Here is a 221,759-nt window from a genome sequence, read left to right on the forward strand (position 1 = left end):
TGTCAAAAAACAAAATAATCTTGGAAGGAGCAAGACAAAGCAGTGAAAAAGCCTCAATAAAATTAACAGTTGACTTCTGTTTAGAAACAGTGGGAACCAGAAGTCATACTGGGATGACATACTAAAAGGGCTGACTGTAACCAAGAATTCTATATCCAGTAAAACTATCCTTCAAAAACAAGAGAAAATAAGATATTTTCAGATAAATAAAAACTAAGATAATTTGTCTCCATCAGACTTGCCCTACAATGCTAAAAGAATCCTTCAGGCTGAAATGAAATAAAACTAGACTTAAATCCACATGAAAAACAGCTCCAGTAAAGGTAAATACACAGGTAATATAAAGGTATAAATGTATTTTGGTTTATAATTCAGTTTTCCTATCTGATTTAAAAGATAACTGCATTAAGAATTAATTTAAACACTGTTGATGGGCTTATAATGAATAAAGATATAATTTATATGACAATAATAGTACGGGGGGAGGGGGGGAGACTGGGCTATACAGAAGCTTTTGAAATAGAAATTAAGTTGATATTCATCTAAGCTAAAATGCTAACTTGTAATCTCCAGGGCAACCACAAAGGAAATAATTCAAAAAACCTATAGTAGAAGAAACAAAGAAACTTAAATGGTATACTCAAAATTATCTACCTAACACAAAAGAAAGGAGTGAAGGAAGACTAAGAAAAACAATAAAGGCATGAGACAGACAGAAAACAAATAGCAATTTAAAAAGATAGCAAAATGGCAGACATAAATCCTATATTATCAGTCATTACGCTAAATGTAAATGGACTAAAGATGCCAATCAGAAAGCAAAGGTTAGGAGAATGAGTTTTTCCAAAAAAACGTCCAACTGTATGTTGTCTATAAAAGACATGCTTTAGATACAAAGACACAAATAGGTGGAAAATAAAAGGACAGAAAAAGAAATTCCACACAAACAGTACTCAAAAGTGCTGGAGTGGCTGTACTATATCAGGCAAAATAGATTTTAAGACAAAAACTGTTACTAAAGACAGAGAAGGGCATTCTATAATGATGAAAAGTCAATCCATCAGGAAGATATAACAATTATAAACATATATGCACCTAACAATAGATATCTGAATGCAAAATATATGAAGAAAAACTGACAGAATTAAAGGAAGAAGTAGACCATTTCAACAGTAATAGTTGGAGACTTCATCACCCCACTTTCAATAATGGACAGAATACATAGAAGATCAACAAGGAAGTAGAAGACTTGAACAAAACTATAAACCAACTAAACCTAACAGACACCTGTAGTACACTTCATGTACAAAAGCAAGATACACATTCTTCTCAAGTGACATGGAACATTCCCCAGAACAGACCATATGTTATGCCATAAAACAAGTCTCAAAAAATTTGAAAAGATTGGAATTGTAAAAAATATGTTCTCCTACCACAATGGAGTGAGATTAGAAATCAATAACATAAAGCATTTGGGAAAGTCACAAATATGTGGAAATTAAAAGATTACTAAATAACTAATAGGTCAAAGAAGAAATTGCAAGGGAAAAGACAAAAGATTTTGAGATAAATGAAAATGAAAACACAACACCCAAAACTTATGGGATGCAGTGAAAACAGTGCTTGGAGGGAGGTTTACAGCTGTAAATGCCTCCATTTAAAAAAGAAAACTGATCTCAAATCAATAACCTAACCTTCCTACTACAGAATGAATGTTTGTATCCCCCCAAATTCATATTTGAAACTTAATCACCAATATGATGGTATTTGGAGGTGGTGCCTTTGGAAGATTATTAGGTCATTAGGGTGGAGCCCTAGTGAATGGGATTAGCGCCCTTATAAAAAAGACCCCAGAGTGCTTCCCTTGCCCCTTCTACCGTGTGAGGATACAGCAAAAGGATGGCCATCTCTGAACCAGAAAGCTGGCCCTCACCATACACCAAATCTGCCAGTGTCTTGATCTTGGACTTCCCAGCCTCCAGAACTTTGAGAAATAAGTTCTTCTTGTTTAAGTCACCCTTTAGTATTAAAAATACCAGTCTATGGTATATTTTTTAACAGCAGCCCGAATCAGTTAAGACAGAAATAAGTACCAAGAGTAATATGTGCTATAACAACCCAGAGAATATAAAAATGGCCAATAAGCACATAAAAAGATGTCCAACATCAGTAATCTTTAGGGAAATGCTAAGCAAAGCCATGATTAGGTATCACTTCACATATGTTAGGATGGCTATCAAAAAAATAGAAAATGTGTTGATGAAGATGTGGAGAAACTGAAACACTTGGGCACTGTTTGTGGAAATGTAAAATGGTGTAGCCACTATGACAGTTCCCCAAAAATTAAAAATAGAATTACCATATGATCCAGCAATTCCATTTCAGGGTCCATATCCAAAAGAACTGAAGTCATGAGGTCATACTGATATAAACAAGTACTTAATTAGATAAATGAAAGAGGGATAAGGAACAGCTCTTCTTTATAGTAGAATTACAAATGACAAATGTAGAAGAGGCAAATAGAAAAATCACCATTAGGCAAATACCACAGTAAAAATTATTTCAGACAAGATCCACTGATGGGTGCTAATATTAGTGGGCACAAATTTGAAAAGAAACAGAATTTATATAGTCTCAAACTATCAATATATTTATTAACTAAAAAGAGAAAGTAACTTTATAGTGGAGAAACTTCGTAGAAACCAGTTTAACCAAGTGACAAAGGTCAACATCACCAAAATAAGATATACTGGCATCATGAATCCTGTGATATGCACTGAGGACACAATTTCATTTCTGTGATATTCTTGCCAAAAAATTTTTAACTTCATTTCAGTTATGAGAAAACATCAAGATTGGAATTGAGGAACATTTGACAGCATAACTGATCAATACTGAAAAGTGTCATAGGTTATGAAGGACAAGAAAAACTAAAGAACTGTTACAGACTGCAGAAGACTAAGGAGAACTAATAACTAAATGCAATGTGGATTCCTGAGTTAGATCTTGGAACAGGAAAAGGACATTAGTGGAAACACTGTTGAAATCAGAATAAGATCTGGGGACTCTAAAGAGTCCACCTTCCAATGCAGGGGATGTGGGTTTGATCCCTGGTCAGGGAACTAAGATCCCACATGCTGCAGGGCAACTAAGCCCACGTGCCACAACTACTGAGCCCATGTGCCTCAACCAGAGAGGCCACACAGTCTGGAGCCCACATGCCACAACTAGAGAGAGAAAACCTGCAAGCCACAACTAGAGAGAAGCCCACGCACTGCAATGAAGAGCCCACGCACTGCAACTAAGACCCAACACATCCAAGAATAAAATTAATTAATTAATTAATAAAAATAGAATAAGGTCTGTAGTTTAGCTGATACTAGTAAACCAATTTAATTTTTCTGTTTTTTATAATTGCACTATGGTTATTGTATACAATATGATATACACACACACAGATTGTTGTGTGAATTATTTGCATAAAACATGTCTTTCACAGTAGGTTGAATATTTACAAAGGCAAAGATTTCATTTTTAGCTTAGGAATGAAGTACTTATCATATATACATACACCTACTAGAGTGACAGATACCAAGATATTACAATGAGTATTATCTGGATGCTGAGATTATGGGGGTTTTTCTTTGCACATCTGCATTTTACACAACATTTTTGTGTATTTTTAAAAACGCAAAATATTGATATTGGAGAATGCTCTTCATATATGTTGAGTGAAAAAAAAAAGATGGTAAAAGTTGTGTAGAATATAATCCCATTTTTGTAACATACATAAAAAAAGGACTGTTAATAGATACTAAGGTGTTATCGGTGTCAGGTCAAAGAGGTGAAAGGTTAGTGTTTCCTTCTCACTGCTTGTCTCTTTAATAAATTCTCTACATTAAAAACACATATTCCAAGTAAAAACAAGGGAATGAACACATAAACTCCCACCTGATAACCCGGTAAGATGAGAGTAACTGAATCTTTAAAAGGTTTAAACTCACCAAAATGGGAGAAAGGAACAATAGCAACAGCAGTTTGAAGGGTAGAAAGCAGGCTGACAGCAGACAGACTACTTGGATGACCCCCCAAAACTGAATCCTAAGCCAGCCATAGAGAAGGTGAGACCTATTCTGATGTATAGATTCCTCAAATGCTCAGGAACAGGCAGAAGACCAAGTACCTCTGGATGGGGAGTGGTTAAAATAAGTTGGAACTTGGTTTAAGGAGCAGTTAAATCCCCATTTCCACTCCTCAAAGATGAGTGACCCCACTCCAGCAGAAGATGGAAGTATTTTTTTCTCTGGAGAGGGTATCTAGACCAAGAAACACTAGGCACAGTTGAGAGGGGCCTAGCTGTGCTAAAATCAGGGCACTAAGTGAATAATTAACAGACGCTGGTACCCCCATGCCCAGCCCTCTACGCACCCTTGGCTGCCAAAATGCTGTCAGCCAGGCTGGAGACATGGCGATTCTATTCTGCGGAAGTTGCTCCACCTGCCACAAAATGACCTAAAGAAGCTCGTATGGGAAGTCCCCCAATGAAACAACAAGCCAACGGCCCTCTAGTGAACACCACCACACACACACACACACACACACACACACACACACACTCAAGGCTTTCAATCTACTGTTAGTCTTCCACTCTTAAATATGATCAGGGAATCCCGGATCACATGATATCCAAGGAAAGTCCGTAACATGAAAGAAAAAGATCAAAATAAATTTAAAAGAAAAAACATGGAGGAAATAGAGGCTATGTATGGAGAAGGAAACTTTTAAAAAATACCAATTATCAGTAAAAATTTCAGATTGCTAAGAAAAGATATCCAACAATGAAATAAGAACTTGATGCAATTAGACACATGCGTATTCAGAGAAAAGTATAACACCCTTGGGATGGAAGCTAATGTTATGGAAATAACCCAGAGAAGAGAACATTTTTGAATAAAAAATAAGATAAAATTAGAGCACTAGTCTATGAGGTATATAATCCAAAAAATGGTAGTTCCAATAAGAGGGAAGAGATAGAATAGAGGAAAGAGTCATAAAACATTAAAAAAATATCCCAATCTAAGTGTGAATATAGAAATATCTTCTTATAAAAAGTGAGAAAAAGCAAGGTGCAAAATGTATATAGGATGCTACCTCATGTGTAGAAACAAGATAAAAATAAGACCATATATTCACAGTTGCTTATATAAACTCAGGATACACCAAAAAATTAATAAAAAATAGTTATTTGGGGGGAGGGTGTTGAGGCATTTCACTGAATTTTTTCATATATTTCATTTTGATTTTTGAGCCATGTGAATGGAATACCTATTCAAAATTAGAAGTAAAAATAAAATTACTCTGCAGGAACCAGTGCTGTGGTAGGGAAACTTGAACTATAACTGATGAGTTGCTGGAGACTCAGCATGATCAAGTCTGAGAGATAAAAACTCCAGGGGACCCAGTCATGGGGGGCACACTTTTGTGGGTTTTGCCTCCAGGATCTCACCAGGTCCTCACAGTGAATATCAGAGAAAAGTCACCTCATGCTTCAGGCAGGGGGAAGGGAAATGAAATATTTTGAAACATGCCAGAGCATTCTATTCTGCTTAACAAGTCTGCCCTCAGGAGAAACAATTTTATTTATTTATTTTTTTATTTTTGTCTGCGTTGGGTCTTTGTTGCTGTGCATGGGCTTTCTCTAGTTGTGGCGAGCAGGGGCTACTCTTCATTGCGGTGCGCAGATTTCTCATTGCGGTGGCTTGTCTTGGTGCAGAGCACTGGGCTCTAGGCGCGTGGGCTTCAGTAATTGTGGCACATGGGCTCAGTAATTGTGGTGCACGGGCTTAGTTGCTCCGCGGCATGTGGGATCTTCCCGGGCCAGGACTCAAACCCGTGTCTCCTGCATTGGCAGGCGGATTCTTAACCACTGCACCACCAGGGGAGCCCAGGAGAAACTATTTAACTAAAGCCTAATCTGCTGGAGTTTTGTCAGAGCCTGACTGGCCTAAGAGAAGAGAAACACCCAGCTCCAGCTGGCTCTAGCCATTCTGTCCCACTGAAGGGTGAGGGGACTTAGAGGCATGTGTGAAGTTCATAGTCCAGAGGGACAGGCTCACTAAAAGACTAAGACCTACTACTCATAGGACTACAGAAAACTACGCCCCCAACATACACAATTTACCATCACATTAATAAAGGCATATTTACAGCAGTTCTTTTTACCCAATACATTATATCTGACTATCAAGAAAAAATTATGACATGCTAAAAGGCAAAAAGCACAGTTGGAAGAGACAGAGCAAGCAAGAGAGCCAGACTCAGACATGGCAGGGATGTTGGGATTATCAGACCAGGAATTTTAAACAACTATAAGATGCTAAAGGCTTTAATGGATAAAACAGACAAGATGCAAGAATGGATGGGCAATGTAAGCAGAGAAAAGGAAATTATAAGAAAACCAAAAAAAAAAATCTTAGAGATCAAAAACAATGAGAAAAATGTCTTTGTTTTGCTTATTAGTAGACTGGACGCAGCTGAGAAAAGAATCTCTGAACTTGAGGATATCTCATTAGAAACCACCAAAATTGAAAAAAGCAAAGCGAGTAAAAGAGAGAGAGAAAAAAAGAACAAAATATCCAATAACTATGGGACAACTACTAAAGGAGTAACATAAGTATAATCAGAATTCCAGAAGAAGAAAAAGAGAAGGAACAGAAGAAATATTTGAAACAATAATGATGGAAAAATCCCCCATATTAACGTCAGACACCAAACCACAGATCCAGGAAGCTCAGAGTACGCTGAGCAGGATAAATGCCCCACCCCCAACCCCTCTCTCCAAATACACATAGGCATATCATTTTCAAACTACAGAAAGTCAAAGATAAAAAACTCTATTTATTCATAGAAACCAAGACATGGAAACAACCTAAATGTCCATTCACAGATGAAAGGATAAAGAAGATGTGGTACATATATACAATGGAATACTACTCAGCCATAAAAAAGAACGAAATAATGCCATTTTCAGCAACATGGATACAACTAGAGATGATCATAGTAAGTGAAGTAAGTCAGAAAGAGAAAGACAAATACCGTATGATATCACTTATATGTAGAATCTAAAGTATCCTGTGATAAACCATAATGGAAAAGAATATGTATATGTATAACTGAGTCACTTTGCTGTACAGCAGTAATTAACACAACATTGTAAATCAACTATATTTCAATTTAAAAAAACTCTAAAAGAAGCTAGGGGTGGGGGTGGGGGAGGGATGCCTTACCTATAGAAGAATAAAGATAACAATTACACTTGTTTCTCTTCAGAAATCATGCAAGCAAAGAGTGGAGTGAAATATTTTAAATGCTAAGAGAAAAAAAAAAAACACACCACCAACCTAAAATTCTGTACCCTGCAAAATTATCCTTCAGAACTGAAGGAGAAATGAAGACTTACTCAAGTAAAAATTAAGGGAATCTATTGCTAGTAGACTGAACTTGTAAGAAATGACAAAAGAAATCTTTAGGGAGAAGAAAAATGATAAAACTCAGACCTGCATAAAGAAAGAAGGAATAAGTGAAGGTAAAATAAAAAACATTTATTTTTTCTTATTCATAATTGATCTCATAATAATTTGTTCAAAATAATAATGGCAACAATGTATTTGATTATATATGCTTTTATATAAATAAATAAATATCAATACACACACACACACACACAGAGTTGGTCCTCCATATCCACGAGTTCTGCACCCATGGATACAGAGGGCCGACTGTAAGGGACTTCAGCATCTGTGAATTTTTGTATCTGCAGAGGGTCCTAGAACCAATCCCCTGTGGATACTGAGGGATGACTGCACACATATATAAACATATATGCTTATGTATAAGTGAAATGAATGACAACAATGAAACGAGACGGAAGAGAGGAATCAGGATTATTTTGTTATTATAAGGTTCTCACACTACCCATGAAGTGGTATAGTGTTATTTGAAAATGAACTTGGATTAATTGTAAATACATACTGCCAACTCTAGGGCAATCACTAAAAAAAGTTTAAAAGTATAACTAATGTATTAATAAAGGAGAGACAACTGAAGCATGTAAAATAATTAAAACCACAAAAGGCAGAAAAAAGTGAAAGGCAAAAATAGCAACAAAGAACAAGGAGCACATAGAAAACAGTAACAATTACAGTAGACATTAATTCAACTATATCAATAATCCTTTTGAACATCAATGGCCTAAATGCACCGATTATTTCAGAGTAGGTCAAGAAACAAGACCTAAGTATTAATCTACTTTAAATATAAAGACATATATAGAATAAAAGAAAATTGATGGAGAAAGATATACTATGATAACAGTAACCAAAAGAAAGCAGGAGTAGCGATATTAATACTAATAATGTGTTAATTTCAGACAGAGCAGACTTCAGACCAGGGAAAGTTATCAGGGATAAAAAGAGGCATTACATAATGATAAAAGAGTCAATTCTCCAAGAAGACATATCCATCCTTAATGCGTTTGCCTCTAACAACAGAGGATCAAAATGCATGGGGCAAAAACTGATAGAACTGCACAAAGAAATAGATGAATCCAGTGTTATAGCTAGGAGACTTCAACACCCCTCTATCAGAAATGGAAAGATTCAGCAAGCAGAACTTCAGTAAGGACATAGTTGAATTCAACAGTACCATCAATCAACTGGATGTAATAAATATCTATAGACTACTTCATCCAACAACAGCAGAATGTATATTCTTCTCAAGCTCGCACAAAAAGTTCACCAAGAACACCAAGACACCAATGCCTGCTGTCATACCACAAGGAAATTAAACTAGAAATCAATAACAGAAAGAAAGCTGGAACACGCCCCCCCAACTATATGGAGATTAAACAAAATATGTCTAAATAACTTATGGTTAAAGAAGAAATCTCATGAGAAATTGAACAATATCATGAAGTAAATGGATATGAAAACATAACATCAAATTTTGTGGGATGTAGTGAAAGCAGTGCTTAGAAGAATATTTATAGCAATGAAAACATACAGTAGAAAAGAAGAAAGATCTAAAATCAATCATCTAAGCTTCTACCTTAGGAAATTAGAAAAAGAAGAGCAAATTAAATCCAAAGTAAGCAGAAGAAAAGAAATAATAAGAATTAGAACAGAAATCTATGCAATTGAAAACAGGAAATCAATAGAGAAAATCAACAAAATCAAAAGCTGGTTCTTTGAAAAGATCAATAAAATCAATAAGCCTCTAGCCAGGTGAACTAAGGAAAAAGAGAGGACTCAAATTACTAATAACATAAATGAAAGAGCAACATCACTATAGATCCTATGGACATTAAAAGGATAATAAAGGAACAATATGAACAACCCTACAGTGCTCGCTTTGGCAGCACATATACTAAAATCCGAACGACCCTATGGCCACACATTTGATAACCTAGATGAAAATGGACCAATTGCTTGAAAGATACAATCTGCCAAAACTCACACAAGAAGAAACAGGCAATCTGAATAGGCCTATATCTATCAAAGAAATTGAATAATACTTAATAACCTTCCAAAATAGAAAGCACCAGGCCCAGAATTCATGGGGAATTCGACAAAATGTTTAAGAAAGAAATTAAATAAATTCTCTACAATATCTTCCAGAACATGGAACTAGAGAAAATACTTCCTAACTCATCCTATGAGGCCAGCATTACCCTAATAACGAAACAGACACAGATATTACAAGAAAAAAAAGTACCGATCAATATCTGCGATAAAATGCAAAAATCCTCAACAAAATATTAGCAAACTGAACGCAAAAATGTAGCCAAAGAATTATACAGCACCACCTAGTGGGATTTATCCCAGATATGCCAGGCTGCTTCATATTCAAAAATCAATTAATATAATCCATCACATCAACAGGCTAAAGAAGAAGAATCACATGATCATATTAATAGATACAGAAAAAGCATTTTATAAAATCCATCACCCATTCATGATAAAACCTCTCAGTAAACTAAGAATAGAGGGAAACTTCCTCAATTTGATAAAGAATATCTACAAAAACCTATAGTTAACATCATACATCATGGTGAGAAACTTGAAGCTTTCCCACGAAGATCAGAAACAAGGCAAGGATATCTCCAATCACCACTGCTTTTCAATGTCATACTAGAAGTCCTAGCTAATGCAACAAGACAAGAAAAGGAAATAAAAAGAATACAGATTAGGAAGAAAGAAAGAAAACCTTGTTGATGACATGAGAGCCTAAGTATAAAATCCAAAAGGATCAACAGAAACTCCTGAAACTAATAAGTGATTATAGCAGGGTTGCAGGATATAAGTTTCATACACAAAAGTCGATCACTTTCCTATATACCAGCAATGAACAAGTGGAATTTGAAATACTGTTTACAGTAGTACCCCCAAAATGAAATACTTAGGTATAAATCTAACAAAATACATATGAGATCTATATGAGGAAAACTACAAAATTCTGATGAGAGAAATCAAAGAACTAAGTAAACGGAGAGATGATCCATGTTCATGGATAGGAAGAATCAATACTGTCAACATGTCAGTTCTTCCCAACTTGGTCTATGGATTCAAGCAATCCCAATCAATATCCCAACAAGTTATTTTGAAGATATTAACAAGATTATAAAGTTTATATGGAGAGGCAAAAGATCCAGAATATTGAAGGAGAAGAACAAAGTTGGTGGACTGACACTACCCAACATCAGGACTTATTATAAGGCTACAATAATCAGGACAGTGTGGTATTAGTAAAAGAATAGACAAATAGATCAATGGAATAGAACAGAGAGCCCATAAATAGACCCATATAAATATAGTCAACTGATCTTTGGCAGAGGAGCAAAGGGAATACAGTGGAACAAAGATAATCTTTTCAACAAAAAACGCAGGAACTGGACACCCGCTGGCAAAAAATAAATAAATAGGGCTTCCCTGGTGGCACAGTGGTTAAAAATCTGCCTGCCAATGCAGGGGACTGGTTCAATCCCTGGTCTGGGAAGATCCCACATGCCATGGCGGAGCAACTAAGCCTGTGCACCACAACTACTGAGCCTGTGCTCTAGAGCCCATGAGCCACAACTACTGAGCCCACGTGCCACAACTACTGAAGCCCATGCGCCTAGGGCCCGTGCTCCACAACAAGAGTAGCCCCCGCTCTCTGCAACTAGAGAAAGCCCGCACAGCAACGAAGACCCAACGCAACCAAAAATAAATAAAATTTTAAAAAATAAATAAAAAATAAAATTATATATATATATATATGAATCACAGACCTGAATGTAAAACACAAACTTATAAAACTTCTAGAAGATAGCATAGGAGAAAATGTAGATGACTTTGGGTTTGGTGATGACTTTTTACATGCAACACCAGAGGCATGCAGAGGTATGATCCATGAAACAAATAATTGATAAACTGGATTTCATGAAAATAAAAAATTTCTTCTTTGCAAAAAATACTCTCAAGAGAATGAAGACAAGCCAGAGACTGGGAGAAAATATCTGTAAAAGACATGAGATAAAGGACTGTCATCCAATATATACTTAAAACTCAACAATAAGCAAATGAACAGCCCAATTTTTTTTTTTTTTGCGATACGCAGGCCTCTCACTGTTGTGGCCTCTCCCGTTGCGGAGCACAGGCTCCGGACGCGCAGGCTCAGCGGCCATGGCTCACGGGCCCAGCTGCTCCGCGGCATGTGGGATCTTCCCGGACCGGGGCACGAACCCATGTCCCCTGCATCGGCAGGCGGACTCTCAACCACTGCGCCACCAGGGAAGCCCAAACAGCCCAATTTTAAAAAGAGGTCAATGACCTTAACAGACACCTCACCCAAGAAAATACACAGACAGCAAGTAAGCATATGAAAAGCTACTCCACACCATATATCATCAGGAAAATGTAAATTAAAATAACAGTGAGATACCATTACATACCCATTTGGTCAAAATCCAAAACACTGAAAACACCAAATTCTCACGAAGATGTGAAGCAACAGGAACTCTCATTCACTGCCGGTGGGAATGCAAAATGGTACAGTCACTTTGGAAGACACTTTGACAGTTTCCTACAAAATTAAACATACTCTTACCATATGATCCAGTGTTTGCATCCTTTGGTACTTATGCAAATTGAAAACTTACGTCCACACAAAAATTTGCACATGGATGTCTATAGCAGTTTTCCTCATAACTGCCAAAACTTGATGCAACCAAGATATCCTTCTGTAGATAACTGGATAAATAAACTTGGTACACCCAGACAACAGGATATTATTCCATGCTAAAAAGAAATGAGCTGTCAAGCCATGAAAAGACATGGAAGAAACATAAATGCATATTACTAAGTGAAAAAAGCCAATCTGAAAAGGTTACATAATGTATGATTCCAACTATATGATTCTGGAAAAGGCACAACTATGGAAAAAGTAGAAAGATCAGTGGTAGCCACAGGTTAGGAGTGAAGATAGGGTGAATAATAGGTGGAGCACAGAGGATTTTTTAGTGCAATGGAACTACTCTCTCTCTCTCTCCCTCTCTCTCTCTCTCTCTCTCTCTCTCTCTCTCTCTCTCTATATATATATATATATATATATACACACACACATATATATATATATATGGCAATGGATATATGACATTACACATTTGTTAAAACCCATAGAATGTACAACACAAAGAATGAATCCTAAGGTAAACTATGGACTCTGGGTGATACTGACGTGTTCCTGTAGGCTCATCAATTGCACCACTCTGTTGGGGGAGGTTGATTATGTATATGTGGGGTTAGGGAGTATATGGAAACTCTCTGTACTTTCTACTCAATTTTGCTATGAATCTAAAAAAAATCTATTTTTTAAAAAAAGGAATGGCTTTACAATAATTTTTTAAATAAAATAATAACAGAGGTTTAATTTTTTTTTTTTAATCAGAATGGCCATCATCAAAAAGTCTACAAATAATAAATGCTGGGGAGGGTGTGGAGAAAAGGGAACCCTCCTACACTGCTGATGGGAATGTAAACTGGCACAGCCACTATGGAAAACTAAAAATAGAGTTATCATATGATCCAGCAATCCCAATCCTGGGCATATATCCAGAAAAGACGAAAGCTAATTTGAAAAGATACATTCACCCCAATGTTCATAGCAGCACCATTTACAATAGCTAAGACATGGAAGCAACTGAAATGTCCATGGACAGATGAATGGATAAAGAAGATGTGGTGTATATATACAATGGAATACTACTCAGCCATAAAAAAGGATGAAATAATGCCATTTGCAGAACATGGATGGACCTAGAGATTATCATACTAAGTGAAGTAAGTCAGAGAAAGACAAATATTATGACGTCACTTAAATGTGGAATCTAAAAAACAGTACAAATTAACTTATTTACAAAACAGGAACAGACTCACAGATATAGAAAACAAACTTATGGTTACCAAAGGGAAAGGAGGGAGAGGGATAAATTAGGAGTATGGAATTAACAGATACACACTACCATATATAAATTAGATAAACAACAAGGATTTACTGTAGAGCACAGGGAACTATATTCAATATCTTTAAATAACTTATAATGGAAAAGAATTTTTTTAAGATTACATATACAACCAAATCACTTTGCTGTACATCTGAAACTAACACAATATGGTAAATCAGCTATATTTCAATAAAAAATTTTTTTAAAGAAAGAAAATTTCCCAGAACTTAGTGACATGTTTGTTTGAAAGAGCCCACTGTGTCTGGCATCATAGATGAAAACAAAGCTACACCAAGAAACATCACTGTAAAATTTGGGGCATGGGAACCAAGAAATTTTCCTACAGATTTCCAGAGAGTTAGAAAAGATCTGGATACAAAATGCCTTTGGACTTCTGAAGATAGGAGATACTGGAAGATAGGAGGCAATAGCACAGGTATTCAAAATTCTGAAGGAAAATTATTTCCTGCCTGAAATTCTGTGTTTATTTGGATGTGTTCCCCACAAGAAAGAGGAAGACCTGGGATGCAAGTAATAGGAGAGCCACATAGGAAAGAGGAGAAGGGAATTCCCATGGCAGGATGACAGGAGTCCTCAGCACGACAGCTGTACAGGAGTTGTCAGATGGCAGCTGTCCATGTCCGAGCAGGTCAACAGGCTCCAGGGGAGATTTTCTTGGGAAGATGAAATTGTGAAAATAACTGATTTACCCAAATCTGTTAAAAGGAGATTTATGTAAGTGGCTGAGAATTTAGGATTAAATCACAGAGGAACATAGAAAAATTAAGCAAGTGGAAAAAATAAGACAATTATTAGGAAAAAAAGTTTTGAGGGAAAATTAATCTTAGTTAACTATATGTTTCAGCTGAGAATATATTAGCGTAATTATGTAAACAATAAACAAAGCTTTTGGCCAACCCAAATTATGATCTACGCATATTGGTAGAATGAGAAAAAAGGAAAGATGCAGTGGAAGAAGGACAGCAAGGAGGAGAAGAATTAAATATTCATCGTAAACCACAGATACTGCCTACATTTGAAAATCGAGAAATCCAGAAACATGGAGGAGGTAAATACCAAAAGAAGCAGTTAAGGTCGTGGTTCCTCTGGAGAAGAGGCCAAGGGGGTAGAGGTGGGGAGCTGCTTGTCAACAACTGAAGGCTCTGAGATTTTATCCCACTTGCATGCTAACCAGTCAGCTTGCCACAGTTTCATGGAGGCTGGCAGAAGACACAAGACTCCTGCACCAGAGACAAAGAACAGATTGTTAGACACAGCACTAGCAGTATTATCTTTTATTTGGTTCCCTGAACCCCAGTTCTCACAGAGTGGTGCCAAGAGAGCCAGATGGTACCTGTACACACAGTGTAAGTACAGGAGAAGAAGCCTGAGCTGAGACAGCCTGAATTGCTAATAATGGACAGTAAGTCTGCCTGCCTTTTTTCTTCAGAGGACGATGCTGTCTCTTCCAAGGTTGCTTGCTATGCAAACATGTCGAAAAAGACTGTAGGGAACAAAGTAGGGCAGTCAGTGCCTCACTCACGAGATGTGAAGACCAATGGAGGAATTCTCAAAAGTGATGTTTTTCTTAATAAACCTCCTCGAATTATTTGATTTTTTAAAAATTACATGCACGTATAACTTTCATAAAAATGAAAATTTACTTAGGAATTTTACATTATTAAAACAACTTGCCTGACACTCCTACTGATTGGGTATCTCTTCTTTCCAACGGAGAGCCAAAGTCCGAAAAATATTGGAAAAGGAAGTTTTCCAAAACTTCCCGCAGGGCGGGCTGGCCCCAATGAAGGGCGGTTCCAACCCCAGCTGTCCAATCTGTGCTGAGACCCAGGCGGTGAGGCCCGCGAGCCCGCCCTTCCCTGGCCTCGCATCGGGGCAGGCTCCTATACGCCCCGAGCGCCCGGTTCTGCACCTGCAAGACCTGGATGGGGCGGCCCAACGCCGTGGCTGGTGGAGAGATGCAAGCCACGTGTGTCAAGTGCCCGGAGCAGCACTTTTGTAGTTGTGTTGATTGCAATGATCCGGGATGTGAACCAAGCCTCGATGAAAAAAAAAAAAAAAGCATCATGGTCCAGCTGACTAGCCAGCGGGGGCTCGTTCGGGGCTGAGGGCCAGAGCGGGTGTCCAGAGCACAGCGCAGGAAGAGGGGTGGGCAGCTCTGCCGTGTCGCCGCAGGATCCCCGGCCCCGGGGGACGAACGCGACATCCCCTCGCTTGTGCGCACAGGCGCCCTGGCCCTGCCGGGCGCTCGGACCGCTCGCTCCCGCCCTTGCAGCTCCCTCGCCCGGCCTCTGACCCACACAGACCCAGGCCGGGGGCGGGCGTGGGCGCTTCTCCGAGAAGCGGGTCTGCACTCCTACCCCCCCGCCCCCCCTCCTCCCTCCCCCCCTCCCTCCCTCCCCGGCCGAAGCCTTCGGCCACGGAGTGAGCCTGGCCTGCGCGGATCGCGTTTATCAGCCCCATCTCCCATTACATAAGGCGGCGCCTATCTCCAGGGCATCGCCACAACCTCGGGCCTTCTCCCACGCGCGGGGGCGCACCTGCCCACCGCTCCCCGCTTGGTTTTGCTGGTCCTAGAGGGGGAGGGGGGCGTTCCACTCATCTTGACGCAGCCCACGGTGGTTCCCCACTCCTTCCACCAACACAGGGACCCCCACGGGAGATGCTACTGACCCTATTCTGCAGATAAGGAAACTGAGGTCACAGAAGCAGGCAGCAGCGCTCCAGGCACTGGGGAGCCACGAGGGGCAGGGCCCAGCTTCCAAGCGTTAGGGCCTGCAATTGTGCTGGGAAACCTGGGGCTGGGAGAGAAGAGAGGGTGGGAATCACGTTACCAGTGAGAGGAGAGGGTGGGCAAGGCCGGGAGGCCTCTAAGCAGGGGCGACAGCCCCAGCGTCCCTTGGAGGACCCTTGTGAGGAGGCTGAGCCCCATTGCCATTGGACAGAGAGGTAGCCTGAGCAGACAGAGAGGGCCGAGAGGGGGAGGCACTGGCTTAGGGGAGGAAGTGGGTGAGGGAGACTTGACATCAGCACCCAAGAGGCAAATACTGTGGCCTCAGTTGCATGGGTTTCTGGAGGACTTCTGGAAAAGCTGGGAAATGGCTACATGCCAGTGTCCCTGCAGGGGGTGGGCTGCCCACAGGGGACCCTGGAGTGGGGGCAGGCCCAGGAGTCACACTCCACAGCCTTCAGTCTGCAAGGGAAACTTGAGGCCTCGGAGGGCAGAGGTGGTCGCCCCAGGTCCCAAGTGGCAGTGGGACCAGTTAGTCTCCAGGGCTAAGGCTGGGTCCACCTCTTGCCGGCCCCACCCACCGAGGGTCTCCCAGCAGGACGGACCCACACTGAAGGCTGGGTGGGGCACCCAGTGTCCAGGCTGCGCGTGCTGAGACAACTTCTCAAAGGAAAGATCCCAGGAGGATCCCTGAGTCTGACTGGACCTTTCAATAGAGACCTGGGAATCTGCACTTCCATGATCCTTCCCAGAGCGGGGCCAACAGGGAATCAGGTGGGCCAAAAGAAGTGAACTTCACTCTTCTCCTTTTATCCTGTTTGAATTTTGTACCCAGAGCAAGTATTCTTTTGGTAATGTAACAGACCAGTTCACTGAAAAAAATAAAACCCCCAGATTCCCACATCTGATAGACTGTGGTCACGGCACTGTCTGCCCAGCATTTCTGGTGACCTAAAGGGATCTGAGGACAGGAGCTGGGTGGGCACCTAGGGTGGACAATGGGCAAAAGTGCTGGATTTCCAGCTGGCACGGTTGACAGCAGGCTGCCCTCAGGGCCCTCTCACCTACCCCACCAGTAAGCTCATCCAGATCTTGGAAACTGCCCCAGAACCCTCTCAGTAATAAGTCTACAAGAAATCAAATTCTTTCCTTTATGTGACGCTGGATTTTCCACAAAGTAAAATCAAGATGAGTAAAGATGTGGTTTGTAGATAGTGTCCGACAAAGCGGAGACCAGGGTGTGAGGCATCACCACTTGGGCCTATAAAAGCTGCCACAAGAGGCCAAGGCCACAAGATACTCAGCTTAGGCCAGCCTGTGCGACTGCTTCTCACGCTTCCTGTGGCTCTAGGCTCCATGGCGCTCTGGTTGACTGTGGTCATTGCTCTCACCTGCTTTGGTGGCCTCGCCTCCCTGGGCCCTGTGCCTCCCTCTACAGCCCTCAAGGAGCTCATTGAAGAGCTGGTCAATATCACCCAGAACCAGAAGGTGAGTGCCTGCTGGCCAAGGTCCCAGCTCTGGGGGTGCAGGGGTGGGGGACTCTCAGGAAGGGTACTGGTCATGGACTGGGCCATGAAGCCTGGGCCTGGTCCTAAGATGCCTGTAGGTCAGGAAGAAGCCCCCAAGGACTAGGAGATGAGCCTGGCCATGGGGGAGGGGAGCCAGGTTGGGGTGGGGGATGCAGTAATATGGGCGGACCCAAGAAGGAATGTGGCAGAGCCCCCAGAGATGACCTGCTCCCCTGGCCTGGCCCTGCCTGCCATGGCCAGCTCCTACTCAGCCGTTTCTGAACAGAGGAGACCAGAGAAGGGCTGGCACCCTCCTAGAACTATTTGGCATTTGCCAATTGGCTTTGAATGTGATAATGGGGCCGTTATTCACAGCATCTTAGTTAAGCCCATTCTTATGGAAGAATCCATCAGTAGAGGCAGCTCCTCTCCCCAGTGGTGACGACCCACACTTTCTGAGCACTAATAATGTACCAGGCCCACTGCCGGGGCTTTACATCTCATTTCATCGCTGCCAACCACCTTAAGAGACAGGTACGATACCCCATTTTACTAAGTGTCAGTGAGGTTAACTGACGAAAGTCAGATTAAACCAGTATTGGACGACACCAGAGGGCCCATGCTCCGAACTGCGGTATCCCCAATTCAGAAGGTGGGCTGTTTACACACTAGACCCACTCGGCCTCCCATCTGATTGGCCTGGTCACCCCCTCCCTCACCCGACACTGCCCTGGACCTTCCCTGCAGGCCCCTGACTGGCCTGTGTCATCTGTCCTCCTGCCCTGGCTATGGCAAGCTTTGCACAAGGCTTGTCCCTTACTGGCTGTGTTACTCAGTTTTTCTCTCTCAGCTCCAAGACCCTGTACAATGGGTCTCCCCTGCTGTGCAGAGCAGGAACTGAAGCTCAGGAACACTGAAGGTCCCAGGCCTGCCCCTGCTATATGGGAATGCCTGTGGGGACTTGGCCTGGGCTGGCTGGGCAGGTCTGGGACCCTGCCAGCACTCAGCTCACTGTCCTCTGCTCCCTCAGGCACCCCTGTGCAATGGCAGCATGGTGTGGAGTGTCAACCTGACAGCCAACATGGTGAGGACCCCTGGGCACTGGGGGGAGGTGGCTGAGGCTGCAGCCCTCTGCTTGTCTTTTCTGAGCCTTGCTCACACGGCTGGCGGTTCCAGGCAGGCTTCAAGATCCAATCTCCACCCCTCATCATCTGGGCTCCCCACCACCCAGACCCACCTCCACAGGCCTCCCAGCCCCCTCCCTCCTGCAAACTCACTGAATGTGCTGCCTGACCCCCCGGCGTTTTTGTCCCCACAGTACTGTTCAGCCCTGGAAGCCCTGATCAACGTCTCCAACTGCAGTGCCATCCAAAGGACCCAGAGGATGCTGAACGCACTCTGTCTTCACAAGCCCTCAGCTGCGGTAAGGCCCCGCTGCCCACCCCAACCCTGCACCCACTTCTGCCAGGCCTGGGCTCACCCTGGGAGCTTCAGGGGAAGCTGGCTGAGCATCTGAGGCATGTGTCCACAAAGGGGTGGGCCCACTGTGGAAGCAGGGACGTGCCTTTGGGATTTCCAAGTCGTGGCCTGAGGGCTCCTGACTCCTACCTGAGCTTCAGTTCCACATCTGTAAAATGTGGGTAATAACAGTACTCACCTCATGGGGGCTTTTGTGGGGATTGAACCAGCCGGTCCCTGGAAAGCCCCTGGTAGATGCTGATCGTCCTGGTTCTGGCGTTCCACTAACATGCTGGCCTCTTTGCCCTGCAGCAGGTTTCCAGCGAGCACATCCGAGACACCAAAATTGAAGTGGCCCACTTCTTAAAAGACCTGCTCAAACATTCAAGGATCATTTTTCACTATGGAAAATTCAGCTGAAGCATGAAGAGCTAGCATTATTATTTGCAGAGGCAGACCCTGACCATCTAAGTTGCAGATTTATTTTTCTTTCAGATGTCAGAAATTTCTTGGGGAGGCTGGAGGAGGGTTAGGGAGGGGGGTAAGGTTTCCTTAGCTTAGACCTGAGCCTGTGCTGCCTGCCTTGAGCCCAGCCAATCCCACCTGCCCTGTGCCTTGGTGCCCGGGGCTCCGGGCTCCGAGCTGGGTGGACAAGGATGGACATTGCCCCACTTGACCTCCCCCTCCTCAGAACAAACTAGCGTTACAATGGGTGCCACCCTCGTCAGACAGCCAGTGGAAGAGCCACCTGCTTTACACCGGGGCAAATGAGGCAGAGAGCAGCCCAGGCACATTTCTTCTTGGTCTTATTTATTATTGTGTGTTATTTAAACAAGTGTTTTTCTCTGTACTGGGGATAGGGAGGGACTGTTACTGCCAGAACTTGGAGCCAAGGGCCTGGAGACTTGGGGCTCCAGCACTAAAGCAGCGAGCATTAGGAATCCCTGGCAATAAGTACTGTATGCAAACTTCTGCTACCTCACTGGGGTCCCGGGGCCGAGGCAGGGGACAGGTCAGAGGGCCAGAGTAGCCACTGTTGTCTGACGGCCAGCAGTCAGCCCTCAGCCGAGTAATTTATTGTTTTTCCTTGTATTTAAAGTTAAGTATTAAAATATGTTATCAAAGAGTTAATAATATATAGGAGAGCAGCCTAGAACACTGCATATGGTGTGGATTGTGGGGAGGGGTCATTGGATAAGTTGTTTCATTGACTTTGTCAAGCTGGAAGCCAGAAATAAAGATGGTGACAAGAGACCTGATGGTGTTTGCCTTTTATGTTGGCCTTTGGGCGCGGGCCTGTGTTCTGAAGACTCTGAGGAGTGTTTGGGAGGCAGGGCAGTCGGAGGGGGGCCTAGGATGGAGCGGAGGGGGAGTGAAGTACAAGACCTGGGCTGAAAAAAAGCAAGCCAGTGCCTGGGGAGAGGGGACCTGGCCAGGAGGAGTTCCCCACCACCACCTGCAGGGAGGTGGAAGAAGCATGGGCCAGGGTGTCGGGGTTCAAGGGAGGTGTCTGGAGCAGGTAGAGAACTCAGAAGTGGTCTCATGACCACAGCCCTGGATGAGTGGCCAGCCTGTGTCTGGCACCACCCACACACCTGCTGGTGTCGCCCATATGAAGCTCAGGGAAGAGAAGGTGGCTTGCCCAAGGTCCCACAGCTGGTATGGAGCAAAGCCAGGATTTGAACCCCAAACTCACTCCAACTCCAAAGCTCACACACTTAACCACCTTGCCTCCCTCTGTCCAAATGCCATCTGGCCTGAATGCACGACCTTTGTAATACTGTCACCAGCCTGTGTGGGCACCTCCCCTGACGGGGAGCTCACTACTCGCTCTCTAGGTACAGCCCATTCAATGTCTGGACACCTCTCATCACAAGAGAGTGCACACTCGCCACCTCTGTGAACAAAGACGCACCAATGACTTGTGGCCCCTGGACCGTGGAGTGACTGGGGTGGAGAGCCAAGGTCACAGGGCCCTGATCAGACTGCTCCTTTCCAAGCAGGTGTTTTTGCTTCTCCTTCAGTCAAGGCCAGCACGTGGAAGGCAGAGAGCAGCAAGCCTCAGCAAGCCACAGCTAATGGGCACACCCATCAGCCACGGTTTACACTGTGAATATTCGGAAGGACTGGATGCCTCTTGCAATGGGTGGCGGGTCATCAGAGACCAGCCTCAAATGCTGAGTGGGAGGCAGGCACCCTCCCTGGGGGAGCCCAGAGCCCTGTGGGAACATCTATAGTAATGCTCACAAGTCAGTGGAGGCAGCCACTCAGGAGCAGTGAGAGCTCATGCCGTGTGTGATTCAGGCAGCGGAGGCCATGGCAGGACCTGTCCAGGGTGCAGATGACTGCAGCAGACTGCTCCAGGGACCACTCTCAAATGGAGTGAACCCCTCATTTCCACCCAGGCAGATGTGAGGGAAGAAGCCACAGTCAACTGTGCAGGGATCTGGGGATGCTCAGCCCAGGGAGGGAAGACCTGGGAGGAGGCACAGGAGCTGAGTGTCCCATGCGCTGTCCAGCGTGGGAAGTGACGGTCTCAGAACCTGTTAAGTCCCACTACATTTGCTGAGGACTGCCTGAGGCCTGCAGTGCACCAGCTGCCTGGGCTAGTGGTGACCAAGACACCACATGCACTCAAAGTTTAGCAGCAGAAAGAAGTCTTTAAACAGTGGGGTCTGGAAAAGGGTGCTCTACCCTGGGAGGGTGGGTAGCTCAAATGTCAGGGGTGAGGGTAGGAGTGAGATCTCCGCTATCCTCCTCCATCCAGAGATTCGAGGATTTTAAGGTCAGAAGAATATTTATGGAAGATTGATTTTTCTTCTTCTTTAACACAAAACTTAGCTATCCATTCTCTGGTAACATCACCTTTGACCCATGTTCTCTCTGCCCAAGCAGGGCATTGGCCTGTCTGTCCAAAAGGAAGATGGAAAGGGTTCCGGTGAAATTCCCTGTGAATTTCTCAAGAACAAAGACTGGAATTGAGGTTGGCGTGGGCGAGGACCCCTTAGGATTTCCCAAGCCATAGTCAGGAGGGCCCTGCTGCTAGGGGCACAGTGCCGACAGTGCCACCTGGACCCCACCACTAGGGGTCTGCAGCGCACCACATCCTCAGCCACCCGCAGCTCCTTGCCTGCGCCTCCGCCTCACCCGAGACTGTCCCCAGAGAGCAGCCTGTGGTCACGAGGGCGTGTGCAGTGAGCCGGAGGGGGCTGGGGGCCTTCCAGGGATGACAGACCTCACAGAGCCACAGAACCAAGCCGCTGTTGCTGGCAGTGGGAAAGGGGGCCAGTCAGGAATGAGAGATAAGGAAGAGAGAGGAAAAAAAAGGTATGTGTCAGCTCTTGTGGCTGGGAACATCACCACCTGGGGACTGACCCTCCGGGTATATGCTGGAAGTTTTCTCTAGCCATGTGGTCTCACTTCTTTCATGCACAAGGAAAACCCCAAACAGGGCCCAGGGAGAAGGGGCATCAGGAAGAAACAGAAGGCTTGGTGAGTGGGAGGGAGATGCTGGTCATGGGGCCCAGGGTGGGGAGCCCCTTGGCACACCGGGAACCCCAGGCCTAGGAGGTTTCACCGGAAGAGGGGCTGGGGCTCAAGTGAGAAGTGAGACACACACTCAGGTTTCCAGTGAACTTGGCGCCAAACACCTCTGTTTGCCGCTCAGATGAGGTGTCAGAAAACACTCCAAGTCACCTCAGGGGTTTCTCTGAGGCTGGTCGTCTGAACTGCTCAGGACCCAGGAGGACAAGGGCCTGCATCTTGTTTCCTTGTGACCGAGCAGCTTGAAGGCTGGGGTTTATCGAATGCATCAGCTTATCGCTTTTTCATTACGATCAATGGGGCAGTGCCTTCTGCTTATGATCTTAATTTAGCTGGTCAGTTTGAACAAACTCAAATCCTGCTCCTCCCTTGAGCTGACTCCCCTCTAAGGGAGTCTTAGAAGACCCAGACGAGTCTAGGCTGACCATGTCCAGACGGGGCAGCCTGGCCTGGGACACACAGGCCAGGCACCCAGCCTTTCCAGAGGTCCAAGCCGGTGTCAGAACTGGTGGCTGTATCACCCCTCCCACACATGTTGCCCACTCCTACTCTGAAAAATAAAAGTCACAAAGCCTCATTATCTTCACTCATTTCTCGGCTCCACCCAAAAGCAACAGAGCACAGGGTTTGCAACAAACTTTCCCAGATCAACTGATTTCTCAGCAGCAAGGGAGGGCCCCATGACGAAGCCATTTGAAATCCCAGAAGCGGTTTTCTACTTACAACCTCACTTTCTGTTGCGCTCTCTCCCTTCCCCTCCTGAGTGCCTTCTCTTGTGGAAAGTGATTCTCTCAAAGCGTCGTTCAGAAACACCCCCAGCCCACGTGCTGCCTGGGCAGATGCTGCTGTGTGGTCGCAAGTGACGCAGACGCCATAATTAAATATAGCAACTCTCGTCAGCTCCGCTCTCTGCATCACTTGGACAAGCGTGGGGCCCAAGGCTCTTCCTGAAACCCACAAAGGTGGGAAGGCCTGAGCTGGCTGTGGCAACCCCTATAGACCCAAGCTGGTGGCCTCTGGTGGACCAGAGGGGCCTAGGCCAGAAGGAGCCATCTCACTAGAAAAGCAGTTTCTCATTCATTGTCTTCTCTTTCTTCTAATCACTGTCTTCCCACATTTTCTATGAATAATGAGCATACATTCATTTCCCACTGGGGGACAAAGACAAATTTAATTAAAAAAAATAAAGCAACAGAACATGGAATTGACGCCTGGTCCGTGAGGCTGGAGGGAGCTGATCAAGACTGGGGTTGGGAAGGGCCAGCAGCGCACCTGGGAGGCACAAGCCCAGGACCCCTCATCTCAGGTCTAACTGCTCCCTGGGATCAGCTGTCTCAGGAGAGGAGGTGGGCCTTTGTAGGGGCCTGGGACACAGGAGGTCCTGTACTATTCCTCTCATGGGTTGGACCTCCTTGGGCCAATCAGATCGCTGTGTTTCTGAAGAGAGAAGAAGACGTTCCATTCTTGGGGGTCTTTACCTTGCCTGACCTGCCTGGAGGTGGGGACAGGGGGATCAGAGGGGGAGGAGATGGGAGAGGGTGGGCCGCCAGCCCAGCTCTGAAGCTGAAGAGACATGGATGCCCTGCGGATAGATGGACAGCTCCTGCAGACTCCTCAGCCAGCTTCCCTCTCTTCCAGGATAAGAAGCTACTTTACCATCTGCTTGGCAAAGCCCGAGTCCACAGCCGTGCCTTTCTCAGCTCCCTCCTTCCCTTGTCCCCTCGTCTCCGTGTCGGCGGTCCTCCCTGCATCTATGCCCAGAATCCTATTCTCCCTGCCTTCTACAGGGGCTTGGGGCAAGGACTTCAGGGTCCAAACCACCCTGGCTTCAAGTCCCAGCTGTCCCCTTGACTTCCCCTGTTGTGACTCAGGCAGAGTCTCAGCTGCCCCTCTGTGAAATGGAGCTCCATGCATTCATACAACAAGGATCTCCTGAGGCCTTTATTAGGTGCCAGACACTGTTCTAGGTGTTGGGGACACATGGTGAAAAAAACAAGATTACCTCTAGTGGGGGGGCAGGATGCACAAACAAGAGAATGCAGGGTGTGCAGGGGGCGGTGAGCGCTGCAGAGGGCAACGGAGCACTCGGGGGCAGGTAGAGGCTGCTGCCATGTTGTGACAGGAGGTCAGAGAAGTCCCCCTGGTGAGACAGGATAGAACCAAGACCTGGATGAAATGGGAGGAGCAGGGAGAAAGCTGTTCACACGACAGAGGGAAATGTCCAGGAAGAGGGGACAGCGAGTGTCAAAGTCTTAGCAATAGCAAGCACTCGTGTGGCTGAGCAGAGGACGGGCAGGACTGGGCTTTGCTCCAGCTCTAGGTGTGATGGAGCGACACTGGCTGCTGTGTGAAGAGCAGACTGTGGACACAAGGATGGGGCGGAATGACTAGTCAGGAGGCTCCTGTGGAAACCCAGGTGGGAAATGACAGTGGATGTGGCAGTGGAGGGTGGGATGTGGTCAGATTCAGGAGATATCTGGGTCATCTACATAATATACACTTATTTGTATACATTATTTACATCAACATTATATATGATATATAATCATTGTAAATATATGTATATTATATAATACATAAATATAAATACTAAACATATATTTAATTTTTCTACCCATATAAGTCTTAGTAACTCCCAGGTATCCATTGCCCAACTTCAACAGTTAGCAACTCATCTCTGCCCCATCTGCCCTGCTTCCGAGCAGGGCTGCAGTCTGAAGGCAGAGGCTTTGGCGGCAGATTGGCTGTGGGGCACAGGAGGTCTGCACCATGGTGTGAGCACCCTGAAGGATGGAGCTGCCATTTACAGAGCTGAGGAAGCCTGTGCTCAAGAATGTCCCATTTAAAAAATAACTATTGATCGTGTGTGGTCCCCCACCACTCGCAACTAGCACCCCAACATAGCTGGCCTTCCGAAATGCATCTACACCACTGTTTCCATTTCGTGAGCCTACTGCGCACCAGAAGCCACCTCAGTGATGTCGCCGACTTTCTCCCATCACTAAATCCAGCAGAAGCCCTTCTGCCCCTACCTCGCCGGACCCCGAGGAACATGTGACGCTGCTGACCACTCACTTGTCCTCGGAGGCTCACGCCTGGGCTCCCTCTCAGGCTCTTGGCTGCCTGCCTCCTCTCCTTCCTTCTGTGTTTCCAGTGCCGCAGTCATTTCCTGTTCCCTCTCTTCCCTCGCCCTCCCATCCAGGACCACACTGTTCCCTTGGCTTCCCCTCGTCCTCTGTCTACAACACAGACCCTCCTCAGCTCAGAGCTGCAGGCGCCTCAGTTCATGCTCCACCCCCACCAACCTCCTTCCCTCCTTAAAGGCCATCTCTGTGAATGGCGGTTCCCCAAGCCACAAACCTGGGGTCCTCTTCCTCACCCCCATATTCAGCCAACTCTAAGTGCTATTAATAATAATGATGATGATGATAACAATGATAATGGTGATAATGATAGTTGGCATTTATGGGCTTCCTACATGGCAGGCACACCAAACACTTTATATGTATTACCTCCGATCATCTTCCCACACCCCTATTATTAGCCTAATTTGACACAGAAGCCTGGACAGGGTCACCCTTTTCCCAGTCACCAAGAAAGTAAGTGGCAGAGCTGGGATTCAGAACCGCCAGGTCCCACTGACTCCAGGTCCCTCTACTGCTGCTAAGTAACACTAGACCCACAGCACTGACCGCCTTACCTTCCACACCAGCTCCCTCCTTCACAGGACGGCCGCAGTGTTCTAACTGGTTCCCTTCCCAGGCCCACTGGCTTTCTTTGGTTCCTCGGGGAGCTCCCCCCTTTAGGCCTCCCACTGCTGCCCCCCTGCCCTAGCACTGACCCCCCCCCCGCCAGTCCCCGACCTATTCCAATCTCTGCTAAGTATCACTCCCTTGGAGGAGTATTACTTTTTTCATGAAGAAGCCCATGAGGAGTCGGAAAGGGCTCTGCTGGGTGTTGTCTGGCTCAGCTGACAGAAGAGAAGCAGGGCTCAGGGAGTCTCTGACTGACCCAGCCAGGGCCCAGCAGTCTTCAACTTCCCTCTGCGCTTTAGTGCCGCCCCACCTGCTTCGCCATCCAGGCCCGTGACTCCCGCAGGCTGGGAGAGGCTCCTTCACCTCTGTCCTCATGTGGCTGGGTGCTGGCTGCCGTCCCTGACACGCAGGCCCCCACCTTCCTGGCCTCTGAACACCCAGCCACATGCACAGCTGCCATGGTGTCGCCCTGCAGGAAGGGTGGGGACCTTCTGGTCACTCCTGACAGTCTGGAGAGTTTATCCTTTTTTCCCTGGCCTCATCCAACCATTGAAACAAAGCAAAAAAGAAGTTGTATTCTGCTTCTGAGCTATGGATCCCAAATTATATTCCTTTTCTGACTCACATCTTTGCCCCAGAACCCCAAGCCCAGGCTTTGGCCCTCAGCAAAGGCTCAAAAAACAACTGTTCAACACGTAGATAGCTTTTCTACTGCCTCCCACGCATGCTGGGATTCTGCTGACCTCTCCTCCTCTCCAGCTCCACCTCAAACCTCAAGGCTTTGAGAGGTATGCTCTGCACCCCAGACTCTTGTCCCATGTGCCTGCACTTGCAAGGCTACTCCCGTTTTAACTTGAACATTTCCTTAAAAAAGGACTATGCACCATTTTACTCCAAGTAATAGTTAATAGGGATTTGAAGTCTCTAGTTATCCTGGAAGGAAGGCTGCCCTTTCTTATTAATTCCCCCCCATTTGCGTAGCGAAGAAAAAACTTACCCCAGCAAAAAACACAAATAATCCAATTTTAAAATGGGCAAAGAACTTGTATAGAGATTTTTCCAAAGACGATATACAAATGGCCAACAAATTCATGAAAAAGTACTCGACATCACTAATCATCAGGGAAATGGAAATCAAAACCACAGTGAGCCATCCCCTCACACCTGCCAGGATAACTATCATCAAAAAGACAAGACTGTTGGCGAGGGTGTGGAGAAAAGGGGACCCTCATGCACTGTTGGTGGGAATGTAGATTGGTGCAGCCACTGTGGAGAACAGTTATGGAGCTTCCTCAAAAAATTAAAAGATAGAACTACCATACAAACCAGCAATTTCACTTCCAGGAATACACCCAAAGGAAACAAAACCACTAACTCAAAGAGATATCTGCACTCCCATGTTCATAGCAGCATTATTTACAATAGCCAAGACATGGAAACATCCTAAGTGTCCATCATGGATAAATGGATAAAAAACTTGTGGTATATGTGCAATGGAATATTATTCAGCCATAAAAAAGGAAATCCTGCCATTTGTGACAACGTAGAACCTGAAGTGAAAACTCAGATAGACAAATACTGTATAATCTCACATATGAATCTAAAAAAACAAAACTCATAGAAAAAGGGATCAGATTTGCAGTTACCAAAGGTGGGGGGTGGAAGGAGGGGGAACTGGATGAAGGCAGTCAAAAGGTACAAACTTCCAGTTGTAAATAAGAACAGGGGATGTAACATACAGCATGGTGACTGTAGCTAACACTGCAGTGTGGTGTATTTGAAAGTTGTTGAGAGAGTAAATCCTAAGAGTTCTCATCACAAGGAAAAACATTGTTTTCTTTTTTTTTTTGTATCTGTATGAGATGATGGATGTTAACTGAACTTATGGTAATCATTTCACGATATATAAGATAAATCATTATGCTGTACACCTTAAACATACAGTGCTGTATGTCAGTTACATCTCAATAAAACTGGGGGAAAAAAGAAAGAGCTATTAAAAAAAAAAAGAATTAACTTACCCAGAGAGGTCTGATCTTTGTCCTGGCTCTTGGGAGGTAACCTCCAAACCCCTTGAACAAAGAATTTGACAGGTCTTTGTCACCAGTTCCTGGGAGGTAGCCCCTAAATCCTTGGGATTTTCCAAGTTATAGGAGTATCTTTGCTATTTGTGGCAGGACCTAATAGTTTATGCTAATGAGGCCACTCAAGGTGGACTGGTCACACCATTAAGCTGTTGTGATATCAGCCCGACCTCCAGGGAGGGGGCTGGAGGATGAGGTCAATCAAGTGGCCAAGGATTCAATCAGTTATGCCTACTGAATGACACCCCAGTAAAACTGGACACCAAAGCTCCAATGAGCTGTCCTGGTTGGCATGCTCTGTGTGTAGTCACACATCAAGGTGCTGGGGAAGCGACATGTTGTGACTCCAGGGAGAAAAGACAGAGGAGGCTTCATGCCTGGGACCCTCCCAGACCTCACCCTCTGCGTCTCTTCTTTTGGCTGGGTCTGATTTGTATCCTTTTGCTGTAATAAAACTATAACCTTAGTTAGGTATAGTGTTTCCCTGAGTTCCGTGACTCATTCTAGCAAATTATTGAACCTGAGAGGATAGTGGGAACTTAAACTGGTAGCCAGTTGGCCAGAAGTGAAGGTGGACTGGGGACTCCCAAATTTTCAGCCAGTGTATGAAATGAGGGCAGTCTTGTGGAGGCTTGGCCCAACTCCACACAGTTGGTATCAGAAGTCACTGCACTGAGTCCGGCAAATCCCCTGCACAGTCCCAATGGAAGGATCCTAAGTATGGTCCAAGGACCATTTTTTTTTTTTTTTTTTTTTTTTTTTGCGGTACGCGGGCCTCTCACTGTTGTGGCCTCTCCCGTTGTGGAGCACAGGCTCCGGATGCGCAGGCTCAGCGGCCATGGCTCACGGGCCCAGCCGCTCCACGGCATGTGGGATCTTCCCGGACCGGGGCATGAACCCGTGTCCCCTGCATCGGCAGGCGGACTCTCAACCACTGCGCCACCAGGGAAGCCCCCAAGGACCTTTTTGATACAACCATCCAGATCCTTTCTTTCACGGAGTACAAATCACTGCAATAAGAGCCAAAACGCAGGAACGACCTTAGCAGTCATCTTTTCTGTGTGACCTTCCAGAGGAAATCAGTAGGGAGAGGAAGGTCAGAAACCAAGAGAAGGGAAGTGGAGAGGAAAGAGAAGGAGAGGCTCAGGGAGGAATAAGCAGTCGCGTTTTGGGGCGCAGGCATCTGAGTGAACAATGGGGGCGTGCAGCGCGTCACCAGGTCCATAGAGATTAGACTGAAGCACAAGGGCAAGTGGTGGCACCTTGATCAGGACAACTGATTGGTAAATCTGTGAAATTATGGCTCTTTTTCCCTAATTAGCTGAGGTTATATTTAAATTCCATTTTCAAAGTGGTCATTCCTTTTTTTTTAAGTTACTTTTATCTTTTATTTATTTATTTTGCCACACGGCACGTGGGATCATAGTTCCCTGACCAGGGATCGAACCCTCGCCCCCTGCAGTGGAAGTGCTGAGTCTTAGTCACTGGACCGCCAGGGGAAGTCCCTCAAAGTGGTCATTCCTGAAAAGTCAGGATAGGCATACTTTGCCTAGAGCCTCCTTATTGTTAAAGACCTATGGACCTGATGTGACCCTAACTAAGCCCCACCTCATATTACAAGTCCTTGGCCAAAATCCTAAATTTGGAAGAACAGCATGCCTGAGTGCTAGGACAGGAGAGAATCTGTGCCTATTACTTTCCTTCTACCCAGAGAAAGAACCCCAGATCAGCTTTTCCACAAAAGGAGAGTTTCCCAGATGCCACCCATACTTGGAAGAAGCCAGGTTGAAATACTAATCAAGTCAAACTTTCTTGATATTACTCTATCTTTCCCCAGGAGGGCTGCACTGAAACAAATTCGGACACCTGTGGCCTCCTCCTTCTATGCAGAGCAAAAAGCCAGCAGCAACCCCAAGCTGATAAGACTAACCTAAAGAGCAAATTATGGTGTAATTTCCTATGCTGATACTTTGTAGTCAATTTTTAAAAAAAGGTTTCATTTTCCTACTGGTCTGATTTCACAGGAACATTTTACCTGTTTTTGTGAGGCATTTTTTCTCCTGGAAGAGAGGCGCTGATTGGTCCCACATGACTGACAACCTAGTGTAATGAAAATTTCCAATGTAAACTTATTTTCCCTCAGTTTCAGCAATTTTAAATCTATATATAGAGATATCTTTGTCAGAATTGCATTGTTAGCTTCTCCCGGTAAACTGATTGTCTCACATTGTCAGTGCAAATAGAGATCTATTAATGGGTCTCACCTCCCAACTGATCCCAATGCTAGTCTGCTTACTGGCATGTACCAGCAACTTCGTCCATGGACACAAGTGCGATATTACCTTACAAGAGATCATCAAAACGCTGAACATCCTCACAGCAAGAAAGGTAAGCTATCTGGTACCATCTCTCCAGATGTTCTGGTGATGCTGTGCATATTTCTTAGACTGTGAAAAGAACATAACAGCTTCTAGAGAGTTGGTAGTTGGTGGTTGGTGATAGGATGGGGAGCAGTGTAGAGACTTTTCTCCTGGCACTTTTTTCACCCTGAGGGACCACAGGAAGTTTTCTCAGTTTGAGGGAGTCAGAGCTGCTCAGCAAGGCTTACCCTGTGCAGTTGGAGGTAACTCTGTCTCTTGCTCTCTCGTTCCTGCCTGGGCCAAGAACTTGTGCATGGAGCTGCCTGTAGAAGACGTCTTTGCCACCACAAAGGTAAGAGCTGTCCCGGGTCTGCTTTGGCAGATGGGTGACTTGGTGAGGAGAGCCATCCACAAGTGTTCGAACGAGAAATTTTTTTTAACATAAAGGGAACAGGCCCAAATTAACTATAATGGGTGAAACGTTTTCAAAGACTGAGAATTCTGATCTTTACTCTCAAATACATTTTGGTGTTTCTGGTTTCACTTGATTTAGAAGATGTTTAATAGAAAGCTTGGGTTTTGTAGTCATAATTCAGATCCCAGTCCAGGAAAAGCTCTTTAGGATTTTACCCAACCCAGGTCGAGTACCTGGAACATAGGAGGCACTCAATAAATGCTGTTGAAGGAGAGAATTTTTCTGGCCCATATATTTCTGAAAAGCCAAATACTCTCACAAAAACAGATATTGAGATTACACGTTGAGAGAGCTTTCATTTTGTCTAAGAGACTTCCTATGGCAACAGAAAAGGTATCGCCAGAGCCCCTCCTCTTCCGCAGCCTGGTCACCTAACAGCCCACCGGTTCCGGGCATGGCTGTCCAGAGACCCTCATCTTGCTCTGTCCTGCCAACTCCCCTCTGGCCTGTCCAGAACCGTCCTGCTGGACAGGGGCCGACATATCCCTGCCTCCGGCTGCTCCTACCAGAGCATCTCACCTTTCCTCCTCCTGCTGCATCTCACCCCCACCCCCCGATCTGCAGTGGGAGGAGATAGATTTGACAGCTGATAGTGCACTTTTCTCTGACAAACACATGACTACAGCCATATCAATAGCTTTCTGCACATCAGTTCCTGTTTTCATGGAAACACACGACTGAGAATGAAAAACCCAAAGCTTCAATTTACCAGTGGTCTCCTAACCACCTGCTTTCCACATGTACTAGACTTGGCCAGGAGTGAAGCCCTATGGGTTGGGTAGGGCCACACCCCAGCACCCAGGCCACAGGGCAGGCCTGTCCTGCTCGTGAGCAAAGCTGGTCTTCGGGCCTTTATCTGGATTATCTCACTTCATTAAAGATTATTCCAGGAGTCTGATATACAATGATATATAATAGTGTAATATAATTATATAATAGTATATAATATAAACGTATAAGACATAATATTATATAATACATATTATATAATTTTATCCTTCAGAATCTCATCCCATATCAGACTGTATCTGTCCATCAGCAGGTTGGAAGGACTTGGAGATTTTATATATATATATATATATAAATTTATATATTATGTATATATATAATGTATTAATACTTTATATATCTCATATATTAATATTGTATATATATAGAAATAAAATAGCCAAGAGTCCACTGAGCTGTGTTCTGGGCTCTCCAGAGGTTGGCTGCACTGCTGGGAGGGTGCTGCCAAAGCCAAGGGCAGGGCCCCAGCAGAAGTGCCGAGGGTTTGGAAGTGAGACAGTCTGTGGCTTTAGCCCCAGTTCTGCCATTAACTAACTATGTGGCCTTTGGTAAGTCTCCACACCTCTTTGTGCCTCAGTTTCTACATGTGAAGATCTGAAAGCAATTTTGAAAGTTGGCTGGAATCCAACTCTTGAGTTAGTGGAAAATGTTATTGTATGATATAACTCTTGATTAAAGGTAAAAACTGGTTGTAGAGAAGCAACCATTCTAAGAAAGAGGCCAGCGTTAGGAAATGATCAAACCCTCCATGACTGCGAGCCCAGTGCGACCCCACTCTGGGCTGCTCTAGAAGACCCAGCCAGCCCTCACCCCCGCCAAGGTGCAGGCCAGTCCCCGCTGCCTTCCTTCACTCTTACCTATCTCATGCCTTTTCCCGAACTGCTTCTATTCCTCCTGGATTAACAAGCTCATTTTTCCATTCTTCTCTTTTCCTCAAAGACTCAGCACTGCTTACTTATCTATTAAGATACTTCAGAACAAAGAAAGGTTGTTATTTTCAAAACCCACAAAGATGCTATGTGGGAGGAAAAGTTACTTCTTTGTGTTCTCAAGAAGAACATCTTTCCAAAATCCAGCATATTCATTTTAGTGCTTTTGGGGATCAAGAGTTCCATTTTGCCCAAATTGGGTGGCATCCTGCTCTTGGCAAATGCTGGAAGAATGTGCTGATCTAAATCCTGGGTTCCACATGCAGTGCCTCCCGAGTGTCTCTGAAGTTAGGTGGTCTGAGGAAGAGAAAGGTGGAAAGCAAGCAAGCTGGCTGGCCTAGGAAGGACTTCTCGGGTGGACCATTAGTTGGAGGTATTTCCTACTACCAAAGGGAGCAAAAGTCCATAATTTTTCAGAGAGCTCTATGCCAACCCTCAAGTCTTTTTTTAAAAGTGAAAGTAGAGGATTTTTTTCGTACATCACATTCACTGACTAAATTTGGGCATAAGTGGAGATAATGAATACAATACATATAGGATGGATCTGTATGTCCTTAAATGAAGCTAGTCAAGACCCATTAGAACTCTAGCAGAATCCCTGCACCAAAGTCTCCCAAATGGTGTGCCACCACTTCTGTATTCCTATGAGGGGTGCGCTTCTTTCTGGCAGGAGACCAGGCCTCCCTTTTGAGCCTCTTTCCTGAGCAGTTCTGAACTGCAGAGTCCGCATGGCTCCTCAAAGTGTGCCCTAAGCAAGACACACTCAGGCAGCGAAAGCTGGACAAGCAGTCGAAAAAGTGGGCGGTCAGAGTGTCATCCTGTTGCCGCAATGCCAATGGAACTAAAACATTAAGGTCTTTAACTAAAACTAGTTAAAGACCTTTAGAATTCCTTCTTTTAAAAGTTTTCCATTTGATTCAAACTCTTTTCTATACTTATCCTAATCACCTTTAGAAAGTCTTTTGAAAAATATCTTTATTTAGTTATTTTTAAAGATTTTTTCATGTGGACCATTTTTAAAGTCTTTATTGAATTTGTTACAATATGGCTTCTGTTTTATGTTTTGGTTCTTTGGCTGCAAGGCATGTGGGATCTTAGCTCCCCGACCACGGATCGAACCCGCACCCCCTGCACTGGAAGGCGAAGTCTTAACCGCTGGACCACCAGGGAAGTCCCTGAAAAATATCTTTAGAGGGTGTTTTCCTACCTTAAATGGCTACATACTCAAAACTGAGACAGTATAGTTTCTAAGCTCCTAGCCAACGTTTTAGAAAAGGCTCATCAGATTTTGATGGAAAAATAAGCAAAGGATCTCTTCTCTTTTTGGCATTCTTGAACCTCATTGTTCTCTCTCCAGCAACATAGGCGTCTGCCTCCATCTGCATACTCAGCTAGTGTCTGCCTTCTCCTTGGCCTCGCCACCTCTGCTCACCCACAAAGCCCCCCAGAGGTATGGTGATTTATGGGAGGTTTCTTGACTCCCAGAGCCCAGAGATACTGGTGCTGCTCTTAAATTTCCAGCCAGAGTATATGCCCTTTGGAAGGACATGTACTTCATTAAGTACATACATGTCCTTCCAAAGGCCCTGCCCATGGGCCATCAAGCTCCACAGCGGAAAGGGGAAGCTTTCGTAGTCTAGGATTCTGGCACTTCAGTCTGGGTCAAGATCTTCCTGGAAAAACCCTAAAATATGAACTGCACTCCTAGAATTTAGCCTAAAGAAACAAGAGATGAACACAAAGATTTATATAGATGACTTGCTGCCACTTTATTTACAGAAGCAAAAAACTGCAGTGATAGGGGATTGATCAACTATGGCACAAATATGCCCTAGGTTCCTACACAGCTCTCAATCACATGTTCTTAAATATTACTGAATGATTTAAGAAATTGCTAGTGCTATATGTTAAGTGTAAAAAGGTTATAAAAGAGTATCAATAGTTGTTCCCTATCGCAAAAAAAAAAAGTATTAAAAAAATCTGGAGAGATAGTTAGCAAAATCTTAACGGTAGTTCTCTCTGGCTAATGGGATAATGAGTGAATTCACTTTTGTTGAATGTATATTACTTTTTTTTTTTTTTTTTTTTTTGCGGTACACGGGCCTCTCACTGTTGTGGCCTCTCCCGTTGCGGAGCACAGGCTCGAACAGGCTCGAACCCGTGTCCCCCTGCATCGGCAAGCGTACTCTCAATCACTGCGCCACCAGGGAAGCCCCCTGTATATTACTTTTATAGTAAAAAGTTTGGTAATCAGAAAAAATACAGAAGAACCTAAAAAGCTGCTTGGACAGTGCTTTTCACATAAATCCCCTGGAGATCCTGTTAATGCACATTGTGACTCAGTGGGTCCAGAGGGAGGTCTGAGATTCTGCATTTCTAACAAGTTCCCAGGTGACGCCCACGCTGCTGCTTCATGGGCCACATTTTGAGTGGCAAGGAACAAGAGCAGGTCCTGGCAGAGGCTGGAGACAGGTTTATCTGAGCTGGATTGGGCTCAAGCTAAGACAACCTCCAGGCTCCGGGCCTTTGTTCTTCAGTGGAGAGAGAGAGGACACACCAGGCCTGACCAGGCCGAGACACATTCCCTCTCCCAGGTTCTCAAAAAGAGCTGGTTCCGCACTTGTACAAGCCCTCTTCCGAGGCTCAAAGGTCCCCAGGAAGAGCCATGTGGCCAGACTCACACCAGGGCTGCCAGCATTCCAAGGAGGTTCTGACCCTGCACATTCGAGGCTAGAAGCCCCTAACAGAAACTGTCCAAGGCCCAGCACCCTTTCTCAGAAGCTTCCCCTCATCTCCCCAGGCCACACTCCTGGGGCACCTAGCTCTGATCCTAGCACTCACCTCTAGCTGTGTGGGGACATGTCTTATCTCCTCACACTGCTACTTCCCATGGGGAGGGTTAAATGGAGAGTGCTGGCCAAAGTGGCACTGTCCAGGTCAAAGGGTGGGCGTTCATTTATTCAACAAACATGTGGGATTTCCAGGGAACCTGGATTCAAAAACTATAAATTACAGGAATAAGACAGAGCAGACTCTGATTACGAGCTGATGTACATACAACTGCATCCACAGAAAGAAGAGCTTGCATGGGATAAAGAAACAGACATGGGTTGTAGACAGATGGCCCCGCATGCAAATCCACACTCTCCCATTTACTTAGTTGAGTGACTTGACTCAGGTACCCCTTCAGCAAAACCCTCCAAGGGAAAAGAAATTGGGAGGTTTCAGGAAAAGGCTGCTGCATTTGCAAGTAACTGGAAGAGGTTGTTTACTGTGACAAGCAGCCTCCATTCACATGGCAGGAATACTTGAATACCTGATCCACAGTTGAGCAAATTCACCTTCTCCACTTGTCCTTCTGGAAAGAAGAAATCAGAAGGAAACATCTCTCTCCAATGTTCAAAATCAAGCTAGCAGTGGCTATCTGTGGAATTTCTCTTTCTAGAACACAACTGAGAAGGAAACTTTCTGCAGGGCCGGGACTGTGCTTCGGCATATCTACAGATACCACAAGTGCTTCAACAAACCCCTGAGTGGACTTCACAGGAACCTCAGCAGCATGGCAAACATGGTAAGCTGCATTATGCCAACAGCTTGCCTTCCAATGGATGGCAGCCTTACTTCTAAGATATTTCTCCTTATGAATAGTAGTACCCTTGGTTAATCAACCCATTCATTCATTCGACAAATATTTGTTGAGGCTCTGTGAGTGTTGCTTACAGGTACTGTTCTAGGCACTGGGGATACAGTTCTTGCTCTTACAGAATGTTGTAATGGGTGAGTGAGAAAAGCAAACAAACATATAATAGATTCCAGTAGTGATAAGTGCCATGAAGAAAAATACAGGAATAAAGAACACACAGGGGTCATGAGGGAGAGGGCTGACTTAGTAGTTGGTGACATCATCTGAGCAGGTATTTGAATTAAGTGACAGAGCCGGCCGTGTTACTGATGTGGAAGGAACATTCCAGGCAGAGGGAACAGCTGTGCAAAGGCCCTAAGGTAGAAATGAGCTTCATGTGTTCAAAGATTAATAGGAGGGCCGGAATCAGAGTGAGGGAGGAGGATTTTAATAGGAGATCACACAGGGCCTATGGATTCTGCCCCAAGCATGGTGGGAAACTCCCACAGGGTTTTAAGCAAGGCAGAGACCACGATCTGATCTATGTAATTTTTAAAATGATCATTCTGGCTACTGTGCAGTAAATAGACTGAGTAGGGGTAAGCATAGAAGCAAGATGGCCTGTTGAGAGGCTACCACAGTATTCCAGCCTGCAGATGACGGTGGGTGTGACAGGGTGGAAGCGGCAGACATTGTTAGATTTGGGATATTAACCAAAAATAGAGCCAGAAGGACTTGCTGACACATCTATTGTGGGGGTGAGGGAAAGAGTAAAACGTGGCCTCCTGATTCCTAGCCTGGGCCCCTTGGGGAATGGTTGGTGCTGTTATCAGATATGGAAGACTGGGGGTGATCAGGGCTGGAGGCTGAGCTTAAGGTCAGGAGTTGAATTTTATACATAGTAAGCCTGAGGTACCTACTTAATAGTCAAGTGAAGATGTTGACAAGATTGTTGAAAAAGTCTGAAGCTTAAGGGAGATGTCAGAACTTGTGATATTAAGTGAAGATGTTGTTTAAAGCCACAGGCCTGGACTTCTCTGGTGGTGCAGTGGTTGGGAATCCGTCTGCCAATGCAAGGGACATGGGTTTGAGCCCTCTGGTCTGGGAAGATCCCACATGCCACGGAGCAACTAAGCCTGTGTGCCACAACTACTGAGCCTGCACTCTAGAGCCCGCGAGCCACAACTACTAAAACCCACACGCCTAGAGCCCGCGAGCCACAACTACTAAAACCCACACATCTAGAGCCCGTGCTCCGCAATGAGAGAAGACACGGCAATGAGAAGCCCGCGCACTGCAAGGAAGAGTAGCCCCTGCTCACCGCAACTAGAGAAAGCCCACGTGTAGCAATGAAGAACCAACGTAGCCCCAATGCAGCCAAAAAAAAAAAAAGCAGGGCCAATTTAAAAAAAAAAAAGGCACATAAAGAAAGAATAAAATCCAAGGACTGAGCCCAGAGGCACTCTAACATATAGAGGTCAGGAAGAGGTGGGTCCAGCAAAAGAGACTGAGAAGTAGCCAGTGAAGTAGGAGAAGTCAAAGAATGTGTGGCACCCCAGAATGCAAGTGAAGAAACTCTTTTAAGAAGAAGGGAGTGATCAACTGTGTCAAATGTACTAACAGGTCAAGAACGATGAACACTGAGAATGGCCACTGGATTTGTCATGAGGGAGGTTACCGGTGATGCTGATATAAATGGAGATTCGGGAATGAAAGCCTGACTAGAGTGGATTCCATAGAGAATGGGGCTGGGGAGGAGTGAAAAGAAAGGGGCACTGAGTATAAAAACTCCTTCGAGGTGCTTTTCTATAACGTCGCAGAGAAATAGAACAATAGCTGAAGGGCAGGTATGGCATGAAGGAAGTTCTTTTAAGGTGAGGTCTATATGGAGCATGTCAGTATACCAGTGGGAATGATCCAGTAAGAGGGGAGAACTGATGGTAGAAAGAGGCAGAGCCAAGAGTGGATGTTATCTAATGCCAAGTAGAGGAATTGGAGACATTCATCCCCTCCCTGCTGCCTTATTTACAAGGTAATAAAACAGGGAGATGACACTACACTTATTGTCTTTTTTTTTTTTTTTTTTTTTTTTGCGGTACGCGGGCCTCTCACTGCTGTGGCCTCTCCCGTTGCGGAGCACAGGCTCCGGACGCGCAGGCTCAGCGGCCATGGCTCACGGGCCCAGCCGCTCCACGGCATGTGGGATCTTCCCGGACCGGGGCACGAACCCGTGTCCCCTGCATCGGCAGGCGGACTCTCAACCACTGCGCCACCAGGGAAGCCCTCATTGTCTCTTTTGAGCCTCTTAATTATCTTAGGAAGTGGGCGCTATTGTTCCCCTTTTACAAAGGAGGAAACTGAAGCTTTTATAAACGAAGTAGTTTGTCCTAAGCAATGCAATTAATAATTTGGTAGAGCTGAGATTCAAACTGAAGCAGTGGCCTGGTGGTAGGTACCAGGAATCCTTTCCACCCGAAGGGCTGCCAAGCTATGATGTTTCTGGTTAATGGGCAGGGGGACTGAATCTCTCTCTCAGCAGTCCAGATGGCACGGGCTCAAGATGGCAGCAGGCAGGTCTGAGCCTCCACCTTCATGTTATGTCCCTGAGCAGAACCTAGCTGTGACACCCCTCTCCAGGGATGGCCACACCCTGAAGGCAGACAGTTAGTGATGGTACAGTGGCCATTTCTAGGAGTGTAAGTAGCATGCACCAAAAACAGGCAAACCCTGTTGGCCTAGTGGCAGAGTCAAGCCAGACTGGAGGCCCTGGTTTGATCATTGCTCAGGTGGCAAGTGGCAGCATAGGCTTGACCCAGGTAGACAGGCATGAGCAAGACTCAAATACTTAGCAATGAAAACTAATGAAATGTTTCTTTTGTAGACCTGTTCTGTGAATGAAGCCAAGAAGAGTACGTTGAAAGACTTCTTGGAAACGCTAAAGACGATTATGAAGGAGAAATACTCAAAGTGTTGAAGCTGAATATTTTAATTTATGAGTTTTTAATAGCCTTATTTTAAAAATATTTATCTATTTATAACTCATCATAAAATAAAGTATATGCAGAATCTGACAGCATGATGTCATTTTAATGGCATAGACTATATTTACTTGCCAACTTTTGGGGAAACCAATTTAATTTACTGAGAGACTAAAACTGGTGTGGGAATTAAAAAGGAAAGACCACTTCCCTCTCAAGGAGTTCCCTCTCTCATTGGGGACATAATGCATGAAATGATTAAAGAATACAAGGCCACACAAGATGTAAATGATAATTAAAAGAGCTTGCAGAGTGGGTCCATAAGTCCCACTGACTATCAAGTAATTCTGAATTTAAAAAGTGTCAACTGGATGCTTAGAACATTCTTTTCCCATTGGCACAAGGGTTGCTATATTGAGTCCACGGTGGGGAAATAATTCTAGCACACTACCTGGCACTGCAGTGAACAATATTTAATGTCCTAATAATGTAAATTCTTTTGATTCTCAAGCTTCGAACCAACCAATAGACAAAACATGGAAGACTTAATTATGGTTACAGAACAGACTAAATGCTATCAAACTGACAACAGAAAAGGAATAGCTCAAAATGACTGAGAGGTAAAAGCAAAAGGAAAGATAGAGAGGTGGGGCACCAACACTGTCTAAGGTTGATGGAACAAGAGACTTAAGTATTTATTCAAACTTGGAAACGTAACAGAAGATCTAAAAATAACTTACTATTAAAAATTTGGAAGGGGCAGTATAAATAAGGTAAACTCTCACTTTTCAATGGGGAAATCAATACAAAATACCTAAAGTTGATTAAAAAAATAGTTGGCAAGGTGGTCATGAACTGATGAATGTTGTAGCGGGGGATGGGTACATGACGGTTGATTACTACTCTGCTTTTACACGTGTTTGAAAGTTTTTATAATAAAAAGTGAAAAAAACAATAAAGTAAAACCAATAGTAAGTAAATCAAGAAATCTTTGGAATTATAATGGTAACCACCAGAAAAACTAAAAACAAAAAAGGGAGGGTGGACTGTTGGGAATGGGACTTGGAATAAGAAACAGTGAAAGCAGGGCAGGAGATTTCTGGCTTTCTATTTAAAGTCTGTGAGTGTGACCATGTGCATAAGTGATAAAATGTTTTTAAAAGTTAAAGTACTAAAATTAAAAAGACAGACAATAGCAAACGTTGGTGAAGATGTGGAAAAACTAGAACTGTCATACATTGCTGGTATGATTGGAAAATGGTAGCCATTTTGGAAAACAGTGGGGTGGTTCCTCAAAAGATTAAACATAGTTACTATATGATCCAGTAATTCTAATCCTAGGTATCTACACCAAGGGAACTGAAAACATATGTCCACACAAAAACCTCTACACAAATGTTCATAGCAGCATTATTCACTTATAGCAAAAAAGTAGAGACAACCCAGATGTCAATCAACTGATGAATGGATAAACAAAACGTGCTATAGCCATACAATGAAATATTATTTGGCAATAATAAGAAAAGTACTGACACATGCTACAGTATGGATGAACTTTGGGAACACTATGCTAAATCAAGGAAGCCAGACACAAAGGTCACATACGGTATGACTATTTATATGAAATGCCCAGAAGAGGCAAATCCATAGAGGCAAAACGTAGAATATTGGTTGCTAGGGGCTGCGGGGATGAAGGAAGCGGGAGTGACTGCTAATAGACATAGGGTTTCTTTTGGGAGCAAGGAAAATGTTTTGATATGAGATAGTCAATAATGGTTGTACAACTCTGTGAAAATACTAAAAACCACTGAATTATATACTTAAAAGGATGAATTTTATAGTATGTGACATATCTCAGTAAAGCTGTTATTTTAAAAAATTAAAGGAGAAAAACAAGTGTCAAGTCATTGAAATTTGCCTTTTAAAGACATGTTCTCTGCAAGAATATGGATCTAGTAACAGTGAATGAGCATTCTCTTTTCATTCTTGCTCACACACGTATGACAAAAATTAATACTAGTACTAAAATTATACCAAAACATGCAACATCTTTTTAACCCTTTCAAAATAAGGGAACAAATCAAAAGCTTAAAGTCTCACCCTGACCACAGTCAGTTTCACCCTGCCCACATAAAATACCAGCATGCCAAGGGCAACAAGTAACTAAGAGAGTCATGGAGCCTTCTAAGGCCACAATGAAAATTTTAATTTCCTTTCTTCTTTGATTGAGACTCATTTGCATTCAATGGCTAATGTGAGCTGTAGTCTGCCACAGGATATGACTTGTGGGTTATAGTTTGTGTATGAGGCCAGAATGGTAAAAGGAAAGGCAATCGGAAGAAAGATTTAGAACAGGCCACAGAAGGGACATATGCAGGCTCCAGGCAGGTCTGCCACGGACAGAAATACCCAACAGTAAGCCCTGGAGTTTACCAAGGGAGTGAGAGAACATGAATCAAGCAGGACATACATAAGAAGAATGAGCGAAGAAACTTCAGGATTAAGTGAGAGTTGAGATGCTTGTCGCTTAAGCACATTCACTTAGGAAACTTAGTTACAGCCCATACCTACTTCATAGGACGTGCCTTTTATCTGTGCATGGAATGTGTGACACTGAGAGCAAAGGCTGATCCCCTCCCTCCCTGCTATCAGCTACTTCCACCTTTTACCTATGAATATATTCTATCTCTAACTGGTATTTGTAGGTAATAAATACTTATTGAATAAACAAATGAAAGAAAAAAACATTTTGCTCAAATCTGTGGCTGAATGTCTTTCATTGAAACATTCTTGGGCAAGTTAGAAATGCTGGTCTCTGATAAAAATGCCCCAGGGGCTCTCTTGTTGCTATTAGCCAGTGCCCTGTCCAGGTTTCCCACCCTCCTCTGCACGTCATCTTGATCAGCTTCTCCCAAATCATCTGAGAACGGGGAATTTCAGGGCAGAGTGCAAGGTACAGCTTTCTCATGGCCTGGCCTCCCAGCATACAAGGTGAGCCTCGCAGTTCCTACCACTTTCCAATGAGGGCAAGGCAAGCACTTTCTCTAGTCTCGGAGCCGATTTCCTGTTTCAAGTCATCAGTTCAATTGGAGCTCCATTCCCAGGTGGAGTACTAAAACCTCCTAGTTAGCTGTCTTTGCCCCGAGCACTCAGACGTTCTCTCCTCAGCTCTCTAGTGTTTCTCTTCTAATCCATCCTTCATGTCAACTTCTTCCTAGTTCAGCGTTCGGTCTCTAACACCGTGTCAGCTGCTAGGGAGGAATGCTGTGCCTGGTAGCTCACCATTCACTCTCCTTCACTACAGCCCTCAACATGCTGCACTGTCATTCTCCACTTACATGGTCATGAGCTTTGCAAGGACCTTCTACTCAGCACAGCATGGGTCCACAGTAAATACAGAAGACACCTGGTGACTGAGTGGCATAACTCATGACGGAGTAGAAATCAAGGCAAACATAATATTTCTGTAATGACTCTGGTAGGTTGGGTTAGGCAATATCCTCTTGTGAAGATTGGTATCAACTCTGAGAAATATTTTATTCAGTTGTAAAGTCCCAGTTAAATTCCTTTGTAAAACTGGAGAAATAAAGTCTTTGATTAAAAACTAAAATTTCCCCAGCCCTCTCAAAAGGGGTAGGGGAGGGGAGCAGGTGTAGAAGAATGTCTGATCTGTCATATTCTTTAGTCAGAGCCATAAACGTGTTTGGGTAAGACAAAGTGATGTTCTGATAACGTTGATAAAAGTAACTTGAAGACTGGGTCACAGGAAGCCCAAGATAAATGCTGAGAGGAAACAGGTTCTTTTTGAAGTAGCCTCTTCATAATCATTTTCCCACACATTTGTTCAACTTCCGAAGGAGGACTGAATACTTGATTTGCTTTGCAAATGAAAAAGCTTAAGAATGAGACATTCAGATAATGTTATAACATGTGCTTAGAAGGCTCCTCCAAGCTTGCTTTAAGTTTAGGCTGCAGCTTCAGAATCGTGTGAACAGTTCCTGCAGTCACATACTAACTGTGTTACCTTAGGCTGGTACTTGGGGTTTTTGTGTTTTTTTGCACTTGGTTTTAAAAAGAGATTCTTGAGGGTCTTCATAAGAAGGTGGGATGGACAATAACCTCAGCAGCATCCTGACAACACAGGCAGTAACAGGTTCCCTGAGGGTGCACCTTAGGGGTGTCGCTTGGTGATAGTATCACAGCTCCAGAACTCAACTGGGGAGGAGGGGCTGCGGGTGGGAAGGTGCACTATTCCTCATCTTGCTTACACTATGGCAGGCCTCTAATTTTATTTCCATATTCTACAAACATGTGTAGAAGTTTTACACTAGCTAGCACTTGGGAAGAGGAAGAGAGCAAGACCTGAAATGGCCAGAGGAGTCTCCTCTCTACACAAAAAGCACACTGAAATCCTTTGAAACTTGCTGACAAATCAAAACTTCTCAATGTCCTCTGTGAACTTCTTGAGGCTGCCTAGCACAGTGCCTGGTAATCAATAAATGTTTGTCCAAAGAACACACGATTAACAATAATCCAAGCAACGTTATTGTTTTGGAGATATTTTAAGCTCATTAAAAGTTTTTGAAAGATATCATGATATTGTTACCAATAAGAAACGTCTCCTTTTACCTTTATTTTCCATACAGACTTCTTTAAGTTTCTGTTCTCAAACACCTAATGACAAGGATAACAAAACTTGGATTAAAATATTTTTGGTGAAAATAAATTTTATCAATGAGAAGGGGCATTTTAAAAAACATCTCTCCCAGGTTTCTGTATCATGATGATTTCTGTTTAAAGACCCACAACATTAAGAGTTTCTGGTGTGAAATTACACAGGTCTCTCTTAACCTCATGAAACAGAGCCAAGCACAAAGAACCTGCCTATTAAGATCAGGATGGACATAAACACAAAAATAGCTCAGTAAAGAAGCAGACCACTATTACAGGCATTAGGTAAAGGTTTTTATTTCTTATTTAACCATGCTGTATGTATACATACAATATCAATATATACAACTTGAACAAATACAATATATACATAAAATACAATGAAAGTTGGCTTTTGAAATTAATACGACAAACTTATCATATGATTTGTAATTCTGGCCAGTATACAGTATTGTAGTAATGCTATTGAAGTTATTAATGATTTAAATTAGACTACAGTATAAGTTCAAAGGCACTAGGAAGATCTATGTTTTCTTCTAGCATTTTAGATCAAAGAATAACTAAAAAGGAAAACAAATGCATACGTTAAGAAACTGGGCAGACACTGGCATACTTAAATGTAAACTCTACCCGTTCTTTAATTCACAGCCCTGTAGGAAAGGGAGGGACTTTCCTTAAGATAAGAGTTAAGGGAAAAAATATTTTTAAAAGACTAGAAAGAAACAAAACAACTGAAACCTATAATCATAATTTTAAAAACATGTTACAGTTGAAGTAGCACCACCCTCTCCCCCAAAGTAACCTTAAATTTCTTGCAGCAAAAAAAAGTCCCCTTTTCCCAGAAAGTAGATGCCACAGCATGTCAAATGGATTCTACTTGTGGGACGAACACATAGATGTAGACCCGCCACCTTGATTACTCTTATACTTCACAAGAATCTAGACAAAAATGGGGAATACTATTATATTTTAATATCCTTATTACTACATGTAATTGCAAGGTTTACTAAAGAACATACCACAAACAACATTCTACCAAGGCTCCTTTTAATAAATATTACTTTTTTAAATTAAAGAGAAAAATAGCCATTCAATAACCTACTTATATGTGACACTCATTTTAAATCTGCTTCTTATATCAAATAATGAGCAAGTTTGTTCATCTATAGCCTTTCATGAAATTAACACCAAAGTTACAAAATATTTCATTTATGGACAATGACACAAAGTAACTGTGAAGAAACCATAGAACTACTACGATTACAGCTAAGTGAAGAGCTCTAAAGTCAGGTTCCCATGTTTGCACATGGATACTCAGGCCTGGCTCCAATATCTAATCTTGGTATTATATAAGATGAATATTTAATGTCCATCTGGTATAATCAGTTCTAATATAAATGCTTTTAAAAAAAACTGCTAAAGTAGCCTGTTTTTAAAATTTCTCAACGTTTTGAGTTTTTATAGATTTCGTTTTGTTACTGCTATGGCGTGGAAAATTAAAAAAACCCTAACATACTGGCTTAAATTTTCTATAATGTTTTAAAGCTTAATTCTAAAGTTATTCCTTTCTATTAACTGGATGGTTAAAGGGTAGGCACGTGCATTCTTTAAAAAGAAGAAGTAGTCATATTTTTTTCCTACTGGTAAAATTAAGATTTCTCTAGAGTTATTATTAACAGAGTTAAATATGCATCTACAATTGCCAAGATATTCTGCTTACACAAAGCTTTTACAAGACATAAATTCACCTCAAGTCTTCACGGTACCTAAACAATGCCCCACAAAGTTATAAATGTCTAACTATCTTACACGTTACAAAGAAAATGCTGCCAGTTAACTGCAATTCTTATTACCTAGAAAATATTCACCATACACAGGATATTTAGTACATCACCTTTGGAATGCACTTTAAATTTATGGACACATTTTTACCACCACCTCACAAATAACACTACATTCGCTCACTCCCATTCTATATACATCTTTGTAATTATAAACCAATATTTAACCAAACTTACTAAAATAATGTTAACTTAATAAATACTCATTTATGAAGTCTTAAAACTTGTAGCCAATGCGTTTCAGGGCTGATTACATAATTTTAAAACTCATAAAAGATATATATATATATATATATATATATATATAGTGGTTTTGGAGTAGCATAACTTTAAAAAAATAAAAATTTTGTAAGCAGTCAACAAAAGAACAAACAATTCTACGACTTTTTTTTTTTTTTACTATAAAATAAAAATAATTTTTATTTTAGAGGTATGGTCTAACTGGATTTGTCAATGGAAGAAATTCAGGGAAGAATATTTTCTTTATAAAATAAGAAGAAAGACAAAACAAAGTGTTTTAAAGGCAAAGAATTAAAAGATATTTTTCTTGCTTTGTCTGTATTTTCTAGAAACGGAGACCTTTCTCAGTTGGGAGAAACAGAGCAATTTTCATCAAAATTTAGAACTCAGACACAGGAAAGCATCAGTTAATCATGTTTCAAAGTGAATTTAAAAAAATAATAACCATAGAGGCAAATGTTAGTGACCAGTATTTAGCTTCTTAATTTTCTGCAGCTGTGACTCCTTTGTATGCAGGTACAGGTTCAATGTTTCAAGACACATGAAACCAAAACAAACAAACAAAAAATTTGACTTGAAGTCAAAGTGGCAAAAAAAAATCAAGAGAGGTCCAGATGAAACATATCTTCAACTTTTGTTTTTTAAGCATGTATACTTCTAAAGATTGACTATCGGATTATAAAATTTTCTATAGATCAATAAGATCACCCATCTCATATTTTAAATGCAATGAATGTTAGTATAAAAATTAGAACACATTATAAAAGGCCAGGTGGGTGTTAGGACAGAATCATTTCTTAGATTTGCAGCCCATACATTCATATATAACAGGAAAACATAGGACAATTAGACCTGCAACTTTCTATGTGCAAAACAGGACTTATATTTTTTTTTCTATTTTGAATATCCGGTCATCTAAATATACAGTAGTTGAGTAAATCACTAGCAGATTTATGTATACATTTAAACTGCAACTCTCTATAGTATAAGCTGCTCTCTCAACTTCCCTGCACAGTATAAGTTGAAAACTAATATGACAATTTGAACAATTACCAAGTGTACAATTTTAATGTTATATTAACTTAATATATATAGACTAAAAGTTATTAGGCAAATTATTAGTTCCAGTCTTACTGCATGACCTACAGCTTCCATTATTTGAAATAACACAAAAGTCTTCAGTGTTTTAATTAAAGGTTTTGTCCAGGCATGAGGATATCACTAATTTTTATTCTGACTTTAAGTCTGTAACATTTACTGAAGTAAAGAGTCAATTACAGTTTCAGGCTTTGCAGAACGCTTTCTGTTTGGAGAAGAGAAAAAGAAAACATGAATGCTTTCCTAAAAGACTGAAATGCAAACACTTTACATTATGTAGTAGATAATACCAGGCAGCCATAGAGTCTAGAAACAGGCCAAGGTTTGACATGCTTGACCATGAGATCAATTAACGTCTGCCTTTTCAGGCTAGGGAAAGGTCACCTAGAGTGAGCACAATAGCAAGGCCCTCCACTCCACCACCCACAGCGATGAAGGAGTGAGCGAACAATAAACTGGACTAGACAATGTGGACAGGCCAAGCGGTCTGCATGCTTGCCAGATTTGAACCCCCTTATTATCTCTTCTGGGGTATGCTGAAGATGCCAGCTTATTCAGTGAAAATCAGAGTCACAAATCATCTGAAGCAAAAACTCACAAATGACTGTGTAGGAAATGATGGAAATGTTCCATTAATCTATCATGTTTATTGCAGTTTTGCTTATTAGCACACTGAAATATGTGCTTCTAATGAGGAATATCACATTGAACATTGTCAAGCAATGTAATGTAGTATCAATAAACCACTTATCATGTATATTTGTCTATAATTATGGCCATTTACTGTTTTCATAATACAGCAGGCTAATTCTGGTACACAGAGATGCTGGATTTGGCTCGTCGAATGTTAGCTCACATTTGTTTTGTTTTTTTTTAGATTAAACTGAAAAAGTATATATTTTAAAATATGCATTCTGAAAACTGTATCCAAATACCTTATGAAATTATTTGCTTGTTTGTTTTAGGTCCACATAGCTTTTAAAAAGTGACTAAAGATGGAGATCTCATGTAAATAATCCTGATTTCTGGCTTCTCCTTTGAAACAAGAAGATCCAGAAACCATGGGCCCTCTTTCCCCAAACTAACTAGAAGCAGGGTAACAGGCCACTCACTCCAGACAGAACATGCTCCGTTTTGCCCCAGCCCACACCATTGCCTATTTTTCTCCCACACTGAGGGCAACTGTCTTACCATTTATCATCATACTTGAACTGTCACTTTTCTTACTAACTGCAGAGTTAAGAGGAAAATACCTCCATTAAAAGTGGAAAAGTCAAAGACATAGAGGAATTGGTGTTTCTTTGAATTGATTTGCTTCATTCATTAATATTACATGCATGGCTTCTGTTGGCATATGAAATGCTTTTAATGTCTGACATCTAAATGTTGAAGAATGTAAAAATTTGTACACTTTTAATATGCTACTGATTCCTCCTCCCCAAATTTATAAAACTTAGGTTATGTCTATGAGATTACGTTACACAAAAATATTAAAACTTAGACTTCACCCTACACGTAACTCAAAAGTCTAGGTACTCAAGGTAGGGAAAAATATAAGCTTATTATTTCTTGTCATTTCAGGAGCCCCGAAGTCTGTTAGTCAGTTTCAATAAGCTGAACAGTACTTAATGTAGGGAAGGGAGAGAAGAAATAAGCTCCAGCCCAGGGCATTCACATCCTCATTTCTCTGGGCTATGTTACAATACATATAGACTACTCAAGAGTCAAAGGACAGGGAAAGACAGAGAAGTTTTATTTAACTGGTGACTGAGGAAATCAAGGTTCTTGGGGAAGTATTCATGACAGAAAAATGAATCAGCTGAATACAATACCTTGGGAGTCTAACGAGGCAAATTAATTAGCATCTCACTAGAATAATTAGTGTAAGGATTAAGGAATTAAAATAGTAATGACTTATTATACATTTGGAAAGAACAAAGTAAATTAACAATAAATTCTACTACTCAGGAGGGCTAAAGAAGTTGGAAGACCTTAATTCTTTAGCCAGATTTTATTTACTCAAATTGTAACTACATAGGACTTCAATATTTAGTTAAATATATCAGACAAAATACTTATCATGTTAACTAGATTTCCTTTAAATGTACTTAATTTGAAAAATCTCACTGCCTTTGGCTCATGGGACTCAAAGACAGTTCTTACCTTCTCCCTGTTTTTGGCCTTGCTTTCCCCTTTGAAGTCCGTGGCCTCTCTAATTTCATCAAGGACTGCCGTAGGCTCTCCTCAGTATAGGCAAGATACACATGGGAAAGGTCCACCTCAAAGGGCTATATGTAAAGGAAATAAACACAAGACATTCTTACAGAAGAATTTAAACCAGATTTGGGGGAAGATTTAAAATACTAAATAAACTCTTAGGAAAAAAAGCCAAAGACAAAACCAAATAAATATCTAAACATATCTTTTTCTAATGCCATTTATCTCAAATGTATTCACTAAGTGTTGGTGAAGAAGCCCTGACACACTATAAATTCCTTAGTAGTAAAGAAAAACTGTTGCTGTTTTCCCTAAAGCTGCTACTTCCTCTTGTTGACCTAAGACTAGGACCAGCTTTGAAAAGGACAGACTTATTCTAGTCTCTAACCAAATCCCCAAGGCCCAGAGAGATGGTGAAAAGAGTCTCCAAAGAGAACTACATGCCACTCTTGTCACAGAAATGCCTGCCATCACGACTGAAGGTGAACAGAACTGTCCTAATAATCACCCCATCCTAGAGCCTCTATTCTCAAAATAGTAGCCTATTTTTCAGCTGAGCTGATTAATAGATATCATGATGATAACACAATTTAGTGACCCACATTCCTATAAAGAACCAACTGTAGTTTTTTTTGTTTTGTTTTTTTAAAAAAGCACTCTTACGTCTTTCTCCTTTTTATCAGGAACTGGAGTCTGCTTTCTCATGTTATTTCCTGTGTAGGCAACACATTTCTCAAAAAAGGAAAAAAGAAGGGGAGGAGAATTATCTTAATTAGCAATTAATACTATGAATGAGGCAAATTACTATGAGATATACTGATGGTACACTCATAAAACATGATTTGAATGCTGGAATAGAAAGGGACCCCAGAGGTCATTCAGTCCTATACACCAACCTACACCATCTCTACTATGTATAACACACAGAATATTCTGTGTGTTACAACATAATTATTAAAACATCTTATCCACCTCAGTGGCTTCTCACTTGATTCATCCTCTGGACTACCTTTCTCCACATTGTAGCCAGTACAATTCCAGTCTACAGGAAGTATTCCATAGTATTTCATGAAAGGATGAAGGTTAATACTCACTAGTTGCCATTCCCCTATGTCTTCATTCCAATGGACATAGTTTTCAATCATTTCCTTTTAAAAGAGTCAGAGATGATCTACTTTTAATATTTAATAACATTTAAAATACTGCAAAATATTCATGGAACTAAAATCTTAATATAGTAAGTGAAAAAAGTTAAGTCTCAAAACATTATATACTGCATGATGCCCCTTTTATATATTTTAAAATATATACTTTCAAGGAATATATGTAGATTCAATTAAACTGTATAAAAATAAAAAGCAAGGAAATAAAGAACATGGCATTCAGGATGGTGGTTACCTTGAGCTTGAAGAGGTAAAGGGATAGAAGAGGCAAGAGGGAAACCACTTGGTTAGAAACAGGTCACTACCATGGGCCTAGCTTTTGTTTTGGGTGACAAGTTCACTACAAAATAGCTAACTAAACAAAAGTAGGCCATCCAAGGACCATCAAGGACAGTATATTGTGAGCCAAATAGTAATTCTGTGCAGCTGAGGTCAAAAGGAAAAAAAATACTAAGGCTTATATTCAGACAAATTTCTTAAAGCTGTATATAGATTCAAAATAAATTTTTAAAAATCAATGTTAGAAATTAAAGATGATACAAATAGATGGAGAGATATACCATGTTCTTGCATTGGAAGAATCAACATTGGGAAAATGGCTCTACTACCCAAAGCAATCTACAGATTCAATGCAATCCCTATCAAACTACCACTGGCATTTTTCACAGAACTAGAACAAAAAATTTCACAATTTGTGTGGAAACACAAAAGACCCCGAATAGCCAAAGCAATCTTGAGAAAGAAAAATGGAGCTGGAGGAATCAGGCTCCCTGACTTCAGACTATACTACAAAGCTACAGTAATCAAGACAGTATGGTACTGGCACAAAAACAGAAATATAGATCAATGGAACAGGATAGAAAGCCCAGAGAGAAACCCACACACATATGGTCACCTTATCTTTGATAAAGGAGGCAAGAATAAACAGTGGAAAAAAGACAGCCTCTTCAATAAGTGGTGATGGGAAAACTGGACAGCTACATGTAAAAGAATGAAATCAGAACACTCCCTAACACTGTACACAAAAAAAAAACTCAAAATGGATTAAAGATCTAAATGTAAGGCCAGACACCATCAAACTTTTAGAGGAAAACATAGGCAGAACACTCTATGACATAAATCACAGCAAGATCCTTTTTGTGACCCACCTCCTAGAGAAATGGAAATAAAAACAAAAATAAACAAATGGGACCTAATGAAACTTAGAAGCTTTTGCACAGCAAAGGAAACCATAAACAGGACGACAAGATAACCCTCAGAATGGGAGAAAATATTTGTAAATGAAGCAACTGACAAAGGATTAATCTCCAAAATTTACAAGCAGCTCAATATCAAAAAAACAAACAACCCAATCCAAAAATGGGCAGAAGACCTAAACAGACATTTCTCCAAAGAAGATATACAGATTGCCAACAAACACATGAAAGGATGCTCAACATCATTAATCATTAGAGAAATGCAAATCAAAACTACAATGAAATATCATCTCACACTGGTCAGAATGGCCATCATCAAAAAATCTACAAACAATAGATGCTGGAGAGGGTGTGGAGAAAAGGGAAACCTCTTGCACTGTTGGTGGGAATGTAAATTGATACAGCCACTATGGAGAACAGTATGGAGGTTCCTTAAAAAACTAAAAATGGAACTATCATACGACCCAGCAATCCCACTACAGGGCATATACCCTGAGAAAACCATAATTCAAAAAGAGTCATGTACCAAAATGTTCACTGCAGCTCTATTTACAATAGCCAGGAGATGGAAGCAACCTAAGTGTCCATCAACAGATGAATAAAGAAGATGTGGCACATATATACAATGGAATATTACTCAGCCATAAAAAGGAACAAAATTGAGTTATGTGTAGTGAGGTGGATAGACCTAGAGACTGTCATACAGAGTGAAGTAAGTCAGAAAGAGAAAAACAAATACCATATGCTAACACATATATATGGAATCTTAAAAAAAAAAAAAAGGTCAGAAAAACCTAGGGGCAAGATGGGAATACAGATGCAGACCTACTACAGAATAGACTTGAGGATATGGGAAGGCGGAAGGGTAAGCTGGGACAAAGTGAGAGAGTGCCATGGACATATATACACTACCAAACGTAAAATAGATAGCTAGTGGGAAGCAGCCACGTAGCAGTGGAAGATCAGCTTGGTGCTTTGTGACCACCTAGAGGGGTGGGATAGGGAGGGTGGGAGGGAGGTAGATGCAAGAGGGAAGAGATATGGGAACATATGTATATATATAACTGATTCACTTTGTTATAAAGCAGAAACTAACACACCATTGTAAAGCAATTATACTCTAATAAAGATGTTAAAAAAACTCAATGTTAAAGTTCACTAAAATATACTGGAAAGACAGAAATGTGGGGAAAAGAATAATAGAGGCTAAGATTTTTAAATTATACTAGCATTTAGAGTCAGCATACATCTAGAGATGGATGGTAGTGATCACTGCACAACACTGTGAATGTACTTAATGTCAATGAACTGTACTCTTAAAAATAGTTCACTGCAGCACTATTTACAATAGCCAGGACATGGAAGCAACCTAAATGTCCATCAAGAGATGAATGGTTAAAGAAGATGTGGCACATATATACAGTGGAATATTACTCAGCCATAAAAAGGAACGAAATTGAGTTATTTGTAGTGAGGTCAATGGACCTAGACTCTGTCATACAGAGTGAAGTAAGTCAGAAAGAGAAAAACAAATACCATATGCTAACACACATACATGGAATCTAAAAACACGGTACTGATGAACCTAGTGGCAGGGCAGGAATAAAGATGCAGACGTAAAGAACGGACTTGAGGACACAGTGGGGGAAGGGGAAGCTGGGAAGAAGTAAGAGAGTGGCATGGACATGTATACACTACCAAATGTAAAATAGGTAGCTAGTGGGAAGCTGCTGCATAGCGCAGGGAGATCAGCTCAATACTTTGTGACCACCTAGAGGGATGGGATAGGGAGGGTGGGAGGGAGATGCAAGAGGGTGATACGGGGATATACGTGTACTTATAGCTGATTCACTTTGTTGTACAGCAGAAACTAACACACCATTGTAAAGCAATTATACTCCAGTAAAGATGTAAAAAAAAAAAATAGTTAAAATGGTAAATTTTATGTATGTTTTACCATTCCCCTGCCCACACACACACACAGAATTAGCATCCATAAACAAGGAGAAAAGGTTCGCACAGGAGTTTTGTTTATTCTAATTATAGGATAAAGAATGTTGAAAGAATAAACAGGACCTATACCTTTACATGAATTACGTGAATTTGGCCTCCCTCCCAGGACTAAGAAATTCTTATTCAGATACTTAGTTACTCAAACAGAGAATTATGTATTAAGAACAGTTAACAGCTGAAGTGAAATGTGATGGCCATTAGTTCAAGAAAATTTTATCATCAGCAACTGAAATGTAAATATTTACCATTAATTAAATTAGAAATTATATTTCTTTAGTCCTTAACCCCAGCCAAGTGACCTAATACCTAATACCTAAGACAGAGAAATTCCCACTTACCTGATAATCCTGAGGTATAAAATTATCAATAATAAGCATCTGAAGTCGAAGCTCCCGGCTAAGTTGTCGAATGTTCTCCAAAAGGCCTTCAATTTCCCTCTGATGTTCCTGTTGGAGATCGGCCATCTAACGGAGAATCAATGAAAATACTAAGGACAAACAAGATTTTAAATACAAAACAATTCCATCTGACATAGGGCAGTGGTCTAGGAGACCTTGTAAGAGCTTACCCAGTTCTTTCACAAAAACAATGGACAGAATAACACTATCTATCATTGTCTATTCCATGTTATTAGTTAAGATTGGAAATAAACAATTTAGCTTAACAGCTGAAATTAAAAATTGCAAATAAAGGCAAAAATTGTATTTCTTTAAAACTGTAAGCACATATTATGATTCTTTTAGGATTCTTAATCATACTTAATCAAAGAAATTCTGTTCTAAAAAATTCAAACTACAATAGGTAACTTCTAAAAGACCAACCTCTGACTTCGCAGCCATCAGCATAGTCCAAACTTTCTTTAATTTCTTGGTCTTTCCTTGAGCTTCTTCTTGCAAACTGGTATACTTTTCTTCAATATCCAAGCGTTCTTGCTATGACATAAAGTGATAAACTTCAGAATAATTTTATTCATTAAATCACAAGTTTAATTATTTAACAAATGACATAAATGTTTAGCAACTATTTCTTTCAAAGCAATCCACAGATATGCTTTAAAATTTTATTAAGGGATTTCCCTGGTGGCACAGTGGTTAAGAATCCACCTGCCAATGCAAGGGACATGGGTTCGATCCCTGGTCCGGGAAGATCCCACATGCTGCGGAGAAACTAAGCCCATGCACCACAACTACTGAGCCTGCGTTCTAGAGCCCACAAGCCACAACTACTGAGTCCACGTGCCACAACTACTGAAGCCCACATGCCTAGAACCCATGCTCCACAACAAGAGAAGCCATCGCAATGTGAAGCCTGTGCACCTGGGACTTCCCTGGTGGCACAGTGGTTAAGAATCCACCTGCAAATGCAGGGGACATGGGTTTGAGCCCTGATCCGGGAAGATCCCACCTGCCACAGAGCAACTAAGCCCGCATGCCACAACTACTGAGCCTGTGTGCCTAGAGCCTGTGCTCCGCAACAAGAGAAGCCACTGCAATGAGAAGCCTGTGCACTGCAACAAAGAGTATCCCCTGCTCTCCGCAACTAGAGAAAGCCCACCCGCAGCAACGAAGACCCAACACAGCTAAAAATAAATATATTTTTTTTTATTTTATTAAGATTATAGATATTCAGCTTTTCACTAGAAAAGTTAAATACCTTAGGTGAAGCATCAACCAGAAACAAAAATTTACATTACCTCCTTTTCCTCAAGTTCTCTGCGAAGTTGCTCTGCTCTTTTCCTCCTTTCTTCCAGTTCCATGTTGGATTCTTCAAGAAGTTTCTCTTGTTCCTCAGCTTTTGCCAACAAATCAACACCACCAACAATTACCTTCTTCTCCAGTGCAGATAATTTCTCTAGCAAAGACTGATGCTCTTGTCTGTTAATTAAAATGGGAACACTCTGTATCCATCAATTATCTACTATTCTACTAAATTTCCCCAAATTTAACAAGGATTTGGATGTAAAATTTCAAAATAGGAATATAATTATATAACATCTCTATCAAACACACAACTGTGTAGTATTGCTTTTAATTACTATTCAATTTTCTTGCTTATACATCCTATGAGAAAAACCAGGAAATTTAAATCACAAATCCATCTCAATTCAGTAATACTCACTGGGCCTTAAGAAGATCTTTTTCCCGTTTCTCTAACTCAGCTCTAGCCTTGTTTCTTTCTTCTTCTTCCATGTCAAGCTTTGTTTCAAGTGCTTTTCTCTCCTCATCAATTTTTGCTTGCATTTCAACCATTTTATCTGGGGAAACTTTCTTTTTACCTATTTGAGTCATTTAATTCCAACAGTCACTTCAGAGTCAATGCTTCAGACACATAAATTATCTTCAATATAAAAGATACATTCCTCATGAAAAGAAAATCAAGTGTCAACATTTTAAGGAAATCAACTGAATAATATACTTTATTTCTATTTATTATGTCCCTAGAAGATCTTTTTAACTAACTGCTAAAATCAAACTGTTGTCCAACTGTGCAGTGATTACTAAGTACAGAAGTAAGTGAAAAAGAAGCATAAGAGATTAGCAGGGAAAAAAAAGAGAAAGATAAACAGGAAAACTCAATAAATTAAAAAAGCAAAGATATTTGTATGTCCCCAAATAACACATATCGTCAAAAAAGCAATATGATTATTTAGTTACTTTTTTCTGATAACCAGGTACAAAATCAAGTGGCTTCTCAAAACACCTCCCCACAAAATTTATTAAAATAAATGAATAAATAAAAGCCACAAAGGGACTTCCCTGGTGGCACAGTGGTTAAGAATCCACCTGCCAATGCAGGGGACATGCATTCAAGCTCTGGTCTGGGAAGATCCCACATGCCGTGGAGCAACTAAGCCTGTGCGCCACAACTACTGAGCCTGCGCTCTAGAACCCGCGAGCCACAACTACTGAGTCCGCATGCCACGACTACTGAAGCCCGCGCATCTAGAGCCGGTGCTCTGCAACAAGAGAAGCCACCACAGTGAGAAGCCCTCGCACCGCAATGAAGAGTAGCCCCTGCTCTCCGCAACTAGAGAAAGCCCACGTGCAGCAACAAAGACCCAACACAGCCAAAAATACATAAACAAATAAATATATTAAAAACAAAAAAAAAGGGATTTCCCTGGTGGCACAGTGGTTAAGAATCTGCCTTCCAAGGAAGGGGACATGGGACTGAGCCCTGCTCTGGGAAGATCCCACATGCTGCAGAGCAACTAAGCCCATGTGCCACAACTCCTGAGCCTGTGCTCTAGGGTCCGTGAGCCAAAACTACTAAGCCCACGTGCCATAACTACTGAAGCCCGCGTGCCTAGAGCCCGTGCTCTGCAACAAGAGAAGCCACCTCGATGAGAAGCCCACACACTGCAACAAAGAGTAGCCCCCGCTCACTGCAACTAGAGAAAGCCCACGTGCAGCAACGAAGACCCAACACAACCAAAAATAAATAGACAGAATTGATTCTTAAAAAAAAAAAAGCCCGCACACCACAAAGAATAGCCCCCGCTCGCCACAACTAGAGAAAGCCCGCGCACAGCAACGAAGACACAATGCAGCCAAAAATAAATAAATAAATAAATAAATAAATTTTTTTAAAAAAGCCCCATATAGGTATAAAATGTACAGATAAAAATATCAAGCAGAATTTATAAGTAGTTTTTAACATATATTTTCAGAGGTTTTCTAAAATTGTGTTTGATAAAATTACTTGAAAGTATTTTACTTCATAGTATACTTTTAAAGGAAGTAACTCTACACTAATTATGTAACAGTTACATATGAATTAACCAGGCATTTTACAGTTGCTGTCACAATATATCATCACACCTTAAATGAACTAAAATAGCTTGTTATGATGTCAAACTAAGGATCCTAAATCTCCCTAAGTCAGATTAAACATTCCTAATGTCAAATATAAGTAGAAATACTACAAAATAATGCAGCTAAGAAATACAGCTTCAAAATGATTATTTTGATTATAATGTCTAGTAGAGTGTTTTATGTACATATAATAGACGTTCAATAAATTTTATTGAATTTCAAAATCATGAAATTAAAATGAAAAACCAAGAAAGAGAAAAGAAAAACTATCTTATTAAACTGGTTATGAAACTGAATCAAAGAGAATTCATTTCTGGTAATACAATTTCTTTGAAACATACTTTCCTTCAGAAAAACAATCAAATATTTCGTAGAATTGGTCTGAGGCTCTCCTGAAAGCTTTCTGTCATTCTTAACTTCCTTCCCAGAGGACCACAGAAGAGTGTAAAGAAGAAGAGTTTTTTATAAACTGTTAATGTCTCCAACAAAAGCTAACCCCTCATGCTAACAAGGAAAGAGAACTGAAAAATAAAGATGATGCAGATATATATCTGAATAAACTCAGGAACCATGAGATGATGAATCATTCACAGGCTTTAATTCTTTGGGTTAAAATCATATAAAACCCCCAAAGGTTTAAAATACGTTACCCTTCACTTCTATAGAAATACAAGAAAGTCCAAAGCAAACTAAAGCCACAAAACAAATAAGTTAAATAGAAGAGTAAACAAAAGCACTGATCCAAATTCACGCTTCGGTGTGGTGTGATTCACTGCAATCCCAAAGTCAGGCCATAGACCTGACTCTGTTGGATTCTTTGGCACAATCACCTATACTGAACATTCTGAATTACACTGTTAAGAAATAATTTTAAAAAGTAATCTAACTCCTATTCCCAATGAATTCCTAGAAAGGATTTCCCATCAGTAATACTATTTCTTAGAAATTTGAGGGGGGAAAGTATGTTCAGGTATAAAGTAAGTGTATGCACTAAAAAATTATAACTTCCTTTCCACTCCAAAATTGTAAATATTTAAAGAAAAAATGGCAAATATGTTAAGATTAAAAAATGTATGTGTGAAAACCATAGGAGTATAGAGTAAATGGTCTGATTGACACATGTACATTAATTTTTTAGGTTCCTAGGGTTGCAACTGTTTTGTTAGTTCAAAACATACAGTTTCCTATTGCCAACAAACACATGAAAGAATGCTCAACATCATTAGAGAAATGCAAATCAAAACTACAATGAGATATCATCTCACACAGGTCAGAATGCCCATCATCAAAAAATCTAGAAACAATAAATGCAGGAGAGGGCGTGGAGAAAAGGGAACACTCCTGCACTGCTGGTGGGAATGTGAATTGGTACAGCCACTATGGAGAACAGTATGGAGGTTCCTTAAAAAACTAAAAATAGAATTACCATATGACCCAGCAATCCCACTACTGGGCATATACCCTGAGAAAACCATAATTCAAAAAGAGTCATGTACTAAAATGTTCATTGCAGCTCTACTTACAATAGCCAGGAGATGGAAACAACCTAAGTGTCCATCATTGGATGAATGGATAAAGAAGATGTGGCACATATATGCAATGGAATATTACTCAGCCATAAAAAGAAGTGAACTTGAGTTATTTGTAGTGAGGTGGATGGACCTAGAGTCTGTCATACAGAGTGAATTCAGAAAGAGAAAGACAAATACCGTATGCTAACACATATGTGTGGAATATAAGAAAAAAAATGTCATGAAGAACCTAGGGGTAAGACAGGAATAAAGACAAAGACCTACTAGAGAATGGACTTGAGGATATGGGGAGGGGGAAGGGTAAGCTGTGACAAAGTGAGAGAGTGGCATGGACATATATACACTACCAAATGTAAAATAGATAGCTAGTGGGAAGCAGCCGCATAGCACAGGGAGATTAGCTCGATGCTTTGCGATGACCTGGATGGGTGGGACAGGGAGGGTGGGAGGGAGGGAGACGCAAGAGGGAGGAGATATGGGAACATATGTATATATATAACTGATTCACCTTGTTATAAAGCAGAAACTAACACACCATTGTAAAGCAATTATACTCCAATAAAGATGTAAAAAACAACAACAAAATAAAAACATACAGTTTCCAGACCCATTAAGAAGCAGTAAAATAAAAAAAAATTTATAGGTAGAAATACAAAAGCACATGCATATTGATGAATTACTACTATGCCTGAATTGCATTAGTTATTCAAAACCATTCAGGTAATATTTTCAAACTGATGTTTTAGCAGCAAAAATCTTATTGTGCTCTCATACCATTTTCATAAAGATGACCATGCATATATATAGCTAGGTTCAGTTTCAAAACTCTGATATTCAATTAACATATTATTTTAGCCAAAATCAGTCCGATAAATCATATTTCTCCCCAAATAATATTTTAAGCTAAATGTGAATAGGTACCAACTCTCCTAACCAGGCACTTAAAAACATGGTATCATGAAAAGTTACTTTTACACTGGTTTTTTTTTAAGATTTTTAAAAAATATTAATGAACCAAACCAACCAACCAACCAAAAAAAAACCTTTCTTTTTCTAAAAGTGTAAATTTTCAGCACAAAATTTCAGGTAAAAAAATCTAAAAAGAATTTTAATGTCATAGAGTATTTAATTGAGCCAAACCAGAGTGGTAATATTTTAACTTCTCCTCTACCATGTGCTCTAACCAAAACTGTGAAGGTGAACTTTGGCAAGGTAAAGTTAAAGAGAAGAATTTCAGGAGGTGTTAACTGAATTAATTTCATTTTCATTATACAAGCGCCCATGAGCATACATAACCAGACGTTTGATTCCTCACTTTAAAAAAAAGTAAAAGGTTAAGTGAAAGGTTAATGGTGAAATTATGGTCATTATTTTCTGGTAAGAAGGCAGGGATGAGTATGATACCATGTTGATGGATTTCCATCAAAACTTAGCATTAGGTATGGTAGACAATACAGCCTTAAAGGGACCTGTAACAGAATATCTTTTTTAAAGTAATGAGCTATGAGTTTGCAGAGGGTAAGTCAGATAATAAGGGCCTGGGAGTGCTATTTCTCAAGCAGTAGAGCTGTGTGATAAAAATTAAAGATGAAGAGTACGCCAGCACTTCTGAGCCCAGGAGATTTGAGTGGAAGCAGGAAGACCAGAATGGACACTTGTACAGGGGTTGAGGTATTATCCTTGAGAACTGGCTGGGCTTATGAAGAAGAAGCAACATTCCTGGGAGGCACCTTGTATGAAAAATTGATAGTAAATGGGAAGAGACTGGCAAGAAAAGGGAAGATTCAGAGCAAATGTTGTGAGCTCTGGTGAAGGAAAGGGCAGTGATGCCATGAATGCTGATTGGAGAGTTGGAAAGGGAGCTGCTCTGAGCTAGGGCAGGAGGGACTGCTCTGACACAGTGATGTCAGGTGTGTCATGTCACTCACCTCTATATTCATATAGATTTTACTTTCTATGTATGAATGAAGGGATACTCATTCCCACTCAGAACACTCTTTTTTAAGAAAAAATATTTTTTTTAAAAAAGGAGAAAAATCTTGAATATGAAATCACTTATATTTTTATTTCTAAAATTTGGCTTAATGGGTCTTTAAGAATTTAGAAAAATGATTACACCATGCGGTTTTGTTGTCTATTTTGTTAATTAGTTCTAGAATATCCAACGTGTTTGTCACTATCAATCTAATTATTTCTGAACTGTTCCCTTAAGAAGATTATTTGGAAACAAAAATGTTCCTAGAAGGCAGACAGCAGAAGCAAGAAGAACTACAATCCTGCAGCCTGTGGAAAAAACCCCACATTCACAGAAAGATAGACAAGATGAAAAAGCAGAAGGCTATGTACCAGATGAAGGAACGAGATAAAGCCCCAGAAAAACAACTAAATGAAGTGGAGATAGGCAACCTTCCAGAAAAAGAACTCAAAATAATGATAGTGAAGATGATCCAGGACTTTGGAAAAAGAATGGAGGCAAAGATCAAGAAGATGCAAGAATGTTTAACAAAGACATAGAAGAATTAAAGAACAAACAGAGATGAACAATACAATAATTGAAATGAAAAATACACTAGAAGGAATAAATAGCAGAATAACTGAGGCAGAAGAATGGATAAGTGACCTGGAAGACAGAATGGTGGAATTCACTGCTGCAGAACAGAATAAAGAAAAAAGAATGAAAAGAAATGAAGACAGCCTAAGAGACCTCTGGGACTACATTAAACACAGCAACATTCGCATTATAGGGGTCCTAGAAGGACAAGAGAGAAAGAAAGGACCAGAGAAAATATTTGAGGAGATTATAGTCAAAAACTTCCCTAACATGGGAAAGGAAATAGCCACCCAAGTCCCGGAAGCACAGAGAGTCCCATACAGGAGAAACACGCCGAGACACATAGTAATCAAATTGACAAAAATTAAAGACAAAGAAAAATTATTGAAAGCCACAAGGGAAAAACGACGAATAACAAACAAGGGAACTCCCATAAGATTAACAGCTGATTTCTCAGCAGAAACTCTACAAGCCAGAAGGGAGTGGCATGATATACTTAAAGTGATGAAAGGGAAGAACCTACAACCAAGATTACTCTACCCAGCAAGAATCTCATTCAGATTCAACAGAGAAATCAAAAGCTTTACAGACAAGCAAAAGCTAAGAGAATTCAGCACCACCAAACCAGCTCTACAACAAATGCTAAAGGAACTTCTCTAAGTGGGAAACACAACAGAACAAAAGGACCTACAAAAACAAACCCAAAACAATTAAGAAAATGGTCATAGGAACATACATATCGATAATTACCTTAAACGTGAATGGATTAAATGCTCCAACCAAAAGACACAGGCTCGCTGAATGGATACAAAAACAAGACCCATATATATGCTGTCTACAAGAGACCCACTTCAGACCTAGGGACACATACAGACCGAAAGTGAGGGGATGGAAAAAGATATTCCATGCAAATGGAAATCAAAAGAAAGCTGGAGTAGCAATACTCATATCAGATAAAATAGACTTTAAAATAAAGAATGTTACAAGAGACAAGGAAGAACACTACATAGTGATCAAGGGATCAATCCAAGAAGAAGATATAACAATTATAAACATATATGCTCCCAACATAGGAGCACCTCAATACATAAGGCAAGAGCTAACAGCTATAAAAGAGGAAATCGGCAGTAACACAATAATAGTGGGGTACTTTAGCACCTCACTTACACCAATGGACAGATCAGCCAAACAGAAAATTACTAGGGAAACACAAGGTTTAAATGACACAACAGACCAGATAGATTTAATTGATATTTATAGGACTTTCCATCCAAAAACAGAAGATTACACTTTCTTCTCAAGTGCGCATGGAACATTCTCCAGGACAGATCACATCTTGGGTCACAAATCAAGCCTCTGTAAATTTAAGAAAATTGAAATCATATCAAGCATCTTTTCAGACCACAACGCTATGACATTAGAAATCAATTACAGGGAAAAAACCGTAAAAAGCACAAACACATGGAGGCTAAAACAATACGCTACTATATAACCAAGAGATCACTGAAGAAATCAAAGAGGAAATCAAAAAATACCGAGACAAATGACAACGAAAACACAGCGATCCAAAACCTATGGGATGTAGCAAAAGCAGTTCTAAGAGGGAAGTTTATAGCAACACAAGCCTACCTCAAGAGACAAGAAAAAACTCAAACAATCTAACCTTACACCTAAAGGAACTAGAGAAAGAAGAACAAACAAAACCCAAAGTTAGTAGAAGGAAACAAATCATAAAGATCAATAAAACTAAAAGCCAGTTCTTTGAGAAGATAAACAAAATTGATAAACCATTAGCCAGACTCATCAAGAAAAAGAGGGAGAGGATTCAAATCAATAAAATTAGAAATGAAAAAGGAGAAGTTACAACGGACACCGTAGAATTACAAAGCATCCTAAGAGACTACTACAAGCAACTCTATGCCAATAAAATGGACAACCTGGAAGAAACGGACAAATTCTTAGAAAGGTATAACCTTCCAAGGCTGAACCAGGAATAAGTAGAAAATATGAACAGACCAATCACAAGTAATGAAATTGAAACTGTGATTAAAAATCTTCCAACAAACAAAAGTCCAGGATCAGATGGCTTCACAGGTGAATTATATCAAACATTTAGAGAACAGCTAACACCCATCCTTCTCAAACTCTTCCAAACAATTGCAGAGGAAGGAACACTCCCAAATGCATTCTATGAGGCCACCGTCACCCTGATACCAAAACCAAAGATACTACAAAAAAAGAAAGTTACAGACCAATATCACTCTTGAGTATAGATGCAAAAATCCTCAACAAAATACTAGCAAACAGAATCCAACAGCACATTAAAAGGATCATATACCATGGTCAAGTGGGATTTATACCAGGGATGCAAGGATTCTTCAATATACGCAAATCAATCAATGTGATACAACATATTAACAAACTGAAGAATAAAAACCATATGACCATCTCAATAGATGCAGAAAAAGAAAATTCAACACCCATTTATGATAAAAACTCTTCAGAAAGTGGGCATAGAGGGAACCTACCTCAACATAATAAAGGCCATATACGACAAACCCACAGCAAATATCATTCTCAATGGTGAAAACCTGAAAGCTTTTCCTCTAACATCAGGAACAAGACAAGGATGTCCACTCTCACCACTATTATTCAACATAGTTTTGGAAGTCCTAGTCACGGCAATCAGAGAAGAAAAATAAATAAAAGGAATACAAATTGGAAAAGAAGAAGTAAAACTGTCACTGTTTGCAGATGATATGGTACTATACATAGAGAATCCTAAAGATGCCACCAGAAAACTACTAGAGCTAATCAATGAATTTGGTAAAGTTGCAGGATACAAAATTAATGCACAGAAATCTCTGGCATTCCTATACACTAATGATGAAAAATCTGAAAGAGAAATTAAGGAAACACTCCCATTTACCACTGCAACAAAAAGAATAAAATACCTAGGAATAAACCTGCCTAAGGAGGCAAAAGACTTGTACTCAGAAAACTTTAAACACTGATGTAAGAAATCAAAGATGACATAAACAGATGCAGGAATATACCATGTTCTTGGATTGGAAGAATCAATATTGTGAAAATGATTAGACTACCCAAAGCAATCTACAGATTCAATGCAATCCCTATCAAATTACCAATGGCATTTTTTACTGAACTAGAACAAAACATCTTAAAATTTGTATGGAGACACAAAAGACCCCGAATAGCCAAAGCAGTCTTGAGGGAAAAAAACGAATCTGCAGGAATCATACTCCCTGACTTCATACTACACTACAAAGCTACAGTAATCAAGACAATATGGTACTGGCAGAAAAACAGAGATACAGATCAATGGAACAGGATAGAAAGCCCAGAGATAAACCCACACACCTATGGTCAACTAATCTATGACAAAGCAGGTAAGGATATACAATGGAAAAAAGACAGTCTCTTCAAATAAGTGGTGCTGGGAAAACTGGACAGCTACATGTAAAAGAATGAAATTAGAACACTCCCTAACACCATACATAAAAATAAACCCAGAATGGATTAGAAACCGAAATGTAAGACGAGACACTATAAAACTCTTAGAGGAAAACATAGGCAGAACACTCTTTGACATAAATCACAGCAATATCTTTTTTGATCCACCTCCTAGAGTAATGGAAATAAAAACAAAAATAAATGGGACCTAATGAAACTTAAAAGCTTTTTGCACAGCAAAGGAAACTACAAACAAGACTAAAAGACAACCCTCAGAATGGGAGAAAATATTTGCAAATGAATCAACGGACAAAGGATTAATCTCCAAAATATATAAACAGCTCATGCAGTTCAATATTAAAAAAACAAACAACCCAATCCAAAAATGGGCAGAAGACCTAAATAGACATTTCTCCAAAGAAGACATACAGATGGCCAAGAAGCACATGAAAAGCTGCTCAACATCACTAATTATTAGAAAAATGCAAGTTAAAGCTACAATGAAGTATCACCTCACACCAGTTAGAATGGGCATCATCAGAAAATCTACAAACAACAAATGCTGGAGAGGGTGTGGAGGAAAGGGAGCCCTCTTGCACTGTTGGTGGGAATGTAAATTGATACAGCCACTATGGAGAACAATATGGAGGTTCATTAAAAAACTAAAAATAGAATTACCATATGATGCAGCAATCCCATTACTGGGCATATACCCTGAGAAAACCATAATTCAAAAAGACACGTGCACCCCAATGTTCACTGCAGCACTGTTTACAATAGCCAGGTCATGGAAGCAACCTAAATGCCCATTGACTGAAGAATGGATAAAGAAGTTGTGGTACATATATACAATGGAATATTACTCAGCCATAAAAAGGAACGAAATTGGGTCATTTGTTGAGATGTGGATGAATCTAGAGACTGTCATACAGAGTGAAGTAAGTCATAAAGAGAAAAACAAATATTGTATATTAACGCATATATGTGGAACCTAGAAAAATGGTATAGATGAACTGGTTTGCAGGGCAGAAATTGAGACACAGATGTAGAGAACAAACATATGGACACCAAGCGGGGAAAGTGGCGGGGGGTGGGGGGGGGGGTGGAGGATGGGATGAATTGGGAGATTGGGATTGACATGTATACACTAATATGTATAAAATGGATAACTAATAAGAACCTGCTGTATGAGTGAAGTAAGTCAGAAAGAAAAAGACAAATACCGTATGCTAACACATATATATGGAATTTAAGGGAAAAAAAATGTCATGAAGAACCTAGGGGTAAGACAGGAATAAAGACGCAGGCCTACTGGAGAACGGACTTGAGGATATGGGGAGGGGGAAGGGTGAGCTTTGACAGGGCGAGAGAGAGAGTCATGGACATATACACACTAACAAACGTAGTAAGGTAGATAGCTAGGGGGAAGCAGCCGCAAGGCACAGGGATATTAGCTCGGTGCTTTGTGACAGCCTGGAGGGGTGGGATAGGGAGAGTGGGAGGGAGGGAGACGCAAGAGGGAAGAGATATGGGAACATATGTATATGTATAACTGATTCACTTTGTTATAAAGCAGAAACTAACACACCATTGTAAAGCAATTATACCCCAATAAAGATGTTTAAAAAAATAAAAAAATAAAAAAATTTTAAAAAAATTATAAAAAAAAGAACCTGCTGTATAAAAAAATAAATAAAATAAAATTGAAAAAAAAATGTTCCTAATACCTTCCTCAATAAAAACTGAAATAAATTAAAAAAAAAGAATTTAGTAAAAAAGGAAGTTTTTTTTTAAAAATGCTAAAGTTGAAAGATATTTTAAAATACAAAGACAGATACTTACCTTGTAAAAAAAAATCATTAAATAAAAAAAAATGTAATGTGGTTAAACAACAAAGTTCTTTATAGTTTAAATAATTGTACCACATGGAGTGCAAATCAATCACACCAACCTGCTTGATCTTTCAATAAGAAGTAGTAAGCAAACCGTAGACAGGAAGCATATGCACAGAGATGAGGAGGAAAAAAAGAAAAAACATTATTTCTTTTGTAAAACAAAGAAAAATGTATAACAGCATTTATTTATAGTATAAGTATAGGAATAAATCATTATAAAAACTGAAATAGAGCAGTTGTATGCAAAAAGAAAAGTATATTCAACATAATCAGAGATAATAATTTAAGCAAGATAATAAGATTTAGTGTAAGATTACAATTCAAATCAATCTTAAGAGCTCACACTGACTCCCAAACTCCTGCAAACATAACAGTTCAGCAACAAATGGTGGACATGGAATTGGGAACCTGCTAAGACCTGGGAAGTAATCTAAAAGGGCAAACAGAAAATTAAGCCAATTTTAAATATTAATAAGTTAAAAGTAGCAAAAGTCACATTGTTCATTTTCGAAATTTCCCAATTCAATGACCTTCTAATAGAAGGATACATTACAGGTGTGCCCCCCTTTAAGAAAATCCAACACAAAAACTTCAACCAACTGGAGTTTAAACTGTAGTGATTATGTGATAAACAAAAGCATTTAATAAAGAATTTTTAAAGACAGCAAGTTCTCCCAATACAATTGATTTCCCAACTTGATTTATAAGCAATTTTTTCAGAAAAAAACATTTATTGCATAAAGTGAAGTACACCTGTATAATAACAAACTTGCATTCAACCTATTAGTAGACTGTTAAGGGTAATTATAATAATGATTCTATAGAAGTAAATGATCAACTGATAGTTCAAACAAAGAACACCTTAAAAAAAAAAGGCCATTCATATTTTTAAAAGGGAAGGTACGCACAGCAACCACATGCTGGGACAACCATCTCTCCACTTCACCAACACACCCACAGTGCAACAAAAGAATTCAATGTTATATGCCAGGTATATAAAGAGTAACTAAAACTGCTTGAACTGAACAAGGTACAACTCATTTCATAATATACTTTGATGTAACTACTTTCTAAGGATTAAAGTAAAATTTTAAAACAGAAAATTAAATTGTAATGCCTCCCACTCAGATATTTTCTATATTTTGCAGTTTGTAATACAAAATGAGACTTCTACATGGTTTCTAAAGCAATTTCATGTATTTTATAGGTTAGCCTATGAAATTAATTGTCTTGGTAAAATGTAAGAATTGCAATAGAGAAAATAATTCCTAATATTCTTGGAAGTCTTCCTCTAGCAAGCTAAAAGCATAAGAACAATAACCAAATGTTTTTGTTATTAGTTTTGGAAAGGTAGGTATACAGATAATGCTTTAAAAAGCAGTAAGCTGCAAACTAGTACAAGAAAGCATCAATTCTCTTTTCTTCTGAAAACTAAAATATAAATACAATTAATAATACTTTTCAACTTAATTTATTAAATTACAGTGTAAGAAAAGGCCTTTAGGTTTGAAATAAGTCTAGATAGATCCTGCATAACAATTTCGTGTGGATCTGAATTCTCTAATCATACCTTAGAAAGTTTCTTAAAATCAATCAGGTAATTCAGAAATAAGGATAAATGGCCATTTGAAATAAAATACCATTCAATTTATCTTTCCTTGCTTCAAACTTTACATTTTTCTTTATTAGGGAGTTTTCAATCTTAAGCTACCCCTAAGAACAGGACACCAAGGAGTAAAATCTTTTTAACTATAAGACATGTTATAAAGGGCACTGGTGTACTTCCAAATATAAGGTGTACCTTAAGAAATTCAGGATTTTGTTATTACAGGTCCCTTACCTGACTAGGATGTATCATGAAACATAAAAAGGAACCAAGAGTTATTCTCTTATACAGCTTACTAGCTCTCTTTACATTATCTCAACTGCAAAAGCATGACTCTCTCTTCCATTGTCTCAAACATAAGCGTAAGCATATGTTTTAACAATTATGGTTAACTGGAAGCAATGAAGAGGGGAGCTAAAGTCATCACATGCTTTGTTTTACTGAGAAGTCCAACATGTATTCTTTAAGTAATGACAGGGAGCGGTGCAGCATTTCTCAAATGAAGCCCATGGGTTATGGAAAAGCCAAAGCTCTGTTAGAGAATTTAAGAGCTACCACTCACTAGGCAAGAACTTATCCAGAGGTTTCTCTATGACAGAACATGTGGAGTCTGAACTACTGCTGCTGCTACTGCCTGGAAGACAAAGAAATGAGCCCAAAGGGAACCAAAGAAAGAGGAAACAAGAAAATGAACACATACACAGAGAAAAATTCAATTCCAAAGAAAGAATTTTAAAGGACAATCAAGATTTGTATTAAAGAACCAAAACCTACTTTCCCTTAAAACCAGTCTTGGTACTACTCTATGCAGTATTCTCTAATTACAAAGCCATACAGGGGAATTAGAAACTCTATTCCTTTAAGTATCCACTGTGGGCAAACCCCACTATTCACTTAAAATATAGTAATTCAGAGGGTTGGAATGAAGAGAATAAAAATAAACAAATCATTTGGTGACATTTAAGTCTATTTAAACCATTTAGGTTGATAAGCTAAAGGAACTGAGTTTTAAATTTTAAAGTCACGAACAATTAAAATTACAGGAATGATAAATTACCCTTTAATACAGACAGTTTGGTTTGTCTTCAATTTCACTCTTTCACCTCCAAAACATCAAACTATCAGATGTGATAATATATGTTTAAGGTTTCACAGCAAAACTTTGAAAGGCTTACTGAAATTTTTAAAATTTCTAAGCTTGCAAGGAAGATATGTTACTATTAAATATTTTAACGTATTAAGCAGTGGCATTTTTTTCTATTTAAAACTTTATTTTTAACAAATCTATCATCTGCTTTAGCTTTGAATACTTTACCCTGAAAAAATAGGTGTGAACACAAAACCACTTCTCTAAGTCAGGGGTCTGCAAACATTTTCTGTAAAGGGACAGATGATAAGTGCTTTAGGCTTTGTAGGCCAGAGAGACGCATGTGAAGGCAGCTGTAGACCATATGTAAACAAATGAGCATGGCTGTTTCATGAACTTTTATTTACAAAAACAGGTGGTGACCTGAACTTGGCCAGCAGACTACTTGCCAACTCTTGCTCTAAATTTTATTTTTCCTGTCTTTTGAAGGACTCTTTATGGCTTTTAAATTAGGGACACCTGATCAAACAGCGATGGGTTTATTTTCAGCAAGAACATTTTAATAAGACAAGCAAAATATGCACCAGCTTGAAAACAATGATCCACATTAATGGAAGAGAGTTCTGAAATAAATATTCAGGGTTAAAGGATTTGAAATGTAGGCCATTATAATATGTCTCTCTCTTTTGCATGTCATCTATATCTTTATCACAATGAACACAGTCTCAATTCATACTTGGCAACAAGTGCCCAGTGTAACAGGTGAGAATGAGGGTACATTTTATAAAGAGAATACATTTTACATTCTATTAAAAATACAGTCCTTCTACAAATTTATTAAAAATTCAATGATTAAAGCGTAATCATGTTAGAAAAAAATTCCACATTATCCTAATTTCCTAAAAATTTAGATTCCTAACATAAATAAAAGTCCTCACATTAAATTAAAACCCCATGTGAAATTTTAAAACGGTATATCCACTATCACAGATTTTTATAATTCTAAATTGTAAAAAAAACAAAACCAGAACATATTATATGCTGATTCATCTAGAAATAGGAGATCAGTATAGGAGGAAAAAGTAATGCAAAGTTAACGAGGTATATGGCATACTTCCTCTGTTCTAATTGCTTCCACAATTAAAAATGGCAAAATAAAAGGCATGCACTGGACAGCCTTAGGAATGTTAAACCATCATTAGGCAGCAATCTCATTTAATTTCCAGAACACTAAAATGAACTTACCCCTTCTTTTTTTCCTTTTCTCTCCATCTTCTCCAACCTCACCCTCTTCATCATCCTCCTCCTCTGACCCACTGATATCAGAGCCTGATATTTCTTCCCCTTAAATAGAAATTTAATACAATGATGTTTATTCTGTGCCAGGTCACTGGCTATTTAGGAAATGCCTATATAAACTTTCTTCATTAAGTTTTTGTGCCCTAAACAAACCTTATTTTAATATTCCTAGACAGTATATCAGATATGCTAACCTGAGAAACAGATACAATGTACACAGAGGCTTTATTTTTAAAGTTCCTAAAGAGAAGTTAGATTCTGATCTGTTTAAAATTTCAAATTATTAGTTTAAGTACAGTTCTAAATGTTACATGTTAGAGTTATTATTTCAGTCTTTAAAAAATATGATCACTTTTGGGGAGCATTTTCTTAGTTTTCTGTTTAAGATTTTAAATTCATTCAACCTGTTTATCTTTTTAAGGGCCATAAAACTGTCATCGAACACAATGATCCCACTTTTAGGACTATATCACATGAAGTAATTCAAAAGAAGAAGGGCTTATTTGTACACAAATATGTTAACTTAAAAAATCAAAAAAAGGGATTAAGCTAATATTAATGCAAATCAGTGCTATAATACCTTCAAGGTAGTTATTTAAAATTACTACTGTCCATATATGAAATGTCTAAGAAAATAAAAGTAACTGGGGGAGGAGTAAAATATACACTAATCATAATATAATATTTGAACCTACAAATAAAAGATGGAAAGAAATCACAGAGTCTTGGGAGAAGAAATTCATTAAACATATTTTGTTCTTTAGGCCTAGAAACAATGACACCCTGGTAGCAATGAGCACACCTAATGCCTAAATCTTGGTTTCTAAATACCATTCTCCAATGAAAGGAGCCAGGGAGAAATAAATGATTTTAAGGCCAGGGTAGGGAAAATAAAAAAATGAGCTCTAAGCATCTGTGGTGCCAGAAAGTGAGGAAGTGCTCAAAAAACAAGTAAACAAACAAACTGATGGGAGCATGTTGACAGGATATATGAACTACCCTGAAGGAACTCCTAATGGCCAAAGCTGGAACAATCTGAACAATAAAATAAATAATATTATTGTATTATAAACCCACAGACTAAAATAATTATCCATGAGTCCATATTGACATAAAAAATACTCAAATAAATAAACAGGTGGGGGAGAAGAGATTGCTTTTCCTTACAGTAGAATTCCAGACACTCCAAACACTAAACATTAGAAGGAACAATGGGAAGAGAATGCCACCATTGAGCAAATGCACAAACTACTGTTGGATGCTAACATTAGTGGAAGAAAGTATGATGAAAAACAGGACCTTTATATAGTCTCAAAGTACTTGGTTGGCCAAAAGGTTCATTGGGCGGGTTTGCAAAGCAGAAACAGAGACACAGATGTAGAGAACAAACGTATGGACACCAAGCGGGGGGTGGGTGGTAGTGGGATGAACTGGGAGACTGGGATAAACATATATACACTAATATGTATAAAATAGATAATAAGAAACTGCTGTATAAAAAATAAAATTTAAAAAGTAAAAATATAAAACATAATTTAACAAAAGGTTCATTCGGTTTTTATCCATAAGATGGCTCTAGTAGCACTTAGTTGTCTTTAACTTCATTCGAAACAATTTTGTTAGATTGTATGTGACAGCTGTCACATCAACGTGTATTTAAAAAAAGACTTATCAAAGCTGGTGAATTTTTGTGTACCCATTTTAATATTGAAGATGGAAGAAAAAAAGGAACATTTTTGGCATATTATGCTTTATCATTTCAAGAAAGGTAAAAACGCAACCGAAATGCAAAAAAAGATTTGTGCAGTGTATGGAGAAGGTGCTGTGACTGATCAAATGTGTCAAAAGTGATTTGTGAAGGGTCGTGCTGGAGATTTCTAACTGGATGATGCTCCACAGTCTGGTAAACCAGTTGAAGTTGATAGCAATCAAATCGAGACAGTAACTGAGAACAATCAACGTTATATACCACGCAGGAGATAGCTGACATACTCAAAATATGCAAATCAAGCGTTGAAAATCATTTGCCTCAGCTTGGTTATGTTAATCGCTTTGATGTTTGGGTTCCACATAAGTTAAGCGGAAAAAAAAAACACAACTTCTTGACAGTATATCCTAATGCGATTCTCTACACAAATGTAATGAAAACATTCCATTTTTAAAACAAATCGTGATGGGCAATGAAAAGCGGATACTGTACAATAATGTGGAATGGAAGAGATCGTGGGGCAAGCTAAATGAACCACCACCAACCACACCAAAGGCCGGTCTTCATCCAAAGAAGGTGATGTTGTGCATATGGTGGGACTGGAAGGGAGTCCTCTATTATGAGCTCCTTCCGGAAAATCAAACGATTAATTCCAACATGTACTGCTCCCAGTTACCAACTGAAAGCAGCACTCGATGAAAAGCATCCAGAATTAGTCAACAGAAAATGCATAATCTTCCATCAGGATAACGCAAGACGGCATGTTTCTTTGATGACCAGGCAAAAACTGTTACACCTTGTCTGGGAAGTTCTGATTCATCTGCCGTATTCACCTGACATTGCACCTTCAGATTTCCATTTATTTTGATCTTTACAAAATTCCCTTAATGGAAAAAATTTCAATTCCCTGGAAGACTATAAAAGGCACCTGGAACAGTTCTTTGCTCAAAAAGATAAAAAGTTTTGGTAAGATGGAATTATGAAGTTGCCTGAACAATGGCAGAAGGTACTGGAACAAAAGGGTGAATATGTTGTTCAATAAAGTTCTTGGTGAAGACGAAAAATGTGTCTTTTATTTTTACTTAAAAACCGAAGGCACTTTTTGGCCAACCCAGTATCTCTCCACAAGGTACATATTAATTACAAAGGAAATAATAAAATAGTAGATTTATAGTGGAGAAAATTTGCAGAATAATTATGAGAAAACTATAAATAAATACAAATTGAGGAACATTCTACAAATACATGACCAGTACTCTTCAAAAGCATCAAGATCATGTACAACAAATAAAGACTGAGGAATTGGAGACTGGTGGAAACTAAACAGACATGACAACTAAATGCAATGTGTGATCCACAACTGGATCTTGGACTAGAGGAAAAGGGCATTAGAGAGAAAACTGTCAAAAGTCTAGTAAGGTCTGTGGATTACTTAATAAGTTTGTACCACTGTGAATTTCCTGGTGTCAATAATTGTACCATGGTTATGTAAGATGCTAACATTAGGGGAAGCTGGCTAATAGGTATATAAGAACTCTCCTTGCTATTGCGAGTTTTCTATAAGCCTAAAATCATTTCAAAATAAAAAGTTAAAAAATTATTCTTTTAATGTTTCTGCCTATTTTTTAATTGTTTTTCTGATTAACTCTATTAACTGGATTATAAAAACAATATGTCCGGGCTTCCCTGGTGGCGCAGTGGTTGAGAGTCCACCTGCCGATACAGGGGACACGGGTTCGTGCCCCGGTCCGGGAAGATCCCACATGCCGCGGAGCGGCTGGGCCCGTGAGCCATGGCCGCTGAGCCTGCGCGTCCGGAGCCTGTGCTCCGCAACGGGAGAGGCCACAACAGTGAGAGGCCCGCGTACCGCAAAAAAAAAAAAAACAATATGTCCTAAGAGCATAAATAAAATGAAATTTATTAAAAATAAAGTCAGCATTACCATATTATCCAGCAATTCTACCTCTGGGTATATACCCAAAAGAACAAAAGAATTGAAAGCAAGGACTCAAACAGGAATTTGTACACCACATTCATAGTAGCATTATTCACAATAGTCAAAAGATAGAAGCAACCCAAGTGTCCATCAACAGATGAAGGTATAAACAAAACATGGTATATACACACAATGGAATATTATTCAGTCTTAGAAAGGAAGGAAATTCTGACACATGCAACAATATGGATGAACACTGAGGACATTATGTTAAGTAAAATAAGCCAGACACAAAAGGAGACATATTATATGATTCTACTTACATGGGGTACCTAGAATAGTCAAATTCATAGAAATAGAAAGAACAGTGGGTTACCAGGGACTGAGGGAGAGAGAGGGATGGGGAGCTAGTGTTTAATGGGTACAGAGGTTCATTTTGGGATGACTGAAAAGTCCTGGAGATGGATGGTGGTGATGGTTGCAGAATAACGTGAATGTACTTAATGCCACAGAACTGTACACAAAAATAGTTAAAACGGTAATTTTTATGTTATGTATATTTTACCACAATAAAAAAATGTAAAAAAAAGGGTCAGCAAAATAAAGATATGAACTCAATATTAAGAAATCTAAGAAATTTTACATCTTTAAAACATACTGACTATAAATACCACCTAGTGGTCACATTTAAAATACCAAATTCCATTATCTAAGAGGCAGCTCAATTACTGCTTTTCCTCAATAATCTTACTCAAATTTACTGAATCAGCACCTTCTCCAAATATTTGTGATGTTGGCATCTCTGGATTTCATATCTGATCTAACCAGTTTCCCCACAGACTGAAAAGAGGCAATTTCAAAGCCCTTTATTCACCTGGTATGCAAAGGAGCCCTATGCCAGTTAGTTCTTAGCACGAAGATTCAGTGAGTCACTGACTGCCTAATGATGGTTGGTAAATTTCTCGTCCTAATGAATAAGGTCTCCAAATTTTCTAACCTTCTGACATTATATCTTGTTAGAAAAGAATTTCCAAAATAGAATCTCATGTTCAAATTTAAACATGAAAGCATATTTTCAAGGCCATGCAATGAATTTTTACTTAAGAGTAAACTAGGTTTACCCATGACTCTCTGATTGCTTTGTCTACTTCAAATAATAGTGACTGATACCTATCACAAAGAACTCTGGTCATTTTCGCTAAATACATGTATGGTAGAACTTGCTCTTATATAGAGACAAATAAAAATTCATTATTTAATAAGTGGACATATGAAATCTTTACAAAAGATCATGGGGACTGAGATGGAGGTTTAAATTAAATGAATTTTTTAAAAAAAATCAATACACAAATATTATATAATTCTACTTGAGCTTAATATGGAAATGTTAAAGTATGTAAGTATCAATTTACCTTGCAGAAATATCCCCTTAAATATCAATGTTAGAGGTTCAGAGAATTTTTAATAGGTAGCTTTTTATTAGAACACTTACTGGCTAAACAACATGTTTTTAGCCAACATTAAGATTAATATTTTGAGAAAATGTTACCTTCTTCAAGCTTTTTTTTCAGTTCTTCTATTTCTTTCTGAAACTGACGAAGCAAAGCATCCTTTGGATCTTCATTAATTCTAGCTTTATTTTTAATATTCTTAGCACGATTAGCATACCGCAATGTACTGATGGTTTCATCGTAATTGTAATCTGCTGGTCCAATATTTGCACACTGTTGAATTAGGAATACAAAACGTTTTACACTTGACACAAATTAATACTACCATTATGAACATATCAAAAAGAATTTTGGAATATATTTCCATTCCGGTCTCCCTGAAAAAAAGGGCACCACCACATAGGTTTCCAAACAATACAATTATAGACTCGCACACATGGTGTGCTAGAAAAACTAACCCCAAATTTTAAAAAGTAAAATAATCAATAGTTTTTAAAATGTTATGAATATTAACTACTGGCATAAGCAGGAATCTTAAATTTTCCTGATGATAACTATACGACCAATTAAGTCTTACCATCATGGTTTTTGAATTTCCTCCTAAGGAATCCTGAAGAAGACGAGTCAATTTAGAGTTACGATAAGGCACATGAGTGCTTTTTCCATCAACCAAGGCAGAAATAACATTACCAAGGGTAGAAAGTGAAAGATTGATTTTTGTAGCTTCTTTCAGGCGCTGCCCAGTAGCTCCAGTTTTTGCTTGTCTTTCTGAACCCTTACAATAAACAGAGACAGAAGTAAAGCTAAAATAAAAAATACAGAATATTCTTCCCAAAGTTAAAAAAAGTATTTTAACGGTAAAAAATCTAATATATCTGGAATTCACTTCAAAATAATACTGGAAGGGAAGAAGTGGCTGAGGGTAGAGATGAAATAGGACTGGCCATGAACTGATAATTGCTGAAGTTGGGTGATGGGTACATGGGAAATCATTATACTATTCTACCTACGTTGTATAGGTTTGAAATAGTCCATAATTAGTAGTAAGTTAAGGGGACTTCCCTAGTGGTCCAGTGGCTAAGACTCCGCACTCCCAATGCAGGGAGCCCGGGTTCAATCCCTGGTCAGGGAACTAGATCCCACATGCCGCAACTAAAGATCCCGCATGCCACAACAAAGATCGAAGATCCCACGTGCCACAATTAAGACCCGGTGCAGACAAATAAATAAATAAATATTTAAAAAAGAATAATAAGTTAAACACATACACAAGTAAAACTTAAAAATTATATAATCACTCCTTTTCACTTGAATTATTATTTATTTATAAAATAAAAAGAAATCACAAGAGTTATTCTTAAGTAGCATCCTGTTACTTACAGCAAGATCTACAAGATGGAGCTTCCCCATCCTGACATGCATGTTACCATCAACGCCTTTTTCACTGCATTCTATAGTAATTGTAAAGATGGCATGGGAACGGGAACTATGTTCATTCATATTAGTTGCACCAACAGAACCTTGAATAAAGGGAGGAAATTATTTAAAACTATAACAACAAGGAATGCCTTTAAAAATAATTAAATATCCAGAATACTGAATTTCATCAGAGCCAAAAGCCAGAGAGCATGGCTAAAACATAAAAATTTAGGCATATTTAGCCATTATTAGAAATTTCTGACAATTTATGTTGATAACAAAAAACTGTATTTTTTTCACATGAAAGAGGGGATTTGAGAACAAAATACTTAATTTCAAGTATTGCTGGCTTAAAAAATTAACTAATTTACATAAAAAATACATGTTAAATAATTCAAAAAATTAGCTGCTGTTTCAGCTGTCTCTAAAAAGTATTATTGATATGTTCTGGGAATCAACCACAGGAATACTTGCATATATACATTAGATGATACAAAGATATTCAGGGAAGAACTGTTTACAACAGCGAGAGATCAGAAACAACCAATATGACAGTGGTTAATCAATTATAGAATAGTCACACTATGAATTACTAAGCAGTCTTTTAAAAAAAAAATAAGGTAGATCTGAATGACATGGAAAGATACCCATATGAAAAAAAGAAAGGAATATAGAGTATAATCCCATTTCTGTAAAACAAAAGCATCCATTCAAAATATGCTAAGAATTTGAGTGTGTATAAATATTTTACATGAATATATTGTGCAAACAAAGAAAAAGATCTGTTTTGTTTTTCACAATAGGCATGTATTGGGTTTTTTTTCTTAAATTCCAAAGTATTTTAAAAGCAATGTGTTAATTTCACCCAATGCCAAAATTATTTTCCTACTATACTCATGTAGAGCTTCTCCATGTGAGCTGTGATTTTACAATTTAAACATTAGAAGGGTACTCTTTATTAGCAAATGGCCATATTATAAGTCAGATAACTAGAAAGTAAATTGCACTGGTAAAGAAAAGTAAAGCCCAATGAAAGAAGGTAAATGGAAAATCAGTGAGGGAAAATGCAAGGATCTGTGATTCCATACTATACTTTTCTGTTTTCTTTTAAATCAAGTTATGAATTTTTAAAATCAATTTTTCTCCAAAAATATAAAAAACTAATAAATCTGACACCACTTCAAATCATCTAATCAGATGTAACACACTATACATATTTCCACAGAGTAGTAGGTCTTATTTTACCTTGTTTTTTTTCCACTTAACATTATCTCCTACATATATTTCCATGTAAAAACCAACTTGAAATTTTTACTAAAATTGAGTTATTATCTTACTGGGAGATATTTGGGATTGTTGCCTATTTTAGTTCTTCATAAGGGACACTAATATGAGCATCTTTCAGCAGATACCTTTCTTTCTCTTTAGAATTATATCCATGGGATGTATCTTCCAAACTGGAGCCACCTTATGAAAGGATAGGAATAGTTTTATAGCTATGTGATTATCAAAACAAGGTATAGCAGTGTTTTTCAGTTTGGAGTGGGAGAGAAAGTGTAATTTGAAAAAGTCATATTAAATATTTTAATACCCATTGTTTTTGCAATATAAGTAAAGCATGCTATTTATGATTGTGATTTTTCTATATTTCCAGTTATGAAAACAAAGCAATGCAACAGATGTTATGTCAAAAGTGACCTACACTGAACTTTACAATCCCTAGGAGAGAACAGCTTGCAGCAATCAAGTAGACTAAATGATCCAACCTAACACACTGCATAATGGAAATAAAACATTTCCATAGCTGTAATTTTTGTCAAAATATTTATTTTGGAATAAAAAATTAAATTTTTATGTTTTTCAAGGAGGTACAGAAAAACTTATCCCAATCCTTCTCTTCCCCACCCCCTTCCTCCTTGGCAACCACAAGTCTGTTCTCATGAATCTGTTTCCATTTCATAAATGTGTCCATTTGTGTTGTATTTTAGATTCCACATATAAGTGATATTATATGGTATTTGTCTTTTTCTTTCCGACTTAATATGATAATCTCTACGTCCTTCCTTGTTGCCGCAAATGGTATTATTTCATTCTTTTTTATGTCTGAGTAATATTCCATTGTGTAATATTCCTTCTTTATCCATTCATCTGTTGATGGACATTTAGGTTGTTTCTATGTCTTAGAAACAACTAGCAGCTATTGTGAATAGTGCTGCTATGAACATAGGGGTGCATGTATCTTTTCAAATTATAGTTTTGTCTGGATATATGTCCAGGAGTGGGCTATATGTCCAGGACTGGATATAGTTTTGTCTGGATATAGGTCCAGGAGTGGGATTGCTGGATCATCTGGCAACTCTTATTTTTAGTTTTCTGAGGAACCTCCATACTGTGCTCCATAGTGGCTGCACCAATTTACATTCCCACCAGCAGTGCAGGAGGGCCCCCCCTGCAGCTAAACCTTTAATTCTTGAACTCAATCTATTTATTAATGAAGACTATTTTCCTCTCTGCTATCTTAGGTGTTCAAATCTCTTTACCTTCCTTTCATTTTATTTCTCTCATTAGAATTTTTTCATTTTTCCTTAGACAAATCTCACATACCAAGTTAAATTAATTCTTAGGTAGTTAATGGAAGGTTTTGGTCACTATTGTGAATGGAATCTTATGTTAAAATTTTCTTAAGTTAAATAAGCAATACATGAACATATTCCTGGTATAAAAAATTCAAAAATACAAACATACAAAAAACATAAAGTGAAAGCTCCCTATATTCCTTTCCCCCAATCTTATTTCCCCTTCACTAAAGGTAACCACTATTAAATGGCCTTTCATTTTGTATTTCACATACATACAGGTGAACACACACACAAAATACCCAAATATGTAGTTTGATAATTTGGCTTTTTTTACACATGGGATGATGCATTACATACTGTGCTAGTTAGTTTTCTTTTTCCCTTAATATATATCTGGAAAGTCTTTTGGGTCTCTACATGTAGATTTAACTCACTGTTTGTTTGTTTTTTACAGCTTCATTATAGTCCATAATATTTCTGCACCATAATTTATATAACCAATGTTTTACTGACAGTTATTTAGGTTGTGTCAAACTTTTTGCTATTACAAGTAATGCTGTAATAAGGTATTTTTTTGTTTACACCAAAAAATATTTTTCTAGAATATATATCTACAAATAGAAACAGTGGGTCAAAGGAATGCATCCTTAAAAATTTCAACAGATACAGTTATCCTGCCCTTCAAAAAGGCTGTATATTCCCATCACCATTGCCCATTTCCTTAGAGCCTCACCAACCTGGATATCCTTTCATCCAAACTGATGGGTAAAACATCTCCCATTGTTGTTTTAATATGCATTTTCCTGATTACTTGTGAAGTCAAACATCCTTTCATATACTTACTGCTGTGTATAGTTCTTCTATGAATAACATAGTCATAAACATCTTTTGCTCATTTTCCTGTTAAAATTTTGGTATTTTTCTATTATTTGGTTTATAAGAATACAACTGAATTTTTAAAATTTTTGCTTTGTTTCCTTGAGTTTGCTAGACTTTTAGTCTAGTCACAAAAATCTGAAAAAAAAAAAGGTTATTTCCTATGTTCTTTTCTTTCACCTCTAATCTCTAATTGCTGTTAGCAACATCATTAGTACTAGGCCTGGGGCATCAGCAATATTGCTGAAACTTTTTATCCTTTAGAAAAAACTTGAAACAATTACTAAAAAGAATGCCACTTTATTTAATTTTGTTTGCTTTTCTTGTCAACAAAAGGGAGGTGCCTGGTTAATGCTCACTAATGGTGTAGATTCAAATGCTCACTCTGCAACTTATTAAGTAGTATATGACCTGGACAATTTACTTTAAGTCTCAGTTTCCTCAATCATAACATAGGAATTTAATACCTTCATAGCCCATTTTGAGGATTAAAGAGATCATTCTTATAAAGCATTTGAACAAGCACTTGCCACACAGTAAGTACTCAATAAATGTTACCAATATTATTATTACTAACAACAGACAGCGATATGAGAGCGCTATTGCTAAGTAACAAAATTTTGGTCAGCATGGAAAGCAATCTATGATATCTTTCATTCATATACGCTTTCCACATAGTAAATAGTCAAAGAGGAAGGGTTTTCAAGAAACCTAAAAATCCAATCTTTATGGCGCAAAATGCCATACCAGGTTTGCTTCTAAAAGAGCCTACTCCACACATCACAATTAAGCACTATACTTACGATTTTTGTGGCCCAGTGTCATAATTCTATCCATATCATCAGCATTATTTACCACATAAGCTGATAAATCCTTGATATAAACTCCCACATCAGGTCTTTCTTTAACCTAAAAAAAAAAATCATACAGACTTTACACATATATCCATAATTCTTCCACAGTTATTTATTGAATATCTACTACATGTTGGACACTGTGCTAGAGAGTGAGGATACAGTGATGAACAAGGTAGACAGTTTCTACACTACTGGGGGTAACAATCTACAGGGAGAACATACAAATGAATAATTACACACACAAATTATTTTATTTTATTTTATTTCAATTGTGATAATGCCATGAAGAAAAAAAAATACAGTGAAGTATAAGAATACAATATAGGGACTTCCCTGGGGGCGAAGTGGTTAAGAATCCACCTGCCAATGCAGGGGACACGGGTTCGTGCCCTGGTTCAGGAAGATCCCACATGCCACAGAGCAACTAACCCTGTGTGCCACAACTACTGAGCCTGCACTCTAGAGCCCACGAGCCACAACTACTGAGCCTGTGTGCCACAACTACTGGAGCACCTAGAGCTCATGCTCCGCAACAAGAGAAGCCACTGCAATGAGAAGCCCACGAACCGCAATCTCCATACTGTTTTCCACAGTGGCTGCACCAATTTACAGTTCCACCAACAGTATAAGAGGGTTCCCTTTTCTCCACAGCCTCTCCAGAATTTGTTATTTGTAGACCTTTTGATGATGGCCATTCTGACCAGTGTGAGGTGGTACCTCATTGTAATTTTGATTTGCACTCCTCTAATTATTGGTCTTTATCTTAACAGCAATTTGAAGCCACTGGAGTATTTCACACAGCTGAATGAAATAATCAGATCTATGGTATCCATGTAAAAATATTACCTTTCCATGAGTAACTTTATGAGAACTTTTACCCAACTTGAAGGCTGTATTTGGGATATATTTATTTAAAATACATATAGTATTTTAATACTATCTGTAAAATACAAATAGAAATACAAAATTCACTTTTCAAGGCCCTAGAAGTCACATCCAACAAATCAACAGAATAAAGTGAAACTGAGGCAGAGGCCTGTGGCTGCCAGTGGGGCGAGCCATTCCAAAGGTAGTAAGACTGGACAAAGATGATAAACAAAAGTTTATATCAGAAACAAAAGTCACAAAGGCAAATACTCTAAATTCTAGGTGTTGATCTTAAATCTAGTTAGAGGTTTTGGGTTTCTTTAGTCTCTCTCTCTCTTTTTTTTTTTTTTTTTTTTTTGCAGTACGCCGGCCCCTCACTGTTGTGGCCTCTCCCACTGCAGAACACAGGCTCCAGACACCCAGGCTCAGCGGCCATGGCTCATGGGCCCAGCCGCTCTGTGGCATGTGGGATCTTCCTGGACTGGGGCACGAACCCATGTCCCCTGCATCGGCAGGCAGACTCTCAACCACTGCGCCACCAGGGAAGCCCTCTTTAGTCTTCTTTATGATATATTTATACATTAGGAAAAATTACCTTTTTTCTGTCATGAGATATACATTAAGCCCTTATTTTACTAGTAGTAAAGAAATGTGTTGGTCTCTATAAACCAACGGGTTTCAAACTGTGCTCTGACAAGCATTAGAGGGTCCATGATGGCAATGACGGGGCCATTGTGTGAGTTTGGGGGTTCTCAGACCCAGACACAAGTTCTAAAGAGAGCTTTACTTTCATGTATTTTATAGATTGGGCTTCCACATAAGGTTTGGTTTGATTCAACTGTTTAATGGCTTTAAATCTTTTTAAATGTTTGAATATTACTGGCTTATGTCAATGCTTCTCAGAAAAATCTATGGTAAAGAATTATACGTATATTTCTAATGTGGAAAGTGATATCTCTGAAAAATACAAAAATCATGCACTTGGATACCATGACAATGTCAAATTACTATAAAAGTTTTTAAGCATGTACTTTCATTTACTATTCTCATCTCATTGCAGACTGAAAACAAACATTCTTCAAACTGGCATCAGTCTGCAAAGTCTACAGTCATTCCCAATCACAAGATATTAATTCTATATTCAATTATTAATTGTAGATAAACTAATTAGACATGAAATATGAAGAAACTGAATATGATTCTGAAATAAAGCAGGACTCTGAGACAAGATGGCAGACAGAAGGACACGAGCTCACCCTGTATCAAGAAAACACCAAAATCACAACTAACTGGTGAACAACCATCGGAAAAAAAAAAACACTACAACCTACCAAAAAAGATATCCTACATCCAAAGACAAAGGAGAAGCCACGAGAAGACATTAGAAGGGGCTCAATCGCAATAAAATCAAATCCCATATCTGCTGGGTAGGTGACCCACAAACTGGAAAATAATTATATCACAGATGTTCTCCCACAGGGGTGAAAGTTCTGAGCCCCACATCAGACTTCCTATCCTGGGGGTCTGGCATCGAGAGGAGAAGCCCCCACAGCATCTGGCTTTGAAGGCCAGTGGGGTTTGATTGCAGGAATTCCACAGGACTGGGGGAAAGAGGAACTCTACTCTTGGAGGGCACACACAAGGTCTCGTGCACACCAGTGCCCAGGGGAAAAAGCAGTGACCTCGTAGGAGCCTGGGCCAGACCTACCTGCTGGTCTTGGAGAGTCTCCTGGGGAGGCAGGGGTTGGCTATGAATCACTGTGGGGACAAAGACACTGGCGGCAGTAGTTCTAGGGAGTACTCACTGGCATGAGTCCTCCTGGAGGCTGCCATTTTCTCACCAAGATCTAGTGCCACCCAACAGCCTGTAGGCTCCGGTGCTGGGACTCCTCAGGCCAACCAACCAACAAGGCGGTAACACAGCCCCACCCATCAGAAGACAGGCTGCCTAAAGTCTTCCTGAGCCCACAGCTGCCTGCTAAACAGCCCCCTTGACACGGCCCTGCCCACCAGAGGGACAATACCCAGCTCAACTCACCAGTGGGCAGGAACCAGTTCCCCCCACCAGGAAGCCTGAACAAGCCTCTTAGACCAGTCTCATCCACCAGGGGGCAGACAGCAGAAGCAACAAGAACTACAGCTTGCAGCTGGCGGAATGGAAACCATGATCACAGAAAGGTAGACAAAATGAGATGGCAGAGGACTATGTCCCAGATGAAGGAAGAAGATAAAACCCCAGAAGAACAACTAAGTGAAATGGAGATAGGCAATCTACATGAAAAAGAATTCAGAGTAATGATAGTAAAGATGATCCAAGATCTCAGAAAAAGAACGGAGGCACGGACTGAGAAGATACAGGAAATGTTTAACAAAGAGCTAGAAGATCTAAAGAACAAACAAACAGAGATGAACAACACAATAACTGAAATGAAAAATACGCAAGATGGAATCAATAGCAGAGTAAATGAGGCAGAAAAATGGATACGTAAGCTGGAAGACAGAACGCTGGAAATCACTGCTGTGGAACAGAATTTTTAAAAAAGAATGAAAAATGAGAACAGTCTCAGACACCTCTGGGACAACGTTAAACACACTGACATTCACATTATAGAGATCCCAGAAGTAGAAGCGTGAGAGAAAGGACCTAAGAAAATATTTGAAGAGATAATAGCTGAAAACTTCCCCAACATGGTAAAGGAAACAGTCACCCAAGTCCAGGAAGTGCAGAGAGTCCCAGGCCAGGTAAACACAAGGAGAAACATACCGAAACATGTAGTAATCAAATTGACAAAAATTAAAGACAAAGAGAAAAATATTAAAAGCAACAAATAACTTAAAAGGGAATCCGCATAAGGCTATCAGCTGATTTTTCAGCGGAGACTCTGCAGGCCAGAAGGGAGTGGCATGATATATTTAAAGTGAAATCAGTGCTTTGTGACCACCTAGAGGGGTGGGATAGAGAGGGTGGAAGGGAGACGCAAGAGGGAGGGGATATGGGGATATATGTATATGTATAGCTGATACAAAGCAGAAACTAACACACCATTGTAAAGCAATTATACTCCAATAAAGATGTTAAAACAAACAAACAAACAAAAATAAAGTGATGAAAGGGAAGAACCTACAACCAAGAATACTCTATCCAGCAAGCCTCTCATTTAGATTTGATGGAGAAATCTAAAGCTTGCCAGACAAGCAAAACCTAAGAGAATTCAGCACCACCAAACCAGCTTTGCAACAAATGCTAAAGGAACTTCTCTAGGCAGAAAAAAAAAGGACATAAATACACACAATAAAATTATGAATAGAAAAGCTCACCAGTAAAGGCAAATATATGTTAAAGGTAGGAAATCATCCACACACAAATACAATATCAAAACCAGCAATCAAGAGGAGAGTACAAATGCAGGATACTGGAAATGCATTTGAAATTAAAAGACCAGCAACTTAAATCTATCTTGTTTATATATAGAATACTATATCAAAACTTCATGGTAATGGCAAATCAAAAATCTGCAATAGATACACACACAAAAAAGAAAAAGGAATTCAAACACAACTCTAAAGTTAGTCATCAAATCACAAAGGAAGAGAACAAAAGAGGAAGGGGAGAAATAAGACCTACAAAAACATATCCAAAACAATTAACAAAATGGCAGTAAGAACATACATATCAATAATTACCTTAAATGTAAATGGATTAAATGCTCCAACCAAAAGACACAGACTGCTGAATGGATACAAAAACAAGACCTGTATATATGCTGTCTACAAGGGACCCACTTGAGATCTAGGGACACATACAGACTGAAAGTGAGGGGATGGAAAAACGTCTTCCATGCAAATAGAAATCAAAAGAAAGCTGGAACAGCAATACTCATTTCAGACAAAATAGATTTTAAAATAAAGACTGTTACAAGAGACAAAGAAGGACACTACATAATGATCAAGGGATCAATCCAAGAAGAAGATAACAATTCTAAATATATGCACCCAACATAGGAGCACCTCAGTATATAAGGCAAACGTTAAGACCCATAAAAGGAGAAAGTGACAGTAACACAGTAATTGTGAGGGACTTGAACACCCCACTTTCAACAACAGACAGATCATCCAGACAGAAAATCAATAAGGAAAAACAGGCCTTAAATGACACATTAGAACAGATGGACTTAATTGATATTTATAGAGCATTCCATTCAAAAGCAGAATACCCATTCTTCTCAAGTGCACATGGAACATCCTCCAGGATTGACCACATGCTGGGCCACAAAGCAAGACTTGGTAAATTTAAGAAAATTAAAATCATATCAGGACTTCCCTGGTGGTGCGGTGGTTAAGAATCCACCTGCCAATGCAGGGGACACGGGTTCGAGCCCTGGTCCACAAAGATCCCACATGCCACGGAGCAAATAAGTGCATGCGCCACAACTGATCCTGCGCTCTAGAGCCCAAGAGCCACAACTACTGTGCCCACGTGCTGCAACTACTGAAACCCATGTGCCTAGAACCTGTGCTCCGCAACAAGAGAAGCCACCGCAGTGAGAAGCCCGCTGACCACAACGAAGAGTAGTCCCCGCTCGCCACAACTAGAGAAAGGCCACGCACAGCAACAAAGTCCAACACAGCCAAAAATAAATAAATAAATTTATTTTTAAAAGTCATATCAAGCATCTTTTCCAACCACAATGCTCTGAGATTAGAAACCAATTATAAGGGAAAAAAACTGTAAAAAACACAAACACGTGGAGGCTAAACAATATGCTACTAAGCAACCAATGGATAACTGAAGAAATCAAAGAGAAAATTAAAAAATACCTAGAGACAAATGAAAATGAAAGCACAACTATCCAAAACCTATGGGATGCAGCGAAAGCAGTTCTCAGAGGGAAGTTTATAGCAATACAATCTTACCTCAGGAAACAAGAAAAATCTCAAATAAACCTAACCTTACACCTAAAGCAATTAGAGAAAGAACAAACAAAACCAAATAGAAGGAAAGAAATCATAAAGATCAGAGCAGAAATAAATGAAATAGAGATGAAGAAAACAATAGAAAAGATCAATCAAATTAAAAGCTGGTTCTTTGAAAAGATAAACAAAATTGATAAACCTTTAGCCAGACTCATCAAGAAAAAAAAGGAGAGGGCTCAAATCAATAAAATTGAAATGAAAAAGGAGAAGTTACAATGGACACCAAAGAAATACAAAGAAATACAGAGGATCATAAAAGACTACTACAAGCAACTATACGCCAATAAACTGGACAACCTGGAAGAAATGCACAAATTCTTAGAAAGGTACAACCTTCCAAGACTGAACCAGGAAGAAGTAGAAAATACAAAGAGACCAAACCCATGCACCTATGGTCACCTAATCTATGACAAAGGAAGCAAGAATATACAATGAAGAAAAGACAGTCTCTTCAATAAGTGGTGCTGGGAAAACTGGACAGCTACATGTAAATGAATGAAATTAGAACACTCCCTAACACCATACACAAAAATAAACTCAAGTGGATTAAAAGCCTAAATGTAAGGCCAAATACAATAAAACTCTTAGAGGAAAACATAAGCAGAACACTCTTTGACATAAATTGCAGCAAGATCTTTTTCAATCTACCTCCTAGAGTAATGAGAAGAAAAATAAACAAATGGGACCAAATTAAACTTAAAATCTTTTGCACAGCAAAGGAAACCATAAACAAAATGAAAAGACAACTTACAAAATGGGAGAAAATATTTGCAAACAAAGCAACCGGCAAGGGATTACTCTCTAAAATATACAAACAGTTCATGCACGTCTATATAAAAAAACAAACAACCCAATCAAAAAATGGGTAGAAGATCTAAATAGACATTTCTCCAAAGAAGACATACAGATGGCTAAAAAGCACCAATTATTAGATAAACAAAACACTAATTATTAGAGAAATGCAAATCAAAACTACACAGTATCACCTCACACCAGTCAGAATGGCCATCATCAAAAATTCTACAACCAGTTAATGCTGGAGAGGGTGTGGAGAAAAGGGAACTCTCCTACACTGTTGGTGGGAATGTAAATTGGTACAACCACTATGGAGAACAGTATGAAGCTTCCTTAAAAAACTAAAACATAACTACCATATGATCCAGCAATCCCACTCCTGGGTATATATCCAGAGAAAACCATAATTTGAAAAGATATACGCACCCCAGTGTTCATTGGAGCACTATTTACAATAGCCAGGACATGGAAGCAACCTAAATGTCCATCGACAGAAGAATGGATAAAGAAGATGTGGTTGGGGCTTTCCTGGTGGCGCAGTGGTTGAGAATCTGCCTGCCAATGCAGGGGACACGGGTTCGAGCCCTGGTCTGGGAAGATCCCACATGCTGCGGAGCAACTAGGCCCGTGAGCCACAACTACTGAGCCTGTGCATCTGGAGCCTGTGCTGAGCAACAACAGAGGCCGCGATAGTGAGGCCCGTGCACCGCGATGAAGAGTGGCCCCCGCTTGCCGCAACTAGAGAAAGCCCTCGCACAGAAACAAAGACCCAACACATCCAAAAATAAATAAATAAATTAATTAATAAAATGATGTGGTACATTTATACAATGGAATATTATTCAGTCATTAAAAAGAATGAAATAATGCCATTAGCAGCAACACGGATGAACCTAGAGATTATCATACTAAGTGAAGTCAGTCAGAGAAAGACAAATATCATATATTACTTCTAGGCAGAATCTATAAAATATGATACAAATGAACTTATTTACAAAATAGAAACAGTCTCACAGACTTAGAAATCAAATTTATGGTTACCAAAGGGTAAAGGTTGGGGGGAAGGATAAATTGGGAGTTTGGGATTGACATATACACATTAATATATTTAAAATAGATAACCAACCAGGACCTGCTGTATAGCACAGGGAACTCTACTCAATACTCTGCAATAAGCTAAATGGGAAAAGGATTTGAAAAAGAATAGAATTATATGTATATGTATAACTGAATCACTTTGCTGTACACCTGAAACTAACACAACATTGTAAATCGACTATACTCCAATAAAAATAAAATAAAATTAAAAAAGGCAGGACCTTGCGGGACCCTGCCAGGTAAAAAAAAGCCCCTCCACATCCCCCACTTCTTGTTTGTAGAAAAAGGATTTAGTCTCCCAGGCTTTTCCTGGATTCCAAAGAGCAGAGTCAAGCAGTTACTAAGGAAGTGAAGGAATGCAGAAACAAAAGAAAAGCAGTCAAAAAACTGCTTTTTATAGCTGAAACAATAGTTCAGGTATAAAACAGAGTCCTAGTTCCTCCTCAAGGAATATATAAAACAATCTGATGTGTATCTTGGAGTTGTTCTGTAGAAACCAAGACCCCCATCCAGGTTGAGGATGATGACTACAGGCTGACCACAAGCACTAGACCTCAGACTGGACTAAACCAGGAGGTTGATGATTAAGATTCCCAAAATATCACCCTGTTAACCTCACCACCAACCAATCAGAAGTCATGAACCCTGCAACACTCACCGCAAATGTTGCCTTTAAAAACCCATCCCTGAAAAAAAGCCATTAGGGAGTTAGAGCCTTCTGAGCATGAGCTTACTTGGTGCCCTGCAATAAAACAGTGTACCTTCCTTCAACACAACCCAGTGTCAGTAAATTTGCCTTGCTGTGTGGCAGGCAAGCAGACCCAAGTTTGGTTCAGTAACAATTTTGGTGACCATGAAGGGACAGCCATCTTGAGTGGCATCTCACTCATGGCACATCAGCCCTGGGCTGACACTGGCCCTCAGATTTTGTCCAGCAGGTGCCTGAGTACTTTTGTCTCAGGGACAGCCCCAAGTGCTTGCCACTAACCAGGCAGCACTGGCCCATGGTGTTTTCGATTCCCTGGTAAAGGAAACAAGGCTCTGGTCCTGGTGTAAGACGTCTCTGGTAAGCAGTGTAACCACGTGTGTGACAACACCAGGGCATTCTTTCCTACTGGGTTGCCTTGATTGGAATTTTACTTTTTTGTGGGGGAAGGTGTATGACATGGTCATCTTGTTTTGAGCAGAGTACCACTTTAATTGGACTTTCCCTTCTGGATCAAGGAGTCCCTTGGCCATCCAGCACTGCCTGAGCAGTAATTGAGAAACTCCCTGTTAGACCAAGGCTCATCTGCACCCCTGTCTGGAATGGTAGGTAGGAAACTTTCCATTCTCATTCTAGGAAACTGTGACCCTGAGAAGACTCTGGATACTGATCTGCCAGTCTGTCTGTTTCTGGTAATAGCAGCCGTGTGAAAGAATAATGGGTAATGAGAGCTCTGTTCTACCTTGTAGTCCCCTAGGGTGGATTTTGCAAAACTGGAAGAACTGCAGCCATGCTCCCATGAAAAGAAAGAGAATGATATTTTACTGTAACACCACATGGCCCCAACATTCCTTAGGCTCTGATGAACAATGGCCCCTCAGTGGTCTTTAGACTATAACACCTATATTCAACTAGAACTGTTTTTTAAAAGGGAAAGAAAATTGGATAAAATTCCTTATGCATAGGCTTTTATGATATTGTATCAAAGTGAGCCTTCTGGAATTAGTTTGACTTTTATCTCGGGTGTCTTAGTACACGAGTTTGAATCCTGTTTTCTCTCTGGTTTTGACCCTCATTAGGGGATCCTGGCCCTGGTTTGGGAGGAGATCCCACCAGGAGGAAAGAAGGAAATTAAAGGATTAATCATTCTCAGAGATACCCCTGATATTGACTCTCATTAGAGAGCCCTGGTCTTTACCTTTGTTAGAGAGTCCTGGTAACTTAAATGTGGTCTAGACACTCCTAAAAACTAATAGCTTAAATTCAGTCATGAGTCTGGGTCAGCGCCAGCAAGTTCACCTAGAAATGAGGCACGTGAATGTGAGTGAGTGGTATGTATTACTGTCTATTATTGTTATTTATGAAAGTTAAAAAAAAATTGGATGGTAATGCTAGCAAAGAATTTTTATCAAAAACACAGAGATTTAATTTGTATAACAAACAGTTTATAACGCCAAAACAATGAATCTCAATGGCAGCAGTTACTCCCCTGCCCAGAATGTTTTAGGAGTTTGTGGGGGAATTTCTGGTTCACTTGAGGACGCTATTAGTATTCATAGGCAGGGGCCTGGGATACTAAACACCTTGAAATGAAATGGGTCACAGTCAATGAATTGTCCCATGCAACTCTGAATGTCCTACCAGATATTAACATGGGTGAAAAAACAATTTATAATTGCCTGAATCTAAACCCTAACTCTATTGTACATATGAAGACTAAGTGCTTTCCCATGGTAATAATAATAATATAGGAATGCAGGAAAACTGAGGAAAGAACTACTTTATTTTCCTCAGAACTCTACCAAGAGCTAGTTACTATTTTAAAAGACCATGTCATTGACAGTAACACCAGTCAAGATGTTTAGATCACCAATACAACACACTTATAATAGTCTGCATTTGTAGCTGCTACAATCATAATGATTATATATGCTTCTGACTACTTCATTATGTCATTGAGTATGATCACATCTAAGCATTTATATATTGAAATACAAGCACTTTATTTTTTAATGAATTTTATTCTCTTTTATATTATAATAGGGCAGTATATTGATAATTTTTAAATTATGTGTGTAGATAGATTTCATCATCTATGAAATTTATTTCAGGATAGTCAAAGGGGCATTACAAGATATATGTTATAAAAAAGGGGCATTGGGTCTAATGTGGTTGAGAACCATTGACAAGACTGTTCCTGAGAATAAATCTGATCTATAATTACTGTTACAAAAATGGAAAATCTGTCCAAATGATTTTTATTCGAATAATCTATGCAACAAAATAATAAACTTTTAAAAGGTAAAAAGCACAGAATTAAAGTATCCATCAAAACCAAAGATGACAACTAGCAGAAATGAAACTTATCTCTATATTTGCTGTCTACACATTATCATTATAGATTAAGTCTTCATTAAGGTCCAACAAACACAAATAATACCTAAGCCTGTAATATACTGCTCCAAAAGCTCAGCTTATATAGTAAACTTAAAAAGAAAAAAAAGCTAAAATGTATTGAATACTTTATTACGTGTCAATCAATGATTTTAAAACTTTGTATTAATTTGTTAATGTTGGCAATAATCCTATAATGTAGATACTTTTATGATTTCCATTTTCATGTGGCAAAGCTAAGGCTCATAGAGGGTAAGTAACTTGCTTAAGAACTCAGAGCCAGAATTCAAGCTAGGATGGTAAAACCTCAGAAATCACCCTTTAATCCTTAATCCACTTACCTGCGACATGAGCAAGTCAGGAAACCCCTCTAGGTTTCATTTTTTTACAATAACAAAACTGAACTGCTGAAAGATTAAATGAAACAAAGTATGTGCTACTACCACAATTTACTGTACTGAATGCCTACTGCCACATTATAAAAGCTAGTAATAGTAGCTGCTGTTATTCTAAGTGTATTCTACACCATTCTACAATGGTGACTACTCTTACCATTATTCTCTAATTATTTTACTGACAATGCAATTTCTATCAAAATTCCAATATTAATATTTTAAAGGCTAACCATTTGTCTCATACACTAAACCTAGTGTCTCATACACTATATTAATATATTTGGCAATAGTTACTAATCATTTACCACATGACTCAGCAACCCTGCTTCAGGAATTTATCCTCAGATATACCTGCACATGTATGAAATGCTGTATGTACAAGGCTATTTAGCACAGAATTGTGTGTAACGGCAAAAGATCTTAAACAACCCAAGTGTTCATCAACAGAGGGCTGGCTAAATAAATTAAAATTATATGCATACAAAGGATATTATGAACCTTTAAAAAAAAAAGGAATGAGGAAGCTTTCTCTGCACTGATGTGGAAAAATTGCCACAATCCATTGTTCAGTGAAAAAAGCAAAGTGCAATGAGGGGAAAATAGTCTTTTCAATAAATGGTTGTGAGACAACTGGATATCCATAGGCAAAAGTGAAGTTGGTCCTCTACCTCACATGGTACATAAAAAATTAACTCAAAATGAATCAAAGACATAAATATAAGAGCTAAAACTATAAAACTCTTAGAAGAAAACAAAGGCATAAATCTTCATGACCTTGGATGAAGCAATGATTTCCTAGATACTACACCAAAAAGCACAAGCAACAAAACTAAATATAGATAAACCAGACATGATGAAAATTTAAAATTTTTATGCTCCAAAGGACACCATCAAGATAGTGAAAAGACAATCCCACAGATGGGAGAATATTTTTGTAAATCCATATATCTGTTAACAAACTTGTATCTAGAATATATAAAGAATTATTACAACTCAATAACAAAAAGACAAAGACCCAATTAAAAATGAGCAATGGATCCGAACTGAAATTTATCCAAAGAAGATACACAAATGGCGTGAAAAGATATTCATCATCATTAGCCATCAGGGAAATGGAAATCAAGCCCACAAATGAGATACCACTTTACACCCTGTAAAATGGCTATAAAAAAGACAGATAATAACGAGTGTTGATGAGGATGTAGAGAAACTGGACTCCTCTTACATTGCTGATAGGAATGTAAAATGGTACAGCCACTGTGGGAAACAGTCTGGCAGTTCCTAAAAATACAGTTACCACATTATCTAACAATTACATTCACTGATATATAACCAAGAGAACTGAAAAAATATACAGTTCAAAGATATTACAGGTTCAGTTCCAGACCACCGTAATAAACTTAGTACCATGAATTTTTTGGTTACTCATTGCATATAAAAGTTATGTTTACACTATACTGTAGTCTATTAAGTGTGCAACAGCATTATGTTTAAAAAAATGTATGTACCTTAATTTCAAAATACTTCATTGCTAAAAAATGCTAACATCACCTGAGCCTTCAGTGAGTCATAATTTTTTTGCTGGTGGAGAGTTTAAAATATTGCAAGAATTACCAAAATGTGGCACAGAGACATGAAGTAAGTAAATGCTGTTGGAAAAATGGAGCTGAACAGATCTGTTTGATGCAGGTTGCCACAAACCTTCATTTTGTAAAAAACACAGTATCTGCAAAGCATAATAAAGTGAAGCACCATAAAACGAGGTATGCGTGTATTCATATAAAAACGTGTACAGGCTGTTAAAACAAAAACATGAAATACTGATTCATGCTACAACATGGGTGAATCTTGAAAACATTATACTAAGTGAAAGAAGCCAGACATAAAAGACCACAACTGTATGATTCCATTTAAATGAAATGGCCAGAATAGGCAAGTCCATAGAGACAAAAAGTAAATTATGGGTTACCAGGAGAGAGAAGGGGAATGGTGAGTGGCTCCTAATGGCCATGGAGTTTCTTTCTGGAGTAATGAAAATGTTCTAGAATTAGACAGTGGTGATGGTTGCGTAACTTTCTGAATATACTAAGAATCACTAAATTGTACACTTTAAAGGGATGAATATTATGCTATGTAAATTATATCTCAATTAAAAAATGAATGTGAATCAGCTATACTTGTCAGTTAAAACCATAATGTACCAATTCACAAATTTTGTGATTATCTGACATTTATGCATATAATCTCACAGTTCCCTTTTCTAAGATGCTGAATGAAAGTAGTCTTTAGTGCCAATCTATTACCCAGAAGTATACAAACTAGAGTTTCTCAATCAGAAAGTGTGGTTTTTCCTTCAGGTAAAAGAAAGACTGAAAACACAAGTATTCATGACTACATTCATGATTAGTCTTAATACCTGTATTTTTGACACTTTAAAAACTTCTGACTTAAAATAAATTCTGGAGTATTCTTGGGCATTCATACCAGAGAATGAAAATTTACATTTGCAAAAAAATCTGTGTGTTAATGTTCATAGTGGCCTTACTCATAATAGCCCAGAACTGTATACAGCCCAGATGTCCTTCAACAGGTGAATGGTTAAATGCGCCATGCAATATTACTCAGTTATAAAAATGAATGAACAATCGATACATGCAACAACTTGGATGAATCTCTAGGGAGTTATGCCAAGTGAAAAAAGACAATTCCAAAAGGTTACATATTGTATGTTTATATTTACATAACATTTTGAAATGACAAAACTGTAGAAATGGAAAGTAGATCAGGGGTTGTCAGGGGTTAGGGATGGGGACAGAGGAGAGTGGTCACAGGAGAGGTGGATGTGGTTATAAAAGGGCAACATAAGGCATATCTGAGATGTTTAGTACCTTGCTGTGGTAGTGGATATACCAATCTACACATGATAAAACAGTATACAACACAAAAGACTACAAGAAAAACTGGGGGCATTTGAATGAGATCTGTGGATTGCATCAAGGTCAATATCATGGTTGTGATATTGCATTATAGCTTTGTAAAATGTTACCACTGGGGAAAACTGTGCGAAGGGTAATCTCTCTATTATTTCTTACAACTGCATATGAATTTACACTTATCTCAATAAAAAATTTAATTAAAAAAATGATGCGGGGCTTCCCTGGTGGCGCAGTGGTTGAGAGTCCGCCTGCCGATGCAGGGGATGCGGGTTCGTGCCCCGGTCCGGGAAGATCCCAAATGCCGCAGAGCAGCTGGGCCCATGAGCCATGGCCGCTGAGCCTGCGCGTCTGGAGCCTGTGCTCCACAAAGGGAGAGGCCACAACAGTGAGAGGCCTGCGTACCAAAAAAAAAAAAATGGTGCATATCAATGTATACAGTGTCCTACTTTTGGAGTAAAAATAAAATTGTATTTGTTTGTATTTACATAAAGAACACTGAAAGGATACTGAAAGTGGTTATCTTAGGGTGGGGAGAAATGAGGTAGGAACAAGGCTTTCCAATGCATAAATGTTTAAAATACTTTTATTTTTGAACTATGTTATATTACATGGTCAAAAAATAAGTAAAATATTTAAAGTAACTTTTGTTCAAAAAAGAGCTTAATTTAGTACACATTCTAATGCTTTGGAAAATGCTCCAATTTCAATTATCCATACCTCTAACCTCTGTGTCTGATCCTTGCCCAAAAGGTCACGAACTTCTTCATTATATATTTCCAAATAAGACACTCGAACCAAAAATCTGTAATAAAACATCATTTAAAAAAAACAGTGAAATATTAGAACAGTTTTTTAAATGTGTTTATAAAATTTATACATCTTTCTTATGCTTGTACTTCTCAATATTAGAAAATATTAAGAATTCTCTTTTACCTTGTATCACCCTCTGCTTTTGCAATATGACCAAATATGTGAGCAAATGAATTTGGAATGATTCCTCTAAGTTCAGGAACAGCTCGAACACCTTCCATGGTAAAAGTTTTACCTGTTCCAGTTTGTCCATATGCAAAAATAGTCCCTGAAAATGATGAAGAGAATCAATCACTTCACAGAGTCATGCTACAGACCAATAGCTCTTAAAATTAATTCCTTTGACACCGTGATGCAATTTCTAGCCTGGATTTAAAGTTTATTCTAGTACAAATCTCACCTTTATTATCAGCAATTACAAGATGTACTGTATGCCACATGAGCATAGCACTGTTAAAGAACTAGAGTCAATGAAAAAATACAAAATCTGACACTTTAGCTAATCATAAGAAATTTCTTAAAATGTGTATATTAATTACTTAATGTGGACGTTAAATTGGAGAAGGTAGTATAATTACAGCAAGAGAACACAGGTTCTAGAATAGAAAGACCTCAACGTGAATCCACACATCTGCCATTTTTCAGAGACTTGACCTTAGAAAGTCTATACCCAGAGATTATCTCCTCAATGGCAAAATGGGGATAAGAATGAATACTCTACATTGATAGTAAGAACCAAATGAAACAATTTACTTCAAGTGACCAGCATGATGCCTGGCCAATGGTAGTTTTTTCTTCTTATTCCTAAAATAAGTACATTATTTTGAAATAAAATGTTTTAAGTAACAGTTGTAAGGAATAGGGGGAATTAACAAAAAAAGGTGACAATACAATTATTACAAGTAATTACAGATACAACTTAAAATTTTCTAAATACCCAAATTCATTCACTCAACAAATACTACACATCTGTGTCTGGCATTGTGCTAGGCACCGGGGACACAGTGACAAACAAGACAAACACAATCTTTAATCTTATGATATGTCATCTTGGGGAGGACATACTAGCCAAATAATCATAAGCAGGATGAGTGTTGGGAAATGAGAAACACGGAGTTCTAGATGAGAGTTAAGGGACATAATCTGGGCAGGAGAACTGATGAAGGAGGAAAGGGGAAGAAGTCAGGGAAGGCTTTCCAGAAGAGGTAAGGTTTAAGATACGATCTGATATATGAGCAAGAGTTAGATAGGAACAGAGTGGACAGCCAGAGGCAAAAAAGAGAATGGAGATTTTGAAGAAATGTAATGAGACCAGAATGGAAGAAACAGAGATGGAAAAGGACAGTGGATGCAGATACAGCTAAAGAAATTAACAGGGGCCTAATCACACAGGACGATGAAGAACATCTTAAGGCTTTTAGAGCTTATGCTAAAAGCAAAGTGAAGCCATAGAATGATTTTTCAATCAGAGGAGTGACATCATAGTCACTTTGGCTATACTGTATATGAAGAATTGGAAGAAAGCAAGAGGAGACGTGAAGAAATAAGTTAGAGGGCTGAAGTAGTTAGCCAGATGAGAGATGGTGCTGACAATGGATAGAAGGGGATGAGAAAGGTAGAAGGATTTCAGAGATATTTAACAGTAGGATGTCAGAGATATTTAATAGTTAGAATCAAGAGGACCTGGAAAATAACTAGTCATAAGGGGACCAGGGAAAAGGAAGAATTGAGGGTGACTTTCAATTTCTGGCTTGACCAAAGGGATGTATGGCTATGCCATGTACTGAGATGGTGAACAACACTAGAAGAAATAACAGCTTGAAAGGGAAGATCATGAATTTAGTTTGGGGGTACTGAGCTTTAAGTCTACGATACACCCAAATGGATGTGTCAAGCAAGCAGGAGGATGGATGAGATTCATTTGCCACTGAAGCCATGGAGGTGGATGAGATTTCTCAGGAGACAGTATAGTATGAGAAGATAGCCTAGAAAGTGACAGCATAAATGAAAAACGTTTCTCAACTACTACCACTCTATTCAGTTAACAACAACTTGTCGTCATTTTTGGACTTTCTATGAAAATAAATTAATAACAACAGAAACCATTTTTATACATGGGAATAATTTAAAAGTCTTAATTTTTTCTAACTCACTAAATATTTCAAACTCTTGCATTAAGAATATAACTTACTGCATTCCAAGGAGCTGAAAATATCATCAACTCATATACTGCATTTTAGAAAAGACACCACAGCTACCATTTACTGATCATTTGCTATGTGCTATGTCATGTACTTTACATGCATTCCTATTTAATTTTCACCCCAATCCTAAGAGCTAGGCAATGTTTATATTCCCACAGTTTAGTTGAGGAAACAAAGGCTTAGAAAGGTTGAGTTACTTGCTCAATGACATAGTAAGTGGTAGAAACAAGATCTGAACACACTCCAGTTGGCTCCATAGCCCATGTTTTTTACCAGTATGTAGTGACCAAAAAGAAATTTGAGCTCAAAATTAATACCTAATGCAATTTCTATGAATGCATTAAATATATGAATATTACTAATTTAAAAAGGATATTAAGTAACCAGAGAAAGAAGAACAAACAAAACCCAAAGTTAGTAGAAGGAAAAAATCATAAAGATCAAAGCAGAAATAAATGAAACAGAGAGAAACAAAACAATAGAAAAGATCAAACTAAAAGCTGGTTCCTCTGAAAAGATAAATTTAATTGATAAACCTGTAGCCAGACTCAACATGAAAAAAAGGGAGAGGGCTCAAATCAATAAAATTAGAAATGAAAAAAGAGAAGTTACAACGGACACCACAGAAATACAAAGGATTATAAGAGACTACTATAAGCAACTATATGTCAATAAATGGTCAATCTAGAAGAAATGGATAAACATATAACCTTCCAAGACTGAACCAGGAAGAAACAGAAAATATGAACAGACCAATCACAAGTACTGAAATCAAAACTGATTTTAAAACTGCTAACAAACAAAAGTCCAGGACCAGGTGGCTTCACAGGTGAATTCTACCAAACATTTAGAGAAAAGTTAACACCTATCCTTCTGAAACTCTTCCCAAAAATCGCAGAGGAAGGAACACTCCCAAACTCATTCTATGAGGCCACCATCACCCTGACACCAAAACCAAACAAAGATACCACAAAAAAAAGAAATAGGCCAATATCACTGATGAACATAGATGCAAAAATCCTCAACAAAATACTAGCAAACTGAATCCAACAATACATTAAAAGGATGATACGCCACGATCAAGTGGGATTTATCCCCGGGATGCAAGGATTCTTCAACATCCACAAATCAATCAGTGTGATACACACATTAATAAACTGAAGAATAAACACCATATGATCAGCCGCTGATTCCGGAGCCGAGGTCGCCACTGCAGCTACCGCTGGAGGAGTGGGCTTGGGAAGGAGGCGGTCACCACGCCCGGAGCTCCGCTAGTAAGTGTCTTTGTCCCCTGCAGTCCTCCCACGGGAATGACCATGGATAAAAGTGAGCTGGTACAGAAAGGCAAACTCGCCAAGCAGGCGGAGCGCCACGATGACATGCCTGCGGCCGTGAAGGCAGTCATGGAGCAGGGGCACGAGCTCTCCAATGAGGAGAGAAAACTGCTGCCTGTGGTTTTTACAAGAACACGGTCGGTGCCCACCGTTCTTCCTGGTGTGTCATCTCCAACATCAAACAGAAAACAGAGAGGAACGAGGAGCAGCAGCAGATGGGCAAAGAATACCGTGAGAAGATCAAGGCAGAGCTGCAGGACATCTGCAACGATGTTCTGGAGCTGTTGGACAAATACCTTATTCCCAATGCTACACAACCAGAAAGTAAGGTGTTCTACTTGAAAATGAAAGGCGATTATTTTAGATATCTTTCTGAGGTGGCATCTAGAGACAATAAACAAACCACTGTGTCAAACTCCCAGCAGGCTTACCAGGAAGCATTTGAAATTAGTAAGAAAGAAATGCAGCCTACACACCCAATTCAACTGGGCCTGGCACTTAAGTTCTCCATCTTTTACTATGAAATTCTAAACTCTCCTGAAAAGGCTTGCAGCCTGGCAAAAACGGCATTTGATGAAGCAATTGCTGAATTGGACACACTGAATGAAGAGTCTTACAAAGACAGCATCCTGATCATGCAGTTGCTTAGGGACAATCTCACTCTGTGGACGTGGGAAAACCAGGGAGACGAAGGAGATGCTGGGGAGGGAGAGAACTAATGTCTGTCATGCCCTGTGATCTCTTCAGTGTCACTCTGTACCCTCCACGTATATCCCTTTGTGCAATTAAAAAAAAAAAGAATCGTACGTCAACTTTCAGTTTTTCACAGCCTCAGTCTAGCAAAAATGGTCCATGGGATAAGCAGCTGGTATTTGTATCTAAAAGTCAGATTGGTCACATAAATGCCACGGCATTCTGAAGTTTTGATTTTGATTAACATTGACAGGAATACTTTGTGTTTAATTTTTTTGAAAAACAATACTGTGATTATGGAGTTTTGTAATTTAGCAGCACTCTTACTGGTAGAAAACAAAATAGACCTGAATTATGTGTAACTTTTCGGAAAGTTTAATTCAATTCAAAACAGTCACTGAAATACAGTTCCATTGTAAATTTGTACAGAAAGTTATAGAGATTATATTGTGACACTGGGACTTGGAGTGAGAAACCTCTAGCTTGGCATTCGAGCTTCATGGTAATTCACAGTGATTCTGCCTGTTCTGTTCAGGGCTTGTAGACACTTGACCCATTGGGGCTGTTGCCACTCAAAAGTTCATGACTGCGGATGGCCACAGTGTCTTCCTCTGAGGAAAGTCGAAGCCAGAAATTAACATTCTTGGTGGCAGATAACTGGGTTATGACACCATGCAAAGGTCCAGTGCTCATAGACCACACGTGACTCCAACCCCTTTCCTACAGCAGCATGTTACTGACTGGCAGCTTGCGCTTCCGTAGTGGAATCTGTTTTCCCTGTAACCACGAGCTCAAGAAGGAAAAAAAAAGCCATGTATCTTACTAATGGCCTTATCTGTTTCCTGGGTAACACCTCTAAAAATAATGTTCTGCAGAGACTGCCTTTCACTTGAGGAGTAAGTACTCAGTCTTTGGGTTCTTCCTAGCTCGGGGCTTTAAAATTTTGAAATCTAAACATTCTTTCCCACTGTGCTTTTTGACTATTGATTTTGGTTTTCTCTTCTCTAAATTTGTCCTTCTTCTTCCTTACATTTTCTTCTTTGTGCATACTCTTTGCCTTTTGTTCACAGTTTAGTACTAGATGAGCAGGGACAGGGGGCCTGGAGGGGGTGAGGGATGTTGGCCAGCCTTGCTACAGAGAGTTGAAAAGAGCTTCCTGCATCTCAGCTCTGTCTTCTTCCAGTTCTCAGAACGGTGGTTGCTCTTCAGTCACACCAAGATCTGACTCAAAAACGTATTTTTAAATATCCATGGTTTCTCCTTATATTGCAGCCAGACCTGATAATGCTTGTTAGCACCTGTCACCAGCTCTCCCAAGTGTATCCATCTCATCAAGCTCACAGACACGTTTCAACAAGACCCTATAATGCAGGGAAGTTGCATGAACACTGTGATGGGGAGAGTTGGGAATAGCCCGGCCTAGCAGTCTCACAGTATCCCCCTCCCTCCCCTGAACATTTCCCATAGCCATAGTGTCCATCTGTTTGTCCATCTGCTGAAATGAGAAACATTCATGCACTGATTTCAAACAAACCAAAAGGGAAAAAAAGAAAAAATCCGTCTTCTTTCTAGCTGAACAAAAATGTGCAGTTAATACTTGGCACTTGAAAACACAGTAGTGAATGTAGAACAAGCCTGTCTGTATATCTGGTAGCTCTCTCTCGCTTTTTCCTCACCAGTATTCTGCCTCACGTTTGCTTCTGTGATGGTTATATTGCCTAGCAAGCACACCTGTAGGTGTGAAAATAGTATAGCAAAAAAGAAAAAACCCTGGTTATTGATGTACTCGATCTGTGTATGTCTTTTAAACAGGTCTAGTTTCCACCTTACACGAATAAACAGGAAAAGTGTAAAAACTCAAAAGTGAAAAAAAAAATTTTATCAGTTAAAAAAAAACATATGATCATCTCAACAGATGCAGAGAAAGCTTTTGACAAAATTCAAAACCCATTTATGATAAAAACTCTCCAGAAGTCGGCACAGAGAGAACTTACCTCAACATAATAAAGGCCATGTATAACAAGCCCACAGCTAACATCATTCTCGACAGTGAAAAGCTAAAAGAATTTCCTCTAAAATCAGGAACAAGACAAGGATGTCCACTCTCCCCACTATTATTGAACATAGTTTTGGAAGTCTTAGCCACAGCAATCAGAGAAGAAAAATAAATAAAAGGAATCCAAATTGGAAAAGAAGAAGTAAAACTGTCACTGTTTGCAGATGACATGATACTATACATACAAAATCCTAAAGATGCTACCAGAAAACTACTAGAGCTCATCAATGAATTCGGTAAAGTTGCAGGATACAAAATTAATACGTGGAAATCTTGCATTTCTATACACTAACAATGAAAGATCAGAAAGAGAAATTAAGGAAACAATCCCATTTACCATCACATCAAAAAGAATAAAATACCTAGGAATAAACCTACCTAAGGAGCCAACAGACCTGTACTCAGAAAACTATAGATACTGATGAAAGAAATCAAAGATGACAGAAACAGATGGAGAGATATACCATGTTCTTGAATTGGAAGAATCAATATTGTCAAAATGACTATACTACCCAAAGCAATCTACAGATTCATTGCAATCCCTATCAAATTACCAATGGCATTTTTCACAGAACTAGAACAAAATATTTTTTTAATTTGTATAGAAACACAAAAGATCCCGAATAGACAAAGCAATCCTGAGAAAAATAAATGAGCTGGAGGAATTGGGCTCCTTGACTTCAGACTATACTACAAAGCTACAGTCATCAAAACAGTATGGTACTGGCACAGAAACAGAAATACAGATCAATGGAACAGGATAGAAAGGCCAGAGATAAACCCATGCACCTATGGTCAATTAATCTATGACAAAGGAGGCAAGACTATACAATGGAGAAAAGACAGTCTCTTCAAAAAGTGGTGCTGGGAAAACTGGACCGCTACATGTAAAAGAATGAAATTAGAACATTCTTCAACATCATACACAAAAATAAACTCAAAATGGATTAAAGACCTAAATGTAAAGCTGAGTACTATAAAACTCTTAGAGGAAAACATAGGCAGAACACTCTGAAATACATTGCAGCAAGATTTTTTTGGATCCACCTCCCAATGAAAATAAAAACAAAAATAAACAAATGGGACCTAATGAAACTTAAAAACTTTTGCACAGCAAAGGAAACCATAAACAAAATGAAAAGACAACTTACAGAATGGGAAAAAATATTTGCAAATGAAGCGACCAACAAGGGATTACTCTCCAAAATATACAAACAGCTCATGCAGTTCTGTATCAAAGAAACAAACAACCCAACCAAAAAATGGGCTGAAGACCTAAATAGACAGTTCTCCAAAGACATACAGATGGCCAAAAAGCACATGAAAAGGTGCTCAATATTGCTAATTTTTAGAGAACTGCATATCAAAACTACAATGAAGTATCACCCCACACCGGTCAGAATGGCTATCATCAGAAAGTCTACAAACAGTAGATGCTGGAGAGGGTGTGCAGAAAAGGGAACCCTCCTACACTGTTGGTGGTAATGTAAATTGGTACAGGCACTATGGAAAACAGTATGGAGATTCCTTAAAAAACTAAACATAGGAACTTCCCTGGCAGTCCAGTTGGCTAGGACTTCACCTTCCAATGCAGAGGGTGCAGGTTCAATCCCTGGTCAGTAAGCTGGGATCCCACATGCCTCATGGCCAAAAAACCAAAACATAAAACAGAAGCAATATTGTAACAAATTCAATAAAGACGTTAAAAAGGCTCCACATCAAAAAAAAAAAAAAAAACCTAAAAATAGAACTACCATACAACCCAGTGATCCCATTCCTGGGCATATATCCAGAGAAAACCATCATTCGAAAAGATATATGCACCCCAATGTTAACTGCAGCACCATTTACAATAGTCAAGACATGGAAGCAATCTAAATGTCCATTAACAAAGGAATGGATAAAAAAGATGGGGTACATATATACAATGGAATATTACTCAGCCATAAAAAAGAATGAAACAATGCCATTTGCAGCAACATAGATGGACCTAGAGATCATCATACTAAGTGAAGTCAGAGAAAGACAAATATCATATGATATCACTTCTACGTGGAATCTAAAAAAAAAATTATACAAATGAACTTATTTACAAAACAGGAACAGACTCACAGACTTCAGAAACAAACTTATGGTTACCAAAGGGGAAACATGGTGAGGAGGGATAAATTAGGAGTTTGGGATTAACATATACATATACTATATATATAAAATAGATAATCAACAAGGACATACTGTATAGCACAGGGAGCTCTACGCAATATTCTGTAATAATCTATATGGGAAAAGAATCTGAAACAGAATGGATATATGTATATGTATAACTGAGTCACTTTGCTGTACACCTAAAACTAACACAACATTGTAAATCAACTATACTCCAATATAAAATAAAAATTAAATGAAATTTTTTTTAATGAAAAGGTTACTAATTTACTATATTAGAGCTGAGAAAGGAGGACCAGGAATCCCCTAAAATTCAAGAAATTCATCTTATTTTCAGAGATGAGAGTCCAAATTTCTAGTTTTTAAATGCCAAACTTAAAATCTAATGCTATCATTTTGTTCAATATGAACTTCTTTTAAAATGTTAGTTTTTAAAAACTAAAAATGACCTGAGATTTTACCCAATCTCCTCGTTTCCAAACTATATATTTAAAATGGCAGAAGGTCCACCAAAAAACCTACGTGTGGATATTTATAGCAGCTTTATTCATAAGTGCCAAAACCTGGAAGCAACCAAGATGTCCTTCAGTAGGCAGGTTAACAGATAAACAGTTCATAAGGACAATGGAATATTATTCACTGATAAAAAGAGATGAGTTAACAAACCACGAAAAGGCATGGAGGAAACCTAAGTGCATGTTACTAAGTGAAAGTTATCTATCTGAAAAGGCAACATACTATATAGAGTGAAACAATTTTGTATGATACTACAATGGTGGATACATGTCATTATATATTTGTCCAAACCCACAGAATGTACAAAACCTAGAGTGAACCCTAATGTAAACTATGGGCTCTGGATGATAATGATGTGTCAATACAGGGTCATCAATTTTAACAAATGTAACCATTATGGTGCAGGATGTTGACAGTGGAGGAGGTTGTGCATTCTGGGGACTAGGGATATATGGGAACTCTCTGTACTTTGCTCAATTTTACTCTGAACATAAAATTGCGCTAAAAATAGTTTATTAATTAAATAAAACTTTTTCAAATGGTAGAAGGATTATGTACTTGTAATTTACAGTCCAAACAGTTACAGCTAAACTACATTTGAATAATGCACAGTAAACTGCATTATATATTACAGAATTCTATGGGACTTCCCTGGTGGTCCAGTGGTTAAGATTCCATGCTCCCAATGCAGGGGGCACGGGTTTGATCCCTGGTCAGGGAACTAATATCCCATGCGCAGCACAGCACAGCCAAATAAATAAATAAACAAACAAACAAATATGGAATAGAACAAACAATCCAGAAATAAGCCCACACATTTGTGGTCAGTTGAATTTTGACAAAAGCACCTAGTTAATTCAATAAGGAAAGAACAGTCTTCTCAACAAATGGTGCTGGAACAACTGGATATTCATAGGCAACGAGGGAAAAAAAGGGGGCAGAGGGTAGAAAAAAAGAAAAAAACTCAGACCCTCACCTCACACCATATATAACAATTAACTCAAAATGGACCAGAGACTTAAATGTAAGACCTAAAATGTTTACAACTTCTAGATAAAAACGTAAGAGAAAATCTTTGTGGTCTTGGATTTGGAAAAAATTTCTGAGCTATGTCACCAAAAGCATGTGATAAAAGAAAACTTGATAGCTGAACTTAATCAAAATACAAAACTTTTCCCTTCAAAAAAACACCACTAAGAAAATGAAAAGACAAGCCACAGACTGGGAAAAATATTTTCTGATCACAGATATGAATCCAGAATATATAAAGAGCATGACTCAATAATAAGAACACAGGCAACCAATTTTTAAAATGGGTAAGATATTTTAAGAGATATTTTACCAAGAAGACATACAAATGTCCAATAAGTACACAAACAGATGTTCAATGTTGTTAATCATTAGGGAAATACAAGTTAAAACAATGAGATACCACTACAGACCCTGTAGAATAGCTATAATTAAAAAGAACGAGAGTCTAAATGTTGGTGAAGATGTGAAGAAACTCTCACATCTCATACCATACTGCTGGGAAAAAAGTAGTACAATCTGTGGAAAACAGATTTCCACTGTGAAAAACGGTTTTGCAGTTTCTTCAAAAGATAAACATACATTAACCATAAGACCCAGCAATTTCACTCCTACGTATCTATCCAAGAGAAACTTTGAAACGTATCTGCACAATGACTTATAAAAGAATGTTCCTGGGACTTCCCTGGTGGTCCAGTGGTTAAGAATCAGTCTTGCAATGCAGGGGATGCTGGTTCGATCCCTGGTTGGGGAACTAAGATCCCTCATGCTGTGGGGCAACTAAGCCCAATGCACCACAACTACTGAGCCCACGTGCCACAATCAGAAAGCCCACGCACCACAACTAATGAGCCCACGTGCTCTGGAGCCCACATGCCACAACTAGAGAGAAGTCCATGCACCACAAAGAGCCTGTGTGCTGCAACTAAGACCCGACAGAGCCAAAAATTAAATACATATTTTAAAGAAAAGAATGTTCCTAACAGCATTATTCTTAACAGCCAAAAAACTGCAATCATTCAAATTCCCATCAAAGATCATAAAAAGTGGTATATTCATACCATGGAATACAACCCAACAATAAAAAGGAACTACTGATACATACAACAACATGGATGGCCCTCAAAAATATTACACTAAGTCAAAGAAAACAGATAAAGACAAAATAGTGTCTGATCTGATTTATATGAAATTTTGAGGAAAGGCAAAACTGTAGACAGAAAGCAGGTCCATGGTTGCCTGGGGGTGGGACTGTAAATGGACATAAAAGAACTTGTGGGGGTGATAAAACTGATGGTTTCACAACTGTATGTATTTACTAAAACTTAAACTGTACAATTCGATTGCACAATTACAATGGGTGAATTCACTGGGTATTATTAAGAGCTTGATAAAAGTTGTTTAAAAGTAAACTACAGGGGAGAGGGGTCAAGATGGCGGTGTGGGAAGACACAGAGTTAGCATCTCCCCCCAACTAATGAGGCTGCTGGCCGCTGGTGGGACTCTGATACCCAAGGAGACAGGAGGAACCCCAAAGTGAACCGGTAGGACGTACGGGGACCAAAGCGGGGAGAAGTGGAGGCAAGACAACATCAGCACCTCTGAGGCCATGGAGATCAGGAGAGGCAAGTGGGAGGTGCCCTCCGGGAGGAGCATAAAAGGAGCAGAAGGCGACTGCCCCGCCCACTTGGGCACAGGGAGCCTGCTGAGCTCCCAGGCCAGTCCCCTCCAATCCAAAGCCCCCTCCAGGCTGCACGGGTCCTGGTGGCACAGGAGGGAGGCCAGGGAGATCAGGAGAGGCAGGTGGGAGAGGCCCTCCCAGAACACAGACTGAGAAGCAGGAGAGGAGAGGAGGGTGTTTGCCCCACCGACTCGAGCCCAGGAAGCCTGCTAGGCTCCCAGGTGAGGTCCCCTGCCCTCTAAGACCAGGATGGGGGGCACGCCTGGCACCCTTCTGTTCCTTGAGCCTAAGACCCACCCCCACACAGCCCTCAGGGCCTTTTCCAGCCCCATAGGTCCTGAGCACTGGCCCTGCCCACCACCGAAACCTCACCCTTGATAGGCCCCACTCTCCACAGCCAAGTCCTTCCCCCTCCCCGTTTTTTTTTTATTTTCTTTCTTTCCTTTTTCAGTATTGTGGTACTGAGTAACCTTCCGGTTGTTGATTCATCTATATTTTTATTTTTATATTCTTTCGAACATATCTGTTAGTTTCCTAGTCTAATTTTATGTTTTACTTTGTTATTTTTCTCTTAAAAAAATTTTTTTTTTAGCCACCCACGTGGTTTGCAGGATCTTGATTTGCAAGCCTGGGGTCAGGGGGAAGCTCCTGTGGTAGGAGCTCCAAGTCCGAACCACTAGACTAACAGAGAACCTCAGACCTCAGGAAATGTTCATCAGAGTGAGGTCTCACAGAGCTCCTCATCTCAGCACCAAGACCCAGCTCTACCCAATAGCCTACAAACTACAGTGTGGGAAGCCTCAGGCCAAACAACCTGTAAAACAGGAACACAATCCCCTCTTTAAAAAAAAAAAAAAATGAGATGGCAAAAAATATGTCACAGATGAAGGAGCAAGGTAAAAACCTACAAGACCAAATAAATGAAGAGGAAATAGGCAATCTACCCGAAAAAGAATTCAGAGTAATGATAGTAAAGCTGATCCAGAATCTCAGAAATAGAATGGAGGCACAGATTGAGAAAATACAAGAAATGTTTAACAAAGATCTAGAAGAATTGAAGAACAAACAGAGATGAACAACACAATAACTGAAATGAAAAATACACTAGAAGGAATCAATAACAGAATAACAGAGGCAGAAGAACGAATAAGTGAGGTGGAAGACAAAATGATGGAAATAACTGCCAAGGAGCAGAATAAAGAAAAAAGAATGAAAAGAATTAAAGGCAATCTCAGAGACTTCTGGGACAACACTAAACACACCAACATTCGAATTATACGGGTCCCAGAAGAAGAAGAGAAAAAGAAATGGGCTGAGAAAATATTTGAAGAGATTATAGTGGAAAACTTCCCTAACATGGGAAAGGAAATAGTCACCCAAGTCCAGGAAGCACAGAAAGTCCCATACAGGATAAACCCTAGGAGAAACACACCAAGACACATATTAATCAAACTAATAAAAATTAAATTCAAAGAATATTAAAAGCAGCGAGGAAAAGACAAAAAATAACATAAAAAGGAATCCCCATAAGGTTATCGGCTGATTTTTTCAGCAGAAACTCTGCAGGCCAGAAGGGAGTGGCAGGATATACTTAAAGTGATGAAACAGAAAAAACTACAACAAGATTACTCTACCCAGCAAGGATCTCATTCAGATTTGATGGAGAAATCAAAAGCTTTTCAGACAAACAAAAGCTAAGAGAATTCAGCACCACCAAACCAACTTTACAACAAATGCTAAAAAAGATTCTCTAAGTGGGAAACACAAGAGAAGAAAAAGACCAACAAAAACAAACCCAAAACAATTAAGAAAATGGTAATAGGAACATATATATCAATAGTAATCTTAAATGTAAATGGATTAAATGCCCCAACCAAAAGACATACACTGGCTGAATGGATACAACAACAAGTCCCATATATATGCTGTCTACAAGAGACCCACTTCAGACCTAGGGACACAAACAGACTGAAAGTGAAGGGATGGAAAAAGATATTCCATGCAAATGGAAATCAAAAGAAAGCTAGAGTAGCAATACTCAGATAAAATAGACTTTAAAATAAAGACTGTTACAAGAGATAAGGAGGGACGCTACATAATGATCAAAGGATCAATCCAAGAAGAAGATATAACAATTATAAATGTTTATGCACCCAACACAGGAGCACCTCAATACAAAAGGCAAATGCTAACAACCATGAAAGGAGAAATCAACAGTAACACAGTAATAGTAGGGTACTTTAACACCTTACTTGCACCAATGGACAGATCATCCAAACAGAAAATAAATAAGGAAACACAAGCTTTAAATGACACAACAGACCAGACAGATTTAAGTGATATTTACAGAACATTCCATCCAAAAACAACAGAATACACATTTTTCTCTAGTGCACATGGAACATTCTCCAGGACAGATCACATTTTGGGTCACAAATCAAGCCTTGGAAAATTTAAGAAAATTGAAATCGTATCAAGCATCTTTTCTGATCACAATGCTATGAGACTGGAAATCAATTACAAGAAAAAAACTGTAAGAAAAACAAATATATGCGGGCTAAACAGTGCACTACTAAATAACCAAGAGATCACTGAAGAAATCAAAGAAGAAATTTAAAAATACATAGAAACAAATGACAACAAAAACATGACAACCCAAAACCTATGGGACGCAGCAAAAGCAGTTCTAAGAGGGAAGTTTACAGCAATTCAATCTCACCTCAAGAAACAAGAAAAATCTCAAATAAACAATCTAACCCTACACTTCAATCAACTAGAGAAAGAAGAACAAAGAAAACCCAAAGTCAGTAGAAAGAAAGAAATCATAAAGATCAGAGCAGAAATAAATGAAACAGAAATAAAGAAAACAATAGCAAAGATCAATAAAACTAAAAGATGGTTCTTTGAGAAGATAAACAAAATTGATAAACCCTTAGCCAGACTCGTCAAGAAAAAAAGGGAGAGGATGCAAGTCAATAAAATTAGAAATGAAAAAGGAGAAATCACAACTGACACTGCAGAAATACAAAGGATTATAAGAGACTACTACAAACAACTACATGCCAATAAAATGGACAACCACGAACAAATGAACAAATTCTTGGAAAGGTACAATTTTCCAAGACTGAACCAGGAAGAATTAGAAAATATAAACAGACATATCACAAGAAATGAAACTGAAACGGTAATTAAAAAGCTTCCAACCAACAAAAGTCCAGGACCAGATGGCTTCACAGGAGAATTCTATCAAACACTGAGAGAAGAGCTAAAACCCATCCTTCTCAAACTCTTCCAAAAAATTGCAGAGGGAGAAACACTCCCAAATTCATTCTACAAAGCCACCATCACCCTGATACCAAAATCAGAAAAAGATATCACAAAAACAGAAAATTACAGACCAGTATCACTGATAAACATAGGTGCAAAAATCCTGAACAAAAGCAAACATAATCCAACAGCACATTAAAAGGATCATACACCATGATCAAGTGGGATTTAACCCAGGGAAGCAAGGATTCTTCAGTATATGCAAATCAACCAAAGTCATACACCACGTTAACAAATTAAGGAATAAAAACCATATGGTCATCTCAATAGATGCAGAAAAAGCTTCTGACAAAATTCAACACCGATTTATGATAAAAACTCTCCAGAAAATGGGCATACAGGGAACCTACCTCAACATAATAAAGGTCATATATGACAAACCCTCAGCAAGCATCATACTCAATGGTGAAAAACTGAAAGCATTTCCACTAGGATTAGGAAGAAAACAAGGATGTCCACTCTCGCCACTCTTATCCAACACAGTTTTGGAAGTCCTAGCCACAGCAATCAGAGGAGAAAAAGAAATAAAAGGAATACAAATTGGAAAAGAAGTAAAACTGTCACTATTTGCCGATGACATGATACTATACATAGAAAATCCTAAAGATGCCACCAGAAAACTACTAGAACTAATCAATGAATTTGGTAAGGTTGCAGGATACAAAATTAATGCACAGAAATCTCTGGCATTCCTATACACCAACAGCGAAAAATCAAAAAGAGAAATTAAGGAAACACTCCCATTTATCACTCCAACAAAAAGAATAAAATACCTAGGAATAAACCCACATAAGGAGGCGAAAGACTTGTACTCAGAAAACTATAAAACACTGATGAAAGAAATCAAAGATGACATAAACAGATGCAGGAATATACCATGTTCTTCGATTGGAAGAATCAATGTTGTGAAAATGACTATACTACCCAAAGCAATCTACAGATTCAATGAAATCCCTATCAAACTGCCAATGGCATTCTTCACAGAATTAGAACAAAAAATCTTACAATCTGTATGGAAACACAAAAGACCCCAAATAGCCAAAGCAATCTTGAGAAAGAAAAATGGAGCTGGAGGAATCAGACTCCCTGACTTCAAACTATACGATAAAGGTAGAGTAATCAAGACAGTATGGTACTGGCAGGAAAACAGAAATATAGATCAATGGTACAGGACAGAATGCCCAGACATAAACCCACACATATATGGTCACCTAATTTATGACAAAGGTGGCAAGAACATACAAGGGAGAAAAGACAGCTGCTTCAATAAGTTGTGCTGGGAAAATTGGACAGCTACATGTAAAAGAATGAAATTAGAAAAACTTCTACTGGAGAGGGGGAAGATGGCGGAAGAGTAAGACGCAGAGATCACCTTCCTCCCCACAGATACACCAGAAATACATCTACACGTGGAACAACTCCTACAGAACACCTACTGAACACTGGCAGAAGACCTCAGACCTCCCAAAAGGCAAGAAACTCCCCATGTACAAAAGAATAAACAGAGACAAAAGAATAGGGATGGGACCTGCACCAGTGGAAGGGAGCTGTGAAGGAGGAAAGGTATCCACACACTAGGAAGCCCCTTCGCAGGCGGAGACTGCGGGTGGCGGACAGGGGAAGCTTCAGAGACGGGGAGGAGAGCACAGCAATAGGGGTGCAGAGGGCAAAGCGGAGAGATTCCCGCACAGAGGATCGATGCCGACGGGCACTCACCAGCCCGAGAGGCTTGTCTGCTCACCCGCTGGGGTGGACGGGTTTGGGAGCTGAGGTTCGGGCTTCGGTTGAAGTGCAGGGAAAGGACTGGGGTTGGCGGCGTGAAGACAGCATGCAGGGGGTTAGTGCATCACGGCTAGCCGGGAGGGAGTCTGGGGAAAAGTCTGGACCTGCCGAAGAGGCAAGAGACTTTTTCTTCCCTCTTGTTTCCTGGTGCACGAGGAGAGGGGATTAGGTGTGCTGCTTAAAGGAGCTCCAGAGACGGGCGCAAGCCGCAGCTAACAGCGCGGACCCCAGAGACGGGCATGAGACGCTAAGGCTGCTGCTGCTGCCACCAAGAAGCCTGTGTGCGAACACAGGTCCTATCCACACCTCCCTTCCGGGGAGCCTGTGCAGCCCGCCACTGCCACGATCCCGGGATCCAGGGACAACTTCCCCGGGAGAACGCAAGGCGTGCCTCAGGCTGGTGCAAGGTCCCGCCGGCCTCTGCCGCCTCAGGCTCGCTCCACATCCACACCCTTCCCTCCTCCCCCCCCCGCCCCCCGCCCCCCGGCCTGAGTGAGCCAGAGCCTCCGAGTCAGCTGCTCCTTTACCCCGTCCTGTCTGAGTGAAGAACAGACGCCCTCCGGCGACCTACAAGCAGAGGCAGGGCCAAATCCAAAGCTGAGCCACGGCAGCTGTGAGAGCAAAGAAAAGAAAGGGAAATCTCTCCTAGCAGCCTCAGGAGCAGTGGATTAAATCTCCACAATCAACTTGATGTACCCTGCATCTGTGGAATACATGAATAGACAATGAGTCATCCCAAATTGAGGAGGTGGACTTTGAGAGCAAGATTTATTATGTTTTCCCCCTTTTCCTCCTTTTTGTGAGTGTGTATGTGTATGCTTCTGTGTGAGATTTTGCCACAAGCTTTGCTTTCACCATTTGTCCTAGGGTTCTATCCGTCCGTTTTTTTTTTATTTAAAAAAATTTTTTTTAATATTTATTTTAATAACTTTATTTTATTTTATCTTACTTTATTTTCTTTTCTTTTAACCTCTTTCTTTCTTTCTACTTTTTCTCCCTTTTATTCTGAGCTGTGTGGATGAAAGGCTCTTGGTACTGCAGCCAGGAGTCAGTGCTGTGCCTCTGACGGGGGAGAGCCAACTTCAGGACACTGGTCCACAAGAGACCTCCCAGCTCCACATAATATCAAACAGTGAAAATCTCCCAGAGATCTCCATCTCAACACCAGCACCCAGCTTCACTCAACAACCGGCAAGCTACAGTGCTGGACACCCTATGCCAAACAACTAGCAAGAAAGGAACACAACACCACCCATTAGCAGAGACGCTGCCTAAGATCATAATAAGGCTACAGACACCCCAAAACACACCACCAGACGTTGACCTGCCCACCAGAAAGAAAAGATCCAGCCTCATCCACCAGAACACAGGCACTGGTCCCCTCCACCAGGAAGCCTACACAACCCACTGAACCAACTTTTGCCACTGGGGACAGACACCAAAAACAACAGGAACTACGAACCTGCAGCCTGCAAAACGGAGACCCCAAGCACAGTAAGATAAGCAAAATGAGAAGACAGAAAAACACACAGCAGATGAAGGAGCAAGATAAAAAACCCACCAGACCTAACAAATGAAGAGGAAATAGGCAGTCTACCTGAAAAAGAATTCAGAATAATGATAGTAAAGATGATCCAAAATCTTGGAAATAGAATAGAGAAAATGCAAGAAACATTTAACAAGGACCTAGAAGAGCTAAGATGAAACAAGCAACGATGAACAACACAATAAATGAAATTAAAAATACTCTAGATGGGATCAATAGCAGAATAACTGAGGCAGAAGAACGGATAAGTGAACTGGAAGATAAAATAGTGGAAATAACTACTGCAGAGCAGAAGAAAAAAGAATGAAAAGAACTGAAGACAGTCTCAGAGACCTCTGGGACAACATTAAACACACCAACATTCGAATTATAGGGGTTCCAGAAGAAGAAGAGAAAAAGAAAGGGACTGAGAAAATATTTGAAGAGATTATAGTTGAAAACTTCCCTAATATGGGAAAGGAAATAGTTAATCAAGTGCAGGAAGCACAGGGAGTCCCATACAGGATAAATCCAAGGAGAAGCACGCCAAGAAACATATTAATCAGACTGTCAAAAAATAAATACAAAGAAAACATATTAAAAGCAGCAAGGGAAAAACAACAAATAATACAAAAGGGAATCCCCATAAGATTAACAGCTGATCTTTCAGCAGAAACTCTGCAAGCCAGAAGGGACTGGCAGGACATATTTAAAGTGATGAAGGAGAAAAACCTACAACCAAGATTACTCTACCCAGCAAGGATCTCATTCAGATTTGAAGAAGAAATGAAAACCTTTACAGACAAGCAAAAGCTGAGAGAGTTCAGCACCACGAAACCAGCTTTACAACAAATGCTAAAGGAACTTCTCTAAGCAAGAAACACAAGAGAAGGAAATGACCTACAATAACAAACCCAAAACAATTAAGAAAATGGGAATAGGAACATACATATCGATAATTACCTTAAATGTAAATGCATTAAATGCTCCCACCAAAAGACACAGGCTGGCTGAATGGATACAAAAACAAGACCCATATATATGCTGTCTACAAGAGACCCACTTCAGACCTAGAGACACATAGAGACTGAAAGTAAGGGGATGGAAAAAGATATTCCATGAAAATGGAAACCAAAAGAAAGCTGGAGTAGCAATTCTCCTATCAGACAAAATAAACGTTTTATTTTATTTTATTTTTGCGGTACGCGGGCCCCTCACTTTTGTGGCCTCTCCCGTTGCGGAGCACAAGCTCCGGAGGCACAGGCCCAAGGGCCATGGCCCACGGGCACAGCCGCTCCGCAGCATGTGGGATCCTCCCAGACCGGGGCACGAACCCGTGTCCCCTGCATCAGCAGGCGGACTCTCAACCACTGTGCCAGCAGGGAAGTCTCGACTATTCGTGCCCCAGTCCAGGAGGATCCCACATGCCGTGGAGCGGCTGCACCCGTGGGCCATGGCCACTGGGCCTGCACCTCCGGATCCTGTGCTCCGCAACGGGAGAGGCCACAACAGTGAGGCGCCCGCGTACTGCAAAAAATAAATTAAAAATAAATAAATTAATTAATTAAAATAAAGACTATTAGAAGAGACAAAGAAGAACACTACATAATGATCAAGGGATCGATCCAAGAAGAAGATATAACAATTGTAAATATTTATTCACCCCACATAGAAGCACCTCAATACATAAGACAAATGCTAACAGCCATAAATGGGGAAATCGACAGTAACACATTCATAGTGGGGGACTTTAACACCCCATTTTTACCAATGAACAGACCATCCAAAATGAAAATAAATAAGGAAACACAAGCTTTAAATGATACATTAAACAAGATGGACTTAACTGATATTTATAGGACATTCCATCCAAAAACAACAGAATACACATTTTTCTCAAGTGCTCATGGAACATTCTCCAGGATAGATCATATCTTGGGTCACAAATCAAGCCTTGGTAAATTTAAGAAAATTAAATGGTATCAAGTATCTTTTCCGACAACAACGCTATGAGACTAGACAACAATTACAGGAAAAGATCTGTCAAAAATACAAACACATGGAGGCTAAACAATACACTACTTAATAACGAAGCGATCACTGAAGAAATGAAAGAGGAAATTTAAAAATATCTAGAAACAAATGACAATAGAGACACAACGACCCAAAACCTATGGGATGCGGCAAAAGCAGTTCTAAGAGGGAAATTTATAGCAATACAATCCTACCTTAAGAAACAGGAAACATCTCTAATAAACAACCTAAACTTGCACCTAAAGCAATTAGAGAAAGAAGAACAAAAAAAACCCCAAAGTTAGCAGAAGTAAAGAAATCATAAAGATCATATCAGAAATAAATGAAAAAGAAATGAAGGAAACGATAGCAAAGATCAATAAAACTAAAAGCTGGTTCTTTGAGAAGATAAACAAAATTGATAAACCATTAGCCACGCTCATCAAGAAAAAAAGGGAGAAGACTCAAATCAATAGAATTAGAAATGAAAAAGGAAAAGTAACAACTGACACTGCAGAAATACAAAAGATCATGAGAGATTACTACAAGCAACTCTATGCCAATAAAATGGACAACCTGGAAGAAACAGACATATCCTTAGAAATGCACAACCTGCCAAGACTGAATAAGGAAGAAATAGAAAATATGAACAGACCAATCACAAGCACTGAAATTGAAACTGTGATTTAAAATCTTCCAACAGGGCTTCCCTGCTGGCGCAGTGGTTGAGAGTCTGCCTGCTGATGCAGGGGACATGGGTTCGTGCCCCGGTCCAGGAAGATCCCACGTATCGCGGAGCAGCTGGGCCCGTGAGACATGGCCGCTGAGCCTGCGCGGCTGGAGCCTGTGCTCAACGTGAGAGGCCACAACAGTGAGAGGCCCGCGTGCCGCAAAGAAAAAAAAAAATCTTCCAACAAACAGAAGTCCAGGACCAGATGGCTTCACAGGCCAATTCTATCAAACATTTAGAGAAGAGCTAACACCTATCCTTCTCAAACTCTTCCAAAACATAGCAGAGGGAGAAACACTCCCAAACTCATTCTATGAGGCCAACATCACCCTGATACCAAAACCAGACAAGGATGTCACAAAGAAAGAAAACTACAGGCCTATATCACTGATGAACATAGATGCAAAAATCCTCACCAAAATGCTAGCAAACAGAATCCAACAGCACATTAAAAGGATCATACACCATGATCAAGTGGGGTTTATTCCAGGAATGCAAGGATTCTTCAATATACGCAAATCAATCAACGTGATACACCATTTAAGAAACTGAAGGAGAAAAACCATATGATCATCTCAACAGATGCAGAGAAAGCTTTCAACAAAATTCAACACCCATCTATGATAAAAACCCTGCAGAAGGTAGGCATAGAGGGAACTTTCCTCAACATAGTAAAGGCCATATATGACAAACCCACAGCCAACATCATCCTCAATGGTGAAAAACTGAAAGAATTTCCACTAAGCTCAGGAACAAGACAAGGTTGCCCACTCTCACCGATCTTATGCAACACAGTTTTGGAAGTTTTAGCCACAGCAATCAGAGAAGAAAAGGAAATAAAAGGAATCCAAATCAGGAAAGAAGAAGTAAATCTGTCACTGTTTGCAGATGACGTGATACTATACACAGAGAATCCTAAAGATGCTACCAGAAAACTACTAGAGCTAATCAATGAATTTGGTAAAGTAGCAGGATACAAAATTAATGCACAGAAATCTCTGGCATTCCTATACACTAATGATGAAAAATCTGAAAGTGAAATCAAGAAAACACTCCCATTTACCATTGCAACAAAAGAATAAAATATCTAGGAAAAAACCTGCCTAAGGAGACAAAAGACCTGTATAAGACACTGATAAAAGAAATTAAAGATGATACAAATAGATGGAGAGATATACCATGTTCTTGGAATGGAAGAATCAACATTGTAAAAATGACTCTACTACCCAAAGCAATCTACAGATTCAATGCAATCCCTATCAAACTACCAATGGCATTTTTCACAGAACTAGAACAAAAAAATTCACAATTTGTATGGAAACACAAAAGACCCCGAATAGCCAAAGCAATCTTGAGAACGAAAAACGCAGCTGGAGGAATCAGGCTCCCTGACTTCAGACTATACTACAAAGCTACAGTAATCAAGACAGTATGGTACTGGCACAAAAACAGAATTACAGATCAATGGAACAGGATAGAAAGCCCAGAGATAAACCCATGCACATATGGTCACCTTATCTTTGATAAAGGCAGCAAGAATGTACAGTGGAGAAAGGACAGCGTCTTCAATAAGTGGTGCTGGGAAAACTGGACAGCTACATGTAAAAGTATGAGATTAGAACACTCCCTAACACCATACACAAAAATAAGCTCAAAATGGATTAAAGACCTAAATGTAAGGCCAGAAACTATCAAACTCTTAGAGGAAAATGTAGGCAGAACACTTTATGATATAAATCACAGCAAGATCCTTTTTGACCCATCTCCTACAGAAATGGAAATAAAAACAAAAATGAACAAATGGGACCTAATGAAACTTAAAAGCTTTTGCACAGCAAAGGAAACCATAAAGAAGACCAAAAGACAACCCTCAGAATGGGAGAAAATATTTGCAAATGAAGCAACTGATAAAGGATTAATCTCCAAAATTTACAAGCAGCTCATGCAGCTCAATAACATAAAAACAAACAACCCAATCAAAAAATGGGCAGAACACCTAAATAGACATTTCTCCAAAGAAGATATACAGATTGCCAACAAACACATGAAAGAATGCTCAACATCATTAATCATTAGAGAAATGCAAATCAAAACTACAATGAGATATCATCTCACACTGGTCAGAATGCCCATCATCAAAAAATCTACAAACAATAAATGCTGGAGAGGGTGTGGAGAAAAGGGAACCCTCTTGCACTGTTGGTGGGAATGTAAATTGATACAGCCACTATGGAGAACACTATGGAGGTTCCTTAAAAAACTACAAATAGAACTACCATACGACCCAGCAATCCCACTACTGGGCATATACCCTGAGAAAACCATAATTCAAAAAGAGTCATGTACCAAAATGTTCACTGCAGCTCTATTTACAATAGCCAGGACATGGAAGCAACCTAAGTGTCCATCAACAGATGAATAAAGATGATGTGGCACATATATACAATGGAATATTACTCAGCCATAAAAAGAAATGAACTTGAGTTATTTGTAGTGAGGTGGATGGACCTAGAGTCTGTCATACAGAGTGAAGTAAGCCAGAAAGAGAAAGACAAATACCGTATGCTAACACATATATATGGAATCTAAGAAAAAAAGTCATGAAGAACCTAGGGGTAAGACGGGAATAAAGACACAGATCTACTAGAGAATGGACTTTAGGATATGGGGAGGGGGAAGGGTAAGCTGTGACAAAGTGAGAGAGTGGCAGGGACACATATACACTACCAAATGTAAAATAGATAGCTAGTGGAAAGCAGCTGCATAGCACAGGGAGATCAGCTCGGTGCTCTGTGACCACCTAGATGGGTGGGATAGGGAGGGTGGGAGGGAGGGAGACGCAAGAGGGAAGAGACATGGGAACATATGTATATGTATAACTGATTCACTTTGTTATGAAGCAGAAACAAACACACCATTGTAAAGCAATTATACTCCAATAAAGATGTAAAAAAAAAATTAAACTTCTAGATATCTCAATCAAAAAATGTAAAAAAATAAAAAATTAAAAAATAAAAGAATGAAATTAGAACACTGCCTAACACCATACACAAAAATAAACTCCAAATGGATTAAAGACTTAAATGTAAGAACAGACACTATAAAACTTTTAGAGGAAAACACAGGAAAACCACTCTTTGACATAAACCACAGCAAGATCTTTTTGGACCCACTTCCTAGAGTAACAAATAAAAACAAAAATAAACAAATGGAACGTAATTAAACTTAAAAGCTTTTGCACAGAAAAGGAAACCATAAAGAAGGCCAAAAGACAACCCTCAGAATGGGAGAAAATATTTGCAAATGAAACAACAAATGATTAATCTCCAAAATATACAAACAGCTCATGGAGCTCAATATCAAGAAAACAAACAATCCAGTTAAAAAATGGGCAGAAGACCCAATAGACATTTCAACAAGGAAGACATACAGATGGCCAAGAGGCACATTAAAAGATGCTCAACATCACTAATTATTAGAGAAATGCAAATCAAAACTACAATGAGGTATCACCTCACGCCGGTCAGAATGGCCATTATCAAAAAAGCTAGAAACAATAAATGCTGGAAAGGGAACCCTCCTACACTGTTGGTGGGAATGTAAATTGATACAACCACTATGGAAAACAGTATGGAGGTTCGTCAAAAAACTAAAAATAGAACTACCATATGACGCAGCAATCCCACTACTGGGCATATACCCTGAGAGAATCATAATTCAAGAAGATACATGGACCACAATGTTCAGTGCAGCACTATTTACAATATCCAGGACATGGAATCAACCTAAATGTCCATCGACCAATGAATGGAAAAAGACGATGTGGCACATATATACAATGGCATATTGCTCAGCTATAAAAAGAAACGAAACTGAGTTATTTGTAGTGAGGTGGATGGACCTAGAGTCTGTCATACAGAGTAAAGTAAGTTAGAAAGAGAAAAACAAATACAGTATGCTAATGCATATATATGGAATCTAAAAAAAAAAAAAAAATGGTAGTGATGAACCTGGTTGCAGGGCAGGAATAAAGAGGTAGACATAGAGAATGGACTTGATGACATGGGGTGGGAGGGGAAGCCGGGGCGAAGTGAGAGTGGCATCGACGTATATACACTACCGAATGTAAAAGTAGTTGGCTGGTGCGAAGTAGCAGCATAGCACACGGAGATCAGCTCTGTGTTTGGCAATGACCTAGAGGGGTGAGGCAGGGAGGATGGGAAGGAGGCTCAAGAGGGAGGAGGGGCTTCCCTAGTGGCGCAGTGGTTGAGAGTCCACCTGCCGATGCAGGGGACACGAGTTCGTGTCCTGGTCCGGGAAGATCCCACATGCCGCGGAGCGGCTCGGCCCGTGAGCCATGGCCGCTGAGCCTGCGCGTCCGGAGCCTGTGCTCCGCAATGGGAGAGGTCACAACAGTGAGAGGCCCGCGTACCGGGAAAAAAAAAAAAGAGGGAGGGGATCCGGGGACATGTGTATGTATATGGCAGATTCCCTTTCTTGTGCAACAGAAGCTAACACGGTATTGTGAAGCAATTATGCTCCAATAAAGATCTATTTTTAAAAAAAGTAAACTATATAAAGTACTCACCATTGTAGCCTTCAAGAACAGAATCAATAATAGGTCTGGCAGTTAAGTTATAAACATCTAGTTGTTTACTCTCTGGTCCAAAAACAGTATCAAAAGTAAACGTCTTTGGAGGTTCATTGGAAGAATCAGTCTTATGTACAGTGATAGTTCCCCTCATCTCATCCACACTGACAGCCTGCTTGTAGCACATTGATTTCTCTCTGTCATTGAGGGGCCGGCACCTAACCACCACCTTCACATTATCGCAGCTTTCCGGCTTCTCTGATTTATTGATCTGGTGGAGAAAATATTTACAAACAACAAAAAGAACATTTACTTTTACCTTCAACAGATTAAATTTAAATTTTGAAAAAGGCTACTTTGGCATCCTAGTGCCTTGCATACGTTAAGCACTTCATAAATAGTTGTTAAATGCAATTAAAGACCTTACAGATATATAGAAAAAGCTTATTTAAAAAGATATGAAAATAGTTTCTTTTACAATACAAATGAGGGGAGAGGAAATCTTATTTACATTTACAGTTAATGCTATTCAGGCAGAAAATGAGAGAGTATATTAGAGACTTGTCTTTCTGCACAAAGTCCCTGACTTGCTCTGAGTTTCCTGCCTGTAGGAAAACACGTGTGAATATGGTTAATAACTTTAATCAAGAATCTAGTAATAGGTCCTCTGCTCCCCCTGAGACTTTTAGTTTTATTGATATTTTCTACAATGCATTAGTAAAAAAATTTTTTATCAAATAATATATCCAGGGCTTCCCAGGTGGCACAGTGGTTAAGAATCTGCCTGCCAATGCAGGGGACACGGGTTCGAGCCCTGGTCCGGGAAGATCCTACATGCCGAGGAGCAACTAAGCCCATGTGCTACAACTAAGCCTGTGCTCTAGAGCCTGAGAGCCACAACTACTAAAGCCCTCGAGCCTAGAGCCCGTGCTCCACAACAAGAGAAGCCACTGCAGTGAGAAGCCTGCTCAACCCAACGAAGATCCAATGCAGCCAAAAAGTAAAAATAAATTAATTAATTAAAAAAAAATATATATATAGTCTACTTTTTCTATAGAAGACAAGAGAAAGACAGAAAAGAAAGCCCAGTGGCAGAAAAATGTTTTAGCTTGACTCTAACCTTATGAACATTTGTAAAGTTTCAAATTTTGAAATTTTATGATTAAGAATCTATATTAAAATACAATTATTAAAGTGAAGAAGTTCAACAGTTTGAACAGATATTAAATTCCTACTGTTTCAGATACTCTTCTAAGCATTAGAGAAACAAACGTGAGCCACTGTCATTGACAAGGAACAGATTATATCAATTCAACACACTTCTTTCCATCTCTACTTTCAGCACCTTATTCTAGGTCACCATTATCTCGCCCCGAATTATAAGAGACTCCTACCTGTACTACTGTATCTAATTAGGTTCCCCTATAGTCTGTTCTCTACTTGGCAGTCAGTTTCAACACAAATCTAATTATGTCACTCTCCTACTTAAAACTCCTCAATGGTTTCCCACAGATCCTGGGATGAAGATCGAAATCCTTCAGGGGGTGTGTAAGATCTGGTTCTGGCCCATGTCTACTTCTCCAGTTTTATTTCACAAGCTTGGCTTTCTTAGCCACAGCCACACTGGCTTTCTTTTAGGCCTTTTCTTGTCACCATGATCCCTCTCACCACACTCCTTCCCAGGTGCTGTTCCTTATGCCTAGAACATCCCCCACCCTCCTCTTCACTTACTCTGCAGACCTCAGCTCAATAGCCCCTTCATCTGGGAAGACTTCCCTGATTAGGTCAAATCCTTGTATAGGCCCTGATAGCACCCTTCAATCTCCTTCTCCATCGGTTACAATTTTACTTTTTTTTTTTTGGCTCCTTATTTGATTAATGTCTGTGTCTCTATTTAACCCATAAGTTCCAAACTGGTAGTCAGTCAAGGGGCTGAATTCAGCCCACAAATGTCTTTTGCTTGGCTTATATTATTTAAAAATCTTTTGAATTAGTTGCTAAAAATTAAAACTTGAGCAATTTCACAAAAATAACAATTTCTAGATTCTCTTGGAAAAAACAGATGATCTGACATCTGTAGGTCAGCACTCCTACATGGCGACACTTAATTCACCAGAATCTATTTTTATCTATTGTATGCCACCCATCCACTTCATTCATTAATGTTAAGTGTCTTTGTCCCTGTATGTATGTATGGTTTTCACCTCCACCCTAGAAGGCAAGGGTCTCTCTTCTCAAGTTCAAGAACCTGGCTGGTTTTGCTCAATATTGTATCTCCAGTGCCTAGCATGGGGCTGGTGCCCAATAACTGTTGAATGAATTGATAAATAGAAAGCAACAAGTAACAAATATTAAGCATTTAATGCTAAAAGTCAAGCACTGTCCTTCAAGTCTCCTGCGCATTCTTATCTCATCCTGATAACCCCAGAAGGAAAAGTTTAATTACATAGGAACGAAGGGCCCAGAAAGATTAAATAATTATCCAAGGCTTCGCAACCAGTAAATAACCAGCCACTGCTCAACTGTTCTTCATTACCCTATAATGGACTTACTACGCCTCCTTATTAGGTGCACGATAACAATCTGTGATATCCTACAAGACAAACATACCACCACCCACCACGCACCCCCCTCACGTAAATAGCCGGCCGCAGCTCAAGTGTTCTCCATGACCCTATATTGGACTTACGACGGCCCCTTATTAAGTGCAAGTTAACAGTCTGTGAAACCCTACAAGACAAACATACCGCCACCCACCACTCACTCCCCTCACACACAAAGACACCTACGGGTTACATTCTGCACTGTAAGCTAGAGCGCTACGAGAGGAATGACAGCTCGAGTCAGCAGCCTGGGGTAGAGGCAGACTGCCCGTGCTTTGCTGCCTTCCAGAGCTTGGCTCCTCGGCGTAGAGACCCCACGGGGTGCGAGGCATCAAAACCCGACCCTCCGCGGTTGCTCCTAGAGGCCCTACCCAGCGGACAGGGCTGGGAGCGAGAGCGCATCCTCTGGCACAGTGCCTTTATGTCAAGCAGCCCAGGCCTTGCGGGATGCAGCAGCAACGAAGACCGCAAGGCCTGCCGCGGGCCCCTCCCAGGGTCGGCTGGACCCCCCCAGTCCAGGGCCCACCCGCCTGGCTCCCCAACCGCTTCGCCCGCCCGGCACTGCCCTGCCCTGCCCCGCCCCACCCCGGCCTCCCGCCTGCTCTGCGCCTCCATGGTAACGGCCGCGCCCCCCGGCCAGGCCGCAGGGATGAGGAGAAACCCCAGCGGATGAGTGACCCTACTCACCGGCATCGTTGCTTCCTCCCGTGCTCGGCGGACGTCCCCACCCGGGGTGCAGTCCAATGACGCCGGGTTCGCAGGAGAGGCGGGTCAGAGATTATCGAAAGACCGCCCGGGCGCTCCCGAGACTGCGGCTCCTCTGGAGAGAGCGCGCTGTGCGCAGGCGCACTCCGAGCTCGCCCCGCCCCATCCCCTTGCCCGAGGCGTCTTCGGTCTCTTGCATTGCGCCTGCGCCGAGACTTTCGGAGTCCGTCTCCTAGGACGCCAGACTGAGGCTGCGCGTGCGCAATGCCGCCATTCCACTGTGTTGGAAATCTGGCCTGATTCTGGGCTGGGAGACCTGCCTACCACCGCGGCGTGGGGAGGAGGAGGCAATCCTAGACGGCAACGCCCATCTTCTAGTACTTGCAATAGTCCGAATACTAAAAACAACGATAGCAATTGTACATTGTGTCCCCTTTGAAGAGCCAAAAACTTTACATACATTATTGCGCTTGATTGCCGACTTGTTTATCACCTGTCTCACCATTAGGTGAGGTCTTGAGGGACTTTGTCGGTATTCTCACATTACCTCCAGAGCCTAGAATACGACCTGGCACAGAGTAAGTTTTCAATAAATATTCGTGAAAGAAAGAATGATCTATCCTCTTTCTTGTCCGAACCTGTCTCTGAACACCACTCTGCTTGGATGTGTAACAGACATTGCAAGTTTATCGTGTCCAAAATTGAAACGTTGATTCCCGCTTCCCATCCCCTGGTAGTACCCACATCACCCCTGTCAAACATAAAATAAATAAATAAGTAATTTAAAAGGCTAATCGCAATAAATGTAAGCTGAATTCTGACAATTTATCAGGTCAAAACCACAGTCTTTTTCCCTCATACTCAATACCCAACCTTTCTATAGAACTAGTTGTCTCTATCTTCAGAATAGAACCAGAATCCGACCACTTCTACCACCACCATCTCTCACCTGTGTTACTAAACAGCTCAGAACTGGTTTCCTTGCAGTTCATCCTTGCCATCCTAGTCTACTTTCAACACAGAAGCCAGAGGGCTGGTGTTAAAACATGAATCAGATACTGTCTTTTCTCCGTTCAAAACCTGCCAATGATTTCTCATCTCACAGAGTAAAAGTCACAGGCCCTCTCCCGGTTTCCTGCAATGTTCTCTCTTACTCATTATTGCAAGCTATCCCCCTTGCACCAGCTCCACCTGGCCTCCTGGATTCATCTGACATTGCAGGCATGGTTTCCTGTTAGAATACAAGGGCTTTTATGCTTGCAGTAGGAGCTAATAAAGATACTTAGTGTCAGCATACTGTTTTAAGTGCTTTAATTCCTTTTTAAATTATTAATTCAATTTACATTATAACCTTTTGAAATAGGTACTATTAGTCATTTTAATAGAAAACAGGAGTAACTATTTCACAGATTTAAAAAACTGAAGCATAGAGCCATTAAGTAACTTGTCCAAGGTCATAGCTACAGGCAATGACAAAGGCCAGATCCAAATCCAGGCCCTGGAAAGCTCCCCCTGTAGATATCTGCTTGACTCCCTCACCTCCTTCAGAATATCTTTGTTCACACATCACCTTCTCCGTGAACCCTACCAATGATCCTTCTATTTAAAATTCCAACCTTCAGCCCCAGTCTTCTTATCTCCCCTCCCTACTTTATATTTCTTCATAGTACTTATCACTCTCTGATATACTGTAAATATGATATCAGCTTTATTGAGATATAATCACACATCATACAATTCACCAATTTAAATTGTACAATTCAATGATTTTTACTATATACAGAGTTGTGCAACCATAACCACAATCAATTTTAAACATTTTCATCCCCCCAAAAAGAAACACTACACTCATAGCCATCATTCCTCCTTCCCCCCCCTGCAACATCCCAGCCCTAGGCAACCACCAATCTACTTTCTGTATCTATAGATTTGCCTATTTTGGACATTTCATATAAATGGAATTATATAATATGTGACCTTCTGTGAAATGACATCTATCACTTAGAATAATGTTTTCAAGATTCATCCCTTTTCGGTGCTTTGTGACAGCCTGGAGGGGTGGGATGGGGAGGGTGGGAGGGAGGGAGACGCAAGAGGGAAGACATATGGGAACATATGTATATGTATAGCTGATTCACTTTGTTGTAAAGCAGAAACTAACACACCATTGTAAAGCAATTATACCCCAATAAAGATGTTTAAAAAAAAAAAAAGATTCATCCCTTTTGTAACACATATCAGTAATCCTTTACGTTTCATGGTTAAATAATGTTCCATTGTATGGATATACCACATTTTTATCTATTTGTCAATTGATGGACATTTGGGTTGTTTCCACTTTCTGGTACTATGGATAATGCTGCTACAAGTTTTTGTGTGAACGTTTCATTTCCCTTGAGTATATACTACAAGTGGAATTGATGGATCATTTGGTAACTCTAAATAACATTCTGAGGAACTGCCAAGTTGTTTTCCACAGTGGCTGTACCACCAGCAATGTATGAGGTTTATAATTTCTCCACATCCTCACCAACACTTGCTTTTGTCTTACCTTTCTTATTACAGCCATCCTACTGGTATAAAATAGCACCTCATTGTGGTTTCTATTTGTACTTCCTTGATGACTAGTGATGTTGGACATCACTTCATGTGCTATTGACCATTTGAATATCTTCTTCAGAGAAATGTCTAGTCAATTCTTTGCCTTTTTCATCTGTCTTTTCATTATTAAGTTGTTAAGAATTCTTTATATATTCTAAATACAAGTCTCTTTTCAGATATATGATATACACATGCTTTCTATTATGTGTATTGTCTTTTTAATTTCTGGATGCTGTTCTGTGTGCTCTTACATTTAGATCTATGATCTATTTTGAGTTATTTTTGCATATAATATGGTATAGAGATCCAGCTTCATTTTTCCACATGTGAATATTCATCGTCCCATCACCATTTGCTGAAAAGACTGTTTTCCCCCCGCTGAATTATTGTGGCAACCTTGTCAAATATCAATTGGTCATAAATATGAGGGTTGTTTTCCAGACTCTCAATTCAATTCCATTGGTCTATATGTCTATCCAGTACTATACTGTCTTTTTTTTTTTAGGATTGGGTATTTTATTTTTAATTTTATTTTATCTATTTGTTCATTTGGCTGTGCTGGATCTTAGTTGCAGCATGCCAGATCTTTTAGTTGTGGCATGCAAACTCCTAGTTGCAGCATGTGAACTCTTAGTTACGGTATGTGGGATCTAGTTCCCTGACCAGGGATCAAACCCAGGCTCCCTGCATTGGGAGCCCGGAGACTTAGCCACTGGACCACCAGGGAAGTCCCTATACTGTCTTTATTACTATAGGCTTGTAGTAAGTTTTGAAATCAGATACTGTGAAGCCTCCATCTTATTCTGCTTTTTCAAGATAGTTTTGGCCATTTTGAATTCCTTGCATGTTCATAGAAATTTTAGAAACACCTTGCCAATTTCTGCAAAAAAGACAGCTGGAAACTTAACAGGGATTATGTTCAATTTATAGATCAATTCAGGAAGTATTGCCATTTTAACAATTTAAATCTTCCAATTCATAAACTTGGAACGTCTCCCCATGTATTATATTTAGGTCTTCTTTAATTTCTTTCCGTGATGTCTGTAGTTTTCAACATAGAAGTATGCCCCCAAGGGTAACCACTACCTTGACTCTAACACTATAGTTCCCTTCTTTATAGTTTGTATAAATGGAATCATACAGTATGAATTCTTTCTATCTGTCTCCCTACACTCAATATTGTTTGTGAGATTCTTCCTTATCGGGTATAGCAGTTCATTCTTTTTCAATGTGGTGTAGTATCCCATTGTGTGAATATACCACAATTTGTTTATCCGTGTTTATCCCATTCAACTGTTGATGGACATTTGGGTTGTATCCAGTTTGGGGCTATTACAAATAGTGTTGCTGTGAACATTATGTAGGTGTCTTCTGGTGCACACACATGCATTTCTGTTGGACATTTACTTAGGAGTGGATTTGCTGGGATTTCCATATACTCTACTCGTGTTTATTGTCTCTTTCCTGACTAGAATATAAGTTCCACGTCTAGTTCTATCCACTGTTATGTCCCAGCGCCTAACGCATTGCAGGGCTTCAATAAATTACCTTCTCCAGGGTGGCGTGGTCACCAGCTGCTTCATCCCAGGCTAGGGACTCCGCTCGGGACTCTGCGCCTGTGGCGCGGGCTTTGGGTGGGGAAAGAGGCGCTCAGTGGAGGAACGTGGGGGTGGAGTAAGAGCCCGCCCCGCCCCGCCCGGTCCCGTGGCAGCCCCAGCTGCAAGTCCCGGGCGCTGGGTTAGAAAAAGCCGGGCTAAGCCGGGACCCAGACCCGGAATCTGGCGCTGCCATGGCTTCCGGCGGGCGGCCCGCGCCGGAGACGTCCGCCTCGGAGATAAGATCCGTCCGGCGTCCAGGTGAGAGTCCGGACGAAAGTCTGGGCGAAACAGTCCTTCGCTGTCTTCTCCCGCCGCCTCCGTGGAACGTCTCTCTCCCCGCGGCGATCCGGAGAAGTTTCCCGGAGGCTTGCCTGCGCGGAGCGGTCAGTCTCCCGGAGCCGTCGTGGACCAGACCCACGCGGGGGGCAATGCAGCCTCGGTCAGCTGCGCGCCCTGCCCCCGGCGCCGCTCTGGGGCCACCGCCCCCGCCGCCCCCGGTTCCCAGCCGGCCCGGGCTGGTGCCGAGCGACTGGGGAGGCGTCCTGGACGAGCGCCAGCTGGATGCCCACCTGACCCAGGCCCAGGGCCGCGAGGCGCGCCTGTGGCTGGGGGGTCGAGTCCAGGTACCGGTTCCCGCGGGGGCCCCTCCCGAGAGCACGTTCATCCTCCTCACGCGCGCACGGGACGCGGCCGGGTTCCACCTGCACCCGCGATCAGGTGAACCGCACCCTGGAGCACGCACCTTCCCCAGGTGCATCCCCCGCACGAGGCAAGAGTCGAGATTCGCCAGCTTGTCACTGAGACGGTGCTTCTCTAGTAGGTGTTTTGGAGGAGGGCTTGTTTGAGTTGGGGAACCCTGCTGAAGACCAAAAAACGGGCACAGGCAGGAGAGGGTCTGAATGGGGGAGGCGCTGGGTAAGAGAGGCCCTTATCCGACAGCGATTTAAGGTGAAGAGGCTTCTTACAGCCCCTCTGGTCACCGTAAGCAGACCGTCCAGCCACTGATGGACGGAGACTGGCCACCAGCGACCTTTCCTCCTCTGCCCCACCTCCTCCTTCCAGCAGGTGGAGATTTGCGAAGCTTTCCAGGAAGTCGTGTTGGGGCTCCTGCGAGTTGAGAACATCTTTGACTTCTCCCAGACCACTTTTAACCTGGCCTTCACTATCTTCAGCCGCCTCATAGTTTCAGTAAAGGTAGGGAAGTCTATGAGGGATGGTGACAGATGTTGGGGGCGCAAACTGACCTCTATTTCCCATTGCTGCCTAAGAGGTGAGCCATCCCAGGTGCTCAGACTGAGCCTCATCAATTCAGTAAATGGCTCCAAGTGGTAGAACTGGAATTGGAACATCCTCCCATCTGCCTGTCTGACTCTGTGTTGTGTGGCCGTCAGGGGTCAGTCAACTTGGGGAGCATGAGAGGACCTAGCTGGGAAAGGACTCCCTTTGTGATGAGGTGGGGTGTGCTTGTCTGGACCAGTACAATGCAGCCTGAGGTCAGGATGGGACAGTGTGTTCCCTGAGATGGTGCCATATTTCCCACCTCCAGTCAGTCCTCTAACAAAGGACTATTGACTAGTCATCTGTGGTTCTGAAACCAGGAGGTTTTTACGGGTCACATCTAAAAATGGGGGTAACTTCCTTGTGGATAAACACAATCAGTCTTTTTAAAAAAGTTAAAAAGGCAAAACTTAATTTCTTAAAAAAAAAAACCCACAGACGCTTTACAGTTAGTTTCTGGCATTCATATTCTGCTCACATGTGTTTCTTCCATACTGCAGATAAAAAAGTGTTTACTCCATTGTGTTACAATTACTTCCTTGAGACTTGCTGCAAAAGTTAATGAAGAAGAGGAGGTATGCATCCCTGGAAGCTCATTCAGGGCTGCTTTTGAGGTATAAGGGTGTGTAACACTGGAAACACTCAAGTTTCCTGAAAGGTCTGTGGCCTTGGGAATGGGCATTTTGGAAAAGTCATACCTTCCAGGATTTCTGCTGTCCCTTCCTTAGGCTTGTCAGACTTTGGGACCCCACAAATGGGTAATTAGAACAGCAGAATTGTCCTGGCCCAGCAAACCCAGAGGTCTGACTTCCTAGCAGATACAATCTTGCCTCATTGGTTGATGCCACATGTCACCTCCCATTAAGCAGAAGAAAAAGGCCTCCCAAACCATATGGCCTAATGACCACCCCCGGAAACTACATCTAAGAAAGCTGCTTGAGACTTAAGGACTTGGCTGTGTCAAAGAAACTGGTGTTCAGGGACTCTGGGACCCTTCTCCAAGAGGGGCAGGAGGGCCATGTGCAGTGGGTGGAAGAGAAGCCCCCATAAGTGCTTCAGGCTTGCTTGAACTTCTCAGTTTCACTGTGGCTTCTGTTCAGAAGATCCTCTCCCAATATCCTTCTCAGACCTCCCTTCCTTCCTCCCTCCCCCCAACCTCTCCCCCTTTGGGGGACAGTGGAACCACTGCCATTTCTACAAGGTCTCCCTTGGCTGATCTCAGGGTCCATGGGGGCAGAAAAAGTCACTTGTGTGTCCAGTTCCAAACCTTCAATAAAATTTATTTTAACCCTGTTTATGATTATATAATTCATGCCCCCAAAGATGCTTTTGTCCAACTAAAAAAAAAGTAAATAACCCTTAAAAGAAATATTTCTAGAGGTTATAGTAGTAATACTACTATACAGTTATATAGTAATACTTTGTTTAACTAAAAAAGTAGGACCAAGTCTTCAGTGCACTTGGTACTTGCATGTTTACTCATAGACAAGCCTTATTAGTTTCTCTGGGGAAAAGTCATAGTTTTTCCAGAACTGAACTGCCTTCAATAAGGGTGGAAAGGAATGTGTTTGCAGCTATGGTGCTGCCAAAACCATGGGAGGTTTTATCAATGAGTCTGTCTGACGCAGACCAGGAAGCTCAAAGGCATACTCCTCTCTATGACAAGGAATCATGGTAGGGATTGGGAACAGGGAATGGGTAGAGCCCACAGCTGGAAAGCTTTGAGTGCGTTGTTACAGCTGAATGGGGGAGACGGCACAGCCCCAGCCTCCAAAGCACCTTCAGGTATGAGCTGGAGTGCAGTTGGGGATCAAGACCTGTTGGCAGCAGGTGACCATGTGACATTCACTACATATTGTCACAATACCTGGGGACTTGACAGATAGCCAAGATCTGGTTTGGTTTTTCTTTCAGAAGCATTTTCTGTGGTGGGTCAGTGGAAGACAACTCTACTAGGGTCATGGATGCCCAGTCCCCAGGGATAAGAAAACAAAAGCTACCATGACATGGTGTAGGGCTTTGGCCACTTTATTTTCTTTTTACAGTTAATTCCACGCATAAAAGACTTCATAAAGCACTATGGCTCTGGCTATTCCCCGAATGAGCTGCTGAGGATGGAGCTGGCTATTTTGGACAAACTTCACTGGGATCTCTACAGTGGGACACCGCTGGACTTCTTGACCATAGTAAGTACGAGTCTACCCTGGACTCACTGTGCCTTTAGAACAGCTGTTCACAACATAGGATGGCAAAGCACACGTCCTTGCATATGCAGCACAGTGAGGTGACCCACAAGGCTCACAACATACGGAAGAGTGAAATGTTGTCTTAAATCCAACACAGTTCCACCAGACTCCCACTTCTAAAGGACATTAAATTAACTTTACAAAGATATTTAGATGGCACTATTGTGGTGAGTTTCTCTTTTAAATACACACTGCAAAAATATTTAACTTTCCGTTCTATGAATACTGTACATAAAAATCTGTCTGCTTTTGCTACACTTTACACACATTCACTTAGCTGTCTTTATTCACCTACACACAGTCCTTATTGAGGCTTTAGACCATATTGATCTGGCACTTAAAAATGTCGTATTCGTTTGTATTTGTTTTAGTTAGAGAATGATGGTCACCCTTTAGAATATGATTCTGTTAGTAAGGCAAAATTATGCAATGTGGAAATGTCATGGGGTTTTGGTCTGTTATGAAGCATGAAGATTAAATCACTAAGGGCTGTATCAGTATGAAAACGGGCCACTGTTGCCAAGCTGCAGAGTTTCCTCTCATGTCAAGCAGATACAAGTAACTTTTCTGCTACCTTAATCTTGAATCGTATGCTTCTATTTTTCAGAATTGAAACACTGTCATCTGGGTACTTTAGGCTCTTAATGAGCATGTCACAAAGCAGACTGTCTTTTTCTCTCCAGGGTTGAAGCTGAGCTTGGCCACAGAGGGGGTATTAAGCCCCAAGCCCGTTGGGGGGCCATGAATGGGAATGAAAAGGGTTGGGCAACATTTGATATTCCCTGATGAAAATTTAAATTGTTTGCACTTTTGGTCATTGATATATGAAAAGTATGGGGTTTTCTGTTCTAACATTAAAAACCACGGTCTCCAGTTCCACGCCCTGGTGGTCCTGGGCTGGCCCCACGTGAAGGAGCTGCTGCCTCAGAGGAATCCTTCCCTCCACGTCGCATCCCTGACCAGGCAGCTGCAGCACTGTATGGCGGGCCACCAGCTGCTGCAGTTCAAGGGCTCCACACTGGCCTTGGTCATCATCACCTTAGAGTTGGAGAGGCTCATGCCCGACTGCTGTACTCCTATATCTGATCTGCTAAAGAAAGCACAGGTAGACATCAACTTTGCCCCAGACCAGGCTCTCAGTTTTGCCCCTTCAGCTGATGCACTCTGCCCCCAAAAGGGTACCTGTGGCCCTTCTTGGCCCTTGTGGGCTCCAGAAGATGCTCTGGCCATGATGACTCTGAAGAGTCTTCCTAAGGGCTAGGCTTTCCACACGTGGCGTATCCTCTGGACTTGAGTATTAGATACACATTCCCTTCACCAGAGTGGGTTTCTCTGACAGTGAGTGAAGCTTTGTCTCAGTAGCAGCCCTTGTAGTCAAGAGGATGTGGGGACATGTCTAGCTCAGGAGGAAGCAAACCTGAGCTTAGTATTGAGGAGTGTAAATTTCTGACCCCTCACCCTCTGTATGGTACCAGGCACCAGGATACCCTGAGTAGGCACTGGGAGGTCAGAATCACTCAGGATGGACAGGGTAAGATGGAATGCAGTTAGAATAATGACAGTTTTTGCTGAGGTTGAAGATGGGTGTTCCTGAGATGGTGGGGTTAATGTTCTTAAGTTGGGTGGTTGGACCTTCCTGAAATTGCTCCATGCTAATATTTCAGCACTGAATTGCTCATTCTTTAGAATGTAAAATGATTCTGCCTCAAGGATGACCACTCTGTTTTAATTACAGGTCGGTATTAGGCAGTGGAACCACTGCAAAGAACTTGTAAAGCAACAGCTGACAAGTTTTTAGTCATCCTCCCGCACAGACAACTTTTTGGTTCACCTGCCAGCCTCTGTGCCCCTACCCCGGTGCCCTTTAGAGCATAATGGCAATCCCGCCTTGCTTGGACTCCTCTATATTGTAGGCTTTATGGATCCTATAACAAGAAAGGAAGAAGGCCCTGAAAGAGCAACTGAGAAAACATTCCTGTCTTCAGAAAAAATTAAGGGGGCAAAAAAGATAGGTCAGGGTCCCTAAAGGGAAGGGTAATCTGACAAACTGAACCCCTGCCTCCCTCTGAACCCTGGGCCCGAGACCAGGGAGAAGGAGTAAATGCTCATACTGCAGCTTGCTTTTTCTTCCTTCTCCAGCAAGGGCTGTATCAGCCCCTAAGACAGCTGGACTATGAGGCCAGAGGTAGGCCTTGCTCAGGGCCGAAGGGCTGGGCTGGTGCTGACAGACAAGTTCTTGCTGCTCCACCTGCCAGAGCTGGCCAGGTCCTTCCAGCTTCCCAGGTTATACCAAGAACATGTGCAGGTTTCAAGTCCCAAGTATTCTGCCCACCCCTGCAGAAATGGGATAGTCTCTCCAGGTAGATTTACCTTGACTTGGCCAGGATTTAAGTCTTTTCTTCATAAGGACTCGATTTATAAAGTATGCTTTATTTAATGTACAGCATCTTGATCAAGCTTTAGGCAAATTTCTCCTTTGTTACTCTTAAGCAAAGTAGTTTATTAGCTTAACTAGAGGGATTCTTGTGTTAAAGCAGAACACTTCAAGGTGACCCTTGTGATGGGGAGAGACAGCTCCCAGAGCTTTTGGTTGAGGTGAGCAGGTGCTGAGGCTGAGGCTGCCTCCACCACTGCCAGGAGGAGGGAGAGATCACTAGCATGGCTGAGGGAGGTGATGCTGTAGAGCCATTCTCTAGGCAGTGGAGTCCAGCTGGCAGCGATGCCCACTGGGGCTGTGTAAGTAATGTTGGGGATATGAATGACTGAACCACACATTCAGAGGTAATTTGTGAAGTCCTTCCACTGTGAACAGTTTTTTGTAAATGTGCTAAGCCATGCAGAGTGATTTCTGCTACCAGCTGCAAAATAGCCGAGGACTAGATATAGTATAATAGTGTCTGTACTGTAGTCAGCACAAATCTCTACCTTTTGTTGAAACAAATTTGCTTGTTGGAACTTTTGTTAAAATACACCTTAATTCCTTTCAACCCTGTCTGAGTCTTATTTTATATGTATTAGATACCTTGCATTTAGAGTTGATAGAGTCAAATACACTTGAAATACATCTCTCGAGCCCTGTCAGTAACTGTACTCTAGTCCAGCACAGAGGGACATGCTGAGGGGCAGCCTGCTGCTCATGGCCACAGCTCCCTCTGCCTCCTTCCTTCCATTGGGAGTGGGCACTGTCGCTGGTGGGGCAGGGGCTCATCCTGAAAGCCCACACCCCAGCTCACGCTGTCTCTGACTTCAGGAAACTGCTGAGAGGTATCTGGACCCCCTTAGCCAAGTAAGCTGCATCCCCAGAGCTAAACCAACTCTCAGTCTCTTGGGAAAAGGAGAAGGTAGACCTGTGAGCCACAGTATGGAGGTAAGGGACAGCCTTGCTGCTTCATCTTTCTGTAAATAATATCCCCCTTCTTTGGGGAAGCAAACTTCTGTATTGCCAAAATACCACTTGTGAGATTTTTTGTTTTAAAAGTTTTATGCTGTTCAAGCTTGTCTTGGAATCCTAGGTCCCATCCTACTCTCCTTTAACATTTTTTTCCTGCAGTTAGGAACTCATATCCCACCTCAGATTAGAGATTGGGGATCACTGTGGTGGGAGAAATAAAGACACATCCATCTTCCATTTGTCCCCATCTGCAGAGGGCAGGGATTGGTAAAGGACTGTAGCTGCAGAAAACAGAGATGGGAGAGAGCTCAGAGGCAGATGGGCTAAGAGAGGAGCACATGGATGAGCATCATAGACCTGTCCTAAATTTGCCCAAATATTACCTCCCCCAATTGGGTGAGCCAAGGTCCTTCCATCAGTGTGGCCCTATTCCCCCTGGCTCCCTAGAGAGTCTCTGTCCTTCAAAGCTTGATGAAGACTTTGCCTCCCTGCTACCTGCCTCCCTGTGGGGAGAGTAGTGCTATACCTTCACTAGGGATGCCTGCATGCCAGTCTCCCTGCTGGGCTGTCAGCTTCCCCACCTTAGTCCCCCATCTCCTCATTTTGGTCTTCCCAGAGATTAACCTAGTGTCTAACAGAGAAAGCACGTCAACAATGGGCCCAGGAGATTGCCATCACTTCCTTCAACCACCAGTCTGCCCTTCCTCAACCAAATATTTGCCTACTTACCAGGGCATCCCATCTCTACAAAACCATCTCAGGTCCACCAACCTACACTGTCAAGCTGCACAGGAATTAAGGGTCCAGGATACCAATATTGAAACCTCAATTCCTCCAGTTATGAGCTGTGTGACCTCGGGTAATTACTTAACCTCTCTGTGCCTTGCCTATAAAATGGGCAAAATGGTACCTGACCATAGGATTATTGTGAAGATTAGAGGAATTAATACATGTAATGCACTTTAGACCAATGACTAGCACACAATAAGAACTCAAATGTTAGTCGTCGTATGTCAAGCCTCCTCAACAAGGAGGTAAACTTTTCAAGTGCAGGGTCTTCCTTCTCTCATGTCCTGCTGGATAAAGTCACCTGATAAAGATTCATTAACCACAGGCTGCGTCTTCTCTTTCCTATCTTTCCTCCATCCCACACCTATTCAAGAGCCTTTCACAGATGCCCATGGCAGGATTCACTATTAAAACACTACTCCTATAGAAGCTGATCAACCCCACAAAGTTCATGGAAAAGACAAGCTGTATTTTACCACAGGTGTAGCAGATTAATAGGCTAGGAAACATTAAATCAGAAAAGCCACTGCCCAAAGAAGACACCACAGAAACTCAAAATAAATGCAAAATTTAATGGAAAAAAATGAGTACAAAGTGAATGGAAAGGAACAAAAATTGTCAATGAATGAAGGAGTAAATGAATTAACAAATGAAGCAGTTTTAGAAAAGCATGTTAACGTAAGAGACTAGCAAGCCACACTTCCCTTGGGCCTCTTATCCAGTAATACGAGCCCCACTTAACAGGGAACCCACACAAAGACATACACACAAACATACATGGAGTTAGTCTGCACAAGTGCAGACCACCTAGACTCAGGTTACCCATAACTTGGGTGACCATACATCCCAGTTTGCCTGAGACAGTCATGGCTTATGCCTGTTGACTTGGCATAATTATTAATAGCATTTCCTTTCACTCTCAAAAGTCTCAGTTTGGGCAATAAATTACACGGTGATTCTACCCAAAACCAACTTGGTTCATGAAAGACATGATAGTAAATGCCAGCATGATCCCACTGACTGTCCTAAATGCCAACAGATGATACCGAGACAGAAAAGGAGGGGTAATCACATCCTGCAGACGGGGCACATTCCGTGATGGGGAGCTTGTTAAATAATGGCAAGTTCTCAGCCCACCTTGGGCACCAAGAATTAATTTGGTCTCAGCTAAAAATGACAAAATTCCAAACATAAACAGCATGGGAGAAAAGTGCAGTAAGGCTCGCTGAAGTCAATGGGTCCTGTGGAGGCAGCTCAGACCCCAGAAAATGTAACAATGACAGGTCTCCCCGAGATTCTGGGAAGGCTTGGGCCCGCAGGCAGATAACCAGCCATAATTCTGGCCTCCCAAGTATGCCCTGGGTGCAGCCCGCAGGCGGCAGTGGATGGGTGGCAGAATCTGCCCACTCCAAGAGTCCCCAGATTAGCCCATGAATCAGGAGTCCTTATTTCTTATATAGCCAGTGAACCTGCTGGGTCACTGAGCCTCGTCTTCAGAAATACATTAGCTATACATTAGCTGACAGAGGCTACCTTAAAGGTCATACTTCCACCCAACTAAATACACTTTCAGACATATAATTACCCTAAAGTTAAGCCACTCGCAGTCCACATCTGCCTTAGATATGCTGATTTACCTTTCTGGATACCCACACTGAAGCGTCAGTTATAGCCAGAGGTGGATTTACTCTGAAGCTAATGAAGCTTAATTCTCAGTGCCCTTTCCAAGGCCCTGTACCTAATTTTATACTCATATCCTTCTTTTTTTTTTTTTTAAAAAAAAAAAAAAGGTTTCTCAAGTAGTTCAAGCTTCAAGCCCCTCAAAAACCTGTATCAACCCCTGGTCATGGCATAACTTTGGAGAATCTTCACTTTGAGCATCAATAAAACCTGCTCTGCTCCTGGCGAGGAGAAAAAGACCACCTTTTCCTGGTCACGCCTCAGTGGATACACACAGCTCACCCTCCACCCCTCTCTGAATGTAACATGGTCTCAGAAGGGCAGGAAGGAGCCAGGATCTTGTCCTGGAAATCAGTAAAGCAGGCCAAGGCAGAAAGAGGGAAACAATGATGGGAGAGAAGATGAAGGACGTAAAAAACAAAATGCCAATCCAACAATATATTAGCGCAGCTTCCTAAGTCTTCCAACTAGGGAGTGCACTAGACTGTAAGCTCCTTGAGGACAGAGCTGTGCTTTACTCTGGGTAGCCAGTGCCCAGCACAGTGCTTCATCAACATTAAATGAAATCCTTCCTCTCATCTATTCATTTCTTGTGTACCATATTATCAGCCTATATTTTCAACCCTGATATTCTCAATGGCTTGCAAATCAACAGGAACATAGAAGAATGCTTGTACTTTCTTAGAATGTTCTCTTTAAGAATGCCGGTGAAGGGGAAAAGCTCCTCTGCTGGTATTTTTTTCTTAAATTGTTCACATACATCAGACACTTTCACCTCTTTCCCTGTGACTCAGCCAAGAAAAAGGAAACAATGATCTGGAGAAAAACCTGTTCCCGCTGAACACTCTTGCATTTGGAATATGCAGAATTCGTTTGGGGGTCTTAGTTAAACAGAGTCAAACACTTAACACGCACACATGGGGTTGGTCCCTGTTTACAGGTAGCACCTCTGGGGCACAGAGACAATGGCTTTGGGCTGCTGTTCCATTTACATTCACAGTAAGAACACTGGATGTGGTCTTGTTCGTGATCCACTTTCATCCATAAAGAAATTCCAAACACTGTCATTATAGGATGTTTATTACCCACCTCTCCCTATATTTTATAGGGATACTTTATACATAAGAAAGGTTTAGAGATATTTTTAGTTTTTAAAAATCAGGGAATCTGTTACTTATGAAAATAATGGGAGAGGGTATTATTTGTCTTTATGCTCGTGCCAAAATAAAAATTTAGAAGTGCTTTAAAAGTTATTATTGAAATTAAGCTCTAGGTTAGAAAAATTAAAATGGAGGGGAACCAGGGGAATTTGCAGCATGTATACCACACCACGTGGCCACACCTAGGGCACTGCATGAGTTGCCATCTTGACGCTGAACAATTAGGCCGAGCATCGCCGGCTGGGGCCTTCGCTAGAGTGGCACAAAACTGCTCCGTCAAGGAATAGTGACACTGTAAATGGAAGACCAGCCACTGGCTCTGAAAAAAATAAACCTCATCAGTTCTGGATTCCAGCATTCATGGCTTTAACGAATTTGCATAGAGAGGGCGGCCCGCCAGGCCCAGGCAGCCTGGGGGATGGCGGGGTGGGGGGGTGGGGGGGGACAAAGCAAGGCTGTAAACACTGGAGTCTGTACCAGCTCCCAGTCCGTCCTCACACCATGTTATGGGAGAAGGGTCACAAGGTGTAACTCAAGCAACTTAACACATGAAAGTCTAAAGTCCACTCTTGACATGTAAGTCTGTGCGTGCGTTAACTGAAAAATAAAAATAAAACAAACAGAACAAAAACAGACACATTAAAAGGTACACAGACGACCAAATCAAACAGAAGCAAAAGACAGCAAGATGAACACTGGGAAAGGACAGTCAGTTTGGCATTTGTAACAAGCAAAGCAGAGAATTCGCTTCAGTTTATGGCATCCCAGGCTGAGGGTCGGATAGGGAAGTAATTTTGCAAAGATCAATTAAAATTTGAAGAATAAGTACAGTCAGTCAAAGCCATTCAACTAAATGGTCACAAAAAAATGTCCCCCCAAATGCACTCCTGACTCATCCCATTCCCCTGACCAGGGTGGGGGGAAGGGGTGCTCCCAGCCACCCCACCTACCCCACTCCTGGCCTCCACAAGGCCAGCATTGGAGGACAGCGCTCTCTCCCAGAGGCCAAACTGACTGAAGCTTTCTGGAATGTCCAGCAAACAGAAAAGACCTGTTTTCCAGGCCCAGGTCACATGAAAAAAGCAGGGAGACCTGACACCAGTGATGAGCCCCACCCTGAGCTGTGCTGGTGCCCTTGCAGCCAGCCTGCACCCCACCCCATTGGCCCTCATCCCCTGACCTGGCCACGGGTCCTTGATCTTCTGTTTTTGAGGGGTTTCTCCATAGCTTATTTCCTAGGGGACTCTGCCTGCCTTTTTTTTAAACGAGATGGCCTGGGATAAGCTGGCAGGGAGCACGGAAAAGTCAATTCAGGAGCCAGCATGTGGTTCATAGAGTGGCATACCCACTCCCAGGAAAAACAAGATTTCTGGGCCATTAGCTTGAAATCCACACAGGTTCCAATTCACAGAGCCCTCACACTCACCGAGCTCACCAAGACCTGGACATGGGATCAGGGCTGGAAGCAAATGCAAAGCAGAAGGGAAATTTACATGGCTGAGGGGAGTGTGGGGCTGGGGTCCTCCCTGGGGACGAGCAGGGGCTTATCTGTCGCAGCAGTGCCAGCAGCTGGGGTGGAGCCACCAGTCAGCAGGATGCGGGAAACTACAGGGTCTATTCCAAAGCAGAAGACAGGCCTCGGGAATGAGAACTAGCATCCAGTTCCTAAACGCCTGGCTTTGTCCCCCTGGTCTCCCCCAGAAGCTCCTTAAGTTTATTTTCCTTAGATGTGTCTGTGCCTCTGTGCGTGTGTGCCTTGGGGACTGTGTGTGTTAGTAGATGTGTGTCTGAGTCTATGTATGTGATGGGGCAGGAGAGAGTAAGACAGTGTACATGTGTCATGCGTGTGTGTGTGTTAGGGAGCACAATATTGGGGGGCAGGTGGAAGGTTAAGGCCACAAGCAGCATCCCAGGGCCACAGCTAGCCATGCGCTGCATGCCCCTAACCACAAGGCTCCACTGCCACCAAGGAAGGAAATGCCTGGACACACACATTCCCAAACACTCCAGGAGGAAATGGAATTCCAAGAAGAACAAGAATGAGGACCAAGATGGGTACACCTGGCAAGAGAAGGAAGGTACCTGACACAGACCAGGGGCAGGGAGAAGCAGGGACAGACGAGAGATCCCCACAGTGTGATGCTGTGTGGGACACTGAATGAAGTGGGGCGGGAGAGGGAGACTCCCCGGGAGCCAGGGCATCTGGACTCCAGATGTGAGTGTGGAAACAGGCTATGAAAAACACCAAGGAGAAGGGACTTAGAGTGGCCCCCACCTGGCCAAAATTGACTGCACTCCTGGAAAAGCCTCCGCCCCATCCCCTATAATTCTCTCTCCTCTGAGTACTCTCAGAGGAACAACTCCAGCCTCTACTTGAGGGGCAGCCTCCTCTCCAGTAGGACTCACAGGGCCCCTACAGGGAGCTGCTGTCCTTCCTTTAGCAGGTCAAGATCATAGTGTCCAGGGGGTCAGTGCTGGCTGGGCTCAAGTCTCCACTGTCCTCAGTCACCACCTGCCTGCCAATATGGGGCCCACGTCCACAGCTTCAGGACTGAGGGGGAGGCACCATGGCTGTCCAAGCAGAAACCACAGGAGCTTTTGGAATCTGCCCAGAAATGCTAACATTCCCAGGCCCTGGCCGTCTCCTGGCCTGAAAGACTTTCCCTGAGACCCTACACCCTCTCGGGGGCCACTCGCTGCCTGTGTGGCCCAGCCTTCTCCACCCAGCTCTTGAGGGGGCTGCAGGAGAGAGAGAGAAAGACACAGAGAGAGAGAGAGAGAAATGGGGTGTGGGGTAGAAGAGGGAGAGAGGGGCCACTCATGCACAGATACAAGAGTGGGCATGAATGCTTGATATCTTGAGATATGAAGATCACTAGTGAAAGAAGAAAGGTGAGCAAGAATGAGGTGGGAGAGCAAGTGAAAGGAGAGAGCAAAATGGTGAGCCAGCGAGAGTGAGCGAGAGTGAGAGGGAGCGAGCCAGCGCAGGGCAGGGAGCCCGCCACCTACTTCTTCTTGTCCTTGTCCTTCCTCAGAGGCTGCTGCGAGGTGGCGTGCAGGGCCTGAGACTGCAGGGCCTCCACCGCCGCCTTCCTGCGGTTGAAGGCGTTGGTCTCCTCCTCCAGTTCCCGGCGCTTCTCCTCCACCTTGCGCTTCTCTTCCTGGTGGACCCGCTTGAGGTGTTCAAACTTCTCGTGGAGCTGGGAGCAGAAGGCGGGGAGGCCGGGCTTCATGTGGGCCCAGAAGGAGCCCGGGCCCTCCCTGGCCTGGCCTCACCACAACCCTCAAGCCCCGCACACACCTCTCTCTCCTTCTCCTTCAACTCCAGCTCCGTCTCCTTCACTTTGTTGACGAACATCTGCCTCATCTCCTCCTCCTTCCTCTGCAGCTCACTCAGGAATTCTTTCCTCTTGGCCTCGTATGTCTCCTGTAAGCTGTGGAGACCCAGAGAAAAGAGGCCAACGCGGGGATTATGGTGGAACGGAGTGGGCAGAGCCAGAGAAGCGAAATCACGTGGGCATGGGGGATCGGGGGGAGAGGATGCTGGGGTCCCAACAGCCTCTCTCCCCAGCTCACAAGCCCCCAGAACAGATGCCGACGTGGCAAGTCTGGCTGTGGCTGGGGAGATAGGCTGTCACCTGAAAGGCTGGCTGTCACCATCGCTGTCCTGGAAGCCCATCTCCTCCAACTTGCAGCGCCGGTAGAGCTCGTAGTGCCGACTGTGGGTCTGCTCGCGGAGGTCCTCCATGTTCACCCGGATCAACATTTCCCTGAGCTTCACGAAGTCGCAGTGATTTTCGTTCTCCACTGAAAGGAGAGGGCACGTGGGCATCAGGCAGGCTCCCAGCCACCAGCACAGGAAGGACGGGGCACAGGACAGCGGTTAGGGGGTTAGAGGTAGACTCCAGAGAGAGGATAGGCAGCAGATGGTCACGGTGAGGACACAGGACAGGGGACTGAGTCTGGGTCCCCAGCCGGGGCTGTGCTCTCACCAACACACTCACCCTGCACCACGCCCCAAGGGTACTGCCGTGCTCGCACCAGCTTGTTCCCCACCTTCACCTCCTCGGTGCTGCCCACCACGGCAAAGGGCAGGTGTGCCTGGAAAGGGGCCCAAGTGTGCATGAGCACTGAGCTGACACAGGCTAATGAACAGACCCACCCTCACTGCCCCTGGGCCCCAGGGAGGGGTTGCCCAGACCTGAACAAGGCCTGGCCAGATGCTCACTTGACGGCTTTCCTTTGGAGAAGTATCCTGGAACCTCCACACAAGGGAGTGGGCTGAACCCGCAACCCCTTTCCTCTTGTTCTAGGGTGTTCTTTCAGCCCTTGGGCTCCCCAGGGGCCACTAGAAGCTCTCTCAAACGACCTGTGGGCCTGGCTCTCTTCCAAGTTCCCAAGCCCTGGCATCCTGCCTGCTTGCTCCTGCAGGTTTCAGGTCCTAGCCCTGAGTTCGTACCTTGGGAAACTTAAACCTGGGGGAGCCCCGGTACCAGCCCAATACCCAATTCTTCCCATCTCCTGTCCAGAAGATGCAGGACTGGCCAGCTCCCAGATGCCCACCCATCTTTCCTGGAGAGCTCAGGTTGAAACCCAGGGAAAAGAGAGTGGCCTGGGGCTGGCTCCAAGCCCTCTGGCCCCAGAGCCCCAAGGCCCTGGCCCAACACTCACATTCATGACCGCATTAATCTCTGCAACAGCTTCATCGTCCGTGGGAAACTGGTAGATCTGGACCCCGTTGCTGACCAGCTCACCCATGATCTTGATCTTGAACTTGTGGAGCTCACTCTTGGAAATGGTGTCCGCTTTGGCGATGATGGGAATAATGTTCACCTGCCAGGATTGAGGAGAGGGGTCAGCAGGCGAGTTGCTCCTTGACTGTGGAGAGCCCTGCTCAGGCCACACCCCTGGGCAGGCGGGCAGGAAGCCAGAGAGATGGAGCTGCTCCTAAGGGGTGTCCTGGCCTGAATCCAGCCAGCTGGGGCCATTCTGACGGGTTGTAACAATTGGCTGCAGTGTTTCTTACAGCCCTGGCTACCCCAAACCTCCATCCAGCCCCAAATTACTCCCTTGGGCATACCCAGCTTTGACCCAGAGTGCTCTGAAGGTCTTAACCGGTGTGGGGCCTGACAGGACCAGCAGTAGGGGGCTGAGCACCCCCAAAGCAGGTTAGATGACCCATTAGCAGAAGCCACAGGAAGACCTCAAAATCTCCCAGGCCAAGGTTATCCCATTGTTCACAGTGAAAATTAACTCCTGAGAGAGGGGAGCAGTCACGTGAGAGCTGACAGGTGACTCTGGGGCTGCACACCCTCCAGGACCCCATGCCATTCCTGTCATTCCCATGAAGCTGCCCTTTTAATACCCACTCCTCATTCCTACTCTAATTCTGGGGCTTAACTCTCCTGTCTCTACTGTGCTCAGGAGGACCCCAAGGGAAAGCCATGGCAGGAAGGACAGGGGAAGTGAAGGCAGCAGAGGAACTAGGAATTGAGAGAGAGAAAATGAGCAGAGAATTGGGATGCTCTGGGGGGGTGGGGTCAGAGGGGCAGAGGGACGGGGGCGAGGTGGGGAGGTAACTCTAGGGAGATGGGGAGGATGCCAGGAGCTAGCAGGCTGAGAATAAGAATCAACTCAGCTGGAAGGAATGGGCTCAGGGCCAGACGCAGGGGACAGAGATCTAGAGAAAGAGCCCAGAGCAATGGGGGCTGGCTGGAGCCATAGGGACAGATGCAAGAGAAGATACAGAGAGGACCAAGCCCAGGGGGCTGTCCACAAGCCCCCAACCACACCCCCCCTCTGTGAAAGATGGAGAGCCCACAGAATCAGCTGGAGGGGGGCCAGACCTTGCTGTCTAGTTTCTTCATGGTCACCAGATCCAGGGACTTGAGGGAGTGCCCCGTGGGCGTGATGAAGTAGAGGCAGACGTGGATCCTCGTGTCATGGTAGTCGAAGAGCGAACGGCGGATCTTCAGCTCCTCCTGCAGGTAGTTTTCAAACTGCGCATCGATGTAGTCGACTATGGGCCTGTAACTACAGACGGCTCCGTCACTGGAAGGCAGGCAGCAGAGCCGTGGTGCAAGGCCTGGAGCCCAGCCAGGCTGCCCACCAGCCTTCTCTCTGTGGGAACGAACAGCTTCTACCTGGGGATCCCTGTCTGGGTACAGGTGGCTGACCCCTTCTCCTGGTCCCCCAAGGGGTCCTCAGGACCTTAGATATTCTCCTAACGGCCCTCCCCTGGCCCCCATGGAGTGCGGGCTTGGTTACTTGTCTGGGGCAGTGAGGAGTGCAGAGCACTCGGGCAGAGTGTTAGAACCACGGCCAACGTGGAGGGACGGGGAAGAGACCAGGCGGGCCGCCCTTCCTGCCGCTTGCCTCTCATCCTTATTGATCTGATCCCCAAAGCCCACGGCATCCACGATGGTCAGCTTGAGCTGCACGTTGCTCTCTTGGAGGTCGTAGGTCTGGGGCCGCAGGCGCACACACTCCTCATGGTGACTGGCTTCCTCGGTCTCAAAGGTCGTGTTGAAGAGCGTGTTCATCAGTGTGGACTTGCCAATGCCAGTCTCCCCTGGGGGGCAAGGAGTGGGCAGAGGGGATGTCAAAGGCTGGAACTGGGGCTGTCCCTGGCTGTTGGGTAAGCCAGGTGGGGCTCAGGCACCCTCGGCCTCTGTACAAGAGAGGGGGGCAGGTCTCCCACTCCATCCCCCACTGTCCCCAACCCCATGAACCATCCCTTCTCAGTGGCCTCAGAAATAATACGTGGAAGGAAGACCCAAAAGGCTGACTTGGACATAAGACATGGCTACATGGGGTGTGTAGGTGTTTCCTCAGAGCGTGGGGAAGAGACAAAGCCAGGCAGTTGTGAGATACCACTAGACACTGGCCTCTGCTGGCCTCAATGGGACCCGGTCACCTGCTCTGCACACCATCCCTCCTGGGCCCAGGAAGGTCATGGGGCCAGCAGGGTCAGGGTCTGAAGCCACCAGTGGCTCAGCTCACCTGCTGTGGGTGGCCCCAACTTCATGAAGCTTTAATGGGAGGGGGGAGGTTCAGGAAAGGCTGCTTTCCAAGGGGCACCCACATCCTGGCAGATGCCAGGGCTTGGGCACCTGTAGAGGGTCTGGCAGAGCTTTTTGTCCCCTCTGGGAGCCCCAGGCCTGGAGGCACATGGAACCTTCCAGAGCCTCCCTGTTGGGGGCTGTATTTGTTTAGATGTGTACTGGAGCTCTTACTACATAACACTGTAATGCAGGGACAGTCTGGTTTACCATAGTGTCCTTGACACATAGTAGGAACAATAGCTGTTTTTTAAATAAACAAACAAACAAATGGATCCCAACCGCTGTGATAAACACTCAAAGCACTTCCAAGCTTTTTACTCTTTCCAAGTTTACTCTTCATGGCAACACTGAATCAAGCCCTGGCTCCACCTCTATCTTTGACCCTGGCAGAGACACCCACCAAAGCCTCGTCCTGACCCCCCAAAGTGTCACTCTGCCTGGGAGGTCCCCTTGCAGCTCAACAGGTGGTCAGGGCAGCAGCACCCCATCTCCCAGAAGCCCCGCGTCCATCCTCTGTCTGAGGCTGCCCCCTGGCCAGGCGTGACACTCACCCACACAGAGGATGTTGAAGCTGAAGCCCTGAGTGACCGACTTGCTGACCAGCTGGTCGGGGAGGCTGTCGAAACCCACATGGCCACCCAGGGAGAGGCTCCGGGGCTCTGGCTCTGCATTCTGCCAAGAGAGAGGAGAGAGGCAGTGAGCCCACTAGGGAAGAGGGGCCAAGTAGCGGGGAGGCTAAACCTGAGTCACACCACCCCCGCTCCACCGCCAACCTTGTCTCAATTCTCAGCACATCTCACGACGCATCGTGAGTGCATCGGAGCTTCAATTCCAGGCCAAGTTTCCACAGAGGGAGCCCCAGGGCCTCAGGACCCATGACTCTATCTGGGAAAAGGCCCTTTCACGTGTGGCTTTGCTCCTCCTGGGCTGGCGAGGAATGTCTACGCCTGAGGTGTCTCCTGGCAGGTGGCCCCAAGACCTATGGCTGCTACCTGAGGGCTCACCTGCCCTCCTGCCCAGGAGGAGGCCCCAGATGGTCCCTGGATCTTAAACGAAGATTTCAAAAGGCCAAGATTAGAGGGTGTGTATGTTCCTATGGCCCCTTCCTACTGAAGCAGGACTCAAGCAGAGGCAGGTCTGGCCTGACCCCCTCACACTTGCACTATCGGGGGGCCTCTCCCATCAGGCTGGGCTCATAGTCCTCCACGGGCACCCCTTGTTCCTCACACACCCAAGCATGGAATGCACACGTGGGCCCTGCTGAAGGGGCCGGCGCTCACTGGGTCTCAGGACCAGTCTCTGGGGCATTGTGACTCTGAGGCCTCAGTGGTACTCTGTAGGGACTCCCAGGCTCTGGCTCCTGCCATCCTCCCGGCCCCACCCCAGTCCTAGTTGCTTAGACAGAGGATTCTGGATGAGAACGTGGAGGCCTGCCCAGAGAGGCAGGCAGCAGGTCCTGAGCGAGCAGGGGCCAGTGAGCTGGTCCACAGCACTATAAAAAGAACCCACCGGGACCCAAAGCAGAGCGTCAAGGTCAGGCTCCCATTTGTGTGGATTCTTTGCTTCCCTGGGAATGGGGGTGGAATGCTGTCCTCTGACGGAAGCTTCCCAGGCTCATCCTCCCCAGGTTTGGGTCCTCTCGAGGGCAGGCCCCAGACAGCTCCGCGTAGGGCAGAAGCATGCCTCCTCTGTTCCCAAGCCCCTCTGCCCTGACTGCCAGCTCGACAGAGCAAGGACAGGACAGGACAGGACAGGACAGGGGGTCTAAGTCTCATCCTGCCATCCAGCTCACAGCTCCTGAGGGGAGGAAACAGGCCCAACTGAAGACAGTCCCAGAAGCACTGATCAGGACAGTGGCAGCCCTTGTGTGGGTACAGGCACAGTGAGCAGAGAGGGCTGAGGACCAGAGAGTAGGGCCCTGGCTCCCTGCCCTCCAGCACAGGGATCTCCTGAGCATCTGTGCTCCCCCTGACCTCGCTGCAGCCGCAGCCTGTTGCCTCAGCCTGAACTCTCTGACCATTCTTTCCTCCCAACCAGAGCCCCTTGGCACTCAAACCCAACCCTCTCTTCTTCATTAATTATGCCTACCTGCCCCTTCCCCCAGGCCCCTCCCCCAGCTCAGTCATGGCATCCCTGCATCAAAGACTCCCAAGTGTGTGTGTGGGCAGCCTAGACCCCACATGGCCCCTCCGGGCAGCTGTACTATCCCCTTGAACAAGTCAGAGTTACCCCTAAGCGGTTCCCTCCAATGACCCTCTTTCAACAGGGCCTCTGCTCTTATAGCTGACCCTTTCTCCCTGCCCCCATCCCCAGCGGAATGAGTCACAACCTTCCCAATCAAGCCCAGATCCCCCCAGGGCTACAAACATAACAACAAAGAGGCCCAAAGGCAGCTTTCTCTCACTGGTAGCCACATCAAAACCAGTAAATGGAGCATAGGAAGTGCTGGGTCTGGTTCAAACCCCCTAGCATGGCATTCTGGGCCCTTTACCATCTGAGACCTTTTCCACAGGCTTGGTTCCTGCCCAGCTGGTTATCTCTGGATATACTTTTCAAACTTGACACCTTCCCCAGGCTCCAGAGCTCACTCTACCTTTCCCTGGCACCTGCTTTGACTTGGCCCCCAAGTACGCACATTCCACACCCCTCACTTGGCTGTGACCCCATTTCCTTGCACTATTAGTTGTCCTTTTTATATGCATCATGATTCTCCAACTGTTCCATGAGCTCCTTGAAGTGGGCTGCAGGCTGGGGGAGGTCAGCTTTCCCACTTCCCACCCTCCCACCACTATGTCCAATGTGCTAGACAACACTACCACTTATAAATTACTGAACACTGTCTTTACTGCCACAGCATCAGGGGTATCTGCCCACCTTGCACAGAGCTTCATTATTCGGTCTCTGTTCCACCTGCTCGTGGCAGCTTGAGGATCAAATGGAGGACAGAACAGTTAGTCTAGGGCTTTCTTTTCAGGCGAGACTGAAAATCTCCAAAATTTAAGGCGTGCTGTGCTTGCAGAGAAGGCTATGTGTTTATTCATCCTCTTTTTCCAAGGGTGACACAATCAGGATGCAATCCAACATCCTGTAGTCTGCCGCCAAAACCCACCCAGTCAGCTGTCTGGAAGCCACGCACGCGCACACACACACTCGGCTTCAGAGTCCTTACACAGAATCAGAGGCCATCCTATTCCTGATTTTCCCCAACTCTCTTACAGTCCCAGGCTCCAAAGGCTAAGAGCAGCACTCAGGGGTCTCACACAAGCCCACCCACCCACGCTCAGCGAGCCCTGCCTGCCTTCACTCACACAGCTGGGCTCTCTCTGGAGAAGTGTGTACATACAGGGAGGTCTCCATCCCCAAGTTGTTGCCCAGGCTACACTCTGTCACTCCAAGGGCCACAGACCTGGGGCAATCGATCCTGCTCAGGAGCCTCGGGGGCCACGGGAGTGTCAATCTCCAGAGCACGCGTGCACGCACACACATCCACACACAGAAGAATGGCCGCTGGTCCTCACGGGGACAGAGTGTTATTCCCTGGTCTCAGGAGACTGATCTGACCTCCCAGTTCTATTGAGGTGTGACTCTTACTAATGCCAACCTCCCCGATCCTATATTTGGCAACAACAACATGTGATCCAAGGTGCGACACTCCCTCCAAGGTGCCCACCCAGGTGTCTCCATTGACCTGTGTTGGGTCTCAGCCTAGGAGGAGCCAGCAGCCTACAAAGCACCACTGGCATATCTCAGCTACCACAACTCAGAAAGGAACTTCAGGTCTCTCACTGGTTACTTGCAATTTGTCAGGTAAGACCTCAGCTCCAGCTCCAGGGCTGGGTCCTAATAGTCCTGAGCCACTTAGCATGATCGCACGATTGGTCAGGCACAGGCAAGCGACCCAGATTGAGCCTTTATGACCATCTTGTAGCCATTAGGGGAGCCAGCGTAAGACTGAAGCCCACTCACAGAGGATGGCTGAGCCAAGAAAATCACAGAGGAGAGAGAGCCAGTGTCTGCCCTACCTCTGAGCGTTTCCCTCTACCCCTGCCACATCTCCCCTTTACTGTTTAAGCTAGCTGAATGGGGCTATCTATTACCTGCAATGATGACACCAACACCTCGCCAAGGTCCACCTGTGCAGACTAAACCAAGTGATTTACACAGTCTCCTACGCAGCCCTTTCCCACGCTGTGTGGCAGAGACCATTATTATGCCCATTTTACAGGTAAGGGAACTGAGGTGCACAGAAGCTAAAGAACTAATCAGGGTAGAGTAGGGATTTGAGAGCAGCCAAGCCCGTGCCCCAAACCACTCAGCTGCACTGCACCCCCTACTCTTACTATGCTCCCAACTTACTCATTCAGCCACTCAACACAGGCTTGCTGGGCACATCTACTGTGTGCCAGGCACTGGGACAGCCACTAATGAAAAGATGAAGACGCCAGATCCTTAACCTCAGGGGCTCAGTCTAATTCAGTCTAAACTCAAACGGCTGTGACAGCCAGGCAGGCAACGTAAATGGATGAAGGGGAGCAGGATAGTAACAATAACAACCACCACACCTAACAGTTATCAAGGGCTTACCAGGTGTGACTCTAATTTCACCTCATTTAGTCCACACATCAGCCCTATGAGGTAGGCTGTATATTATCCCCACTGTACAGAAATAGACAATTGAGGCACCAAGAGACTAAGTAACTTTCCCAAGATGACACTGCTCAGGAGGGTGAAGCCAGGATCTAAATGGAGATGGTGTGACTGTAAAACCCACACTTCCAGCCACATCACTCTGCCGCCTATTGGATGAAAGACCCGGTGACTTGGCTGAGTGTGGGGTCCCTCAGGGAGAGGCAGGAAGAGTGGGGAACTGAAGAGGCTGTGCTCGGTCCATGATGGCTATGGTTTTGTGACTCCAGCCAACTGTGGGAATGCAGACCTAGCATTACTAAATCTTCCAATTTTTTAAAGAGAATCCAGAAATCCAGATTTTTTTGCGAAACCCACTAGTTTTCAAAGGTTGGCAACAACTACCAATGGAGAATACCATGAGGGTCCAACTCAACGTGTCTGGGGGTTGGACCTGACCCATGGTCTGACAGTCTGCAACCCCGGGTCTGGCAGAATGGTGACCTGGAAGGACAAAACACCCAGTCTGCACTCTTGGGCATGGAGCCCCACAGGAGACTGTTCTGCGGGAGGAGACTTCAGGCTGGACAACTTAACTCGGACCCTGGTGAGAGGCAGACCCAGCTGCTTCTGGCCCTTTCCACATACCCAGCTCCCAGGGGTGCCAGCTCAGGGGGCTCAAAGTGTCCTCAAATCTCCAGGATAGAGAGTTGGCAGCTCTGAATTCTACACACACAATGGGAAACTCCACAGGGCCCCTCTCTAATCACTAACAAGCTTTTGGCTCCTAAGCCAGGCTCTGGGCTTCTATGTCATCATTTCTTTGGCACATCAAAGACAACAACCAAAATAATAACTGCTCAGGCTGACTGCGTTCCTCCATGCCCAGTCGTCCAGAACAAAGTAGAGAATGGCATTTTGTTATGCAGCCCAGTGGATAAATAGGACATCCTTTTCCTGACCAGGAAATGCTGTCTGAGCCTTCTGGAGCAGCCCCAAACACCAGACAAAAGGAGCTGCCCCTTTTACCAAGAAGAGAGGTGGGACCTGGGGGGAAACCATGTCTCGCACTTGCCCACAAAAACAGGATTTTATCCAAAAGAAAGTGGAAATCTGCTGAATGTCTAAACCAGTAGAGCCAAGGAAGCTATGGGTAAAAAAAGCCCCCCGAGATCAAACCTCCCAAACGACGTTGGCTGTTGGGGTGGGAGTAGAGATGGCACCCCATCATTAGTGTACTTGGCTCCTGAATCCTAGGCAAAGAACAGCCCCTACCCCAGGTCTTCCACAGAGTCCTCTCCAAGTGCCTTGGACTTCAGATGCTTTTCTCCCCCCAGGCTCCCATGCCTAGTACCCACTGTCCTGAGCACCCAGCAGGCAGATAGGAAGCCTTTTCCCTAGGAGAGCTCCAGCTCTGGGGGACCCTATAAAGTCCTTGTGCAGTGGACCCAGGAGTCATTGCGCCACTGGGAGCCTTCTCCGCCTGTGTTCCTGGCACAAAGCACCCTACCCCTGGCTCTAGCTACTCTCAGCAGCCTGGGCCTTAAATAGCCAGAGCAGAGGCCCCTGGCCAGAACCCATGGTCATAGCACAACTGTCCTTGAGTCCAAGAGGAATCCTAGGAATTTTCCCAGGAAAGGCTTAGGCTCTGGTCCCAGGATTCCACAGCCAGCCTCTAAGCCCAGGTCAAAGGTTACGGGAAATAACTACAGGGATGTACATAGGAGGGTGGGGGTGGGAATGCTGCTATCCTGGGCCAGGAGGGAAGAACAGAGGCAGAATATACCTGTCCCCAATCAAGAGGACACCTGAGAACCAAAGTGTCTCTCTCTCCTAAGGTGGCAACAAACCTGGGGGGAAGACGCAAGCCAGGATCAGCCTTCATGGTGCCAGCACGGTGGCAGATGAGGTGATAATGGCAAGATGGCAGTTGGGCCCCAGGAGGAGATCACCAGTCACTCTCTCAAGGCCAGTCATCCTCTCCCCCATCCTGGGAAGCGAAGGGACTTTGGGAGCAAAAGTACCCCCAGGAGGGCTACCCTGGTGGCGCAGTGGTTGAGAGTCCGCCTGCTGATGCAGGGGACACGGGTTTGTGCCCCGGTCCGGGAAGATCCCACATGCCACGGAGCGGCTGGGCCCGTGAGCCACGGCCGCTGAGCCTGTGCGTCTGGAGCCTGTGCTCCGCAGCGGGAGAGGTCACGGCAGTGAGAGGCCCGCGTACCTTAAAAAAAAAAAAAAAAAAGTACCCCCAGGAGACCGAGGCCACCCCATGCCCTGACCTCAATACTCCAGTTTCTCTGCTTCCCTGCCTCACTAAGAGGCACTTTCCTCCCTCTTTCTGCACACAGACAGCAGGACTGCCACTCAGTGATTTGGGATGGCTTATTTCACACTTCTCATGTCAAAATCAGGTTTCCACGAAGCCAAGAGCACAGTTACTGGTCTCTGGGCCCACCCACCTCGCCCCAGGCCTAGGACACAGGGATGTCATGTCATCCCTCCCGTGGGAGGGAACGGTCCATCCCACCACAGAGCAGATAGGGAAGGCACTCTGGGCCACAGAAGGTACTGGAACCCCAGGTGTTCATACTTTCCCACTTGGCTCAGGGGCTCCAGCAGCAGCCCCCTACTTCCCCACAGCAGGGAAAGCCACAGCGGTCTGGACACCGAAGGATGGAGGCAATCTATTTTCCACAGTGAATGAAAGAGGAATGTAGGCAGCAAAGGTGACTATGCCCCCCTCCTACCCCACAATGGATGCCAGTGCTGGGAAGGGGCAGAGAAATACATGTGCACCAACATGGGTCAGCAGAGGCTCGGGGCAGCACTGCTGTACTTCTCTGTTGCTTGCACCATTCACCCCAGCACCAGGCAGAGTGTCAGACTCGTACCCAGGCCCCACAGCCAGGTCTGGTGAGTGGACTTAGGTCCATGGCCCACAGTCCCCCCTGAACCCCGGCCCTCAGGTGGTCCAAGCCCAGAAGGCCCCTCAGAGAGTGGCCAGCACCTATGATCTGAAATAGGCTCTTATTCCTTCCTCCCCTGGTCTGTCCCTCTGATGTGGCTTCCAAGATAAGGCTCAAGAACCATCTAGAAGCCATGTGTTCCGAGGAGGAGAATATCTAATTTGCCCCAATACCACCCAGGGCAACTGGTGTTACAGCCTAGACGCCCCTTGCCCTGTCCTCCACCACCTCTTCCCAGCCATGGTTCCTCAAGTGAGCCCTGAGGATGCAGATGGCTCTAGCAAAGAACACCTCTATCACGAGGGCATGTTGACCTTGGGAGGCATCCTTTCCCCTGGCAGATGTGTCTCCCTCCTGCCTGCATAGCACCATATCTAGTTGTCTGGCAAAGCTTGTGCCTTGGGGGCCATGACTGGGGATTCTGAGACCCAACCTAGCAGCACAGAGGCAGGAAGACTGGAGAGGCTGCAGGGGACACATAGAGACCAGCCAGTTCTCAGGCCCTTTGCTCTGTCATCCTGCAGTGGCTTCCTTCTGGTAGCTGGACCGGAGCCACAGAAACGTTCGTGCTAGTTACTGCCCCAAATATGTACCTCCACCTAGCCCATCTTAGGGCTCAAAACTCAGAGGGCTCCACCCTCTCTGTCATCTCAAGGGGTACTGGGGGCTGAGGTTGGGTCTGAGGCCCAAACTTGCCAATGACCAGAGTCTGCATCTCACCCAACCGTGGGCTGCTGGCATCAACAAGATGATGGACACAAAGCATCCGGTGCCCTCCCTGCCATCCAAAGCTTTTGACAAATATCTGGCCCTGTGCTCCAAGCCTCCATCAGTTCTCCTGCATCGTTGGCATTGTGGTCAGTCTCCTTCTTGCCACCTTCTCTGTTCCTACTCTGCTCAGTCCCTTTTCATGTGCTCCCTTGGATCACCAATGCCTCCCCATCAGTCTCCCTGCTCTGACCCATTCCAGTCCAGATCCCAGGCAGACCTTTCTAAAGTGAGCACCCATAGCATGGTATGATGCCCATGAGGGGGACAGGGCAGGGCAGACCCACCTCCCAAGGGGAGGGGGTAGAGCTGCAGCTTTGCAGGTTGGCGCTCGCTTAAGACCCCTCCATACCACCAGGCACTGAGAGCTGCACAGATGTACCTTGCTCAGCTCCTACTTCTCCTTCGGAACAGCTCAACAAGGAGGTTACTGGTCATTTTTACAGGACAGGGAGACACCACTCTGTGACAGGCCCACTGGGCTGCCTCCCACATTCCTTCCCACCAGCTCTTGCCTCAGGGACAGAGTAGGCACTCCCTGGATAGCCTGCTTCTTGGGGAAGTGTCAAGATTACAGGGGTGACAACGGAAGTGACAGATGGTGCTGGGGATAAAGCGGAGATGGGGGTGGGGGGGAGCGATGGGCTGGGAGGAGTGCCAGGCGCGAGGCTGCCATACTGCACGCTTCTTCCCTCTCCCCCTCAGATCTCCACTTTCCCTGGGCCCTCAATCCTCCCTCGGTATAGAGTTTGAACTCTGCCCCATGAGATTCTGACAGGAAAAACACAGGAGATGGCCCCTGGGGCAGACAAAGAGTAAGGCCCAGAGTCTGGGACCAATTAAGGAGGAGGGGCAGAGCAAGAATGGACAGGAGTCTGGCTGCCCAAGGAGGGCAAGAGGCGACAGACTCCCCAGAGGGCTGTCCCAGACATGCACATCCTAGGAGATTTCGACCGTAACCCCATGGCTGATCTAGGATTGAGCAAGGCCCAGCCAAAATGTAAAGGTTGCTGAGCCTGCAGTCTTTATATCATGCTACATGGAGAATAGGAACCCAGCACACACTGACCTCAAAGTACCATTCCATATGCTCATCTAAGCTCCAGGTTGGGACAGTTCCCAGGCCCTCCTGGGCTGGTCTGACCACCGAGCTAGCCTGAGGGGCAGCGTCAACCTGCCACAGCTCAACCAGATTATAGCCTCATGGCCACTTAACACCCAGTTCAACCCTGCAGCAAGTGAGACACCTAACATATCTCCAAACATGCCATAGATTGCAATTATCTTCCACAAACTCTTTGAAGAATATCAGTATGGTTATTGCCACTTTATAGCAAGATAAAGGAAGAAATGATTTTCCCAGGATGACAAGGCAGGAGAGGAGAATGGAGTCCAAACTCCTAAATTCAGGCCAAACCCAACCCAAGGTCTCCACCCAAATTCAACCATGTCTATGTCCTCCCAGGAGGCTGACAACTCAGAGTGTGAAGGGTGTGGAAGGTGTCCATCCATCCAGCTTAACCTGGCACAGTAACCAAGGCCCCTGAGCTCAGGCTGTACATCCTTATTTGAGTCAATCCTCTCTCTGTGCCTCGGTCCACCATGTCAATAATACCTGAAACCCTTGCAGATATGGTTTAAGAGCAAACACAGGAATCTGAGGGGAAGAGCCTTTCCAGCCCAATGCCTGCCACTGCAGCTAGGCCTCTCAGCTCAGCCTCTGAGGATAATCTCTGGACGCGTGTGGTGACGGGAGCCCCTAGGGAGGGTACCGTGTAATGGAGCAAGCTCATTCTCTGCTGCCTTCTTACACACAGGGCCAGTCTTCACATCCACATGGGCACTAAGTAACATGTATTATTTATTGTGTCTTTACCATGTGCCAGACACTGCTCTAAGCACCTCGCCTGGATACTCTCATTAAATCCTTCCAATAACCCTATGAGGGAGGTAGTATTTTTATTCCATTATACAGATGAGAACACTGAGGGGTTAAACAACTTGCCCAGGGTCACAAGGCCAACAAGCAGTAATCTAGGATTCACATCAGGCAGTCTGTTTCTAGTTACTCTACATACTGCTCCCACCTGCAAGACCAACTGTTAGAGTAACCTCTGGCCACAGACAGACAAGACCCAGACATAACTTTCTGGTCAGCTGGGCACAGAAAATGCACACAGGCACGCAGGCAGAGATGTACAAACACACACAGCTCTCTTGGCCTCCAGCTAACCAGCAGGTCTGTTGGGATTCATGCACAGCCCTCCTGGGGTACATAAATTCCCATTTACAGTGCAGGGGTAGGGTGAATCTCTGATTTGCCCAACCTCTGAATCTGCTCCTCCTGTGTTTAAACTTACTGAACTGACTCGCAGGCCCCTCTCCAATGAGAATAAAACACCCAAGTCTAAAAATTATGAAACCAAGAGTTCCTGCTTTAATTACGCATATTTCCAAAGTAGACCAACATTTTTAGATTAAAGAGAAAATTTACATATATAAGTTCAGATGACAATATTTATAGCATTAATTACATAAGTCCAGAATCCCTTATTTAGCCCCAGAACCAATTCCTTATCAGTCACATATTTAGCATTTCCCCACTACCCCCAACATCCCTGGGCCCTCCCTCCCCCTTACCACCAACCAGGGCCTCACATGCTGGCAAGAGGACACAGCTTCCTTCACTGTCACAGCCCAACCTCCCAGACACACCCAAATCCAGCCTTAGACATCAGGGGACATGCAGACACAATCCCCAAAAGGCCCCTCTCCCCCGCGTGAATTATGAAAGCCTTTGGGAAGTTGGCTATTGGCTGGCTCAGGCCCAGAGAGACCTGTACAGGGACCACCAGAGACGTTAGCCCTGCAGAAGGCATACCTGGACTGGGGCCCAAACATCCACTGGGCTGAATCTGGAATCCCTCCAGTTCCTGGGGAATGGCTGCTTCAGACCCGACCACTGAGGCCAGAGCTGCCTGGAATCGCACCCAGGATCCGGGAGCTTGGGGGGGGGGGGGGGGTGGAGCGGGAAGGAGAAGAAGGCCGTGGTCTTCAGGACCCAGGTCTGCAACTGCCCTGGGCTCATTTGAGGGACTCCCTAGGATCCCTAGGGCTTCATCCTCACCGGCTGTACCCATCCAACAGCACCTGCGCGGCTAGGAATCTCCCCAGCCGTGCAGAAACACTAGGGAGAAGTGGGTCCGAAGTATCCTAGATCCTCCCCTCTGGCCCCCGGGGCCCCAGTCTGTCCTCAGACCTGGCCAGGACCAGGCGGGTATTTATCTGCTCCTCTCCGCGAAAGAGGTCTGCTCTCTTCGCCCAAGGGGGGCGACCCCGCCAGCCTCCCGGCAAGGCGCCCCCGCCCGACGCCCTGGGACCCGGGACTAGCGCTGCGAAGAGCCCGCTCCGGTGTCCCCCGTCGCGCCCGGCGTCGAGGCCCGGCCGCGCGGCGCTGACAGTCCGGCTCGCGACCCCAGCCAGCTGCAGGGCGGCCCCCTCCCCGCGTCCAGCGCCTCCCGCGCGCGCCGCGGCCCAACAGGGCCCTCACCGAGAAGCGTTCCAGGTCAGTGGCCGCCATGGCGAGCTCCGCACCGGGCGGGCGAGCCGGGGCGAGCACCCGGGCCGCGATGGGGACAAGCCGGCTGCGGGACGCGCTCCGCCCGGGCGGCTGCGGCTGAATGGATCCAATATGGCCACTTCCTGGAAACTCCCCTTGGCGGCGGCGGCGGCGGCGGCGGCGGCGGCGGCGGCGGCGGGAGAAGCCGCGGAGCCGCCCCCGCCCCCGCCCGCGGGACCGGCCTCTCCGCCCGGCCCGGCCACGAGCGCAGCCGGAGCCCCTCCGCTGGGATGACCGGGGGTCTCCGCTGCGAGGCGGGAGGTGCCGGCTGCGGGGACTGCTGGGACTTGTAGTCCCCGAGTTGGGGGACAGGGAGGGCAGTGCCCGAGGGGCCGGGGCCGGTGCCTGCCGGCTTGCCGCGTGTCCCTGGGAGGCTGGGGCCAAGCCCAGGAGGGAGTGTCCCGCTCCCGCGCGCTAGGAAGTCCGCTCCGTGCGGAGGAGATTGGAGTGCTGCGTGCGCCCTTGGGGTCTCCCCCACCAAGCCGCCTCCACCCGGTCGGAGCTTGTAAATGCACTGGGATCACCCGCCAGAATGTCGACGGACTGCATGCGGCCGGTCGGGTCCAGGAGAGGCTGCCTCAGCCTCGGGTGACCGTACCCCGGGCCCCACCTGATGCTCTGGTCCGAGCCAGGGCGGCACCCAGGGCGGGACCCGCGCGTCCGGCCGGGCGACCTTCCCGGGCCAGGGACCAGCCTTGGGCTTCTTGCGCAACAAATGCTCAGGATGCGAAGTTCAGGCTCGGGATTCGTGCAACAGAAGCCGAGCTCGACAGTCAAGACATCAGATTGCAAGTGACCGTCACCCTGCCTGCCCCCGAGGGTTTGGGGCGATGTCTTAATGGAGTCTGGGCACTGTGCATAGAAGACTACGGCTCCCAATGCATGCGCATTCTCTCTGCTAATCTCACTACTCAAAACGTGCACAAAACTTAGGAAACGAATACCTCTGCCCAAGCCAAAGGCCTCAGGGGGCTCTAGTCCTTTTCACTGACTATATCAAATCCAGCCCCAAATCCTCTGAAACCCTCTTTTTCTTTCCCCTCCTTCTGCCTTTCTCTCTGAAACAACCCAGCCTATCCCTCTGACTCAGGAAATTGTCCTGGCTGAAGGTGCCCATAGACCATATCTGGACTTGGCACACCTAGCTTTTCACCTTGAAGTGGCTTTCCCCTCCCTTCTCTCCAGGGCAAACACTCACTAAGGTGAACTGACATCCCACTGGTCCTTTCTCACTCAGTGTGTTCACTTTGTTCCTCCCTATCGTGGTGTTTCACACGTTGTACTGTAGTTATCTACAAGAAATGGGCGAAGATGTGGTTAACGGAGCTGAGCCTACGGCAGACCGCCTGGGTTAGAACCCTGCCTCCATCCCTTGCTAGCTTTTTAACCTTAGGCAATTTACTTACCTGTGCCTCCCTCTCCTCATCCCAAAATTGAGAATAATTATAGTACCTCTGCCACAGGATTAAACACAATAAAATAAGCAAAAGGCTTTAAACTATACTTGAAATAAAATGCTTGATAAAATCTCCCTCTCTAGACTACAAAGGCCCCAATGTCAGAACCCAGAGAGAGGGAGAGAGAGTGTATGTGTGTGGTCAATCAATGTTGAATTGATTGTCCTAGACCAGATCTGCTGTTTCCTTTTTCTTTCCCGTAACTGGCAAGAAATCTGTCCCAACTACCGTTTTCTGCATCACAACTCTCTGGGATCTGCCCTAAATTATCTTTAAAATGGTCTTTTCCCCCCTAGTTGGACATATTTCAAAATGATCTACTTCTAGCAGCCCCAGCTGCTGGCTGTGAGAAGGAAAAGCCCAGATTACAGCAGACTTCCTTCTCTTTGGATATGTTCACTCTACTAGGAAAAGTTACATCTACTCCTGAAACCCCAAATTTCTTTTTCTTTCTTCCTCTTCTCCATCTCCATCTCCTTCCTGTTCCTCTTCTTCTCCTTCCTCCTCCTTCTTCTCCTCCCCACTTCTTCTCCTCTTCTTCTCCCTCTCCTTCTCCTTCTTCTTCCTCTTCTCCGCCTCTCTGCCCCCATCTTCTCCAATGCTGCTGCTGGTCAGAATTACTGAAGTAGGGAGAGTTACCTGTGGGGACACAAAGGTGAATACAACAATCATTTCTCAAAGGAGGCAAAGTGTTATTTCTCATGGCAGCATTTCCTAGTGTTCCTTATACACCTAGGAGGACTTCATAGCTGTTACACACACACACAGTGGTCCCATAGTTAGATAACTGTATTATGGAAGACTTAGTTCCATACAGGAAAAGGTTTCTGTAGAAGCTCTCAGAGCTTTTGTTAAGGTAATATGCATTGTCACTGTCTGAGAGGTAAAGGGAATATGCAGCCTTCCTCAAACTTAGTTGACCGCTCCCCTGCCCGCACCCCACATACACACCTAGCATCACACTGAAATTGAACTGGACAGGCCTCACTGTTGCTTGTCTTTTACTTTTGTTTATAGTTTCTTTTGTCATGAAAAAGTTCAAAATGTTGATGTTGTAAAGTTTACCTGTTATTTCCTTTATGCTTTTCACCATAAAATCTCCTTTTAAAAAATCCTTCCGTGTCTCAGATTCATAAAGATATTCTCTTTGTATCTTCTTATAAAACATTAAAAAATGTTTTTCACATTTAGGCCCATCAGTGATCTGTTTATGTGCATGCCAAACCAATTGTTTCATCATCACTGATATACAATGCGAATAGTATCATAGGCTAAATTTCTATGCGTGTGTGTGTGTGTGTGTGTGTGTGTGTGTGTGTGTAGGCCTGTGGCTCAGTTAGGATAAGATTTAGTTGCTTCTACAAGATAGAAGCTTCTTTCTTTCGCACATTATCCAGATAGGCAGTCTCGGTGATGTGACATTGTGTCCACACCTCCTATGTTGCTTTGCTTTGAAAAGCCCTGACCTCATGGTCCCATGTGGTGAAATCAGCATTCCAGACAGCAGGAGGGAATGAAGGTAATAAAGAGAAAATGAGCAAGCACTCTCAGATGGTTCCAGAAACTGCCACATGGCACGTCTGCTTATATCCTATTGGCCACAGCTGAGAAATGGGGTCTTTATTTTGGCCACCATGTGAAAAGCTAAAAATTCCATAAAATGTTAGAAGAGTAGACATTGGGAGATAGTAGCAATCTCTGCTATAGTCTGTTTTTGAACGATTTATTCTGTTCAGTAAGATGCCTGAATTTTTTTCTAATGCTTTAATTTTTTAATTTATTTACTAGAAAATTAAAATATTAAAAAATGACAAGGAAATAATCAGCTATATACACCTTTCAGAATCAACCACAGAAATGACCATTATGTTACATCATTCCAGAAAGCTCTCTATGCATATTTACAGACAGGAGAAAATATCATAGAGATATTTTGTAAGAATTGGACAATAATACAGGTGCCATTTTAATTAAAAGTATTAAATTTAATTTTACTTGAATTTAAAAGTTGAAGTGAAACTGAAGGAATAGTTGAACTTCAAGTAATGCTTCTTGACCACAAGAGATATTACTTCCTAAAAGATACCTCTGAGGGTAAACAAAAACTGTGAAAAACATGAAGAAGCTGGAGTCAATTCTTTAAAATTATGCATTTTAATTGCATGTTTGGGTACGTGTGTGTGCATTAGCTCTCATGATTCTTTCCATCTTTCCTCCTCCCTTGACCCTGCCTCCTCACTTTTGTTACTTATTATTGTTACATTGTCAAAATTTATGATAATCATATTCTGGGGGAGTTCCCTGGTGGTTCAGCAGTTAAGACTCCGCACTCCCAGTGCAGGGGGCCAAGGTTCCATCCCTGGTCAGGGGCCTAGATCCCGCATGTCGCAACTAAAGGTCCCGCATGCCGCAATGAAGGTCCTGCACACGGCAACTAAGACTCGGCTCAGCCAAATAAATAAATAAACATTAAAAGAAAATAATCAGGGACTTCCCTGGTGGCGCAGTGGTTGAGAATGCATCTGCCAGTTCAGGGGACACGGGTTCAATCCCTGGTCTGGGAGGATCCCACGTGCTGCGGAGTAACTAATCCCATGTGCCACAACTACAGAGCCTGTGTTCTAGAGCCGGCGCCACAATTACTGAAGCCCGCGTGCCTAGAGCCCGTGCTCCACAACAAGAGAAGCCACCGCAGTGAGAAGCCCGCACGCTGCAGCAGGGAGTGGCCCCCCGCCCGCCGCAACTAGAGAGGGCCCATGCGCAGCAAGGAAGACCAAACACAGCCAAAAATAAATAAAATAAATTTAAAAAGAAAAGAATCATATTCTGTCCCAGTTTCTTGGTATACATTCCAGGCTTAATAAATTCGATGCTCATCTCTTGTCCTTCTATCAAGGATTCTCCATTTGCAACGTCTTTATTTCAATTCTTCTCTTAATGGGCTGAGTTTCATTGTTAAGCTGTTTTCTCAAGAAGCGTTTTGGATGTTTAAGCACATCTGTCTGTTGCGTTTACACTGGAACCATATCTTGGCTGGATAAAATATACTTGGGTCTCACCTTCTTTCCCATAGAATGTGGTAGGTTTTGCTCCTTTTTCTTCTGGGAAGAAGTCTGAGGCCAGCCTAAATTTTCCCCATTGTGGGTGGCCTTTTTTTCCTACTTGTATGTCTAAAGAAGTCACTCTTCATCTTTTTTTTTTTTTTCAGTTCAATAACTTAACTAAAACATAGCTTAGTAATTAGCATTCTGAACAAAGCTTTTCTGGAACATAATGTCTTTCAACCCGCAGTTTTAGTTTTGCTTCTTCTGCATTAAACATCTTTTTTAGCTCTATTTTTGGTTTCTCTTCTTCAGGGATATCAATTAATCCTTATATTGGATCATCTTTGTCTGTATTCCATTTCTATTAATTCTATTTCTTAAACTCTTTATCTTGTTTAGCTGCCCCAATTCAGTAATTTGAGCTTCAGTGGGGTCAGTTCTCTTTCTTGTTGTTCTTATGTGTTTATTTGTTCTATAATGATGTTGTTTTTGTCCTCCGTTTGTTTCCTCTCCATCCATTCTCTTGTTTCATCATCCCATCTTTGACCCTCCAATTTAATAAATTCATGTTCTTATTAAGTTGCTTTATATATGAAGCAGTTGTAAGAAATTTCCTTTTGTGGGGGAGGGGAGGAGCCCTTGTCTTTTGCCCACTGTTTTCCCTCTATTTATCATTTATAATTTGCTGCTGTGTGTTTGCATCCATTTCTTTTCATCTTGGTTTGCTGGCTCTGTCCAGAACTCCTTTATGCTGCTATAACATGATGGCTGGTGAGGGGTGCTTACTGACCATCTACCCAGGTTTGAGACCAGTCTGTTTCTCCCTCTGACCTAAGCTGGGGATTTAGAGCTTGCACACTTTTTGGTAGTCTGAATGGGAGGAGGGGAAAGAGGAGCACTCAGCCAAAGCAGGGTGCAGTCTTTGCTGGAACAGCTGTGCATGCTCCTGTCCTGAGGTTCTGATTAATACCCGGCACAAGGCTCATGTCACCTGATTGGGGATGGAGAGGGGGACACCATACACCTTTTCCAAGGAAGGAGGATAACTCAGGCTTTGGATCAATTTCTCAAGTTGGAGTGTTATTCTGGAGACTTTATTTCCATTGGCTGAGTCAGCTCCATGGATCATGCTCTCAGCTTCCCTCATTTCTCCCCAGCACACTTTGTAATACTGCTCATTCAGAAAAGGGAGAATATAAGCGCATGACTCATATCTGTTTCTTTTCAGATTCAGGAGCACTGGGGAGGATGTTCAAGATTTTGTCAATCTCTAAGCGTTGAGGACAGGGTAGAGAGCAGAGATGTGCTGTGCCACTCCTTGCCACTCCAAAATCTTCTGTATTTTTCTTTGGAAGCCAAATTTGAGGTTTACTGTATGGGTGCTGATAGTAAATTTCCCCTGTGATTTTTATCTACTTTATTTTATTTTGTTAGGAATTGAGAAAGAGAAATCCTGTAGGGAGGATTTCATTCACTGTCTGCATCTAGAAGTGCCCCTACACATTTTTAAAGCAGCATTGGCCATCTCTGGCTTTCACATCTGACTTGTGATCAAGGTCTGTGAAATGATCCAAAGCAAGAGCATCCAAGGAGCCTCCTGGGTCTTAGGCACTGAGTTCACAAGTCCCAAGTTGTCCCAATCAGGCAGGCAAACTCTCCCATTTTGCAAAACATGACTCTTAAAAGCCAGATTTAGGAATTATAGTCAAATGGCAGTACTGCCAGGTTGAGGCCTAGACCAGGAGTCCTGGCCTGATGGAAAAGCTCTCCCAGAGAGAAGGAACCATGTTCCAATTTCTTCTAGGAAACCGGTCAGAGTTTGCATCAAGGCTGGATGCAGGAGCTGTGTGGCACAGGGAGAACAACCAGCAGAAAGCAGCCCTTCCCTGGCCTCATGAGTTTCCGGCTGTCCTCTGCCTCGAGTTCCACAGTGGAGACTGCATGCTGCAGATGGGACAGGAAGCGGGTCAAAACTTAGGCCTCCCGGCCTTCCACCAGAGCATGTGGCATGGATGTCTCATACACAAAGTACTAGGAATGCCTTGGATAGCCCTGGAGATGGGAATCTCTGCCTTTTAAAACAGAAGAGCCTCCCATAGCACATGAGTCCCTGGGTCCCCTGAGAGAGCCCCAAGACCATGGCTCCCAGGAACACATCCTGGGAGGTTTTGTAGAGCTTGAAGCTTATAGAATTTATAAGGCTTTCTTTGAGAAAAAGAATACACAATTATAAATACAAGATTGGGTATGGAAGTAATTATTTATTTAGAATGAGAAAAGAACAGGACTTGTAAGGTACCCATGCAAGTGAGAGACCTGGAATCTTAAGCTTCATGTGTTTCAGGAGGTCCAGGGTGTCCTTAGTAAATGGGCCACAGAGATACCCACGGGTGCCTAGTCCCTGAGTCTACAGGGACTTCTGAAGCAACCCCCATGGCCCAGAGCTGCCCAATGCAGAGGAAACCCCACTCCAAATCTGGCCTGGAGGGCCCAAAGAAAGGGGTTGATACCAACTTTACAAGGGACTCCATGTGACTTGTCAGAAGATCCTGCCCATGGCTCTGCCCCCAGCCCACCCCCTCCCCCCAATAGGCACAGGTTGCCCTACGGTGGTAGGACTTCAGCTCCTTCAAGGTGGCTGTGATCAAAAAGAATTCTCTGGGGAAAAAAATGTGTGGACTGTCCAGTAACTAGAGAGCTACAGTCTATACAAATGGAAGACTTAAGATACTCACAGATGGAGAGGCCAGGTGATGTGCAGCTGGTGGCCAGACCATTTCAGCATGTTCTCCATCCCTGCAGCCATGAACAGGTTGGATACAAGCAGGTGAGAGGCAGCTCCACATGGTGACAAGCTAGGCAGAGATGAGGAAGTTAAAATGTTTTCCTATTTTGGAAAAATATGACTTTCAAAGACCATGTGGGAAGTGGAGAGAGAAAGAATGCTTCACTCTGGCCAAGGTGCCAAAGGAAGCCTTCAGGAAAGGAGACAGTTAACTCAGGAGAAGCAAATGGCAGGGCATGCCTTAAAGTGGGAGAGGTCTGCAGAGCAATAGTTTTCAAACTGGGCCCAGAGGGACCATGAGGAAAGTGGGGAAGAGAAGGGCTCTAGCCCCTCCCCTAAATGTCTCCATTCTATCTGGTTTATATTTTGGGTTTTCGGTTCAACAAAGGATCCTTCTGCAGCTAAAAATAAGTCTGAAAACCACATCTCTGGGGGGAATTTATTCAGAAAGACAAAATGGGTCTAGGAAAGGCTGCTGGTGGTGGGATCCAAGGAAACAATTGAGTATGAGTTAAGATAGCTGAGGAGTAGAGTTTTACCTGGAACCAAGGGATTGGCCAGGGAGATTGGAAAAATGAATCCAAAGGAGCTGAGAGAAATTACTATAACTTGAATTAGGAGTAGAAATAAGAGTAAATTAGCAATAAAGAAAACACACACAGAAGGATGGGGCCAGCTGACTGAGGAATGAAAATAGAGAGGACAAAGGACTTGATTAATGCATAGAACCTAATCCAGATGAACCGATGACCAAGAGGCCAAGGCCCCATAACTCAGCAGTTTGGTTCCAACTGCTGTTTTACTAGGTATTCATACCCTGCTTGCAGGGTGGGGCGGGTTGGGATGCGGGGAGGGGACAAGACAGAAGATTTTAAGAAAGCAGGCAAAGGTTTAAGGGGATACTCCTCCAATCCATTCCATTGCTCTTGTCTTTTGTCAGGAAGAAAATCTTTCCCAGATGGCCCCCTAAAAACTCCCCCTGGGGTCTCACTGACCCCAGAAATGAGTCACATAGCCATACAGAGGTTTGGGGATTGCCAAAGGTTGGCTCACACTAATGTAATATGTGTTGGCTGTATTGTTGAGAATTTAAACCTGCTGTAGAAGGCAAGAAAAACAACAACAACAAAAACCATGCAAAATTTGTAAGATCTGTTAAGTACAGATAGTAAGTTGGTAACTTGTGAGACATGCTAGACATAGAGTAAATGAAACATGGAGGTTGAACATAGATAAGAAGGATACAAGAACACAAGAGTGTTATTTGTAGATAGAAAGGGATGGAAAAAGCAAGTTATAAGGTAAGGATCATGTTAATTCCAGGTTGACAGCTGTCATCCCCAAATTAGCCCCCTTGGTGACGCCCATTATGATCCCATTTTGGCTCCCCGTGTGCTCTTCCCCGGCTGCCCAGAGGGTCATCCGCGTGCTATGGTTGTAGCCAGGGGTACTTGCCTGTGTTTCTCTGGTAGAGCATGTGTTGGCTCCAGGCACCTTTGTTCAATCTCAACTCTGGTTCTCATAACCACACTGTCAGTGGGGAAGGATGCTGGGGGAGAGAGAGAGAGATGTGAACACTGTGGAACACAGGATTCAGACAGTGCTCCTTCCACTCCGCATACACCGTACCCTAAGCGAATTCACCTACCCTACTTCTTTCCCCTTGTTTATTACTGCAAGCTTTAAATTGCTTCCTTAAGCTAGGTAATTTGACCATCTTAAATTGGTCTATGAGCCCTTCTGTTCATGACCTCTGGACAGCTTGCCCAATAGAGCACTTGGAAGCTATGCGGAGTCAAGATAATTTCCCACATGACAAACAATAATGATTCATCCCCTAGTGCTGGGTGCATTGCTATCTAAACAAAATTGTAGTCCTGTTAGAAAGAAGGGGAGAATGGCTAAAGTCACATGTCTGAAGTCACAAGAGTTCACTTAGTCTGGCCTCTTCTGACTCCAGGTCAGATACACTGAGTTCATTTGAGGTAGAGTCCATTTTTCTGATAAATTGCAGATACAGGGCCTTTATAATTTATTGTCATCTATGAAATCCTCTTGGAGGGAAGGACTGGTTCACCTCTCAGGGTCCTGCTGGTCCAGGCTATTACGATTTTATAAGTTCCTAGACTGGCTAAATACTGAGGTCATTTCATCATTCACACAATGAAGATTCCCTGAGCACTTCCTGTGCGCCATGGGCATGAGGATAATCAGGCACAATTACTGCCTCCCAGAGTTCAGAGTTCAATAGGAAAGCAAACATAGAAAGTGTTTATGAAAATAATATACAGCCGAACTTGTCCACCCCTTTGAGAATCTGCCCTCAGCAAAGCAAAACGTGTTGGGAGTCCAATAAAAGGCACAAGCACCAGCATCATGAAGCCCAAAGCCTGTGCCACCTCGTGCCAGCAACATGCTCCAGTTTCTCACTGCCAACCTCCGCCTTGTTCCCATTTACATTTGTCTCACTCACCTGGCTTGCCCGTTGTGACGTGCGCGTTAGTTTTCTGTTGTCCTCCAGGACCCTCTGTCCTGGCTAACGCCATTGTTCCTGCTCTCCTTGGCTTGGCAATCCTACTGAAGGCCTGCTAGTGGACACCTGATGGCTCAGTCTGGCTCCTGCCCTCCCAGCATGCCCTCTGCCTGGGCAGATACTGCACCCTCAACCCAGGCTTCCTAGTGGGACTCTCGGTACCCCATGCCAGGGATCCAGAGGAGGATGCGAGGACGGAGAGGGAAGGAGAAGTTTTCCGGGGATGGCATTCAGACACGTGAATTTGCTCTGGTCACGGCAGCTACTAACACAAAGAATGAGCCCACCCTAGAAAAGCACACTCTCTAGGAATGAAGCTAGGGCCTTGGGGAGCTACATTAGCTCTTCCAGGCCTCCTCTGAGAGGATGACAGCAAAAAACCCATCTGCTTTCTCGGCATGCTCCTGCACTGCTTGGAATTGTACAAGAGGAAAAAAGTATCGCAAGCCTTGCTGCCTGACAGCACTAGCTCCTGAGCGTTCCATGCTCAGCAGACCGCCCAGAGTTGCTTAGAAATCCTGTGCTTGTACCTAGTCACCACCCTGGCCCATTCCCCATGGCAGCCACTCCAAATAGCAATCACTCTTCCCCACTCCATCCCCCTTCACACTCAGCTGACACTGTGACCTTTTCTTTACAAAGCAAATCCATTTATTCAGTCAACAAACATTAACTAAAGGTCTACAGTGTGCTAGAGCCATGGGGACTAATCAGTTCCTGCCCTCTCAGGACAGTGGAGTAAGAGAAACACAGGGGCAGACGACAGGCTACACCGCAAGGGAGGCTGCTGGCCAGTTCCAAGGCCCTACCGCAGCCCCAGCCTCCAGTGCTCACCCAACCCAACACACGTGTCTGCCAATCATGCCTGGACCACCTTCCCTCTGGGATCCAAGAAAGTAGGGCCCCAACTCTTTCGTGGGGCATTCCCTTTTATAGTGTTAGCTATTCCTTCCTTTTCTCACATCTTAAATCTCTCCTCCCTCCCTTCTCCTGCCCTCTTTTCCGGCCAACACCCAGAAGTCTCATCTAAAAAAGCCTGTCTTGGGGCTTCCCTGGTGGCGCAGTGGTTAAGAATCCGCCTGCCGATGCAGGGGACATGGGTTCGAGCCCTGGTCCAGGAAGATCCCACATGCCGCAGAGCAACTAAGCCCATGTGCCACAACTACTGAGCCTGCGCTCTAGAGCCCATGAGCCAGAACTACTGAAGACTGCGTGCCTAGAGCCTGTGCTCTGCAACAAGAGAAGCCACCGCAGTGAGAAGCCTGCACACCACGATGAAGAATAGCCCCGCTCATCGCAACTAGAGAAAGCTCACATGCAGCAATGAAGACCCAACGTGGCCAAATATAAAAACAAATAAATAAATTTATAAAAATAAAAAAGCCTGTCTTGACTCCCCTCCCGCCTCATGCCCCCTGCTTACTCTCTCCTTCCCTTTCCTGACCAACATCTTGAAGGAACAGTCTACTTTTCAACTCACTCATGTGTCTTTTGTCTCCTGTCAGTCTGTTTTTCGTCTCCACATCTCCAAGGAAATTGTTCTTGTAGAGGCCACCACTGACCTTTTAATGGCCAAACCCAGTGGCTTCCTTTCCATTCTGATCTTACTCTTCCTCCACTGCGCTGGGCTCCTGTTACTTTCTCTGTGATATTGTATATTCTCATGGAGAAAAAGAGCCAAATATATCAGAAGTACATAAAAAGGAAAGAGCGGGAGGCCCCTGTCCCAGCCTCCCACTCCACTCCCTGGGTTGATGCATGGCTTTCCAAATATTTGCCCAGGTATAAACAAAAGTAGAATTCATGCACATTTAGTGTTTGGATTTTAAAAAAGACAAACAACAACAACAAAAAACCATGAGAAACTGTTATGTCTCATTCTACAAGCTCCATCCCAGCACTGATTTCCCACAGTGGGCCTGGCTCTAGCCCCCCAGACTTGTGAGACGTTTTCTTTTTACCCCTTGGCACTTCACAAGAGCCAAGCTCCTGGGTATCTCCACTGCATCTGGACTTTGAATCCATCAGGCCTGTGGCTTGAGTCTCTGGGTTTGTGTTCTGTTTTTGGTCCATGGAAAAGTTTATCTTGTTTCAGTGCAGCTCCAACTTCTGAATTTTCTCCTCCTGCACCTTATCTATCATTGCGTTGGGCTTCAAAGCATGAACTCTCAGTGCAAGTTCTCTTGCTTAATGGGTGATCCTGTCACTGCTATGCTCATCAACCTGCAATGGCTCCCACCTCCCTCAGAGTAAAAGCCTAAGTCCTTATCATGACCTGCCAGGTTGTATGTGATATAAGCCCCCCACTGTTTTTCTGACCTCTTCTCTTGCTCTCTGTGCACCAATCACACTAGACTTCTTATCATCCCTAGAGCACGCCTAGCCCATCCCTTTCCCTACCTGGTATGCTCCTCCCCCAGATACCTACGTGGCTTGCTTCCTTATCCTTTGAGTCTTTTCTCAGTGATGCCTTCCCTGGCCACCTTATGTGAAATCTCAGCTCTTCCTACATTTCATATCTCTCTTCCCTGCTTTGTTTTTTCTCCTCTCTCTTTTGCCACCTCCTAATATACCATGTATTTCATTTTTCTTATTTGTCATCTGTATTCCCCATATACTGTGAGCTCCATGAGGAAGGGATTTTTGACTGTTTTGCTCACTAATGAATCCCCAGTGACTGGAACAGTCCCTGGACACTTAGTAGTTCCTCAATAAATGTTGGTTGAATGAATAAAGTGGCTGGGTTCATTTAACAAATATCACGCATGCACTTTGCTCCTGGTCAGTACATACATCTCTTCTTCGTTCGTGTTCCAAAGGGATGGCCACACTACAATTTAGCCATTTCCCTACGTCCTTATTTCTTGAAACCCTTTCCTCCCTTGGCTTTCCTGCCTCTCTGTCCATTCTTTCCTCTTCCCCTCCATGGATTGCTCTTTACCTGCCCCTTCAGGACTGAGATTCCCCAGGGTTCCACCCACTCGTTCCTGCTCTTCTACACCTTCTCCCTAGATGGGCTCACCCACACCCTCACGTCATCCATCATCTAGAAGCTCATGACTCACTCCTGTGTCTCCAGCCCAGACATCCTCTTGAGCTCCAGATCCTCATTCTCAGCTACCTTCCAAGTGACACACAAACACCTCTTAACTTAAAACCTCAACTTGCACCTTCCCCTTCTTTAATCTTCCTGTCGCAACAAACAGTGACACTGTTTTCCTCTTCTCACAAGACAGAAACTGTGGAATGATCTTTGAATACTCGTATTCCTTCATCTCTGTTTGTAGGGTCACCAAATCCTGATTGTGCCTTAGAAACAGCTCCTCAACCAGGCTCTCTTCTCCACCCTTCTGTCACTGCCCTAGTCCAGAGCTTTTCATCTCCTGTGGGCTCTAGCAGTGGCTTCCTCATTGGTCTCCCTGACCCGACTCTCTCCAGCTCATCACCCACATTGCCACCAGATAGCTTGCTAGGAGCCACGGTGGCCACACGTGGACTCCTGGCTGCCCACAGAGAACTTCTCTGAAACAGGATTACAACCCTGAACAAGGCAGATGAGCTCCTGCCTTCAAGGGGCTCAGAGTCTGAAGACAGGCACTGAATAAGCAATGACTATAGATAGGAATATGTGGTGATGGGGAAAGTACAGACTGTGAGGGGAACAAATAAGAGGGCACCTGATCTAGCAAAGGCTCCAAGGAGACCATGTTGAGGAAGGGGTCGAGATGGAAGATGAACAGGAGTTAACCAGGCACAAAGTCTGTGTGGGTTGTGAGGTGGAGAAGGAGAATATCCCAAGATTATGAAAGAGAATTTAGAGAAAGAGAGACCCATTCCAGGAACTGAGAGGAGCTAAAGCTCAGAAGAAGAGTGCTGAGGGACAATGCCGAGCCCCCAGTCCGTGTTTACCATCTCTTTCCAATTTACAATAATTGTAAGGAAATTTTTTATGTATATTTCTTTCTGCTACATTACAGAAAAGAAGAGGAGAGGATATCTGCAAAGAAAGGATTTCTCCTTGAGGAGGAGGTGGGAGGAGGAGGAGACCACACACAAGAAAAATGTCAGAATGGTATTAGACATCTCATTAGCAACATTGGTTGCTTAGAAGAAAATGGAACAATAGTTCTCAGGGAGAACTATTTTCAACCCAGAATTGTATAACAACGGAAGCTGTCAATTCAATGAAAGGGAGAATAAAGAAGTGTTCAGACGCTGTAAAAGGTATAATGCTTACCTCGTGTTGAGTGTGAGAGAAAGGAGATATAAGATCCATGAGGTTAAGTAAAATTTCTCAGTCTTCAATTTGATTTAGAAGTTTTAGCATGAATTTATAATGTATTTTTTCTCTTTAAAAAATGTATTGCCAGGGTTTCCCTGGTGGCGCAGTGGTTGAGGGTCCACCTGCTGATGCAGGGGACACGGGTTCCTGCCCTGGTCCGGGAGGATCCCACATGCCGCGGAGCGGCTAGGCCTGTGAGCCATGGCCGCTGAGCCTGCGCGTCCGGAGCCTGTGCTCCACAACGGGAGAGGCCACAACAGTGAGGGGCCTGCATACCACAAAAAAAAAAAATGTATTTCCAGCACTGTCTACTGAAAAGAGCTAAAAAAAAATGACCAATCCAGTAACAATGAGAAATTGTTAACTCCAGGTCTAGGATAGGAAATATACAAGATGAAACTGAAACATCTTATTTCAGACATCAAGGAAGAATGAAGTCAAGAGGGTTAGGAGCCAACTGAACAAAGTTTCCACTGGCAAATAAGAGACAATGTGAGCACTGTTAACTATAATAACTGGAACGAATTGAAACTCATCAAATACATTTAAATTCATGAGTAAAAATTGTAAAGCTCACAGGTTGTCTTTGGAAGATGCTAGGGACCCATTATTTTGACAAATGGTAAACAAAGGGAATTTATTCAAACTTTCCCATAGAAACCTCAGGGTAACTAAATAGCAAATGAGGGGAAATTTCTCTCTAATATAGAAACCTTCCAGCTAGTAAATGGAGGGACAAAATATCACCATGTCGTAATCCCCAATAAAATAATGGATCTAGGCAAGGATCATCAATGGCTGCTCACTCACGTTATAAAAGAGGGAAAGGCAGACATGATGTGCCTCCTTTTGGAAGCACAGGCTACCACCCATGAAGGTGCATCTACAATAATCAAGCTTGAATCTGCTCAAGACTCTAGATTTTACTACTAATCCACAGGAAGTACAGGAGGTAAAGGACTCTGTCGAATGTCACAACAGGAATGCAAGGGGCAAAATCCAGATTGTGGGAAACTTTACAAGAAAAACAAAAAAAGTTCTTTTTCAACAAATAAATTGTAAGGAAAAAAGAGACAGGGGAACCGTAGATTAAACAAGACTCAAGAGACAGACATATCAAACAACTGTAATTGGATTCAATTCAAACCAGCAAACATTTATATACATCAGGGAAATTTGAACACTGACTGATTATTTGATGACGCTAAGAAATTATAGCTAATTTTTAGGTGTGTTAATGGTATAGTGATTATGGTTTTTTAAAGAGCCCTTACCTGGGAATTCCCTGGCAGTCCAGTGGTTAGGACTCCGCACTCTCACTGCTGAGGGCCCGGGTTTGATCCCTGGTCAGGGAACTAGGATCCCACAAGCCGCGTGACATGGCTGGGGAAAAAAAAAAAAAAAGAGCCCTTACCTTTCAAGATACATACTTAAATATTTACTGGTGATATGATATCTGGAATTTGCTTCAAAATAATCTGGGAGTGGTAGGAAGTAACTAGGAATATAGGTGAAATAAGATTGACCATCAGTTGACAATTACTGGAGCTGGTTGATGGGTATATGAGGGTTCATTACTTTATTTTCCCTCCTTTTATACGTGTTTAAAGTTTTGCACAACAAAAAGGTAAGAAAAAATTACTGCTTAAGCATCTTTTCTTAGGAAGTTACTTGATAGCATGCTTCAGCAGGTACCAAGAGAAAGAGAAAGATATGACATTCAGAAACAGTGCATCCAAGCCAGGACAGCAGTCAAGGAGAGTCCCAGGATAAGTGCAGCAAGCCTGGAGCCACCAGCCAGACTGATCAGAGGGCTCTCAGAGAGAGGTTGGTGGGAGTGATCCAATAGGATAGAGAGTATGACTGATGCCCTGGGAAACCCATAGAATGCAAAAAAAAAAGAAAAAAAGAAGAAGAAGAAGAAAGGCAATTATACCCCCAGGAAAACAAACAAACAAACAAAAATAGACAAAAAGGCAGGACTCAAATATGAAGCAAAATAAAACATAGCACAGAGGTGAGGTGCAGTGAATGGGTTTTCATGGTTATTATAAAATAAAAAGTGTTTTGCCTTTTAGAATCAACTTAGAAAGCATTTATGGAAGATTTCACTATGGTTAAATGGAATATAAATGTCATCAAAGTGCAAATGTATAAGTCAAGGTATAGGCAAGGAATGGCTGGGCAATGGAAGGCGGATGGTAAGATGGGAGCGCTAATGTTCCCATCTTACAAAGTGGTAAGTTAGGGGTAAATCTGCCCTAGATTGATAAAGAAATTAGGGCTTAAGTATATTTTTTGAGGTTTCAGAACAGACCTGAGAAGGAACTAGCAATAATCTGGGGATGGAGAAGGGAGACAAAAAGTAATAGAAGTCAATTAAACCCTTATTTATTATATTAAGACATTCAAGATTGATAAATCAGGAGACTTCAGTACAAGCATAATACTTGGGATGTGGATGTAACCACCAGAAGTACCAAAACCCAGAGCTAGCCGAAAGAGTTTCTGTACGGAGAGGGCCTGGGGATGGGGAATGCCATGTCAGGGTACAAGTGCTTCCCATTATAAGCTCCTCTGTGCATGTGTTGCATTGATTAGAACCTATATCGTAGAGGGTCTTGCAAGCCATTTAAAATAGTTTAGCGTTTTACAAAGACAGCCAAGTGATGTGATTAGATCTGTCTTCTAAATGGCTTGCTCTGGCTGCAGATAGAGAATGGAATGGAGATGAGGCCGACTGGGAGCCAAGGACATTGAGCGCAAGGGGACGAGAGGACCGTTGCAGACATCTAGGCTGGAGATGATGGCAGACTGGCATAGGAATGGAGAGAGCTGGATGGATTGAAGAAGTACTAAAGAGGGTGAGGAAGAATCACGCTGCATGCCCAGCGGGGTGGCTGATGGTCCCTTTTATGGGGGAGGGACAGGAGGGTTAGGGAAGAAGATAACCAGTTCAGCTTAGACACATTGGTTTGAGTTATTGGGGTTGTGTGAGGCCCTTAATAGTCTGGCCCCAATCACCTTCTCCAGTCTGTGTCTGCACTCATTCACCTCCGTTCTCACCACCACCGCCCCCATTCTCTGGCCACCCTGAGCTTCCTGCTATTTCACAAACATACTCCATGCCTTTGCTTATGCTGATGCCTCTTCTGAGAATGCCTACCTCTCCCTTCTCAGCCTGAAGAGTTCCTGGTCATTAGCTCAAATATCTTGTCTTCTCAGGAAGCTTTTAGCTTCTCCCAAGGAGAAGTGCTCCCTCCACTGGGTGCCCCAGGAGGCTAGGAGATCTCTGTCTGACCCTAAGCACATCCTCCCATAGATCTCCGTTTATATGTCTGTTTATATGTCTATCTGCCCCACCAGACTACAGCTTATAGTATAGAGGAACTGTCACTTATTATCTTTATATTTTTATCTCTTAAATTAGAAGTATGAAAATATTTCGTCTTGTTTGCCAACACTCTTAGCTTGGTGATAACGACATGGAATGCCACCCTGCAGATGACTGCAAAGGGATGCAGGCACTGCAAGGTGGTGGCGGGTTCTGGGAAAGTGAAAGTCTGTCATGGGTGGAGGAGACAGAAACCAGGAGTTCAGTGAATGAACTAACAAGAAACACACCTCCCCAGCAGAGTGAAATTACCCTGCTTGTCTACCATCTTGCCACATAAAATACCTCACAGAATGAGGAGCCTTCCTCTGGGTCTGGATACCTTTATACTGTCAAGGAATTTTTGCTCCAAAAATTTGAGACTCTCCAACACGCAGCTACAGCCATGGGTTTTAGTTGAGACGTGCCTAGGCCAGATCTTGTCATAGCCTTGGGTTATCTGAGACCTAGGGACCTGAGGAATGCTACTTCAGGATGGAATCTTCCATTCCAGCAATATTTGGATAAATCTCCCATGTCCTCCTATCCTTCTGTATTAGTTTTCTGGAGCTGCCATAACAAATTATCACGAACTGGGTAGCTTAAAACTGCAGAAATGTGTTCTCTCACAGCTCTGGAGACCAGAAGTCTAAAAATCAAGGTGTCAGGAATTCTCCAGTGGTCTGGGCCAGTGGTTAGGACTCCGCGCTTTCACTGCTGAGGGCACAGGTTCAGTCTCTGGTCGGGGAACTAAGATCCCACAAGCTGCATGGCATGGCCAAATAAAATAAAAAATAAAATAAATAAATAAAATCAAGGCGTCGTTAGTCTGTAGCCCCCCCCCCCCCGCCAACCCAAGGCTCTAGGGGAGCCTTGACCTGACAATCCTTCCTTGATTCTTTCAGCTTCTGGGGGCTGCAGGCATTCCTTGGCTTCCTTGGCTGCATCACTCCAAGCTCTGCTTCAGTCTTCCCATAGCCTTCTCCTCTTCTGTGACTTCTGTCTCTTACAAGGACACTTGTCACTGGATTTAACACCTACCTGGATAATCCAGGATGTTCTCATCTTGGGATCCTTAATTTAATTACATCTGCGAAGACACTTTTTCCAAATACAGTCACATTCATGGGTTCTGGGATGTAGACATATCTTGGGAGGGGGGCGTCCACTATTCAACCCACTACATCTTCTGAATGGAAAATAACAAAGAGGACATAGAATTTGTTAACTCTGAGATGTAAACAATTTGTCTTCATGGAGACATACACAACGTTCTTTAAAAATTTAGACTGAATAGTGAAAAACTACCACAGAGAAGCAGCAGCAAAAAAGCCCAATCCTAAACAACAACATGAACATGACTGTTTTTGTCTTCGCTGTCGCAGCCACACAGAAGGCTCTGTGCAGACTGTGGTCTTATTGTCTCTGCCCTGGAAACTTTCTAAGGCCCAGTATGTTGAGCTCCGAGGACATTAGGACATTGTGACATTTTGCCAAAAATTTTCCACTTAAAAAGGAAAGGATTATTTTGTCCAGGAAATTCTATCATCTCTGCCAAAGAAGAGAAGATGGAAGAGGAAGAAGAGAGGAAGGAACACGGCGCCATGTATGAAGAGCCAAGTTGCAGACTCCATCCTTTTTCCACTGAGAGAGAAACCCTCAATAGTTTGTGTTTCAGAGACTGGATGGGAAAGCAGAAGCTTTCCTCTGGCTGGGCGCCCCAAGCTCCTCTGTATTTTTGTTCCTTTCTTTTGCTCCAGCCATTCTATGTGGAATTGAAGTCCTGCAGGGTCAGCATAGATGTTTCTGTTGCTTACTATGCTGTGCTCACCTCCATTTGATCAACATCTGAGAAGGTAACCAGAAGTTTACATTTAGAAAAGTCCAGGAAGGCAGACCTCTCCATGGCCTCACTCCTAGCTCCTGAAATTATGGGGCTATTGAACCACGGTAACCTGTTGTAACATATCCAGGCTGTTTACTGACACCATATTTGAGAAGGAACAAAGTGATGAGAGTCACTACCACATGACAAATCGTTACTGTTTTGTCATTATCAGTAGTTATTGAACATATTGAATAACTACTGAATAGTTACTGTAGACAGTCCCCTCTAGCCCATTCTGAAAAAGAAAAATCAAAGCAATGAAAGTCACTATAAGTGACAAACTGTGGCCATTTTATCATTATCAATATTAATTAAACATAGAGCTACATCCTGATGAGGACACAGCATCTTGCTCCTGGGAGCTTGAGCCATTGTGGGAATAGGTAGATGAAAAGAGACCTATATCATCCTTGTTTTCAGTTAGCACTGCTAGTATTTTATTGACGCTTAATCAAATAAGTAAAACCAGTACTGCTAATGACTTCTTCCCCAGACCACACAGCCTCAGAGGTACAGTTCATCTTCCGTTCTTGCTCGTTGTTCAGTGTCACTAATTATTACTCTGAGGGCTGTTAATAAAACTGTTCAATATTTACTTAGCTGATAGTCTCAAAATGGCAAGCAAGCAGATCTTCTGAGGACCCGGAACTAGCCCTTTACTGCCTGCTCACATCACCTCTTGCTGTTCCCTCTGTTACACAGACCTCAGCTAGACTCCTCCCCTCAACACATTCCCTCTAGAAGGGAGGGTCTCCATCAACATATAACTCTCAGTCTTTTCGTATAACTTACTTCAAATTATTGTATTTTGAGCTCTCTGTTAATGAGCTCTTAGAAACGTTGAATAGGAAGTTGGATAAGTTGATATCTAAGGATTCTTTCTCCCTTTACCCACATTGCCACATGGACGGCAAGATAAACATGGTATGCTAGCACAACAAGAGTTTAGGGAAGAGTTGAGCTATTTCCACCTGTCCATCTCTAAAGCCAGATGCTGTTGGTAGATTTCACATATCCAAACATTTGGTGCTGTCATCTCCAAGCCCATCTGAATGGGTAAGCATAATAGAATGGAAGGCTGGCCTCTGGGTTGCTGATTTCTCCACCCTGACCCAAGCAGGGACTCTACTTTACAATTAAGGAAATGTTTAAAACAACATTTTGCAGGCCTCTCAAACTAAGCCGTTCTAATGTAGACATTGACCCAGGTGAAAGCCCCAAAAGTTCTCTCCAGGGGTTTAAAAATGTATATAATTTTTTGGGGCTTCCCTGGTGATGCAGTGGTTGAGAGTCTGCCTGCCGATGCAGGGGACACGGGTTAATGCCCTGGTCCGGGAGGATCCCACATGCCGCGGAGCGGCTGGGCCTGTGAGCCATGGCCGCTGAGCCTGCGCATCCGGAGCCTGTGCTCTGCAACGGGAGAGGCCACAACAGTGAGAGGCCCGTGTAACGCAAAAAAAAAAAAAAAAAATATATATATATATATATATATATATATATATATATAATTTTTTAAGTCAAAACTTGTCTATGAGAATAAAACAGGCCAAGAAGGGATGACTAAAGGCAGCAAAGGGCATCCTCTTGTGCTACACCTGACCAGGACACAGCTCTCCAAGTCTTCACAGATCAAGTCTCCTGTTCCCTATCAAGCAACCAAGCAACAGTCTGAGGAGTCAGATAAGCCTGAAAAATGAATCACAGATATGAAAACTCAGTTTATAACAGAGGCAAAGGATCTGACATTTGTCACCAAGATTTAGACATAAAGAAAGTCCCTTTGACCTCAGAGAGGACTGGCTTAACAAGTCACAGGGGTGAGAAAAAAGTGGCCCTCTTGCTTCCCCTGGGCTGGTAAGCAAGAACAAAACATGAGTTGTTCCTGAAGTCAGGACTGCAAAAGCTTGATATCCGGACAAAGTCCCTTTACAGCCATTCTGGGTAGCCCATCCCCCTCTGTCCCCGGCGCCCCTTCCTGGTGGGGACCCAGACACTCCTCTTCCTTACAGACATTGGTGAGCCTGCAGGGGGCAGAAGAGACAGGCTGTGGCGGACTAAGCCTAATGGAAGGGGCCTATTCACACCACCATGACAGGGACAGGACAGTTGGAAACATAAAGCCTCCACTACGGCTCTCTATGGGGCTCAGGCATGGGGTTCAGAGCAGATTGCGGGTTGGAACAGGCAATGCAATATAACATAATATAACAGTGTAACATAACATAATATAATACAGTTATGAAGGGTTTTAATTTTATATATTTTTTTAAATGTGCCTTTAAAAATGCAAAGGGCCATCTTCCCCCACCTCCTACAAATTTGTTACTGAGATAGGAAAAATATGTCTTTGTTGCTTTCTCCCATGTTCAAAACACATTATAGAATTTTACCCTTGCTATAAATATACATTTTACGTTTGATTTTCCTAATGTTTACTGGCAAACTTCTGGGTCACTGGAAGAATTGATTCGATGGCCCCACTGGCAGCAGGGCACCAAAAGTTAAAAGCAGCCTGGGGAACTGGATGTCATTGGCATCCTCATCCTGATGTCTCCTCAAACTATAAACTAATCATTTAAAATATTAAAGCAGAGTACGTTCAGATGCACAAGCATAAAGGTTTAAGCTAGATTTTTATTTGACGACTTCTTCCCTACTTTATTTATTAAACATACAGGACATCAGTTTTAAGCACTGGTGATCCAATTTTGCACAGTGAATGAGCATGAGCTTTGGAATCAGACAGGCTGGGGTTCGAGTTTGGGCTCAGCCAATTATTAACTGTGACCTTGGGCACATTTCTTTGTATAGCTCAGAGCCTGAAGCCTGTTAAGCATTGTCAGTAAACTTTGCTCCTACCAGCAATTCAGTACAAGCAAAGTATTTAATCTCTTGCCTATTCTTAGTGATCATAGTCAGAATGAGTTCAAACAAAAATCAATAATGATCTTTAACAGGGGAATCTTCTCCCTCTTCCCCTTGGAGAGAGGGGGCAGTAACAAAATTCCAAGTTGATTGAGGCTCCACTACCTATGAGATCATGGAAATGATTTTTCCAAGGGACCCAACAATTTGTCCTGAAAAAGCTAAGAAAATAAAATATAAAAAGTAGCTATTGACATGAAAATGGCAACGAAGGAAATGTGACTTTAAAAATGAAAACAGGCAATATAATGCAAGTTCTCCTCCTGAAACTTCTTTGTCACCCATCCCTGTCTTTCTGCCCTAGCTGGATGACCCTCACCATCTCTCACAGGGACCCTGTCATCACCTCTCCAGAGCCCCCTCCTCCACCCATTCACCACATCAGCACTGGTTACAACAGGCTAAGGGAGCATCGGTCATGGAACAATTAGTGGTCTAATCCTATCTGTGTAGAACGGTATATATGGCTGTTTATATATCTATGGATGTAAATAGAAAACCTCAGAGAATAAACCAAAAAATATTAAGAGTGGTTCTCTCTAACATGTGATCTGTTCTTTCCATATTTTGGAAACTGCTGGGAATTGGGAAAACATCATTATTAATGTTATAATCAGGAAATAATTAAAGCTACTTTTTAAAAAGGAAAAAGAAGAAAGGTTTCCATGGCATTCTACCGCAAACAGGATAAAGTCCAAACTAGCATATAAGGTCTTCCATCCATGACCCCAGATTACTTTTCAAACATTATCTTCTTCTCTGTCTCTGACACATACCCTAAATAGAAAACACACTAGACACTCTTTACACTGAATTCAGCCTTCACTGTCCAACGTCCCCTATCTTGTTCTCACAGCCTGTCTCTTGAAGATTTTCCCAGGTGCCTCTCTTAGAATCTACCTGCTAGAAAGCACATAGAGCATTCGTTTCATTTGAACACGTAACACAATTAGTTGTGTTTTTCTCTCCACTAAGCAGTAAGCTGTTCAAAGAAAGGTTGTGTCTTCTTCCCAGAAGACTTGGCTCACTGCCTTGCACCCAAAGACAGCCAGTAGATGTTCACTGAAATAAATTACAGAAGAGTGAAGAGGATGATACACCTGGGGCAGCTGCAGAAGACTTGACAGGGGTGGGATTTGAGCTGGGTTTAAAGAAGGGGTAGTATTTAAAGAGAAATGATAGCTGATTACATTTATAATTCTATGGTAAAAACACAAGGACTTTTCCCAAGGACATTGTTGTCATTCTGTCGTAGACTGCTTGACGCTACAGGGTAAACTGATGCTAAAAATATTTAAAAGGGAGATGTACCTTCGTATTTTTCACTTATATTCTTAAGCTAAAAGGATACAATATTTGCAATTAAAAACTAGTTGTCTACAAGTGAAAGCGTCATCAGAAAACAAAATGAAAGGACAAACGACAAAGTGGGAAAATATTTACAACATATACAATAAAGGGTTAATAACTACATATCAACAAGAAAATATGGGTAAATGGGGAAAAGGGCAAGTGACAAAAGAACAAAGACAATAAATACGAGGGGAAAAGTTTAACTTCATTAGTAATAAAATAAATGGAAATTAGAAAGAGATACAAATTTTTTGACTTTCAAAATGACAAACGAAAAGATACTACTCAGTGTCAGTGAGGGAAAGACAAGGGAATTTCATGGGGCTGTAACTTTTCTGGAAAAAAACTTAGCAAAAAGTTTCCAAGAGTTTTAAAAATAATTAATTCCCTTTGACCTAGTAATTCTACTTGTAGGATTCTATCCTAAGGAATTAATCAGAAATGTGCACAAAGTTTTATATATAAGCAACACCATCTGTAACAATTAAAAACCAGAAACAATGTAGACTATTAAATGTAAGAAAACAATTAAAGTGTATTACTTTGGAGAAATGTCTATTTAGGTCTTCTGCCCATTTTTGGATTGGGTAGAAGACCTAAATAGACATTTCTCCAAAGAAGATATACAGATTGCCAACAAACACATGAAAGAATGCTTAACATCATTAATCATTAGAGAAATGCAGATCAAAACTACAATGAGATACCATCTCACACCGTTCAGAATGGCCATCATCAAAAAATCTAGAAACAATAAATGCTGGAGAGGGTGTGGAGAAAAGGAAACACTCTTGCACTGTTGGTGGGAATGTAAATTGATACAGCCACTATGGAGAACACTATGGAGGTTCCTTAAAAAACTACAAATAGAACTACCATACGACCCAGCAATCCCACTACTGGGCATATACCCTGAGAAAACCATAATTCAAAAAGAGCCATGTACCAAAATGTTCATTGCAGCTCTATTTACAATAGCCAGGACATGGAATCAACCTAAGTGTCCATCAACAGATGAATGGATAAAGCAGATGTGGCACATATATACAATGGAATATTACTCAGCCATAAAAAGAAACGAAATTGAGTTATTTGTAGTGAGGTGGATGGACCTAGAGTCTGTCATACAGAGTGAAGTAAGTCAGAAAGAGAAAAACAAATACCGTATGCTAACACATATATATGGAATCTAAGAAAAAAAAAAAAAAGGTCATGAAGAACCTAGGGGTAAGACGGGAATAAAGACACAGACCTACTAGAGCATGGACTTGAGGATATGGGGGGGGAAGGGTAAGCTGTGACAAAGTGAGAGAGTGGCATTGACATATATACACTACCAAATGTAAAATAGATAGCTAGTGGGAAGCAGCCGCATAGCACAGGGAGATCAGCTCGGTGCTTTGTGACCACCTAGAGGGGTGGGATAGGGAGGGTGGGAGGGAGGGAGACGCAAGAGGGAAGAGATGTGGGAACATATGTATATGTATAACTGAGTCACTTTGTTATAAAGCAGAAATTAATACACCATTGTAAAGCAATTATACTCCAATAAAGATGTTAAAAAAATAAAGTGTATTACTATATATATGTGATCCTGTCATTTAAAAAATCGTTTTAAATAAAATATTTTATTTTATTTATATTTTATATTAAATTCATATAAATTTATATTTATATTATTTATATTTTAAAATAAAAATATTTTAAATAAAATATTTTTTATTTAAAAAATATTTTTTAAAGAATAGTTACTGTCATTGGGGCAAATGTTCACAATATAGTATAAAACGAGGTTACAAAGAAGATTAAATTGAACGCATTCTGGAAAAAGAACTGAAGACAGAAATTGGGCTTCCCTGCTGGCGCAGTGGTTAAGAATCCACCTGCCAATGCAGGGCACAAGGGTTCGAGCCCTGGTCCAGGAAGATCCCACATGCTGCAGAGCAACTAAGCCCGTGTGCCACAACTACTGAGCCTGCACTCTAGAGCCCGCGAGCCACAACTACTGAAGCCTGCGCGCCTAGAGCCTGTGCTCTGCAACAAGAGAAGCCACTGCAATGAGAAGCCTGCGCACCACAACGAAGAGTAGCCCCCGCTCACTGCAGCTAGAGAAAACCCGTGAGTAGCAATGAAGACCCAACGCAGCCAAAAAAAAAACAAAAAGACAGAAATTACCTCTAGGAAATGGGATTGGGGAGAGGGGGACCTTTCACATGTTCTCTCTCTCTTTTTGCTTTTTTTAATATAAATTTATTTATTTATTTTTATTTTTGGCTGCTTTGGGTCTTTGTAGCTGCGCGCAGGCTTTTCTCTAGTTGCGGCGAGCAGGGGCTACTCTTCATTGCGGTGCACGGCCTTCTCGTTGGGTGGCTTCTCTTGCTGCAGAGCACGGGCTCTAGGCACACAGGCTTCAGTAGTTGTGGCACTCGGGCTCAGTAGTTGTGGCTCGCGGGCTCTAGAGCACAGGCTCAGTAGTTGTGGCACACGGGCTTAGTTGCTCCGCAGCATGTGGGATCTTCCCCGAGCAGGTCTCAAACCCGTGTCTCCTGCATTGGCAGGCAGATACTTAACCACTGCGTCACCAGAGAAGACCGTTCTCTCTCTCTTTTTTTTTTTTTCAATGAGTAAGAATAATATTAGTGGCTATACTACCAACAATAATTTGAACGTTTACTGTGGGCCAAGCATTGTTCTAAGTGCTTTATGTTTACTTTCTCACAGAATCCTCACAACAACAGTAATATTGTCATTCTCCCCCTTCACAGGTAAGAAAATTGAGGCACGGAGAGGTCAAGCAAGTAGCTCAATGTACAGCTAAGACTCAAGGGTGGCATTTTGGGTGGGATGAATTGGGAGACTGGGATCGACATATATACACTACTGATGCTATGCATAAACTAGATCACTAATGAGAACCTACTGTACAGCACAGGGAACCCTACTCAGTGCCCTGTGGTGACCTAAATGGGAAGGAAATCCAGAAAAGAGGGGATATATGTGTATGTATAGCTGATTCACTTTGCTGTACAGTAGAAACTAACACAACATTGTGAAGCAACTATACGCCAATAAAAATTAATTTAAAAAGAAAGTGCAAGAAAGCAAGATTCCAGAGTCGCTCTCTTCAAGTACTACGGTGCCTCTGATTATATATTTGTAGTACTGTGTTTGTAAATTAAGAACTTGATCCCACCTTTGCCCTGGCTGGTCCCTCTGCTGAAAAAGCTTCTTCTCCTACGTAGCTACTTAAGTCCCTGATCTCTTCAAGTCCTTGCTTAATTGTGGCCTTCACAGTGAGTCCTACCCCCTAAACACAGGGTTCAAACTTGCAACCTGCCCCTCTATTTTACTCTGCTTTATTTTTTCCATAGTATTTCTCTAGCATATTAAACCATTTTCAGATTACCATATCAATTCTCTTTGTCCCTCCTCACTTTCCCCCAGCCCACTATGGGAGCTCCATTAGGTCAGGAGTTTTTATCTGTCTTGCTAATCGACGTATCACAGTCTGAAAAAGTACTAGCACAAACTAGGTGAGCAACAAATACTTGTGGAGTAAGTGAACTTTTAAAAACATAGCATGATTCCAATTTTACTTTCGTATTTTAAAGCATAAACATGTATATGCATGTGTATGGGGGAGGGAGAAGAAAAATAGTCAAAGTGTTAATGGTGATATCAAGTGATATCTTTCCTTCTTTATGTTTTCCTGTGGTTTTATTCCCCAAACTCAATTGGAAAATGTATTATTTTATCATAAGAAAATTCTAAACCTCGGGTGACATGCATTGCCACGCACAGCAAATTGTCTTTACTGCAAGTTGCATGAATCCGTTTTCCTATGTGAAACGCAATCAACAATTCAAGAGGTATTGATGATCTTTAAATAAATTATTGCTTTTAAGCAATCGCCTGGTATTTTGTGGTGGTTAAATATCTCTAAAAGGAATAAAAATCCTTGCCTCGCCTGTCGACCGCGGCATCCCTGGGGAACACACCCACCTAGCAACCCGGAGCCGAGCCTGGCACTACGCCTTTAATTCCCGTGTTGGGAGGGGGGGTGGAGAATTTCCGCTCCCCCACTCCCACCGCGTCCCTGGTGGCAGCTGTCACCGGTAAGGCGAGCACCGCGCACGGGGGATGGCGCCCAGCGCCCATTGGACAGAATATAAAGGCTGAAACCTACCCCCGAAGACTGGGAGCCCGGCGGGGCGGCGGCGGGGAGCGCGCGCCGCGGCCCCCAGCTCCTTTATCCAGGAGACTCCTGGGCCCCGCGGCGCGGGCATGACCGAGGTCCAGCTTCAGGGACACGCCCGTTACGCCTCGTTGAAAACGATCAGGTGAGCCTGGCCGAGGCGGACGTGACTCCTGGAACCCCGGCTCCAGTGCGTCCCAGCTGGCGCCGCGACGTCCACCTGCCCAGCAACCGGGAACAGCTGGTCGGTGGGAGGGGGAGGCCCCGGCTCCCCTGCGGGACCGGACTGACCATGGCGCTGGCCGCGGCCGCGGCCGCTGCGGCCGCCGGGGTGAGCCAGGCGGCAGTGCTGGGCTTTCTGCAGGAGAATGGCGGAAAGGTGCGCAACTCTGAGCTGCTGAGCCGCTTCAAGCCGCTGCTGGATGCCGGCGACCCACGCGGCCGCGCCGCCCGCAGGGACCGTTTCAAGCAGTTTGTCAACGACGTGGCCGTGGTGAAGGAGCTCGACGGCGTCAAATTTGTGGTGCTGAGGAAGAAGCCGCGGCCCCGGGAGGGACCAGAGCCCCTTCCCTCCTGCTTCCCGAGCACCCCGGTGGCATCAGCCCCGCCGTCGAAGATCACCTCCGTCTCACAGGGGGAAACCGCTGCTTCGGGTGCTCCATCCTTGGCCTCAGCGCAGAGGGCGGTGGAAGCACCTGAGGACCCGGCTCCGCCATCAGAGCCACAGGACACCCCCGGGGCTCCGGCCTCTGAGCCCACTCAGCTGACTAAGGGGCTGCTGTTAGTCCCAGCCCGGCAGTCAGGGATGCCCTCGGACCCCCAGATTACAGCCTTTGAGCTGGCCCAGCCCTCTGAGGGACTCTCTGCAGACGTGGCCCCACCGTCCATGGCACCGTCGGAGGCAGCTTTGCCCCATGCAGAACCGCCAGACCCGGAACCTGCGCCTGGGCTGACAAAGGGGCCGCCACCACCCCCTCCGCGCGCGCTGCCTCAAAAGCCCTGCATGCTGCCAGTGCGCTGCGTCCCGGGCCCCGCGGCGCTCCGGATCCGGGCGGAGGAGCAGGGCCTGCGTCGGCAGCTGTCGGAGGAGCCCAGCCCACGTAGCTCCCCGCTGCTGCTGCGGCGGCTCTCAGTTGAGGAGTCCGTCCTGGGCCTCAGCCTGGGCCCCGGCCGCTCCCCGCACCTGAGACGCCTGTCGCGCGCCGGCCCTCGCCTGCTGAGCCCGGACACCGAGGAGGTGCCCGCCGCACCGCCGCCGTCCGCCGTACCCCTGGAGCCGGCCGAACACGAGTGGCTAGTGCGGGCTGCCGGGGGCCGTTGGACCCACCAGCTGCACGGGCTGCTGCTACGCGACCTCGGCCTGGCGGCCAAACGCGACTTCATGTCAGGTTTCACGGCCCTGCATTGGGCCGCCAAGAGTGGCGACCTCGAGATGGTGCAGCAGCTGGTGGAGATCGCGCGGCGTGGAGGCGCGCGGGTCGACGTGAACGCGCGCTCACACGGCGGCTACACGCCGCTGCACCTGGCGGCTCTGCATGGCCACGAGGATGCAGCGGTGCTGCTGGTGGTCCGCCTGGGTGCGCAGGTGCACGTGCGTGACCACAGCGGGCGGCGCGCTTACCAGTACCTGCCGTCCGGCGCCTCGTACGCGCTTCGCCGCCTACTTGGCGACCCCATCCTGCGAAGCTCTACCGAGCCCGATGCGACCGGTGGTGGTAGTGGCAGTTTTGCGGCCCGGCGCCCGGTTCAGGTGGCCGCCACAATCCTCAGTTCCACCACCAGCGCGTTTCTGGGCGTCCTGGCCGACGACCTGATGCTCCAGGATCTGGCTCGAGGCATGAGGAAGTCAGGCTCCTTAAGCAAATTCTTGGGTGCCTCGCCCATGGCTCCTCGTAAAAAGACAAAAACCCGCAGTAGTCTGCAGGTCTTTTCAGAAGTCTCCCGTCGACCCACTCCGGGGCCCTTGGCTGGTCTAGTGCCCAGCCTACCCCCAGCAACCTGACGGTTCCTGAGGCTACGGCTGAGTTGCTCTAATCGGGCCTGCCTCTCACAGTCTAAGCCTGCCCAAGACGGCGGTCCAAAGCCTTCGGCTCCATCTTGTTTCCAACTTTGTCCACTGCAGCCTGTTTCACCCAAGTGGGCCTACGCCCCCAGCTTCTGTCTGAAGCTTGATCTTTCTCCAGAGATGGGATCCAAGATCTCAGTGAGAGCCTCCTATGAAGAACTACAGAAGTCAGGATTGAACTTTGGAGGAAATCTGAAATTTAGGATCAAAGGTTAAGGGGCAGCAGCTGGTCTGGCCCCTGAATGATTTAACCCGATGCCTCTGCATCTATATACTCCCAAGCCAGAATTAGAGCTTTGTGTGATGATGGACTGTCAGCTTTAAGATATGTAGTGCTTTTGTAATTTGATGCTTTTATCCTGTTTTTAAATTGAAATGAGGTAAAACAACTTTCATAAAAAAACCTTTTCAAAGTATATTTTTCCAAAATGCTCAGACATTTTCAATCTTTTGCTAAATATTTTGGAATTCTATTTTAAAAAAAAAGATGATCAAGATCTAAAGGAAATTAGTCCCAACCAACAAAACCCTTGAATGGTTATCTACCTCATTTTAGGCAATCAAGATTCCAGAGAGTCTTGAATACAGAATGTGACCATTGTGAATGTAATTAATTTCAGTTGTACTGAGAATGCTAAATATTAGAAAACAAGTACATCTTGGGAGTAAAAGTGATTTAACAATGAGAGAAAAGAAGAGACACTTTGGCAAATACTTTTAATTTGTGGTTGTCTTTATGGTGAAATATAAACGTGTGTCTTTGGCACTGGTGGCTGGCTACTTTGGTATGGCATGAATATTTAATTTTTTAAAGTGTGATTTATTTGTGAATTGCACCATTGTGCCATGTTTCTGAATCTGTGGCTTTCAAATCCGGCTGAGCCTTTCAGTGCAGAAAGTGAACATTCAAAGAAAAAAATGTCATAGCATAACACTAGAAAAATCACTGGTTAAATAGTAACAGATACAATTAAGGAGGAACTATTTTATATGAAAGTTCTGTACAAGCAAAAGGTACGTGATATCCATTTTAAAAAGCCATCTGAAAGCAAACAACTTATTCCAAAATAGCAAATGCAGAATCTCTTTGCTCAGTGACCTTAGAGAGGGGTGGCTTGATTCATCTGTATCTTTGCTCCTATTTGTAATCGAGAAGGTTTTAAGTATTGCCAAGATTTCTCAGGTTCAACACAGTGTAATTAAAATGGCTCTTTTCCCATTTTAAAGATGTGGAATCTATTTGCTCAACCAAACTTTTTATATCATATTGTAATAATGCTCTGCTTTTGCAAATTGGGCTTGCATGTCATTAGTTATGCCAAATAGTTTTTGGGGCACAGGGTACTGGAGTTCCCCTCCCATATGTGTATCAGTGAGGCCTCTGAAATTATTTAAGGCAGTCTTTCATGGAATGTTTTGATTTAAGCAATGAAATAAAGTCTCCCATTTTGTTCCTGCTTGTGTGATGATGCACTTCCCTTAAACATTCTACAGCACTTGCTACTGTATTTTGCTTTTCTTTTCACTTCTTTTCTCCTCATCCTTCTGCCTCTTTCAAGCATTCTACTATTGAAAGAATTTGGATTTCTCTGCAAAAAAGAAAGGAGTCAACCAAACATGGATATTGTAGCCAAAAACTGTAGGTAAATGTAGGCCCGGATCTGACCTCTCCCACCTTCCTTGCTTGGAACTCTAGCTAAGCTGCATAAATTATTTCAAAATGAAAATTAAAGTCTTCTGCCTCTGCAAAAAAAAAAAAAAAAGACAGGAGGCAATAATGAAAGCAATCTCAGTAGCTGAAGGTCTAGGACAGGATAAAATATTAGAGATTTTTTCATGGTAAAAGAGAGGCTTGACTGAGACGGGTAACAAAGGTCACACACACAGGTATGACCAGCTTTGAGAAAGACAAAATGTAAACCAGCAAAGTAGTAATAACAATAACTAATGTTTATGGCACACTTAAATCAGAGGAGCGTTCTTGAACCGCCAGAAGAATCTTTGTGTTTCAGAAGGGTGTGCTGCAAGCCTGCCCAGTGAAGTAAAAACATTTGGCAAGAGTTTAGGATCAATAAGCCTAAAATTCAGGTGTTAGAAACCACTGCTTTTTCCTTGCAGGCTAAAACTTTCTGAAACTGTAAGTCAGTAGGAAATTACAGTTGATATGCATATGGAAAGTTCTCAAGAACAATATCTGACTAACAGGAGGTACACCTGGGGAAGGATATTTCCAACAACTGACCAAAAAATAGTTGTTCATTGGTTAAGGTAATTTACCTAGTTAAAATTATCACAGGGAAGAGAATCACTCCTCTTAATGGGGGAAGAGTTAATCACTGATGTAGATGTGTATGAGTCACGTCCAATTTTTATTGTTTGGCTGCACCGGGTATTTGTTGCTGCGCGGGGGCTTTCTCTAGTTGCAGGGAGCGGGGGCTACTTTTTCATTGCAGTGCGCGGGCTTCTCATTGCAGTGGCTTCTCTTGTTGAGGAGCACGGGCTCCAGGCGTGCAGGCTTCTGTAGTTGTGGCTCGCGGGCTCTAGGCATGCAGGCTTCCGTAGTTGTGGCGCAGGGGCTTAGCCGCTCCGGGGCATGTGGGATCTTCCCTGACCAGGGCTCGAACCCGTGTCCCCTACATTGGCCGGCGGATTCTTAACCACTGCCCAGCCACGGAAGCCCCCACAGCAAGCTTTTTAATACAATTGTACATTTCCTCTAAGGAGGATGGAAGCTGTTCTTTTTTTAAAAAAAAAAAATTTATTTTGGCTGCACTGGGTCTTAGTTGCAGCACGTGGGATCTTTAGTGGTGGCATGTGGAGTCTCAGTTGCAGCCTGCATGTGGGATCTAGCTCCCCGACCAGGGATCGAACCTGGGCCCCCTGCATTCGGAGCATGGAGTCTTACCCACTGGACCACCAGGGAAGTCCCTGGAGGCTGTTCTTGAGCATGTGTTACTTACCTAATGGAGACCAGGGTATGGGTAACACACATATGACCTGTGTTTACTAAGTGCCAGGCACAGTTGTAAACACTTTGCAGGTATTAACTACCACCTTACAAGGTATGCACTGTTAGTGTCTTGATTTTTAAAGTGAGGAAACTGAAGCTTAGAGAAACTGTAAGTAACTTGTACAGGCCTCACAGCTAGTAACTCTCACAGTCAGGATGGCAACCTGTTGCTCTTTTCCATTACAGTGTCCTGTTGCAGAAAAGCAAGGCGGTCTCATCTCAGCTCTTTATTCATTGAGTGACCTTAGGCAAGTCACCCAAGTCTCCAAGCTCCATCTCCCTCTCTGTGGAACTGGCAGTACATATCCTACAGGCTGTGGGGAGGAAGGAACACAGGGAATGAGTACTGTGAACTGCAACACCATCCTGAAATATTACCAGGAGTGCTGAGTTGGTCCCAAAGGGATATCTGGCTGCATTTCAAAACCAAATATCTCTGATTCGTGACGTTGTTCTACATGATCACCATTCTTTTGCCATGTTAGTATTTGTATATACAAACAACAACATTGACTCTACTAGGAAAAATGTTTCCCCACAAAAGGGAAATATCGCTTTATTTAAAATATCACAATGCCTTTCTTAATACACATTCCTCTAGCATCCCCGCCCCCGCAACTTCCAGTCTTAAACAAGCAGTCATTCAGCTTTCTGGACTGAAAGCACCCCTCCACACACAGTTTTAAAGCTGGGCCTACTCAGGACCCATATTTCCTCCCTTTTCTTTGCCTTTTCCTGGAAGAAATTATTTGACCTTTTAAAATGGTTTAATAAATAGACTCTGTCGCTCTCCAGATAGCTTTATGCCTTGAACCTCTGTGGCTGGCGTCACCTTTCCAGAACTGCCACACCTCTGGACTTCAACCTGTGGAGCAGAGGTGGCCTCAGATATTACTGTGGGAAGGAGGAAATAAGGAAGAGATAGTGAGAGAGGGAGGAGGAGGAGAGAGAGAGAGAGAGAGATGTCTGGACCTCTCCTCAAGAAGGGGAGGAAAAAGTCCTCCTAGTGAGAAGTCAGTGCTGACTTAAGTTTCAAAGACAACAGGTAAACACCCATCATGACTGTCTGTCTAAACTGTAGCTAGGCTGTGACAGTAACGCTACGGGGTCGTTGGGAGGATTGCTTTACAGCATTTCACCTCTTCTCTCTGCGGTCCTCAACCACATTTGACCTAAATGTCCTCATAAGCTTCTGAATTACACGTGACTGAACAGCAAGGTAATTTGTTCCCGTGAGGATTCCTGAGGTTCACGCCAGCCGCTCGCCGAGGTACTTGGTGTGAGGAGCAGGCTGCTCCAGCCAGACTGCGCGTCGGTTTGGGCACCACGGAACCTTGCTTTCCTACTCTGTTTCCAATTTACAGTCAGAAGGTAAAAAGTGCACTAATTACATCCGTATTAGGAACGGCTGGGGGGCGGGATGAGGCGAGTAGGAGAGGAGGGAGGCCCCGGGGCTGCCAGTTGCCAGGCAACAACCGCGCTCTGCTCAATCGGGGCGGGGCGCTGCAGGCCTCAGGGCTGGGGGCGGGACCAGCAGGCGGCGGCGGGCGCAGGCGGCTTGGGGAGGTGCCGACAGAAACCCCAACAGAGGCCCAAGAAACCCTCTTTTCCACCGTGGGGAACCACGTAAGGCTCTTTTTGATACTGATCCTCGAGATCAACACCCCCAGCCTCCCCCTCCCCACTCCTCATTAGCCAACGACTTTGGAACGAAGGCCTAGTGGCAAAGGAAAGGGAGCCAACCTTCCCATAAGTGGCGGGCCAGGATTTCTTTCCGACAGACACAAAGGCTTAGCCCCAGCCTTCAGGTCCAACAGGGACACTGCTCAGGACAAGGCAACGTCCCTGTGGCTAGCCCAGAGGGCCTGGTAGCTGGGGAGGCTGCGGGTGGTAAAGCGTGGCTGGAAGCTTTCATCATGAGGAAAACAGTGCCCTCTGCTGGCAGCGTCCAGGAGGGTGGAATTCACCGGACTTCTGGTACTGGCCCCCACCCCACCCCTAGTCTTAGTGCCAATATAGAACACCTATGCTGAGCTCATTCTTGCCCTCTGAAGGAATAACGGGGTGTGGAAGGGAGATAAACTGGGGCAAGAAGGAGACGGAGGCAAAATGGAAGGACAGGCGCAGGAGTTGTGGCCCTACTTTTGTGGGCTCGCTCGATCTGGTAGAGACAAGCACAGAAGCCTCATATTTCCCCATGGCAAAAACCAGCAAAGAATCAAAGTGCAGTTTAACCAGACAATGGCAGACGCTGCTTCTCATGCCCACCCCGGGCTGGGAGTGTTTTGTCTGAAATACACAATTTCCACTGGCCTAATGGACGACGTTAAGTGTGTTTCTAAGTATATCACAATGGTAGAATGCAATGGGGACTGTACAGGGCAAAAGCCAGAAGTAAGTAGATTCCATCCAGAACGCGTCTCGAAGCGAGCTGCCCTGCTAGGCAGAGGATCCTAGAGCGGAGGCCCCGCCCACGGCGTTCAAAGGAGAAAAGCAAAGCATAATGTTAGAATCAGCAGGAGCCCCATATGTTTTTTATAAAAAGGCACAATGTGAGCATTGTTCTGTGCTCAATAGCGCGACTGTTATAACTAATGCTTTTGGTATGAATACGACCATTTAACATTCCCAACCAGTTGCACTTAGTGACAATATGCATCAGAAAATGAGCCCAGAAGCAGAGATTTCTCACTTTGAGGTCTGTTGGCTTTAGATACACATACACATGCCTATTAATGTGCCCAGCTTCCAAAAATACACTGAACATTTACATGAACAATGTTCTTGTCCCTGGCCTTAGCAGCTACAAATACTAAGGCAGATTTTCAATGTATATTTGAGAACTGAATATTGATTCTATGTACACAAGACTGACACACAGAGGGGAGTGTGTGTCCTGTTTCATACCACTCTAGCCCTTAACTCCCAACCTTAGCCCATCCCCAAAGTGCCATCTCCAGAACACAAGCAAAGCTGCCTCTGCAACTCCTCAGCACCACCCCCACAATAATAGGTCTCCAGGTCCCCCATGACTCACCTTCAGCTCCCATCCCCCCAACTGCCCTCCTTAAGCCTGGGTGACCTAGTGGGCACTCCAAAGGAAAGGTGGATAAATTCAGTTCATCCAATTATCCAACATAATTGGAAGAGGAAGAAAGTTCTTTCTGGGTCCTGGAATGAATGTCCCCAAATGTCCAAGTGTACTTGACATTCATCAGGGTTTTTAGGCAGCAAAGCATCTGAATCCATTTTCCATTTGGGGAAGTTCCCTATCCCTTGTCTTGAAGGGAGGCAGTCCCCCACTTCCACTATACTACTCATGTCGGGGGCTTGGGTAAAAACCAGCAAAAGAGACCTGGCCTCAGCCAATCAGGCCTAGGCTTTCGTGGTAATGACGCTGTCACCAGAAGATTTAGGGACTACTGGTGACAGCGTCTGCTTGGCCCCTCCCGTTTTCAAGCCTGTTTCTTGTCTTTCTAGGGATCCCCAGGGCTGAGTGATGTCCTCCAACAAATCTCTCTTCTGCTCTAGTCTGGCAGGTGTCTGTAGTTTGCAAACAAGATCCCTCCTCCAAGCCAGGCTCCAGGTGATACCGCACACTTCTCACATCAATTTTTTATTGAGAGGGAAAAAAATGGCCATTTTGCATCTTAAGTTGAAGTGCTCCTCTGACTTGTCTCCTCTCCCTCCAACCAATCCTGACCGAAAAGGGGGAATACTGCAGACTTTAAAATACATAAGTTAATTACCAAATAATCCGCAAGACTTGGGTAAGGCCACATGAGAACACTTGGAAAAAGTACCCCAGGAAGGCCGGGCCTGGGTCTTCCCCACCCCAAGGGAAAAGCACCGAATAAACCAGCGTCATCCCAATCACGTGGGTGAGAGGCAGGGGCAATGCTCCTCACCCCCAGCCCCCTGTAGCTACATGAGGGGAGGGGGGAAGGGCGGTTTATCCGGAGGACGGGTGCCTGGGGGCCAGGCCGGCCTGGGAGTCGCAGGACGACGGCCAAGGTCGGTCCTGACTGTGTCCAGTTGGTCCTGAAGGAGGCGGACCCGCTCGTCCAGGCTGCGCTGCTGGGCCAGGACAGCGGCCTTGCCGACCAACAGGGCGCGATAGGTGCGCAGCTCGTCGGCGGGAAGTGCGCGCGCCAGCACCTCGCGCAGGGCCCGCTCGCGGCGTGCCACATGCTGCTTCAACTCCTTGGCGTCTTCCTGCTGCCGCTGCAGGAGCCCCAGTCGCTGCAGCAGAGAGGCCTGGAGCCGCGGGGCGAGGGCGCCGTGAGCGGGGCGAGGGTGCCGCCGCTCCCGGGAGGCTTCCAGCCGGAGCCCGCAGGCCCCTCACCGCCCCGCCCTCCCCCAGCCCAAACCCGTTACCTGCTCGTCAGGGTCGCCGTCTGCGCCCGCCCGGGCCAGGGCGCGGTGCACGCGGTCCAGGCGACTGCCCAGCAGCAGCAGGAGGCCAAGCACGCGCTCTAGGTCGGCCATGAACCGGCTGAACCGCTCGAGCTCGTGGGGTGCACAGGCCTGGCCGACCGCGGCCTCCAGGGCAGCCGCGCGCCTGGCCCAAGCCTGGGCCGCTCCCTGCAGCTGCTCCTGCTCGGCCTGAAGCTCCCTTAGCGTCTTTTGAAGGAGGTCCGCCAGCTCCACCTGCAGGGAGGGCGTGGGTACCTCAGTCTGGAGGCAGGGCCCTGACTTAGCCCAGCCTCTAATAGCCCCTTCACACTCACTTTCTTGGCTTGGATGCTGTTATTTGGCTCGGGGAGACCCGGGCCGCATGGCTCGTCAGGCACAGCGTGGGTGGTAAGGTTTTCAGGCCTTGTCTCCTCCTGAGAAGCTGGCAGGCGCTGGGTGGAGTTAAGTAGGTAAGAGCTGGGGACAAAACCAGAGTTCCTTGGGTCGTCCTGCCCCAGGCTGCATGGGCTTAGAATCCCCTGAGGCCCTGGTACCCCTCACTCACCTTGACGCAGAAGTACCAGCTGCTTCCTCTCCAGCCTCTCCACAGGCTGGCCTCATTGCAGCCCAGACCTCGGCTAAAGGAATCAGCCCATCCAGCAGGCCCAGGGATGGCTCTGGGCTGGGATAGGAGGTGAGAGTGTCACTCAGAGAGGGATCCAATCTGGCCAGCTCCTGAACCAGCTCCTCGAGGCGTGGACTGGGCCATGTTGACCTGGAACCAGTCTGGCCAGTGCCCCAAGCCAGGGCAGTGTGGTCAGAAGGCCCCGGGGTATCATTGCCTGGAGGTCTCAGGGCATCACATGGGAGAGGTTTGAGGGGGTCAGTCTCTGCAGCTGTGGGGGTATCAGTGGTCAGCAGTCCAGTGGGGTCAAAGGTTGCAATGTCACCATTTGCAGTCCCAGGGGGACTACAGCATGTAGGCCTGGAGACACTCACAGAACCGTTGACCCCCTGCCAACAGTCATCCGCCCCTGCAGTCTCTGGGTGCTCATGGAGGGGCTGCTCTGAGGGGATTATAGCCTGGTCAGCCCTCTGACCCAAGCCAGCTCCATACTGCCGGTCAGAGGCATGGACACTGGAAGTGGAAGAGACACTAAATCAGAAAAAGCTCTGGCCAAAGATAAATGGTGGCCTCCAAGGGCCATCCACCTCCCCCAACTCCCCCCCCTGGCTCCCAGCCACCAGCCAGGAGAGGGTTCCCTGCCCCTCCAGCATTTTGTAGATGTGGGTAGGAAAGGGGTATCTCACTCTGCTTGAAAGCCTGAGGAAATTCACCTGTTTGGGAGCCCCAGGGGAGCATGGGAGTCTGCAGGTGATCTCATTCTGACCAGCGGGGCTTCTTCCAGGAAAACTTCATCATCAGGAAGGGATGGGAGCCGGGCAGACACAGTGCAGTTCTCTGAGGCCCTATGCTCCCAGTCAGAGGGGCTGCTCTGGGGGCCCTCTGCAGGACACACCACTGCAACTTCCTTCTGAGTCAGGAACCTGGGAGCAGGGACCCCACACTGAGCACAGGGACCAGGAAGGAAGGTTCTGGTTCTGCGCCAGACAGACAGTAGGGTGTTGGGGGTGGGATTAGGGGATGTGGTTTGCAAAAGACAGAAGGCTCAAACTGAGGGTGAGTGGGAGGCCCTCTTCTTTCTTGAGCAAGAGATATGAAAGCTGCCTCCCCCCAGCTTTCAGTCCCCAGAGTGGTCCATGTCTCTCACCTGGAAAGTTTGGTCTGAAACAATGGTCTGGGGGTTTCTGCTCCTTGGGGAACAGCCTGGAAAGGCAAGCAGTTGGATGAAATGTTGCTCAAGTTTTCAATCTTCTGGATGCCCCCAAGCCAAGCTTGCAGCCCGTATCTTCCATACCTGGGCAATGGGCATGACCCCTCCTGGACTTCCCCAGGGGGACAAGACTTCCCCCGAAGCGCTCTGACTCCGACCAACAGGCCTATAGGCATTGCTGAGCCTCAAGGACCGGGGTTTCGGGTCCTCTATGCTTCGGGGCTGGGTCGCAGGCAGCCATCTGATCTGGTGACCTTCGAACTCTGCCAGCGTCCGCTGCTGCCATTCCCGGGGCTCCGGCCTGGCGAGGCCAGAGCTGGAGCAGGCCTCCCCCGAGCATTCCCCCGCCAACCCACCGCCCCGACCCACGCGATCCAGCTTTCCCGGCTCTGAGAAGCACCACTGCCGCTGCTGGTTGGCGAGGCGTCCCCTGCCGGCGGTTACCGGCGCGGGAGCCCCGGGGCGCGCCGGCTCCGCTTCCCCGCCGGGGTGGCTAAGCAAGGCAGAGCGCGGGTGCGCGGCGGAGGGCCGCGCGGGGGCCGCGGGCCGCAGACGGGCGGGCAGGCTCATGCGGAGCTCCTTGCGCTGGAAAGACGTCTCCCGGAGCACTCGCCGCTGCGCGCCCTGCAGCCGCTGGCGGTAGGCGGCCCGCGACGCGGGCGGACTGGGCGGCTCGGCTGCCCGCGCCGCGGCCTCCGCCTCGGCCGCCAGCGCGTACAGCAGCGGGGTGGTCTGGCGGCTGAGCGGCCCCGGGGTCCCCCGGATTTCAGGGGGACGAGGCCCACTGCGTGCGGCGGCCGCGGGCCGGGGCTGCGGGGAGGCGCGAAGCCCGGCGGTGGGGGCCGGGCCGCCCCACACCACGCGCACGTAGTCCCAGTCCAGGTAGGGAAGTTGATGGGTCCCCGGCGACGGTGTGCGCGGCTCAGGACCGCCAGAGGCGGCGGAGAAAGAGCTGTAGGCCGAGTCGGCGCGCGCGGACAGCCGCCGCAGGTCCAGGCTGCGAGTGGACGAGGCCGGCGAGGCGCAGTCGCCTCCAGGACCCAGAGCCTCCATGGCTGCGCGGACGCGAGCAGAGGCTGGCCAGCTCTGTGGGGCCTGGAAAAGCATAGATGGGGTGGTGGGTGAGGCGCTCCGGGTTAGGGTTAGGACAACCTCCTGGCACCTCCAACACGGGCATGCTTACACATCCCCTCCCTAGTCTCACGACCCTTATTAGCGCTGGCACCCCACCCCCCCACCTCCCTAGTCTGGAATGGCAAGGGCAGTAGGACCAGGGGAACAGCTCTGGAGATTGAGGGCCTTAGCTCAGGGGAAGGAACTAGCGACTAGCGCATCCCCCGCTGGGGCTCTTCTGGCCCGCAGCCCCGGCTTCTACCCTGGCACCTCCTGGAGCTCTGAGAATGTACCCATGCTCCTGCCCTCCCCAACCCTGTCCCACCCTGGCTGCTTCCTGGCTGCTTTGTTAGTTTCTCCATGTGATCTTTCCCTGATAAACAATGGTCAAGAACGATCTGAGATCACAGGGGAGACCAGAAAGGAGGGGGAAAGACCCAGGTCAGGTGGCAGGGGCAGCTTCACAGCCTTCCTCCCTCCCCCTGGGCCAGTTATATTCCAGGTGCTTTGAATAAATATTTGTCTTGAACTGCACAACTGCTGTCTGCATTTTACAGATGAGGACACTGAAGTTCTGAAGGGGGAATGATTTGCCCAGAGGCACACAGCTGGTAAGAGGCAGCGAGCCCTGCCTGGAATCTGGGCCTGCCTCCAAGCTTACTGCAGCCAGAATCAATTTCCTAGAAGCAAACCCTGCTGAAAGCCAGTTCACCCCCAGCCCCCAGGGGCCTGAGCCTCCAACAAAGCCCAGCCTCCACTATGGGAAACAATCGCCCCCATCCCTTCAAAATACTGGCAGATTCCAGGATAATATGGCCCCTGCTTGGGAGACTCTCTGCCTTTTGTCTAGGAATGACAGGCTCACCCCTTCTTTGTCCTGCCACTCTTGCTCCTCCTATAGGGCGCAGCTTAGAGGTCTCCTGACCCTTTGGGATCCCTACAGTGTCCTGAGCTTCCTGCATCACAGCACTCATCGCCCTGCATTGTGATTGTTGGCTTGCTTTGATTCCCTCTCCCCATTCCCACCCCTGAGCTTCCTGAGGACAGGCCCTGCACTTACTCATCTCTGCACCCTCGGAGCCTGGCATGTAGTCGATGTTAAGTATTTGTTGAATGACAAGGAAAGGAGCAGCCTTTCAGGGAGTAGATGGGGGTGGCTTTGGTGGAGAAGGTTGAGGGCTTCTTTGCTTCTACCCACTTTTCTCTCCCTATTAGTCTTTTTGAGAAAGGGGACAGAATGGGTGAGGCAGTTGCCACCCATGGACGCTGACCAGGTTACTCAGGTTATTAGGAACCAAAAGAGCAGGCAAGCACAGCTTGGAACAGGAATGGCCAGAAATCAATACTTCCCCAGTGGCAGGAGGGGGAGCAAGGGGAGGAGCTAGGTAGGTGTGCCTGGGTCAGGGGTGAAAGCAGCTTTGAGTCTTGGGAACTGAAGGCTCCCTATGGGCTATAGGGACTTTGGGGGTGGGGTGGGGGGCGGGCTTGCCTTTCCTGAGCTGCTTGGCTGGGATTGCAGAGGAGGGTGGCCCACAGTTGGGTGGAAACTGAAAAACAGACTTATGTGAGCCTCTAGACACTTTTTGGAGCTCAGGATCACCCTCTACCCCATTCCCTGAGACCCCAGATGCTACAGATTGCTGGATAGGGCAGGTAGGGAGGTTACTGGAGGGAGGATATGATGTTTCCTAAAAGGGAGAAGCGGTACCTCCAACATTCCCAGGAGGGGATCTCAGCTGACCTGGTACCAGAACATCTTGACATCACCCACCTGGAGGCATCTTTGAGCCCATTAAGGCCAGCCCTGCAGGTTGGTCTTCACTCAGGCTTGGGGATCATTTCTGCAAAGTAGTTTATACTCTCTGAACTTCAGAAAGACAAGAAGCTGCTCTGAGTAGCAGCCCCTGGGAGGACAGTCACCTCCTCTTGGTAACTCCCCCTAGCCACCCAGACAATAGCTCTCTCTCTTCCTATCCTTCTGAGCCCAGCTTGGGAGCACTGTTTACCCTGGCTCATGCCACCCATTCTTGACTTTCGCTGCATCTATAGGCATGGGTAACTGTTCTAATACAAAGATGTTTCCTCAAAAAAGGCCTTGACAATTCTATCTTATTTGTGAGTTACTGACTGATAAAGGATTCTGAGTTCACCAAATAAAAACAGCTCAGATGGATAACCAAAATGTGTGTACATTTTCTTATTGACCTTAACTTGTCTCGAGGATGCTTTTGCAGTGGTAACCCAAGCACCTGATACCCATGCAGGATGCTCACACTGTGCCCTTTGTAGAACCTGTTATGCCAGGAGGGTCCAGCTCCTTTAGTGTGTTTTGGGGCCTCAGCCCAAAGAGCAAAGAGCTTTCACATTTGTCTGGCTGCAGAGAGCCTCTTGCAGTTCAGCCAGTCCTTGTGGCTGGGAGTAGCCACACCCCAGAAGCCCTAGCATCAGCATTAGTGTCAACTGTGGGCTGGGCCGCAGAGCCAGTGCCTGCATTGAATGTAAGTCCAGAGGCTAGAACTCAAAGAACCTTTTGCCAAGCCTCGTCAGAGTAGGGGGAGCAGTGTGAAATCCCTGCTAGAAAACCACCAGATTGGGGTCATGCGGTATTGGGGTCATTTGCGATAAACTTATCACCTGAATCAAAGAGCAAGAGAGGAAAAGGAGACAAGGATGACTTCCGTGTTCAGAGCTAGGGGCTGGGGAGGTGGAGGTGCCGGTCCCAGGAATGAGGAAGCTGAGACGGGGACTAGCCAAGGGATCCAGTGCTCAGTCTGGGGCCTGTGGGCTTTGTAGTGTTTGTGGCAAGTCTGGCAAGCAGGTGGTAAGTTGAGATGTGTGTCTGGACCTCAGGAGAGAGGTTGGACCAGGCAAGAAAGCAGACCCAGGTTTTTAATTAGAGGTTCTTGGGGAAATCCATGAAGACAGCTTCCAGTGGGTAAAATCACACAAAGGCAACGGAAACAGATCCAGGTAAGGTGACCAGAAAGGCAGACAACCTCAAATGATCAACAATGATCAGGAATTAAATCATATCTTTCCCAAAGGCCACCTCACGTCTGACCTCTCTTATGGAGAGGTTGTCCAGGCCACCCCACCTGGATGGTCCGGCAGGGAGACTGCCTCGCTGCCTGCACGGCAGTCTCCCTGCCGGACTGAGTTTCTAGGTCCTGGGCCGTGTCTTGAATTCCACCACTCCAGACCAGGTCTAGAAGGGCAGGCATTTTGGTAAGTTCCGTGGCTCTCCCAGTTCCCTCCGGCACCCCATTCTCCCGGCCTGTCAGCACCACAGCTCACGTCGCGAAGCGTCTGCTCTCAGCTCGCTCCCGCCCACATGTAGAGTCTCCGTAGACTCTAGCTCTGTGCCACGGTCAGGAAACGCGGGATGCTGGCGGCGCTTGGGGAGAGGAAGCCGCGGTCGAGATCGTACCACATACCTGGGGCTTCAAGCTGAGTCGAGGCGCTCCAGGGAGGAAAGAGGCGCAGGCCTGGCGGCCACAGGGGGCGACAGAGTCACGCAGTGCGGCTGGAGAGCGAGGCTTCGGGGACGCTGGGAGAGCGGATGGCCCCTGGCTGGCGCATTTCTCGGCCTTTCCTGTTGGTTGGGTTCACCGTCGGGGAAGGAGGGCTCAGAACACGCAGAGGGAACCGCGCGATCGTGGACCGGAGAGGCCAGGATACCCCAGTGGCTGCGCGGTCGAAAGGCGGGAGCCGGAGGTTGCAGGGTGAGACCCCACTGCGTGCTCGGGTCCCCCGGGCGCGCTCCCCAGCAGCTCCCGCTGTTGCCGGCTCTGCGCCCCCCACCCCTCTGCGAAGGGGCCAAGCGCGCAGGGCCTTGACTCGCGCAGACCAGACTCCGCGCGGAGCCCAACCCCTCCAGACCCAACGACGCGCGGGCTGCTCCGCGGCGCCCCAGCTACCCCACCCGCTCCTAGCGGTGGGGCTCGCTCTGCCGCCCCCGGGAAGGGCGTTTCCGCCGCCCACTCCCGGCCGTCCGGCCCCGCGGCCTCACCGAGTACCTGAGCTCCAACCCGAGACGCGCTGCTGGGCGCCCGCGGCCGCGCGGTGACATCAGAGTCCCGGCCTCGGGCTCCCGACCCCACCTCCAGGCTCCGGCTGCCGCGGGGGAGGCGCCACGTCCGGCTCCCGGGGGCGGGAGCGCGGAACGGCGGCGCTGCCCCGGGAGCCGCCCGCCCCTTCGTAGTGTCCGCTTGCCGGCCTAGACCTGGGTCCAGGGGTTGGACGCTCGTTACCCCGCCGGGCACAGACCTCTTGCTCCAGCTGAAGAAGCTGGAAAGTAGGGGAAGGGCCACCAAGGCGCTCGCCCGCCCGCCTCCGCCCAGCGCGTTCTTACCGCCGGTAGCGCGCGGGCCCGAGCCCCGAGGGTCCAGGCCACCCCTTATGTGGGAAAGCCCAGGCCGGGTGCCCACACGGGCACCCCATTCCTTTCAGAAAGTTTGGCCAAGTAAGCAGACCCGCCACTGTCCTTGTCCCTCTGAGTACAGTTCGGATGCTAATGCACCATCCCTTGACCAACTGTCCCTCCAGATACTCCATTTCCAGAACTCTTCCAGCTCTTTGATTCCCAGTGTGGGCTCTTCTTCTCCCATGTTTGCCCGTTTCCTTTTCATTTCTCCCCCTACGCCACATAGTCTGGGCCCTTCCGGCCAGCCACCTGAAAGGGGAGGGAGAGGAAGGGAAGGAGAGGGGAGGCTCTGCTGACGTCTGTGTTCACTCCTGCTACCCTCAGTGGGTCCTTTAGGTGCTGAACTATGCATATCCCCTGTGGCCTCGATAGGGTTTACGCCAGCCATAGAGTCTGGCTCTTGAGGTTTTCACCTTTGGGGATCTCCAGGCTCCAATGAATGCTCTGAATTCATCTGTCACTGTGCATTCCTCACTGCTCTGTCCTCAGCCTTCCTTACCTCCGCTTCCCAAACCTTTATCCTATGGATACTGGCTCTGCGAAGAAATGCTCCCTTCCCTTGGGCGTCCCTGGTGGCGCAGTGGTTGAGAGTCCGCCTGCCGATGCAGGGAACACGGGTTCGTGCCCCGGTCCGGGAGGATCGCACATGCCATGGAGCCCCAGCTATTGCTGTGGTTGCCCTCACTCTCCCACAGAATCATCATGCCTGGGGGCAGGGACCATATCCCCCTATCTTGGCATCCTCGGCTGACAAGATTTGTTGTGGTAATAACCAGGACCCAGAAACCCAGACCGGGGGTCAAGGCTGCCACTTTCTGGGGGCACTAAGAGCCTGGGGAACTCTGAATGCTTGGATCTTCTAGGGGATGGAGGCAGCAGGCACCTGAGCCTGGCTTCTGATTGGCACCCTCCTGGCTCTGGTTCTTCCTCAAACACCATCCTGACCCAGGCATCAGCTTCAGCTGGAGCTGGAGCTCTGGACTCTTAAGACAATGGCTCAGAACTTCTTGGCTTTGAACACCTGCCCTTTTAAGATCCCGATCCGCATTGTTGGTCTCAGAGCAGTATTACAATAGAGGGAACACAATCCAGCAACCAAAAGCCAATTCAAAATTGTTCAAGATTCTAATTTATATTTTTAAAAAGTATATTTCTTGACAACCATGAAGTGGACACAGTGTCCACAGCAATTCTTGTTAACCCGCTCCTCCTCCCGCCCCCTTATTTCTGTTGCACACGCCGCAGAAACTCTCTGCCGAACTCCTCCAAAACTGAAATCCCGCCCACCCACTTCTCTGCTTGCCTCTTCTTCTCGGCTGAGAAAGAGAAACAGCCCCTGACATCTGGATTTTGGCCTGGGACTATCAGCTAGGCCTTGGTGTTGTAGAAGTTGATCTGACATTCACAGCCAAAGCCTTGGAGTTCTCCTGTTGCACATAAACAATTTCACAGGACATCAACAAGGCCATCTGTAACCATGATGGGTCAAGACAAAATTAAGACCATTCTGTAATCATATCCAAACACAGACAAACCATGAACGTTGTCCAAGTCCCAAAAATGACCAAATGTCTTTCTATCCTGGATAATACGCCAGTGCTGTTTCCTTGCCAACTGCAGCTTTAACTTTGCTTTAGTTATTCCTTTTTCTAGATAAGATTTAAGATACCCAATCATAGAATTACTCTTGCTTCCCGACAGCATCAAACACTGAGAAAAGTCCTGCTTCTTTAATTCTCTCCAAAATCACTAATACAAGCCCAAGTCCTGTAAGTCCTCTCTAAGGCCCTCTTACCAAGATGCTCCATGGTTCCCCATCCTGTGTGTTCCCCTCACTGTAACAAGTAATACACTCCATTTTTTTCAACTATTGGTGTGTTCCTCAGGGTCTTTGACTGGAGGGCATTTCATTATTGCAAAAGCCCAAAGAAACTTAGAGGGGAGGAAGGGGACGAAACTGCTGCCAAGTTGGAGTCTCCTTTAGTGGTGGCAGTAGTTGGGGAGCAGGGGCCATGGAGAAGATGGACACATGCACATATTAATCATGTTTTTCTACTACATAAAAAGACATGCCTGTGCCCCTCTATCTCAGTACTTTCCCAGGCCTGGGAGAGTTCAGCTGACATACGGGTCAGAGAACCACCACCCAACCTAGCCCTCCTTCCTCAATTTCACAAGCAAAATAATTGTAAACGGGAAAGCCACTAAGTTTTGGGGTAGTTTGTTAAACAGTAATAGATAACTGTAACAGGGTATGTAAATTTTCAAATTTGGTTAATCTCAAATTTCTTACAACGAGTTTGTACCAATTTGTATTCCCATTAATATATATGAGAGTGCCCATTTTCCTACATCCTCACTAACACAGTACATTAGCAGACTTTTGACCTCTGAAATATGAAAGGTGAAAATAATATGTTTTAATTTATATTTCTTTTTTATATATAAAATTGCATATCATTTTGTACATTTAAAAGCCATTTGTATTAACTTCTGTCATCTGTCAACTTTCTTTGCCCATTTTTCTATCAAATTATTGGTCTTTTTTATTGACTTGTAAGATCTCTTTATATATTAAGGCAATTAACTTTTTTTTTTAATATGTGGCAAATATTTTCCCAAGTTTGTGTCTTTTGACTTTGTTTGTGGTAGCAGTGAATTTATAACCTGTGGTTGAGGCAAAAGATGTTTCTTTCTTGTAGACAGTAACTACATAGCTGTCTTGATAATTCAGAGACTGTCATGTATAGGTTAAAATACACTAAAGGCCAGAAATCATTCAGTGAATCATGTTGTCTATTTTTGGAGATCCAACAAAGCACGAATCATTGTTTTTACACAAGTGTCTACTTAAATTGTAAGTGTTCCCTTAGAGCAAGTTTGTTTTCTTTTTAATTATGCAATGAATTCACCACACTTGTTCCTATAAATAGGAAGGCAGCCACAAGAAAAAGTACAGGGAGAATGGAGCACCCCCTCTTCTATGGGGGCATCTGGCAGGAAGGCCTCTGGGTGAGCCTGGGTAGGGACTGGATGTCCCAGGGATTGAACCAAAGTTCCCTTTGAGATCAGCAGTTCCCGGGAAGGAATGCTGGGCAGTCACATTCCTACTGAGTCCACATATATCACCTTTTCCCTACAGACACTGGGTGACTCCTCAGCCTCTGTTTGATCTGGCCATAAGAACTCAGCTTTTCTTCTCTAGCCTTGCCCCGCACTCCAGGCCTGGGACCATTCCATCCTCCTGGTCCTCCCTCATTCAGATGTTACCGACACATCCCTGGCCAAGAGACATTCAAGGAGATAGCTGGATGCAGGCCTCTCTCCTCTTCTACCTACTCCAGTGGACTCAAGACACATAAGTGGTAACCAAGTGAGCTTTTCCACTTTGCTTTGCTGGCCTCCCAGGACCCAGATGAAAAATGTCTCTTATGCTTCATTTTGGTCCCCAAGAATAGAAAGAAACTCAAGACTATGAACAAGACCCCCAATAGCATCCCCAGGGAGGGCAACAGTTGGCTCAAGCCTGGGAATGGCCAAACTGCCCCTTCTGTGTTCAGGCACTATAAAAGGGATAAGATGGTCTCCAAAGGCTCCTCTCCTAAAACTGCCTTCTGTTTGAGCTAAATCCACCAGGTCTCTGCTCACCAAGGAGTCATCTGATCAGCATTTGCAACGGGAGGCCACTCTAACTCTAGAACTCTGGGCCTCAGGCTGCACACAGAAGCATTAGTGCAGGACTGGGTCACAGCATGCCACACGTACGTGGGATGGATTTTGGTCATTGGCTATGGAAGCAGACAATGCATGTTCTTAACATTCACTGAGAAAATCTTGCTGATTTTAACTGATGTGTCTGGTCAGTTACTCACATGGAAGAGACTTTGTTCTAAAACCTGAGGGTGCGTATGTCTGTCATCCATCATGGTTCATGAGTTTTGGGGACCCTGCCAGGAGTGACTGTGACAACACACACACACATACACACACACACAGTCTAGTTGACAGCTTTTTGTGCTTCAAGGGAAGCATTAGAGAAGTTTAAAAAAGGAGGACAGGGAGCTGTTCCCCAGTTCACTGTATCCCAGGTATAAGAAAACCAGCAGTGAGAAAACGAGCATGAGTCCACAGCCTGGCAGACCTCAGTGTGAATGCCAGTATGACCCTGGAGATATCCCAGCCTTCCTGAACCTTCATTTCCTCATCTGTAAAATGGATACTACTATATGTTTGGCAGGTAAAGATTAAATGAGATTTCATCAGATATACTCAGCAGTGGGCTCACAGGAGACCATCAATAAGTGGTGTTAGGGGGCTTCCCTGGGGGCACGGTGGTTGAGAATCTGCCTGCTAATGCAGGGGACACGGGTTCGAGCCCCGGTCTGGGAGGATCCCACATGCCGCGGAGCAACTGGGCCCGTGAGCCACAACTACTGAGCCTGCGCGTCTGGAGCCTGTGCTCCGCAACAAGAGGCCGCGACGGTGAGAGGCCCGCGCACCGCGATGAAGAGTGGCCCCCGTTTGCCACAACTAGAGAAAGCCCTCGCACAGAAACGAAGACCCAACACGGCAAAAATAAATTAAAAAAAAAAAAAAAAGGTGTTAGTTATAATTCCTCACTTCAGCTTCTCTTGTAGGGAAGACAATCTTGACTAAATCCCAGCCTCAATTTTATCTCTAAGGATTGGTTTATACACCAGAGATCTCCAATGAGTGTTGGTCCTCTCCTAAGCTTTGTTTACTGCTCCCCCAGACAGGGCCGTGGTGGGCATCTGAACTCTTCCTTCCTGGGGGAACGCACATTGTGTAGGTCTTGGGGAGACAGAGCCCCTCCTCCCACTTGAAAGCCAGCTTACCACAGTGCAAGCCTTCCAACCTGGCTTGACCAATGTGATGCTCCTGCCAGGGACTGGGACTCTCATGTGAGTGACATAGTGATGTAGGGACAGGTGAGAAACCATCAGGAGTTGGGGGTGTGTATAGTGGTGGTCCTAACCTGTCTCCTGATCTTGCTATCCAGCCTCCTTTGGTTCCTGTCTATTTTCATAGGCTGGTCCTCCCGCCTTTTAGTCAGTTCTGTGGGCCACCAGACCTCCTTCCAATGCATCCCTTTTTTGAGTTTAAGAGCTGGTTGCTGCTGCCTGAACCTAAGAAGTTTCTGATATAGAGCCAAGACACCTTTTTAGTACTTTTTTTTTTTTTTTTGCGTTACACGGGCCTCTCACTGCTGCGGCCTCTCCGATTGCGGAGCACAGGCTCCAGATGCGCAGGCTCAGCGGCCATGGCTCACGGGCCCAGCAGCTCCGCGGCACGTGGGACCCTCCCGGACCGGGGCACGAACCCGTGTCCCCTGCATCGGCAGGCGGACTCCCAACCACTGCGCCAGCAGGGAAACCCCAAGACACCTTTTAATACTGGGATGCCAGTGTTAGACTGGAGGAAAATCTGGGCAGACTTGGGTGTTCAGAGGTACTCTTTCCTTGGAAGAAGCAACCGCTAGGCAAGAGGGCAAGAGAGACCTCCCATAGCTGCTCTGGGGCTAAGGGGATGCAGTCCCTGCCCTTTGATGTGTCTGGAGATCCTCTAACAAGGCTTACACAAGCTCAAAACTAGCAACTCAGGAAACAGGATAAAGCAGCGCAGGAGAAATACAAGGCAGACAAGTTCCTGGTTCAAAGTCATACATTTGCTATGAAAATGAAAACAAGATTTCCCTTGATAAACATAAAATCAAAGACAAGAAAATTTGGAGATCGGTTGCTTTTTCCTATTCCTACACTAAAGAGAGTTGACCTGGATTCTACCTGTTTTTTTTTATTTTTATTTTTTAAACACCAGCATGAACCAAAAGACTAAGCTGATGTCAGGCCAAAGTGGGCCTGGCTGGAGACCCTGAAGCATAGGCTCCCGTCCCATAGCCACCCCCCATAGAGGGTTCGGCATATGCTGAAGCTTCTTCTTTTCTTCCCTTTCCTACTAGCAAACGTCCGTGGGAAGGACCCATCGTGACGCTGAGTTATACAACCCTTGAGCCAAGTGCCGCCTCCTCGGTGAAACATCCTTGTTATCCCTAGGCAGAGTTCATTGTTCCCTGCTGCACCTAACATTATATTGTAGAATATATACTCATTTACTTGTGTGTCTGCCCCATAAAGCAGATTGTGAACTCTTGAAGGAAATGACCATGGCTGGCAGTACCAGGCTCAGAACTACTATCAGTGATTGTTGAATGAATGCAAGTGGGAGACCTGACCCCACGTGAACATCTGAGTCACTCCTCTATTCTGTGAATTCACAGCTGATAGCAATATCCTAAGGACGGCCTTGGTCCTCAGGACTCAGTGACTAGAGTGTGTGTGCACGCTTTAAAGTTTACCTTTCTTTTTTTCACTTTCTCCTGTTGGTGGTTTTAACTAAACGATGTCACTTACCATATTAGAAGGGGCTACTTTCTTTTCAGAGTAGACTGCTTCAGTCACTAACTTGAGCACAGCAAACAGAGGTCTGGAAGCTGCTGCCATGGATGGAAGCAAGGATTTCTAAGAGTTCATTTGGGTTTTCAAATCCTTTGCACTGGTTCTTAGAAGTAGATTAATAATCTTTACTAGTGATGGCAATAAGTCCTAGTTCACAGTCTGTGAACAGAGGTTCTTTTGGAAAATGTAGTAAGTGCCTGAAAAGAATTAAAAATGAAGCCAAACTGCAACCCTCTGGTCTTCCTGGAGCAGTGAGGGCTTTATCTAAATTAGATTCACCTTAGCATGCTAAACAGCTTACAATTCAACAATAAAAAGACAATCCAGTTTTTTTAATGGGTAAAGGATTTGAAAAGACATCTCCCCCAAGAAGATATACAAATGGCCAATAAGCACATGAAAAGATACTCAACATCAAATACAAATCAAAACCACAAGGTACCACTTCACAGCCACTAGAATGGCTATAATCAAAAAGACAGACATTAAGTGTTGGCAAGGATGTAGAGAAATTGGAATCTTCACGCGCTGCCGCTGGGAATGTAAAATGGTGCAGCTGCTTTGGAAACATTTTGTCAGTTCATCAAACAATTAAACATAGTTACCATATGAGCCAGCAAGTCCACTCTTAGGCATATAACCAAGAGAACTGAAAACATATGTTTCATGCAAAAAATGTGTACATGAATGTTTATAGCACCATTATTCATAATAGCCAGAAAGTGGTAACAACCCAAATGGCCATCAACAGATGAATGGATAAACAAAATGTTGCATATCCATACTATGGCATATTCTTTAGCCATAAAAAGAAATTAAGTACTGATACATGCTACAACAAGCATGGATCTTGAAAACATTATGCTAAGGAGAAGCAAAAAGACAGACAAAAAGACCATGTATTGGGACTTCCCTGGTGGTTCAGTGGCTAAGACTCCATGCTCCCAATGCAGGGGGCCTGGGTTCTATCCCTGGTCAGGGAACTAGATCCCACATGCCGCAACTAAGAGTTCACATGCTGCAACTAAAGATCTCACGTGCCACAACTAAGACCTGGAGCAACCAAATTAAAAAAACAAAAAAACCCACAAAATGTCTAGAAGAGGCAAATCTATAGAGACAGAAAACAGATTGGTGGCTGCTAGAGGAGGAGTGGGTGTGGGGAGTGTGTATTAATTGGTATGAAGTTCTGTTTGGGGACCATGAAAATATTCTGGAATTATTATAGATATTGGTGATAGGTGCACCACCTTGTGAGTATACTAAAAATCACTAAAGTGTATGCTTTGAAGTGATGAATTGTAGGGTATGTGAATTTTTCTCTCTGTATGTGTATGTACTATGGCTGCACAATGTACACAGAGTTAACAGTTGTTGCGACATTGGCCCATTCTTGCTCAAGATATTCCTATATAAGCAAGAAATGGTCTTTACTAAGGGCTGTAACCTCTCTGACATTTTAAGTGTGTGTCACTAAATGCAGAAAGAAAGCTCGTGTATTCTTTTTTTTTTTTCGGTATGCGGGCCCCTCACTGCTGTGGCCTCTCCCGCTGCGGAGCACAGGCTCCGGACGCGCAGGCTCAGCGGCCATGGCTCACGGGCCCAGCCGCTCTGCGGCATGTGGGATCTTCCCAGACCGGGGCATGAACCCGTGTCCCCTGCATCGGCAGGCAGACTCTCAACCACTGCACCACCAGGGAAGCCCAGCTCGTGTATTCTTGCACTAATTTACCCACTAGCCCAGAGCACCATCTGCTCACAGACCTAAAACCATCTTGCATGCCAGGAGATCTCAGGTTTGTCTGTGGGCCACAAGTCTCAATATTCACATGCATGGATGTCACATGACTGAAATTACTATTGAGGATGAATTAAAGTCTACTAGTTTTTTGTTTTTTTTTAAAAAGAGTCTTTAGCAGCAATACAAAAGGAGTCCTATCAGAAGTATATAGCCTAGGGACTTCCATGGTGGTCCAGTGGGTAAGACTCCATGCTCCCAATGCAGGGGGCCCAGGTTCAATCCCTGGTCGGGGAACTAGATCCCGCATACCTCAACTAAGAGTTTGCATGCTACAGCTAAGAAGTCCACGTGTCGAAGCTAAAGATCCCACATGCCACAACTAAGACCCGGGTCAGCCAAAATAAATGAATAAATATATTTTTTCAAAAAGTATATAGCCTAGTGCTACCTGTTAACAAATTTTGATCTGACTTGAAAATATAATCAGAATACCTAAATTATTGTCAGGACCTATTAAGTGAAGGCATATTCCAATCTGACACCATATGTGTGTCTACATGGTAATTCTCAGCTTCACACGTGTGGTTTCTTCTAAGAAAAAGAATGTCAGCAGAACTAGATCCAGGGTCTTTCTGGTGGACAGAGTTTATCAGTTCCTCTGACTTGGATGGGGCAGATAATCAGCCCCTGAGAACTATACTCCAAAGGTAGCTACAAAAAATTAATGCAAGCTTCTGTACATATCAATCTCTGCCTCTCTCCTCAAGTTGTTGTCACTGTTCTCGTCAGTGAGAGCTGTGACTTACCTTTTACCAACAATGATTCTACCAGGCTTGGGCAGTTCCATAGTGGGAAAGAAGTACATTCGAGTATCATTATTCGAAAGACAGCTAGGAGGAGTAACTGTACCAGATTAAGTGATAAATATATAGTCGTCCCTTGGTATCGAGGGGATTGGTTCCAGGACCCCCTGCGGATACCAAACTCCATGATGTTCAAGTCCCTTATATAAAGCAGTGTAGTACAGTCAGCCCTCCCTATCCACAGTTTGCACGTCCTGAGGTGGGTCGAATCCAGGTGCAGGACGCCATCCGTACTGAGGGTTGACTGAATAATGTGTGTACTTTGTGTCAGGAACTCTACCTTGGGGTGGGGGCAATATCAGGGTGGAGTTTAGAGTGAAATCACATGAGGAAGAGGCTGTTGTGCGGTCCAAGAGAAATAGAATGAGCCACAAATGTAGTCTTAAGTTATCTAATAGCCACATTAAAAAGTAAAAGAGAAACAGGTGAAATAAATGTAATATATATTAAATATATATAAATATTTAATATATCCAAATAAATTCAACATGTAACTAATATAACAAAATTAGACGTTTTACATTTTTTCATACTAAGTCTTTGAGATCTGGTGTGTAGTTTACCTTCACAGCTCACCTCAGTTTTGATAAGCCACATTTTAAATGCTCAATAGCCACACGTAGCAAGTGACTACTGTATTGGACAGCACAGGTTCGGAGCATCTTAGTTATGGTGGTATTAATAAAAGCAGCACTTAGTGAGAGTCTATTTGCATGACATTGTTCTAAGCTCTTTAGATGTATTAACTTAGTTAATCCACAAGACAACCCTATGAAATAGGTACTGTTTTTCCCCCATTTTACAGATGAGGAAACTAGGTTCACAGAGGTTAACTCACTTGCCTGAAGTTACAGCCAGGGTGGTTCCAGAACTCATGCTCTGTTCCCTGGGGCATGCCTACTGTCCTCTCTGGAATATGATCTGATGAGTAGGAATAAACCAAGTACTGCTCTCTTGGGGATTCTTTTTACCTCATCTGCCTATAGTTTTGATGGAGAAGGAGCTGGATAAGATGAAGCCATGAATTCCAGGAAGTGCTCAATGTCTGACATCAACTCAGAAAATCCCCGAGATTCCTTAATCTCCACAACCCTGCTTTAGCCCTTTACAAATATTTCACAAACTGGTAATGGTCAAGGGTATGAACACAAGGAAAACTTACGATCCTGATTACTTTCTTCTCCAATCATGCAATGATTTGCAAGGTTTGAAGTACAAATTTTCCTGGCAAATGATGCAATGGAAGCTAGGCACATTCACCTTTATTTCGACTTTAATAAACTCTTAAGCTTGTATTTCCCTTTTCTACAGGTACAATTGAACTCAGTTTTCCTACATTTAGACAAAACTTCAGATTATTTATTGGCAGGTAGTTAATACTAGTCCTGCTAGTCAATAGTATCTAATGAAGTACTTTTTTACATTAAATATGGTATGCATCCCAAATATTGGATGTTCTCCTGTTTTAGACATACTTCCACTTTCCTTAACCAAAACTGACTAGACGAGGATTAGATGGTGAAGTTTATGGAAGCCATCAAATAGAGACATGTGGAAAGTTCTTTTCAGGTCACAAAGGGATCACAGTTTGCAATAGACTTTTTCTTACCCACTTTCTCTAAGCAGAGGTTTGAACAAGGACTTTACATGCTGCTTAAAGATGTACCCATTTTTGATTTGGAGAGCTGAGCACATGCACTGGTCTCTAGTCCCTCCCACTAACATTAGAAGTGATTATCAAATATACCCATAGGGCAAAGAACAGGTAAGGAGAGCACAGCAGGTGTGTGAACAAAGTTTTGGGATTAAAATTGTCTGGAAGAATGAGCAGAGCTAATTAGAAAAGAAACCTAAACCTGCAGGGGGTGGGGATGTCATTGAGAAGCTAGGTGAGTCACAGCAGAGAATGCTGGGAAGCTCAGGAAATGAAGATGCCATGTGCTATGGAAGGCAGCTGTGCCAGCAACAACTAAGTGGGTATTGCCCGAGCATGTAGATGGAACAGTTGGACCCAGTGTGTACTCCCCCACCCCAAGCAGCTAGGGGATCACCCGCCACCCAGCAGGAGACTAGGGGTTGACTTTGTGGAAGAGTTGAATCAAACATGTTCCATACAGAAGAGTTGAAGCAAAGAGGCATGGTGGAGGTTGGGGGAAGAGATGCAATATTGGGATAAAAAGGGATTAGGTAAAATCTTACAGCCCTCTGCACTGCTGGGCTCTAAGAACACCAGCAGCTAAGTGTACATCTTTGCCCCATCTTCCTCCCACAAGAAGGCTGGATAATTCTTTTGTGGAAAAACTTAAAGAAACAGAGGAGCCTCAAACTAAAGAGCCCATTAATTAACACATCCTACCCTCTCATACAGAGCTTCCAACAGCTTTCTAAAGCCTTACACGTATAAATGGACAACAAAAAACATTTGAGAAAAGCCTCCAACATTAAAGGCAAAGACTGAAACAAACAGAAACAAAACAAAACTCAAGAAATAATGCAAGAACAAACAGAACAAAGAAAAACTATAATTAAGAGGCAGCTCATGTGGATGGGAATATGAAGCCAGGGAATGGGATAAGTTTTATCCTCTCATTTCACCATAAGAACCTAAGTGTCTTCTCTTAGTAGAAGGTTGCCATCCTACAACCTTAGAGAAATAGGCCAAGTAACAAACGGAGAAGCCACAAAAGTAAATTTCAAGTTTCTTCACGTCTCTGCATCCCCATCTCCACTGCCATACTCCAAGGCAGCATAATCTCTTCCCTGGACCATGACAATAGCCCCCTAAAACCCAGAAGTTCTCTCTGCTTCAGACTCATCTCTGCCAAACAACACTACATAGAACACTGAGATGATATTTAAAGAAATGAATCTAACCATTTCAGGCCCCGAATTAAACACTCTCAAGGGCTTCCTATTGAACCTAGCATAAAAATCCAACCCCCTTGTGCTGGCCAACAAGGTCTTGTATCATCTGGTCTGTCTACTTTTTCAGCCTCATCTCCTCCCACTCCACTTGCCCTTCAACCCATTCTTTCTCCTTTCCCACTTGCAATCACACGCAGTTCTTCCTGTTCTTTGAACACAAGTTTCTTCTCACATCCATTTGCTCTGCTAGAAGTTCCTGTATATGGCTACTTGTGTTGTTTGTTTTCATCTGTCTCTTCCCCACTGTAATAGACGCTTCATGAGATCAAGTGCCATGACTATATTGTTTACCACTCTCATATCAGCATCTAGAAGAGTCCCTTACATGTAGTATATGCCCAGTAAATATTGAATAAATAAAATTGTAGTTTAAAAGTCTCCAAGTTTCTGATGAATATAGATACAAAAATCTTCAACAAAATATTAGCAAACCAAATCCAACAATACGTTAAAAGGATCATACATCATGATCAAGTGGGATCTATCCAGGGATGCAAGGATTTTTCAGTACCTGCAAATCAATGTGATACACCACATTAACAAATTGAATAAAAACCATATGATTGATTCTACACATAGAGAATCCGAAAGATTCTACCAGAAAACTACTAGAGCTAATCAATCAATTTGGTAAAGTAGCAGGGTACAAAATTAATACACAGGAATCTCTTGCATTCCTATACACTAATGATGAAAAATCTGAAAAAGAAATTAAGGAAACACTCCCATTTACCACTGCAACAAAAAGAATAAAATACCTAGGAATAAACCTACCTAAGGAGACAAAAGACCTGTATGCAGAAAACTATAAGACACTGATGAAAGAAATTAAAGATGATACAAACAGATGGAGAGATATACCATGTTTTTGGATTAGAAGAATCAACCTTGTGAAAATGACTATACTACCCAACGCAATCTATAGATTCAATGCAATCCCTATCAAACTACCAATGGCATTTTTCACAGAACTAGAGCAAAAAATTTCACAATTTGTACAGAAACACAAAAGACCCCGAGTAGCCAAAGCAATCTTGAGAAAGAAAAATGGAGCTGGAGGAATCAGGCTCCCTGACTTCAGACTATACTACAAAGCTACAGTAATCAAGAAACTATGCTACTGGCATAAAAACAGAAATATAGATCAATGGAACAGGATAGAAAGCCCAGAGATAAACCCACGTACATATGGTCACCTTATCTTTGATAAAGGATGAAAGAATATACAATGGAGAAAAGACATCCTCTTCAATAAGTGGTGCTGGGAAAACTGGTCAGCTACATGTAAAAGAATGAAATTAGAACCCTCCCTAACACCATACACAAAAATAAACTCAAAATGGATTAAAGACCTAAATGTAAGGCCAGACACTATCAAACTTTTAGAGGAAAACATAGGCAGAACACTCTATGACATAAATCACAACAAGATCCTTTCTGACCCACCTCCTAGAGAAATGGAAATAAAAACAAAAATAAACAAATGGGACCTAATGAAACTTAAACACTTTTGCACAGCAACGGAAACCGTAAACAAGACAAAAAGACAACCCTCAGAATGGAGAAAGTATTTGCAAATGAAGCAACTGACAAAGGATTAATCTCCAAAATTTACAAGCACTTCATGCAGCTCAATATCAAAAAAACAAACAACCCAATCCAAAAATGGGCAGAAGACCTAAATAGACATTTCTCCAAGAAGATATACATTGCCAACAGACACATGAAAGGATGGCTCAACATCACTAATCATTAGAGAAATGCAAATCAAAACTACAATGAGATATCATCTCACACCTGTCAGAACGGCCATCATCAAAAAATCTACAAACAAAAAATGCTGGAGAGGGTGTGGAGAAAAGGGAACCCTCTTGCACTCTGGTGGGAATGTAAATTGATACAGTCACTATGGAGAACAGTATGGAGGTTCCTTAAAAAAATAAAAATTGAACTACCATACGACCCAGCAATCCTACTACTGGGCATGTACCCTGAGAAAACCATAATTCAAAAAGAGTCATGTACCACAATGTTCATTGCAGCTCTGTTTACAATAGCCAGGACATGGAAGCAACCTAAGTCCATCTACAGATGAATGGATAAAGATGTGGCACATATATACAATGGAATATTACTCAGCCATAAAAAGAAATGAAATTGAGTTATTTGTAGTGAGTTGGATGGACCTAGAGTCCGTCATACAGAGTGAAGTAAGTCAGAAAGAGAAAAACAAATACCATATGCTAACATATATATATGGAATCTAAAAAAAAAATGGTTCTGAAGAATCTAGGGGCAGGACAGGAATAAAGATGCAGACGTAGAGAATGGACTTGAGGACACGGGGAGTGGGAAGGGTAAGCTGAGATAAAGTGAGAGAGTGGCATTGACATATATATGCTACCAAATGTAAAAAAGATAGCTAGTGGGAAGCAGCTGCATAGCACAGGGAGATCAGCTTGGTGCTTTGTGACCATCTAGAAGGGTGGGACAGGGAGGGTGGGAGGGAGATGCAAGAGGGAGGGGATATGGGGATATATGTATGTGTATAGCTGATTCACTTTGTTATACAGCAGAAACTAACACAACAATGTAAAGCAATTATACCTCAATAAAGATGTTAAAAAAAAACCCACATGATCATCCCATTAAATGCAGGAAAAGCTTTTGACAAAACTCAATATCCATCTATGATTTAAAAAACTCTCTAGAAAGTAGGTATAGAGAAACATACCTCAAAATATAATAAAGGCCATATATGACAAACCCAAAGTTACCATCATTCTCAACAGTGAAAAGCTGAAAGCATTTCCACTAAGATCAGGAACAAGACAAGGATGTCCAATCTTGCCAATCTTATTGAACATAGTTTTGGAAGTCCTAGCCACCGCAATCAGAGAAGAAAAAGAAATAAAAGGAATCCAAATTGGAATGCAAGAAGTAAAACTGTCACTGTTTGCAGATGACATACATAGAAAATATACATACTATACATGGAAAGTAAACATACAATACATATAAAATCCTAAAGATGCCACCAGAAAACTACTAGAGCTCATCCAAGAATTCAGTAAAGTTGCAGGACACAAAATTAATGCACAGAAATCCCTTGCATTCCTATACACTAACAACAAAAGATCAGAAAAGGAAACTAAGGGAACAATCCCATTTACCATTGCAGCAAAAAAAGTAAAATACCTAGGAATAAACTTACCTAAGGAGGTAAAACACCTGTACTCAGAAAACCGTAAGACACAGATGAAAGAAACTGAAGACAACATAAACAGATGGAAATATGTACCATGTTCTTGGATTGGAAGAATTAATATTGTTAAGATGACCATACTACCCAAGGCAATCTACAGATTTACTGCAATCCCTATTAAACTACCAATGGCATTTTTCACAGAACTAGAACAAATAATTTTAAAATTTGTGTGGAAACACAAAAGACCATGAATAGCCAATATAGCCTTGATAAAGAAGAACAGAGCTGGAGCAATCACACTTCTTGACTTCAAACTATACTACAAAGCTAGAGTAATCAAAGCTTTGGAACAGAACAGAGAGCCCATAAATGAACCCACACATGTATAGTCAATTAACCTATGACAAAGGAGGCAAGCATATACAATGGAGAAAAAACACTCTCCTCAAAAAGTAGTGCTGGGAAAACTGGACAGCTACATGTAAAAGAATGAAATTAGAACATTCTCTAACACCATATACAAAAGTAAACTCAAAATGGATTAAAGACCTAAATGTAAGACCAGATACCATAAAATTCCGAGAGGCAAACATAGGCAGAAGACACTTTGCCATAAATCTTTGCAATATTTTTTTGGATCTGTCTCCTAAAGCAAAGGAAATGAAAGCAAAAATAAACAAATGGGACCTAATTAAACTTAAAAGCTTCTGCAGAGCAAAGGAAATCATTGAGAAAATAAAAAGACAACCTATAGAATGGGAAAAAATAATTGCAAATGATATGGCCAATAAGGGGTTAATATCCAAAACATATCAACAGCTCATACAACTCAAAGAAACAAACTCAATTTAAAAATGGGCAGAAGACTTGACTAGACATTTTTCAAAAGAGGACACGCAGATGGCCAACTGGTACATGAAAAGATGCTCAACATCGCTAATCATCAGGGAAATGCAAATTAAAACCACAATGAGGTATCACCTCACACCTGTCAGAATGGCTATCATCAAATAGAACACAAATAACAAATGTTGAGGATGTGGAGAAAAGAGAACCCTCATACACTGTTGGTGAGAATGTAAACTGGTGCAGCCACTACGGAAAACAGTATGGAGGTTTTAAAAACAACTAAACATAGAATTACCATATGACCCAATGATTCTGCTCCTGGGTATATATCCACAAGAAACAAAAACACTAATTTGAAAAGATAAATGCACCCCAGCGTTCATAGCAGCATTATTTACAATTGCCGAGAAAGTAAAGTAAGCGCCCATCAACAGATGAGTGGATAAAGAAAATGTGGCATATATATATATATATATATATATATATATATGTATATACTCACGCATATATATACACATACAATGGAATACTGCTCAATCATAAAAAAGAATGAAATTTTGCCATTTGCCATAACATGGATGAACTTGGAGGGTATTATGCTAAGTGAAATAAGTCAGACAAAGACAAATACTGTATATCATTCACATGTGGAATCGAAAAATGCAACAAACTAGTGAATAAAAAAAAAAGAAACAGACTAACAGTTATAGAGAATAAACTAGTGGTTACCAGTGGGGAGAGGGAAGTGGGGAGGGGCAAGATAGGGGTAGGGGATTAAGAGGTACAAACAATTATGTATAAAATAAGCTACAAGGATGTACTGTACAACACAGAATATAGCCAATATTTTATAGTAACTGGAAATGGAGTATAACTTAAAAACTGTAACCTACTATATTGTACACTTGCAACATAATATTGTACATCAACTATACTTCAATTAAAAAACCCTCAAAATTTCAAAGGTAGAGATGAAATGGTGTTAGAC

At 43.4% G+C, this 221,759-nt stretch overlaps 7 protein-coding genes and 1 pseudogene across 15 annotated transcripts; 5 read left to right on the forward strand and 3 right to left on the reverse strand.

The window, feature by feature from the left end:
* The first annotated feature begins 17,638 nt into the window (after positions 1 to 17,638).
* On the forward strand, positions 17,639 to 20,448 carry IL13 (interleukin 13). Its single transcript, XM_089909308.1, has 4 exons — positions 17,639 to 17,780; positions 18,831 to 18,884; positions 19,119 to 19,223; positions 19,571 to 20,448. The coding sequence occupies exons 1-4, from the start codon at positions 17,649 to 17,651 to the stop codon at positions 19,676 to 19,678; spliced, it is 399 nt and encodes a 132-aa protein (XP_089765434.1). The 5' UTR covers positions 17,639 to 17,648; the 3' UTR covers positions 19,679 to 20,448.
* Positions 20,449 to 30,719: 10,271 nt separating this feature from the next.
* On the forward strand, positions 30,720 to 41,944 carry IL4 (interleukin 4). Its single transcript, XM_022588765.2, has 4 exons — positions 30,720 to 31,028; positions 31,305 to 31,352; positions 36,639 to 36,764; positions 39,697 to 41,944. The coding sequence occupies exons 1-4, from the start codon at positions 30,894 to 30,896 to the stop codon at positions 39,787 to 39,789; spliced, it is 402 nt and encodes a 133-aa protein (XP_022444473.1). The 5' UTR covers positions 30,720 to 30,893; the 3' UTR covers positions 39,790 to 41,944.
* Positions 31,408 to 126,385, reverse strand: KIF3A (kinesin family member 3A). 4 transcript variants are annotated; one of them, XM_022588767.2, is made up of 19 exons: positions 126,230 to 126,385; positions 122,937 to 123,210; positions 97,416 to 97,560; positions 97,200 to 97,284; positions 82,264 to 82,369; positions 77,967 to 78,106; positions 77,164 to 77,361; positions 76,685 to 76,859; positions 71,438 to 71,536; positions 69,668 to 69,739; positions 67,556 to 67,564; positions 56,351 to 56,507; positions 55,926 to 56,106; positions 55,054 to 55,164; positions 54,571 to 54,696; positions 50,955 to 51,008; positions 50,524 to 50,592; positions 49,807 to 49,931; positions 31,408 to 47,848 (listed from the first exon to the last, which is right to left on the reverse strand). In XM_022588767.2, exons 1-19 carry the CDS (start codon positions 126,233 to 126,235, stop codon positions 47,800 to 47,802), a joined length of 2,181 nt encoding a protein of 726 aa, XP_022444475.1. In that variant the 5' UTR covers positions 126,236 to 126,385; the 3' UTR covers positions 31,408 to 47,799. The 4 variants fall into 4 exon arrangements, with proteins under 4 accessions (XP_022444475.1, XP_089765427.1, XP_022444478.1 ...); XM_089909301.1 differs by lacking the exons at positions 67,556 to 67,564; positions 69,668 to 69,739 and having other exon boundaries at positions 31,408 to 47,049; positions 126,230 to 126,378; XM_022588770.2 differs by lacking the exons at positions 67,556 to 67,564; positions 69,668 to 69,739 and having other exon boundaries at positions 126,230 to 126,378.
* Positions 100,776 to 101,569, forward strand: LOC111182423 (14-3-3 protein beta/alpha pseudogene; annotated as a pseudogene).
* A 4,117-nt stretch (positions 126,386 to 130,502) lies between the features above and the next one.
* CCNI2 (cyclin I family member 2) lies at positions 130,503 to 140,899 on the forward strand. Its single transcript, XM_022588782.3, is given in 5 exon segments — positions 130,503 to 131,069; positions 131,509 to 131,640; positions 132,225 to 132,299; positions 133,770 to 133,915; positions 133,917 to 140,899. Coding segments are annotated over 5 exon segments (876 nt in total). The 5' UTR covers positions 130,503 to 130,637; the 3' UTR covers positions 134,008 to 140,899.
* SEPTIN8 (septin 8) lies at positions 133,730 to 160,414 on the reverse strand. Of its 5 annotated transcripts, none has more exons than XM_022588772.3 (11): positions 159,965 to 160,100; positions 159,296 to 159,418; positions 148,606 to 148,726; positions 147,366 to 147,561; positions 146,837 to 147,017; positions 145,662 to 145,823; positions 144,995 to 145,091; positions 144,629 to 144,797; positions 144,292 to 144,424; positions 144,000 to 144,190; positions 133,730 to 135,060 (listed from the first exon to the last, which is right to left on the reverse strand). In XM_022588772.3, exons 1-11 carry the CDS (start codon positions 159,992 to 159,994, stop codon positions 134,895 to 134,897), a joined length of 1,569 nt encoding a protein of 522 aa, XP_022444480.1. In that variant the 5' UTR covers positions 159,995 to 160,100; the 3' UTR covers positions 133,730 to 134,894. The 5 variants fall into 5 exon arrangements, with proteins under 5 accessions (XP_022444480.1, XP_089765432.1, XP_022444486.1 ...); XM_022588778.3 differs by having other exon boundaries at positions 133,733 to 135,060; positions 146,837 to 147,023; positions 159,965 to 160,414; XM_022588777.3 differs by lacking the exon at positions 133,730 to 135,060 and adding an exon at positions 140,893 to 141,587 and having other exon boundaries at positions 146,837 to 147,023.
* A 27,632-nt stretch (positions 160,415 to 188,046) lies between these two features.
* On the forward strand, positions 188,047 to 191,374 carry SOWAHA (sosondowah ankyrin repeat domain family member A). The gene has a single exon (XM_022588783.3). The coding sequence runs from the start codon at positions 188,161 to 188,163 to the stop codon at positions 189,868 to 189,870; it is 1,710 nt and encodes a 569-aa protein (XP_022444491.1). The 5' UTR covers positions 188,047 to 188,160; the 3' UTR covers positions 189,871 to 191,374.
* Positions 190,233 to 204,290, reverse strand: SHROOM1 (shroom family member 1). Of its 2 annotated transcripts, XM_030762737.2 has the most exons (8): positions 203,721 to 204,290; positions 199,258 to 200,268; positions 199,111 to 199,166; positions 198,677 to 198,886; positions 197,904 to 198,476; positions 197,674 to 197,815; positions 197,321 to 197,593; positions 190,233 to 197,200 (listed from the first exon to the last, which is right to left on the reverse strand). In XM_030762737.2, the coding sequence occupies exons 2-8, from the start codon at positions 200,224 to 200,226 to the stop codon at positions 196,868 to 196,870; spliced, it is 2,556 nt and encodes an 851-aa protein (XP_030618597.2). In that variant the 5' UTR covers positions 200,227 to 200,268; positions 203,721 to 204,290; the 3' UTR covers positions 190,233 to 196,867. The 2 variants fall into 2 exon arrangements, with proteins under 2 accessions (XP_030618597.2, XP_089765426.1); XM_089909300.1 differs by lacking the exon at positions 203,721 to 204,290 and having other exon boundaries at positions 199,258 to 200,270.
* Between the last annotated feature and the right edge of the window lie 17,469 nt (positions 204,291 to 221,759).

This window comes from Delphinapterus leucas, chromosome 3 (assembly GCF_059928025.1).
Source record: "Delphinapterus leucas isolate spDelLeu-1000000601 "Yukka" chromosome 3, BTC_Dleu_Yukka2, whole genome shotgun sequence".
Taxonomy (NCBI): domain Eukaryota; kingdom Metazoa; phylum Chordata; class Mammalia; order Artiodactyla; family Monodontidae; genus Delphinapterus; species Delphinapterus leucas.

Excerpts from the sequence above, each read along its gene's own strand:
- IL13 (XM_089909308.1), top strand. The coding sequence starts at position 17,649 with ATGGCGCTCTGGTTGACTGTGGTCATTGCTCTCACCTGCTTTGGTGGC. Across the intron at positions 17,781-18,830 it reads ATATCACCCAGAACCAGAAG|GCACCCCTGTGCAATGGCAG; the intron begins GTGAGTGCCTGC and ends CTGCTCCCTCAG. Across the intron at positions 19,224-19,570 it reads TTCACAAGCCCTCAGCTGCG|CAGGTTTCCAGCGAGCACAT; the intron begins GTAAGGCCCCGC and ends TTTGCCCTGCAG.
- IL4 (XM_022588765.2), top strand. The coding sequence starts at position 30,894 with ATGGGTCTCACCTCCCAACTGATCCCAATGCTAGTCTGCTTACTGGCA. Across the intron at positions 31,029-31,304 it reads ACATCCTCACAGCAAGAAAG|AACTTGTGCATGGAGCTGCC; the intron begins GTAAGCTATCTG and ends GCCTGGGCCAAG. Across the intron at positions 36,765-39,696 it reads TCAGCAGCATGGCAAACATG|ACCTGTTCTGTGAATGAAGC; the intron begins GTAAGCTGCATT and ends TTTCTTTTGTAG.
- KIF3A (XM_022588767.2), bottom strand. Across the intron at positions 76,860-77,163 it reads GAAATTCAAAAACCATGATG|TGTGCAAATATTGGACCAGC; the intron begins GTAAGACTTAAT and ends CTAATTCAACAG. Across the intron at positions 55,165-55,925 it reads GAGAACTTGAGGAAAAGGAG|CAAGAACGCTTGGATATTGA; the intron begins GTAATGTAAATT and ends TTTATGTCATAG.
- SEPTIN8 (XM_022588778.3), bottom strand. The coding sequence starts at position 159,994 with ATGGCGGCCACTGACCTGGAACGCTTCTCG. Across the intron at positions 148,727-159,295 it reads ATGTTTGGGCCCCAGTCCAG|AATGCAGAGCCAGAGCCCCG; the intron begins GTATGCCTTCTG and ends CTCTCTTGGCAG. Across the intron at positions 147,024-147,365 it reads CAGATCAATAAGGATGAGAG|TTACAGGCCCATAGTCGACT; the intron begins GCAAGCGGCAGG and ends AGCCGTCTGTAG.
- SOWAHA (XM_022588783.3), top strand. The coding sequence starts at position 188,161 with ATGGCGCTGGCCGCGGCCGCGGCCGCTGCGGCCGCCGGGGTGAGCCAG.
- SHROOM1 (XM_030762737.2), bottom strand. The coding sequence starts at position 200,226 with ATGGAGGCTCTGGGTCCTGGAGGCGACTGCGCCTCGCCGGCCTCGTCC. Across the intron at positions 199,167-199,257 it reads GGGTCATGCCCATTGCCCAG|GCTGTTCCCCAAGGAGCAGA; the intron begins GTATGGAAGATA and ends TTGCCTTTCCAG. Across the intron at positions 197,816-197,903 it reads GCTGGTACTTCTGCGTCAAG|CTCTTACCTACTTAACTCCA; the intron begins GTGAGTGAGGGG and ends TTTTGTCCCCAG.